At 38.6% G+C, this 255,688-nt stretch overlaps 3 protein-coding genes and 1 pseudogene across 4 annotated transcripts; 3 read left to right on the top strand and 1 right to left on the bottom strand.

Annotated features, from left to right (window-relative positions):
• Positions 1–30,329: 30,329 nt before the first annotated feature.
• Positions 30,330–94,898, top strand: SLC26A4 (solute carrier family 26 member 4). The gene is made up of 20 exons (XM_043968040.1): positions 30,330–30,827; positions 32,400–32,539; positions 36,113–36,223; positions 42,039–42,217; positions 43,679–43,843; positions 54,312–54,464; positions 54,575–54,657; positions 63,204–63,351; positions 65,432–65,545; positions 74,335–74,412; positions 74,537–74,632; positions 75,223–75,329; positions 79,235–79,304; positions 80,466–80,558; positions 82,817–82,912; positions 84,927–85,157; positions 88,530–88,584; positions 91,546–91,691; positions 92,642–92,725; positions 93,843–94,898. Exons 1-20 carry the CDS (start codon positions 30,673–30,675, stop codon positions 93,864–93,866), a joined length of 2,328 nt encoding a protein of 775 aa, XP_043823975.1. The 5' UTR covers positions 30,330–30,672; the 3' UTR covers positions 93,867–94,898.
• Positions 94,899–118,662: 23,764 nt separating this feature from the next.
• On the top strand, positions 118,663–133,849 carry CBLL1 (Cbl proto-oncogene like 1). 2 transcript variants are annotated; one of them, XM_043968727.1, is made up of 6 exons: positions 118,663–119,079; positions 123,074–123,241; positions 126,240–126,337; positions 126,947–127,030; positions 128,732–128,805; positions 130,215–133,849. In XM_043968727.1, exons 1-6 carry the CDS (start codon positions 119,067–119,069, stop codon positions 131,248–131,250), a joined length of 1,473 nt encoding a protein of 490 aa, XP_043824662.1. In that variant the 5' UTR covers positions 118,663–119,066; the 3' UTR covers positions 131,251–133,849. The 2 variants fall into 2 exon arrangements, with proteins under 2 accessions (XP_043824662.1, XP_043824661.1); XM_043968726.1 differs by having other exon boundaries at positions 126,237–126,337.
• A 5,178-nt stretch (positions 133,850–139,027) lies between these two features.
• On the bottom strand, positions 139,028–173,634 carry SLC26A3 (solute carrier family 26 member 3). Its single transcript, XM_043967899.1, has 20 exons — positions 173,504–173,634; positions 172,861–173,000; positions 172,640–172,750; positions 172,307–172,416; positions 169,860–170,024; positions 167,722–167,874; positions 166,000–166,082; positions 163,296–163,440; positions 163,018–163,131; positions 162,834–162,911; positions 158,695–158,790; positions 153,846–153,952; positions 151,294–151,363; positions 151,100–151,192; positions 150,248–150,343; positions 148,589–148,822; positions 144,836–144,890; positions 142,655–142,797; positions 142,437–142,493; positions 139,028–139,487 (listed from the first exon to the last, which is right to left on the bottom strand). Exons 1-20 carry the CDS (start codon positions 173,632–173,634, stop codon positions 139,464–139,466), a joined length of 2,205 nt encoding a protein of 734 aa, XP_043823834.1. The 3' UTR covers positions 139,028–139,463.
• Positions 173,635–221,746: 48,112 nt separating this feature from the next.
• On the top strand, positions 221,747–222,537 carry LOC122730162 (annotated as a pseudogene).
• The last annotated feature ends 33,151 nt before the right edge of the window (positions 222,538–255,688 follow it).

Below are 255,688 nucleotides of genomic sequence, written 5' to 3'. Positions count from 1 at the left end.
TCCTCTAAACTTCACATAGAGAACTTTATAAGTCCCTAATTCATGCATTTCTAAAAGAAAGATTGTTGATTTAAAGTAAAGGCATTTGTGTTTTTATCTAACTCCATTCCTAGACCTCACTAAGCTCCTTGTGGTCAGGGACCATGTCTTATCTAAATTTCTACCAGCACATAGCACACCTAACTACATATAGCAGGTGTTCAATAAATGTTTTTGTTGCTGTTATCATTATTGGTAATATGGGCTGAGGCCCATATTAACTTTTCCATTGGATCCCAATATAATTATATTAATATCACATTAGCATAATATTTTATCTTCCTACAGAGCACTAATATTCTAAATAATATTTACTCTAGGAAGGGCTATTCATTCAACCTCACTGGACACCTCCCCCATTTGATTATTTACTAATTCCTTCTCTGTTTATCTTTTTTTTGAGCAATTTTTATTGTGTGACTCTAATATAGTTTGAACTTATTCAGAAAATGCCCTAAACCACACATATGTGTGTGAAATTGATTGTATTCTCTTCATTGTCCTATTGGGAAAAGCTATTATACTCACCTGGATGAATTAATTTATTAATTATCTTGGGCTGTCAGTAGCTCTTCAGCTCAGTTCACCAAATGTTTATCAAGCATCTGATATGTGATGCTTATTTTAAAAATCTATATCACTTTGCAGAAAATATAAGCTTCTGGGAGATACACAAGAAGAACATGCTTGCCTGACTCTTCATAAATGCTTGTTGGGTGTTTGACTGATATATTACTTGCCCTCAAGGAGTTTGGTGATGGGCGACATAAACAAATAATTAATGTGTGTATATATATATATATATATATATACAACCTATATCAGATTACCTGCTGTCTATGGGAGGGGGGAGGGAGGGGAGGGAGGGAGAAAAATCTGAAATTGGAAAGCTTGTATAAACAAAAGTTGAGAACTATCTTTACATGTAATGGGGAAAAAAAGAAAATACTTTATTAATTAAAAAACAAAAAACCCTCAAATAATTAAATAGTACCAAAATGAGTGGCACTGACAGAAAGTGGTATACGAGCACAAAGAAGGAAGAAATAGGCTGGAAAGAACTTCAGAGTTGGAAGAAACTTTGGAGATCTTGTCCAATAAATGACTTGAAGATCTGTAGTGAATGGCTGAACTAGTTGTGATGTACAATTGTGATGGAATACTACTGTGCTATAAGAAATGATGAGCTTGGGGCAGCTAGGTGGTGCAGTGGATAGAGCATCGGCCCTGGAGTCAGGAGGACCTGAGTTCAAATCTGGCCTCAGACACTTAACATTTACTGGCTGTGTGACCCTAGGCAAGTCACTTAACCCCAATTGCCTCACCAAAAAAAAAAAGAAAAAAAAAAGAAAAAAAAGAAATGATGAGCTCAATGATCTTAGAAGAACACAGAGAGATGTGCAAAATAACAAACAAAATGAGCTGAACCAATAGAATGGTGTATGCAGTAACTGCAATATTGTTTAAAGGACAACTCTGAGCAAAAAAGTCATTTTGACTATTATAGCCAAATTAACTACAAAGGATTTATGAAGGAAGACACAATCTGCATCCAGAGAAAGGACTGATAAATAGAATTATGTGTAGAATGATTTTATATGTGTGTATATACACACACACATATATAGGTATGTGTGTATATATACACACACACATTTGTGTCTAATAGTAAGCCATTTTTAGGGTGGGGGAAGGAAAAAAAAGAAATGTACATGATAACTATTATATATTTAAAACGAATAGCACATTATACACATAGATTTATAATTTCATGTACAATCATCTTTTAAAATTATATTGTTATGGAAATGACTGTTTTATTTCATAATTTAAAAAGCAAAATGCTCTGTAGTGAGAATTAAGTCACTACTTCCCAAGGCAGCACATTCCATTATTGTATAGTTCTAATGGTTGGGAAGTTTTTCTTCAAGTTGAAAACTATTTCTTCAACTTATAACTTTTATACCCCTAGAGCCAAGCAGAATTATAATTACCCTTCTCACCCCTGTCTTCTCATCTCAATGCTAAATATCCCCCATTTCCTTTATAATCCTTGAATCATATGATTTTGAGTCCCTTCACCTTCCTGATAGCCTTCTTCTGAATATCTTTGCATGGTCATTCAGTGTGATGTCTGCTTTTTCATGTTCATGGGGTTTTCTTGGCAAAGATGTTAGAGTGGTTTGCCATTTCCTTCTCCAGATTTTTGCAGGCAGGAGTTTAAGTAATTTGTCCAGAATGACACAAGTAGTAAGTGTTTGAGATTAGATTTTCACTCTGGTCTTTTTGACTCCAGGCCCAGTGTTCTATCCACTGTGCCACCTAGTTGCCCCAATATCCTACAACTTATTGTCCTTCCTAAAACATGGCACCCAGAAATGAACACTGTATTGCAGGTATGATCTCATCAGGGCAGAATACAGCAGTAGAACAACCTTGGTTGTTCTAATGCAGACCAGGATTACATTAACTTTTTTGTTTATCATATCCCACTGCTAAATTTGTGACCCAAAACACCCACAAATCTTTTTCAGAAGAACTAACCACATCTCCCTCATCTTGTACATGCAATTGGGAAATGGCTGAACAAATTATGATATGTAAACATAATAGAACACTACTGTACTGTAAGAAATGAGGAAATGGATAGGTCCAGAAAAACTGGGAAATATTGAACTACTGCAAAATAAAGTGAGCAGAACCAAGAAATCAATTTATACAACTTCATAATGACAAATAACTTTGAAATATTTAAGAACTTTGATTGATGCAATAGCCAACCATGAGTTCAGAGAACTAATAGTGAACTATATTACCCACCTCCTGGAAGAAATATAATGGATTCAAGGTGTAGAATGATACAACAATTTTTGGACATGAATGATGTTAAAATTTGTTTTGCTTAACTATGCATATTTCTTACAAGGGTTTTGATTTTCTTTTCTTTATCTATTAAATGGGGGGAGGTGACAGAAAAATAAAACAAATGCTTAATTGAAAAATAAAATGAAAAATATTTATCACTTTCAGATTGGCAAAATTAAGATTGATCCTGTATCATTTTCTTCTTGATTCTATTTATAATTAATTGATTTATTCCTGTAACTGCTTAAGTCACCGATGGTTCTTTGTCCCTGAACTTAGCTCAGAGTTCAGCTGTCCTGTTATGAATTCAGTTTTAAAATCCAGCTTTCTTGTCTGGTATTCTGTCCAAGTCTAGGCTGCTATTTTGTACCTGGACTCAAAGAAGAAGCACTTCTTAGTCTCATGAGAGAAGAAGGGGGATTGTTGCTAAGCCCCCTTACCAAACTTCCAATCAATCATGTTGTTCCCTGCATCTCAACTCTGTAACCAGTCATGTTGTCCTTAATTCCATGTCACCTACCCTGTTCTGTTCTTTGTTCTTTACTCCCCAAAACGTATATAAGGGGAATTTTCTTTTTGCTTGGGGTCTTTGGCATAAATGGATGCAAGTAATTGACCCATTTATTGACAGGTTATTTTGCTCAGAGATCTGCTTCAGTTTACCCTATTGTTAAAATGCAAGGTGCTGTAAGCATACCACCAGATTACTGTTAATGTATGGGTTAGTTTTGCTGAACCGCCCCCCCATTTATATTCTTTTTTCTGTTTTTGATGATAAAGGATAACTATCTGAGGAGAGAAAGGAAGAATATTTGGAAATGAAGATAATGTAAAAAATAAAGGATAGTAATAAAATTTTGAAAAATTAATTACAAAAAAAACAAAAAAAGAAAAATAATTATCCATCCTTATTAAATTTAATTTTAATAGATGGAGCTCATCATTCTAGGTTGCCAAGGTTTTCTTTTTTTGATCCTGACTGACATCCAGTATATTAGCCATCCCTTTAAGCTTTCTATAATTTACAAATTTGTTAAGGATGCTAACTATACCTTTATCTGAATCATAGATTAAAAAAAATTAAAAAGGTTAAATAGCACAAATTCAAAGGGCCCTGAGGATATCAACTGTAGATCTTCATCCAAGATGCATCAAGTCATTGATATTATTCTTTGAGTCTTTCAACTAGTACCAGATACACTAAACTACACTCTCATTTGGGCAACACCTCTCCATATTGTCCACAGGGATTGCAGGTAAAACCACGTCAAAAGCTTTGATGAAAACCAAAAAAGCAAAGATACTATGTAATTTTCTTTTGGAGAAAAAACAAAATCAAAATAAGAGTTGAGATGATTCTCCTTTAAAGTTCGCCCCTTTTAGGAAAATGGATTTAAAGCTGGAAGAAACTTCAAAAGTCATCCTTCATTTTATGGATGAAGAAACTGAGGCACAGAGAGTAGAAGTTTCAGGTCCCAGGTAGTAAGTCCTCTGCCTCTAAGTCTGATTACTTCCTCCTCATCTTCTTTTTTTTTAAAAATTCTATTGTAAGTCATAGAACAAATAGAAGGATTTTTTTAAATGATAGGGAAAAATGGGGAGAATGAAACAGAATATGATGATATAATTTAAGTGAAAGGTCTAAGAAGGTGAAACAAACTGGGGTTAAGTACAGGGAGATTATGGCATCGGGAAGATATAAGAAAGAGTGATGATATGGAGTGGGGAAGGGTAAGAGATGAAGGATGGAAACAAAGTTAAGAGATTAAATGATAGATAAAAGAAAAGACTTTGAATGACAGGAAAATTGAAAAGTAGAAGGGTAGAATCACAAGGGAAAAGAAAAAGAAAGTAGATGCAGGGAAGGGAAATAAAGCAAAATAGAATTCCCAGAAGAAAGTGCCTCTTGACATATGATGATGACTCACACTAATTAATAGTCCCTGACTGTAAAGTGACTTTTGTAAATTATAAAATCTCAAAATTGGATTTCAGAAACCATCTGGCCCAACCCATATCAGAACAGGAATAAGAATCCTCTTGCAAAATGCCTAACAAATGAGCTTTGGGCATTTCTCTCAGTGACTGGGGAAAATCTTTAGTGATGCAGGTGAGGAGAAAACACGTTCTCCCAGTTAAGGGTTGAGGTTTTTTTAGCACTTTATAGATTAGTGGTCCATCCTCATAATCTAATGAGGTGTTGATGAAGCTCAGAACCTGGATTGAGGCCAGCACTGGCATTAAGCAAATGTGGATTCAATCTAGTTGAAAATAATTGCCTTCATATCTTGGTGATATCTTCCATGGACTCTGCAATAAAAATCAATTATAATCCCTTTGGGTGGGAGAAACTAAATTAGAAAGTAAGTGATTAGAAGCAGAAGGCAGCTTGACTTTTGAGCTGCCAGGTTTCTTAAAAAATGTGACTCAAAAATCATACATGGGTTTTTCTGGATTCCCTCCCAATTCACAACCTTTAGCATACTTAAAAGCAAAAATCAGTGACTCAGAAGAGCGTGATGGTAGGAAATTTCTAACAGATGAAATGAGCTTATCTTGGCAACATCCTGTTCCTATACAGATAGCCACACACAAAGATATGCCTTTACTTAAGAAAACTCAAAATATGTAATAAAAAGTCCACATATATAAAATAAATTGGGGAATAATCTTCCTTTACAAAATAATTCATGTAAGATTTCTTTTATATAGCTCTATTTCAAATGATACAATTGAAAAAAAAAGAATCACAAACCACTTTTTATACCAGTTCCTTCAAGGGATATATACTGGTATAGATAGATGCATACAACTGTACCTCATCATCAGAAGATGTAAATATTACTTAAGAAGTAGACAAATAAATGCTAGGAGGTCTGAGCTAGGATGAAAAGGTTAAAGACTGGAGGTCACTGTCCTAGTGAAGTGATATCTTTCTTGTTAGGCCCTTAGTAAGGGCCATTCATTTTTAGAACCCTCTAGAAGACTGATGTGAAGAGTGCATTTGGGGTTTAAGCTCACTTCACCTATTTCCAATAGTAGAAACAGCAATCCTAATGATACTATAATCACCTTGGATGATTTGTTAAAAAAAAAAAAAAAGTAAGCTACTAAACCTTTTCCCTGACAGGGAAATTTTCAACTTTCTAGATAAAATCCTTCCTTGATTTAGTACTCACAGTGCTTCCCCTAGCTACTGGATTGGGTAAAGGAGGACGAGGAGGAAAGCCCATTTCTTTGCCTATAGGAGGTTCTTAATATCGATTTGTGGATAAAGCACCGGCCCTGGATTCAGGAGTACCTGAGTTCAAATCCAGCCTCAGACACTTGACACTTACTAAGCTGTGTGACCCTGGGCAAGTCACTTAACCCCCATTGCCCCGCCAAAAAAAAAAAAAAGAAAAAAAAATATCGATTTGAAGAATTTTTTAAAGGCAAAAGACATCAGGGTGTGGCTCAATTCAATATCACATTCTACAAGATTTTCTTGATCCCCCTACTAATAGCACCCGCCATAAAATTATCTTGTGTTTTTATATAATATATGTTCTGGGCATCTAGGTGACACAGTGGAGTCAGGAGGTCTTCAGTTCAAATATGACCTCACTTACTAGCTGTGTGACCCTGGGCAATCATGTAATCTCCCCCCCCTTTTTTTGGCGGTGTAATGAAGGTTAAGTGACTTGCCCAGGGTCACAAAGCTAGTAAGTGTCAAGTGTCTCAGGTGGGAGTTGAACTCATGTCCTCCTGAATCCAGGGCTGGTGCTTTATCCACTGCGCCACTTACCTGCCCCACATGTAACTCTTTTTGCCTCAATTCCTCATCTGTAAAGATGACCTGGAGAAGGAAATGGCAAACCACTCCAATATTTTTGTCAAGAAAACCCCAGATTCAGGAGTACCTGAGTTCAAATCTAGCCTCAGACACTTGACACTTACTAGCTGTGTGACCCTGGGCAAGTCACTTAACCCCCATTGCCCCGCAAAAACAAACAAACAAACAAAAAAAAAAAACCCAAATGGGGTGACAGTCAGACACAAGCCAAAAACAACAACATATATGTCCATGTTCTCTCCCCTAGTAGAATATAAACTCTTTGAAGTCAGGGACTGTTTCTTTTTTGTCTTTGAATTTCTAGTGCAATACACAGTAAGTGCTTAATAATTATATGTTGATTGATTATTTCCTTATCTGAGTAAGGAAATTGGAATTCTTAATTCCACTTAACCCATGACAGTCTGGCATATTGTAGGTACTTAATAAATGTTTATTGATTGAGCCATCATTTAGTGAAACTATTGTATTTTTAAATGTATTGAATAAAATACACAGGGTTATAAAGGAAATCAATTATATGGAAATGCAACTATCAATTTTTTAAAATCAAGTTCACAGGGGCAGCTAGGTGGCTCAGTGGATAAAGCACCGGCCCTGGATTCAGGAGGACTGAGTTCAAATCCCACCTCAGACACTTTATACTTCCTAACTGTGTGACCCTGGGAAAGTCACTTAACCCTCATTGCCCTGCAAAAAAAAAAAAAATCAAGTTCACAGACTCCATGTAAAGAACCTCAAAAACAAAACAAAACAAAACAAAAAACCACACCAAACTCCCAGAAGATGATGTTGAAAGGCCTCTTTCAGCTCTAACATTCAGGAAATATTCTCTTTCTTCTTGTAAATATCTACTTGCCTGTGATCCAGGAGAACATAAAGCAGCAAATTTTTAAAAAGTCATTATCCACTTGCAAAAGACATACTTTAACTCTCTTCCTCTGCTTAAAGACTGACACAAAAGGAGAGAAAAGAAAAATCCTTGAGAAATTTTAATTTACTTCTTAACCATGAGCAGAGAGAGTTCAATTGCTCTTAATGATAGACAGGACTTGACAGAGACAGACATTAGGGATAGGAATTGGACCCAAGGTACAGGAATTCCTAGATGAGGAAATGATAGAGGTCAGCATCTTTTCTGCAGCTTATTGTCTTAGAGAGTTGTCTAGAACACTGAATAATAGATTAAGTGACTTGGCATTGCTTGTATAAATATCAAAAACAGGATTTGAAACAGGCTCTTTCTGGTTCATAATCCTGTTGACTATGCCATGTGGCCTAAAATTCAAGTCTACCACCAGATTAGCCAAGAGTATTGAGCCAAACTCCCTTTGATGTCTCTCCTATTAGAATTTTAGCTCCTTATGTTTAGGGATTGTTTTTATTCTTTATATATCCAATACCTAGCACAGTCCTGGGCACATAATAGGCACTTAATAAATGCCTGTGAAGTGGTTGACTCATGGGCAAATAGTGGCCCCAGAACATATCAGAAGCATTGTGTTCAGTTCTGGGGACCACCTTTCAGGAAAGAGCAACAAACTGGAGAGGGTAACCAAATAATGACAGGACTAAAGTTTTACTTGAAAGGAACTGGGAATTTTTAGCCTGGAGAAAAGAAAATCTGAGTCTTTAAGTTTCTTAAGTGCTCTCCTATAGAAGACAGAAAAGACTTTGACTATTTTAAGACTACCTTATAAAAAAATAAAATAAAATAAAATATTTTTAAAAGACTACCTTATGGGGCAGCTAGGTGGCACAGTGGATAAAGCACTGGTCCCAGATTCAGGAGGACCTAAATTCAAATTCGACCTCAGACACTTGACATTTACTAGTTGTGTGACCCTGGGCAAGTCACTTAACCCTCATTGCCCTGCAAAAAAAAAAAAAAAGACTACCTTATATCTACTTTGCAGGTAATCTTATCTCTATTTATGTACATTTGAATGGAAGCTGCTTGAGGGCAGGGACTGTTTTTACCTTTTCTTTCCATTCCCAGTATCTGATTTAGGGCCTGATATATAGTAAACTCCTAACAAATGTCCTCTGGATTGATACACAAGATAAAAGGAATAGATGCACTGTGACCTGCATTAAAGGACTACAGTTCTCATTTCAGTGAGAATATAGTTTCTTCAAATTAAGAAGATGTAGAGGGGCAGCTAGATGGCACAGTGAATAAAGCACCAAGCCCTGGATTCAAGAAGACCTGAGTTCAAATCCAGCCTCAGCCACTTGACACTTACTAGCTGTGTGACCCGGGGCAAGTCACTTAACCCTCATTGACCCACAAAAAAAAAAGCAAAAACCAAAGAAGATGTAGAACCAGCCCAAAAAATAGAGAAAAATTAAATGTTAAGTGTAGGGTACTGACTTTAATTCCTATTTAAGTTCAGAGAAAGAAGATATTTTCAGGCAATCAAGAACTTATGAAGTGCCTACTACATGCCAAGCACTGAGATAGGCACTAGCATTACAAAGATAGAAGTGAGATATTTCCTGCCCTAAAGGAGAATACATTCAACTAAGGGAATACAATGCATTCATAGGCAAGTAATGTAATACGTATGAACAAATACATATGCATATGTTTGCACGTGTATAATGGAGGACTGGCTAATGAGACCCTGGTCCTCATAAGTATTTGCAGAGAGTTCTATTATACTCTGTTATGTATTTTTATCACTTTTTTTTTTTTGCGGGACAATTGGGGTTAAGTGACTTGCCCAGGGTCACACAGCTAGTAAGTGTTAAGTGTCTGAGGTCGGATTTGAACTCAGGTACTCCTGAATCCAGGGCCAGTGCTCTATCTACTGTGCCATCTAGCTGCCCTGTTATGTATTTTTTAAAAATGTACAGTGATGAGAGTAGGCAAAACCAGCTGAAAAGACCCCTTGGAGGAGGTGGCTCTTGAGCTAGGCTTTGAAGAGAACCAGGATTTCAAAGAGGCAGAAGTAAATTGGGAAAAGATTAAAGAGATGGAGGACAATCTGAGCAAAAGCAGGGAGGTGAGTTCAGTTCAGCTGGAGCATAGAATTCATGAGGGGAAGTAATATGCAATCGATCACTCTTAAAATAGTCTAGTTGTTAATTGTTCAGTTACTTCTGACTCTTCATGACCCCTTTTTGGGTTTTCTTGGCAAAGACACTGGTCTTTGGTGTTTTGCCATCTCCTTCTCCAACTCATTTTACAGATGAGGAAACTGAGGCAAACAGGGTTAAATGACATGGTCACAAGTAAGTGTCTGAGGCTGAATTTGAACTCAGGAAAATGAGTCTTCCTGACTCCAGACCCTGTGTCTATCCACTGTGCCACCTTGCTGTCATAAGATAGGCTAGAGAAGAGCTTTAAAAGGCAAAGGAGTTTATATTTTATCTTAAGAGCAACTTCTTTTATACTTTGTATAAATATATAATTAATTAACAATATAGAAATTCTTTATCTCTTGTCTAGTAAGAATAGAAAAAACCATTACAGTACCTAAAATAAAGGCTTTTGTTTTGAAAGACCAGTGAAGAAGCATACACACCCATATAGACCCTGAAACATACACATATATACAGGAACTGGAAAATTTAACAACGGACATCCAATATATCTAAAGGACATCTAACAAAATGAAGTTTTGAGTACTCTGCCAATATTAAGATAATAACAATAAAGTGGTAAATTAATACTAGGGCATAGGTAAATTAATACTAGAGAGAAAAATAATTATGATTGCCATTTTTTTTTGTCTTTTTGCAGGGCAATGAGGGTTAAGTGACTTGCCCAGGGTCACACAACTAGTATGTGTCTGAGGCTGGATTTGAACTCAGGTCCTCCTGAATCCAGGGCTGGTGCTTTATCCACTGGGCCACCTAGCTGCCCCCAATTGCCATTTATTTTGATGTGACACATCCATCTTTTTGGAAATGAGTCCTGGAAATGATTCTATTTTGATGACTAAGAACCACCCACCTCTTCATAAAACAGGTGAAGGTTAGTTTATAAAGCATTAAAAAAAATGAGTAATCCACAATGTTTAATATAGAAAGTAAATTGGGTGTATGGAGCAAGCTGTTATCACCTCCTACTCTTCTGTGTTTTTAAAAAATGCCAAATTCAGAAACTTTTCCCTTTACCTATAAAGAGGTGTTGTTTACTCTAATAGAAATCTGTAAGGCTGCTAAATTAATGTCTGCACAACATTTGGTCTTCCTGGAGGGCTCCTGCTTGCCCCTAAACTGTACACTGCCATGAAAGTCCACTTCTTTAAAATCAATATTCTTCCAGTGACACTATTTGGCAACAAACTATACTTTCATTGTCACACAATTGACTAAAAAGTATAGAAAATAAAAGATTACAATGCATTTCTTGTTTGTTGATTTTTTAAAAGTTATTTGTCTTTAAAGGATAAAATATAGCTTTACAGACTCTCCCTCAAACAAGATATCTGCCATGCATATATTAAAATTATGCATATTCCCTGACAGATGCAACCATGGAGATAATTTTGTGCAACAATCTGCTGAAAATCAGCATCAGGCAAGGCATAAAACAAAGCCATAGATTCATTAGAGGATGTCCAGCACAGAATTAGATAGGATTCTTTATCAATGTCAAGGTTTTCTAAGTTTTCCTCTTGGTCAAGCCCAGTAACTCTACTTGATAAGTCCATCGTCATTCAAAAGAGATTACCTAGTGAAAATAAGTTAGCCAACAACCATTTATTAAGATCCTACTGTGTGCTAATTGTTTGAAACATGTTTAGACCTCCGCTCATGCTTTCTTTCCCCAGGAAACTCATCTCTAGGAAATCTCAACATGATGCAAAATTGAATCTGAAGGATGACCACATCTCATCAGTGCCTTCTGCCACTCTGATTGGACCCTTGTTCTGTAGTACATAGCCAATAGGTTCCAGAGCCTCTAAAGAATGAGCTCAATACAGACTTTTCTCTATTTCCCACCACCTACACTGTTTATGGACTTCTTTGGAACTCAACAATAAATGTTCCCCCACTCATTTTTGGCTTCCTTTTGTGTGTTTTCCCCCTATTAGATCATAAGTTCCTTGAACACAGGAACTATGTTTATTTTTATTTGTAGTTGTAACAATTAAAGTGATGTCACCTGCTGGAGAGTTATTGTTGGAAAGCTCCGCCACGAGGAGAAGGTGTCTGAGGGCAAGCCATGTGGCTTGGAAGGTCAATTCCTTAGCGTCAAGAAGTGATGTTTGCTCGTGGGTACTGTCTATCAAAGCTACCAGCCAATTGGCTTGGATCTGTATGTGCCTGTGGATGGGATGTTCCCAGTTTCACAGGAGGCTTGTAGGACAAAGAAGGGGCGAGGCTTGCTCTCTCACACTTTTTCCTCAGGACTCTTGTGGGGAGTGGAGCAGAAATACTGGTTCCTTGAGATAGATAGAAGTAGGCATCTTGGCCTCTTTCTCTCTCTTCACCAAATTCTTATGCTCCTTAATAAATGCTTAAAAGTCTAAAACTCTTGCTAAAGCTTCTAATTTATTGGCAACCACTCATTAGATTTTTAGACAGTATAGCTAGATAGGAACTTTACAGATGGCTGATCACGAAGAGGAAAGCTGAACTTTGATCTTCTGATCTTCCAGTTTGGTAAGAAATGTTTCCCCTGTTTCCACATGTGCCTGTCTCTTTAAATTGGGTTTCTCTTAACAGCTATGTACCTCATTTACCTCTTAAGTACTCTTTTTTGTTTGTTTGTTTTTTTGGCAAGGCAATTGGGGTTAAGTGACTTGCCTAGGGTCACACAGCTAGTAAGTGTTAGGTGTCTGAGGCTGGATTTGAACTCAGGTCCTCCTCACTCTGGGGCCAGTGCTTTATCCACTGCACCACCTAGCTGCCCCCTCTTAAGTACTCTTAGCCTCCTATTTTCAAGCCTTTCTCCCTTTTACTTTATAAAATGGACAGGGAACTGTGGGACCAAAGAGACCTTCTAGGTTTTGGTATTCTAAGCCTCTTCTCCTGGCTTTTCAACCAGGTCAAGATTGAACTCGTGTTTAAGTTTGGTCCTTATGAGTTTGAATGTTCTATTCCTATTTTTATTCTTACTTTTCTTTGTGTTATAGTGAGGAAATTTTTGAATTACAAAAAGAGGACTGATGATATTATAGAAAGTAAGAACACTAAGAAATTTGTGAATTACAGAAAGGGGGTGAAAGATAGTACATTTTATATCATTCAGGACTCCCCCCTTGAGAAAATAATTGCAGCATGGGACACTTACAAACTACCAATTCAGGCAGGCATGACAAAAGCAAGGCTTATCAAACTGTGTTTTATGTGGCATAAAAAATATTCTAGCTTACTGGAAAACAAATGGTTAGAGAATGGATCTTTTGACTACTTAACACTGAAAAGTTTACAAAAGGGGGCAGCTAGGTGGTGCAGTGGATAAAGCAATGATCCTGGATTCAGGAGGACCTGAGTTCAAATCTGACCTCAGACACTTGACACTTACTAGCTGTGTGACCTTGGGCAAGTTACTTAACCCTCATTGCCCTGTGCAAAAAACAAAAATTAAAAATATACAAAAATTTTTTTAAAAGTTTACAAATAATCCTGCAGTTTGAGTCCCCCAAAGATTTAATTTATTGGGACCTGCAGAATAAAGCCAGCAAGCTTATACAGGAAGAGAAGGCAGCTTTTCCAAACTCTAACACTAAAAGTTTCTCTCCTTTTGCATGCCTGGAGGCAAAGACCTGGTTGCTGGGAGAAGGGGAACCCAGACCTGAGTTCGAAACCAAGCCTGATTCAAATTGTCCTACTCCCTCTCCATGCCCAGTGCAGCATGTGGGAGAGATGGTTCTTCCCCCTCCTCTCGGGACCCCACCTCCTCTCCCTCCTCTGGCACCACCGACACCTCCTACTCCTCCCATGGCAGTGCCCCTTGATCCTCCTGCAAGGGAGGTCAAAAGATCTAATCCACCCTCCTCAGGTCCTGATCTTAAGCATGCACAGCTTTCTCTACCTGCCCTCTCAGCTTCTACTCAGTTGCCAGAGCAGTCAGCCTTAGCCCTACCCCAGCTAAGCTGTGATTCTGACTCGACCTGCTATGGTTCTCCCAAACCAACCTTAGAAAACCCTTTAAATTCCAGATATGCTCATTTTGTTCATAATTTTGTTAATCTGCTTTTGTCTTTAATTAGTAACCTTATAAAGCATTTGTATTATGAAAGGACCGACAGAGAATATAAAGGGGTTAAAAAACAAGAGACACTTAATAAACTGAATACAGATGTATAAGACAAGCCTCATCGTCATAGTTTAAGATTCTGCTTCTTTTGCCATGGAAGGGTACATATTTTGCAGAAATGTAGAAGTACACAGCAAGGTATTAATATGAGTATTGGGGATTTTAGATATTGGAATCAAAAGTGTTCTCAATTCACTCAGAGAAATAATGTCAGTTCTGAGGTTACATAGGATTTCTATGCTATTACATCTACATTTTGAAATTAACAGTATGGGTTAATTTTCATAGAGATTTTCCTGCTTTTGAGATTGTGTTTTATACTTAGTTTAAAAAAAAAGGGAATGTTTGTAAAAGCTTTTTATATTCATGTGATCAAGTTTATATTTTGTAATACTCTTATTAATGTTAAGTTCATATTCATTTAGATTTTCCCAGTTTGAATTTCATTGTCTTTTATTCTTCCATGTGTATTCTGTTGTATTTCTTTATCTCTATTTTTGAAACCATGCAAGATGGTTTTGATTTCATAATACAATGTTAACTCTGGGAGTATTGTGTTCCCATATTCTGAGTTGTTTGTTTGTTTTTTCCAACTGATTATTTGATCAAACTCTATAAAGCATTTCCCTGGCAAATTGGTTGCCATGTGTAACAAATGGAATGACGCCACCTGCTGGAGAGCCACTGTAGGAAAGCTCCACCATGAGGAGAAGGCGTCTGAGGGCAAGCCATGTGGTTTTCCTTGGCATCAGGAAGTGACGTTTGCTCATGGGTACTGTCTATAAAAGAGGCGACACTTGCTCTCTTGCTCTCTCTTTTTCTGAAGGACCTCAGGGGGAGAGGAGCTGGAGACATTGGCTCCCTGAGATAGACAGCTGAATCTAGGCCTTTCTCTCTCTCTTCATCAAATTCTTATTCTCCTTAATAAATGCTTAAAAGTCTAACTCTTGCTAAAGCTTATAATTTATTGGCGACCACTCATTAGATATTTTAGACAGACTAGGTAGAATTTTATCCCCTTACACATGGCAAGTGTAAATTGATTCTAGAAGTATTATTTTTGATAAGCATATTTTTTAAAAAGAGGGAAACATTTGCAAAAGTTTTTTTCTTTTCTCATATTTATGTAATCTAATTTATTATTGCCATAAATAGGGATATAAATAATATAATAATATGCTATTTGGGTATTTTAGATATTAAAAAAATCTACTTTAAAAAAGGAGTCTTTTGTGCTATTGCAACTACATTTTGACCTCAATAATATGGGCTTATTTTTGTAAAGATTCTTTTTTTTTAAGATTGTGTTGTGTTTTAACTTGTATTTAAATATGTTCTGATTTTTCACAAAAGTAAATGTATACTTGGAAAAAGTTATTATTTGAAACTATTGCATAATTGTATATTATGTTCTGAGTCAAGGTACATTCACATTTTTTGTGATCATTATTATCCTCAATTTTTAAATCCATATGAGACTTGGATTATGGGAATTTATCATTTAAGACATTAATTGCCTTCATTCTGAGTTATCAGATGCCAGTTGGCCAGAATGCCATCTGATCACAAGAGGAATACATGCAAGAGCAGACATTGAACTGTCACATGAGGGGAGACATACATAAAGTCAAGGTAGGGTCTAGAGAACGGCTGTTGACAAATGTTGAGGTTGGTTTCTCTTGGTTTAATTTTTTCCCACAATATTGTACAGGTGGCTGGAAGTTTTCATCCCACCCATCTCATTCGACACTGACTTCAATTCCCCCTTCTATATGCCTGATGTCATGGACATCTCAATCCTATGCATCTGATTAAGCCTAACTCAGTTATTTCTCTGTTCTTTTTTGGTAACCCCCATAATTATCTCAGGTGTCATGATAAATACAATATTGGATTTGGCCTTGACATCTGCTACCAATTATATTAGATTTTTTAATTTCTCACAATGGCATGAGGATAATTAGGCAGATGATGCAAAAAGTGATGAAACAAAGATAAAAATTATTTTTAAAATTAATATCACAATTGTCTTCTCAACTTACCCTCCACATGGGGGACTGTAGTAATATTAAATTTTAGAGGAGTGTAGTAATATTAAGTTTTAGAGAATGTTTCAATTGTTTTTATTATGTTTCATGTGTAACAACTAAGATTCTGAATTCCCTTAGACATGTTTTTGAGAACTCTCATTGTTTGATTTGATTATTGACAAAGCTATTTTAAAGTTGTGTTAAGCTCAATTTTGTAGGAAATTTTCCTGACTGATTACCAGCATCCAAACATCTGAAGAGACTTCCATTCCATGACTACAACCAGAGGACATCCCAAGAATCATCTGAGAAAAGACTTCCAAAGACTTAAATGGACATTTCCCTGTTTTCTTTTTCCACATTGTATACACTGTTTATAATGTCCACTTACTAAAGGGGAGTGCCCCCTTTAGGTTTTTTCTGTTTGTGATGTCCACCTGCTAATAGGGGAGCACCCCCTTTAGCCTTTGTCAATATGTTGCTCAATTTCTTTTTCTCTCTTTTCATTCCCTTCACTTAGTCATAAGCATCTGTAATGTTACTGCTTCATGTGAGGAAACCATGTTTCTTCACTTGAAGCACAGGGGGGACTGTAACAATTGGAGTGATGCCACCTGCTGGAGAGTTATTGTAGGAAAGCTCCGCCATGAGGAGAAGGCGTCTGAGGGCAAGCCATGTGGCTGGGAAGAAAGTGATGTTTGCTCGTGGGTACTGTCCATCAAAGCTACCAGCCAATTAGCTTGGAGCTGTGTGTGTGTGTGGATGGGATATTCCCAGTTTCACAGGAGGCTTGTGGGGCAAAGAAGGGGCGAGGCTCCTTCTCTCACACTCTTTCGTCAGGACTCTTGTGGAGAGAGGAGCTAGAAATGCTGGCTCCCTGAGATAGATAGATGTAGGCATCTAGGCCTCTTTCTCTCTCTTCAGCAAATTCTTATTCTCCTTAATAAATGCTTAAAAGTCTAAAACTCTTGCTAAAGCTTCTAATTTATTGGCGACCACTCATTAGATTTTTTTTTTTTGTGGGGCAATGGGGGTTAAGTGACTTTCCCAGGGTCACACAGCTAGTAAGTGTCAAGTGTCTGAGGCCGGATTTGAACTCAGGTACTCCTGAATCCAGGGCCGGTGCTTTATCCACTGCGCCACCTAGCTGCCCCACTCATTAGATTTTTAGACAGTATAGCTAGATAGCAACTTTACATAGTTGTATCCTCAGCTATTAGCACAGTGCTTAGCATGTAACAGGTATTTAGTACATGTTTATTGGCTGGCTTCTTGGGATACAATACCGCCAAAAAGAAAAAAAAGAAAGAAAATAAGGAAGGCAGTCCTTGCCCTCAAAGAGCTTGCATCTCATTGTCAGCCAGTGAATATGTATTAAGCATCTGCTGCATGCCAGACACTGTGCTAAGCACTCAGGATATAAAAAAAGGCAAATGCTAGTCTTTGCCTTCAAAGAGCTCACAATCTAAAGGGGAAAGTCAACACATAAAAAGAGGGTGAGGGGCAGCTAGGTGGCACAGTGGATAGAGCACTGGCCCTGGATTCAGGAAGACCTGAGTTCAAATCCGGCCTTAGACACTTGACACTTACTAGCTGTGTGACCCTTGGCAAGTCACTTAACCCCAATTGCCTCACAAAAAAAAAAAAGAGGGTGAAATTGGATAAAGACCTGCAGTCTTGTGGGAGATGATGAGGGGGCTGCTTTTGACTCTTTCCTTAAATGGACAGTCTGGGAGGAGTTCTCCAATAACCACCCACTATCCTCTCTGATCAGAGGAAGGGTGGGGTCTCATGGCAAGAAAGGTGCTGAGGAGGAGTGAGTTTCAGAATTGATTCTATCTCGTTACTGGAAGCATTGGTGAGGTCCAGGAAATGAGCGAGAATGGGAAATGATACATAAAAAGTGAGCTGAGAAACGTATGGGAAGGAAAACAGCGTGCAAGGGCATAATGAGTGTCCTAGATCCAGAAAATGAGGGGTGGCTGGTCTGGGTCCTTCCCCAAACTGGAGGTTCTGGCAAGAACTCACCAATGGGAGGAGACCACAGAGGTAGAAAAAGAAGTTAACACAAGGATCAGGTGAAGTCTGGAGAACAAGTGATGAAAAATTCATATTACTCAGATTGTGTTATGTACGTTCTTCGTACAGCATGCTATCCATCAGTAATAAGCATGAATAAACATGATCAATGAACAATAAGTTGTACCCAGTATGAAAAGATAAGGATGATTTGTATTTAGGAAATTGTAATAATTTCAGTGAACCCTGCTACAAGAGTCTCTTTTTTTAATGTTGATATTCTCTCAGTGTAGTGAAAAAACTAGTTAGTAAATAATGGTGCAGGAGTAAAAAATGAGAGATTCCGGTAAGTCAACAGTCAGCAAGTATTTATTAAGCACTTACTATGTACCCAGCACTGTGTTAGGCATTGGATGATTTGTTGTTTATATAGAAGTTTCAGCCCATATATCATAAATGCTTAATTGAAAAAAAAAAGGCTTTCAACATGATAAACAGTAATTAATATAATAATTAAACTGATTGTATTTTAACAACAGGAAGGTGATGTAAAAGTAATTTCTTCCTAGCTATTTCCTCATCAGTTATCATGCTATCAGAACCAGAAACCAAGCCCTGAAGGATTTTATCCTTTCATGCCAGCCCTAGAGCCCAACTATCTTGATTAGGGTTTGTCTCAGTTTCTCACTACATCTGGGCCTGGACTCCAGGTATGCTTCACTTTGTTTCCCTGGCCTTTTCCTCACCAACCAACATTTACATCAGTAAAACAGAGAAAGAGAGGATCAACAAATTGGGCATGCAACTAAAAAAAAACTAAAAAAGAACAAATTTTAAATCCCCAATTAAATACCAAAATGGAAATCCTAAAAATCAAAGGAGAGATTAATAAAATCGAAAGAAAACCATTGAACTAATAAAAAGTGACCATTATTCTTCAATATTGTACTAGTATTGCTATTATAATATGTCAAGAAAAAGAAATTAGAAAAGGCAATGAGGAAACAAAGCTATCATTCTTTTCACATGATATGATGATGTGATGGTATGCTTGGAGAATCCTAGAAAATCAACCTAAGAAATAGTTTAAATAATTATCAACTTTAGCAAAGTTTCAGGAAATAAAATAAACCCACAGAAATTATCAGCATTTCTATATATTACCAACAAAGTCCAGCAGCAAGAAATAGAAAGACAAATTCAATTTAAAACAACTGTAGAGGGGGCAGCTAGGTGGCATAGTGGATAAAGCACTGGCCCTAGATTCAGGAGGACCTGAGTTAAAATCTGGCCTCAGAAACTTGACATTTACTAGCTGTGTGACTCTGGGCACGTCACTTAACCCTCATTGCCTTGCCTGCCCCCCCCCCCAATAACAACAACAACAACAATTGTAGAAAATATAAAATACTTGGGAATCTACCTGCTAAGACAAACCCAGGAACATATGAACACAATTACAAAACACTCATGGTAAAGATTAATATCGAAAGTTTTAGCTGAATCATTTGGGAAGGGTGGGCCACACCTGGCCCACCCTGAGATTGTGCATGCTACTGAGCGGCTTTTGAAGGACCTCCTCTTTTGGGGGAGGAAAATGCCAGACCTCCCCTTTTGGGGGAGGAAAAACTGAACGTGACCAGAAGGGAGGGAACTTCTGGTAGGAGGGGCGTGTTCAAAAGTTCACACTCTTTGGGCCTGGCAATCAGTCTGGTGGCATCTGAGACCTGGCAGAGGCACATGTTTTGCTCTGTTCTGATGAGTAACTGTACACTGACTGGGGTTGGTGAGTTTTAATTAAGGAAAAACCTAAATTCCTTTTAACTACCTTAATTGGGAATGCTCTGGGATTGCATAGGCTAAGCTTAGAGTTAAGACTATCTATCTGTATTTCTACTTCTTTATTTCCTTAATTGGTTTCACCTTTGTGGTTTAATTCCCAAGTTAATAAAACCTGATTCTTTATGAACGAAAGCTCAGAGGCTCCTTTTCTTGTTGGCCTGGGAGGAATATATATTAAAAGGAAAGTTCAAAGGGGAGATTAAACCCAAAAGAGTCCCTCACATTTCTGGGACCCCAATATTAAGGTGAGTCACCCTAATATGCTCCATATATCAAATTTTGCCCCTCACACACTTTTCATACAAATAAAGTCAGATCTAAACAACTGGAAAGATATTAATTGCTCATGGGCAGGTCAAATCAATATAATAAAAATGACAAGTCTACCTTAATTATTTTACTTAGCCAGTGACACACCAATCAAACTATCACATATTATTTCATGGAGCCAGAAAAAAAAATACTGGCAAAATTCAATTAGAAGAACAAAAAGTCAAGTATATCAAGGAAATCAATGAAAAAATGTGAAAGAAGGTGGCCTAGCAATACCAGAAAGCAATAATCCATCAAAACAATCTGGTACTAGCTAAGAAATAGTGTTGGATCAGTGGAATAGATTATGTACATAACACATAGTAATAAATGACCATAGTAATCTAGTGTTTGATAAACCCAAAGATCCAAGCTTTGGGGATAAAAATTCACTATTTCACAAAAATTCCTGGGAAAATAGAAAGCAGTCTGGCAGAAACTAGGCATGTACCAACATCTTACTCCATATACCAAGATAAGGTCAAAGTGGATAACATGATTTAGACACAAAGAATGATATGATAAGCAAGAGATACAAGGGGTCATAGGAATTAGAATGAATAATTTGGGTTACATGAAATTTTTAAAAATTTTGCACAAATAAATGCCAAAATTAGAAGGAAAAAAGGAAACCAGGGGGAAAAGCTTTTACCTTAGGTTTCTCTGGGAAAGACTTCATTTCTCAAATATATAGGTAACTGAGCCAGATGTATTAAAAATAATCATTTTCGGGGCAGCTAAGTGGCACAGTGGATAAAGCACCGGCCCTGGATTCAGGAGTACCTGAGTTCAAATCCTGCCTCAGATACTTGACACTTACTAGCTGTGTGACCCTGGGCAAGTCACTTAACCCCATTGCCCAGCCAAAAAAAAAATCATTTTCAAATTGATAAATGTTGAAAGAATATGAACAGGCAGTTTTCAGAAGAAGAAATCAAAGCTGACTATAGTCATATGAAAAAATACTCTAAATCACTAATTATTAGAGAAATTCATATTAAAGTAACTGTGAAGTACCCTCTCACACCTATAAATTTGGCTAACAAGACAGAAAAGGAAAATGACAAATGGTCAAGGTACACTAATACACTGTTGGTGGAATTGTGAACTGGTCCAACCATTCAGGAGAACAATTTGATATTATGCCCAAAGAGCTACCAAACTATGCATACTCTGACCCAGAAATACCACTACTAGGTCTGTTTCCCAAAGAGGTAAAAGAAAAAGGAAAAGAACTTGTATGTACAAACATCTTTATAACAACTGTGACAATTAAAAATATGAGAGACATAGTTTCTGGGCAATTTAATAATTTTATTGGGGTGGCTAGGTGGCACAGTGGATAAAGCACCAGCCCTGGATTCAGGAGTACCTGAGTTCAAATCCAGCCTCAGACACTTGACACTTACTAGCTGTGTGACCCTGGGCAAGTCACTTAACACCCATTGCCCCGCAAAAAAGAAAAAAAAATAATTTTATTAATATGGTTGGTGGGTTATTTTTTAAAAGTATTTTATTATTTTCCAGTTACATGTAGAGATAGTTTTCAGCCTTTGTTTTTATAAGATTTCCAATTTCAAATTTTCTCCCTCCCTCTCCCCCCTCCCCCTAACAGCAGGTAATCTGATATAGGTTTTTACATATATATATATAATAACAAACATATTTCTGCATTAGTAATGTTATAAGAGAAGAATCAGAGCAAAAAGGAAAAACCTCAAAAAAGAAAAACAATAGCACCAAAACCAAAAGAAATAGTATGGTTCAATCAGCATCCATACTCCACAGTTCTTTTTTTTTTTTCTGAATTTGGAGATCCTTTTCCATCATGAGTCCTCTGGAACTTTTTTGTACCATTGCATTGGTGAGAAGAATCTAGTCTATCACAGTTGATCAACACACAATGTTGATGATACTGTGTACAATGTTCTTCTGGTTCTGCTCATCTCACTCATCATCAGTTCATGCAAGTCCTTCCAGGTTTCTCTGAACTCCTCCTGCTCATTGTTTCTTACAGCACAATAGAATTCCATTACATTCATATACCACAACTTGTTCAGCCATTCCCCAATCGATGGCAGCCCCATAATTTCCAATTCCTTTCCACCACAAAAAGAGCAGGTATAAATATTTTTGTACATGTGGATCCTTTTCCCTTTTTTATGATCTCCTTGGGAAAAAGGGTTGGTGGGTTCTTTTTTTTTTCTTTTTTTTTTTTTTGGTGTGGGGCAATGAGGGTTAAGTGACTTGCCCAGGGTCACTCAGCTAGTGTCAATTGTCTGAGGCCGGAATTGAACTCAGGTCCTCCTGAACCCAGGGCCGGTGCTTTATCTACTGCACCACCTAGCTGCCCCCTTGGTGGGTTATTAATAAAATGAAGTCTATGGCAGTCTTTCTCAGACCAAAGACCCCTAATGGCAGTGGGGTCTTGGTTCATATACCATTCCAGCTGTAGGAGGTTCATCACATAGCAATCAAATCTAATTGATTAGCATCATTCAAATCTAATTAGTTGATATGATTGGAGGTGGGTTATATTAAAATGAAGTCTAAGGATAACATCAGAGAAAGGAATGCAACACCTGTATTCAAGCTGATCAGGACAAAATCTTTTCACCAAGGTGTGGTTTAATTTCATTAGTAACTCCTTAGGCTATCTAAAAAAAAGGATGTCTCCATCCAAGACTCCTTTTGTGAGCTTAGGGTCTGGTTTGACCCAGATGAATCTTACTTTCTTGGATTTAGACCTTGAGTGGGGGTAGAAGAAAGGACTAAGAAATAAGGGGAGATCACTAGGTCCCCCAAGATATCAATTATTAATAATTATTTCTCATAATTCCCCATTTGATTCCAATTGAAAAATGAGGTTTCCTCAATGAATCACTAACTAATATTACAAATATTTTACCAAGGGTTCTTAAATCTGGGGCTTATGATGGTTAACAATGTGAAGGGAAAAGGGGAGAAATTGAGCAACACATTGACAAAACCAAGGGGGTAGTCCCATTTAATAAGTAGACCTTACAGATAATATACACAAAGGGAAAAAGTAAACAATGGGGAAAAATGCCCATTTAAGTCTCCCAAAGTCTCATCTTATATAGATGTCTGATTCTCGGGACATCATCTTGATGCAGCTCTCTATTCCAGTGTGATCTCTGAGCAGTTCCTCTCAGCTGACTATCTTCTTTAGATGTTCTTCTTCAGTTGAAAGTCTCCTACAAAACTTACCTTAACACAATTTTAAATGATTTTTCCAATAACCAGGTCAGATTAAGAAAGGTAGCTCAAACCTTATGTCTCTATCATTAGAGAGTAAAATTTGGAGCCTTTTTAGATTAGAGGCTTTTACAATTTTTAGGTTATCTAATTGTTACATGTGAAATCAGATACAAACAGAAAAATTAGAACCCATTTTTTTTTACTTGGTATTATTCAATCCCCCATTAGGAGGATGAGATTCTACTAAGGAATCCCAGAATCCTTTTTATAAGACAGACTCCAATACAAAATGAATTCATATAAAGGTTGCCAGATTAACTTCAGTTGTAACAAAAGGTTCACAGATGATATTCAAAAAGACAATGAGTAATTAATTTTATAACAGTTCACATCAAGTTAGTCATGCATAGTAAAACATTTTCAACTTCTAGCCATGTTCAAATGAACAACCCCTAATACACAGCTAGTAAGTGTTATGTATCTGAGGCCGGATTTGAACCCCGGTACTCCTGACTCCAGGGCCGGTGCTCTATCCACTGCGCCACCTAGCTGCCCCTAGGGTAACTTTTAACTTAGTTTGCATATATTTCTACACATGTTCTAATTCTAGATTAAATCACAAACATAGGTAAAATCAGATTTCCCATTGGGGGACATAAGATTGTTCATAAGTTATATTATTACCTAACATAACTGACTTGACTTTACAAAAAGTTCCTGACTTTAATCTCATAATCTAACAGATTCACATCTTTGCTTCACAAGATAGTTTACTTTTGTCTAATTGCACTTACATCATTTTGAAAGAATGAGATATGTCAGAAATTTTATTATACACATCTGATAAATTGCAAGCACCAATTTAACTGTTGCTTAGGTCAACAAATTAAAATCAAAATAGCACGGTCTTTAATAGACCTTTTAAAAATCACATAAAAGATCTTACTGAAATCTTACTTTCAAGAACTTAGACCTTGAGTAGGGGTAGAAGAAAGGACTAAAAAAGAATGGGAGATCACTGGGTGCCCCAAGATATTGGTTATTAATAATTCTTTCTCTCACAGCTCTTTTTGTGATGGCAAAGAATTAAAAATTGAGGGGATGCTCATCAATTGGCTATGGTATATGATTGTGATGGAATACTATTGTTCTATAAGAAATGACAAGCAGGATAGTTTCAGAAAAATCTGGAAAGACTTACATGAATTGATAAAAAGTAAAGTGAGCAGAACCAGGAGAATATTGTACACAGTAACAGCAATACTGTGCAATGATGAACTATGATAGACTTGGCTCTTCTCAGTAATACAATGATCCAAGATAATTCCAAAATACTCATGATGGAAAATGCTATCCACAAGCAGAGAAAGAACTATGGAGTTTGAATATAGATCAAAGCATGATAGTTTCACTTTTTAAAAAATTTTGTTTCTTTGTTTTTTCTTTCTCATGGTTTTCCCCTTTTATTCTGATTTCTCTTTCACAACATGACTAATTTGGAAACATGTTTAATGTAATTGTACATGTATAACCTATATCAGATTGCTTGCTGTCTTGGGGAGAAGATAAGGGAGGGAGGGAGAAAAATTTTGGAACTCAAAAATCTTATAAAAATTAATGTTGAAAACTAAAAAAGAAAATAATGTTCACAGCATCTTGTTCAGGAATAAACAAACAAACAAATAAATGTGTATATATGTGTTATATATGTGCATGTATATATGTACACAAATAGATCATGGGGAAAAAACAAAGGACACATGATGAAAAATGCTACCCACCTCCAGAAAGAGAATTGATGTGCAGATTAAAGTGTATTTTTCCCACTTTATTTATTTTTCTTGATTTTTTTGAACATGACTAATATGATCATATATTTTGCATGGCTTCTCATGTATAAGGAGTATCATATTGCTAGGGGCTGAAGGCTGATAGAAAATTTGGAACTCAAAATTCTAAAAGCTGAATGGTAAAAATAAATAAATGTAATTGAAAATATTTAACAAAAGAAATAAAGATATAATACACCATAAAAATCAATTAAAGGGATGTAAAAACAAGTGATAGTAGGGGCAGCTAGATGGCGCAGTGGTTAAAGCACTGGCCCTGGACTCAGGAGTACCTGAGTTCAAATCCAGCCTCAAACACTTGACACTTACTAGCTGTGTGACCCTGGGCAAGTCACTTAACCCCCCATTGCCTGCAAAAAAAAACCCCCAAAAAACCTCCCCAAAACCCCAAAACAAGTGATAGTAATAGTTGTTTTTTTCAAAGTTCAGATGAATACATAAACAAACAGGAAAATTTTATTATGACCTTCTTAAATTTAATACATGAAGTACCTTTGAAGTTCCTTTTAGCTCTATATCTGGGGCAGCCAGGGGATAAAGAACTGGCTCTGAAGTTGGGAGGACCTGAGTTCAAATTTCACCTCAAACACTTACTAGCTGTGTGCTCCTAGGTAAGTCACCTTATCCCAATTGCCTTAAACATCTGGGGCCATCTCCAGTCATCCTGATATATATCTTGCCACTGGAGCCAGATGGCTCTAGAGGGGAGAGTGAGGCTGGTGACTTTGCACAGTCCTGCCTCACGTAAATCCAATTCATTGCAAGTCATGACATCACCTTGATGTCATGGTCCTCTTAAGAATGAAGAACAACAAGCTCTATAACTATTATCTTATCACTTATCATAAATTACTAAACAGATAAACCACAGAAAGAGTATCCCAATAGAGAAGAGGGACTCAGATTCTCCCAGAAAATACTTTCTTGGTGCAGGTGACTTTTTGATTTTTCACTTTCACTGCCTCCCAATGCCCAGAAGCAAAGTGGTCTGCCTCATGTATTGGATTAACTCATTGAAAATCATGATTGATTATTTTTTAAATCATCTAAAAAGGCAGGCAGGGAATCTCTCACTGATTTTTCAGAACAGGATATTGGATTACATTTATAAAAAGGGATGTATGCACACAGGCACAAAATATGTGTGTCTAGGCAGATAGAGTATACTAGAACCAGGAGTAGTGGAAGGGGAATATTCAATCAATCAAAAAGTATTTTTTAAGGCCCTGTGCTAGATGCTAGGTATACAGTACAAAGAGTGAAACAATCCTTCATCACAATGAGTTTATATTCCAGGTTGATAGTCACTTGGGACAAATGTGTGTAGGAGGACGAGGGGGGCTTAAAGAAGGACAGTTTTCAATATAACTTTTTTTATAAATGCCCATATTTAAGAGGCAGCTTGGGATTGTGACTCTCTTTGCTGTTCAGCCATCTAGTCATGTCTGACTCTTTGGGACCCTGTGGACCATATCACACAGTACTGTCCATGGGGTTCTCTTGGCAAAGATACTGGAGTGCTTTGCTATTTCCTTCTCCAATGGATTAAAGCAAACAGAGGTTAAGTGAATTGCCCAAGGTCACACAACTAGTGAGCGACTGAGGTCAGATTTGAACTCGGGTCTTATTGACTTCAGGCCTAGCACTCTACCCACTGAGTCACGTAGCTCATTAATATCATGGCTCTCTAGGGATTTAGAGTGGACCCCAAATTCTGCATCTGACACTCTGTGGCCCAAGACAAGTCACTTAACCTCATCGTGCCTCATGCACTCCTCAGTTGTCTACCAAGTCATAGAGGTGTTTAGGGAGGACTAGTACCTCTAAACCAGGCTGAGGGTAATCAATAGGTCTCAATCCCATCGGTGAGCTAGGGGGGAATCTACACCAAGCACGTGAAGACTTCCCCCAGGGGAATGGGTAGATGAGAACAATTTGTTCCAAGGTGGCTGAAGCAGGTTTGCAGAGTACTTAGAGCTTGGTCAGATGTTGAAGACAACAAGGCCTTCCACTGCTTCCCAAGCCATTACCAGTCATCCTGACTTTTGTTTTGCCACTGGAGTTCAATGACTTGGGAAGAAAGAATGAATCCAGATCATGCATGAGTCAAGATGTCACTCCTTGATGTCATTGGTCTTTTTCAAAAACGAAGGACGAACAACTAAGTCATAACTGTCTCGTGACTTTAATTGGTAGAAGGAATTCCCTATGCTGATAAAATCACGGATTCTTTAAGTTATTGAGTTACCCATTTATAAGGCCATAAAATTTCTGTTGGGCATGTTGAGATTTACTCAATACCAAGTAAGTCAAGTTGAACTTGACAGTGAAGTTTTGAATTCACAAATAAATGCAATTTTCAGACTTTTCCTAGGGTTCACAAATGGCTATGTCTGACAAACATACTGTACCTACTATGACATTCTATCATAGGCTGTGTATTCAATCTTATGTGACTACTGTTGTCTGTCCCAAGATTGTAAACTTAGGCAAAAATATAAAGCTATTTATCACTCAGGTGTATATATGCTATGATGACACATATGCAAATGCCTTCTCTGAGGTTATCTTTTATATATTTTGTATTTATTTAGTATATAATTATATATGAACATATTGTTTCTTCCCTTGAAGTGTATTAGTCAGTATACATTTTAAGGACATATATACCATTATTGGTGGGACAGAACACTATGAACTGAAGGACAATGTAGTATAGTGGAAAGAGCAACTTAGAGTCAAGGGTCCCGAGTTTTTCTGACTTTTCTGCTTCCTACCTTTTGTGTCTTTGGGCAAGCCAATTTCTATATCTATAAAATGAGAAGACTGGATTAGATCATCCCAACATCTTTTACAGTTCTAAATCCTATTCACCTAATCTTTTTTTTTTTGAGAATCCTAAAAAATTTTCTACCTACAAAGCCATGTAAAAACATTCAAAACCCCTTTCTGTATGCATGTCTGTCTCTCTCTCCCTCCCTTTTTGACTCTCTGTCTTTGTCTATCTTTCTCTCTCTAACTTTTTCCCAAATGAATGAAAACTTATTTGGGTGTCTCAACTGACTTTAATAAAAATCTTATTTTTAGTGGTATCTTCTGTTTTGACATTATTTTCCTTCCTGAATGTCTTGCTCCTTACCCAGTGAGCCATTGCTTGTTACAAAGTTTTTTTTTTTTTGAGGCAATTAGGGGGTTAAGTGACTTGCCCAAGGTTACACAGCTAGTAAGTGTCAAGTGTCTGGCCAGATTTGAACTCAGGTCCTCCTGACTCCAGGACTGGTGCTCTATCTACTGTGTCACCTAACTGCCCCCCATTACAAAGATTTCAAAAGAGAAAAAGAAAAGGCACTGAACTCACTTTTACCTTCCAGGTTCTTCTGTATCATTAGGACAAATCTTAAATTTCTACCCTGGAAATTGTCCTGTGCCATGTAGTCTGAAAGCTTACCTAAAGGATGACCATTATCAAGCACTACTGATGATATATTGTCTTTATAGACAGGGTGTACAGAATATTTATTATACCATGGTAATGTTGAGTTCAGATGCCAAACCAAAGTATTCTTCCATCTAATTCATGAAACAGCAGGTGGTGCTAAGATACAGAATTTGCCAAACCTAAAGACCAGTTCAACAAAATTCAGTTCTCACAATGATGTTCCTATCTACTCCCCTCCTTACTTTACCTTCCTCCCTCCTGATTCCTATCTCCCACATGTGTTCTTGTGTATTCTATTTGACTCTGTGTTAAGGCACTATTCAATGTACTTCCTCCTTTTAGTATTGTGCATTTGAATAGAAATATATAGTAATTGTGCATGAATAGAAATATAGAGATGAATGCAAAGATATAAAGAGAATCAGAGAATTTAGGAAAGAGTAAACACCAGAGAGAAGTTTCTCTCTAGATGTGTGTGTATAGTTATAGTTAGATAGATAGTTATAGATAGATCTACATCTATCTATCTATCTATATTTTACATATGTGGATGAATGTGTATGTGTGTATGTGTGTATGGAGAGAGAGAGAGAGAGAGCACCAAGCTATGACTAATTTCATTTAAAAAAATGAAGAGGTTGGACTAAGTGATCTTTAAGGCATAGCTCTGAAGTTATCTGATTCCTGAAGTTATCTGATTCTGGGATCCAAATTCCAAAGAGGGGAAAAAATTTCACCTAGACTTTCTTTTATGTCAACGAGCTTCACTTCTCCACTTGGTGCCTACCAATCTACCTGGATAAGAGAGTCCAGAAAAAGATGGAGCCTGGGAGAAAAGGCCTTTATTTCTTGAACATTCTCTTCAACTTATCTTGTTCTACCATCTCATGTCAGCTTGCCCCCAGAATCTGGCAGGTTCCAAGCCAGTCACTGAGTCAGGAATACTCAGTCACAGTGGAACAGCTAGAGATGGGCTAGTTGCATAAAGTCTGGAAGAAAGGGAGGGGAAAAAGGAGGGGCAAGATTTTTCCCCTTAGGCAGGTGAGTAGAAGCGGCCTTCGGCCTTCGGTGGGCGCTCCCACTTTTCTACCTAGATATCTGTTTCTCCATAAATAAACGTCCCACCGCCTTCTGCATACAATATAAAAGCACCCTAGGGGCCTATCCCCAGGGACATTCCGGGAGGGGCAGTCATAAGGAGCAGGTGAGATCTCTGGCTGTCCAGTAGAGCGCAGGGCTGCCGCAGTCTTCGCATACAGTGGATGGGCGAGAGGGGAAAGGTGAAGGCAGCTAAAGGAAAAGCATCTCGGGTTTAGTTCTGTCCGGTGCCGACGCGCTAACCTGGGCTGAAGCAGGTGAGGTAGGAGGAGAGACCAGAACGAGGGTGGGGGCTGGGAGTGGCGCTGCTTTTGGAAGTAGGGTCCCCTGAGGGCGAGGACCCGTTCCAGGCTATTTTCTGGGGGCAGATCTCTGTGCTAACAGATTCTGGTCTGTCTCTTCCCGGGGTGGGGCACTGTGTTCTGCTTGGGGTTTGAGTTCATGGCTTCATCTAAGATTAGCGAGAGTGGGTAGGACGGTAACTTCTGTGTGCAGTCCTCTCCCCGGTAGTCCCCCCCCCCCCCGTCTTATCTCTTACCTCACCCCCGTACCCCTTGCGGTCTAGCTGACTCTTAGAAATTTCAGGACCCGGACAGCGCCTCGTTTGTCCAGAATGAGAAAGGGGACCCGCGCAAAAACTAGACCGAGCTCTCTTGGGGAGTGAGACTTAGCCTGCCAAAGTTCTGAGCCCCAGGTGCTGTCCCAGTCCCCCCATCCCATTTTGGGGGTGATGCCAATAGGATAAGGGAAAGAGGGGGAGGCTCCGGCTCTCTGGAGTCGGCTGCTGAGGACAGCGGTTAGTCAGGCTCTGGAACGGTCCTAATGGATGGTCACTTTCCCCGGTTACGTTCCTCTCCTCTTTCTCCCTCACTTCCCACCTCCCTCTCTCCTCTTCCAGGGAAATGGCAGCTTCTGGCAGGTTGGACCCGGAGCTGTCCGAGTACAGAAACTATGTGGTTTCGCGGCCCGTCTACAACGAGCCCTTCTTCCTGGAGCAGTACGAGCGACAGCTGCGGGAGCGCCAGACAGTCCGAGAGAAACTGGTCAAATGCTGCAGGTAGCCGGGCTGTCCGCACTATCACGGGCTAGGGGTGCCGCGCCTGAGCCAGGGTGGGGAGAGGGAGCTCTGAGCCCAGATCGCTGGATGACGTGAGCTAGGGAAGCCTCACCCGATGGGAGCTCTCTCAGGTGTGAGGCTAGCGGCAGGCACCCTCTCTCTCAGCCTTCCCCGGCCTAAACGTGCCGGCCTTTGGCCTTCCAGATAAAAGGGCCCCCTTCACGCTCGGTATTAGTTGAGCGTCGCGACCGCAGGCTAAGTCTTTTGTTTCCTGTTCTAAATTTCATTCCGCGTTCCATACCTCTAGCTGTTCCGGAAACTGGTCCTCAGGGACTTTCTACTCACACCTTTCCTGATTGTCCTCTCCAATCTGCCCCCTTTACCCGGCTCGCGGGTCTTCTCTCTTCCCAGCACCCATTCTTGCTGTTTCCCACCAACTGGGTTTTCATTTAAACAATGGTGTCTTTACCCTGGTTTTCATTCCTTTCTGAGGATCAAGCAAAGGTGGAAGGAGAGTTGAAGGCTGAGAGTTTTTAAAAGAAATCCATCCGGAGGGAGGGGTGTCACTAGGATAATCAACCACCTGACTGGGAAAGCTTGTGCCACCAAATCTGCTAAATTACTAGTTCCAGTAGTTATAGTCTATATCTATACTTTATAGTTTGAGAATTTAGGATCTAAATAATACTATATAATTAGAAAGTGGACATAGAACCACAGGAAGGGATTTGAGACGAGGCTATCCCGTCAAACCCGGAAACTCCAATCAATGAATTAAATCTTAAACATTCAATCCTCAGTCCAGTGGCATAAACAGAGAAAACTGAACTATTGCCAGATTTTAAAAGAAAAGGAATGTTGCAAGGGACCATAACATGGAAGTCACTTAGCTATTCATCAAGTTTGGAATCTTGTAAAAACTGGCACAAAGGGAGTGTTATGCCAAGATACACAAAAAGCATGTTTACTTCAAGGAAAAAAGTAGGCGCCTGGGTTAGAATTGTCAAAACTAATTTCCGATTAGTGAGACCACAACCTATTGTTTTTTTTTTTAAGAGTATTAAGAGGGAGGGGAGAAAAAAAGGCGGGGGGGGGGAGGGGGGGAAGAGTGAGCTATAGTGGGGAAGAGCACTGGCTTTGAAATCTCTCAACCCTAATTCAAATCCTGATCCTGTCACTTATCACTTGTGTGAATCTGGGCAAGTCATCTAACATTTGCAGGCCTCAGTTTTCTCATCTGTAAAATGAAGGGGAAGGACTGGTTTGCCTTTAGCGTCTTTCAGTTTAAATTCATGATCTCATGAAGGGATACTCACACCCTTGTTTTCTACTACTGTTCATTCTGTTGAACTAGGAGCTCTCTATCAGTTCTAACATTCCAGTCTATAATTCCATGACTGATATAGTTCTTGGCAAATGCATGATAAAAACTTCAATGATCAAAGTGAAGATGTGTTTTTATTGTTAAAAACACATTTTTCATAGAATTCAGGTTATCATTTCTTCCCCTAATTCATGGACTGTTTTTTTGCTCAATTAGGTTAGAAACCTGATGTTCTTGCTTTTTGGTAGTTGTTCCAGAAGAAAGACAATTCGGGTGCTGAAGTCCCTTTTCCCCATCTTGGAGTGGCTACCCAAATACCGAATAAAAGAATGGCTGCTTAGTGACTTAATTTCTGGTGTTAGCACTGGACTTGTGGCCACTTTACAAGGTAAGAGGGCATCAGATTGCCTTTCTAATGTTTGCTCTTAACAGTTTCCCAGAGATTCACATAATCACTATAACTCCATGTGTAGCAGCTAGGTGGCACTGGTTAGATAGAGCACCGAACCTGAAGTTGGTAGGATCTGAGTTCAAATCTCACCTCAGACACTTGATAGCTGTATGTCCCTGGGCAAGTTACTTAACTCCAATTGCCTTAAACCGGGGCCATCTCCAGTCATCCAGATTATCTATCTATCTATCTATCTATCTATCTATCTATCTATCTATCTATCTATCTATCTATCTATCTATCTATCTATCATCTATCTATCTATCTCTATCTATCTATCTGTCCATCCATTGGACCCACCTGGCTCTAAAGGGGAGAATGAGAATGATGACCTTGCACAACCTTTTTCCTTCACTTAAATCCAATTCACTGTAAGTCATGATATCACTCTGATATTGGGGTCCTCTTTGAGAATGAAGGACAAACAACAGCATTTTGCCCTTAGAGATCCTTATAAAAAAGAAAAAAAGACAAGCCTTTCTATTCATCCCTGGTGTTACACCACTACTGCACAGAATCTACTAGGTGAACACACAAAGCAAAGTTTTCAAAGCATGGGATACATTCTCTTATTTGAAGTTCACAACAAACCCATGAAGTATTTTCATTTAACCCCGTTTTACAAATAAGGAATCAGAGACTGCAGAAGTTAAGTGATTTACTTGAGGTCACACAGCTAGTAAATAATAGAGATGGTATTTGAACCTATTTCTCTGTCCAACCCTATTCCATTGTACCAGAGTGCCTCAGAATTTCCCACTGATTCTCTTTCCATCCCACTCCACCCCACCCCACCCTGATCTATTGCTAAATATACTTCACTTTACTACATATAAAGTCTATCCAATCAAGTTGTTTCTGAAAAGTGAACTTCTATAAAAACCAACCTTATTACCTACACTAACTTTCATTATAAATTTGAAGATGAAATCCCACACAGGGGGAAAATCATCTATTAGATGGGAAGACCTGTGTTATTATTTTAGTGAGGTGAAGGATAAAGATCCTCTGATTGCATGTATGAACACAGTTCTCACTTTCTCCTTTTCATAGATGTCCAATAGAACTAAGTTTGCAAGGTCACATTTTGTCCCCAGAGTTACTAAAAGAAAAATACTTTGAAAACCTCAAAAATGGAGATTCCATAGAAATGGAAATTGTTATTTTACCATATCCTAAAAATTCCATAAAGTCTGAGGGCTTCATGTCATATAACAACAACAACTTTCATTCTTGGACCAGTTTTGCAATTAAAATTTATTTAAATCAAATCTACATAGAATGGAGATCACTGCAAAATATTAGAATAGCAGTGTTAACCTGAAAGGAACAACATTGTTTTCCAGAGCTACTTTTCCTATTCCCCATGCTTTGGATTACTGAGCACTCTTTATTATGAATGATTTACAGATGGAATTTCCACACCATTTGATGTCATGGATTGCTAGATTTTTCTCCCTCACTTACCAAGTAGGAGTAGGGAATTAAGATAGAACAAAATTTTGCTGGCCCAACCAGTAAACTTTTTTTTTTTTTGCGGGGCAATTGGGGTTAAGTGACTTGCCCAGGGTCACACAGCTAGTAAGTGTTAAGTGTCTGAGGCTGGATTCGAACTCAGGTACTTCTGAATCCAGGGCCAGTGCTCTATCCACTGTGCCATCTAGCTGCCCCCAACCAGTAAACATTTAACTAAAAGATTAGATACATATGGAGGTACTCCAGATTCTGTACTGAGGCTCTGTGACACATAGACTTTCCAGGCCCATGCTTGAGAGTGTGAACTGGCCTGGGACTGTGCAAGGATCTCTAGAATTCTTAGAGTCATAGGGCTCATAGAATTTAAGCTAGAAAGGACCTTGTTCTTGGAGGCACATTTTTAACTCCTCTCATCTATATAAGGAGTTATTTTTATAGGCTCAGGAAACATTGTTGTTTTTCCTTTTTGCCTAGAGATAAACCTTTTTCCCCCTCTATAGGAAGGGGAAGGGAACTGTGTAAAAGTAATTGGGCTTATAGAAGATTGAGCTCAGCCACAAGTTTGTCCACATGCAAAACTGGTTTGACCATTTGAATTGAGTTAACTAATTAGTTCAAAGAATTGGTTCAACTCATTTACTAGTCTTAACTGCTTATCCAGTTAAATGACTGAAGTAATTATTTAGTTAGTCATTTGAATAGGTGGTGTATTTAAAGGCAGTCCATGTTTCAGCCAGGTTGGATTTTTTTTTTTAGTGAGGCATTTGGGGTTAAGTGACTTGCCCAGGGTCACACAGCTAGTAAGTGTTAAGTGTCTGAGGCCGGATTTGAACTCAGGTACTCCTGACTCCAGGGCCGGTGCTTTATCCTAGCTGCCCCTGGATTATTTTTAGTGATACAGCTGATAGAGGGCCATTCATGGAGTCAAGGGGAGGTGGGTTTAAATCCTACCTTTGACAGAGGCTCTGGAGTCAAAGCAACCTGGGTTCAAACCTTACCTCTGATGGTTAAGATCTGTACAGCCCCTCTAGGCCTCAGTTACCACATTCTTTAAAATGAGGAGGGTTAGACCAAGTAGCCTCTAAGCTCCTTTCCAGCTCTATATCTAGAATCCTATGAGCCCATATGTGTGTGTCTGTGTGTATCTATCTATCTATATCTATATCTGTGTGTCTATGACCAATTATTTAACTTCTTGGTGTCCTAGGCCACTAACATTCTAAGTTATAGAGGAGTTGCCAATCTGTAGCAGCGGAAGGAATTTCCATACAAGGAGTTTACCACCAATGAAATCACAGGTCTGGACCATATATCCAATATACACACAAGGTTTTATGTAGAATTAGCAGCTTAGGTTGGTTTAGTGAGACTTATGAGAAGGGGATGCCCATCAATTGGGGAATGACTAAACAAGCTGTGGTATATGATTGTGATGAAATACTATTGTGCTATAAGAAATGACCAGCAGGATGATTTCAGAAAAATCTGGAAAGATTTATATGAACTTATACAAAGTGAAGTAAGCAGAACTAAGAGAACATTGTACATTGTACACTGTAACAGTAATATTATACAATGATCAACTGTGAATGACAACTATTCTCAGCAATACAATGATTCAAGGCAATTCTGAAGGAATTTATGAAAAATGTTTCCATCTCAAGGGGAAGCACTGATGGAGTCTGACTATAGATCAAAGCATACTTTTTAAAAAACTTTATTTTTCTTGGGCTTTTGTTTATTTGTGTTTTCTTTCATAACGTGATTAATATGGAAATATGTTTTGCATGACTGCATATATATCACCTATATCATATTGCCTTCTCAATGAATGGTGAGGGGAAGGAGAGGGAGAGAATTTGGAACTCAAATTTTTAAGAAATGAATGTAAAAAATTGTTTTTACATGTAATTAGAAAAAAATATTAAAAGAGATTGGTGAGAGTGATTATTAGTAGAAAGCACTTTCTCAGGATATAAGATATAACACCAACTTTTAAGTTTGCAAATTAAACTGTTTTGGATGTACTTTCAGGTATGGCATATGCCCTACTGGCTGAAGTTCCTGTTGGCTATGGTCTTTACTCTGCTTTCTTTCCCATCTTGACGTATTTTGTCTTTGGAACATCAAGACACATCTCAGTGGGTAATTATGACTATATCTGTATATGTGTGTGTGTGTGTGTGTGTGTGTGTATTAGTTTAGCATAGACAAAAATACCTTGGAGAATTCTGGGGCCTTTCCTTTGGTTTCTCAGTTGATTTGGGGTTTTAGTGACAGTCAATTTGGTTATTTGTGTTGTTTCTATTTATGGGATAAACTGGTAATTCTTTGTTTTGGAAATGCAACACTCTTCTTGAAAGAAGTAATAGAACTTCCTGCTTCAATAGAAACTAATTAAGGAGACCTGGGAAAATTGAGAAAAAATTTCAAAATCTAGTAGTACTTTGGGGAGAAAAGACCACCCCTCATAAAATCGACATTTTAATTAGAAAATATATAAGATCTTAAATCTCTTACAAAAGCTAAGATGAAAAAGGAAAACCTTATAATGACTTTGAACTCATTGTTTCACCAGATTAACTTGAAATTCATTGATTCAACAAACTTTATTAAGTGCAGAGTACTGTGCTAGGCACTAGGGGAATTAGAAAAATTTTAAAAGATTTTGAAACAGGAATATAAAACAAACAAAAAAACCAGTGAAATCTATAATACACAGTATTCCATAAGTGCATTAGAGTTGTGAAGCCAAGTGTTATGTGAAGACTTAAGGGGAAAAAATCATTACTGATGGGCATTATGGAAAGCTTCATGAAAGAGGTAGGGTCTGAGTGAGGTATCTTCTGGTTCGTTAGGAGTTGTGGGAGAAGGGCTCTTGATGCACCGCCCCCTCCTGCCACCCCCCCCCCCCCCCCCCCCCCCCCCCCCGCCCCTGCCCCTAACCTGAGCCTCCAAATCCTGAGGCCCAGAGTTTGGCTGGCCTGCTCTACTTGCTCCTACAGCCCAGAGGCACAGATCAAGCTACCATTTATTGGAGTATCTGTGTATTTCTTCACTGTTTGGCATGTATAAACTGTGCTGCCCAAAAGGTTCCTACCTTTTTTACGTGTCACTGATGAAGTTTTTGATTGTTGTGCTGCTAACTCCATTTTCTCCTGTCATAAATGGTGTGGTTTTGAGATTTTGCATAATATTGGAATGTAGGGAGTGTTGTGTTATAGGGGAACTGCCTGTAAAGTCTGGAAAGTTAGAGTGGTGACATTGTCAAGCCCACAAAATTTGTGAAGGTCTTTGAATGCCAAGTAAAGGAGGTAAGAGAGAACCACTGAAGATTGTTGAGCATAGAGTGAAATAACTAGATCTTTTCATAATAAGAAAGATTGTTCTGACTGCAATATGAAGGATGAATTAGAGGGAATCAGGATGGAAGTGGGAAGACCTGACTGGAGGCTATTGCAATAATCCATGGGAACTCATGAGGACTTGAAGGAGATTGTTTCAGTGTACACAGAGAGAGAAGTGAACAGATGTGAGAAATGTGGAGTGGAAGCAGAGGGACTCTTGTTCAGCACCTAGTACAGTACTTGACATGCAGTAGGCACCGCATAAAAAAGCTTATTGATTGGTTGGTGAGTTGGTAACTGATTAGATATGAGAAGAGTCAAAGATGATCATAGGACTACAGCTTAAAGAGATGAGATAAACAGCAGCACAACAAGAAAAAACTGAAGTCATTGAGAAAATTAGTTTTAGGCAAAAAAAAATACACTTGATTTAGTACATGTTGATTTTGAGGTAATGGGGATCCATCCTCTAGCTGAAGAAGTGGTCTGGAGTTCAGAGGTGATGTTGCCACCATCTGAAATAAGTGGTAGCTAAATGAGATTGGAGAGAGAGAGAGAGAGAGAGAGAGAGAGAGAGAGAGAGAGAGAAAGAGAACTGAGGATAGAGTTTGGAGGAACACTCAATTTAAGGATAATTTCTCCCAAATAGAATGTAAATTCCTTGATAGCAGGAACTGTTTTGCTTTTGTATCATAGTTTTGAGCTGGAAAAGGCCTCAGAATATTAGGAAGAATATTTTTAGAATGTGCCATTTAAGCAAAGATCTCTTTCACCACATGGGAAGGAGTAGCAAAGTTTTGCCAAAACAATTTTTAAAGCTAGGTTTAGCTTTCTTCCCTGATGTAACTCAAAATAGTGTTCCTTCCTTCTTGCCCTAAATTTTTAATTTTCCTTTGAAAGAATGTTCTGTTAAAAAAAATATTAATGATGATCTTTAGCAATGCTACTTGGGTTCTCGCCAGCTTGCTGTACGTCATCACCTGAACAATTCTTTGGCAATCCAAATTCAATGTGTCCCAAATTAAACTCATCAACTTTCCCACTTTTCACTACTGAGCTTCTTGGTTTTATAAATGGCACCACCTTTCTTCCCAGTCATCCATATTAAAAATCTTGGAATTAGCCTTGGCTTTGCCCTCCACTCCCTTCCTCTTTCCCTGGGTCTATCTTTTATTTCTAATCATTTGCACGTGGCTCCTCCTTTGAAAGCCTTGTCTTACCAGCAATCTTAGCCTCACTTGATCATTGTGATTTGATGTCCCCGTGTGAGTGTAAATAACAATTATCACTGTTTTAGCCCAAAACCTTGAGGGTCTTCCCTCCCATACTGTTTTTGGGTTGGGTTTTTTTGCCTCTTTTCTTACCTACCCTTACTCATTGAATGGACCTTACCTCAGACAAACGGAAACCTGGGAAAGACCTTAGCTTAAAAAGGCCAAGGTCTCTCACTGCATCCTGGGCCATCTTCAGTCATCCTGATCTATATCTTGCCACTGGACCCAGAAGGCTCCGGAAGAGAGTGAGATTGCTGATTTTGCTTAGCCCTGCCTCATTTAAATCCAATTCACTTGCAAATTAAAACATCCAACTACAATCTATTACCTTCACCCTAGGTCTGGCCTTCTGTTATCTAAACTTTAACCTTCTCTTATCTACTTTTCATCCGATATTCCATTAGATCGTAAGCTTCTTTAGGGGAGGACTACCCTTTGCCTCTTTTTTTGTGCTTAGCACATAGTAGGCACTAAATAAATATTGATTGATTGATTTTCCCATCGCCAATCTCTTCTTTGGTGGTTCTGCCAGCTTAATCTTCAGGAAGCATTCATCTAACTATATCACTTCCTAATGCAAATACCGAAGTAAAAAAGAAATGGAGTCCAAATTCCTGAACCTGAATTATATGTTTAGAGCTAGGTTTGAGACCTTTTAGTCCAACCCCTTCACTTTACATTCAGAGGTCCAGAAAATGTGATTTGCCTAAAGCTATATTGCTGATATTTGAATCCTAGGTCCTCTAAAGGTATTACAATTACGGCTTTTTAAAATCTTATTTCCTACCAGTATCAAAAACGAAAGGGGTGAATTCACCACCAATGAAGTGGAAATTAAAGCAATAATTAAAAGCTATTTTTCCCAACTGTAGCCCAATAAATTTGACAATCTAAAGGAAATGGATGAATATTTACAAAAATAAAAATTGCCCAGATTAACAGAAGAGGAAATAAAAGACTTGAATAGCCCCATTTTAGAAAACGAAATTAAACAAGCCATCAATGTACTCCCTAAGAAAAAATCTCCAGGGCCAGATGAGTTATGAGTGCATTCTACCAAACATTTAAAGGACAATTAATTCCAATACCATATTTTTAATATATTATATATATATATACATATTTATATTATTTGGAAAAATAGGTGAAGAAGGAGTTCTACCAAATTCCTTTTATGACACAAATAAAGTGTTGATACCTAAACTAGGAAGAGCTAAACAGAGAAAGAAAATCATAGACTAATTTGTCTAATGAATATTAATGCAAAAATTTGAAATAAAATGTTAGCAAGGAGATTATAGCAATTTATCACCAGGATAATACAATTTGATCAGGTGGGATTTATACCAAGCATTTAGGGCTGGTTCAACATTAGGAAAACTATCAACATAATCAGCCACGTCAATAACAAAACTAACCAAAATCATATGATTATCTCAATAGATGCAGAGAAAGCATTTGACAAAATACAACACTCATTCCTATTAAAAACACTAGCGAGTATAGGAATAAATGGAGCTTTCCCTAAAATAATAAGCAGTATCTACCTAAAATCATCAGCAAACCTTATATGTAATGGGGATAAGTTAGAGAGGCATTCTCAATAAGATTGGGAATGAAAGGGGCAGCTAGGTGGAGCAGTGGATAAAGCACTGGCCATGGATTCAAGAGGACCTGAGTTCAAATTTGGCCTCACATACTTGACACTAGCTGTATAACCCTCATTGCCCCCAGCCAAAAAAAAAAAAATCGGGAGCAAAACAGGGATATCCATTATCACCTCTGTTATTGAACGTTATATTAGAAATGTTAGCTTTAGCAGTAAGTTATATTAGAAATGTTAGATTTAGCAGTAAGAGAAGAAAAAGGAATTGAAGGAATTAGAATAGGCAAGGGGGAAAAAAAACTATCAATCTTTGCAGCTGATATGATGGTATATTTAGAAAATCCTAGAGAATCAACTAAAAAACTACTTGAAACAATTAATAACTTTAGCAAACTTGTAGGATATAAAATAAATGCACATAAATCATCAGCATTTCTATAGGTAACCAACAAAGCCCTGAAGCAAGAGAAAAAGAAATTCCATTTAAAATAACTGTAGACAATATTAAATATCTGAGACTCTACCTGCCAAGACAAACCCAGAAACTATATGAACACAAATGATTTTCACACAGATAAAAATCTTATTTCCTATTAGCCAAATTGGCCTTTTTTTTCGTGCAGGACAATGAGGGTTAAGTGACTTGCCCAGAGTCACACAGCTAGTAAGTGTCCAGTGGCTGAGGCTGAATTTGAATCCAGGTCCTCCTGAATCCAGGGTCAGTGCTTTATCCATTGCACCACCTAGCTGCTCAGAATTGGAATTTTTTGCTATTCCCTAAATATGCTTCATAATTTTCTGTCTTTGCACATGCTCTTCCTTCTGCCTTGTGTTGCTGCAAATTTAGAAAGTACTTTTTGATTAGTGCAGGAAGACATGAACTGGGGCAGCTAGGTAGCACAGTGGATAGGGTACCAAGCCTGGAGTCAAGGAGACTTATCTTTGTGAGTTCAAATCCAGTCTCAGACATTTATTAGCTGTGTGACCCTGAGCAAGTTATTTAACCCTATAAAATGAGCTGGAGAAGGAAATGGCAAACCACTCAAGTATCTTTGCCAAGAAAACCCCAAATGGGGCTGTGAACTGTCTATTTTCAGACAAAGAATTCAGTAGTCAAGGGACCAGTTAGGGAAAAGAAAGCTGTGGGTATCCATTTGCCTTAAGTTTCTTTCTGACCCTAGACTTTGAGATTAAAAGTTTATTTTGGGGGGCAGTTAGGTGGTGCAGTGGATAAAACACCCACCTGAGTTCAAATCTGAACTCAGACACTTGACGCTTACTAGCCATGTGACCTTGGGCAAGTCACTTAACCTTGATTGCCCCCCCCCAAAAAACCCCCAAACAACCCCCCCAAAAAAGCTTATCTTCATGGTAAAAAGAAAAACAAAACAAAACTATAGTCTCCTCTCACTGCTCATTATCTTGTTTTGAACCCTGAAAAACTGAACAAGACACTGGGTTAAAACATTCCCAAACAGATCAAAACACAGAATAAAATGAGAAATGGGTTCACACGGGATGGAAATGAGCATATCATGGAAGAAAATGAAAATAAGATCAATGTGTGTGCCCTGAGGAATTGGGGTTTGGGTTTGTTTTTGTTTTTTTTGGCTGAATGAACAAATGTTTTTTCTTAACCAAGGTGCTAGTTATTTGGTATATTGCTGACAACGCTATATAGATATTTGTAATTCTTAATTGACTAATTACAAACTAATTATTGTAATTTCCAGGACCCTTCCCTGTGGTCAGTCTGATGGTGGGATCTGTTGTGCTAACCATGGCCCCTAATGAACAATTTCCCTCTTTCGACAATAATACAGACAACATTACCAACATTGACACAGGTGCCAGAGATGCACAGCGAGTGTTAATTGCCAGCACCCTCACTGTTTTAGTAGGCATTATACAGGTAAGGTATCTCTATGGCAAATACACATTTAAGCCACTATTACTTTATTAAATAACAGTGCTGGAGAATCAACAAGGTGTAGTGAATGGAGAGCCATTCTTAGAGGCAGAAAGACCTGGAATTTAAATCCTCCTTCCTACTCACTTATGTCACTTAACCTTTCAGTTATTCTTTAGCTGAGCAATTCTTTAAGAATTTAAGTTACAGGGGCAACTAGGTGGCCTAGTGGATAAAGCACCAGCCCTGGATTCAGGAGGACCTGAGTTCAAATCTGGTCTCAGACACTTGACACTTACTAGCTGTGTGACCCTGGGCAAGTCACTTAACCCTCATTGCCCTGTTTAAAAAAAGGAATTTAAGTTACTGGTGAATTACCCATCAGCATTGGTGGAAGGGATTTCCACACCACTGGAATGAAATCACAGGTTCAAAACTAAAATTCCATTTGGTTTTGTGCAGGTATTTTTGTGTTTGATGCAATGTGAACTGTACTCATATCATCATATCATCATAGCTTCTTATTGGACCTGGGTTTAAATCCCACCTCTGACCCTAACTGGAAACATGACTCAGATGGAGCTCATCACTCAGGCATCCATTCAAGACTTCTCTCTGACACATACTTCCCATGTTCCCATCATAGCTGGCATGTCACTTATTCTTTATAAGCCTCAATTTCCTTTATCTGTAGAACGGGGATAATATCTGTAAGTATTGCCTCACTAGGTTGTTGTAATATAATATAATGCAATACAGTGATATTGTATGCAAACTTCAAGGGATAAACAGGGTATCTAATCTATTTAATCTATTAAATTTAATAGAGGTATTTAATCTATTAAAACTTCAAATTGCACTTAAGCTATTCAAGCTTAAATGCTGCAATAAGATGTTTTGGAACACTCTTCATAAATGTCAGTTATTTTTACTACCACTACTAGTATGACTAAGTCATTTAGCCTTCCTAAACCTTAGTTTCTTTGTCTATAAAATGGGAAGAATAATATCTGAAATATCTTTTTCACAGGTTTGTGAGATAATGGGTGTATCTTTAAAGACCTCTATCAATTCAAGTTATTAAGCACTTGATATATGTGCCAGGAATCATACCAGGTGGTGGGGATTCAAAGACAGAATTATTTCCAGAGAATGAGACTGAAGTACAGCATGGTCAAAGAATTTTTAGCAGCCCTGGAGTCACAAAAGCCCTAGTTTTCAATCCTGTCTCTTAAACTTCTTAGCTGTGCAACCATGGCAGAATCATCAAACCTCTCTGCTCATTCCCATTTTGTAACCTCTCTCAGGGTTGTTGGAAGGATAAAATAAGACAGTATATGGAAAGAATTTTGTAAAGCTCCTGAGAAGCGCTGTGCAAAAATCAGTGAGACATAAAATGTTAGCATGGTTTAATTTCTATCTCCAAGCAAACCATTGGTTTTTCTTTCTCTCTCCTCATATTAGATGATATTGGGGGGCTTGCAGATTGGATTCATCGTTCGATATCTCGCAGATCCATTAGTTGGAGGATTCACAACAGCAGCTGCCTTTCAAGTATTTGTTTCACAGCTGAAAATTATCCTCAATGTTTCAACCAAAAATTATAATGGTGTCCTCTCAATAATATATGTGAGTATTTTTGCTTTATTATCTTTTAATCCTGCCAATGCTGATCTCAGGTAGTATCAGTTCTCTTTCTTGCTATCGCCATATTCTGAAATGTTCAGTGAAAGGCTGAGGAAAGACAGGTAGCTAGAGGGCAGAGTAGATAAAAGATCTAATTGTGAATCTATCCTTCAGATACTAGCTGCGGGGGCAGCTAGGTGGCGCAGTGGATAAAGCACCGGCCCTGGATTCAGGAGTACCTGAGTTCAAATCCGGCCTCAGACACTAGACACTTACTAACTGTGTGACCCTGGGCAATCACTTAACCCCCATTGCCCCGCAAAAAACAAAACAAAAACAAAAAACCAAAACCAGATACTAGCTGCATGACCTTGGACAAGTCCCTTAACCCCTCTCAGCCTTAGTTTCCCCATTTGTTAAATGGGGATAATTATAGTACCTACTTCATAGGATTGTTGTGGGGGGATTCGAATGAAAAAAACATTTGCAGGGGCAGCTAGGTGGCACAGTGGATAAAGCACTGGCCTTGGATTCAGGAGGAACTGAGTTCAAATCTAGCCTCAGACACTTGACACTTACTAGCTGTGTGACCCTGAGCAAGTCACTTAACCCTGCAAAAAAAAAAAAATCTAAGCATTAAAAAAAAAAAGAAAAAGAAAAACACTTGCAAAATGCTTAGCAAACTTTAAAGCACCACATAAATTAACATTAGCTACTTAGCCCTGTCATGAAGGAGGGATTGGATGGAGTGGGAGAGAGTGAAAACAAAGACTTGTAAGGAGTCTAATACAACAGTCCCAGAAGGTGGTAATGAGGGACTGACCTAGAGCAGATCATGAGAATAGAGAAAAGGCAATGGAGGTGAAAGATGTGGAGATGAGACAATATGACTTGATAACTGATTTGTGGAAGGTGAGGGGGAGGAAAGAACCCAAGATAACCCTAAACTCCTGAACATGGAAGACTGGATGAATTGGCTGCATTACAGACAGAAATGATGTAGTCAGAAAGAGGAGTGGCTGGTTGTTGTATTTTTTTTTTACTTGCTTCTTTTCCTATCACATCCCTTATTCTTTCTGTGCCTATTTGCTGCATTGCTTTGATCGATGGGTGATCTCATTAGTGGTGGGGTTTTCTCCAGATCACAATCCCCATGCCCTTTTATCCATGGCAACTCTTTGCCTATAATCCTGGAAATCCTCTCAGTGTATTGAGATCTTCCTTGAGGTCTCAACAGGAAAAGACCACCTATGCAGTAGACACACACTGTCCCATGATCATCACCAACTTTTGCTACATGACTGACCCAATTCCATTTCCAGTCATACATACAATTCTGTCATGTAATTGATCAACCACAATACATATGATTGACCTCAATTATAGTCTAGTTATGCCCGATGTGCATCTATCCATTATCCTTCTTGTGGTGTAAAGCACTGTAGGATAGCGCATGATTCAGTGTGATATAGCATCACCAACAGATTGTTAGTGTTAAAAAATAGAATGGATTTTTGTTTCATTAGGAAGCTTGGGTACTTGAAAACACTTGCCATTTTCCAAATTCAATCCATCTATACCGCCTAATTCTGGCTTCCTCCTTCATTCTTCTCACCCTCCCAGTTATCTCACTGTCATGTTCTTCAGGTCAGCTTGTCTCTATACCTAAGTCCCCTGGCTTCTGAACCCAGGATGTTGCCCTGTTTTTGAACAGAGGAGGAGGCTATTCACTGATCTCTGTTCCGACTATCCAGAAACCGAGCTCCTTAATTCAGTCTCTTATGACCACAGATCCTCTGGCAAATAGAGACATTTTGTCTCCAGGAACTGCATTTCAAGCAAGGCGTGACTAGAGATCCCTTTTGGATAAAGAGATGGGTACTGAACCAAGAAGAGTGAAAAGATTGAACCTACCTTGGATAGCTTTATTAAGCAAGCTTAGTGGTTTATGTGAGCCAGTTGAAAGCAACACCTTAGAAAGGAAATGTGATGGCCAAATTGCAATGTCTCTGGTAACCCCTTGATCCTGCCCTTATTTCGCTATGTATAATTCTTGTTTCCTTTCCGCTTGGGCCCATTACTATTATCTTGATGTCCTCATCTTTCTTAATATGAATTAACCTGATTACTTGTTCAAAATTTCAGTAGTCACAACAAAGCCAGAAGGAAGCTCTTGAAACTATGAAATAGTTATGGCTAGACAAAAAATGTAGGAAAGGGGATGATGACCCAAATGAGAGACTCATAGCAACTAGGAAAAGAAAATAGTAGGAAGGGGAAGGGTGGTATAGCAAAGTTTTGAGCAGTAAATGACCAGTGAAATGACAAGACAAGCCTACAATCCCATTAATAAGCTAAGGGGGGGGTGGGGCAGCTAGGTGGTGCAGTGGATAAAGCACTGGCCCTGGATTCAGGAGGACCTCAGTTCAAATCCAGCCTCAGACATTAGATACTTACTAGCTGTGTGACCCTGGGCAAGTCACTTGACCCTCATTGCCCCACAAAAAAACCCCACCAAAACAAAACAAAAAAATAAGCTAAGGGCCCTTTTGTGGTTCCCATGAGTTCTATGAGAGCCTCCTCAGGGGCTAGCCAAGTTGGATAGAGGTATTTGAGTTATTCCAATTTAATACTGAAAAAGGTGTGTTCCACTGATGGGAATCTGGAGGCCTAGAAGTTCTTTCATAATAGCTTTATGAGTTAGGTAACTTTGAAGAATAGGTCTTTGCTTCTGGTATTATCAGTCATGATCATTCACAACAGAATCCTTCAACAAAGTCAAAGGAGCAGCTATCTCCTTAAGGGAAAACTGGAAGATTGCTGTAAGATATTTCCTCCAGGAATGTGGCTAATTTTATCTCTCCCTTTCTTCCCTCTCTCTATCTCTGTTTTCTCTCCCTCTCTTTTCTCTCTCTTTCCTCTCCTCTCCTCTCCTCTCCTCTCCTCTCCTCTCCTCTCCTCTCCTCTCCTCTCCTCTCCTCTCCTCTCCTCTCCTCTCCTCTCCTCTCCTCTCCTCTCCTCTCCTCTCCTCTCCTCTTCTCTTCTCTCTCTTTCCCCCCTCCCTCCAATTGTGAGCTTTGTGTCCTGCAGCTAAATATAATGAAGATGAAGAAACTGAAGAGGGAGTATTAGACTTGAATGAAGGAAAATCTAAAAATTCTAATTAAAAAATACAAGAAAAACTGGAGACAGGAAGAAAAAAGAGAATGATAAAAAGAGACTCTTGAGAGACTTTCCTCAGAGGATTTTCTGAGAAAAAGCTAAAAAGATTATCTTGGCTACAGTACAAAATTATTTCTATTCATCTTGTTAGTTTTGAAGGGCTCCAGAACTGTAATTTCATAGGCATGGGGCACTCTCAGTGAGGAACCACCTTTTACCAATGCATAAAAGTACCTAATATACAACTTAAGAGTCTTTGGGTATTGTCTGCAGTATTGAAGGGTTAAGAGGCATTATCCTATTATAGCCAGTATGTGTCTGATCCCAAGTCTTTTGTCTGATTCCAAAGTTGGTTATTTCTCAATTCACATAGCTGTTCCTCATCCAGCTCAGTATGTAAATAAATTCCAAAGTCTCTTTTTAAAAGTTGGTTTCATTTTTAGTTATCTTCTCACCTTCCCCTCTCCCCACTGAGAAAAAAAGAGAAAAAGAAATACAGAACTTTTGTAAACGTAGTCAAACAAAACAAATTCTCATATTGTCCAAGTTCAAATATGTGTGTCTCATCCTGTATATTATTCTATCACTTCTCTGTCATGAGATGAGCAGCATTCTTCATTATCAGTCTTCTGAGATCATGTTTGAACATTGTGTGATCAAAGTTCTTAAGTTATTCTGAATTGTTCTTTACTATGATATGATGTTAAAATAGAAATTGTTTACTCTAAGTGAGTTCATACAAATCCTCTCAGGTTTCTCTGAAAGCCCCTCTTTCTCTGTCTCTCTCTCTTGCTTCTTACAGCACAGAAGTATTCCATTACATTTATATACCACAATTTATTCAGTCATTCTTTAGTAGATGGGCATTTCCTTAGTTTCCATTTCTTTGCCACTGCAAAAGTTGGACAGATGTGTCCTTTACCTGTTTCTTTGATCTCTTGAGGATATGGGCCTATTAGTGTAATTGCTCCTCTAACATTTGTCCTTTTCCCACTTTGTGAGAGATGGTATTTTAGAGTTGCTTTAATTTGTATTTCTCTAATTATTATTGATTTGAAACATTTTTTCATATGACTATACACAGTTTGGATTTCTTCCTTTGAAATCTACTTGTTCAAAGCCTTTGATCATTTATCATTTGGGGAATGGCTCTTATTCTTACACATTTGAATCAATTTTTTATGTAACTTGGAAAACCTTATCCAGGAAACTTGCTAAAAAATATTTTCCCACATAACTGTTTCCCTTCTAATCTTAACTGCATTGGATTTATGTGTGTAAAACTTTAAAAATTGTATGTAACCAATAGTCAACTTAATCTTTTATGAAAATTTCCCCTTCTTTATTAATCTGGAAGGTAATGTTTTCCATGCTTCTATAATCTGTTTATAATGTGACCTCTTATATATAGGTTATATATCTGTTTGGAGTTTACCATGGTATATGGTATGAGGTGCTGGTCTAAACCTAATTTATGCCAGACTGTTGTCCTGTTTTTCCAGCAATTTCTGTCAAATAGTGTGTCCTTAGCTTAGTATCTGTGTTTTTTTTTAAGCAGTTTCTTTTCTCCAACAGTGACATCACTTAGATTGAGAGAGGGAGCTTCAGCACCAATGACTGCTAAGGAAAAAGGCAAGAAAATGAATATTTTAGGGTAAACTATATTTGTATATGAATGGCCTCTGATACTTATACAGCTTTATCAAGTTGGGTTTCTTTTGACAATGAAATGTAAGCCAATAAAAGCCAGAAAAGGACTATTTTAAGGCTGATCTTTCTTTGTATCATACAAAATCTGACCATGGAAAAGCTTAAGTGCTAGCAGATATTAGCAAGTATATACCAGGATGCAATGAGAATAATATTGTTTCAAGTGAGAGAACCTGTTTTAGATAGTCATCTCTTAGGACTTATGGGCAGTCACTTAACTTCAACTACAAAATGAGAGAGTTTACTAGATTTGCCCTAAGATTCCTTCTGACTCTAAATCAATGATTCCATGTCATAGACATGGATTTAGTATGTATTAACAATTAATTTGTCATCAAGAATATATAAATAAAACCAGGAATAAGCTCCTTTATTGTTTGACTTACCTGAATAACATCATACAAAGGAAGGGCAAACATCATTATCAAAATGATGTTCCCTAGAAATATATTTTCTAAGTTGATTAAATATCTTCAAGTATCTAAACACAGGTAAGGAAAAAAGATTTTACAGAGGTGCTCATCAATTGCGATATGTTTAACCTCTTGGTAGAATACTTGTGCTAAAAATAGATTCCAGTTTACCTTATTGCTGGGTTTGTTTGTTTTTTCTTTTTGTGCTTTGTCTAAATTTGATTTCATTGGAGTACTTCTGGTTCTTGTCAGAACCAGGACCCTAGATTTTCCTAGTAGAGATTTTAACAAGGAAACACTGAATATTATTGAATAAATTGTTACATAAATATATATATATGTACCTTGTTTCACAGAATAGACAAGAACCTGAAAAGTTATATATTTATTATTTGAAAATTGGGGGACACTTTAAACATATCAAAAAAACTTGTTTTTTAAAGATATGTGTATGTTCACACAGATTAATCAGGTATTCTTGTCATTAATTTTTTAATTAAGTGAACGAAGGAGTTTATAAGGCAAATAGGGATAGGGATTGGCCTTGTAATTTCACTGGTAAAAAACTCCTGGGTGAGGAAACTCCTATCAATTCAGATAGGCATCTTCCCTATTGTTAACAGTTGCCCAAAGCAACATTGGGAGGTTGTGACTGTGTCAGGTGTCAGTCAGACTGTCAGTATGTGCCAGAGGTGGTCTTTGAAACTAGGTCTTCTGGAAAAAAGTAAATAATTGCTCCAAGTTTATGTGATGTAATAAATTCAATCCCCCCCCCCCACACACACACATTTAAATAAAGGTGTAGAACTAAATATGAAAGGTTTTTAAAAAAAACTATGGTCAAATAATGTTTAAATGACAATTAGCTATCAAACATTTCATTCTTAGAATTGTAGAAAATCATCTCTGAATATTTTTATAAGGGAGTAAAAAAGGGTTCTTTCTAACTTTATGTGAATGTATTTTAAAAAGTTAGCAGCACTGTATAAATATAAGTTATTATTGCTGTTGATTTCTATTATCATAGCTTTATCATTTACCAATACTGCTATTTTAATCGTTTATTTAGCTGTCATTGTTGGTATTGACGGTATTTTTTGCCTAGGTGAATTTTTAAGATTGTTGAAGTTTACCTCAACACTAAAACTTATTTTTAAAAACCATTTTTCTTTCTAAAACGGGTATCATTCTTCCCTTCCTCATTTAGTTCCTGGGGAAATTCTGGAACAGGTTATTAAAGACATGGGTAATGAACATATTAGGGAAGGAAATGGTGACTGCCAACACTCAAATTCTATGACTCTAATTCTTTTTTAAATGTCTCAGTCATCTTTCCAAACATCAATTGTTGTCTTGTGCTTCGATCCAACAATGCCATCAATATCTACCAAAGTACATAAAAAAGAAGCCCCAAACTGATAGATTTTTGAATTCTTGGATTTTCTGTTCTTTCTTTCCTCCCTTGCTGTGACACCCTCCCTTTTTCCTCCCAGATCTTACCTCTTAGTAGAGTCAGGTGCCTGCCAACTTCTAATTTGTTACTTCTCATCTATTGTAGGCTAGAAAATTCAATCATCAAACATTCATTAGAATTGTGTCTAAATTAAAAATTAATATTTGTGTATGGCCATTTCTATTTGTGTCTAATGGAATAGCCATCTCTAGGACAGGCGGAGGCAGGGAAGGGAAGAAAAAAAGAAAGTTAAAAAAAAATTTATATGATAATTTTGTTGTATATTTGAAAGGAATAACAAGTTGTGCATAGCAGGTTGCAGTTTCATGCAGTTGTTTGTTTTTTTAATTGTACTATGTGGGGGCAGCTAGGTGGCACAGTGGCTAAAACACCAGCCCTGGATTCGGGAGGACCTGAGTTCAAATCTGACCTCAGACACTTGACACTTACTAGCAGTGTGACCCCAGGGTCACTTAACTCTCACAGCCCCACCAAAAAAAAATTATACTATGTTATGGAAATTCTTATTTTATTCCATAAATTAAAAGGAAAAAAAACCAAGCTAAGAGTGAGGGTCCCCCAGAGGTTCTCATATGAATCATATTCATGAGGTTTACTGCATAGACTTTGTGATCTCTCAGGATCCTTTTTTGCTCTCTCTCTTGTTCCTCGGTGATTGAATTTTCTGTTAGAGATCTCTTGATAAATGAAGCATTACTATAGGCCAATGAAGAACATTTTATTATTGACATGACAGCTGCAAGTACAGCATGCCAGTTGGACATGGATAAGGTACAGTTTACAACTTACAAGGTGTTCCAGTCGCTTTGGCTTGATTCTGAAGGGGGCCTGTAAAACAAAGACTTATTCAGAGTAAGTGAAATGAAGTACCATCTTCCACTGTTGAGTGAAGATTCTGTGTCTGAAACAACTGAGTAAAAGCATCTTGATCCATAATTCCCACAGGGCTGACTTAGATATAACAAAGCTCTTAATTCTCTTCTTTGGGTTTTTCCCCTTTCTAATTCTCTTGAAGAACATGTTCCTTTCCCCTCAGGAGTGTTCTGTTTATAAAACACAACTAGTTTTTCTTGAATCATCTTGTCTACACCTAGGGGGAAAGCCAGTCGAAAAATTCTTTAAGTCAAGTGTAAAAACTGATGCCTGCCTTGAAAAATACTCAGGATCTATCTGTATTTGACACATGCCGTGGACTTGAAATATTTAGGTCTGAGTTTATATCCAAAATCTCTGGTACTTACTTCCTGTGTGACCTTGACTGAGTCATTTGATTTCCACAGGCCTCATTTTCCTCCAATTTAAAATGAGGGGGTTTCATCAGATGACCTACCTCTAAGGTCTCTTCCAGGTCTAACTCTATGATCGAATGACCTTTTCTAGCCCGGATTTTGTGCGAATCATGGCATACCCCTTTATTAGCATACACAGGATAATTTTGGAGACTTGGGACACTTTTTTTTGCATCTAGTTGGCAAAATGTCATAGAAAGCTAGAGCTGGGGAGGATTTAATTAAAAACACTAATTATCTCAAAGTTTCTACCATCTGTATGGCACTTTGTAAAACGTTTTCCTCACTAGAATTCTATGAGTCAAGCAATGCAAGTATTATCCGTGGTTTTTTTAGATGTGGAAATTGACTAACTGCAGAGTCAAGGCTCAGAACAGTCACAGCACCTGCCACAGGCCAGGCCCTCTGTGAGTTTTGTTATTACAGAGACAAAAATGAAACAGTCCCTTTCTTCAAGGACCTGGCTTTACATATCTCTAGATCTTCTAACTTCCAACACTACCTCCCATTGGCATCTATACATACCAAGCCATTGGGAGCGTCATGACATTTACCAAGATCATGCAGGTTCAAACAAAAGTTTTACCTGAAATATCATTCAACTGACATAACAGTGTTTAGGGTGTTTTCTCTGTACATTTGAATTGTCTAGCGAAATGTCATCCTAACCTTGTGGTCATATGTGTGATCATGACTTTTACTTTAAAGGTCTCACAGTTTCTACTCTAAGATTATGAGTATGCTGGTCAGCAAATGACACTTTCAAAGTTCTTTTAATTTAATTAAATTTAAATTTAATTTAATTTTCCTTGTTAGATTGTAAACTCCTTGAGGGCAAGGACTGTCTTTTGATTCTTTTGTATACCTAGCTCTTAGCTCAGTAGCTAATATAGTAGGTGCTTAATAAATGTTTATTGACCAAGTCTCTGACTAAATTATGGGATTTTAGAGGCAGAAGGAACACTAGAGATTATTTAGTCCAGCCGTTTCATTTTTCAGAGTAAAGAATTTGAGGCTTAGAGAATTTGTACCTGGCCTTTGATTTCCAATGTCTTGTCAGAGCACCTAGGTAGACCACCAGGCCTGCAATCAGGAAGACCTGAGTTCAAATCCAATCTCAGACACTTACTGTGTGATCCTGGGCACTTCATTAACCCTGTTTGCCTCAGTTTCTTCATCTGCAAAATGAGCTGCAGAAGAAAATGGAAAAGCACTCTAGTATCTTTGTAAGAAAACCCTAAATGGTATTACGAAGAGCTGGACACAACGGAGCAACAATAACAATGCTTGTCAGTAACCAGTGCTTTCTCTATTGCTAAAGTTATTTTTATAGAACTTAAGAATCAGTTATATTTTTTAATTTTAATTTTATTTTTTATTATTTTGAACTTGACAAAACACCCATAAACATGTATGTTTCCATATGTGAAGAACAGAAAAAAAGAGGATTCTTAATTACATAAAGCTAGTTAAAAAAAAAAAAAAGAATTGTTTCAAAGCTGTTCTGCTAGTTGGTGTCTCCTTATGAATTTCCTTCTGTTCTCTTCTGTGCATTTAAAAAGTGCCTCACTTACACTCTTTTTTTAAGCATCACTATCACCAAACCCTGTCCCCTTTGTCCAGTTCCTCTCTTCCAAAATTTTTTTACAAGTTTTCCTTGTAATAAATAATCATATTTGAGCAAAACAAATCCATACGTTGTTTGTGTCTGAAAATGCATATCTCATTTTGCATCTCTAGCTCATCACCTCTCTTCCAGGGGGTAGGAAGCATTCTTTATCATTGTTCCAAGTATGCTTCATCATTCGTCCTCTGGCATCATGGTTGGTCAGTAGGTAGATCAGAGTTCTTATCTTTCAAAGTTGTTTTCCATTACAATGTTTTAGCCATTACGTGAATTGTTTTGACTCTTCTCACTTCATTCTGTGTCAGTCCTTCTAAGTTTTGCTGAGTCTAGAACTTTAGGCATTGCTTATGGGTCGGCAGTAAAAAATCTGATGCATTGAGCTACCTCTGTACAATCACTAGCACAATGGTGTACAGAGAAGGGTAGTGAATGAAATGTGATTGCATCACAGTGCATAAATGAGTTCCTAAGCTGATGATCTGTGAGAACAGGAATATTATTTTTTGTCAATAGAAAGAAAATTAGCTAGGGCCATTAAGTACAGGGAATATAAAGAATATGGAAAGACCCTTACAAATATTACAAAGAAAAAAAAAAGCAGAACCACTGGGCACACACAAAAAGAATCCTGATGAGGAATTAGAGGAAGTGACCAAAATACATTACAGATTATAATTCATTTAAATGTCAATAATTACTAAGTAAATTGAGTTACTTGTAGTAATGTTCACTGTTAAACTTTTAATAAAACTTTTTTTTTAAGTAAATCACTTTCCTTTTTTTTTTTTTTGAATAGACTCTGGTTGAGATACTTGAGAAACTTGGTTCCACAAACATTGCAGATTTAGTGGCTGGACTCCTGACCATTATTGTCTGCATTGCTGTTAAGGAAATAAACGATCGATTTAAACACAAAATTCCTATTCCTATTCCTATAGAAGTGATTGTGGTAAGTAGAATATGTACGTTATTTACATAAATAGATAGTGACCATATTGCAAGAAGAGATTTTTTAAAAATCAGAATTTTTTTTCTCTTTCTCTTTTTTTTTTTTTTTAGACAATTGTAGCTACAGCTATTTCATTTGGATTTGACCTAGAAAAAAAGTATGATGCTGGCATTGTTAAATCCATTCCAAGGGGGTAAGTAGGGTATCCCTCTTTGGCGATACTAATAATGTTCATCTTAACTCAATATTTTCATTTAAACAGAGCCCTTTCTATCAAATTGCTTTTCAGGAGGGTTCCTTCAATGTCCCTGACAACAGATGTACAAATCTAAAAGAAGTATAAAGAGTCAAACAACTAGTAAATTGTCTAGACTAGAGAGAGTTCTCTTTATTTGAATATAACCTGCAGCTTCTCTTTTTTATTCCCTTTTAAAAGTGTTTGCAGCGACTAACCTAGCTCCAGAGTTCTGCTTTGGGCTTGTGTGTATCATGATGATCTAATCTAGTTAACATGGGGCAGTAACATTGGTTGCAACATGCAGAGGGTCCTAAAAGCTGTGGCTGTTAAGGACAGCATGGTGTCCTGGAAGGAATCAGAGGACCTGTTTTCAAATCTCAGCTCGGCTATTTCCCAAATAGGTGACCTTTGGGAAGAAACCACCTCTTTTTAAATTTATATTTGGGGGCAGCTAGGTGGCGCAGTGGATAAAGCACTGTCCCTGGATTCAGGAGTACCTGAGTTCAAATCTGACCTCAGACACTTGACACTTACTAGCTGTGTGACCCTGGGCAAGTCACTTAACCCCTATTGTCCACCCAAAAAAAAGTTTATATTTGTAGCCTTGAAGTTTTTGGATGACATCCACAAACTGAAATGGGTTTGATAGGCATTTCTTCAGCTTGGTGTGGTGGGGAGAGTGGTAGACATAGAGAAGCCTCTGTTTTAATTTGAAGGACTTTCATGAAGGATTTGTGTGATTTTGAAAGCTTCTTCACTTGTCTGTGCCTCAGTTCTTTATTGATAAAATTGAGGTAAAAACCCTTGTACTGCCTTTCCCATAAGTTTGGTAGGAAGAGAAAATGTATAGCCTATTAGCCTAAATGGCCTTTCACATACATACTTGGCCAAAAGTAAGGCCTACAAATTTCTTTATATCAGTAGAAAAACTGACCCAGTTTGCTATACAACTATTCAGGTAGGGGGTGGGAAATACTCTAGCACAGTCTGGGTGACTTTTTGAAAAAAGAGGATGAAAAATGAAGTATGTATGGTGGTGGATTTTCTTCAAACTTGAAATATAGCTAGGTATTTCTAAATTGTATTATGCATCTTTCTGAAGTGCAAAAAAAAAGCCTATTTTTCTTGAGTCTCCTAACATTCAGTCAAAATAGCCAAAATAAATATGAGACGTAGTAAGGAAAAAAAATATTGGCAAGCTTCTGAAATTTCATGTTTGTGGGATTTAGGTCCTGTTGTCACTCCCCTTTAAAGGACTGATCTTAAGAACAGTGGTATGGAACCTTTTCCATAAGAAAAAAAAGGATGGGGGATATCTTTCTGGGAAATGTTGTGCTACATGAGGAACCGTATATATTATTATTTATTTTTCTTTTTTCTTTTTTTGCGAGGCAATGAGGGTTAAGTGACTTGCCCAGGGTCACACAGCTAGTAAGTGTTAAGTGTCTGAGGCCGGATTTGAACTCAGGTACTACTGACTCCAGGGCCGGTGCTCTATCCACTGTGCCACCTCGCTGCCCCCTGAGGAACCACATATATTAGTCCCTCTCTCTGGGTCTATTTCTATAAAATGAAATGGTTGGATTCCTTTCTACATGACATTTTATGGCTCTTTAAGACCAAAAGACTAGGAAGAGTTTTCAGAATTGTGAAGTACTCTAAAGTTGTACGGGTTTATTATTATTTGGCATTTGGGGTGTAATATCTATAAGAGAGGGTTTCCCAGTGAGACTTTGGCTAAAGCTAAAGGTCACTTGGGACTAAAGGACTGAGACAGAGGAAAAATCCTTGGGATATAAAATTGACATTCTCCACCATAGAATGGGCAGGTGGTGAATACTTCAATTACCAGTAGAGACAGTGAGTTTGCCTCCTGGGCATAGATTGGCATTCAAACTTTCATCTCATCTACACATCTAGGAAAGATTCCCAAAGGATAACTGGAGGTAAAGTTAACTGAAATGAAATTAATCACACTTAGGCAACATGAAAAGCTGAGGAAAAGGGCTTTTGAGTCTGGAAGAATTTGTTGACCAGAGGAGGTAAGACTTCTCTATATCTCCTGCCTGAAAATGACAAGTTACCTCAGAGCTGAGAATAATGGAGGCAAAGGGAAGAAGTTTCCATTGATCTTAAGCCAAGGGCATTTAGTTAGTACAGTGGATAGATTGTTGAGCCTGGAGTCAAGAAGACCAATGTGGTACCTGTGGCATTCCAAGCGAAAAGAATGTAGTCCCACCCAGCCAAGCTACTGCCTGAAGATGGAAAAAAAGATTGTAACTGCCCTTTGATTGAGCTCAGAAGGCTAGCCAATTAACCAGCCCAGCACCTCTGCCTAGCAGAAGAGCCTGGTGAGAAGCAAACACAGCTACCAAGTGACACGTTCTACCCACTCCAGCAGCAATTTGGCTTATATTAGCTGATCCTTGGGTCTGGCTGATCCAAGAGAGATTTCCCAGCTGAGCAGCTAATTGACTCATCCATCACTGAAACCATTCCCTACAGTGAACTTGTGAAGAACCTCTGGATAGGGGGAGGACACTGAGGCCCTTCAGTTTGAGAGTTGTGAGTTATCTTGACCATACATGTTCTCTACCCATCATACTTTAAGACAACATTTCCCCATTCCATGACTCTGGGTCTATTTGTGGGAGAACATATGGGTGTTGGGGAAAATACTTTGTAACAAATGTTCTTGCTATGCCATTTGAGTAATGCCTTTGCTAAAGGATTTACTGAGTCTACTGACTGATTGTTAAGGGGAGATGCACTAGCGGGAATCTCATGAACTAGTATTTAGAAGCATAGCCAACCAGAGTTAACCCTAGAACCTGATAGTTAGTAGTAGCAATGATTCTAGAGAATCAACCTGCCAGTGGCATTGGGAGTTAGGTGAATGAGACCTGGAGGAGGTCTTGTAGATACTTCTCTTTCCATGGAAATCCAATCTTTGTTTCCCTCTGCAATTATTCCTTATCTCCAAATGGTTATGGGAATTTAGGATTTAGAGGTAGAGCTCACGTAGTCCAAATCCTTTGATTTACAGGAAATTGAGGCCAAAGAAATGAAGTCACCTGTTAAAGATCACACAAATGAAAAGGAGCAGAGCTGGGATTCATCCTTAGATACTGATTTAAAATCTGCTGTATGATTTACTGCATTCTTCATCATTCTCTCTCATTCTTTTATCCATAATAGGATAAATTTTCTCCTCCAACTTCTAATTACTCTTTTTTATTCATTCATCTTTCCAAAAGAGGCATTTAGTTAGTGCAGTGGATAGAATGTTGGGCCTAGAGTCAAGGAGCCTTGAGTTCCAATGTGGTTATCTACTAGATGTGAAATCCTGGGCAGGTGATTTGTTCTCTGTTAGCCTCAGGTTCCTCAACTATAAAATGAGGATAATAACAGCACCTACTTCACAGGGTTGTTGAGAAGATAGAATGACATATTTGTCAAGTGCTTTGGCAGTGCCTGGCATATAGTAGGCACCCCCTCCCCCTGCTAAAATTGAACTAGTGATTGATTATTCTCTTCTAGATTCCATTCTCCATTCTTATTAGATTACTCGTATTCAGAGAGGGTGGAGGGCAGGGAGGAAAGTCAAGACAAAAAATCTGTGAGCATTCATTAAGCATCTTCTATGTGCCAGGCACTGTACTAAGCCCTGGGAAAGGCAAAAAAAAAAAAAAAAAGCCCCCCCCCCCCCAAGAAAAATCAACAACAAATGAGTTAAAATCTGGCTTCAGATACTTGACACTTACTAGTTGTGTGACCCTTAACCTTAACACTTAACCCTCATTGCTCCCCCCCAAAACCCCCCCCAAAAACAAGAAGTCCCTGCTCTCAAGGGGTTTACAGTCTAATGTGAAGGATGACATGTAAACAAATATGTACAAGAAATGTATGAACAAGATATATGTGTATACACATCCATAGATAAATCTACATATACATATATGTGTGTTTGTGTGTGTATATATATAATATATATACACACACACACGTATATAATATACTGAGAGAGAATGTGTGTGTGTCTATCTGTATAGTAAACTGGGGGTAGTCTTAGAAGGCAGGCCGTAATTAAGATGAAAGAAATCTGGGAAAGTCTTCTTGCAGAAGGTGAGATTTTAGCTGAGATTTGGAGAAAGCCAGGGAAACCAGGAAGTGGAAATGTGAAAGGAGAGTTCTGTGCATGGAGGACAATCAGTAAAAATGTCAAGAGATGGAATATCTTGTAAGAGGAACAGCAAGAAGGCCATTTCCACTGGACCACAGTAAGATATAGGAAGACTGGAAAGATAGGAAGGGGGACAGGCTAGAGATGGCTTTGAAAGATAGGGTTTTATATTTGATCCTCTAGGAGGTAATAGGGATTTTATTAAACAAAAGATGACATGGTCAGATCTATACTTTTGTTTTTGTTGTCGTTCAGTTGGTTTTCTGTCATATCTAACTCTTTGTGACCCCATATGGGGTTTTCTTTGCAAAGGTACAGGAGTGGTTTGCCATTTCCTTCTCCAGCTCATTTAACAAATGAGGAAACTGAGGCAAACAGGGTTAAGTGACTTGCACAGGGTCACACAGCTAGTAAGTGTCTGAGGAGATGTTTGAAATCAGGAAAACAAATCTTCCTCACTCCAGGCCCAGCACTCCATCTATTGTGCCACCTAGCTGCTCCTGATGTACACTTTAGGAAAATCAATTTGACAGCTAAGTGGAGGTTTGACTGGAGTGGGGAAGAATCTTGAAGTGATGGGGAGGAAAGGGAAGGAGGGAGAAAAATTTTGGAATACAAAATCTTATAAAAAATGAATGTTGAAAAACATCTTTCTTTACATGTAATTAGAAAAATAAAATACCTTTTACATATTTTTAAAAAGAATCTTAGGGGCAGTTAGGTGGCACAGTGGATAGAGCACCGGCCCTGAAGTCAGGAGTACCTGAGTTCAAATCCGGCCTCAGACACTTAACACTTACTGTGTGACCCTGGGCAAGTCACTTAAACCCAATTGCCTCACTAAAAAAAAAAAAATCTTGAAGGGAGGGAGACTAACCAGAAGGCTATTGCAATAATTTAAGAATGTGTCAATAAAGGCCTGCACCAGGGTAGTGGTAGTGTCAGAGAAAAGAAGGGAACTTAAGACAGGAGATTTTTTTGAAGGCAGAAGGTGGAAAGTAGGATTTGGCAATTGATTGGATGTCAGAGATTTGCAGAGCCAAGGATGACATCTGGTTTATGAGCCTGGGTCACTTGGAGGATGTAACAGGAAAGTTAGGAAGAAGAGTGGTTTTGGGGGAAGGGGGAATATAATGAGTTCAGGTTTTTGATACAATGAATTTATGATGTCTATGAGACATCTAGTTTGAAATGTCCAGTGGGCAGTTAGAGACAGGAGACTAGAGGTTAAGAGAGAGGTTAGGGTTGGACAAATGTATCTGAGAATCATCTTGCATAGAGATAATAGAATCCAGGGAAGCTGTAAGTGAAATGGTATAGAGAAGAGAAAAGAGAAGAGAACCCAACATAGGACAGGGCCTTGGCAGAGGGTGGGGGGACATTCTGGCTCTCAGGAAGGACCTGAATGAAGATCCAGTAAAGAAAATTGAGAAGCAGCAGTCAGACAATTAGGAGGACAGGTAGGAGATAGCAGTGTCACAAAAACATATAGAGAAGAGAGTATCAAGAAGAAAGAACTGATCAATGGTGTTAAAGGCTGCAGACAGGTCAAGGAGTAAGGAAAGGGCATCAGATTTAGCAATGCAGAGACCATTGGTAACTTTGGAGAGAGCAATTTCAGTGAAATGGTGAGGTCAGAACCTAGAATAGTGAGTCAGAAGTCAGTGAAAGGAAAGGAAGTTGGAAGCATTGATTGTAGATGACCTTCTCAAGGAATGTGGCCACCAAAGGGAGATGAGATCGAGACTGATAGCTGTTGGGATAAGTGGACAAGTAAGGGTTGAGAATGGGAGAGATTTATCAGTGCGCTCGCAGGCAAGAGGGTACTATCAGCAGTGATTTTAATCAGGTGACTCCCAAGGATTATATTTTCCTATAAATAAATTGTGTGCTTCTTGGTGTTTCCCATCCAGGATCATTTTCCCATGGTGTTGTAAGGGCCTAAAATTCTAGTTGTGATGTCTAAAATCTAATGAGTGGTTGCCTTAAATTAGAAGCTTTAGCAAGAGTTTAGACCTTAAGTGTTTATTAAAGTGCATCAGAAGTTATTGAAGAGAGAGAGGTAAAAAGCAAACTTCATCTAATTATCTCTAAGAGAGTCCAACATCTGTCCTCCTGCCAAGCCGAGGTCCTGAAACGAAAGGCTTGCTCCTCCCAGAAGCTTCCTGTGAAACAGGAAGCAGGGCCATCCATACACACAGCTCCAAGCTAATTGGTTGGTAGCACTGATTGACAGGACCCACGGGTGGCAAAGTCACTTCCAGATGCTAAAGTCACATGGTTTCTTTTCAGGCCAGAGCTCACGACGTCCCTCCCAGCAGGGGGGGGCATTCCAATTCTCACAGTGTAACCCTTCTGCTCCTCATTTTCTCTATCAAAACTTCCTTTCAGATTATGAGTCATTCATATCTTAGTGTAAACAAATTTAAACCTTTCTCAGAGGTACTTTCATTTTGAGCCTTCTCTCTAATTGCAATGGGGGACACCTTGGCCTTTTTAAGCTAAGGTCTTTCCCAGGTCTCAAGTTTGTCTGAGGCAACATCCATTCAGTAGTTAAAGGCTAAGTAAGAATCGAGGTATAAGATGGCTTCCTTTGCCTTCACAAAAGAATCAGTCAGGGACGGAAAGACCTTTCCACTGCATCCTGGGCCATCATCAGTTGTCCTGACAAGAAATACCTTGCCATTGGAGTTTGATTACTTTGGAGGAGAGAATGAGGCTGATGACTCTGCACAGCTCTGCCTCACATAAAACCTGTTCATTTGCGAGTCAAGACATTACCCTCCTGATGTCATTGGTCCTCTTCAAGAACTAAAGGACAAACAACAAACAAACAACAACAACGCTTTGTCTAATTGTAGGATTAAGTTTCTTTAATGGAAATTCAGTAATAAGTGATCAATAGATACTATTTAAGGCTAGAATCTTTCAGGTATCTCCCATATTACACTATCTAGGTGACTGCCTGCTCTGCCTTAATGTTAGGTCATCTCTGCAAATTGCATACCTAAGTTTCTCTCTTTTGGTAGAGCAAAGATCCAATTTGGCATCTAGCTGCAAATCTCTGGGGAGTAATAACCAAGCATGTGATTTCACAGCAAATGTGATTTTTTTTTTTTTGGCTGTGAAGATATAAATTGGTAAAACAAACAACCAACCTTAACCTCCTTTAATCTCCAAAACACTTGGGTCATGATATGGATCTTGACAAAGCCATGAATTTCTTACCTAGGATTCTCTGTATCTATAGTATTTCTCTTCTAGGTCATTCTAATCTCTCTATGCACACCTCATGTCCCATTTTAGAAGTAGGTACTAAAACCAAAGAGAATTCAAAAAAAAGGTCTCTACCAGAAGGCATAAGTATATGAAATGGGTTGACATGGGACCTGATGGTGTCATAGAAAGAATGTAAGATTTAGTTAGGAGTTATTGTTCAGCCATTCCCAACTTTGTGACCCTATTTGGGGTTTTCTTGGCAAAGATACTGCAGCTTATTTTATAGATAAGGAAACTGAGGCAAACAGGCTTAAGTGATGTGCCCAGGGTCACACAGCTAGGAAGTATCTGAGACTAGATTTGAACTCAGGAAGAAGAGTCTTTCTGACTCCCAGCCTGCCAATTTATCCACTGTGCCACCTTGCTGTCCCAGGAGATAGGGTTTTGAATACTGACTCTGACATTTATTACCTCTGTGGACATGGACAGGTTACTTCCTGTTTCTTAGCCGTTTCCTTATATCTCAAATAAAGATAGCAATACTACTTTTCTCAAAGGGTTGTTGTAGACCTTAAAGCACTATGTAAATGTGAGCTATTATTTATAAGGTTACTAAATCCAGATGTACCCCCCAAGGTACAAATAGGACTTTGGTTGGGGGACGGTGTCCCAAAAGATCTTAGGTTTAAGAAATTGGCCCTTGTCACCAAAAAAAAAAAAAAAAAAGGAGGGGAAGCGAGGTAGCACAGTGGATAGAGCATCGGCCCTGGATTCAGGAGGACTTGAGTTCAAATCTGGCCTCAGACACTTAACACTTACTAGCTGTGTGATCCTGGGCAAGTCACTTAACCCCAATTGTCTCACCAAAAAAAAAAAAAAAAGAAATTAGCCTTTGGGGAAAGCAATAGCAGTAAAAATAATGTGAATAAGATACAGTTTATTTTTAGAATATTCTACATTTCCATATTATCTTTTTTGAGTTATTATACTTTTATGTATACTATGCATGTGAGTTTATATATCATTTGGCAAGTTGAAGAGATATCAGTGATTGTAGACAAGCATGATGAATGCCTTTTCTTCTTTTAAAACCCAATAGGTTTTTGCCCCCTGCTCTTCCATCAGTAAACTTGTTTTCTCAGATGGCTACTGCTTCATTTTCCATTGCTGTGGTGGCCTATGCAATTGCCGTGTCTGTAGGAAAAGTCTATGCTACCAAGTATGATTACGCCATTAATGGGAACCAGGTAGGTTCAATTCTGTTGCAAAACTTTCTTACAAGGATTGGACCTCTGAGCAGAGCTGTAACTAGGCATTTTTGCACCCAGGGCAAGCACCATGAAGCATGCCCTTGTTTTAATGGGATAGGGGGTCAGGGGATGTAGAGATTGTAGAACATCAAGCTTCTGCTACTGAGGAAACTGTCATGAGGGCCAAGGGATGGTAGCTTCCTATTTTGACTAATTAATTTGTCTAACCAGGTGTTAACTAAATAAATGCCATATTGCTGAAGGACTAAAAACACCATTAGTACCCTCAGAATCTCCAAATTCAGCATCTTGGGGCAAAGGCCCAGGCACTTTGCTCTTTTTGAAGTTCTGCCAAGGTAGAAAAATTTAAACCTGGAAAGAATTTGGTATCTGCTGAAAGATGAATCTGCCTTTTCTATTAAGAATACTGAGTGGCACAATGGATAAAGCACTGGCCTTGGATTCAGAAGGACCTGAGTTCAAATCCAGCCTCAGACGCTTGACACTTACTAGCTGTGTGACCTTGGGCAAGTCACTTAACCCTCATTGCCCCACAAAAAAAATAAAAATAAAAAACTAATAAAAAAAATAAAAAAGAATACTATTACTAGACTGATTCTCTGTTAAAGGTACCCATATACTTACAATGAGATAATTTTGAGGGGGTGATGTCAATGTTCTATCACTTTATGCTTTGAAGATTATAATTTTTTTTGAGGTGGGGTGAACCTGGCCTGTGATTTCACTGGTGCAGAGAACTTCTAATGAGGAAAGTCTGATGAGCAGTGCAGACCAGCACCTGTTCTGAAACTTAGTCTTTGAGAGTTAGCTGGGGGTTAGGTGGCTAGGTGGCGCAGTGGATAGAGCACCAGTCTTGGATTCAGGAGGACCTGAGTTCAAATCCGGCCTTAGGCATTTGACACTTACTAGCTGTGTGACCCTGGGCAAGTCACTAAACCCCAATTGTCTCACCAAAAAAAAAAAAAAAAGAGAAAGTTAGCTGGTCCCTGGCAGAAATTGAGTAAAGGGTTCAGGGTCATACAACCAGTATGTGTTAAGTTGGGTTGTGAACTTTTATCTTCCTTACTCTAAAAACACCTCTCAATTCACTAATCCACTCTGCCTCTCTTTAGGGCAAACCCAATTTTTAAATATCAATTATGTTGTTAGATCATAAATAATATTAATAAATAACACATTTAACATTTCTTTGGAAAAGAACCATGAAAGTGTCATGTAACTCAAGTGTTTTTTATAAGCAATATTTCCAATGTTGCAATTTCTGTTAATATCAGAAAAGATTTAAAATGAATGTCTCTGAATATTCATTTTGTTTGGATGGAAGAGGGCAGTTGGGGTAGGCATAGGGCTGACTGCTCCGTTTTTTAAAATTACAAAAATGTCTACAAGTAGTGCATGTTTCTGAAAGACAGCGGAGCAATGAGAACAGTTGAATGATGGGTGATCACCCAGAATTCTAGACCTTGCTGTCATAATACAGGCTGTGGCAAGGCTTCAGCAACAGATAACTCCAGAAATGAAAGCTGCAGGTATGCTAATAGCTTACTGAAAATGAGATGAGTGACTTGGAATAGCCTAACAACCAGGGCAATGAAAGAGCTATTTCAGCACAGGGTCAGTTACCAACAATCATGTGAGGTTTCTAACCTTAAAAATAATTGAAAGTAGGGAGGCTTTTCTCAGGTACCAGTTCAGTCCAAAATCCCGGTGTCTTGCTGCTTCTCAGATACCTCCACCTTTGGTAGCTGTCATTAAAAATGACATAGACTGGCAATTGCAAACAAACAGTTTTGCTGAACTATTTTTTATGGGAAGGTGCCATGGAGGGTGGGGAAGTAGGATGTTAAGAAGCAACTGCTGTGTTTAAATGGAATGTATCCTTTTATGGATTGTTGTTTGTTTGTTTTTAAGCTAAAGATTTTTCAAAGTAAATTTGGGAGACTAAAGGGGTAGGAAAGGGATGAGGCATTTGGCGTCTTTAAAAAAAAATACCCTCAACACAGTTCTCTTAAAGAATGTATTTGTAGCTTTGCTAATTGCAAAGTCTTCCTCCTAGGAATTCATTGCCTTTGGGATCAGCAATATCTTCTCCGGATTCTTCTCCTGTTTTGTGGCTACCACTGCCCTGTCACGCACTGCTGTTCAAGAGAGCACTGGTGGAAAAACACAGGTAATGAGACTCCAGTCTGGGAAATGTAACAATTTCCATTTATTATCACAAAGAGCAAGTTCTGGCCCAGCACCAACCTGAAGGGAACAGGACTGTTCACCTTTGCAGGGAGAACTTCCCTTCCTGGTTCTGCTCAAGTTGTTGGTCCAGCTTCCTTACCCCTCACACTTAGAACTGATGAAGAATTTATGGCTTAATAACGCAGTTGTTTCGGGGGTCTTCTGTTTTATGGATTCCCTGGCTGATACAGCCGCTTGCTTGATTGTGCTGGGCCAATAATTATTGATACTAGGCCAAGGAAGAAAAGTTTTATTTCTTATTTACTTCTGTACTATCTATGGTTGGGGCAGCTAAGTGGTTCAGTGGATAGAACTCCTGGCCTGGAGTCATGACCTGAGTTCAAATCCAGCTTCCTAGCTGTGTGACCCTGGGTGAGACACTTAACCCTGTTTGTCTCAGTCTCTTCATCTGTAAAACAAGGTGGAGAAAGAAATGGCAAACCACTTTAGTATCTTTGCCAAAAAAACTCTAAACGGGGACACAAGGAGTCTGAAATGACTGAATAACAATAACTACCTATGGGAAGGAGGGGTTGGTAGAAACACTTCATGGTCTAGTAATTTTTCATAATTATCCAGGAGATTAAAAGTACTTAAAGGTCGTAAATAACAGAGGTATGCATATTAAAAAAATTTTTTTTCAATGAACAAAAATCTATTTTTTTTCTTCCCACTTCCCCCTCTCCCCCTGGAAAAGAAAAAAAACAACACTTGTAACAAATGTGTAATCAAACAAAACAAATTCTTGCATTGGCTATGTCCAAAAGTGTATATCTAATTCTGCACCTTGGTCTATCCCCACTCTGTCAGCTAGTGGATAGCATTATTTATCACCGGTCTTTTGGAATTGTAATTGGTCAGAAGTTATTTGAGGTATGTGTATTTTTACTCCAAAGGAAAGCAGTCTTGTAACTTTTATGGGCCAGACTCATGATTTCATTGGAGTCAGAAACTCCTTCTACCAATGCAAATTGGTACCTGCTCTACAATATATACAATTTATTATTTATTTGTGACCAGGGTCACACAGACAGGATGTTTCAAAGTCACCCATCTTCTCCTATCTCTGATTGTATGTCTGTATGTATACACATACACATATTTCTTTATTTGTTTATTTCTTTCTTAGAAATGTTTGTTCCTAGGGTCTGAGCTTTTAGTTATGTTTGTTTATTGAATCAAGTCCAAAGCTACTTATGTTGTGGGGGTAAGCAAAAGCAACGTACATGATTTGGGATTGGTTTTAGTCATTCAAGAATTTTCTTCATTTTAATGTTTTGGAGTTTTTTCCTCTGGTTCTTATGACAGAAGCAAATGTTATGAATTATGCACTAGAATACAATGACTCCGGAAAAAATGAAGGTGGGGCAGTGAGGTGGCACAGTGGATAAAGCACCGGCCCTGGATTCAGGAGGACCTGAGTTCAAATCCAGCCTCAGACACTTGACACTTACTAGCTGTGTGACTCTGGGCAAATCATTTAACCCCCATTGCTCCACCAAAAAAAAGGAAGGATAATCTAAAGCTGAATATTAGAAAGAAATAGAAAGGAAGTCTTTCTAGAAGGCCTATAAGAACGAGAAGTTGACAAAGTAAAGGAAGAAAAGTCCTAAGATAATAGCTTTAGAGCTCAGAGTGATCTTGGAGGTCCAATAACCCAACTCCCTCTCATTTTGCACCTGAGAAAACAGAGTATCAGAGGGGTGAAGTGAACTGCCCAAAGGTCATACAAAGGTCAAGTCTATAATTATTTATTAAGCACCTGCTTTGTGCCAGGTACTATGCTAAGCACTAGGTTATACCAAAAATGACAAAAAGAGTCCCTGCCCTCATGGAACTTACAGTCTAATGGGGAAGACAACATACAAACAGCTACGTACAAACAAGATGTTTATACAGAATAAAGTGGGGATGATGTCAGAGGGAAGGCACCAACATTGAGGAGCATTGGGAAGAGCTTCTCCCAAAAGGTAGAATTTTAGCTGAGACCTTCTTGATACTCATATTGTTTGCTTTCTTTTTGTGTGTCCCTTTTGGGGGGGGGCGGGCAATGAGGGTTAAGTGACTTGCCCAGGGTCACACAGCTAGTAAGTGTCTGAGGCTGGATTTGAACTCAGGTCCTCCTGAATACAGGGCTGGTGCTTTATCCACTGTGCCACCTAGCTGCCCCTTTTAGCTGAGACTTGAAGGAAGCCAGAAGGCAGAAGTGAAGAGGGAGGAAATTCTAGGCAAGGAGGAGAGCCAGTGAAAATGTCAAGAGTCAGGAGATAGGGTGTTTGATGCAAGGAGTCGCAAGTGCACCAGAGTCACTGGGCCATACAGTGTGTGCAGGGCAGTAATGCACATGAAGACTGTAAAGTAGGAAGCAGCCCAGTTATGAAGGGCTTTACGAGTCAAAGAAAGGACTTTAGTGATTTAAGGGACAGTTGAACAGGTAGGAAGAAGCAGAGGCAGGAATCAAAGCTGGGTCCTTTAGCTCTATGGGTGGTTTTTTAAAGGCAGCATGGTGGGTGTACTAGAAAGAGCTCTGGACTGGGAGACAGGAGATCTGGATTATTTGAGACCCAGCCCTGACATTCACTAACTTTGTGACCTGTGGTAAGGCATTTAATATTTTTAAACCTCGATTCCCTCATCTGAAAAATGTACACTTTCTTAGTTTTTTCCTTTCCTTCCTTCTTTCCTTCCTTCCTTCCTTCCTTCCTTCCTTCCTTCCTTCCTTCCTTCCTTCCTTCCTTCCTTCCTTCCTTCCTTCCTTCCTTCCTTCCTTCCTTCCTTCCTTCCTTTCTTCCTTTCCTCTTTCTTTCAGGGTGGTGGAAAGAACACCAAATTTGCTTTAAGCCTCAGTTTTCTCACGTCTAAAATGGGAATAATAACCCTTTTACTATCTACCTCAGGGTTTTCTGTGTTTGTTTTTGTTTTCTTTCTTTCTTTCTTTCTTTCTTTCTTTCTTTCTTTCTTTCTTTCTTTCTTTCTTTCTTTCTTTCTTTCTTTCTTTCTTTCTTTCTTTTTTGCGGGGCAATGGAGGTTAAGTGACTTGCCCAGGGTCACACAGCTAGTTAAGTGTCAAGTGTCTGAGGCTGGATTTGAACTCAGGTCCTCCTGAATCCAGGGCTGGTGCTTTATCCACTGTGCCACCTAGCTGCCCCCTCATAGGGTTTTCTGAAGGAAATTTTTCTAAATCCTAACACTATACATATGTTATTACTATTTGCCTGGAAATAGCTCTCACTTATTTCCTTCTCATAAAAAGGGTCTTCATATCTGAGTTTGAAGGCTGTTTGGGGGGGTCTTCTTCCCTAAACTTAATAAGGTGTGGGTGGTTGGGTGTTTTTTTTTTTTTAATTTTCCTTACTTCTTTTGTCTCAACTTTGAGTTTTTGGTTGTCATTTGGTATATGAGTCTCTAGCCCTGAGGGAACGTATAAAATAATATGGCACACCCAGGAGGTAGAAGTTTTTTAGGTGGAATATGTTGAAATTGAAGTTAAGTGAGATTCACTGTAGTTATTTTAGATAAAGCATTCACTCATTCAACAAGAATTGATTGGTTGCCTGCAATGTGCTAAACACTGTGCTAGGCTTTACTAAATATGAGCCATGTGTGTGGCAATAAAAATGGAATAAAATAATTCCTTCCCTCAAGGAGCTTACATTCTGCTGATGTCCACAGATATGCAAAGGCAAAATAGATGATAGATACATTGATACATAGATAGGATTCTGTGTGTGTGTGTGTGTGTGTGTGTGTGTGTGTGTGTGTGTGTGTGTGTGTGTGTGGTGATTTTTAAGTAGTTTCTCGGTTGGGGAAGAGTCCTAACAACTGGGGCAATCAGGATTGCCCTTTTGTAGGAAGTGACCCCTTGGACTGAGCCTTGAAGAGAGTTAGGGATTCCAAGAAGTAGAAGTGAAGAAGGAAATCATGGGGCACACAGTGGGAGCAGGGGTATAAAGGCAAGAGAAGGCATTCTGTGTACAGGGAACCACAGGCGCTGCAGTTTTTGTGATTGTAGAGGAGTGAGGGGGAACAATGTGTGATTGGTCTGAAAAGATGGTGTCCTGCCTCTGTTATTTACTAGGTCTATGACCTTGGCCAAGTCATTTCTCTTTTCAGGGCTTCAGTAACTCCCTCTGTAAAAGGAGAGTGTTGGAGTAGGTTATTTTTCATTGTTTTTTTTTCTTTTTTTTGCAAGGCAATTGGGGTTAAGTGACTTGCCCAGGGTCACACAGCTAGTAAGTGTTAAGTGTCTGAGGCCGGATTTGAACTCAGGTACTCCTGACTCCAGGGCCAGTGCTCTATCCACTGCGCCACCTAGCTGCCCCGGAGTAGGTTATTTTTAAGATCCCTTCAGGCTCTAAAGCCTTTGGTCCTCTGACACTCAAAATACCTTTCTCTGTTTCTGTTGAAATCAAATTTTCCCTATCCTGTCTCATCTCTATGATTGGGGCTACTTTGAGCCATACACTGATTTATACAACTTCTGAATGGAGGTCCTGGGTTCAAATCTCACCTTGAATTTAATGAATTAAAATTGCCCTAATTTTACAGTGACATGGGCTTACTTGTGTGACCTTGGGCAAGTCACTTCACTTTCTTGTATCTCAGTTTCCTCTTTAAAATAAGGGAGTTATAGCCTCTGAGGTCCTTTCCAGCTCTAAATCTATGGTTCTGTGCCCCTATAATCCTATGTATTTCTTGTGGCTTGTGCTACACGATCAGAGATTTTCTTACATTCAATTCCAGAGAATCGTGTTTCAGAGGGATTAAAACAGGTTTTCTGGACTATATACTTAACTGATAGTGAAGCCAAAATTGCTGACTTTTACTTCCTTGCTATTCCTTCTAGGCTCAGATGAGACTTGGAGTAGCTGTCTCCAATAATAATGTCCTAGGTAAACCACCCTCCCTTGGCAAGAGTTCCATGAGATAATAGTGTTTTTGTAAGTTGATATCCCCTTCCACACACAGGCATGTATTATATTTAGCAATGGCAAAGGCCAAGATTCTAGGAATGAAACAAGCTTAGATATTGTTCAAGATTTAATTACTGAAATATATACTAAGTTCTGAGGTTTAAAGGTTGAATGCATGGACTGGGACCCAGTAAACCATGATTCAAAGGGACCAGCAGTTCTCTTGGTGGTTGTGTGACTGCATGCCTCCTGTAACAGCACTCCTTAAAACCAGGCCTTTGCTTTGTTAGGCCTGAGCTACTCAACAGCTTTTTAAAATTTTTTATATAAATCACGTCCCAGCTTGGCTTAGGTTTGCCTAAGGAGCTATCTAATATCCATCAGCAATCAGCAGATCTCTTGAGTGTGCCTGTGTTTATATTTCAATTCTCAAATCTAATGGTTAGGTTATCTAACTATTGTATCATCAAGTGTTCTTAGAATGTTAAAAGGTATTTTGTGAAACACAGATTGCCCTTTGGAACAAAAGAGTTAACAAAAGCATAATTATCACTTTTGCCAAGTTTCTGTGTACTATTTAACAGCTGTTTGATGAATGAGAACAGCAGCCATCAAGTTACAAACCAAACAAAAGACCAAAATGTAAGGTAGAGAGCAGACATATACACACACATATCCAATCTAATTTTTTGATTGTTAATAATAATTCACATTTATACAGTATATTTAAGATTTGCCAAACTCTTTCCTCATAGTAACCACTGCGAGGTAGATGGTCCAAATATTATTATCCCCATTTTTCCAAATCAAGAAACTGAGGCTCTAGAGAGTAAATGCCTTTCCCACAATCTTATGGTTAGTAAGTATCTGATAAAGAATTCATCCCAGGTCTTCTGACTCCATGTCCAGTGCTTTATCCATTAAGCTATGTATATTCTCCAGTGTAGGGCATTTCTATATTGTATAATATAATTAAACATTCGTTTCTTTCCCTCCCACTTGTATTCTATTATCTCTGATTTTACTCCCAAATGACTTAGGATGAAATACTTTTATATTTATATAGTTCTTCCTAGTCATGAGTGCTGTAGTAGTAGTAGTAGTAAGCATTTCTATAGTGCTTTAAAGTTTTCATATATGTTATTTCATCTGACTTAAGTAAATAATGGCCTAATTTCTTAACAATTAACTTGGTTTCTAGATCTCAATTCCTTCAAACAAACATTGCTGAGTATAATTAATTTGCCAGCCATCACCATTTTTTATTAGCCTACCTTCCTATCAGAAAATATGTTGATAATAGAATCAATACATTTACCTTTCTTACAGAAAGAACTGTCATTATGTGTAGGAAGCTTCCCTCTCCCTGGCTCCAAACCCTACTTCTTTTTACCTGTCAGCTGACAGATAAATAATCAGGAAGGAAACAAACATTTATTAAGTACCTATTCTGTGCCAGGCACTTTGCTAAACACTTTAGAAATATTATCTCATTTAATTCTCATAACAACCCTGAGCGATAGGTGCTATTATTACCTTTATTTTACAACTGAGGAAATCCAAGCAGACAAAGATTAAATGACTTGTCTAGGGACACACAGCTAGTAAGTTTCCGAGACCACATTTGAATTGAGGACTTCCTGAAGACTCAAGTCCCATTCTATTTACCCTGTCTTATCTAACTCCCTCTAACTAGAGAGAAGGCTTAAATCCTTATATGTCTGGGAAAGGTATCACATAAGTTCAAATTCATTCTAAGATACAAATGACACATACATTCTTTCCTGAAAAGAGGAGGAGGAGGAGGAGGAGGAGGAGGAGGAGAAAGAAGGGGAGACTAAATGAAAAAGCATGAAGTCCCAGGGAGTGGGTGTGGGATTCTATGGAGGGGCGAAAGGGACACAAAACTGGTAGTCTTACTGAAGGCAAGCTGCCTGATGCATAATACCTATAATAGTGTATTGAAAGGGCCCTGAGTTCATTTCTAGCACACATTGTGCCAGTGGAAAATTTGAGATTTTCTGCTTACTCAAATAAGCAGAAACGCTGCTAACTAACTCGTAATTTCCCTTCAGCAGCCTCTCTTAATGTGAAAACCCAGAAGGAGATGCCACCTTTCTTGTTTCTTCCCTTTTGATTGCTCGGTGTCTTGTTTTCCTGTCTCCTTTTCTTTCAGACCTTCTATTGCTCATCTCTGCTTAGGCCCAGCTGTCTAAATTGGTGGATCCCACCTACTCCTATGTTCTCAGCTTCTCTTCCAACCCTTTTTCGACCTTAAGAGAGCTTTTCATAACAGAAAAGGTAAAGGTTTTGGAACGTCTATGATAAGATCCCTGGTCAGGTTCACTAGTCCATAGCGTGATCACATTCTCAGAGCCACTGTGGGTTGTTCCAGAGGAAGTAGGAGACATGTGCCTTCCTCAGAGTTACACTTTTATGAGCAAACAAAAGATGCAGGATTCTTCATACCCGTCATATGGTTGGTAAATTAGTATTTTTTGTTAGCTGGAATAGATTAGAAAGAAAAATTGTTCCATAAAGTGTGAAGTTTTATTATCGTTGTGGTGAAGACGGTGATAGCCATGGTGATGATGTCCAGATTCATGATTTCATCAGGGTGAAGGAACTTCTAATGTGTAGGCATGGTTTGGTTGAATGAATATGGGATTTGATGGGAAAAAATCAGGACTCAAATCCCATTTCTACAATTGTGTGACCTTGGGCAAGTTGCTTAACCCCTTTGTACCTCAGTTATTTTATCTCTAAAATGAAGGTCATGTGCAGCTCTAAATCTCTAATCCTATAATCAATCTCCCCTTCAGTGATACAGATTGTCAATTTATGGGTCTTGGAGACATAAAGTGACTGGTTCACGGTCATTTAGCCAGTGGTTTCACTAGTTCTAGAATAACTTCTCTATACCTGCAAATGTCCTTGGAGGCCATTGAATCTAACCTCTTCATTTTATAATTGAGGAAACTGAGGCCCAAGGAAGATGAGTGACTTGACCAAAGTCACAGAGGTAGTAAGTGAGATTTGAATCCAAGTCCTCTAACTCTAGAACCAGTGCTCTTTCTACTGTATCATATGACTTGTTGGAGGGAGGACTTGAACCCAAGTCTGCCTAATTCCAAGACTTGCCCACTATCTACTATGCCAATCTGGGTCTCCAAGTATTGTTGTTATTGCTTTTATTATCATATTTTTCAATTCATTTCATCTGATATTTACTAAGTGCCTACATTGAGCAAGGTTCTGTGCTGGGCACCAACCAGAGAGACAAAGACAAAAACAATCCCTGTTCTCAAGGCACTTTTATTCGGCAATGTCTAGATGAATAAAACACTTCTGATTTTATTGGCTAAGAACATCACAATTATCTTTTGTCCATTGAGGAATTTGGAGCAAGTACCTTGAAATTCTGGATTAGAGATGATTGCAAACAGAATAGACTCTGAGTCCTGTAGGATGTCTGAAAAAAACTCCCTTTTCCCAATAGGAAATCTGACTTGACCTCAGTATTTCTCAGTTTCTATAGTTACCATAGCTTCTCTGCCCAAGTGACATACTTGTTTTCTCCTCTGTTCTGTGGATAATAGCAACAATAATCATTCCTCCTCTAATAGGATTGGGATGTGGGGAGGGAAAAGGAAGAATAAAGAGGGGAAAAGCATTACTGTCATTCAGTGTTTATAAAAGAGCTTCCTTGTCTAGAAGGATGCCCAGAAGGCATCTCCCAAGGCTGTTGTCTGTGGTGAGTTTGGAAACCAAGCAAAAAAAGCAAACCACATATATTCATGTCAACACTCTTTTTTAGATTGCCGGCATCATCTCGGCCCTGATTGTGCTGATTGCAATTGTGGCTTTGGGGAAGCTGCTAGAACCTTTGCAAAAGGTATGGACTTTTCCTGTCATTGCACTGGTCTGCAACAAGGAAGGAATAACATGAGATTTAAAAATCAGCCTGGGGAAAATCATTTCAGCGAATATAACCTGGCCCTTCCTATCTCTCTTGGCAGTCTGTCTTGGCAGCTGTTGTCATTGCCAACCTGAAAGGAATGTTTATGCAAGTGTGTGATGTTCCTCGTCTGTGGAGGCAGAATAAAATCGATGCCGTAAGTGCCATGTTGCTCATTTCCTACAAAACCAATCTTGGGTTTGAGTATCCCCTCCCTACTAAGTTGTACCTGCTATCTGGAAAGCCCAGTACTCAAATCAAAAATAGCAAGGCCAAACCAAAAGAAGTGAAATGTCTCATGCTTCCCCAGCTCCCCCACCCCCAGGGGAAAATCTATTTCCACTGGGAGCCTTGTATAAGACACAGAAACTCTAAGCCCTAAGCAGCCATAAATCTGACACCAGTAGGTCAACCTGATTACAACTCCAAAATGACCTCTGTTTCCATAAGAATGATTTAAAAAGGGGGAATAGCTAAATCCTTTTAAGTTATGCTGTAATTCAAACAATGATTAGGAATGCTTACTTTAAAGGGCCACTTCCCATTTCATGCAAATAATTTAAAAGGGGGAGAAAAACCAGGACAAGATTGGCAGTAATGGGGCTGTTCTTTTGCACATGGGTGAAGATACTCCTTAATGTTCATACTATTCTGGAATTGATCTTGCTATTTTCTCTTCCACAGCCTGGATTCATTTTCTCTTTAATGGCTGAGTTATAAGATCTCTGCTTTCATGTGCTTCCCTAGGTCATCTGGGTGTTTACATGCATAGCATCCATCATCCTGGGTCTTGACCTAGGCCTGCTTGCTGGACTTCTGTTTGGATTACTGACCGTGGTCTTCAGAGTTCAATTGTAAGTAATATGAGATTGAAGTTTTTCTATGAACCTAACAATGATTCCTATGGTGCTTTGATAAGTACTCAAGAAACTACTTCCTATTAAGTGCTTGCTATCTATCTTCAGTGCTGAGGAAATAGAGGACACCTAATGTGGCAAAAGATATGAGATGTAGTGTGCAGTCTCTTGTTTGACACTTTCCTAGCTATGCAATGGAGAGCTGCAGCATTTTGAAGAAGGTTTGGGAACATGGGTTGAAAGAGGGGAAAAAAATCATCTGTTCAATTCAGCCAGATCTGTTACAACAAATTCACTACCAGTACAAGCAGTGTGTTTATGTAAAGTGCACATACTTGTCACAGAAGGCGAAGGTAATGGAAAATAAAACCTGGTGAGAAAAAGGTAAAGGGCCGGGCGCTCATCTCTTTCCTTTGGTTCCAAGAGACTGTTAAGTGAATGCTTTCCTGGGCTTAAGGGGAGATGAGCCTTCTTCTTGCATTCAAATTCTCCAATAAAAACAGGCTCCCCTCTCTATGCCAATTGGCTTGCCTCTCCTGTTCTTCCCCACCTTATCCTGGTGGCCAAAGCTACTCTGGGATGTCTTTGGCCCAGCACCGGCCTCTTCCATCTGTCCAGGCCTGGTGTGCTTCCTCCACCTAGCACTCCAATGCTTCCTATAAGCATGGTGTGTTTACTACTGTTGCGCACTAAAGGGTTGCTTAGGAACCTCCAAGGGTTCCTGTGCCTCCAAGAGCATCACCTGATTTGCTTATTGAGGGATAGCTCAGGGCCTGACCTAGGAGGAATCTGGCTTGAGGATTCTGGACCTCCATCATTTCCTCAATTTTTCCTTTATTTTCATTTTTTTCCTTGGTAATTTAATTTGATTATGGGCTTCAAGCTAAGAGATTGCTACTACGGAACAGAGTGAACTGAAGGGAAACTCATGGCACGTGGTCACTGCTGATCTCGACCTGGGCTTTTAGCCAGTAAAGAGCAGTATCTTTCTTTGACATGGGATTTCATTTCCACTAATTAGAATACTGATCCACTGAGTCCATTGTTGAAAGAATCCAAAACAGAACCCTCTTTCTTTGGCATTGCATTTACTATCTGCTTCTCGTCACACATGACAAATCATGGAATTTATCTGATAGTGAAAGGACCAGAACGTCCATAGTCCAGTTGATAGAAAAAAGGACTAGGAGCAGAAAGTCTGGAAATCTGTTTGGCCTTCCCAGGCCCCCTACTTCAGGCAAGCAAGCAATCCACTAGTGGCCAAGCACTATTCTGGTTTTCTGAGGATACAAGCACAAAGAATAAACCAATCCCCATTTGCAACAAGCTGACCTTCCAATGAGGGAAACAGCGAGGACCTATATAAATCTATGTAACATAAATATAAAAAGAATAAATGCAAATATAGACAGTCAGAAAATACACAGTAGTTTGGAAGAGAGGGAGGGCATTAGTAGTTGAAGGAACAGCTTCATTTTAGTAAAATTAGGTGTGATATTTAATAAGGAGATAGGATGAAAAAGTCAACTGTTTTTAGTTCAAGTCCATTTTTAGCTCAAGACAAGATTATTATCACTGACACCAATAAATCTTTATGGAGTACAAACCAAGTGAAAGGTATTGTGCTAAGCAAGGCCATTTACTACCTAGCTGACCTTCAGCAATCCTCTCTATCTGATTCTTTATCAGTAAAGGGAGGGGTTGGACCAGATATATTTAGGGACACTTTATACTCTGATATTCTTTACTTGGGAGGTTGCATGAGGAACAGGACAAGGTCCCTGCCTTTAGAAAGCTTATAGAGTATTTGAGGAGGCAGCTATATCACATGGAAAAGATTCTGACTTTCAGGTCAGAGGAAGCAGCAAAGAGCACTGGAAAGACGTCAGAGGAGTCGAGTCGGAATCCCATCTTTGTCGCTTACTACCTTGTGACTTTGGCTAAGTGGCTTAACCTTTCTGGGCTCAAGTTTCTCATCTAAAAAAGTGAAGGGTTTGGATGAAATGACCACTAAGTTTCTTTTTTTTTTTTTAAATTGAGGCAATTGGGGTAAAGTGACTTGCCCAGGATTACACAGCTAGTAAGTGTTAAGTGTTTGAGGCCGGATTTGAACTCAGGTCCTCCTGACTCCAGGGCCGGTGCTCTATCCACTGTGCCACCTAGCTGCCCAGACCACTAAGTTTCTTTTCCATTTTAAATCTATTACCTGAGACATCTAAAAGAAAAAAGAAAGAAACAACAAAAGGTACCATATGCTGAGTGGCAAGGAAATTTTAGGGACAAAAAGTGCCCAGGGAGTTCACAGGAGGGAGCGATCATCCTGGAGTGATTGGAAAAGAAGTAAAAGTTAAGTTGAGGGGGCAGCTAGGTGGTGCAGTGGATAAAGCACTGGCCCTGGATTCAGGAGGACCTGAGTTCAAATATGGCCTTAGACACTTGACATTTACTAGCTGTATGACCCTGGGCAAGTCACTTAACCCTCAATGCCCTGAAGAAAAAAAAGTTAAGCTGAGTCTGGAAGGAAAGAGAGAACATGGATAAGCAGAGGGCTCATAGATCTAGCTCTGGAAGAGACTTTGGGCCATCTACTCCCAATCCCTCATTTTATAGATGAAGAAAGAGCATGAGAAAGGGCTCAAGGCAGTAATCAAAGTGGCACAGCTTGTGACCCAGGCAGGGTTCAAAGCCAGGTGGTCTGACTCCAAATCTTGCACCAAGGAACAGGAAGAACATTGTAGGTAGAAACAATGGCCATCAATGCTTTTCAGACTTCTCTCTCAGTTTCCTCATCTGTAAATTGGGAATAACTATAGCATCAACTCCCAGGGTTGTTTTGAGGATCCAATAAGTTAACGTTTGTAAAGCATTTTCACAAACCTTTGAGTGCTAAATAGGTGGCCCAGGAGAAGTTGAGTTCAAATCCAGCCTCATACACTTCATAGTTCTGTGACCCTGGACAAGTCATTTAATCTCTCTAAGCCTTAGTTTCCTCATCAATAAAATAGGAATAACAACAGCTCCTACCTCCCACCAATATGGGAGGATCAAATAAAATAAGTTATAATTACCAAGTGCTTTGCAAACCATAAAGCACTATTTCAATCCTAAGCTAATATTATTGATTCAAACATACTTTAAAAGATCTGTGATTTTGTCATTGTGGGTACTTGTGCCACCAACACAGATTACGGGCCCTCATGATTAAGGGGTGGTCATTATTGCAGTATACACCAAAGACCTTCTGTTTTCTCTAACTTGGCTAGGCTAGACTTAACAGGACAGATACAGCCTGTTGTTGCTAGTGCTATCCTTAATACCTTTCTGTTTTAATATGGCTAAGAAGCCCATGGTGCAGCAAGGAGGGCCTTACACCTGAAGTCAAGAAGACGGGGCTTTGAATCCCTGCTCAGACACTAATTAGTTGTTTGTGAAGTTACTTTGTTTGCCCAGGGGCCACTTATCTCATCTATAGAATAAGGTGGTTGGACTGGATGACTTCTAAGGGCACTTCTAGTTCTAAATTCAGGATCCTACCTTCCTATGGTTTGCAAGAGCTTGCTCTGTAATGGAAGAAGCTTTAAGAACCTCCGACTTCTGACTCAATGCTGTGACGTATCAGAGGTTGACTCTAGTAGTGATTTTGAAGTATATACAAAAGGAAATCCATTCTTTCTCTCAATCTGAGATGTTGTACCTCCCCTGATTTATACTCTTATGCCAGATATTTGGTTCAGACCCAGAGATAATGAAAAACTTGAACCTTCAGCAGCCAAGTCTGAATCTTAAATAACACACATACAAATGAGCTCTTAGTGCCTGGTATTTAAGGGCTGAGTAGTAGATGTTTTGTTCCAAAGTTTACCTATGACAAAGTACCTTGACTGTAGTTTTATTTTCCTCAGTCCTTCATGGAATGATCTTGGAAATGTCCCTGGCACAGACCTCTACAAAGGCACCAAGGATTACAAAAATGTAAGTACTGCTTGCTGTGTGACCTTCTCCATCATGTTCTAGGTTTGGGTTTGTGGGACTGCTTACTTTCACCAAGACTTATTCTCAACAAGGCATACACTTTGGGTTAACTTCCTAGCCCTAACCAACAAGCATTCTTAGGAATTTTTAAAAGGGGCTGTCCAGGGTGTCTTTGATTTTGGAGAGGCTCTACGATGTGCAAGCCGGACAGTCTCATGAAGCAAAGAATTGAAGCGGGAATCCGAAGAGCCAAGTTTTAGTACCAGTTTTGCTCTTTGTTGACTAGCTGAGAAATCTTGATTAAATCACTCACCTTCCCTGGGTCTCTTTGGGCAATGGATAGAAGTTGCAAAAAAGTCCATTTAGGCTTGATATTGTGAAAAATTTCCTAAGTAGTACTATCCAAAAGTAGAATGGGCTGCTGCAAGATATAATGGATTACCTGGTCTTTGGAGGTCTTCAAGGAAAGGGCTTGAAGATCATTTGTCTGTTCATTATAATAGGGCTTCCTTTTGGCTTTAGAACTGAAGGTTGCTTCTAGCTCTTCAGTTCTATGATTCTGTTTCCTGATCTGTAAAATTAGAGGATTCTTACTAGATAATCTCTAAAATCCTTTCTTTAAGTGCTGAGTCTTATGTTTCTAGAAATAATTGCCTTTGGTTCTTCAATTATGTTGCACTGTGACCCATGATAAGTGGAAGTGTCACACGGTGACCAGAAAGACTCAGTTTCTTCTTCTCTCCAATAGGAGACATAATATTTATTGCTGGTTAAATTTTTTTTAAAGATTTTTTTTTTTTTGGTGGGGCAATGAGGGTTAAGTGACTTGCCCAGGGTCACACAGCTAGTAGGTCTCAAGTGTTTGAGGCTGGATTTAAATTCAGGTTTTCCTGAATCCAAGGCCAGTGCTTTATCCACTGTGCCACCTCATTGCCCCCTTTTTAAAAGATTTTTGACACAGTTAGGAATTAGCTATATTGAAGACTAAAATCTTGGCCAAAACATAAAATTGAAAACATCCAATTCAAGGAAATGAATCAGTTAATTGCTAAGGTCTGAAGTACATGTGAAGGATTGCTCTTGGAAGTCCTTATGCCTTTGAAAATTAAATACAGAAGGCTTGAAATTAATTACAGAAATACTTTCCTCTCCAAACTGCAGGTCAATGAACTCGAAGGAGTGAGGATCGTGAGCTTTTATAGTCCTATATTTTATGGCAATATTGATGGCTTTAAAAAATGTATCAAATCCACAGTAAGTAGTATGTCATTGGAAATGTATTTAATTTCCTTTGATTGTTCATTTATCAAACATTTATTTAGTTTATACTTTGTGTATGACATTGCACTAGTGGTGAAAAAATGTAACAACACAAAGTCCCCACAGTCAAGTAACGTCAGTTGGTTTTGGAGGCAAGACATACAGATAATGAAAATTTAAGTAACTTGAAAATTAAATAGTACATGACATCTTGCTCCTTTGAACACACTCCCTTTTTAATTTCTGCCCTCTCCTTATTTACTGGCTCCTTCCTTTCTTCCTTTAAACATTTTCCCACAATTCTTCCATTCCTTAAAAAAAATCTTCACTAGGTTCTACCATCCTCTCAAGCTATCATTTTCATTTTCTGCTCTCTTTCTCAGCCAAACTCTTTGAAAAAGCTATCAGTATTCTTCATTTCTACTTTCTCACTTCTCCCTCCTAAGCCTCTTGCATTCTGGTTTCTATCCTTGCCTCTGTAAAACTTCTCCCTTCAAGGTCACCCAGTGGTCTCTTTATTGCCAAATCTAATGACGTTTTTTCAGGCCTCATCCATCATTTTTGACTTCTGTAGCATGACTACCTACTTTCTTTTTTCTGGACCCTTTCTAGGTTTTTATGGCACTGTTTTATTAGGGTTCTCTTCCTATCCTTTGAAGACTTTTTCAGGATCATAAGCTACATTTTGACCTCTGTGCATAGACCGCTTAAGGCTATGTCCTAGAGCTTCTCCTGTTTCTATTCACTATTGACTCTTTCAAAACAATCTCTCCTTTTGATCTCAGAAGCTCTCATGACTTCAAGTATAATCACTCTTTTAAAAAAATTATATTTTATTTTCCCCAATTACATGTAAAAACAATTAAAAAAATTTTTTTCAAAGTTTGAATTCCAAATTCCCTTCTTTCCTTCTCTCTCCCCATTGAGAAGACAAGCAATTTGACATAGGTTATACAGGTGTAGTCATGCAAAACACATTTCCATGTAAGTCACACTGTGAAAGAAAATACAGACCCCCCCCCCCCCAAAAAAAAGAAAGTAAAGAAAAAGGCGCTTCAGTCTTCATTCAGGCTCCACCAGTTCTTTGGAGATGAACTGCATCTTTCATCATAAGTCCTTCAGAATTGTCTTGGATCACTGTACTGCTGAAAACAGCTAAATTATTCACAGTAGATCATCATACAATGTTGCTGTTACTATGTACAATGTTCTCCTGGTTCTGCTCATTTCACTTTGCATCAGTTCATGTAAGTCTTTCCAGGTTTTTCTGAGAGCATCCTGCTCATCATTTCTTAAAGCACAATAATATTCCATAACAATCTTATACAGCTTGTTCAACTATAATTTCAATGTAGATGATTCCCAAATATTCAGTTCACCTCTTAGCTCTAGACCCATGTCTTTACCTGATGCCCTATAATTGCCCTTTCTTTTTTGTGGGGCAATGAGGGTTAAGTGACTTGCCCAGGGTCACATAGCTAGTAAGTGACCCTATAATTATCTTAAACTTGACATATGTAAGATTGAAGTTAGGTGTCATCTTGTTGCTCCTATTTCCCTGTCTACTGTATCCACCCCTATTTCTCTACACATACCACAATGACTTCAATTTCGGTCCTTATTATATCTCCCTAGCTGGTCTCCCTTCAACTAACCCTTTCCCTCTGCAATCCATTCCCTGCACAGTTGATACTCTTTAAAAAAAAAAAATAGATCTGACCACTCCCTTACTCATGAAGCTTCTGTGAGTCCTTATTGTCTCTAGGCCAAATACAAACCCATCTGTTTGGCATTTAAAGCCCTTCACAATCTGTCTCCAGTTGATTTCCTCAGGCTTATTACACCTCCCCTCTTCTCCCCACTCCCTCAGATGCTCTGTGGTCTAGTCAAAGTAGATTACTCAGTGTACACAGCATTCCATCTCCCACTCCTGCACCTTTGAATAGGCTGTTCTTCCCCACTGCTCCCCACTAACCCCAGCCCTGAAATGATCTCTTTTCTCACTTCCACCTTATGAAACCCATAGCCTCCTTCAAGGAACAGTATAAGTGCCAACTTCTATAGAAGGTCCTTTCTTATATCTTTAATTTACTTATCTGTGTCCCTGTTGTATTTTCCCCACTTCCAGTAGAATGAAATCCCCTTGAAAGGAGCCTAGCCTGGAACATAATGAGTGCTTCATAAATGCTTGTTGAATTGAGTTTATAAAAATGATGATCCAGATGTTTTAAGTAATTTACTTCTTTTCAAAGGTTGGGTTTGATGCAGTTCGAGTTCATAATAAAAGGCTCAAAGCACTGAGGAAGATACAGAAACTAATCAAAAAGGGACAACTCCAAGCAACAAAGGTGAAGATGCATTTTTCTTCTCTCCACTACTTTCTTTGCTTTTATGAAAGTGTGTGGAATATCTAAAATTAAAATCTAACCGTTCTAGCACCCAGATGCTTCAAATCACATGTCATATGGGCAAACAGAACATCTGGGCTAAATCTTTTTAGGTTGTAAAAGAAGACAGATTACTTTCATGGGAATTAAGGATAAAATTTTTCATCATAAAAAGAGTATACATCTCATTTTTAAACTTTATTGTTAATGGAAGGTATGCAAAGATAGAAAAATAAATCCACCTCATCATCAGAAAATCACTCATGATGTGGGATAAGCTGGTACAATGGATAGAGCACAGGTTTTGAAATTAGGAGACAAGGGCTTTCCACCAGGTTCTGCTAACAAACTAGTTGTGTAACATTGGGCAAGTGATTTTATCTCTCTGCTTCTCAGTTTCTTTATCTTAAAAAAAATTATGGGGTCGGACTAGATAATCTCAGGTCCCTTCCAGCTCTAATAGTCCATGATTCTAAGTCGTGCATTGACTTTCATGATCATTCATTTCTATGCTAATTATCTCAATGATGTCTCTGCTAATAAAGTCTAGCACGTGGTCTTCTAAATCTAGAACTGTCTGTCCCTACTGCTCTTTATTTTTTCTTTCTGCAGATGGCTAAGAATTTGGATATAGGTGACCATTCTATTTTCTGTTTTTCTATTTTCTATTTATCTATTTTCTTCTATTTTCTGTGTTCTTCTAAAGAAAAGGCCTATTTAGCAAAATAAATCGAGAACTCTTCTATTTCAATGGAATCATAGAATTTTAGAATAAGACAGGACATTAGATATTTTCTCATTGAATCCATTTATGTTACAGATGAAGAAACTAGAAGCCCTAAGAATCTTGCCCAAGGTTACCCAGCTATTTGGGGACAGAATTGAGATGAAAATCTAGGTCTCTTGCCCCCTCAACTACTGTTCTTTGCATGATACCGTATATCCACATCACAATAATCTCTCTCTTTTGGGGCTTCAGATTTATAGAATGAATGAAGAGAGGGAAAGTGGTAGAATGGATAGAGGGCTGGGCTTGGACTCAGGAGGACCTGGGTTCAAATACTGCCTTTGGCAGTTTCTTAGCTATGTGACTCTAGGCAAGGTATTTGCCCTATTGTAGCCCCAGTTTTGTCATTAGTCCAATGGGAATAATAAATGAATGAGCCAACAAGTATTTATTTATTAAGTATTTACTATGTGCAAAGCACTGGAGACACAAATAAAAGTAAAACAGTCCCTGCTCATGAGAAGCTCACTTTTTAATGAAGGAGACAACACAGAAGGTTTCAGCTACAAGTCAAATGGAAAGGTGGTCCTTAGAGCCCAGTGGTAAAGTAGTTGGTAATGCATCTTTTTCAAAGTCATTTCTACTGATAAAATCAAATCCATTTCTGATGTAGAACCATTCAATAATGCTAAGGATTTTGGTGGTGAGGATTTCCTTTTCTGGATCTTCAGTGGTTATGGCTGCTGAGGAGGCAAGGGCTCCAGCATCCATAGAAGTAGATCTGCTAGTCTGTATCTCCACAGAGTTGCTTCCCAGGGTGATGGCTGGGCTAAAAGTGGGACTGACGTTCTGGGAGGGTGCTATCATCCACAGTTGATGTTGGTGGTGGCAAGGAAAGTATGATCCCTCTCAGGTGATTGCTCCCCTCAATGATAGCTGTGGGGCCCAGGCTGGAAGGAGAGACCCGTGGTCCAGAGGCACTGCTATCACCAAGGCTCATGAGTTCAGGGTCCTGAGCTGCCTCTGTTGGGTTCTTATAGGAAAGTGGTGATTGATGTGATATAGTGGTCTGACTTGTTTGGCCAATGGTACTTGTGAGGATACAATCAGATAATATATGTAAAGTATTTTGCTTTTGCTTATAAGTATTATTACTTTTACTTTTATCTTAATCTTATTTGAAGCAAACTTCAGAAGGAAACCCCCAATTTCACACATAATGTTCTTGGAATTATTTTATTGGTTTAGAATGGCATTGTCAGTGATGCCTGTGCCACCAATCAAGGTTTTGAGCCTGATGAAGATCCTGAAGACCCTGAAGACCTGAATATCCCAACTAAGGAAGTAGAGATCCGAGTAGATTGGAATTCAGAGCTTCCTGTCAAAGTGAATGTTCCCAAAGTCCCCATTCACAGCCTGATCCTTGATTTTGGAGCAGTGTCATTCTTGGATATTGTTGCAGTGAGATCACTACGAATGGTATAATTTTCTTTTACTTTTGTACAAGAAATTCTAGCTACTGGCTTACAGTTTCCAACTAATTTATTAACATCTCTGGCTATACTGAGCCCTTGGAAACGTAAAATGGGATGGGGCTAGCCCAAAGATGCTCATTATTCTATTGATTTTATTTTCTGTGTGTAGGATGTGGCACTTAGGGATCTGTGATAGAGTAGAAAGAACTCTGCCTTTGGAATCTGAAAACCTAGGTTCATATCCCAGCCTTGTAACTTGCCTAGCTGTGTGATCCTGGGCAAATCACTTGACCCCTCTTGCCTCACTTTCCTCATTTGTAAAACAACCATTCACAAAAACTAGATGGTCTCTGACAGCCTTTTAAGCTCTACAATTCTGTGAGGCAAAGCTTTTGTTAGCAATGGGACTATTTTTTATATGGAGAATGGCTGGGTGAAGGTTGTCAGGTGCTGGGATTTAGAGGGCCGAGTATTAATGAAAAACAATTATCAAAACAGTTAGCTATCAGAACAAGTACTAAATTAGGAATCCAGAAAGTCAAGGAGTGAGTTGAAAAGTATGCAATTAATTATCAAAGGTCAGGAATAGGCAGGAGATCAGAAATCCAGGCGGAGAGGTCATAGATTAAGAGATAAAGGAACATCAGACTTTATGACAGGCAAAAGGTCCAAAATCCAGGTGGACAAATAACTTGGGTCAAAGCTCAGGCAATCAGTCTGCAGTGACATAAACACTAGTATGAGGTGCTAGTTCAGCTAAAATTCAATTTACCTTATTCAACGTTTTCTAATGTGCAAGACATTGTGCTAGGTGTTGGGGATACAAGAGCACAAAAAAAAAAAGTCTCCGCCCATAAGGACTTTACGTTCTTACTTGGGGAATATCACAGTTCCAAAGATAAGTAAAAGCAAGATAATTGAACAAGGGAAAAACAACTAGGAGAATCAGGGAAATCTTCCAACAGAAAGTGGAACTTGAGTCTTGTTGGGAAGCCAAGGATTCTAAGAGGTAGAGGTGAGGAAGAAGTAGATTCCAGGAACATGGGAGACCCTTTGCAAAAGAACACAGACAAGGACACCTAAGTAGTGCAGTAGATAAAGCCCTGGCCCTGGAATAAGGAGGACCTGAGTTCAAATCCAGCCTCAGATGCTTGACACTAGCTGTGTGACCCTAGCAAGTCACTTAATCCTGATTGCCTCCAAAAATAAAAGTGAATTTCATAAATGAGAGGTCATTGGCCCAGCTTTTTATTCTTCACTGCTCTTACCACATTTGAAATATTATGTCCAGTTCTGAGCAATGCATTTTGGGAAGGATATTGACCACTATGAGGTTTTGGCTTTTATTTTATTTTTTAAAAATTATATGGGGCAGCTAGGTGGCACAGTAGATAAAGCACCGGCCCTGGATTCAGGAGGACCTGAGTTCAAATCCAGATTCAGACACTTGATACTTACTAGTTGTGTGACTCTGGGCAAGTCACTTAACCCTCATTGCCCTCCAAAAAAAAAAAAATCATATACAACCTTATTATTACCCTTTCAAATGAAAGGAAGTAAAAAAGTGAATTTTTGTTTTTCATCAATATTATTTACTTATAATCAGGGTTTTGCTGGAGCCAGCTCATCCTTGCCTGGAAAAGGCAATTGTTAAATTTTTGAGGTGAGCATTTATACCTTGGAAATTGGCAAATGCTACAAATCAGGGCTTGAATTATTATTTTGCTGATGGTCTAAACTTAAGGAAGTGATGGAGAAAATTTTAATAATGGAGATTAAATGTGTATCATTATTTTCAGAGAGTTGGTTGTTAAACATTTGCCAGCACACTCTTGTTTATAATGTATATATTAATACATACTACCATTATTATGTTTGTATCAAACATTATAGATAAATGTCTCTGAAAAATGAAGTTTTTATACATAAATACATCTGCCTACAGCAAAAGAAACACTCAGACAGAACTGTGAGCTGATTATCTCTTCTCCCATCAATGTGGGTTATATAAAGAAAACCAATTGCCTCTCAATATGGTGCTCATTCCAATAAGTCTGGCACTTTCTATGCTACATTCATTTAATGTCCCATTAGCTGTATAGATTCTTAACTCTGCAAACTTAGCAGAATCACCAAATTTCAGAACCTGAGTGAATTTTAGCAGTCATCTAGTCCAACCCATACCTCCCACACCCCTAATGGAAAAAAAAAATGCCTATTACAACATAACCAACAAGATCTTTATAGCCTGAGGTAGCCCATTTCACTTTGGGATAGTTCTAATTGTTGGAAAGTTTTTTTCCTTTTTCGAGATTAGATTTGACTCCTGGCTACTTATCCTTGGTCACTCCTAGTTCTGCTTGCTGCATCCAGTCAGTTAACCAACATTTACTAAATGTCTACTCTGTACCAAGTGCCAAGGACACAAAGAAAGGCCAAAAATAATCTTTGCTCCCTAAGAGCTCAGAGTCTAATCAGGGAGACAACGTGCAAACAACTTTGTACAAACAAGATGTATACAGGATAAACTGTTTGTGGGGAGTGCCAGAGAAAAAGCTTGAAGATGACTGGGAAAGGCTTCTTGGAGAAGTTGGGACTTTAGTAAGACTTGGAAGCCAAGGAAATCAGGAGGTGGAGATGAGAAGCATAGCTCTATCCAGTCTAATAATCCCTCTTCCAGATGACATATTTTTAAAATACTTGACAGCTATCAGGTCCAAAATAAACCTTTCCTCAAGGTCAATTATATCCAGTTCCTTCAACAGTTTCCATATGACATGGATTTGAGGCCTTTTGCATCCTGGTTGCCCTTCAATGAAAGCTCTCCATCTTGTCAGTGTCCATTCTAAAATGTGGCATTCATGACTGACTATAATACTCAATTATGTTTACTGAGCAGGATGAAGTACAGAGGAACATCACCTCCCTATTCTAAGAAGCAATGCTCCTCTTAATGAAACCCAAGCTTTCGTTATTTTTTTAATTGCCATATGACATCATTGACTTATATTGAGCTTGAAGTCCACTAAGATTTCTAGATCTTTTTCAGAGAAACTGATGTATGGCCGTGACTCACCCATCTTGTATTTCTTGAACTTAAGTTCAAGATGTTACATTTATCCTTATTAAATATCTTATTGGATTCTGCCCAGTTTTCTGACCTACCAAGATCTTTTCACATCCTGCCAGTCACTCAGTCCATCAGCTATCCTTCCAAAGTCTGTGTCAACTCAAAGTTCTATTTATCTGAGGAACTTTTTGGAGCTGTGTAATACTTTAGTGATTGGAAGCAACAGAAATGTGGCTATATTAATTCACCCCCATAAGAATCATGGATGAATTTACAACAACTTTAAAAGTCCCCCTTTCTTTTCAGATTGTAAAAGAGTTTCACAGAATTGATGTGAATGTGTACTTTGCTTCACTGAAAGGTAAGTGTGTGTATGTGTGCATATATTTTTTCAGAGTTTCCTGCCCCTCCTCTTCTCAGCCCCTTGGAATTTGGGGATTTTCTGTATGAGTACCTCTTTGAATATGAAAATACCCAACTTCCTCTTCATTCAGTAGTGCTGGAAATGCATTGAAACCCATGATCTGGTGACTGGGTTGAACATACATGTTCTCCAAAAGCACTCCACTATGAAAAATTATATAATAAGAACCACAGAGCTTATGGGGGAAATGAGCTTAAGGGCATGGTGCTGGTCAGTGTTACATTTTAAAAATTAGGATAGTTTTATACATGTTAGATGGTTAAGAAATACATAAATACTATAATATTGGCCCCCAAGTGGAGTCAAGATGATGAAGTGAGAGGAAATATTTTGGTCTACCTTCCCTAGCACACTTTCTCTACAACAACATAGAAAATGGTCAGACTGGATTCTGATAGGGGAAAATCAAGAAAAAGTCATAAATACAGGGGTGAGGTCTGGCTAACAGGGCAGAGTAGAGAAAAGGAAGTACCTGAGTGGGAAGCCCTGGACCAGAAAGATCTCAGGGTACTAGAAGCAGGAACAGGTGCCATCTGGAAGCTCTGTTGCCTATTACCCAGTTCTGGGTCCTAGATACAGGGTAGAAAGGAGCAGTTCGAGGTAGCACAGGGCTGGGGGCAGCTAGGTGGTGCAGTGGATAAAGCACCGGCCTTGGATTCAGTAGGACCTGAGTTCAAATCTGGCCTCAGACACTTTAACACTCACTAGCTGTGTGATCCTGGGCAAGTCACCATTGCCCTGAAAAAAAAAAAAAAGGGAGCACAGGGCCTAGCTGAGTACTGAGCATGGAACAAGTTCCAGAAACTTAGCTATGTGACTCTGAGCCCAGGAGTAGACCTGCTACTCAGTTCTAGCCTTTAGTCCAGCATAAAAGCCTGCAATGGAATAACCAAGGGAGGAATGTCCCAGACCAAAGGGGAGCCAGCAGTTCAGTCACTCTGAATCTGCAGAACCTCCCAGAGGGCCAAGAATGACTGAGTCCAGCAAGGGTCTACTGAAACTCAACCACACACAAGCCAACAGACTCAAACTTGGGTCAAGAACTTGCAGAGCTCAGACCAGGAGAGCAGTGAACATACTTCTTTCCTGAACACACCACTTTGGAAGCACTGAAAACTTGCAAGCCCCCAGACTGGTCTGTGAAAGCTATAGGAGGACATAAAAGGACAGGAGCTCAAGTCAGACATCCCCCCTTCTCCAGAAGTGGGCAGAGGCCAACACTAACATAAAATCCAAAATCAAGAAATAGGCTGGAAGAATGAGCAAACAAACAAAAAAGAACCTGACTATAAAAAGCTACTCTGGCAAAAGGGAAGCTAGTGGCAGGGTCTATGGCCTCAGGCTGCTGCTCCACCTGAACCCCAGGCTGCACAAGCAGGTTAAACCAGCTACCACAACTCTGAGCCTCAGGGCTGGAGGCCTAGTGGAAGGGGGTGGGGAAGGTGAAGGGGGTAGAAGTGACTCAGACCAGTCCTTCTCTACTCACAGCTCTTACTGCATCATAAGATATACAATAAATACGGCCCTTTACCTTGACAAAGACCTGAAATTTGCTTGAGAAAGTGGGCATCAGAAGGGCTGCAGCTTGTAAGTTATTATGAAGTGATGCAGTGGGATTTTGTGTGTGTGTGTGTGTGTGTGTGTGTATTCTTGTAAAAGCAAACTTGAAATCTGAGCTACATATTTTGTCACCAGGAATATGGCTGGTTTGCAATTTCATCAACATCTCATCAGCTCTAGTATATGTCCTTTATATGCCATAATTTCATCAAGTGGGATAGGGGAACTCAATTGGTCAGAAGTCCTCTGATTAATCTCCTACCCTCACTATACACACATATGAATCAAGCAAAAAAATATAAGAAAACTATGTAATCAAGTGCTAAATTTGTGCAGAAAACACACACATATTTAGTTACCTGCACAAATATACTGAATTATTGAATGTAGTGTAGATAAAGGGAAACAATAGCTATCTGGAGAGGCAGAAATTTTCTTATAGAAAAAAAAAGGTTTTTAGTCAGAAAAAAAAATGTATTAGGATATCTCTGCTTAAAGTCAAGATTGGAGTAATGGGGCTAATTAGAGTAATTGGACTAGCTATTGCATGAATATCTTGCATGTGTTGGGAGAATATGAGCTCTTGGAATGGTGCATATATGTACTCTGTGTCTATTTTTACAGACTTAACTATTTACATGTTGTGTACCGCCATTAGAATGTAAACCCCTTAAAGGCAGGGATTGTTTTATGCATTTCCTTGTATCCTCAGAATTTAGCACAGTGCCTGGCACATAGTAAGCATTTAAAACTTGTTGATTAATAAAATATTTTTTAAATTTCCTTAAAAAGTTTCTTATTAGCATCTTCTCTTTTTTTGCATCATCATAATTATCCTTAATAGTCTTATAGCCTTCTTCTCAGAAAACCATCTCATATGATAAATATTATTAATTACCTTTAGGCAGGAAGTCATAAGCACTTTTCCAGCTCGGCTGTATTATTATTATTTTTTAATGTATGTGTGTGTGATTATTTTAAGGATATTGCCAGTCAGTCAACAAGTATTTATTAAATGCTTACTATGTGCAAAGTACTGTGCTAAGCCCTGGGGAGAATACTAAGAAGGGCAAAAATGTGATCCCTTTACTTAAGGAGCTTACTTTCTAATGAGAGAATTGACATGCAAATAAGGATATATGTGTAAGCTGTGTAAACTTTTATGACTAGTCAGTATTTGGAAAATGCCCTTGCTCCCTTGGGAATACAAATTGAATATATGTGTTGACTTCTGGAGTCAGAGGCAAGAAGATATTAATAATCTGCTTCTTTGGTATAGGGTTGTACTCTCATTACTCTTAACTTGAACATATTTTTTTTTTAATATTTCATTCTAAGACCATGTGATAGCAAAGCTGGAGCAATGTGGTTTCTATGAAGATAATATCGTAAAGGACATGTTCTTCCTGACTGTTCATGATGCTGTATTATATATACAGAGTCAAATTAAAATGCAAACTATTGAAGACCCTATCTTGGAAAAGGTAAACATTTGATCTCTGTGCCTTTCTTTGAAAGAGGTAGGAAGTTTTATAAAAGTCATTTGGTCAAATTAGAAGACACCCATACTTGATGTAGTATGTTTAGTCATATGTGACATTAGTCATGTATTTTTTTCAGAAGACTATAGATGAAAGTCAGGTTTGTAAATTGTGAAAATACCTTAAATTCTACAATTCTTAGCTATTTGGATTCATTTAGAAATGAACTCAGAAACAGTCTACCATTTCATACTTTAGCTGGGAAGAAACATGAGGATCTGTTCAGATTTTATATTGTCTTCACAAAATAAAAGAAACCCACTGGTTTTTTTTTTTTTTTTTATAAGCTTCCATATTCTGTGAGCCTTCTCACCAATTACATAGGGAATCTGGACTCAAAAAAATCTCTGTTGTGGTCTGACTTGAAGAAGACAGGTCTATTGAGTAACTTCAGCATTCGGAATCCTGTTTTCTCTCAACACCACTGAATTTGTTTCAGGAACAGACTACATGTCTCAGTGATCCTACCTTTCCTCAGAACTGTATTTGGCTTTCCTTGTATCTGATGTCAAGCCATGGTCCTGTTTTCTACTTATTTGCATCTCTATTGACCTTCCTGGCATGTGGCAGATATATGTAGTAAATATTTATCATTGACTATGTACCTCTTGGTTTTCCAGTAAGTGTTACTTGAGCATGATTTGGGATAAGCCAGAAGATAGAGGAACCTGTACCCCATCTCTCTATCCCCCTACAATGCCTCTCTGAGAGCTAAACCCAAAGCAAATGCCTGCACCTTCAGTTATGTATCTGCTTCTAACTTTCTCAGTTTATCCTCATCATTTATGTGTGGATTTATAGCACTTCAGTCATGTCTACAGCAGCAAAGTTAGCTAGGTCATTGGAATGGGTAATTATGTTCTCTGAGCATTAACTTCATTCTCTCTGTCCAGATTCATCTGATACAAGAATATAAAGATCCTCTTGAATTAATGGACAGAGAGGTGAAGGAAGATAATCTTGATGTCCAGGATGAGGTACGATTATTATTTTTTTTCAAATAAAATAAATTGTCATTTTTTTTATAATGAGTTGAAAAGCACAGATTATGAATGTCTGACTGGGAATTGACCAAAGAGAAATAGCTACAAAAGGGATCACAAAGAATCAGCCTGACTCTGCTTATGGACTTCCAGTGATAAATATCTCCCTGCTCTGCGGGATAGTTCTATTTTTTGACAGTTTACACTATGAAAATATTACGTGTTTGCACCCAACTCTGCCTCCATATAGCTCCTACCCTTTGATCGCATTTCTGCCTTCTGGAGCAATCTATGATGCTCCACGCTGATGTTAGCCTATTCACGTATCTCCTAAGTTTTTCTTTTATGTTTCTTTTAAGTTTTTCTTTAATGACTAAACAGCTTTTTAATTCGCAACCTCTTTATGAAATTGAGTTCACATTTATCTTTGTTTTTAAAGAAAATCATGGCTAAAATCATTGGGCTAATTTTGATTTCTGGTTCTTACACATATGTAACTGACCTAGCTTTGTTCTGTCTACAAAACTGAAATTGGTAGCAAAGGTGGTTGAGAAGTATGTTATATAACTATATCACAATACATATATGGGGCAGCTAGGTGGCGCAGTGGATAAAGCACTGGCCCTGGATTCAGGAGGACCTGAGTTCAAATCTGGCCTCAGACACTTGACACTTACTAGCTGTGTGACCCTGGGCAAGTCACTTAACCTCCATTGCCCTGCCCCCCCAAAACCCCCCCCATATATGCATATGTATATATGTAATATATTTTGATTAAATTTTTTATAATCAGGATAAAACACAGGTGTACCATTGCTTTAAATAGGCCCTCAAATGAGACTTTAAAAAGCTGATAAATTTAGTTTATCACCTGCCTTTTAAGAGGACTCTGGACATAGTTCCTTTAAATCAGTTGCTTCTCTAGTTCATTTATAATATGATTAGATTTTAAAAATTCAGTTTGCATTCAACTTTTCTGAAACACATCTATTGTGAGATACAACAAAAATGAGTACACTTGAGAGAAGTTTATATAATCTGGAATTGGGGAAAGAAGACTTAGATTCCAGTTTAATTCAGATGTATCAATCAACTTTCTTTGTTTCTGCAGGCAATGCGTAGACTTGCTTCATGATGGAAGGCTACTGAAGTTGGCACCACCATGGACTGTATGGCAATATTTGCAAACCAATATTATATTATGCAAGCATTTTCTATCTTGATTATTTCCTTGAATTTTAAAATTCATTTGGTTTCTATTGCATATTTGAAAACGATTTGCATGTTTTTCTCCTAAGACTGTCATTAAGCCACAGAGTGGCTAATGAGAAAAACGGTTCAAGCAAATTTTAAGAGTATATGCTGGGGGGCAGCTAGGTGGCCCAGTGGATAGAGCACTGGCTCTGGAGTCAGGAGTACTTGAGTTCAAATCCGGCCTCGGACACTTAACACTTACTAGCTGTGTGACCCTGGGCAAGTCACTTAACCCCAGTTGCCTCACTAAAAAAAAAAAGAGTATATGCTGAATATACAGTGAAGATTCTTCCATGAAAAGGCACAGATTTGCTAGCAATGTTAAAAGGGGTACATGTTTATTTCCAGTCTGGAAATGTAAATCACTAGTAGTGATGCATTTGGAATGACTAGGATTATTTTTTTTGTTATTCTGAAAGTATCCATCTTTATCACTGTAGGCGGGTCTGCCTGAAGCATAAAGCAATGGAAAATAAAGACCACAAATATTTACACTGATTCATTGACCAAGGCAAAAATGACATGATAGTCTATTTTGGTAATGTAATTAAAGTGAATCTTTTTTCCTCTGATAAAGAAATGTTACTGTTTGTGAATAGAGACCTAACCAGAATTCAGAAGCTATAAAATTGTACTTATGAAAAATATACTTCTGCAGAGAGGTGTATGAGAGTTGAGGGAAGAAGAAGTCAAGACAGAATAATGATCCTTTTAAAAAAGTGATAATTTTAAGGACTATATAACTAAATAAATACAACTGAAACAAGAGAAAATAGGAATTTTTCTAAGGTCAGACAGTCTATAACATTTTAAAAAGGAAATTGTTATGCATGGATCCATGTGCATATCTGTATATGCATATTCCATGTGTGTGTGGGTTTTTTTGTTTTTGTTTTTGTTTTTTTGTGAGGCATTTGGGGTTAAGTGACTTGCCTAGGGTCACACAGCTAGTAAGTGTTAAGTGTCTGAGGCTGGATTTGAACTCAGGTCCTCCTGAATCCAGGGCCAGTGCTCTATCCACTGCACCACCTAGCTGCCCCCCCATGTGTTTGTTTTTAAAAGTCATTGTTGATTTGAGCTAAATAGTGCAGGCTATTTTAAAATTTAACATTAAAATAATTGTGTGAGCACTTTAAAATTCAGATCTTTTAAAACAAAAGCTATTTATGATATTAATACTTATAGGTACATTGCAATTAAATGCTTCTATAAGCTTTCTTTAAAATTTCTTGCATTTTGTATAAAAATAGATTTTAGTAAATCTTAAACTTATAACATATAAATCAAAAACTATATCAGAGAAAATATTCAATGTTGAAAATTATGAAACTGTGGAAAGCACTATCATTTAAGATGCTCTAAATTTTTTAAAGGGATTTTGGTGTAGACAGTAGGTGTATACATATATATATATATATACATATATATATATATATATACACACACACACACACACACAATTGAAAAAATTCAGTATTTTAGGCAACAAACTTTATTATGGTTATGCTTACCTAATATTTTCAGAGTACCAGTGCATTATTGGGTTTTGTAAGAAATATTGGAGTACAATTGGGTCCGTGAATTTCTTTCATCCTAGAAATTAAGGAAGTTGCACTTAGAGAAAAGCAAAACAAAACTACACAGTGACCAAATTGAGAATTTCTTGTTCAAAGGCTAGATTCTGTACTTGGCATACATGTGTGAAATTCCCATATATCTTGTGGCTAAGCATAAATATCCAAAGACGGAATCTGACTTTTGTTGTTCTTCATTTTTCTCCTGAAAAACAAACAGAAATAATTATCATAGGGTTAAGAATTAGAAATTGATATGATGTGGCAGATTTTCCAAATAGCTTCTAAGAATGCTATTTCCCTATGCATTTTTATGAATAATAAATTTTTCCATAGTTGTACCTTCACTGAAAGTTTTGCTTGAAATGAAAGGCCTATTTTGTTATATTTTAAACTTTTATGGATAAGATTTTGATATTGTAAAGAGATTTAAATAATAAGGAAATCATGTACATATGGAAAATATTTGCACATATTTTTATTAATGTAAAGTTACCTTTTAAATGACTGTGATGCATTCTTTAGAATTATTAAACATAACATAGAAAACAAACCTTGCTTTTCCCAATTTTCCTTTATTGCTTCCATTCCAGCATTTTTCACACCATTTTCATACCTACATTCCCATCTGGCTTGTGTGAAATTTCGTTTAGAAAAGAGGCATTTACTGCCATGGTTGTTTTTAAATCTTGAATCCTACCTCAATCTGACTAATGAGTTTGTGTAGTTGTATTAATGGTAACAATTTATGGGAAACTGGATCAGGGCTCATGAGGTCCTGGGACGGGCAACTGTTTTTTATTAGTAGCTACACTGACCCTAAGAAAAATGAATCATGGTTCACATATAAGCAAAAAAGCAATTCATTGAGTTGGGCTTTCCATCCCCCCTCCCCCCCCCCACTGGTGAGAAATGGGAAACATTCATCTCCAACTAAGAACAGAGAATATAAAATTGTATATATATAAACCCTTGTGGTGGGGTACATGCTTATAGAATTAAGGACAGGGTTACCTCTTTAGACATCTCATACTTCAAATGGCCCAAACTCCAACTCAAAAACCAAGAATAGGGGCAGCTAGGTGGCACAGTGACACTTACTAGCTGTGTGACCCTGGGCAAGTCACTTAACCCCAATTGCCTCACCAAAACAAAATAAAACAAAAACCAAGAATATCTCTCCACTTGACAACCCACAAGGTCATCACTATCTCCTCACTTCTAAGCTCACTGGATACAATTTTCAGAGAAATGTTTTATTAAATGAAGAGCAAAAATAAATTATGCATATATTCACAAACAATTTATAGACACAACCAACCCCAAATTCGGAAAAATCACCTGTCAGAACCTTAGCACTAAGTCTCCTAATATTGCAGTCTTTGGTGAGCTGTTCCTGGAGATCTCTGCCTGGGTCTCAAGGTATAATAATTGTGCACATGAAAGAATGATATAAATATTTATTTTGTAGCCTTACAAGTGTCTCAATTTACTAGTCATTGCCTCAAAGGGTCTTTAGTATTAAAAAAAACCAAACCTGATAGGTTACCTTGAGTTTAATCTTTGAAAGACTACGTGCTTCATTTTGACTTCTGGATTCTAGAAATAGTTAAAGCCAGAATTTTATGTCACAGCAAAAACAAACTAATTTAATATTATCAAAATGTCCAGGATGACTGAGGTTGAGTCCCATTCTTCTCTCTTGATCAGAACATGTCAGGAGTACTTTGTTCTACTCTGCTTACCACATTTTAGGAAAGATAATGACAGTTACAGCACATCCAGAGTAAAGCTTTTAAACTGTGGGTCACAACCTCACATGCGGTCTGAATCTGGGGTTCAAAAAAATTGGGCAACAGCAAAAGATTATGTATACTTATTTTATATACCTATATGCCCGAGATCATGTAAAAATTTCTTGGGCTAAAAGGGGTTGTGAGTGGAAAGTTTAAGAAGGCCTGTTCTAGAGGACAACAAAGAAAGCAAGGAGACTAAAACATGTTCTATTAGATTGGTTAAAGGAACTGGAGAACTTTAGTTTGGAGAATATTGTACTTAGGGGTGACATGATAATTGTCTTCAACTAATTTTGAAGGGCTGTCATGTGAAAGTGAGATTGTATTTCTTTTACTTATTTTTGGAATTAGAGCATCAGGTTTTGACTCAGTATAAAGAAAAACTTCCTAACGATTAGAAACAACTGTAATGGTTGGAATGATGCCACCTACTGGAGACTTGCTGTGGGAAAGCTCCACCATGAGGAAAATGCCTGAGACATTGTGGCTTTTCCTTGGCGTCAGGAAATGACGTTTGCTCATGGGTGCTGTCTATCAAGGCTACCAGCCAATCAACTTGAGGAGCCTCCTATTTTCTGGGAGGAGACAGGAAGGAGTAAAGGGAGCCTGTGCGGAGAGCGCTTGGGCTTTTGGGTTCCTGACTTGGTGGTGGTGGTGGCAGAGGACTTCACAGGAAATTTGAGGAAAGATAGGAGTGCCAGGCTGTTGGAATTCTGTTTCTCAATCTTTTTCTTTCTATTTTCCAATAAACCCAAAAAAAACTAAACTCGTTTTATCAGTGATTTTAGTCAGTTTCCCCCAAAACTGGGGGAACAGATTAGAATCCACATTTAGAATCTTAAATTACACACAGCCAAAATTGAAATGGATTGCCTCTGAAAGTTAGTGAGTTTGCTCTCTGATTTCTCCTTTCTTGCTCTTGGGGGAAAAAAAATCAAGGTCTTTACCCATAACAAACTTAAGGTTCATAAATGGCCCTTCCTCTGAGATCTTTAGTTGAGAAACTTTAAATTTCCCCCCAATTTTCTTCTTTCTTTCTGATTTTGACTACATTTGTTTTATTTGTACAAAACCTTTTTAATATAATGTAATCCAAGTTATCCACTTTACACCCAACTTTACTATCTATCTTGTTTCTTTAGAAATTGTTCTCCTACCCATAAGTCTGATAAGTAATATGCTCCATGTTCTTCTAATTTTCTTTTTTTTTTTTTATTTTTTTTTAGTGAGGCAATTAGGGTTAAGTGACTTGCCCAGGGTGACACAGCTAGTAAGTGTTAAGTGTCTGAGGCTGAAATATCTCTTTATATCTAAGTCATATAACCATTTTGACCTTATCTTGGTACATGGTATAAGATATGGTTTATGCCCAGTTCTTGCCATCCTGCTTTTCAATTTTCCCAACAATTTTTACCAAATAATGAATTCTTCTCCAGAAATCTTTAGTCTTTATACTTGTCAGATACATTATGTTTATTTACTACTGTAAATTGGAAGTCTATTCTATTCCATTGATTTACCTTTCTATTGCTTAGCTAATACTAATTTTGATAATTACTGCTTTATAATATAGTTTAAGATCTAGTACGCTAAACCTTCTTCCATTAGGTATTTTTTCCCACTATTTCCTTTAATAGTCTTGACTTTTTGTTCTTCCAAATGAATTTTTTTTGGGGGGTGAGGCAATTGGAGTTAAGTGACTTGCCTAGGGTCACACAGCTAGTAAGTGTTAAGTGTCTGAGGCTGGATTTGAACTCAGGTCCTCCTGAATCCAGGACCCGTGCTCTATCCACTGTACCACCTAGCTGCCCCTTCCAAATGAATTTTGTTATTATTTTTTCTAACTTAGTAAAAAAAAAAAATATTTTGGCATTTAATTGGGATGGAGTTGAACACATAAATTAGTTTGGGTAAAATTGGCAGTTTTATTCTTTTGGCCCTGTCTATCCATGAACAATGAATATTTCTCCAATTATTTTTTATTTTATTATTTGTTTTATTATACTATGTCATGGAAATGCTTGTTTTATTCCATAAATTAAAAAAAACAAATGCCCTCATTGTCTCTTGGCAATCCTTCTATCCCATTTTAAAAGCTATTTTCTGTGTCATTCTCTTCAGCCTCTGCTCCAAGCCTTGTATTTTTTCTCCTTCCTTTAGATCATATGACCTAGTCCTATTTCACAAAAGGCAATTTCTACCCCTTTCCCTCATAAATCTAATCATTTTACCCTCATCATTTGTGCCTTAGAATATGTTTCTTTGATTGAATCACGATTTTTTCTCTCCCTTTCTCTTTCTTCCTTCTTTCTTTCCTTCCTTCCTTCCTTTCTTTCTTCCCCAACACGGCTAATATGGACATATGTTGTACATGATTTCACATGTGTAATTGTTATTAAATGTCTTGCCTTCTCAATGGGTGAGGGAGGAGTGGGAAGGAGATAAGAGAATTTGGAATTCAATTTTTAAACGAATGTTAAAAATAAATAATAAATGTATTGAAAGAAAACAAAACCAAAAAAAGAATATGTTGCTTTTTTACTTTAATTGTCTAGTTATGTTTGTTCATTTGTTTTTAAATACTAATATTTCTAGGCTGAATTAAGGGGGGAAATGTTATTTTCGCCAAGACACTAGGAGAGCTAGGGGAATCTTGGTATCCCACAAACAAGCAGGGACTGATGACAGTGAATGAATAATTCTTCAGAGTGTGACACCCCATCAAGCCTATGGAAAAAGTGATCTGCCTCTCTCTTAGAGAATAAACCTGCTAATATGATGTATCTGAGGACCAGATCAGCTAAATTCATTGGTCTCAGAGTGATAAATTTTGTGTCCAGGACAGGTATCAAAGATCTTCTATTTCAGGGGTTCTTAACCTGAAGTTCATGAACTTTGCTTTGAAAAAAATTAATAATTGTATTTCAATATAATTTATTTCCTTTGTAATTTTATATGTTTCATTTTATGCATTCAAAACCTTTATTCTGAGAAAAGGTCCATAGGCTTCACCAGACTGGCACAGGACACTTTTTAAAAAAGGTTAAGAACCCCTGATCTATAAACACTTTGATCTGCATTGGTGAAGAAATCACTCATTTTTATAAGATAGCAAATCTTGAAGTGTGGAGAGTGGTATATAGTTCAATACTGTGTGCTTTCTCCCTACCTATTAACATTTTCTCACTAAAATATTAAAGATCTGGCTCAAAATTCAGCAACAAAAGAGACTATAGAAGTAAAAAAACAAACAAAAAACCTTTGTATGCCCTCTCATGATTAAGTATTTCACAAATACCCTGGTGGTAATTATTAAACAGAAGAGTCCATTTAAAGCAAACTCTACATTTAAAGTTAAATCCCTTTCAGTGGAGCCCGAATGATAAGAATTCCTTTCCTCTCTACCCCTATTTTTCAAAGATGGACAGAAAGCCTTTTAATTTTCATATAAAAATGCCATTATTTAAACTCTTTGGGGGGGGGGTGAGTGTAACAAATACTCAATCCTATGAAGCAAGATATTTGGTGTACCTTTACCTGGACTACCCTGAAATCAATGAATTTGAGAGTTAATGTTATTTTATTGATTTGTACTAAGCTCCCCAAACATGTGCCTTTATATAAATAGAAAGTATGTCACGTTTAAAACATATACTTAAAGACAAACCCAAATACATTCAAATAAAAGCTGCTAATTCAAATGCTGAAGCTTAACTGGCAAATAAATTCTTCTGAATTCATTATTCAGTGTCTGAGAAAATTTGACCAAAAAAAAGCTATCAACTCAGTATTATTTTGAAATGAATTTATGTTTTATGAATTACAACACGATATATATTCATTTCATCATGGATTCATATTTTAACACCCTGACTCCTTGAAATTACTACCTAGCCACCTAAGGGCCCTGTTTGTAAACAGTGATCTAGCATAAATAACTCACTTTTTAAAGATGAGGAACCTGGGGGCAACTAGGTGGTGCAGTGGATTCAGGAAGACCTGAGTTCAAATATGACTTCAGACACTTACTAGCTGTGTGATCCTGGGGAAGTCACTTAACCCTCATTGCCCTGCAAAAAAAAAAAAAAAAGTAAAGATGAGGAAACTGAGAGGGACTATGGGAGGTGCCTAAGGTCATGCAAGTGGTAAGGAGCAATTAACACCTTTAAAAGGATTAATTAAAAGCCAGAATGAGAAATAAGATTGGCAAGAATAGAAGGCAGGAAAGATGAATGGGGAAGAGGCCTAGTCTCTTTATGCCAGCTTCCCCATACAAGGATTGACTCTATTACCTTCAGTGAGGAAGTAAGTTCATGGTTTGGAGCCACAAAAATTTATGTGTAGTTGTGTTTTAATGAGCTATTTAATTTTTCTGGACCTTGTCTAAATGGTTTATGATGGGTTTTAATATTTATTGACTGGCTTAATTCTTTGGGGCCTTAGTAACATTTTTTATGTTGCCATAATGACATTTCAGCTTATCTTTAATTTCTTCTGTTTAAAAGACTATACTTGTCTTTGATCTCCAAGGTCCCTGTGGGTTGAAAATTCTTTGACTCCAGAGTTCAATGGATCAGACATAGCAGATTTATCTGGAATTAGTGCCACCTGGTGGAATCTCCACAAACAGCTCTCTGGTCCGGCATAGTTATTAAAGTTTCATCTTAAAGAATATAAAACATCCAGTCAATTATATCTCTTTAGTAAAGAAATCAATTGAATTTGTCTGGGGAGTAAGAGAATGGAAAAATGATCAAATTAGTTGACATCAGAAAGAACCATCTTTGGAATAGGAGGAAAGCTTTGAACTTTGAGTCTGGGAGACCTGTCTGAAATTCTTAATAGCTGTGTGATCATGGGCAAATCACTTAACCTCTCTGGGTCTCTGTTTCCTCTTCTATGAAATGATCAGGGAGGGTTAGATTCAAAGGCATATAAGAGACCTTCCACCTCTAAATCTGTGAGCCTGTGACCCTTGATAACAGAGTATTCAAGAACAGATTCATTGACAACAGACAATATTTATACCTTTCTCCCCTTTCCCTTTTGAATAATGGGGGGAAATGAAGGGATCATCCCCAAGGGATATTCATGGTGTCAGGTGAGCTGAAGAGGAATCTATGAGATTCTGCCCTTGATCTTGTACTGACGAGATGACATCAAAAGACTGGTGGCTTCTACAGAGATTTGACACCCCAACCTGAGAAAATAAGAAATAAGTGCTCATGCTATGGAGACATGAGGAGTGAGTTGTAGTTGAGTTGTTTCAATTCTATCCAACACTTCTGACCCCATTTGGAGTTTTCTTGGCAAAGATACTGGAGTAGTTTGCCATTTCCTTTCCTAGCTCATTTTACAGAGGAGGAAACTGCGGTTCTAAGGATTTATCCACAATCATATACCTAGTAAGGGTCTGAGGAAAGGGATTTAAACTCAGGTCCCTGAACTACAAGACCAATGCTCTTTCTATTGTTTGTATTCTGATCAACAGAAAACATTCCACCAGCTCAATACAAAACAAATACAGTCACTTCATATCTCTGAAAGTCAGTTTTCAAATCTATACAGTTTAGGAGGTTGGACTAGATTTCTAAGGTACCTTCCATTGTGAGTCATTCCATGGGCTTCAGAATAACACTACGTTGTTAGAAGGGAAATACTGGGAAAACCTTATAAAGATTTACATTAAATAGTTTAGGAGAAAGTATGCAGGAAATGATAAATACAATTAAACAATATAAATGAAAACAACATTAAAAAGTAGTTGGGGGGCAGCTAGATAGCGGATAGAGCACTGGCCCTGGATTCAGGAGTACCTGAGTTCAAATCCGGCCTCAGACACTTAACACTTACTAGCTGTGTGACCCTGGGCAAGTCACTTAACCCCAATTGCCCCTCAAAAAAAAAAAAAGTAGTTGGGGTTGGGGACAGCTAGGTGGCACAGTGGATAAAGCACTGGCCCCGGATTTAGGAGAGGACCTGAGTTCAAATCCAGATTCAGACACTTGACACTTACTAGCTGTGTGACCCTGGGCAAGTCACTTAACCCTCATTGCCCCACAAAAAAAAAAAAAAGAAAAAGAAAAAGTAGCTGGGGGCTGTCTTGGGGAGGGGGAAGGGAGGGAGAAAAATCTGAAACTAGAAATCTTATAAAAACAAATGTTGAAAACTATCTCTAAATGTAACTGGAAAATAATAAAATATTTATATATATAAAAAAGTAGCTGGGGAAGCAGCTAGGTGGTGCAGTGGATAAAGCACCAGCCCTGGATTCAGGAGGACCTGAGTTCAAATCCAGCCTCAGACACCTGACATTTACTAGCTGTGTGACCCTGGGCAAGTCACTTAAGCCCAACTGCCTCACCAAAACAAAAGACACACACACAAAAAAGCACTAGTTTGGGGGCAGCTAGGTGGCATAGTGGATAGAGCATTGGCACTGGATTTAGGAGGACCTGAGTTCAAATTTGACCTCAGATGCCTGACACCCACTAGCTGTGTGACCCTGGTCAAGTCACAACACTAATTGCCTCACCCAAAAAGAAAAAAAAAAGAAAAAAGTAGCTGGGCTCAGATTAATTATAACAAATAATCTTGGTCTGGGAGAGAATGTCATGTATCTCTACTCTAGAAGAGGTAGAGGCCTGTGTGACTATATTAATATTCAAACAGTGTGTCCCCATCCATAACACCAAGAGGCCCAGAGCCCTTTTTTCTTTACCCTTAGGGATTAGTTTTCCTGAAAAGATGACTGTTATCTCCAGGCCATGCAGGCTCCAGCTCCCACAATTAAGCTTCCTGATCACCTGAAGGCATAAAAATGCCAGCTGTGAGGAGTTGGGGCCCTTGGGAATTAGTGGATTTCTGAAGATTTTCAGTCATCATGTCCTTCACTATATATTACCCTGGTGACCAGAGGAGTTTCCACATGAGGCTCCAGACAAGCTAAGTGCCACTGTGTCCTTGTTATATATCCTGGCTGTATTAGAGCAAAGCAAACCTTCTTTTGTTAACTATTCAATGACTTGCAAGTACCTCATTTCATCTCACCATCAAACCTGTGAAAATGGATTCCTTGATTTGCTTGAGTCCCCAGTTTATCCAGGTAATCAGAACAACTTATGAGGACTGGCTGCATTGGCTAACACACCAACAATCCTTTGCAGCGACCAAAATCAATCTACCTGGAAAATGAGCCAATTGAGCTCATACCAGCATTGAAGCAGATCTTGAACTATTTGGTGATGGTGGTTTATGGGCCTTCAAGAGACGTTCCTGTCTTGCCTGACTGCAAGTTATGAGGCTACAAACATATCCTGTTTATGGCCTTATTGTCTCCAGCTCTCCCCAATTCTGGTTATGGGACTCTCAGAATTATCCTGTTTTTTGAGAGATCTCCTTATCAAGACATCTTCTAATCAAGCCTTGAACTGTGAACTGCTTATCACCAAGGATGCTTTCTGATTTGTGTATTAAAGGCCACCTCCTCAACACCTAGAATTCCTCACTTCCCCCCTCCCCTTGAGAATGGAACCCACTGACTAAGCCCACTTTTCCCTTCAAAACTCCTTAACTGCCTTTGTTTAAAATGTACATAAAACCACACAATCTACTACCTGGTGTCCTATTCAGCATAGGCTAGATAGCACCCATGCAGCATGTTACATTTTTCTTTTCTTCCCTGCTGAATAATAACCTTCTTTTCTTTAATTTTACAGGCATTGTCTTTCTCTGGTTTTCCTTCCCTTCTGGGAAGAAGGAGATTTAAATCTCAAGAACTGGCCTTTGTATTCTCTGGTTTTCCCTTGTGCGGAATGAGAGCTTGCATTCTCTGGTCTTACCCTTTAAGGAGTGAGAGCTCTAAATTCCATTTAAGAGAGGTTAGCCTTGGTTTACAAACCTGAACTAAGGGAGTGCTGGTCTTAGAACTGCCTCTGACAGGGGATCTTTGGGGGGAAATATTGCACACATTGTCATTTGGTTTTGCTTACTCACTTTTCTTTGTTATAAGAGAAGGTACCATAGAGGAGAGTGGTATATTAGGAAAATGAATGTTTTTGAAAACGCATCATATTAATGAAAAAACTGCAGACTGCCACTGAGTTTCTGGGTTGGTACAGAATATGGGGCAATATGCTCTGTGAAGGAGGACAATTCAGAAACTGCCCTATATGATTTTTTGTGACTTTTTTTTTTTGGTGAGGCAACTGGGGTTAAGTGACTTGCCCAGGGTCACACAGCTAGTACTGTCAAATGTCTGAGGCTGGATTTGAACTCAGGTCCTCCTGAGTCCAGGGCCAGTGCTCTATCCACTGCACCACCTAGCTGCCCCCCTATATGATTTTTTAAGGAAGTATTGCCTTTCAAACTTCCTAGAGAATTATCTGGGGAGCAGAGGAAGTGACCAATAGATCTCTTACACCTCAAACTGAACTCATGGACAGCTTAACCTTCCTTCCTAGCTAAGGAAGAGAGAGCTATGTTATACTGGAAGAATGACCACTAGCTCCTGATGTGATTGGGTCACTAGAAGTCCCCCCCCCTCCCCAATCCAACAAATGTTTATTAAGCACCTTCTAGCTGTGCTTACCAGATACAACGATTAGAGATCATCTAGTTTAAATCTAATGGCCTTTTTCCAGTCCTCATCCTTTTGGACCCCTTGGTAGCCTTTGAAACTACTCATCGACCTGTCCTGGATTTATTCTCTTTGTGTTTTGTGAGAAAATAATGGGATTTGGCAGATACTCAAAGGCTCACCTGGAGATTAATCTAAACTGATTGAATTGAGAGTGATTGACTGCTGATTAGCCTACTTCAAGTTAATTAGATTGTAACCACACCTGGCTAATCCTTAAGAAGGTATTGTTCAATCAGATTGGCTAAAATGACAAGAAAGGAAGATAATAAATGTTGGAGAGGCTGTGGGAAAATTGGAACACTAATGCATTGTTGGTGGAGCTGTGAGCTGATCCAACCATTCTGGAGAGCAATTTGGAATTATGCCCAAAAGGCGATAAAGCTGTGCATACCCTTTGACCCAGCAATCCCACTTTTAGGTCTTTTGCCCAAAGAAATCATGGAAGGGGGAAAGGGACCCACATGTACAAAAATATTTATAGCTGCTCTTTACGTGGTAGCAAGGAATTGGAAGTTGAGGGGGTGCCCATCAATTGGGGAATGGCTGGACAAGTTGTGGTATATGAATACAATGGAATACTATTGTGCTGTAAGAAATGATGAGCAGGAAGAGTTCAGAGAAACCTGGAGGGTCTTGAGTGAGCTGATGATGAGTGAGATGAGCAGAACCAGAAGAACATTGTACACAGTATCATCAACATTGAGTGTTGACCTACTGTGATGGACTATATTCTTCTCACCAATGCAATGGTACAGAAGAGTTCCAGGGAACTCATGATAGAAGAGGATCTCCAAATTCAAGAAAAAAAAAAAGAAAGAAAGAACTGTGGAGTATAGATGCTGATTGAACCATATTATTTCTTTTGTTTTGGGTGCTGTTGGTTTTTTTTTTTTCTATTTTGAGGTTTTGCATCACTGCTCTGATTCTTTCTCTTGTAACAGGATTAATGCAGAAATAGGATTAATGTTATTATGTGTATATATATATATATGTGTGTGTATATATATATCTATATGTATATGTATAGAGATATATAGATATAACCTATATCAGATTACCTGCTGTCTAGGGGAGGGGGGAGGGAGGGGAGGGAGGGAGAAAAATCTGAAATTGTAAAGCATGTATAAACAAAAGTTGAGAACTATCTTTACATGTAACGGAAAAAATAAAATACCTCATACATTAAAAAAAAAAAAGAAGGTATTGTTCAGTTAAGAAATAGAGGATCAATGGAATAGGTTAGGCTCAGGAGACACAGTAGTAAATGACTTTAGTAATGTACTGTTTGATAACCCAAAGACTCCAGCTTCTGGGATAGGAACTCAGTATTTGACAAAAACTGCTGGGAAAACTGGAAGACAGTATGGCAGAAATTAGGCATAGACCAACATCTTACACCTTATACTAAGGTCAAAAGGGGTACATGATTTAGACATAAAAGGTGATACCATAGGTAAATTAGGAGAGGAAGGAATAGTTTACTTTTCAGATCTCTGGAAAGGAAAACAGTTTATGACCAAACAAGAGATAGAGAATATTATGAAATGCAAAATGGATGATTTTGATTACATTAAATTAAAAAGTTTTTGTACAGACAGAAGCAATGCATCCAAAATTAGAAGAGAGGCAGAAAGCTGGGAAACAATTTTTATAGCCAGTACTTCTGATAAAGGCCTCATTTCTAAAATATATTAGGGAATTAAATCAAATTTATGAGAATCTATGTCATTCCCCAATTGAGAAATAGTCAAAGAATATGAAAAGGCAGTTTTCTGATGAAGAAATCAAAGCTATCTATTGCCATATGAAAAAATGCTCTAAATCACTACTGATTAGAGAAATGCAAATTAAAACAACTCTGAGGTACCACCTCATACCTATCAGATTGGCTAATATGACAAAAAAGGAAAAAATAAATGTTGGAGAAGCTATGGAAAAATTGGAACACTAATGCATTGTTAGTGGAGCTGTGAATTAATCCAACCATTCTAGAGAGCAATTTGGAATTATGCCCAAAGGGCTATAAAGCTGTGTATACCCTTTGACCCAGCAATACCACTACTGGGTCTTTTTCCCAAAGAGATCATAATGTAACGATTGGAATGACACCACCTGCTGGAGACTTACTGTAGGAAAGCTCCAACATGAGGAGAGGGCCTCTGAGGGCAGGACCATGCGTCTTTTCTTTGGTGTCAGGAAGTGACGTTTGCTTGTGGGAAGAAGAAGGGAGAGGCTGGTGCTATGACTCTCTTTTGTGTGGACTCTGGCGGAGAAGGGTGCTAGGAATGCTCTCTCCCTTTAATAGATAGATAAATCTAGGCCTTTCTCTCTCTCTTTACCAAATTCTTATTCTCGTTAATAAATGCTTAAAAGTCTAACTCTTGCTAAAGCTCATAATTTATTGGTGACCACTCATTAGATATTTTAGACAGTATAGCTAGAATTTTCCTCCTTACAATAAAAAAGGGAAAAGAACCCACATGCACAAAAATATTTATAGCTGCTCTTTTTGTGGTGGCAAGGAATTGGAAATTGAGGGGATGCCCATCAATTGGGGAATGGCCGAACAAATTGTGGTATATGAATGTAATGGAATTCTATTGTGCTGTAAGAAATAATGAGCAGATGGATTTCAGAGAAACCTGGAAGGACTTGCATGAACCGATGATGAGTGAGATGAGCAGAACCAGGAGAACATTGTACACAGTATCAACAACATTGTGGGTTGATCAACTGTGATAGATTTGATTCTTCTCAGCAATACAACAGTACAAGATAGTTCTAAAGGACTCATGATGGAAAAGGCTCTCCAAATCCAGAAAAAAAAAAGAACTGTGGAATATGGATGCAGATTAAACCATACTATTTCTTTTGTTTTTGGTGCTGTTGTTTTCCTTTTTTGAGGTTTTCCTTTTTGATCTGATTCTTCTCTTATAACATGACTAATGCAGAATTATGTTTAATGTTATTGTACATATATAACCTATACCAGATTACTTGCTGTCTTGGGAAAGGGGGGGGAGGGAGGGGGAGGGAGAAAAATTTGAAACTAGAAATGTTATAAAAACAAATGTTGAAAACTATCTCTACATGTAACTGGAAAAATAATAAAATTCTTTTATAATTAAAAAAAATCTGGGGCAGCTAGGTGGCGCAGTGGATAGAGCACGGGCCCTGGATTCAGGAGTACCTGAGTTCAAATCTGGCCTCAGACACTTAACACTTACTAGCTGTGTGACTCCAGGCAAGTCACTTAACCCCAATTGCCTCACCAAAAAAACAAAAAACAAAACCAAAAATCTATGAACTATATATATAAAAAGAAGGTATTGTTCTAAGAAGCTAAGGACTTTGAATTTAACTCAAGACCACCTTCAAATCCAGTGAACCAATGGATTTGGATGATGCTAACCAATCCAGCTTGAAGCAGTTTGTAAGGATCGCCTATGCTCCGGACCTATAAAAAGCTTCCACACTCAGTTTGCTGGGGAGTTCGTGGTTGAAGCAGGCTCGTGGTAGAGGACTTGAGGAAGAACCAGACCAGGCTGAAACTCTAGGCTAGATAGGCCTCTTCTTAACTTTCTGAACTCCACTTGAATAACTGGTATGCTTTAATAAATGCTTAATGCCCAAAGACTGGTGCTAAAGCTTCTAATTTAAGTCGACCACACATTAGATATTTTAGACAACACATTTAGATTTTAAACATCATGGTTTTCATGACATAGTTCCCTCTGATTCTTTGACCACCTCCCTGTCATCCCTGCTGAATAATCATCCGTGTCTCACCCTCTGCATGGGAGTACCCTGGAGTATGACACAGACCTCCTATCTCTACTCTCTTCATGATTTCATCAGTTCCTTTTGTGTCCAATTACCATTTTTAGGCAGATGACGCCTAGATCTCTATCTGTGGCCCCCCTCTCTCACATAAGCTCCAGTCACATCTTTCCCTGCATGTTTCAGAAGTATCTCAAGTTCACTGTCAAAACAGAACTGATTCCCTTCCCTCTAAAATCTACCCGTCATCCTAATTGCCCTCCCTCCCTCCATCTCTCTCTCTCTCTCTCTCTCTCTCTCTCACACACACACACACACACACACACACACACACACACACACACGTGCAGTCAACCTTTCAGGCACCCAGATCTGCAACCTTGGAGTCATCCTTGACCTTTTATTCTCTCTCACCTTTGTCCAGCAATACCCAACCAGTTTGTCAAATCCTGTAGATTCTACCTATATAACATCTCGATTTTGTCTCCTTTTCTCTACTCAGCCACAATCCTTCTTCTGATCCACATTATCTCTTGTCAAGATTATATTTAAATATGTTTCACTGATAGCTTTTGTTTTTATATTACCTAGATTTCTTCTTAGATCTCACCGTCTCCACACCATCTCCCTGAAAATCATTGCTTAATTTTTTTTAAAGGGGGAAAATTCCAGCAAAACCAATGAACACATTCCCCCCCCCCCAAAAAAAAATCTGACAGGCAATGGACTTGTGGGAGGTATCTTTGTTTTTTGAGGTCACATTTATCTTTATAATTTCACAACATTCAGTTGTGATCATTTTGTGTTGGTTGTTCTTTCCATTTACACTGTTGTCATGGTATATGTTGTTTCCTTGGTTCTGCATATCTTACTTTTCATGAGTTTTTAGAAATCTTTCCATGTGTCTTTGTATTCATCATGTTCATTGTTTTCTTATGGAACAGCACTATTCCATTGCATTCATGCATTATAATTTAGCCATTAGCCAATCAATGGGTATCTACTTTGTTTCTAAGTTTTTGCTACCACAAAAAGTGCTGCTATAAATAGGACCTTTCTGTTAATGACTACCTTGCAACTATATACCTAGCAGTGGAATCTCTGGGTCAAAGGGTACAGCATTTTATTTTTTATTCTTAAAACAATTCAACAGTATTTTATTTTCAGTCCCTGATTCTGCCCCTTTCCCCCCACTCAATAGGAAGGCCAGAAAAACAAAACCCATCACAAATATGAATAGTTATACAAAACAAATTATGTGATCAGGCATGTACTTTAGGAAGATTAATTTAGTAGCTGTGTGATGGATAGATTGAAGAGTAGAGAGGTGAGGCAGGAAGACTAGCTAAAAGATCTAGTTAAAAGGTGGTGGGATGGTGGTTGTATGAATGAAGATAAAGGCTATTGAGTTTGTTTGAACATGTCTCAATTCAACTACCATTTATCACCAAATTGAGCAGAGCACTATCTTGGGAAAGAATACAGAGTTTAGGTACAATATAGTCCAAAGTTTGGACAAGATGTAGTTAACTGCCCTCTCACCACCCTCCAAGAATTTACAGTTTACAGTGAAGTATAGTAGCAGAAAATGAGGCACCAGGTTATAGAGAACCATGAATGTTTGACTAAAGAATCTGAAATTTACTCTGTAGATGACGGTTTTTTCATTCTTTGTCCATTAAATTGTAAACTCCTTGAGGGCAGGTACTGCCTTTTGCCTCTATTTTTTTTCCTTTTTCCTTTTTGTGGGTCAATGAGGGATAAGTGACTTGCCCAGGGTCACATAGCTATTGTGTCAAGTGTCTGAGGCCAGATTTGAACTTAGGTCCTCCTGAATCCAGGGCTGGTGCTTTATCCACTGTGCCACCTAGCTGCCCCTTTTTGAATTTTCAGATCAAAGCACAGTGACTGGTACATGGTAGGTACTTAATAAATATTTATTGATAGATAATAGGGAATCAGTGAAGGGTTTTGAGGAGAGTAATGACATAACTAGATCTATGCAGCAGGAAAATACCGGGTAGCAGTGTGAGGGATGGCTTAGAGTTCTTGTGGGAGAAAGTAAGGATTGAGGTAGGAAGACTTGTTAGATTATTAAAATAGTGCAGAAGCATGGTAATAAGGGCCTGTCCTAGGGTGGTGACAGTGGGAATAGATAAATGTGGGTACAAATCACAATTTCTTGATGCCTTAGAAGGTACTTGAGTTCCTGAAAAATTTGTCATCCAGAGGCTGACTCTACGATATCTGAATTTAGCAAACTGGTCTTCGAATGATAGATATAATCTATTGCCGGGCAATACTTGAAGCTTTTCCACTTCAGGAGAACTTTCCAGATTTTGTGTCAAGGGAACAAATCTAGTTACACCAATATTCCTTTCCTCTACTATTGTGGATTTCGTTGCTCTTTCCCAAAGTTCTCATCAGGTCTACTTTAACTTCTGAGTGTGTGTGTGCATGTGTGCATGTGTGCATGTGTGTGTGTTAGAACTAGTCCAGAATAATAGCTGTTTTTTGTCAAAGGCAATTTCCCAGTGTCTGTCTTTTTTAAAAATAAAGAAATGTGCTCTGACTAGGTGATAGAATGGATATCACATTTTAAAATGTCAGTAGGAGGGGGCAGTTAGGTGGCGCAGTGGATAAAGCACCAGCCCTGGATTCAGGAGGACCTAAGTTCAAATCCAGCCTCAGACACTTGACACTTACTAGTTGTATGACCGTGGGCAAGTTACTTAACCCTCATTGCCCTGCCAAAAAGACAAAAAAACCCAAAACCAAAACAAATAAAATGTCAGTAGAAAAAGAGACATATAGTGAAGGAGATAGAGGAAGCCCTAAATAGACATGTACTGTAATGTTTTCATCATATATTGCACTGGATGTCTACCTCAAGCTACCAGTGACTGCTGGTACTTCTAAAGCAACTTAGCAGCCATTTACAAAGGAAATACTTGAAAATGTTCATCTTGGGGAACAAAGTCAATATTGGAATTATTGGTTAATTATGTTTTGTTGGTTATGTTATGTCAGGATTTTACTATACATAATTGCGTTTCAAGGAACATTTTTTCAATAGAATGTTTAAATCTGGAGTTGCATCAAACTGTGCTATAAAATGAAATTCTATTTTACCTATAAAATTATAGAGGATTCTCCATCATCAGATTAATATTCACTGGAGCTGCTATCCATTTTCACAAGGAGTTCCATTAAACCATCTTGCCCAAATCCCATGATATAGAATATGGTAAGACGTTTGACTAAGCTTAGTAGTACCGGCCCTAGCCATTATACTATACTGAGTGTCCTCTTTAGCATGATACACTTCTATAAACTGAATTACTTCACACGTGATATTAAATGAGGCACTTATTTCCTGTGCTAACCAAAAGCTAAGAATTCTGCATCTCATTAAAGAAAACAAAAAAGGCTTTCGTCAAGTTTATTAGATATTTGTTTAATACTATGTGTAGCATTACTGCATCCTGTGAATAAGGAAAAAAAAGTAAAGCTGACTCTACTTTTTACTTCACATGGAAAACCATATGGAGGGGCAGCTGGGTGTCGTAGTACCGGCCCTGGATTCAGGAGGACCTGAGTTCAAATCCAGCCTCAGACACTTGACACTTACTAGCTGTGTGACCCTGGGCAAGTCACTCAACCCTCACTGCCCCATCAAAAAACAACAACAACAACAACAACAAAATATGGAAATATAGTTAAGAGCAAGATTTAGAATAAGAGAATCTTAAAAATATTTAGGTTTCTCTGATAACATCACTTATCTTTTGACTCTCTTTGGAGTTACAAAATTACTTAGAACTTACATTAAAGCTTTAAAGTAATGTAATGAAGTGCTGATCTTGGCTTGGCACAGATGGCCTTGAAAGCCACTGGTGGACATAGTGTCAAAAAGATACCAGGCTCAGGGCAGCTAGGTGACGCAGTGGATCAAGCACTGGCCTTGGATTCAGGAAGACCTGAGTTCAAATCCAGCCTCAGACACTTGACATAACTAGCTGTGTGACCCTGGGCAAGTCACTTAAACCTCATTGCTTTGCAAAAACAAAAACAAACAAACAACAAAGATATCAGGCTCATTTAGGTTTTAGGGCAGAGGTTCTGAATTTTTTTAGTGTCACCTTTTTTGGGGGGTGTGTGACGATCCTTTGGTTGTCTGTTGAAGCCTATGGATTTCATCTGAGAATGTGTTTAAATGCCTAGAATTTTAAAAACATAGAATTACCAGGAAAAAAGCCAATTATATTGAAATTGTTATAAAATATATTTTAAAGTTCACAGCAGATTAAGAACTTCTGTTTTAAGGGTTTGGAAGTGTCTATAATTCTGGGCTTGCTGCCTTACTACCACAAGGCACCTGCTCTTTTGTCTATACCTGGCATCTGAGAAGCAGGAAAGTTTAGCAGCTCAACTTTCTCCCTCTTCAGATATCAAGCCCTCAATTAAGTGACTAATACTTTTGTCTGAATCTCATGTCTGGATTCTGCAAGGACTTTCTTAAATTCACATAAGAAAAAGCAAGGGAGAATTGCCTCTTTATCTTTGTCTTTCCCACTCTATTCCTACATCCTATTTTTCTTCCTCTGACTCTCTTCAGCTGCACTAAAACATCCCATAAGATGGTAGCTTTATAGCCTGCTTGATTTCTGTGACCATAAACTTCTCATCAGGAGAAACACCACATGTAGGCTTATTCACTGGTACATTGCTTTTGACTATGCTTTTTCATAATTCCCTCCCTCCACTTCAGGAATTTTTAAGCAGGGATCCATTTATGGATAGATTTCAAGGGCTCCCCAAACTTGGATAGGAAAAATAGTACATCCTTATTTTCACTAACCTCTAACTGAAACTGATCATTTTCTTCCATTATGAATATGTGCAATAAACATTATTTTGTTTTTTTTTTTTGTTTGTTTGTTTTTTGTTTTGCAGGCAATGGGGGTTAAGTGACTTGCCCAGGGTCACACAGCTAGTAAGTGTCAAGTGTCTGAGGCCGGATTTGAACTCAGGTACTCCTGAATTCAGGGCCGGTGCTTTAACCACTGCGCCATCTAGCTGCCCCAATAAACATTATTTTAAGAATGGGTCCAGAGGTTTCACCAGAGTGCTAATTCAAACTATGACCCCAAAAAAGATTAAGAACTACTCTAGGGTGCAACTAGATGGCGCAGTGGATAAAGCACTGGCCCTGGATTCAGGAGGACCTGAGTTCAAATCCAACCTCAGGCACTTGACACTTACTAGCTGTGTGACCCTGGGCAAGTCACTTAACTCCAATTGCCTCACTGCCCCCCCCCCCCAAAGAACTACTCTAAACGAGAGGCCTTTTAATATGTTATGGATTCTTTTCCACATTAGGTGTAACCCCAAATTTTACCAGTGACTAGAGATGTCAACAATTAATCCCTGAATTAATAGAACAATTTAAATCTTCTTTTGATGTCTAAAAAGGTAGCAAGAGGGCAGGTAAACTTTCTAACAAACATGTGTTGAGCACCTATTATCTAATGTGTCTTGGTCTTGGGTCAGTGAATTTTTTAAAAAATGGTTTTCTTTTGTCATACTATATATAAGGCACTGGACTTGGTGCTGAGGGTGCAAAGACAAAAATGAAAAAGTCTTTGCCTTTAAGTAACATACAGTCTCCTTGGGGAAAACACAGTATACGGAATAAGATAATTGGAGGTGAGTGGCAGCACTAACAGCCAAGAAGAACAAGGAAGACTTCCTATAGAAGGTGGCACACAGGGGACAGGCTGTGTGGCAAGAGACGTAACTGAATTCAAGAAATAGCTGGTGCTTCAGTCTGCAACATTGTTAGACAAAAAGAAACTAAAAAACCCCACAATAACAACAACCAATTCCCTACGAAAAACATCTCTAAGTCTTTCATAGGAATCCCAATAACTAAATCTGATCTTAAGAAGCAAGAAATGACTGTTTTCTACCTCTACATCCCGGAAGACGGTTTCAGTTTTGTGAACCTGTTAATTTGTAGGGTCTATTATCATAACCTTCCCTTCAAATATTTTATATTGTTATGTTCTATGTAGTACTGTTGACTGAACTTTTTTTTTTGAGGCAATTGAGGTTAAGTGACTTGCCCAGGGTCATACAGCTAGTAAGTGTCAAGTGTCTGAGGCGGGATTTGAACTCAGGTCCTCCTGAATCCAGGGCCAGTGCTTTATCCACTGCACCACCTAGCTGCCCCTTGACTGAATTTTTAAAATGTTCTATATAGTACTGTTGACTGAAATTTTGTGAGAAGAGCAAAGGGATGTAAATATGTAGAAATAACAGCATGCAAGGCATGATGAACTTTTCACAGAATTAAACTTATTAAAATGAGGAAAGGATGTCCACCACTTGACTCTTTGAAGACCGATGCTTCGATAATAGTGAAACTCCTTTATATATTTTGTATGAATTTCCACAATATGTCTCTCTTTTGACAGGCCCGTGGACAGTCAATAAATACTCATTAATCATCTACTGTATCTCAGTCACTATAGTTCTGTGGATACAAAGAATGCAAAAGATAATCCCTGCTGTCAAGGAGCTGACAGTCTAAGAGAGGAGACAACACAGTAGGTACAAACAAGCTATATAAGGGATAAATTGCATATAATCAACAGAAGGAAGCCACTAGCAGTAAGGGGGATCAGAAAAGGATTCCTGTAGAAAGTAGGATTTTGGCCGGGATTGAAGCCAAGGCAAAGATAAAGATATAAGAAAACCCTCTGAGGACAACAAGTGGTTGGAGATGAGGGAGGAGAACATTCCAGGCAAAGGAGAAAGTCAGTGAAGATGCCCAATGCTGTTCAAAGAACAGGAAGGAGGGCAATGGCACTGGCTAACAGAGTATGTGGAGGTGGGTAAAGGGTAAGAAGACTAGAGAGATAAGGGAAGATAGGTGAAGGGCTCTGAATGACAAACAGAGGATTTCATATTTGATCCTGGGTGACAGGGAGCTACAGGACTATAGGCTACTGAACAGGGATCAAACCTTCCCTTCCCTATTTCATCAGTGTTATCTTAAATGTGTGCTGCATTTTTATATACTTTGAGTTCTGTTCTTGGAAATGCTTGCTGACCATCTTCATCTTTTGGTCTGTTCTTGCACTTTCTATAGCAAAGCATTTGATGAAGCTTCTTATGCTACTCCCGCAGAAAAGATAGATGTGAACCTGAAAATAGTACAGGTAGATCTGAGGTAGATTTGGAGCTGGTTGAAACTAGAACTAAAAATTAGCTTTGATATGCTTGCTGAATAGGAGGTAATTGATTTTTCTAAAAATTCGTCTTTTTTGGGCTCCAGTGATCTGATTGGTCCCGTGATGTTTAACATAGAAAGAAAAATTTAGAATTGGAAGGGAACTTAGAAGTAATCTAGTTCAACAACTTCATTGTACAGTTGAGAATACTGAGACCACCAAGAGTGTAAATAACTTGACTGTGTGTAAATAACTTAACACACATATGTTAAGAGGCAATTTAAATCTATGGACTCTTTCCACTACACCACAATGTTTATCAATGTCTTGGATAAAAGCATACATGACACTTTCACTAAATTTAGATGACACAGAACTATCTGGGAATACTTAGATGAAGTGCCTTGATTCAAAAATATCTTGACACGGTCATCTTTAAGGTTCTTTTAAAGCAATTTCCTATAATCTACAGAAAAGGCAGAAACAAGCCATTAAAATGTTTAAGGTGTGTGTCTTTTATAAGTTTAAAGGGGAAGAAATTACCTGGAAGGAGCTGCATTTGAGCCAAGTTACCATTGTGTATGTACTCCATGTTTGGACTTTGATTCCTGTTTTAATTTTTCATGGTGAGCACTACACTGACTACATTGACTACACTGTTGTATAGTAAAATAGATTATAAAACTCAGGGTTATAACCACCTAAAACAATGCTATACACAAATATTTGAGAGTTGTCTGTACACTCCTTCCTCCATCTAAGCTTCTGTTTACAGATCCTTAAAAAACCAAACCAAACCGAACCAAACCAAACCAAAAAAAACAACTCGGAAGAAGTTAACTTTATGAGGCTGGGATCCAGTTCCCTATTTTAAGACGGCTAAAGAGATCTTTTCGCTGATGGTAATCACTACACACCCCATAGGAGCCATAATTTTGGTTATTGCTATTATTGTGATTTTGCTGTACAGTAATTCATCATCTTTCCTATAGGAGGTAGGATCTTAGAACCATCTTAAAGGAAGCCAACGAGATCAAAAGTCAGAGCAGAGGAGGGAGAGAGTTTCAGAGCCAAGAGATGGAGTGTCTTGTTCCAAGAGTCAAAATAAGCGCAAAATAATTATTCTGTGAGATGCTTACAAGATTGCTGTAGATTGCAAAACACACAAGTGATTAAGGCATGGGGGTGGGGGGGTGTCGGTGATTATACCCAAGCACTAAAGCAACCTCAAGCAACGTCCGAGCATCTTCTCCAGAAAACCAAACCAAACCAAACCTCGACTACATAAACTTCTTTTTAAACTTTCCCAAAGTTAAGGGAAGAGGGGCGGGCAAGGTCTCTTCTGCGCATGGCTCGGTAGCCGAGTCAGAAACAAAACACGAAACAAAAGCGCACAGGTCCTAGCTCCCCGCCCGATCTCCGCACGCAGCTTCCAGGACCCTCGGGACGGCCGGCGGTGCAACCAAGCCTTCCCAAGACTCCGGTTCGAGCTTTCCGCCGCCAGCGGGGAGGAACGCTGAGACCTCAGGAGCCCCAACGGCTGGGCCTGCGCACGGAGAATAACCAGTCGCTAGAAGGGGGGGGGGGGGGGGGGTTGGGGGAGAAAAACCTGGGAGGGAGGGGGGCGGGGGGGTCGTTCAGCGCAAACTACAAGTCCCAGGAGGCCAGGCTTCGCGAGGTTGAAGCCGCGGAGCCTGTCGGAAGTTGAAGTACTTCGATCAGGAAATACCACCCCCGCCGGTCCCCATCCGCTCTCTCCCGCCAAAGGGAGAAGCAGTTTGATCACTGAGGATGGACCTTTCTTCCTGTACCTAGGGGACCGCCCCGGAGACCTTTTCTACTATGAGACGGTCTCCGTGCTCTCCAATTTTCCTTCTCTTTTCTTCCTCGTCCCATTCCAAACTGCTCCGAACTTTCTCCTTCCCTAGATCCCGGCAAAAGTCACCCTCTTCTCATTTCCGCTGACTGGGTTCGGTCGGGTCGTCGCGCACGCGCCCGTGGCGACTCGGGAGCCGCTGACTTCCGCTCCCAGAGTGCACCTCGAGCCGAATCATGGACCACACTGGTAAGGAGGTGGAGGGGGGGGTCTCGTTTACATGGACCCCTCGGTCAGCCCTAAACCCGCCGTCGCCCGGCTGGCGTAGCGGAACCGGGCTCGTCCTGAGGGGATGGGTTGCAGTGGCGAGGGAGGACTTCCACATACTCTTCTTCCCTCCCTTCCTTCCTCTCCGCCGTGCCCGGCTGGGGCCTGATACCTCTCGGCCTACACCCCTCCCTTCACACCCCCCACATTCTCCCCGCGTTGCAGCCTCGGTGCCCTCTCGGTCCGGAGTGGCACTCCCGGGCTGTGTGGGGAGCGCTGGGTTCTTCCCGAGGCTTCCTTCCCCCCTCTCTGCCCTCCTCCCCCCGATCTTCGGCGTCTCGCGGCTTGTGCCGGCCGGGGCTATTTTCCGGCCGGTTTAGGGCTTTGAAGAAGGGAGGGGACCTTGGGGAGCCCAACCCTGGTTCTGTGGGAGTAGAGAGACCGGGCTCGACTTAGTTCCTGCAATTTCCTCCTCCCTTGCAGCCACGGGCGGATGCTACGGTTGTCCCAAAGCTTCGTTGTTGTCGGTCCCCCGGGTGTATTTTAGATAGTGTGAAGGAGCCGGATATGAGCTCAGGGTCCACTTTAGCGCAGTCTTTGTATAAAGTCCAAATCGTACCCTACCATTACTCCCCCTTTCTCTTCCCTGAACCATGTCATTTGGGCTCTTTGCGGTTCGGAGCTTAAAACCCAGGGAGCTTCCTCATTTTTGACTCTCAGCTTATCAACAACCGCTTCGCTCTCTCCTTTCAGCCACTTTGTTAACCATGCTTTTTTGGCACTTTCTCAAAGACGCTTAGAGGGTGTCTGTAGTTCATAAAGTAAAATATTGTCTGCTTAGTAATTGTTGTTAAGTCGTGTCCGTCTTTTCGTGACCCCGTGGACCATAGCACACCACTCCTGTCCGTGGGGTTCTCTTGGCGAAGATCCTGGAGTAGTTTGCCATTTCCTATGCTAGTGGATTAAGGCAAACAGAGGTTAAGTGACTTGCCCAGGGTCACATAAGCTAGTGTCTGAGACTTGATTTGAACTTGGGTCTTCCAGATTCCGGGCCCATCGCTCTAATCACTGAGCCACCTACCTGCCTGCAGTACTTATGTGGTTTGGGACCAGAACCCTGAAATCTTGACTTTATATCAGAGAAGTGCCCCTCCCCCCCAAGTAGCAAAATATTTACGTTTGACTTTGGAAGTGAGATATGTTTATCTGTGTGTTTTAGGTGATCCTAGTATTTTTAAATTGAGCCTGAGAAAAATTATGATACAACAGCTCAGGATTGTTTTCTTATTGCAAGTTCTGTGCTCCTTGTCAGAGTATTTAAAAGGAAACTTCATGCTTGCAGTACATTAGAATGTGAGCTCCTTGAGGGCAGGGACCCTGGTTTTGCCTTTCTTTGTCTTCTGCATTTAGCACATGTGCCTGGTACTTAGTAAGCATTTAGTAAGTGCTTGTTGACTTACAGTAAGAAACGTACCTTATTTGTAGGGCACTCTAGTTTTAGAAAGCATGGGTAAATAAACTGTCCAGTAAACATGTTTTGCTTATGAGCTCCAAGCAAAGACAGAGGATAATTTAAGACACAGAAAGGCTGTTCAATAAAGAACAAGACTTTACCAGCTGCAACTGTAACCTCAGACCAGAGAACTTTTTCAGTTGTGTTACTGTACAAAGACCCACTAGTTCAGGCTTTTCAGCTTCATACAAAACTAATACTATGGGTAGTAGTCAATTCCGATATGAAGAGGTAACAGTAATACATGCTATTATTAGAAAAACAATTTTGAACCTCTAAGAAAGAACTGAGGTTTTTAAGCAAGGAAAGAACCCAACCGAAAAGTTACTGCCAACAATTGTTTGCCTGACTTTTAATTCTTGTTGGAGCTTTTAAATGCCTTCACTAGAAAAAGTAGCAAAAATGAAACATTAAAAGTGAAACAAGTTGACTTGGTTGAACTTTTAGTGAAAGGTTGTTAGGAAAATAGGCTGAAACTTTTGTCTGAAAGAGATTTTTTGCTGTGTCTGATGCTATTTTTTTCTCTTACTTTTGTTATTCCTTTCACCCTTGTCATTCTTGTCCCTACCTTATATTAGAACTGTGGCTTGTTAAGGAATGGTTGTTATAAAATAATACTAAGAAACTGGTAATGGAAAGTATTTTGGATTATTTTGTTGCCATTTTACCTCTTGGAATTTCTACAGTAAACCTTTCCTGACCTTTCCAATTGTTGATGCTTCCCTTCTCCTACCCACAATTACTTTGTATTTACTTATCTATGTATGTTATAAATGCTGTATAATAAAAAGCATTTTAATGAATACCTGTCGATTGATTATTGATTAATATTGTTCCCCTTCTCTTCCCATGAAGGCAGGAACTTTTCAGTTATGTTTTTGGTTTTGTATTCATAGTCCCTACCTTATAGCAGGCATTTAATAAATGCTTCTTGAAGTGCATTGTTTGAGGGTCAGTTTTGAATCTCCTCTTCCATATAACCATAGATTCCTATTGATCAGAAGAGTGAATTGTAAGATTAGTGAATTGTAAGATTATGAGCCTTTAATTATAAGAAACCCAGAAATATTGTCTTGAAGTTAGCTCTAGAGTTCAACTTAACACCTTCAAGGAGGCTTTACCTAAATCTGTTTTGAACAGTTCCAGTTAGCTGTCCTAAAAATCTTTAGACAGCACAATAACTTATTGAAGTGCTTAACAAAAGTAACTGAAAAAAATCATTTTAATTAACTGAAATTTGGCTTTGTTCTTATAAGTAAAAAAGTAACATCTTTTCCTATAACTGGAAAGTCACTCCTCAGCCTTAAATAGTTGTTTCTAGGAAATAAATGTATGTGTTATACATTTGGAAATGCCTATTTCTCCACCTATGCAATCCATGTGTTTTGGAGGTAAGGCAGTTCTTTACAGATGACTGAGCAAATAATTGATTTGGGGAGTCCAGGAAGCTTATTTTGGTCTGATTTATACTTAGTTTACCTCAAAGCAACATTGTACTTCTCTTAACCTACTTTTTTGGGTGGAAAAAAAGTAATGCTTAACAGCAGCTCTGAGTTACGGTATAGGTTAAGGAATGCCTTATATCTAATACATTATTTTTTCTTTCACCCATCTTTTGTACCATAGGAATATGGCTTCTAGTTACTCTATTATTTATGTGTATTTTAAGGGAGAAAAGTATGTATTTTGTGATATACCTCCCTTTAGTAATATGTCTGCAGATAAATAATTTTTCTTGGTTTTGGTTCACATCCCTTTAACAAATCTTGTTTTATTAATTCACCTTAATCAATATATTAATCACTTGCCATATACATGGACCCGTGCTAGGAAAAATACTTTTTATACTTTAAAAGATCCAGGATGGGGGGGAGGGAGGGAGAAGGGGGAGAAGAAGGGGTCACTGCTACCTGTGCAGATAGGAACAACTTAATAGACATTCTTCATGAATTGCTGCAGCCGAAGAATTTCATCACCTAATGGCTACATTTAGCCAGTAACAAATGTTTACATGCTTAGCTAGGCTGGTCCTCAAATGACAGCCTATCAGAGGTTTATCTTTGAAGTCTTTCCAAGTTAGTATAGGTCCTTTCAGTGCTTAAATTCCACTGGGGTAGCCTTAGAAAACCTGGTGTCATCTCTGCATCATGATGAGGTATCAGGGTGGGTATTTGGTGGAAGATGGAAAAGAGAAAATTTAAAAATTAAGACAGGATCTCTTCTCTCACGGAACTAACAAGTTGCAGAGGAATTGTCATGGCTTGTCCAGATATCTCATATAGTAAAAGTACTAAAGATTTGAACCAAATATAGAGAAAAAATTGCAATTAAACATGTGGTTGTGGTATTTAAAATCATGACTTCTGACATTGAAGCATGGCAGTATTTGGCAGGTTACTTCATAGGTTGGGCAGAATGTTATAAGAGAGAAAACTGAAAGAAGTCACTTTTATTTTAATATAGACAATGATTTGCAAGGCACTAATAGTTCTGGATCGTTGGGTGGCCTTGATGTTCGAAGACGAATACCTATAAAGCTAATCTCCAAACAGACAAACAAAGCCAAACCTGCTCCTCGAACTCAAAGGACTATGAACAGGATGCCTTCTAAGACACAACCTGGTGATGAAGGTAATACATTGAAATAACTGCTTGTCATGTTGCTGTGTCTGTCTAGCCTGTATACCTATACTAATTCCCATAACATAGCCCATGAAATTTTAATCTTTTCCATTGCTTTTTATTCGTGTACTATTTTAGTATGTGTTCCAATACTCTTTATTTTGATTTTTTCTTTTTACTTAGCTTTTTTTGGGGGGGGGGGTTTGAGGCAATTGGGGTTAAGTGACTTGTCCAGGGTCACACAGCTAGTAAGTGTCAAGTGTCTGAGGCCGGATTTGGACTCGGGTCCTCCTGACTCGAGGGCCGGTGCTCTATCCACTGTGCTACCTAGCTGCCCCTTACTTAGCTTTTTTAATGTTTATGTATGTTAAAGTTTGTTTTTGTGGCAATGAGAGTTAAGTGACTTGCCCAGGGTCACACAACTAGTAAGTGTCAAGTGTCTGAGGCTGGATTTGAATTCAGGTCCTTCTGAATCCAGGGCTGGTGCTTTATCCACTGTGCCACCTGGCTGCCCAAAACTGTATTTTATTTTTTTTAATCTTTTTATTTATTTATTTATTTATTTTTGGGTGAGGCAATGAGGGTTAAGTGATTTTCCCAGGGTCACACAGCTAGTAAGTGTCAAGTGTCTGAGGCTGGATTTGAACTCAGGTCCTCCTGAATCCAGGGCCTGTGCCTTTTCCCACTGTGCCACTTAGCTGCCCCCTGAATCTATGTTAAGAATTTTTCCTTACTCTCAACCCTTACCAAATATCTCTGGACAGCTAGGAGTTTTTAATCTCCTTTTCATGCTTAACAACCAAAGACAATGACTTCGCAGCCTGAAATGTAGTCTTCCCTAAAGATATGTAGGATCCCAAGGGAAAAGGACTTGATTTGATCAGGCAACTCCCAGATGAGAGAACATGGTTTTTGCATTGATGTCACAATTACATAAAGGATAATGGTAGGTGTATGGCCTGAAATGTTTTTGCTGTTTACTGGCTGAGAAATTAGTTGGTTTTGAAAGTATTCCTTGCCCTCCAGGCCCCTTTTGTATTAAGCTATAGTTGGTGTGAGACTTAGAGAATGAGATAATATAGTAGATTGGGGAAACTTTTGAGAAACTTTCCCAGAGGCTACTACTTGATCACACTTGTAAAGATTGCTCCAACTTTGTAATGTACTATATTTGTTCCTTTTTATGCTAAGTAGTTACATTTGGAGTATTTAGGAGTAGCTCCTTTGTAGCACCTTTAGAAAGTTCTCATCCCTTTTCCATGCTTATTATTTTTGTTGTAGGCTATTTAGTCCAGCCTTGCAACTAACTTAGAAATATTTCTAGACAGAAATCTTCTCTTAACTTCCATTTCTGAAATGGAAGTGAATTAGCGAAGTAGGATTAGTAGTGTTAATTCAGTTACCCATATACTTTTAAATGAGATGAGACGATTAAGGTTGGTATTTTAATTAAACCCTCCAAATTGAGTCACCTTGTCCTTGATATTTCTCCAAAGTTGTTTCTTATATTGAGCTTTGTAGCTGTGGCACCAAGTTGCCCTTGACTGGAAAAGATACACTTTCCTTGTGGTAGCTTAAGTACCTGATCTGTGCTAAGCCCTGAGGATACAAATAAAAGCGAAGATGGTCCTTGCCCTGAAGGAGCTTACAATCTAATGGGGGAAGACAACACGCTAGAGGAAGGGGGCTTGTATTGGTGAGTTTCAAAGAAGTCCATAAACAGTGTAGGTGGTAGGAAATGGGGAGACTGTGCTGAGCCCACTCTTTAAGTAGATGCCCTGGAGCCCTGGAGCTCATGGCCCTGCCATCCAGTAATAGGGTTCAGTCTGAGGGTACTGATGAAATGTGAATACCAGGTAGATTCAATCTTGCAGCATAACGAAATTTCCCAGTGATGAGTTTCCTGGGGAAGGGAGGGTATGTTGAAGAGGTCCAGAGAAGTCCAAAAGCCATATAACTCATCTGGAACTTGGAGTCTCTAAAATTGAATCAGACTCTTCTTTCACAGCAAGACTAATGCAGAAATATGTTTAATGTGATTGTACATATATAACCTATATCAGATTACTTGCTGTCTTGGGGAGGGAGGGGATCGAGGGAAGGGAGGGAGAAAAATTTGAAACTAGAAATCTTATAAAAACAAATGTTGAAAACTATCTCTACATGTAACTGGAAAATAATAAAATACTTTTATAATTAAAAGAAAATTGAATCAGACACTTGAGGTTAAGTGACTTGCCCTGGTTATGCAGGTAATTCTTGGGCCCAAATCTTCTGATTCCAAGAGCAATCCTTTAGTCACTACACTTTGCTGGCCTCCTTTATTATCATGTAGAGGTTATAATTTAAAAAGAATGGTGGCATCTGAATTTTTGTATCAAGCCTATTATTATTTTCATTTTAGAAATGAAAAGTGAAAGAACCTTCTTTTATTTAATGATTTTGTCTTGGAACCTGCTCAGGAATGGAAAAATCCCTGAAAAATGTCTTTGTGTATACATTTTTAAAAAATCTTAGCTTTCCTTTTTGTTTTCTGAGACAGGTAAATTTTGCAAGTGGCCTACAAATATGATGGTGAATATTGTAAAATTTAAATATAATGAGTGTAATGGAACCAGACCTGTGATTTCGTTGACATAGAGATTCTTTATCAAGAAAAACTCCTATGACCATTGGCATTTTCTCTGCAACTTATAATCTTAAAGAGTGGTTCAGGACAGAAAGGTTAAATGACTTACTTGCATAGGGACACCTTGCCAGCATGTGTCAGATGCAGAGCTTGAACTCAGGTCTTCCTGCCTTTGAGGCTGGACCTCTAACAACTATGCCATGCTGTCACAAATAAGGTTTTACTTTATGTTGTCATTAAATGTCTTGTGTCTATATGAAGTGTATATCATAAGTGAAATGGAAGAATTTGGCCAATTGTTTGCTAGGTGCACTTTAACAGTGACTTAGTGCTGTTAGAAAAAGTTTGTAGGTAATGTTTGCTTTTTTTCCTTAGAAGGATTTGACTATAATGAAGAAGAACGGTATGACTGTAAAGGGGGTGACATGTTTGGAAATCAGCGAAGGTTTCCTGGACACATTTTTTGGGACTTTCAGGTACAACTACTTATATGTATGTTGGTAGATATGTACATATTTTTTGTTCCATACCTGCGATTTATAATCGCTAGGGAACTCAGTGTGAGAATCATTCCAATTTATTCCATTGAACAGTTTGTTTCTAATTTATAGTCTGAGTATTGCCCAAGTCACTGAGAGGTTAAGTGACTTGTCCATAGTCAGTTAATATTTGTCAGAGACAGTACTTAGCTGACTGTCTTCTGATTCTAAGAGTGGTCCTTTATCCACTGTGCTATGTTTTCATAAATGTAATTTAAAATATTGTGAAGAAGAACAGAATCATTACTTTTGGGATGTGTTACATACAAAGTAGTTTTTCCCTTCATTTAACCAACATTTATTATATTTCTAATATATGTAATGTACTGTGCTAGGTGCTGGGTAAGATAAAAAGAAAAAGAAAATATGGTCCTTGCACAATAATTACACAAAAACCTCTTGTTTTAATGACTATCATGACATTCACATAAATTAATTTTTAAATTAGCATTTGTAAAATAGACCCTAGCATACTAGGTATTTACTATCAATGACACTACTAATCTGGTTTAAGAAGGCCGTCTAATAACAATGTCATTTCAACAGATTAACATCTTAGGTGAAAAGGATGATACTCCAGTCCATTTCTGTGATAAATGTGGATTACCTATTAAAATTTATGGGCGCATGGTAAGTATTATTGAATTAAGTGGGTTACCTGATATGTATCATCTCTGCCTTATACTTGCTATACAGTTTCTACCCTTCCCTGTGTGAGTGAGTAGGCATTGTAGAAGTTTTCTAGGGGAGCCTTTCTTTACCATTAGGCATATGTTTCCTTTGGGTTAAATCCTCAGGTAAATGCTACCATTTAATCCTTCCATCCTTCTCCCATCCCTATAAAGATTCTGCAGGATGTCATGTCCTGCCTGTGGACACACATTTTTTTTTTTCCCATGGCTTAACGTATTTCAGTCACAAAGTTATATGTGTTATCAGTTTGCCTACCAAAGATTTTATCCCAGGAACACCTATCACCATGGGAAGAGGAGTTTCCACCAAACTGAGGGGACATTTGACCTTATGTTAAGAGCAACCTTAGTTTTGGTGGCGCTTTTCCCATTTTTGCTAAATCTAGTAGAAACTTACTTCCCTTTCTGAATAGAAGCTGCTTTTAAATCATGTAGATAATGATGTTTTTATTCTTTGCAGTTTGGTACCTTGTTCACTATCTCTTACAGAGAGAGAATGATCCTAGAGCTAGGCTCAGATTCCTTGTGTTCCCTTTAAGATTTTGCAATCATCTTTGCCACAATAATGGTCCACATTGTGATTGATATAAAACATATCTGTTACTTTTAGCTTTTCTATAAGATAATGCACATGTGTTTTTTAATTATCAGCTAGTAATAGTATGGTATCTTTCATATCTCTGTCATTAGTGTTAATTATAACTTTTGTCAGTGACCACCAAAATCCCTTTGACCTCTCTTGTTCCTATTTCCTTTTCACTCAACAAAATGTGACTTTGAAATTCCCACTCCAACAGTCCACTAATTTAACTCATTTTCCTACATTCCTTTTATCTCTGATAGTCCTCTTGTTGTCTACTTTCTTCATTCCTCCCCATCCCCTGACCACTACCTCTCCTTCTCTAGATTAATACATTGACTGGGAAATAAGTCAGTTCTGCTGCTTAGAAGGTAGATCTTTAGTTCTGTGCTCAGTTACTATACTATATTGAATTCATAGAATAGTTTTGTAACAACTAATGGATTTGTTGCGGGTGAATATACACTTGGATATGTCCTTGTTTATGGAAAAGCAGTATTCCTACGTGGTGTTGCAAAGCACTAATATACTTTGCAACAGGGTATAAGATTCGTATTATTGAATATTGAAGTCCAATTTATAATCTTATGAACTGAGTTAAAGTACAGAAAATGGTCATGATTTTTCAAGTGGTGAAATTTAAAGACATTTCTCCCCTCCCTAAATTTTTCATCTAAGAAAAGATAATTTTAAATTAATAGTCTTAAATAGTCCAGTAACTTTTAAAAATATGTTTATGTTTTGCTATATGGTAAAGCAGATTCGTACAGAAAAAAGTCAGAGGCCATCAGTTGCTATGTGACTTCAACTATTCACTACATTTTCGTTGTGAGATAAATGAGAAAAATATATTATAAATAGTTGGGACTTGGGGAACATGATGTATATTACATAGATTTAATTAAATTATATATTGCTTTATAATATCTGTAGGGAAAAATGAACATAGGAAAATGAAGCCATGAGTTTCCATGGCTTTGGCATTTGACAAATGTTAATCTTTTCATAGAAAAATTATAAATTATATAAAATGTTGACTATAATGGTGTCTCTTCACAGATCCCATGCAAGCATGTTTTTTGCTATGACTGTGCTATTTTGCATGAGAAAAAGGCGGATAAGATGTGCCCAGGGTAAGAGCATTAAATTCTAAAAAAGGAAAGTTTGTGTGCTGTAGTGATTGTGATTTAGTTGACGTGCATCGTGTATTTGCCTTGAGGTTCTGTCAATAAGCCCTCTTACAAAAGTTGATAATAGGTGCTAGATTCTGTTAAACTTAAGTTGATTTGATGTTGATTAGAGCCTCTGTACTGCATTTTAAATCCTAGGTTGCTTAAGACTGAGGGTCAGATTGGGAATGAAGATCCTGGCATCTGGACTGATTTCCTGGTTATGATCGCTAGGTAGATGTTAGTGGTTCTAAAACAGATTCATTAGTACAGATTGGAACACCTAGAAAAGCCTTCCTCTCTGTTCCTGATCCTAGTTGAGAGAAAGTTGTCGTCTTCTTGGGAGAAAGGGCTTATTTACTGCTAGCTCACTTACAGCTAAAAAATATTTCTGTTTTCATTCTTTCAATTATCCACTCCCTTTGAGTTTAACCTTTTAGTTATTGATGATATCTTATGGGATTTTGGAGAATGTGAGACTGAGAGTACGTAAGATAATGATTTGGTATTGTAAGATTCATGTCCTGCTGTCAGAAAATGACATTTATGCTCAACTCTGCTAACAGAGACAAAAAAGATAGAAAATTTACAAAAATTAAAGACACAAGAATTCAAAACCTTGGGAGCCATTTGGTCTGTGGCATTGCAGTATGATAGCCCAATAAGGGATATTCATAAATAATGACCCTGAGTTACAATGAGAAGCTCTGTTTAAAAGTGTAACTTTTAATAAGCTTTTTATCCCAAATGATTAAAATAAAAAGTTGCTTGTTTTACTATGCATAGTATTTTAGAGGCTTCTGGGTACCTGAGGTTTGTTTTAAATATGAAGTTTGAAAGTTCTAATTGATATTTCATTAAAAAAGGAGTGGGATTTTAGCTTTGTCTTTTTTTTTTTTAATTCACCTCAAGTGCCTGACACATGATTGTTATCAAATGAACAAATTAATCCAGACTTGAGAATTTTAGCTTCTTGGGCCACAGAGTGCTAAATGTTCTCGTTTTTACTATTGCTAACATATATTTGAACAGGGATATAAAGCATAAGATTCTTTTAGAAAATTGAGAACTTAGGAATTTGCTTTTGTAAGATTTTAAGGTTTTTTAAAAAAATATATATGGGTAGGATATATACATTTGTTGGAATATATTTTAAGTTCAGTTTTGGAATAGAAGTCTGGCGTTAACCCTGCTGAGAAATAAAAACTAGCAGTAGAAAGATAGGATTTAAGTGACAAATTATAATTTTCAGATGTGAAATTGTGCTGTTATACATAACTGTTAATGTTTAGAGATAGGATTTTGTTTGCTGTGTAAAATGCAGTGTTTGGGGATTGTTGTTACGTTAACCAGTGTATTTTCTTCTAATTTAGCTGTAATGATCCTGTGCAGCGAATTGAACAGTGTATGCGGGGTTCTCTCTTCATGTGTAGCATTGTTCAAGGGTGCAAAAGAACGTACTTGTCTCAAAGAGACTTACAGGCTCACATCAACCACCGTCATATGAGAGCTGCAAAACCTGTCCCTCGTCCTCCAATTGAAAATGTTCATCCTCCTATTGCCCCACCACCAGCTGAAATCCCTGATCGCTTTATAATGCCTCCAGACAAGCACCATATGAGCCATATTCCGCCAAAGCAGCACATCATGATGCCGCCACCTCCCCTGCAGCATGTGCCACATGAGCATTATAATCAACCACATGAGGATATCCGAGCTCCTCCTGCGGAGTTGTCAATGGCTCCACCTCCACCTCGTTCAGTCAGTCAGGAAACCTTTCGAATTTCAACAAGAAAACACAGCAATTTAATAACTGTCCCTATTCAGGATGATTCAAATTCAGGTGCCAGAGAACCACCACCTCCAGCCCCAGCACCTGCTCACCATCATCCTGAATATCAGGGTCAACCAGTGGTTTCTCACCCTCATCATATTATGCCTCCACAGCAACATTATGCACCACCACCTCCTCCTCCACCGCCAATAAGCCATCCAATGCAGCATCCTCCCCAGGCAGCAGGTACTCCTCACATGGTTTATAGCCAAGCTCCTCCTCCACCAATGACCTCTGCTCCACCACCAATTACCCCACCCCCTGGACACATCATTGCCCAGATGCCACCATATATGAATCATCCTCCACCAGGACCTCCTCCTCCTCAACATGGTGGTCCCCCTGTAAATGCCCCCCCCCCTCACCACTATAATCCTAACTCTTTGCCACAGTTCACTGAAGATCAAGGAACTCTGAGCCCTCCATTTACACAGCCAGGAGGAATGAGTCCTGGTATATGGCCTGCACCAAGAGGGCCACCTCCACCTCCAAGAATGCAGGGTCCACCCTCTCAAGCCCCACTTCCTGGACCACATCATCCCGATCAGACAAGATATAGACCATATTACCAATGATAGTAGTGTTTTGAACTGAAGATACAGTGAGGGTTGGGGGAGGGAGGGAACTTTATGTATTTTGAGGGAGGAAAAGCACCTCTTACAGAGGTGGCTGTAAAACACTCTTAGGGTCTTGTATCTTAAAATGTTTTTAAGCCTTGACCTTAGGACTGATTTCAAGTATACTGTAGTGCAGATAAGTGGCTCAGTAGAGCACAACTATATTTTAACAACTTTGTGCCCCTAGTGTGGTAAATTGCCCCAGAGTTGATCATTTTGTAATATTATTTCCTGGAAAAAAAAAAATCAAACATTGTACCACTTTCAGAAATATTGCTTTTGTTAAATCCAATGTTTAGTTTTTCTTGTGATACATTTTGTTAACCTGTGTAAAATAATTAAATTTCAATATGGTTGTAAAGATGCTATTTTTTATGTGAACTTGAGTGGAGTTGCATACTGTTTCTTAAAACCATATGTTTTGCCACTAATATTTTCCCAAAGGTTAAAATAAAATGCTACGAGTATACAGATTTTCTAGAGTTTACTATAAGGCAGACAGTTAATGATAAAGTACAATTCTTCCACATTCAAGGCACTGCACTGAAAGTCATAGGCACAGTATGTTTTGCACTTCACTTAAATGCCTTTGATTTTTAGGCAACCTCAGGAGCACCAAATATATTGAAATTGCAGTACTATAATAACATCAATTCCTGTTAATGATGTTAAAATCCTTTACTTGTTCAGAAAGTCAGGGCTAAAGTAAGATTTTGTAGGCTCCAAGCTGGTGATGCCATTGCTCTTTCTTGCTTGTTTACTAATGGTTGGACTCAACAGAGTGTACCACATTCATTAGTCTAATCTAAGATTATTTTATAGAAATTGTTTAAATGATAGCATTCAGTTGAAATATGTATGTCCTACTCTGGTTATTTGTCCTAAGATAAAGAGTTAGAACAGTATAGATTACCAAAAATCCCTTTTTCCTAAGTAGAGATTAGTCTTGGGCTTGAGTGGTTTCTTGTTCATAGAGTTTCAAATTAGAGTTTAAATACCATTTAAGGCATTTAAATACTATATCAATGAAGGAAATTATTCTGGAAATATAAACAAATATACTCAGGCTTGTTTTATGTACTTTGTGATAGGGCTTCCCCCTCTAATTTGAATTGTAAAAGTACTAATTTATGACTATTTGAGTCCTGATGGTAAAACAATCTAACCTTAATTTTTAAACAATTTAACATGGAGTTAGTGAGCTGTATTAAATAGCTTCATTCCCAAGTGTGGAAACGGAAAGTGATAGTAAAGTTAGATGAATGTCCATACTTTATAATGTGCCTTTTTAGAGTCAGTTTTTGCATTACAGGGTCTTGTTCACAGTCCAACTTACATGATTAATTAGTAGTTTAAATCTAACTTAAGTATGTATGAGTTAACATTCCTTAGGGTATAGTTGAATGTCCTATAAGTAAACCATGTGAAATTTTTTTTTTCCTATACAGTGCTGTATAGTACAAACAAAATTTATGGTATGCACAGATCATTCAGTAGATAGTTTGTAGTATATACATTTAGCACATACATCTTAGGAGTCTATCAGTTTGCTGATTTTATACATTGTGGCAAAGGATGACCATCTTTAATGGGATTGCTCAGCCAGATAGTCGAAAAGCTGAAAAGCTTTTCTCACCTTGATAATTAGGTGTAAAGACATCCCCAAGCTTAGAGTTGAAGTTAGAGGTAATACAGATGACCTTTTATTTCATTTGCCTGAAATAGCTAATGCAAAAATTGAATCAGGTACAACTTAACCATTGAGAAAATATAATTTCATATTAGCAGTCAGACTCCAATGTTAATGTGATGTTTCTAGTAGAAAAATGAGAAATTCTTGTTAGAATTTCGAGGGTGAAGTAGTGCCATGTTTTCGTGACAAATGCTTCTATCCTGTTCCTGGTAGACAGTTGGACCTGAGCAAAATTCCCTTTTCATCCCTTTGAAAGCACCCATTCCTTCCCCCACCCCTTTCCAATTAAGGGCTGTTAAAATGATAAGAACTATTTATTGCTTCATATAACAAACAAAAAAAAATAGTCGAATTCACTTTTAAGGCTTGTCAATTTTCATGACAATTTTTCTAATATGGAATTTCCTAAAATTGAATTTGAAACTATATTCAGTCTGAAACCACTTAGCCTACATATTGGAGACAAATTTAGTATCATGATAAATCCCGCATATTGTAGAAGTAGGATTTTTTTTTTCCTCAGTGATGCTTATTTGCAGTTAAATTTGGGAAATGTGTATATTTCTTATACAGGGAGCCATATCAAATGAATATGTTGTTGCAGACAATTTTTAAATGATATTGGGCTTAAAGACAACTGGTTATTGTTTATTGGGTGGGTGGGTGAAAGTGGAACACAAAACCTTAGTGCTTCTTTTTAAAAGATAAAACATGTGAAACCCAGCTTTATTTCAGGGAAGCCTTTAAAACTATGATGGACGTAAGTCTAAATGAAATGTATGTATGTTTCATTATATTGCTCTTAAGACTACTGAGGTGGCAGTTTAATTCTTAAAAACAATAAAATGGAAGCATAAATACTTATTTTGCCTAGATGCGTTTTTACGAATTGTGATGTGCTTGGGAAACAATTCAGAATTTTCTTATTTACATTGAATTTAAGTATTTGAGGCCAAATTTATATTTCTTTGAATCGAAAAGGCAGCAACTCAATTATCAATATCTGTTGTTGGTATGCGTATTTATTCAAAACACAATTTTGGAGGGGAAATTAAGTCTCTTCAGCATAAGACACCTGTTATTTTAAAAACCGGTTTTGTCATTAAATACCCCACAAATCTTACACAAAAATCATTAAATAATATATGATTGTATTTCAATGGTATCCGTGTGGAGAAATAAGTGCTTGAAATTTTTTTTCCTCCAAAACCCACAGGTTAAGTGACTATATATGTAGTGTGTCATATATAAAACTGTAAAGTTTGTTTGTGATTAATGTATGGGGTGGTAAATATGTGTGTGAGTGTGAATGTGTGTTTCTGAGTTCTTGAGGGTTTTTATATTTAAAGCCTCATCTTTAAATGTTCCTGTGGTATCCCAAAGGGAAGCTAGGTGGCGCAGCAGATACAGATATAGTAGATGGAGCACTGGGCTTGGAATCAGGAAGACCCATCTTCTTGAGTTCAAATCTGGCCTCAGATACTAATAGAATGACTCTGGGCAAGTCATTTAACCCTTTTTGCTTTAGTTTCTCTTCTGTAAAATGAGCTGGAGAAGGAAATGTCAAACCAATGCGGTATCTTTGCCAAGACAACTTCAAATGGGGTCACGATGAATTGGACATGACTGAACAAGGGGTTTCCCAATCTGTTCATTTAGCTAACATCTTGGATTGATTTTTCTAATGATTCCACCTCTAGATTGGACTGCATGGAAGGAAAACAATGGAACAGAGTCAAGTTCCTCAATTCAATGAATCAAAATAGCAAATTGTCTTTTTCTCTATGCCAAATGTGCTAGAGTAGTATTCTTTTGGTCATGCTATTGTGTTTGTGAATAAATTTAACTTGTCAAGTAAACATGATTAAAATGGAAATGTTCACAATATATATCCAGTTCAACAAGTGAGTGATGTGTAAGTGGACAGAAACGAAGTTATTTTGCTATTCCCTCAGTGAGAACCAAGTATGTAAATTTTGAATGTCTTCTCATGGTTTTGTCTCATGTATTTTCTAACACCGAGGTGGGGAAATGTTCAGTTTTATTTCTTAAAGTAGTACTTTAAAAGCTATTTTAATTCTTCTACCTCATTCACAGTTTGAAACCTTTAGATATTAAAATATGGGTAGGAAGAGAATTTTGCATTGCCTCCACATTCAAGTGGCATTGTATTAAAATCCATTCTGCACATAAAGATGGCTAGCATAGGTTCTATAACTTTACTTTTTTCGGAAAATAATTCAATTTTATTTCATTTCAGTTCCAGATTCTCACCCACCAATTCTCTCCCTACTTTTCCCACCAGTTGAGAAGGCAAGAAACAGTCTATTACAAATATGAAGTCATGCAAAGCAAATTTCTGCATTAGCCATGTTTTTAAAAAAGGCAGGAAAAAGGGGTAAAAATAGGCTTCAACCTATACTCTGAGTCCATCAGTTCTCTGTCTAGTGAAAAATGCTATCCACCTCCAGATAGACTATACTGATGTTTGTGGTATTCCTTCAATCCCCAAGTTCTTTAGTTATGGAACTGAGCTTAGCAAACATTCAGTCTCATAAGAGTCTGACTCATACTGATTTTACTCGTCCTTTATGCCTGGCTCTTTATTGCTATTCATGTGTCCTGGATCATGGTTTCTTTTTAGACTGGTAAGATGCTATTACCTGAATTAACACATGCATAATAAATGCTAAAATAAGATGAAAGTCTAATGATTACTTGGTTTTCCAGGAAATAACTGTAATAAGGTGTAGTAGTTCACATGCCTCAACTCACCTTCCTTTTCTATAGACACTGGTCCTTTCTCAAGTTCTCTTGAATCCTCAACATAATCAGCATTGTTTAGTGGATAGAGCCAAATTTGGAATCAACAAGAGCTGGGTTGAAATTCCCTCAGACACTAGCTGTAGCATCCCAGACGAGTCACTTAACCTCTCTAGGCCTCTCAGTTCCTCATCTGTAAAAATGAGGGGGTTGGACTAGATGGCGTCTAAGGTTCCTTCTAGCTCTAAATCTATGATTTTATACCAGTGAAGATGATGATAATGTTAATAGCTAGCATTTATATAGCACTTTATGGTCTGCAAAAATACTTTACAGATATCTCAGTTCTCACAATAATTATGGGAGTTAGGTGTTATCACCATTTTACATATGAAGAAACAAACACAAATTAAGTGACTCGCCCAAGGTCAAACATTGTCTCAGGCTGGATTTGAACTCAGGTCTTCTGAATTCCAGTGCTCTACCCCCACTGCACCATTAATGCAAAGAAAAGGTCAGTCCAGTATCTAGATTTGAAGTACCAGTACTGCCACTAATTTGCTAAGGACTTTGGGCAAATCCCCCTTTCTGGGTATATATTCTTTTTTTTTTTTTTTTTTAATGAGGCAATTGGGGTTAAGTGACTTGCCCAGGGTCACACAGCTAGTAAGTGTTAAGTGTCTGAGGCCGGATTTGAACTCAGGTACTCCTGACTCCACGGCCAGTGCTCTATCCACTGCGCCACCTAGCCACCCCTCTGGGTATATATTCTTATTTGTAAAATGAAAGAGATTGGATTAGTTTACCTCCAGATTTCTGGTTTATCATTCTTAGAGTGTGAGTATTTAAATGATTTCTCTCCCTCAGATTTATTTCCACCTGCATACTTTATTTCCTTCTCATAACATCTCATTCTCTCCTGTATGCAAGGATTTTTGAAAAATTGCATCATTAAATTCCAGTGTTTCTATGAGACAAATAAGTACAATCGCCTATGAGCTCTATGAAATTGGTGTCATCTGAATTTGGTATCTCTCCTCATATTGGCCAGTCTTCTGCATGTGAAGGGGGTTAATAACAGCAGCTCACATTCCTATAGTGCTTGAAAGTTCATAAGATGTTTTTCTTAGGACAATTTGGTGTGCTAAGTGTAAGGTATTATCTCTGTGCTACAAATGGGGAAATAGCGGCATGTTAAGTGACTGGATTATGGTCATACCACAAGTCAGTATCAGAACCTGGACTCCAATCCAGGTCATTTGACTCCAAATCCAGTGGTTTTACCCACTAAGCTATACTGCCTTTTAATAAACATTTGGTAAATTGAATGGAGAACAGTTCTCGTTCTGCATTTTCCTAGTACCAAAAGCAACAACTGCTGACCAACTACCACCAACTGGCAGATAAACACAAGAGCCCTGGGAGGGGCAGTACTCCCTGTTTCCGGCTCAGCCCTCAGCCATCATCAGGGAAGGCTCCAACCAGGGGAGGTGGAGGGGAGGGAGGCTTCCCAAGGCAACCCAGCCCAACTGAAGCAGCAAAGTCCTTTCAGGGAGAGATAGGAAGCAGCATGAGCCCAACAAATCACCAGGACCTCAGTGGTCATCTCTCAGATCCTGATGGAGACAGCCCAGGACTCTGAACCCAAGAGTCTTGGGAATACAAATGCTTCAAAATTACCATCTGCTTTGCCAGTGCACCCTAAGGACCATGGGACCTTTCCATTTGTCTCATACCTAAAACCTTCCATATGTGTCATCGCCCTCCTTGAGAGCAGGTCCTGTCTTATTTTTCTCTTTGTATATCCAAAGTGCTTAACACAGTGCTTTTGCACATAATAAGCACTTAATAAATGCTTTTCATTCATTCATTCATTCATTCATTCATTCATTCATTCATTCATTCCCAGTCCTGTTTCGAGAACAAGAACTAAACTAAGGGTGAACTTAGGAAAACTACTGATTGGAAAGTGATGAAAGGAGCTGTTTGGCAAAGTTGAGTTCCAGTGCCTTGTAGGTGCATTGATTACTAATTACCCCAGAGATGGAGTCTCCCAGGGTAACCTGTTGACAGCTTTCTTTTGTTTTTCCTCCACTCATTTTTCTTTTTGGTATAATAAAAATTCTGCCCCTTCCTTCAGTCAAAAAGACATGTCAATTCATCATTCTTTTTTGAAACATCTCTTTAAAGAATTCTGATCATTTCTTTATTTTGTTTGTTTGTTTTGTGGGGCAATGGGGGTTAAGTGACTTGCCCAAGGTCACACAGCTAGTAAGTGTCAAGTGTCTGAGGCTGGATTTGAACTCAGGTCCTCTTGAATCCAGGGCCGGTGCTTTATCCACTGTGCCACCTAGCTGCCCCCATTTCTTATTTTTAATTTCTGATTAATGTCTCCAATGGGAATTACCCATTTCCTTTTTATCTCTCTCTAAATTTTAAGGTTTTTAGCCTTCTTTATTAACAACTAATTAAAAACTGGCAACAAAAATTAGGAATGTATGCCTAGATGGTTAAGAATTTATACTTGTATTTTTAAAATGCCTTTGTGATTTTATGACTGCTGTATCTACTATAGAGAGGACCAAATCAGCTTGAAGAGCAGAAAGAACACTGGATTTAGAATATAAGGACTGGGGAAACTAGGTGGCGCAATGGATAAAGCACCGGCCCTGGAATCAGGAGAACCTGAGTTCAAAACCGGCCTCAGACACTTGACACTTACTAGCTGTGTGACCCTGGGCAAGTCACTTAACCCTCATTGCTCAGCAAAAAAAAAAAATATATATATATATATATATATATATATATATATATATATATATATATATATATATATATATATATATATATATATATATATATATATATATATATATATGGACTTCACTTTGAGTCCTGGCTCCACCACTTAGCACATTTGTGACTGTGAGTAAGTTATTGCACCTGTCTTGCTTTCTATTTCCACATTTGTAAAATGAGGAGTTTGGACTAACTGACCACAGGTCACCCAGGTGATTAACTGCTTCTGATCAGGTTAGCTTTGTGTAAAGATATAATGTGTCTAAATCTCAGTAGAAGGATGAAATCCAGGGCTGGTGGGTGTATGTCTTCTATGAATTTTTCAGAAGCTTCATTCTCATGATCTTTTTTTTTTTAATTTAAATTTACAGTGGGACAGTTGGAAGAACTTTAGAGATAGGCCACAAAATTTTTTTCTTCCCCTTCGAGAATTTTAAAAGAAATATTTCATGACAAACCAAGCTTCTATGCAACTGAAAGGATTTTAAAAAGTGAAAGTATATTTTAAGGTTTAGGGTTATAAATTACAGAATTCAAAGCAGTTGTGTAAATGCATTATTATAAAGGTGTATAAATTACAGGGTCCAAAGCAGTTGTGTAAACACATTGTAAAAACCCTTACATACAAATGCAGTGACTTGGATTAGAATCCATCAGCACTATATAAATACAAATATATGTACATAATTATTTCCCTTTTTGTCAGATAAATCTGTAAAATAAAAAATTAAGAGTATATCATTTTATAATAATGTGAAAAATATACTGTTAGAAGTCTTGTTCCAAAGACTGAAACAATGCCACGTAGTAAAAATATTCTTCATACGATGTATGAACTTATTGATGATTCTCTGGATAGAAAGTTGTTCTTCTATACTGAACAGTGTGGTAAAAATCTCCCTGAATTTTATTTTGGTTATAATTTTGTTTCCACAGATACCTGAAAGAAAGAAAGAAAGGCAGGCTTATTTCATTATAAGGCATGTTGAAGCTTTCATGATTGACCATTGTACTTTTAGAGCAGTGATAGACATGCCAGTTTTACCAGGATCATTAATAGATACCCACAACATTTTAAATTTTTTCCTAAATATCAACACCTGGAGACTTAATTAACTGTATCTGTAACCAGGACAATCTAAGCTGAGAGGGAGGCACAGATTGTAGGAGGGGCATGTATGCTGGAGGAGGCTGTCCATCCCCAGAGAGTATAGCCCTTGCTTCTGTGGGGGTTGAAGAGGAAGGTGGATTCTCTCTTTCTTTTTTTTTCTTATTGCAGGGCAGTGAGGGTTAAATGACTTGCCCAGGGTCACACAGCTAGTAAGTGTCAAGTGTCTGAGGCCAGATTTAAATTCAGGTCCTCCTGAATCCAGGGCTGGTGCTTTATCCACTGAGCCAACTAGCTGCCCCCAGAAAGTGGATTCTATGGCAATAGTTCTGGGTATAGTAATGCCACATGCCACTGGAGAACTTCTGGTAGTCACAGTGAATGGAAAGGAAGTGTGCCCTCCCTCCTTGGTGCTCTGAGATGTTTATTGTTTATGCTAATTTGGGCAGTGTTGGTTGGATCTACCTTATGTATTTATATTATATTTTAGGTTTATCAAAGAATTTTTTTTTTTAGGGAGACAATTGGGGTTAAGTGACTTGTCCAGGGTCACACAGCTAGTAAGTGTTAAGTGTCTGAGGCCGGATTTGAACTCAGGTACTCCTGACTCCAGGGCTCTATCCACTGCGCCACCTAGCTGCCCCCTATCAAAGAATTTTTAATCAATATAATACATAACAATCTCCCCCTTCTCTCTTTGCTTCTGAAGGATATTACATAAAACCCATAGCAGTATATCCACCTTTAATATGGAACCTTTCTTCTGAAATGGTTGAAGTTTTCATTTATCCAGAGAAAGGGTGGGTTGGGTGGGTGGGGCTATTAATATGATTCCCTTTTCAAAAACAGGGTGGTTGTTTTGAATACTTGATAGCAGGGCCAAAGATTAGACCCCAGTATTTTTGACACCTGTTCAGAAACTCCTGGAACCCTGAAGTCTGGTAAAGAGGAAGTCTCAGATGAACCTTATACCTGTGTTTAGTGAGAGTTCAGAAGCCAACCACCATGGGGAGCAATTTCAGGTTATTTTTTTTTTTAAGAATAAAATAATAGTTTATTTAAGTTCTAGGGAAAGGAAACCAAGAGAGAAATCCTTGGACTTCTTCTCATGGGGAGAAGGCATGGCACAGAGGCATGGCTCTCTGAGATACCTCAGGTTCTTTTTTAATCTTTTTAGCTTCATAGGACCTATTTCCTAAACCTTCTGGCTCCTCTTTAAAAAATCTTAAAATTTTGTTGCTATTGATTTTTTTGTTTTTGTTTTTTTATCATCTTTATTTTGGAATATGTTTCTCCACCTCTTGCCCAGTGGACCATCCCTTAGCTGTGTGTAAAAAGGGAAGAAAAAAACAATTCAGCAAAACAGACTCACACACCAAATGAACCTGCTCATCAAAGAAGGGAGGGCAAAATGCATATTCTCATCTCTTTAGAGCCAGGATCAGCCATTATCACCTCACAGTGTTCATTTGGGGAGGGGGTGGGGCAATGAGGGTTAAGTGACTTGCCCAGGGTCACACAGCTAGTAAGTGTCAAGTGTCTGATGTTGGATTTGAACTCAGGCCTTCCTGAATCCAGGGCTGGTGCTTTATCCACTGTGCCACCTAGCTGTCCCCCACAGTGTTTATTTTTGCCTAAACCTCTTAATAATCTTAGTCCTCCCAACTCGAAGAATTTTTTTTTATTTCTTTTTTTTTTTTTTGAGGAATTTTCTTAAGGGTAAGCACATCCTACAAAATTCCATTCTTTGTTTGAACTCTTCAGTAGAGCAGGTGATCTAGGTTTGGGTCCAAGCTCAATCCTTAATTGGACCTCCAATTTCTGTTTCCTTATCCTTCGAATGAAGATAACAACACCTACCTGATCTCTTAGGAATGTTGTGAGGCTACGTTGAGATGAGTTGGCAAGCACTTTGAAAAATGATAAAATGATCTATAAATGATACAGACTATTATGAGAAATTCAGTGGCATTATTTTCAATATATTTTGGAATGATTTGGGTTTAGTGTTCCCAATAGCTTCCTGGAGATTGTATATTAATAATAACTGACATTTATTTAGTGCTTTAAGATTTGCTTTATACACATATCCTCACAACAACCCTGTGAATTAGATTCTATTATTGTCCTCACAATTAACAGATGAAGAAACTGAGGTACAGAAGGATTAAATTACTTGCCAAGGGTCACATAGTGAGTAAATTGTGAGGCAGGGGTTGAATTTAGGGCTTTCTGATTCCAAGTCCAGTGCCCTATCCACTATGCAAGATTGCCTCTCCAATCTTTCAAGAATGAAGCACAGGGGCTGCTAGATGGCGCAGTGGATAGAGCACCGGCCCTGGATTCAGGAGTACCTGAGTTCAAGTCTGGCCTCAGACACTTAATACTTACTAGCTGTGTGATCCTGGGCAAGTTGCTTAACCCCAATTGCCTCACTAAAAAAAAAAAATAGAAAAAAAAGAATGAAGCACAGTGGATAAAGCATTGGCCCTAGATTCAAGAGGACCTGAGTTCAAATCTGACCTCAGACACTTGACACTTAATAGCTGTGTGACTCTGGGCAAGTCACTTAACCCTCATTGCCCCACAAATTAAAAAAAAAAAAAAGAATAAAGCACAGAGAGCTTGTAAAAAGTCCAAAGGACTTGTTGCCCTTTGTTTGGTTCCTTCTTACATTTCTGCCTCTGACTTCCTGAAGTTTGTTAAGTAAAACACAAATGATCCCCCCTGGAGCTCCTTCACATGGGAATTATCTGTTAAGTCCTGGCAGATGAACCTTACCTGGTAGTCCCTATTGTGTAGTCCTCCATTTGTGTTTATAGTAAAATCGACTTTCTCCTGAGATAAAAAGAAGTTCTATGTTACAAAGCAAACACAAATTACCCTTTATTTTAAAATACACAGTTTTCAAAATGATCAAGTTTAATTCCTAAAACTATTGTAACACTCAGTATCAATATTCTCCCTTCATGTTAAAGTCGCTAAGGATTATTACCTACCTGATTGTGGTTGAACTTTGAAATAATGTAGTTCTTTTTCATCCAAATGTGCAAAATGGCGTCATGAATCGTCAGGAAAAATATTGAGCTCTGGACCTCATGGTCAAAAAAGCCACACCGTTCAAGCTTTTCCATAAAATCATCTGAAGGGAAACAAAATGAAAATGTGTAAGGAAAACAAGAGTTTGAACACAAAGTCCTTTTATTAAGGTGGCTTTTGACATAGACACTATTTGCAAATATTTCATTTGTCATTGATATCAGATGAAGTTTTGGTGCCTTGCTATGCTGTGGCAATAATGCTAACTCATATTTATCTAAGGGTTTATGGTTTATAAGGCACTTTTCTCACATCTACCCTGTGATGTATTATGTATCTGTATTATTATTACCATTTTACAGATGAGGTTAAGTGATTTGCCCTCAGTATCATCGCTGGTAAGTAGACTCTAGACCCCTCTACAGAGCTCCTGTACCAAAGACCATAATACTTTCCCATTTCACCATATGGCTACCTAGGATATCACCAAACCATTAGCTTACTATTACAATAGCTTCTTCTAGAGGACATATGAACACATTTGCTAAATGTTCTCATTCATATGACAGTGACTGAAATACGTCAATATTCTCTTGTGCAGATGATCTTGCCAGTTGAATGGTTTCAACATTGAATTTTGCCTTCGGCTTGGGTTTTTTGTTTTGTTTTGTTTTATTTGTTTTTTGGTTTAGTTGAAAGAGCAAAACACAGTATGCCTGCTTGACAGTGTATTTAGATTCTTTGCTGCCTTACCTCTTTTATCAGTTATAGCTCCAACAACCTCAGTTGCTCACCTTGTAGCCCCAATTTTTTTTTTTTTGCAGGCAATGGGGGTTAAGTGACTTGCCCAGGGTCACACAGCTAGTAAGTATCAAGTGTCTGAGGCCAGATTTGAACTCAGATACTCCTGAATCCAGGGCCGGTGCTTTAACCACTGTACCATCTAGCTGCCCCTGCCCTAATTTCTTCAATGGCTGGATTATGTTAGGAACCAAATCCATTTTTTGGCATTTAACTCCCTTGTCTTTGGAAGGCTTTGTTTTTGGAAGCATGGTAGCTTGCATGCCCTGATCAATTAGCAGCAAGTTGAAAGGAGTTACTAATTATAATGAAAACTTAGTGCTGTGGTAATGTTGCATTCCCCTTAAGACTTCCATTAGAGTGCTAAGGGCAAAGAGAGTGTTTTGCATGTTAGCCTATTCTGCCTTCTAAATTAGAACTTAAACTAGAAAATTGTACCTAGGGACTCACTAAATGCTATTAAGATATTGATTTATTTAACAAGCATTTATTAACCACCTATTGCATTCAGAGTACCACACTAGGCTGGGGAGATAGAAAATTTAAAGAAGATTCAGTTCCCTGTCCTCAAGGAATTTCCAGTTGAGTAGAAGGGGCATACCAGGATAGAATTAGAGGCCTGTAAACTCTAGGGCAAGTACTACCTTTGTTCCTACCAAGGAAGCGATACATTCTACCTCCTGGGAAGAGGAAATGCCAGTGATAATGCTCACTGCAAAGAATCGGTCCCACCAGCTCAGAAGTTTATGGGTGTTACACTGAGATCACAAAAGGGTTATTGTCTTTACCTTTCCCCAGCATAAAACATATTTGATGTTAAAGATGAGAATTTGAGATTATAGTAATCCAAATGAAAAACTCATGGGAGTATGACATGCTTTGTGGCCAGGGAATTCTCAGAGTTTACTTCTGAAATTCATGTACTTAATTAGAAAAAAAAATGAGACACAAATTTTATATTCCTGTTCCTAGGATTATCCTCATATATTCTGTCCCCATAGTAGGCCTGCTTAAAATACTAAATAATGATTAAATATAATATATTTTAAAGAATTCCAAGCTTCTAGTTTACTTATTACTTCCACATCTGTTGTTAATCATGAACATTTTCATCGTTCTTAATGATCCTCTGAAATCCTTTTTTAGCAATGCTAATGTTATTTTTTTTTTTAAAAAGCATAGGACAAAATCTCCTTAATGGTTTTTGTAGGACCAGATGCTTAGGCCCTTCTGGTTTCGCTCCCATGAGGATGGCACCTGTTCCTTTTGAATCATGCTCAGAATAGGCAGTGCGCCAATTAAATGAAAGGTCAAAAGAGAAAAAAAGAAAGACGACTCACCGTCGGTCCCAACAATATACACATCCACGTTGATCCTGAGAAATTCTTGCAAAATCTGTGAAACAGAAAACATGTTTTTCTTAAGAGAACAATTTGATGTCAGAAACTTAAAGATGATAATGGTGATTATACCTTTTGGGAGATAAAGAGCTATAAGAACCTTTGCATAGTGAGTGGATCTAAATTAGTAGGTAGCCCAGGGGACAAATTTCCCAGGCTGGGGGAAGGGGGAGGGGGAGGGGGAGGCAAATAGGAAAAAGTATTCCTGTTTAATTATATGAAAGCAATAATGGTGTCTAATAGTTTGTGGACACAGTACATGGGAAACATTTCCAATTAAGATTCTTTTTAAATAAATTTTTTAAAAATAGGAGGCTCAACATCTGTATATTAATTAAAAGTAAGTAGAGACCTACCAAAAAAATTTACCAGCTTATGAAATTTTCACCATTCCTGTTCATGAAAATTGACTAGTACTATCAAATGAAATCATTTATGTTCTCTGTGTTTCTGTTTCCTCAAGTCTAAAATGAGAGGTTGTTGGAATGACTGGATGACCTCTGAGATCCTAAATCTGATTCAACAATTCTGATTTTTTTCAACACTTTTTTGTAAATCTTAAAGAATTGGGGCAGCTAGATGGCGCAGTGGATCGAGCACCAGCCCTGGAATCAGGAGTACCTGAGTTCAAATCCGGCCTCAGATATTTGACACTTACTAGCTGTGTGACCCTGGGCAAGTCACTTAACCCCATTTGCCTCACCAAAAAAAACAAAAACAAAAACCTTAAAGTATTATATAAATTTCAACTATTATTATCATATCTTCTAACTTTGTAGAGCCTTAGACTGAGAGCTCTTACCAACTGTTCCAACAAAATACACATCCAGGCATGACTAAGGCTAAATTGGACCAGAAAAAATTCTTATTCTGGTCATAGGTCATTTATTACATGGATCATCATCATTAACAATATGAGAAACTTCTTTGATACAGGGTACCATGATCTAGGTGTTAGAGATATCAAAAAATATAAAGTGTAGTCCCTGCACTAGGAGTCTCTATGGATGAGCCTAAACAAACACTAATGTCATGGATAAAGTAAAATTGAATGAATCCAAATCTATTTACACTTTAAAGGTCTGACCCTCATAAACACTGATAGGTGAAAACCCAGGAACAAAGGAGAAAAAAGGGCAGAACTTGTTACATTTTCTTTAACACTAGATATAATTTAGGCCATTTGTGTTATCTCTTTAGTGCTAAAAAAATACTTGAAGGCAGATAAATCTCATAATCTGATGATTCCTCACAATGACAGGCTCAAATAACAGAAACTACTGACTAAAACCACAGTTTTACAGGGCCTCACCAAACCTCCTCCGCTTGCATTATAGCATTTAGTTACAGTAGGAATGTTTTTACCTGGGGCCATGACAGGTTTTTGTTTGTTTGTTTGTTTGTTTGTTTTGCTGGGCAATGGGGGTTAAGTGACTTGCCCAGGGCCACACAGCTGGTAAGTGGTAAGTGTCTGAGGCTGGATTTGAACTCAGGTCCTCCTGAATCCAGGGCCAGTGCTCTATCCACTGTGCCACCTAGCTGCCCTGGGCCATGACAGTTAAAGGCTGGGTATTGGGGTTTGTTGATCTTCACCTTGTGGGGCTGAGGGGTAGGGGGAGATGTATGTTGTAAACTTAGAGAAGACTCCTGAGATAATAATAGGCAAGAAGCAAGGGCAGTTGTCTCTGGAGGATGGAAGCACTCATATTTATCTCACTTTTTAAAGGTTACCAAGTATCTGTCCCTCAACAACCCTGGGAGATAGGTAGTATAAGTATTATTAGCCTCACTTTAGAGATAAGGAAACTGAGACCCAGAGAAAGAAAATTATTTGTCCAGGGTCCTATTAAATGTCAGGTTTTAATCATACATAGGCTCTTTACTGGGCATCTAGCTGGTGCAGTGGATAGAGTGCTGGGCCTGGAGTCAGGAAGACTCATCTTCCTATGTTCAAATGAGGCCTCAAATACTCATTAGCTGTGTGACCCTAGTCAAGTCACTTAACCCTGGTTGTCCCAGTGTCCTCATTTGTAAAATAAGCTGGAGAAGGAGATGGCAAACCACTCTAGTATCTTTGCCAAGATCATGAAGGGCTGGACATGACTATAAAACAGCTGAACTAGATCCTTTACTTAACTCCAGTGTATTTTGCAGTAGGCCCTGTTAGGCCTTTACTTGGTTATTTGTCCTTTTAAAATTATAGAGAAAAGCACTGGACCTGTGATTTCAGTGGACTATAGGTAACTCCTGAGTGAGGAAACTTCATTCATTAATGCAAGTTAGTGACTTCTCTCAGACTTCTAGTCTTAGCACATTGCCTAAACCAGAGCACTGAAATCTTAAGTGACTTGCCCAGGGTCACACAGCCAAGATATATCATAGGCAAGATATATCTAGGGTAGTTTCTAGCCACTTCTCCATTCTGCTTTTCTCAAAATTATGTTGTTCAGTCATGTCCAACTCATAGTGACTTCATTTTGGGTTTTCTTGGCAAAGATACTAGAGTGGTTTGTCATGTCCTTCTCTAGCTCATTTTACAAATGAGGAAACTGTGGCAAACAGGGCTAAGTGACTTGCTCAGGGTCACATAGCTAGTCAGGGTCTGAGGCCAGATTTGACTCCTGACTCCAGGCCCAGCACTCTATCGCCACCTAGCTGTCTATTCTCAAAAACATATACACTAAAAAGGAGGCTCCCTTAGGGGGAAAAAGGGGGGGGGGGTCATTTGTTAATTTGCAACGTTTTCATCATATGATGTTTCTCACTTTAAAATATGAGAAAAACAATTTTGGAGCATCTGTCCTGGAAGCAAAGTTTCTAACTATAAGCATGGCTTAGTTAGCTCTATTATATGTTAAAATATATATGTATATGCACATATACACATAGAGTCAGTTCTGTTATAATGCATGTTTGAAAAACACGAATTTGTTCAATGAAATTGATACATTAAGGAACATTTTGAGCATATGTCAAATTTCAAGTTTGCTTCTGCTTGATTTCTTCTTTGAGAGAAGCATTAAGATTTTGAGTTCCAAATTTTTCTCCCTCTCCCCCTCCCCAAGACAGAAATAAATCTGATACAGGTGTAAGGGCTAAAATTCTAGCTATACTGTCTAAAATATCTAATAAGTGGTCGCCAATAAATTATAAGCTTTAGCAAGAGTTAGACTTTTAAGCATTTATTAAGGAGAATAAGAATTTTGTAAAGAGAGAGAGAAAGGCCTGGATTCATCTATCTGTTAAAGGGAGAGCACATTTGTAGCTCCCTTCTCCACCAGAGTCCTCAGGAAAGAGCGAGAGTCAGAGCGCCAGGCTCCCCCTTCTTCCTCCCACAAGCAAACGTCACTTCCTGATGCCAAAGAAAAGATGCATGGTCTTGCCCTCAGAGACCTTCACCTCATGGTGGACCTTTTCTACAGTAAGTCTCCAGCAGGTGGCGTCATTCCAATCGTTACACAGGTTATATATATACAATCACATTAAGTTCTTATCTTTTTTATGTATTACTGTTCAAGTTTTTGAGTGTTATTCCTCTAATCCTCTTTCCCACCACAAACTGTGGGGTTTTATGGTGTAATTTTTTTAATGGTGTTTTTTGGGAACACATATATGTCTCATTATAGCAGAACTGCCTGGATAGATAGATGGGGAAGGGAGGGGGGGGGAAGGGGAGAGAAAGTTTTAAATTACCGATTTAAGGCCCCTCATTGAAGAAGTGTCAATGAATGTTACAGCTGAAAAGTCAAGAATGAGGCTGTGGATGTTGATTTTGGGAACTTGGATGATGATGGGAAGGTCTGAGTTCCAGTCTATCTGAAAGGGTAGATCTGTAGTCTGGATTGGCTGATCCAGTTCTTCTATCTGGTTGTTATCTAGCTCATCATCAGAGTCTTTGACACCATCAGCAGTGCATATCAATCCTTTCTGCAGGGTGGAAAGGCAAAATAAATACACAATATATTCATACATATATACATATGTACTATGTACATCTATCTGCTCTATATATTTTCCTTCACCAGAACCAAGAAAAAAAAAAGATCAACAAGCACAGATTAAGTGCCAAATGCTAGACTGGGGTCTGGGCAATACAAACACAAAAATGAAACCGTTTTTGCCCTCAAGAAGCTTAGGGTCCTAGGGGCAGCCAGGTGGCACAGTGGATAAAGCACCGGCCCTGGATTCAGGAGGACCTGAGTTCAAATCTAGCCTCAGACACTTGACAATTACTAGCTGTGTGACCCTGGGCAAGTCACTCATTGCCCCGCAAAAAAAAAAAAAAAAAAGAAGCAGCTTGTGGTCCTGAGGAAGGAGACAATATAGACATGTGTGAGTACCTGCAAATTATATACAAAATAGAAGCAAGATAATTTGGGGGAAGACAAGATGAGCAACTGGGAGAAATTGAGAAAAGTTGCAGGTAGACAGCAGCACTCAAGCTGGGTTTTGAAGAAAGGCAGGGATTGTAAGAAGATGAAGTGAGGAAGAAGAGCATCCCAGGAACAGGAGTAAGCTAGTACAAAGGCATGGAGACAGAAGATGGGGTATTGTGTGTAAGGAAGAGTAAAAAGGTTAATTTGCTTGTTCTGTAGTGTATATAATGGGGAGTTCTGCATAATAAGTCCGGAAAGGTTGTATCTATTCAAGTTATGAAGAGCTTAAAATACCAGAGCAATTTATATGTGCTAATAGAAGTAATAGGGAGCCATTGGAGTTTATTAGGTAGGGGAGTGGGCTTATCAAAATAATCTTGGCAGCTGTGTGGTTTTGAGAGGGGAAAGACCTAAGGGAGGAAGACCAAATAGAAGCAATTGCTATCTAAGAAGCCATCTAAATACTTACTTGAAAATGATAACCAGCAACACAGCTTTAAATTAAGTTAACTAATCTGCAATGAAGATTTGAGGGGAAAGAACGGAACATAGGGCCTGGTCTCAAAATCAGGAGGTTGTTCTTGTTGTTCAGCTGTGTCTGACCCTCTGTGACCCCATTCAGGGGTTTTCTTGGCAAAGATATTGGAGTGGTTTGCCATTTTCTTTGCCTGTTCCTTTTATAGATGAGGAAACTGAGGCAAACGGTTAAATGATTTGCCCAAGGTCACACAGCTAGTAGTGTCTGAGGCTGTCTTTGAATTAATTAAGATGAGTCTTCCTGATTCCAAATCCAGTGCTCTATCCACTGTATCATCTAGCTTCCTGAAATTAGGAAGACTGAAGTTTAAATCTTGCCTTTGGTATCAACTTGGGAACATGCAGATTAATGGGGCTGAAATCTCAAAACATATCTACTAAGCTTTCAGTTAAAATATACAACTCTATATATCACATATAATATGACCAAAGCACTTACTAGTGTTGCTTGCAATTGTCCCTTCTTTTCCAATTTTTTAATTTTCTTCAGGGCTTTGTTGCGCTTTCGCAAAATTCTAGCTGGATTAAAACCAACCTGAAAAATATATCATTGGATTACATAACTGCCAACATACATTGTGTTCTTCATGTAATTCATTTCTAAATTGATTCAAATCTAAATTTGATTTGATTTCAGTTCGATTGAAGGATAAAGAACTGTTATCCACTGAACCACCTAACTGCCCACTGTTCTTTTATCTGTGACTATTAAAACAAAATGGTGGTGGTGGGGGGGATTGCTAGAATTCACACTGTGCTTCCTTTCATTGCTCAAATTGGAGTCCCACCTGCCCTATCTTCAGTACTTTATCCACTGCATTAGTCACTTAATATATATTGTCATTTTGACCAGTATCAGGATGTATTAAAATATTAAGTATTCCTCCTTTGCTGTTTCTGGATTGCTTCCTTATTCCTTACCCTGTGTTCCATAAGGAATTGGCTAGGGAAATAGCAACAAAATCCAGAATGACAAAATCATACTATAACACTCTTTGCTAGAGAACAGAACTCAGCATAAGATGGGTCCATCATGAGCCCCATCCAAAGGACTTTTTTTTTCCTGAAGAACCAAAAGAACCTTTTTATGAAGTATTTTCGGCCATGAGGCAGTCTCACAACAAGCACCTTGGGCACAATGATGTCAGCAAAGCCCCCAAATGTCGGAATCTACTGTACTTTATATTACAGTCTACCATCTGTTTTAAGGAGCATAATAATTTTTCCCTGGAATTTAGAAGAAAAATAGTAAATACACATAAGTATGTTTTTAAAACACACCAAAACTTACAGCATCAATAAGTTTTCTCTTGAAGAAACTAATATTTGCAAAATAGATAGGAGATGAACATTTGAAAATCTTCACCCCCTCTGGCTCATAAATCTATGTGAGAGAAACATAGCATTAGTTTCTGAATATAATCTGTAGGGAATTAAGCACAAGTCAACATAAAAATATATCAAGTAAAACTGAAAAGTTCTCACATCTGGGTAATCTTTTTTGTTCTTATAGATGTTGCTTCTTCCAACATTGGCCAATGTGCTGCATTTTGGGCTATAAAGAAATGAGTATAAAATAAAAAACATCACATATTAGAACTAGGTCTGTGGTATAAAAATTTATATCTTTTTATGCCTTATTATAAAAAACACTTGAGGACAGAAAATATGTCTGTTTTCTTTTTCTTCTTCTTTAGAGAGATAACATTGTGTTGTGGAAAGAGTGCTACAGTCAGGTGAAACCAGGGTTCAGATCCTGACTCTGGCACTTCCTAATTGGGAAATCATTTAAACTCTCTAAGCCTCAGATAGATATAACGATACCTCTTGCACCTATCTTACAGGGTTCTTCTCAGGGTCAGATGAGATGATAGGTTAGCTCCATGGAAATATCAGTTATTACTGTTATTTTGAGTTCTTTCATGCTTAACATTGCTTTTTCTTAACTGTAAAATGGGGTTGATAGACACTGTGGTACAGTGGAAAAACCACAGGATTTGGTGGCCAGAAGACCAGGCTTCAGATCTTATCTCTTCTACTGAAGGCCTTAAAGACCTTCAGAGCATAACTCTCTGGATCTTGATTTCCTTTCCTGTAAAATGAGTAGGTTGGATGACACGACCTCTAGGGTCCCTTCCAGCTATGAACCTATGGATCCTAATTGTACTCAGAGGTCTGGCTTCTATACCCAAGATATACTTGCACCAATTCCTAAGGTGGTCATGAGAAAGTTGTTGTTGATCAGTTGTGTCAGTCATGTCTGACTCTTCATGACCACTGTTGAGGTTTTCTTGGCAAAGATACTGGAGTGGTTGGCCATTTCTTTCTCCAGCTCATTTTATGGATGAGGAAACTGAGGGAAACAGGGTTAAGTGACTTGGCCAGAGTCATATAGTTAGTGAGGCCAGATTCGAACTCATGAAGATGAGTTCACCCTGTTCACTGTTGTGATGTTTAAAATCTAAATTGTGGTCGCCTTAAATTAGAAGCTTTAGCATCAGTCCTTGGGCATTAAACATTTATTAAAGCATACAGATATTCTCATGGAGTTCAGAAAGTTAAGAAAAAAAGCCTATTTAGTCTAGAGTTCCAGCCTGGTCTGATTCTTCCTCAAGACCTCTGCCACAAGCCTGCTTCAATCATGAACTCTCTCCAGCAAACTGATTGTGGAAGCTTTTTATAGGTCTGGAACAGAGGCGGTCCTTACACACTGCTTCAAGCTGATTGGTTGGCGTCATCCAAATCCATTGGTTCTGAAGGTGTTCTCAAGTTGTGATTACAATCCAGTTAACTTGAAGTAGGCTAATCAGCAGTTAATCACTCTCACTTGATTCAATCAGTCTAGATTAATCTCCAGGTGGGTCTTTGAGTATCTGCTAAATCTCATTATTTCATCACACTGTGCCACCTAGTTGCTACTGTGAGGAAAGTGCCTGGCAAATATTAAGGCCTTATATCAATCAATCAACAAACATTTATTAGGCACCTACCATGGTGCCAGGGACTATGCTAGGTGCTGAGAATATAAAAACAAAAATGGAACAGAACTTACCCTCGAGGGACTTACATTCAGTCAGAAGTCTTTTATCTATAAATGTAAGCTGTTATTCCAATTGTTACTTTGCAAATAAGAGGCGTTCAATAACTATTTATTAAAGGAATTTTAGGCATGGGTGACTATTTAAATACAAATATGTACATTTATTATGGATGTGTTTTCCTAAAGCTTTAAATATGGTGATAGCATACTCTGTAATAGAGCTACTTAGTTCCTAATGATTGATAAGTGGTTTCTATAGAATATTAGGACTGGAAGGAAAGACTTTAGAAGTCCTCTAATTCTACCACCTGGTTATATACAGGACTGATTTAAACCCCAAGGAGAAGAATAGTTTTCTTTGTTAAAAATCTCTTCAGTAATGGGAGTCATAACCTCAGTCAGCAACTTATTCTAATGTTTAACAAGCCTCAGTCCAGGCCCTTAGACCGTCTGGAAAGAAGTTACCATTATGATGATTTGTTGATGTGTCTGGACTTGTGAATTCATCCTAGGAAGGAGCTCCTGGTGAGGAAATAGTAACCATTCTGAAATATATAGTCCTAACCAAGGGCACTCAGAGGTTAAATGACTTGCCTGAGGGCACACAGTCAGTATGTTTCCAAAACAGAATTTGAACCCCAGTTCTTTCTGACTCTAAGGTTCATTATCTATCCACTTGTCTCCAACCTAGTTCTGTCATACAGGTGGGCAAACCCGAGCTTGGAGGTTTTCTATACTATATTTGAAATAGTGGCAAAGGTTTGAACAGAAATGGAGTGAGGAGGTTAGTGCTACAAAGTCATGCAATACTGATGCTCTTTACAAATATCTCTAGATAACCTAAGGGTAAATGTAATGCCCATCTTATTTTGACAGGTGTTTCTGTCAATTAAACACTACTTTTTTCCTTCACAAAAAGTGACAAATTCATGTCTTCTGATTTTGGCTAGTCAAAGTCTGAAAGGGTTTGTGATCAACGTGCCCAATGTTTACTCACAACTGAGTCCGGAACACAATGGTGAGGAGTTGTAATGCAACACCAGCTGCTAGTCCCAAACCGAGGCCCAAGACGATGGCAGCCAGGAAAGTAAAAATCCAAATTAACTGGAAAAAGAACACAGCATACAAACCATACATTTAAAAAGTGAGAGGGCAGCTAGGTGGCACAGTGGATAAAGTGCCAGCCCTGGATTTAGGAGGACCTTAGTTCAAATGTGGCCTCAGACACTTGAATATATTAGCTAGGAGACTACAACAATAAATCACAAAGATTATACATGATGACCAGGGATTTATACCAGGAATGCAGGGCTGGTTCAGTATTAGGAAAACTATCACAATAATTGACCATATCAATAACAAAAACAATAAAATCACATGATTATATCAACAGATGCAGAAAAAGCCACTGACAATATATAACACCCATTTCTATTTAAAACACTCGAAGGCATAGGAATTAGTGGAGCCTTTCTTAAAATGATAAGTCATCTCTATCTAAAACTATCAGCAAGCATTATCTGTAATGGGAATAAACTTGAAGCCTTCCCAGTAAGATCAGGGGTGAAGCAAAGATGTCCATTATCACCACTATTATTCAATATTGTATGAGAAATGCTAGCTATAGAAATAAGACAAGAAAAAGAAATTGAAAGAAGAAAAACACGATGAGGAAATAAAGCTATCATCCTTTGCAGAAGATATGATGGTATACTTAGAGAAACTTAGAGAATCAACTAGAAAACTGGTTGAAACAATGAACAACTTTAGCAAAGTTGCAGGATATAAAACAAACTCATGTAAACCATCAACACTTTTATATATTACCAACAAAACCCAACAGGAAGAGATAGAAAGAGAAACTCCCAGGATCACATGAATTTACAAATGAATTCTATCAAACATTTAAGGAATAATTAATCCCAAGCCTATATAAACTATTTGAAAAAAATAGGTAAAGAAAAGTCCCATCAAATTACTTTTATGACACAAATATGGTGTTAATGATACCTAAGCCAAGGAGAGCAAAAACAGGGAAAGAAAACTATAGATCAATCTGCTTAATGAGTATTGATGTAAAAAATTAAAATATTAGCTAGGAGATTACAACAAGAAATTCCATTTAAAATACATGCAGGCAATATAAAGTTCTTTGGCGTCTATCTCCCAAGACAAATCCAATGATTATACGAATACAATTACAAAACACTTTTCACACAAATAAAGACAATTCTAAGTAAATTTACTTATTGTGAAAAAAATTAACTGGCTTCTGATCTGAAAACTTATAAAACTTGTGAGTTATAAGTTATCTGAAAAATTATAACTATCTGAAAACTTTTAGCTGGACCCAATCTGTAAAGGGTTTAATTTAATATGGGAAGAGCCAATTGGGAAGTTCCCCCTCCCCTACTGCCTCCCAGACTGATAAGCAAAAGCCTTTTTTCAATTAAACACAAAACAGGGTTTATTTATGAGAAATCGTTTAGAAATAAGAACACAGGAAAGTAAGATATACAACCTGAAACCTCGGCCAATGAACTCTGCTGCTTCCTATATCCCTGCGCATCTCATCATCTGTGGGTATGGCTTGTCCACTTCGCTACTGCAGCCACGCCTCACTCTCACTGATTCACCTCCTCTCTACATTGCTCCCTTCTTAGCTGAAAGCTGTCCTCATTCAACTCACTTCTTTTCTCATCAGCAGCCTCTTTCCTTCTCAGCTCTCTTGAGCTTCTTCTACTACCGACTAACCTCCTAGCGTCTCTCCCCGCCCCCCCAGGCTATATATCCCTCCTCTCCCCTCAAACCTCGAGCCAGGCCATGCCCATGCACACCAAGCTAATTCACTGGTGCCCCCAGGGCAGGTGTCCAAGGCCAGCAGGGGCACAACCCCCCTGTGCAGGTCGTGCCTGAAGCCGGGGGCTAGGAGGAGGAAGCTGGGGTGTTCCTGAGGCCCTTTGTGCCCATCCCCACTGAGTGGGTTGTGGGCTGGGCTTGGCATGTGAGGCTTACTTGCCTGGGACGGTTTCGAGGAGAGCAATAGTGCTGGGGGAGGGGCAGCCCATTTGGGGCACTGGAGGCTAATTTTAGCTGCTTACATTATTCAGTGCCATACCAATCAAACTACCAAAGGTTACTTCATAGAGCTAGAAAAAATAGTAACAAAATTCCTCTAGAAGAACAAAAGGTCAAGAATATTAAGGGAAGCAGTGGGAAAAAAATGTGAAGGAAGGCAGCCTAGCATTGTCAGATTGCAAGCAATATTACTGAGCAGTATTCATCAAAAGAATCTGGTGCTGGCTAAAAAATAGAATGGTGCAATAGTGGAATAGATTAGGTTCACAATATACAGAAGTATATTACCATAGTAATATAGTGGTTGATAAACCTAAGGATCCAAGCTTTTGGGGTAAAAACTCACCATTGTGACAAAAATATCTAGGAAAACTGGAAAGCAGTTTGGCAGAAACTAGACAGACCAACTTGTTACATCATATACCAAGATTAGCTCAAGATGGATATTTTGGACCCAAAGGGTAATAATAACAATAGCTTATAATATTGTATAAATAACTCTCTATAACATTATATATTTTGTAATGATATTCATGTTAATATGTAACATTCATAATTATAATAAATTATTTAGACAAAAGGTGATAATAAGTAAAATAGTGCAGTGTGGGAAAATACCTGTCAGATCAATGGATAATGGAAGAATTTAAGACCAAACAAGAGATAGAGAGGATCATGGCAAGTAAAATATATCATTTTGATTATATGGAATTAAAAAGCTTTTGCACAATCAAAACCAATGTAGTCAAAATTAGAAAGAAAACAGGAAACTGGGGGAAAATTTACAGCCACTTTCTCTGATAGAGGTCTCATTTCTCAAATACATAGGAAACTGAGAAAAATTTATAAAAATAAGAGCCATTGCCCCATTAATAAATGATAAAAAGATATGAACAGGCAGTTTTCAGAAGAAATCAAATTTATCAATAGTCACATAAAAAATGCTCTAAATCACTACTGATTAGAGAAATGCAAATTAAAACAACTCTGAGATACCGCCTCATACCTATCAGATTGGCTAACATGACAGAAGAGGAAATGACAAATGCTAGAGGGGACATAGAAAAAAGGTAAACTAATGCACTGTGGTAGAGTTGTGAGCTAGTCCAACCACTCTGGAGAACAATTTGGAACTATGCCTAATGAGTTATAAAGCTGTGATTGTCCTTTGATCCTGCAATACCACTACTACTAGCTCTGTATTCCAAAGAGATCAAAGAAAAGGGAAAAAGACCTATTTGTACAAAAATATTTATAGTAGCTATTTATGTGGTGACGAAGAATGGAAAATTGAGAGGATGCCCATCAATTGGAAAATGGATGTACAGATTGTGGTATATGATTGTGATACTTTCAGAAAAACCTGGGAAGACTTTTTTGAACTGATGCAAAGGGAAATGTGCAGAACCAGGAGAACATTGCATGCAGTATCAATATTGTAAGGATGATCAACTATGAAAGACTTAGCTTCTTTGATCAAGACAATGAGCTAAGATAATTCCAAAGCACCCATGATAAAAAATGCTATACATCTCCAGAGGAAGGAATGATGTACTTTGAATGCAGATTGAAGCATAATTTCTTTACCTTCATTATTTTTCTCCTTTTTGGGGTGTGTGTTTACTTTTGCAATGTGGCTAGTATGGAAATATGTTTTGCACAACTTCACATTTATAATCAATATCAAATTGCTTGCCTTCCCAAGGAGGGGGAAAGGGGAGGGAGAGGGAGAGAATTTGGAGCTCCAGATTTTAAAAATGAATGTTATAAATTTTCACATGTAATTAGGAAATATTTAATGAAATAAATGAAAATATATTTTAAAAATTGTGATTTCAAGCTTTATGACCCTGTCTGATATATAAATCCTATGTGAAACACACCTGACAAGTATTCAACCAGCTTCTGAAACTCATTAAAACATTAAATAACCTATTCCACTTTTTTTTTACAACCCTAATTGCTACAAAGTTTTATCCTATACTGACCTGAAATCTTACTGTAACTTCCATTCCTTGGTCTTAGTGGTTTGTCCTTTGTTCTCAAAGAGGACCAATGACGTCAGGAGGGTTGACTGGCAAGTGAATTCGATTTAAGTGAGGCAGGGCTATGCAAAGTCATCAGCCTCACTCTCTCCTCCAGGGTCATCTGAGTCCAGTGGCAAGGCATAGGTCAGGACCACTGGAGATGACCCCAGATACAATGGGAGACCTTGCCCTTTCCCAGGTCTCTGTTTGTCTGAGGCAACACCCATTCAGTAATTTATGGCTAGGTAAAATATGAGACAAAAGGTGGCCTAGTTTGCCTACTCAAAAAAATCAAAATCAAACCGGGAGGGGAATACCCTCAGGGTTTTTGGCCAGAACAGAAACAATTGTTATTTATACTCACTCTGAGCCATCAAACCCAAATAATGTTGGTCCTACTACACTCCTACAAAACTATAACATACAGAATAATTATAATGTCTCTTCCATTAACCAGTCTTTCAAATATTTTAAAATAGTTATCACATGTCTAGTGGATAGAAACAGGATTTTATGTGTCTGATTTTCTAATTGACATATGACCCCTCCCTCCCTAACTAAATACAAACCTCAGGTACCCAGATGTATGAATGTCTATGACTTAAACATGGCTAGGAAATTAACGCAACAAACCCCAAATTCCCTTTAAATTCTAAATCCTGGCTTGCATTTTATATACAGCAGCATAAGAGGCTGCCATCATTTCATTTTTAAAAAAGTACAAAATTACTTTCTACTCACACAATCATACTTGTCCTTTTTCCATAATCTGCGCACTTCTGTAAACTGCATCAGCATCCCCTTTAAATTCCCAAGAGCTAAAGCTGCCAGCACAGACTGGTAAAAAGAAAAACAGGAGATCGTTTGTTGAGCAAATAAGTTTTCAGATGCAAAGGTGAAGGTTAATGATAAGAGAGGGCTTTAAAAGGATGAAGAAAGCCTGGCACAGAGTAACAGCTTTTCCAATATAAATTAAGCCATACTAGTCTTGAGACTTTGCTCTTCCCTGTACAGAAGCTTTGTTCTCACTATAGCAGCTCAATTTGTGCCATGCCTTGAGATTCTAGAGAGATTTCAACCAAAGATCTCATTGCCCCTAATAGTCAGTAAGTCACTAATGAGCACCAGAGCAATATGGCTCATGGCTATGGTACAGAAACCTGTTCAAGCAGCCTCTGTTGAGGGGTTCCTTCATTTACATTTCAAAATGTCTAGAAAGCATCCTGACTATTCTGTATCAGACAATTTGAGTAATTTAACTGGCTCGGATAATTAGCTTCACAAGTTACTTAGACTAGAGGAGGTCTTGAAATTATTCTGAATATATTTTGTCTTTGTATGTCCTGATGCATATTGCTTCTTCCAGTAGAATGTAGATTCCTTTAGTGGGGAGAGAGTGTTTGTCTTTATCTTCCTAGTACCATTCACAGTGTCTAATATATAGCAGTGGTTAATAAATGATTGTTGGCTTAAATTGAATTGAATTACTTCCCAAGTCAGGGGAGTCAGGTGGTACAGTGGATAGAATGCTGGGCCTAGAGTGAGGAATACTCCTCTTCCTGAGTTCAAAACTAGCCTCAGATACTTACCATCTGTGTGACCCTGGGCAAGACACTTAATGCCTCAGTTCCCCATGTGTAACATGAGCTGGAGAAGGAAATGGCAAATTACTCCATTATCTTTGCCAAGAAAGCTCCAAATGGGGTCACTGAGAGTTGGACATGACTGAAAAATGACTAAACAAATATTGGCAGCTAGGTGGTACAGTGGATAGGGCACTGGTCTGGGAATCAGGAAGATTAATTTACCTGAGCTCAAATCTGGCTGCAGACAGTTACTAGCTGTGTCACCCTGGGCAAGTCACTTAACCCTGTTTGTCTCAGTTCCTCATGTGTAAAATGATCTGGAGAGGGAAGTGGCAAACCCACTCCAGTATTTGCCAAGAAAACCCCAAATTGGGTCACTAAGAGTTGAATACGACTGAAAGATGACTGAACAACTAACTAAAAAGAAAACTGAAGCCATTTAATTTTTTTTTTAATTAAAAAAATTTTTTTTAGTGAGGCAATTGGGGTTAAGTGACTTGGCCAGGGTCACACAGCTAGTAAGTGTTAAGTGTCTGAGGCCAGATTTGAACTCAGGTACTCCTGACTCCAGGGCTGGTGCTCTATCCACTGCGCCACCTAGCTGGCACCATTTAATTAAAAAAAAACAAACAACTTATTCCTTTCCCTTGTATAAAACAACCCCATGTCATGAGTTTGAAGAGGTAGAGGTTGTTTGTTTCAGGTGATTAAACATCAAAAAAATCACAAGAATGTTATTTCTGGAAGGAAATCTTCTACTGTTCAGTAGAAGATGGAAAAGGAACTAAATGGGTTAAAATAGATTAAATTTGGGGGCAACTAGGTGGCACAGTGGATAAAACACTGGCCCTGGATTCAGAAGGACCTGAGTTCAAATCCGGCCTCAGACACTTGACACTTACTAGCTGTGTAACCCTGGGCAAGTCACTTAACCATCATTACCCCACCAAAATAAAGATTAGATTTTACGCGGTTCTTGGGGGTTAATAGAGCCTAGTTAAGCAGTCTGTAGAAAAACCAATATGACTTAGTATCTCTTTGTGTGCTTATGTATGTGAGTATATGTAGGTGTACCTCTGTGTTTCTGATCTTGCTATGTTTTCCTGTTATTGTTTGCATTTCTCAGGGATTTCATTCTTTTCTCTTCCTCACAATATTATAGGTCCAAATGTCTTATCCTATCATCTCCCTTGCTTGCATTGTTGACTTTTTAGAAATCAATAAGATCGGGGCAGCTAGGTGGCGCAGTGGATAAAGCACTGGCCTTGGATTCAGGAGGACCTGAGTTCAAATCCGGCCTCAGACACTTGACACTTACTAGCTGTGTGACTCTGGGCAAGTCACTTAACCCCAATTGCCTCACCAAAAAAAAAAAAAAAGAAAAAAAAGAAAAAAAAAAGAAATCAATAAGATCCCACAGGCCTAGCAGGAGAGGAGCACCATATCCTCAAAGTAAAAGCTTACACAGTGCTATCTTCTAAAACAGACAGACACCTAATGTCAGAAGCATATTTCAGCTGTAGTATAATAAAAGATGAAAAATTTCCAGTTACAAATCCATCCATATTAGTTTTATCTCATTTGAAGCCTACAAAATACTTTACAAATGTTATCTTGTCTTATCCTCATAACAACCTCAGAAATTATTTTCCTCATGTTAAGGGCTAAAATTCTAGCTAGTCTGTCTAAAATATCCAATGAGTGGTCGCCAATAAATTATAAGCTTTAGCAAGAGTTAGACTTTTAAGCATTTATTAAGGAGAATAAGAATTTGGTAAAGAGAGAGAAAGGCCTAGATTCCTATCTATTAAAGGGAGAGCACATTTCTAGCTCCACTCTCCACCAGAGTCCCAAGGAAAGAGCGTGAGACCGAGCACCAGTCTCTTCCTTCCTCCTCCCACTAGCCCGCGTCACTTCCTGACGCCAAAGAAAAGACTCCTGGTCTTACCCTCAAAGACCTTCGCTTCATGGGCGGAACTATTCTACAGTAAGTCTCCAGCAGGTGGCGTCATTCCAATCGTTACACTCATTTTACAGAAGAGGAAACTGATTAAATGACTTGCCTGGAGTCATAGCTAGTAAGTGTCTGAGGCTGAATTTAAACTCAGGTTTTCCTGACTCCAGGTCAGGCACTCTATCCACTGCATCATTTAGCTTCTAGCTGCCTGTCACAAAGTGTATTACCATGCTCCGTGCAATAGTATCATAAATACCCAGCAGTTTATATGGATGTCACATAGTATGCTACAGATCAGACATTTTTCTATAATCTGCTATTATTTTTTTCTGGTGGAAATTTGTTCTTTGAAATTACTTTCTGTTACTTTGTCAGGGTTTAATATTTAACATTTACTTGTTTATTTACTTGTTTTCTCCAGGAGAATGTAAGCTTCTTTGGAAAGGGAACCATTTTATTTATGTGTTTGTATAACCAGCACCTAGTATAATCCTTTGACAGTAGTAGACCTTTGATAAACGTTGATCAAATTGAAGTGCACTGGAGCAGTCTGGGAAACATTATTGTTGTTAAGTTGTTTCAATTGTGTCTAAGACTTTGTGACCCCATTTGGGGTTTTCTTGACAAAGATACTGGAATGGTTTGCCATTTTCTTCTCCAGCTTATTTTACAGATAAGGAAACTGAGGCAAACAGGATTAAGTGATTTGCCCAGGGTCATGCAGCTAGTGTCTGAGACAGGATTTGAAGTCTTCCTGACTCCAGACTGAGGGACTCTATCCACTGTGCCACTTAGCTGCTCTGGGAAACATTACAGCCTAGGTGAAATGGGTTGAAGGACACTAGAATTTCAGATCTAACATCCCAATTTGAGCAAGGGGTCAGGATGCTAGCTCTTATTCCTAGAATCTGCTAGTCTTGGAGTCAAATCAATACCTGTGGAACTAGAAGGGAGTCTCTGTGAGAGACAGTTGTATGGCTTGTAGCACCATTCTCTAACTTAGAGGAACTGATTTCATTAAGTCCTGGAAAAAGTTCACTGCAACCAGTATTTAATAAAGAGCTGATGCCAAGAGCTGGTCCTCCTGTCTTAACATAACATATTATACTTGGGCCTTACTGACATGGTAAGAAGAGACATGATAAAATAGTTTGGGCATTTACATTCCTGACATTTATAAAATACCGCTGGGGAAAATGAAAACAATTTGGTCAACCCAAACATTGGAATCTGTTGAGACAAGAGAACTTTTAGCCACCTCCTTTTCCCTAGGGCCCTTAGCTCATGAACAGTAGGAGGGATCTCTTAAGCCCCCAGAGAATGGGGAAAAGAATTACCTTTTGTAGGGGCTGCAGAAGAAATCCAATGGCCACAATGACGATCAGAACAATAATAGCTGATAGAAACCCAGCAATCTGGAAAAGTGGAAGATTCTCAAAACAAGTTTGCTCAGGTCTTCTTGTTTGTGATGTTGCGGTTAATTAACGTGCAGGTACTTTAGTAGCAAAGATCTTGAAATACCTGAGTTTTGCCCCCTGTGCTTTCCTGAACGCCCGATCTTGAAAGTGAAGTGCTTGCAGCAAATCCCTTGAATGACCCACCAACTATGTTACTCAATCCAAAGGCCAGTAATTCCTGCAAGGAAAACAATGAGGCAGTCTTTTAGAAGAGTGAGCAGAGCTGTTTTGGCCAAAACAAAACAAAACAAAACAAAAACCTCACAAAAAAAACCCCAAAGACTAAAAACAAAACTAATTTTAAAGTGCCTTAATTAGGCCTGCTATAAGTTTTAGATTTACCTGATTTCCATCAATGTGATAATCATGTTTAATAGCATATACACTTGCAACAGAAAATGCTACTACAAATCCAACAATTGCAATGGAGAAGGCATCACCGATATCTTGCAAAATGTCCATAGAAGGTAAGGAAGGTGTTTGAAATCTGAAATTGAGATTAGGGTTAAGATATTTCTTATCTCTTGAGCTTGAGTCCATGAAAACTTGGCAAAGCTGAGAGCACGGAATCTGCTATTTTACTGGTATAAAGCACTGCCTGAAGTTGGTGCAAAACACTAACTGTGGCCCAAAGGCAGGAGATAATCTTGCATACTTTTCAACTGATATGGACAAAAGCAATATGCTCTTAAATTTATATCTTTATAGGCTCAATAATTAAAAAAAATACGTTTGAATATGGAACAGAACCTGTGATCTTATGGGTACAGGGAACTTCCAACTGAGGCAACACCTACTATAAATGCAGGGCAATACCTTCTCCTCAATTTACAGTGAATCAGACAAAAGTTACCTTGGGCAATGAGAGGTTAAGTAACTGTCAAGGTTCATACAGCATGTCTCAAAGTATTTGAACTCAGGGATCTCTAGTTTCAAGGCCTCTTCCCTATCCCTTACACCACACTGCTTCTCATTTTTGATTCTAAGGTTTCCAAAACAAGGTATCCTATAGTGGAATGTATGGTGAGTGAGGGCTACTTATAAAAAAACAACAAACAAACAAAAACCAAAACAAAGCAAAAAACCCCACAACCAACACCATAATTCTGAGAAAAACAAAACAAAAAAGTTTTGCTTGATATAGGGGAAATCATCCCCTATTTTGTGAGAACAGAAAGCCAAGCAATTAGCTAAAGAAAATTGCTGCTACATAGAATTGTTGTGAGTAGCCAAGTGGCATAATGGATACAGGGCTGGACTTGGAGTCAGGAAGACTGGAGTTCAAATCCTGCCTGAGATATTCAGTAACTGTATAATCATGGGCAATTCCAAACCTCTCTATGTCTCAATTTCTCCATCTGTAAAATGGGAATAATAATAATGGCACTTACCCTCACAGGGTTGTTGTGAAGATCAGATGAGATAGCAGATAAAGCAGTTTGCAGACCACAAAGTGCTATGTGAATGGTGATTATTAATATGATATTCAGAGAACTGGTGCAGCTCAGTGGTGTAGTGGATAGAGCATGGGCTCTGGAGTCAAGAGGACATGAGCTCAAATATGGCTACAGATGCCTACTAGTTATGTGACCCTGGGCAAGTCACTTAACTTTGATTGCCCCACCCTCCCAAAAAAAGAATAAAGGGAAGGAAGACAGCAAGTAAAAATCAGAATAGATGCTGAATTTTCCTTCTCCTAACCATCTTACATTTATATATTGTTTTACCAGTTTACAAAGCAGTTTACATATTATTATGATTTCATCTGATCCTCCCCCAAACCCTGTGAGGTAGGCAATATATATATGGGATTATCAACCATGCGTTAGATGAGAAAACTCAACCTCAGATAGGCAAAGAGATTTACCCAAAGATTTACCTGACAAGTGGAAGAGACAGAAAATGGATTCAAATTTTTGACTCTGAGTTCAAGGCTCTTGTCTTGCTTGGCCATCATGTCATGCTTGACCTTAAATATTATTTTTAAATGCATAAGATTGATAACCACATATATCTTAGTAAAATGAACAGAATAAAATATAGTACATGTCCAGATTCCATATACTGGTTGTGACTTCCATCTTCCATACTTCTTTCCAATGGTAGCAAATGCTTTGCCAATGTTTGAGGGTTTGGTTGTGGTTTTTTTTTGGGGGGTGTGTGAAGCCATTGGGGTTAAGTGACTTGCCCAAGGTCACACAGCTAGTTAAATGTCAAATGTCTGAGGCTGGATTTGAACTCGGGTCCTCCTGAATCTAGGGCTGGTGCTCTATCCACTGTGCCACCTAGCTGCCCCTTTGGTTATGTTTTGTGTCGTTTTGGGGTTTTTTTGCTTTTATTTCAAGAAAAATTTCTTTTCTCTTCCTCCCCAAGAACAAACAACCTCTCCCCATCCTTAACAAATATATGTGGTCAAACAAATCAAATTCCCACAATAGCTATATCCCAAAACATGTCTCCTTCTGCATCTTGAACCCAACACCTCTCTGTCAGGAGGTGGGTCCTTCCTTAGTCTGCTGGAATGGTTTTGACAATGTTTTCAAAAGGACATTTGGTGCCTCTTACCGAAGCAGCATACAGATTATTTCTTGCTTGTCTCTTTTGAACTTGAAGAAATTGGTTTTGGCAACTTAATCAAAACACTTGTTGTTTATAGTAATTTATTAATGGACCTAGCTTTGTTTGATTCTTCTTCATGAAAAGCTGGTTTATTTTGCCTATTCCTACTCCTTAGATGACTTCAAAATTTGCTTGTTTATGGGTCCGTGAATAAACTCCTATCCACCTGGCCAATGTATCTCTGCGCAAGGGGCAATTTTGGTGTACGAAAAATAGGATTTTCTAAAAAGCATTTAATGATGTCTCCTTTCCTTCCTATCCTTATAGTCAATCAAGGAAGAGGTCAAGGGGAGTGTCTTGTGATAAGGAAATGACTGGTGACAGGCTTTGACAACGTCATTTTCTATTTTAAATTATTCATCTGTGAATAATCTTGTTTAAGCCAAGGATCATGCTTGGGAAAGATCTCTTAAAAGAACGCACTTACCCGCTTTCCATTTTGCCAACCACTGTCACATTAAATCTATGCTCGAAATCAAAACCATAGGACACGCCTGTTGCAATGACTGTCTAAAAAAACCCCCCACAAAACAATAAATTAACCACGTTAGAATCTTATGAACCAAATAAGAGGCTCTATCCCATTTAGTTTCACTTTCTATTATCATCTTTGCATTTTCATCTTTCGAGGCTCACAAGGGTAGAAAAAATAACCTCTTTCTTGTAATGGGACTCACATTCTCTGCCCCTTTCCCTCCATTCCCCCCTCCCTCCCCACATTGAAATCTCTTACAGATGCTAGATCAAAATCCTTTTCTTCTTCCTCTGTCTTTTGACCTGGTCCTCCAAATATTCCTGCCTTCAATTTCCTAGGCTGCAAATAGTACTCTGACAATTAGCAATGTTGGTCTACACAGTGTTAGTTTTATCTTTCCAACCTTGGCATCCCAAAGTGTTTCTGTATTTTGTTTGCTGGTGGCTACTGCATGGTATAGGAGATAGAGTGATTATATATATATATATATATATGTATATATATATATATACACCCACATACATATTAAAATCAGAATTATGTATATATGTGCATATATGTCAGGAAGATAGATGATTGATAGATAGATAGGAATATCTGGGTTCAAAGCTTGTCTCTGACACTTATTCATCATGTGACCAGGACCAAATCTCTTAGCTTCCACAGTTCAGTAGGACGTTGCTATGTTACATAGAGTTGAGATCTGGCTTGGTAGGGGGAAATGCCTATACTGGGAGTCTCACACTGCTGAAATCACAGATCCTTCATATATTTGTGTATTTATTAAATGTTCACAATACACTAATTACTGTGTGCAAAACATTAGAAAGACATAGGCCCTAAATTCTAAAAGATTACATTTGATAGGTCAAAGGAAGCTCAAAAAATAAAAAAATGAGCAAACTTGCATAGCAGATGGTCCTCTCACATTTTGATTTATTTGCGGCATGTAGAGGGAGGTACTAGCTGCTCAGTATTGAGAAATATGTTGAAGAGACAAAGAAAGCCCCAAATTAAAGAGAACAATTAAGAGAGTTGATAAAATATGGTCAGTGAAAGAGATGCCAGAATTAAGAGTTTTGTTCTTATAAACATAAAACTACATTTCAAAAGATATACTTTTTTATTTAAAAAAAGGATAATTTAGTTCATATACAGAGAACCACTTAAATAACTTTTCTGAAATTTGAGAATTAAAAAACAAACTGATATGGAAATAAACTTTCCCCTTATTTCTAAGTTTTGCTATCCATATTTCCAGCAAGGACAGTGAGTCCAGAATCATGAAAAAAGTTATTTAACTTTGAATTGCACATGGATGATAGATTTAGATCTTGATGGGACTTTAGAAGTCATTTAGTGCTACCACCTCCTCTTATAGATGAAGAAGCTGAGTTGTAGAGAAGACAAATAATTTGTCCAAATTTGTCAAAGTAGCAAGTAGCAGAACCAGGATTTGAATCCAAGTCCTTTGACTTCCTCTGATCTACAGACTTTTTCCAATGCCACAGTCTTGCAGTATGACAGTTGTGTGTAGAGAACTCATGAGATCCCAGGTCTGCTAATGCCTCAGGATTATACAAGGATGTATAAGATATAGAGACTGTATAAAAACTACAAAGAGCAGCATTAAGCATTAGTTCTAAGAAAGAAAGCTTTCATATAAACACTTACCATGATGAATTCGATTGGAATGGGTACTGGAAGTTTGTTTTTGTATTTCTGGTTTATTTCTTTAACTATGAACACAATTATCAGCATTATGAGGGATGTCACAAGATCTGCAATATTACTGTTCTGAATTTGTGTGAAGATAGACTTCAGAACCTAAAAAGATTAAAAAAACAAACAAACCATCTCTGGAATTATATTAACATATCACCTTTACCCAACACAATAAGTTACATTTTTTTCCAAAGAGAGAAAAATAAGCCATTTGAGGAAAGAGACATCAAATTGAGAGTGAGTCTGCTCTCATGCTAATTAGGACTTCATATAGATGACAATTAGTATGTACATGGCAGGAGAAGACACAAGGAATCATAACTTGAGGGGCTAGATCAGCATTCTGGAGCAGAGTTCCTGTAATTCTTTTTTTTTTTTTTTTGGAGGGGTGGGCAATGAGCGTTAAGTGACTTGACCAGGGTCACACAGCTAGTAAGTGTTAAGTGTCTGAAGCTGGATTTGAACTCAGGTCCTCCTGAATCCAGGGCTGGTGCTTTATCCACTGAGTCTCCTAGCTGCTCCTTCTCGTAACTTTTGTTGAAGATCCTTTTGACAGATGACAAATTCCATGGACATGCCTCAACATTTTTACTTTTTTTTTTTTACTTCGCTTTCATGCCTTCGTAGGGATATTTCTTTGTTACACAATTATTCCATATTTTCCTATGAAAAACTAGAGTCTCAACCAATTCCTCTTAGAATGTCTCTTCTCCAGTTTCTCTCTTTAACATACCCAGGTCATCACTTCTCCCATCCTCTGGTTTCCAAAATTTGGAAACCAGTGTCCTAGATCATTGAGTGTAAGCCTAAAGCAGACAGTTAATTAATAACTCACTTCTCTACTCCTGGGAACACTTTGGCTTCTACTTCTGGTGGAGAGAGTGGCTCAATTATTTCATGTAGGTCCTGCTTGATCAAAAGTAAAATTATATTCAAAAGCAAAATTTAGTCTTGAATCCCTAACACTTGACTGAAGTATAAGGGATGACTCAAGAACAAATTCAATTATCCTACAATGGAGAAGACTAATGGCTGAAACCAGACCTTTCAAAGCTAATCCATTTTTATTTGTGAATAGGAACTGGACACTTGGAAGGAAATATTTCTCACCTGATTAAATTAGCAGTATGAGTCTGCCAGCTAGGTGGCCCAGTGAATTAAGTGCTGGACCCAGAGTCAGGAAAACTCACCCTCCTGAGTTCAAATACAGCCTCAGATCTTAGTTGTGGAAAGTCATTTAATCCTGTTTGCCTCAGTTTCCTCGTCTATAAAATGAGCTGGTGAAGGAAATGGCAAGTCACTCCAGTATCTTTGCCAAGAAAACTCCAAATGGGGTCATGAAGAGTTGGATATGACTTAAAAAAAAAGACTGACTGACTGAATCTGATAGGTTTTTTTTTTAATCTGATAGTTTTAAGAATGTAGAAGGAGATTATAAAGATTTGAAAAGTAATAGTACACATTGAATCTCCCCTCCCATTTTGAAAATACTCAAGAATTGAGGTCAAAGGATGTGGTTTTAAATTAGTTATTAATGAGTAGTGTTCTATTAATGATAATAATATGGTATTCCACTAAGGGTTAGAATATGAATTATAGTAATTTAAAATCCCTTTTCTCGGCTCTGATTCTTCTTTTATTATTCTAATAATAGCAGCCCACACTTATATAACACTCTAAGGTTTACAGATGACTTTCCAGCAGTTCGATGAAGTAAACAGCACAAGTATTATCCTCAGTAGAGGCTTAGACTTGTTGATGGTCGTGAAGTTAGTGTCAAAATTAGGCCTTGAATTCAGGTCTTCTGACTCCATTGACCTCAGTGCTCTTTCCAATATGTCTCACTTTTCATTAGTGTCTACTCCAGTATGTATGATTTGTCGAGTCAATTCTCATTATTTATCCTAGTACTTACTATCCCTTGGTCCAAATGAATTCTACAAGCTTTCCACTTGCGCAGTGAGGGTAGGGGAGAAAGGAATCCAAAAGATCAGTCAGGGAGTTTAAAGGTTAGGGGAAAATATGGGGAGTTAGAGGAGGAAGAAATTTCTTAGGAAAAGAAATAATAAGACTGGGGAAATACTTACTTTGAAAAGTGAAAAAGGGTCAGAGTGTGAAGGGACTGGAAGCTGGAGAATAAATTTCAGCTGGGACACCAACACATGAACTGCTGCAGCTGTTGTGAAGCCACTGATTAGTGCCTCAGATAAGTAGATAACTATGAATCCAACCCCTAATATTCCCAGGATTAGCTGAAAAGGAAGGTCACAAAGCCAATGTCAGTGTTAAACATCAGGTTATCCCAACAGCCTAAAGGAGCAACAGATATCATCATTGAGAATATAAAGGTATGAGCTGAAACAACAATCCAAAGCCTGGTGTTCTGACTACAGAGAATGCTGCCAATCCAGGCTTTCCTCCTCCCTTGGTGTATTTCACCATTTTCAGATGGAATGTATAATCATAGCATTCTCCAGCGATAACGGGAATTAAAATTAATATGCACTCTAGGGGGTAGCTAGGTGGTGCTGTGGATAAAGCACTGGCCCTGGATTCAAGAGAACCTGAGTTCAAATCCAGCTTCAGACACTTGACACTAGCTGTGTGACCCTGGGCAAGTCACTTAACCCTCGTTGCCCCGCAAATAAAAATAAAAATACACTTTAAAAAACTAAATGCAACATTTCATGATTTTATATGTTTTGTTCTTTGAAATCTTCAGATTTATTGATGATTACATTCATAATAATAGAGGAAAACTGTTTTAAAAGATAAGAGAACTTGCTTAGTAGCTATGTCTTTATATCTTTCACCGATCTATTTTTAATAATAACTAGCACTTATATGGTGCTTTAAGGGTTACCAAGCACTGTATATGTTATCTCATTTTATCTTCACAACAACCCTGGAAAGTCTATGCTATCTATCATCATCCTCATTTTACAAATGAGGAAATGAAGGTAGACAAAGTTTAAGTGACCGACCTGTCTAGGATCACACAGCTAGTAAATGTCTGAGGTGAGATTTAAAAAAACAACAAAACACCACACATTTTAATTTCAAGTTTTGAGTTCCAAATTCTATCCCTCCTTCTCTCTCTCCCTCCCCTCCCCCTCTCTGACTCCCCGGCTCTGAGGTGGGAAGCAATTAGATATAGGTTACAATGTACAATTATGTAAAACATTTCCATGTTAGTCATTTTGTATAAGAAGACTCAAAAGAAAAACTGAGGTGAGATTTAACTCGTCTTCCTGATTCCAAGCCCAACACTTTATCCACTGTGTCACTTAGCTGACAAGCTTATCTAAATATTAGTCCTTTTGGATACCCATAAAACTCATTTGTGACGCTGTCAGAGATGTGTGTGTGTGTGTGTGTGTGTGTGTGTGTATGCGCGCGCACGCTCGCGCATGCTCGTGCACTTAAAGTCTCCTGAGCCAGTTACTCTGTTTAAATAAAAGTACAAAGTTGAACATCCTAGGGCATTTTGAATGCCCAGTCTTAACTGGAGATTGCCAGAGTTAATGTCCCCAAAGCATCTGTAGTTAACATTAGACTAATGAGAATTTCTCAGTTCCTTCCATGATATCGCCGTATCTTGTCCTCACCGGGCTTCCTTGAAAAGCAGTATGAACCACATGCCATGAAGATACACAAAGGTTGGACATTTTTGGGAATATGTTGTGAATATATTGAATATGGACAACTACTTTGCAAGTTGTCCGAATGACTTTGTCTCCCTGGAGATTACATTGCTTATGTATTTATAGAAATTTACTTTTTTAAAAAGATCACTAAATGTCTTAACTAGTAACACTAGCCAAAGGCATGGGCAAAGTCAATGATTCTGTGTTATCTTTAATATTTCACAATTTGACTCTTCTTTGAGTTGCTTCTTTGATTATTACCTGGGTGTTTTATTGAATGACAGATTTCAAACTTTAGCTGCAAAATGAATCATATGCGGGACCTCATTTCCTTCCCTCTCAGGGCTGAGTGACTGGGGATTTGCCCCAGGGCACCAACCTTTTTTCTTTGGGAAGAGTACATTTCTTCCTCATGGTGGTCCTCTGGTTTGCTATCCCCTTTGGCCCTGTGCCACATGGCTCTACGACAATTCTGCCCTTTCCCTGAAGCTAAGTTTTTGCCACAAGATTCCTATACCTTTTCCTTCCCCAACATCGTTCCCCACCCTGCTACCTCCTTCCCTCACTTGTCTCTTACCAAGATTTGTATGATTGTTCCGAACTAGGATGGATTGGCCTCTGTGTGCCCTGCTCTAAATTGTCTCCAGGTGCCAGAATTACCAGTCACACCTCTGCTTCATAGATAGCTTTTGCAAACACATCCCTCAGCTTCCAAAAATACTGATCCTTCTATAATCATTTTGTTGAATTACATAGGGATAAAACTCAGGGGACAGTTTTTGGAACTAGTTCTAGGGAGAAAATCAGCAACAACAATTTGGGACGAGTGACCAGAGCACTCTCTTTCAAAGTAATTCAGTTAGTAGGTTCCACATGATAATACTGACCTGAATAATTCCAGCTAGAAAGGTGATGGAAGCAGCTGTGGTTACGTGATCAATGTTGCCTTTTTTTGCAACTACTGCTCCCACCATCATGCTCAGAACTGGAAAGGGACCTAATTAACATTAGAGATGAATTATGATTAGAAACTGCTTCTTAAAAATACACTTATCATTCAAACACAATTTGAAAAATATTAAGACAAATTTCCATTTATAACTCCTATTCTTCCATAGAGCACAAAATGGCTGATTTGGGGGCTGTTGAAATGGATGGTTAATAAGATGAAAGAAAGCAAAGGAGGATGAACACTCAATCTCCACGATGATTTCACTTACCAGTAGATATGTGTCTAGAAGTGCCAAAGAAGACATAGACTATGACCGGGAAAAAGGCTGCATAGAGCCCATAACTTGGGGGGACGTCTACCAGCAAAGCAAAAGCCAAACCTGCAAGCAGGGAACAGATGGAAGACCTGTCATGTTAAACAGCTTCAGTCTTAGGCTAGCTCTCATCAGATTCTCTATATATTTGGTATTCAGACTTCATCGAAGGTTACCTTGCAGTACAGCTACCAGCCCAGTGCTAAGGCCAGAAACAATATCACTGAGCAGCCATTCCTTTAGACGATATGCAGGTAACCAGGTGGCTATAGGGAACAAAGAAAGGGCAATTTTCTTGGCCTTTTGTGAGGAGCACCTGAAAATATTTTAAAAAGCCATAAGACAGGTCAGTCAGCTAATAGCTTATCTAAAATCTGAGTCTAGTAACAGCTAATTGGACAAATTGGACAAATTGAAGGACAAGCAGAGATTAAAATATGCCAAAGATTAAACCAGAAGATACTACCCCCTGCTATCTTCTGCATCTTAACCCTCCCTTCCCCTGCCCTCACCCACCCCTCTCAGCAAGACTTCATTTCTTCCAGGTAGTGAAACATACTTCTATTGATATTCATTCCCTTACAACTGCTTTATCTCTTCGGACAGATTATGCTGAGAACCAAGAAGGTGTTCACTTTAGAGGCTATTGTTGCAGCTCCAGCAGGTGGTAGGAGAGTTTGGGAGCCCAGAAGAAAAAAAAAATCCATGGGAAACCAATGAAGCTTTGAGTCAGAGCCAAAAAGAAGAGACTGAAGGCTCAGGAATTTTGGAGTCAGACCCTCATCCATCATTAAGCCCAATACTTAAGATATTCCTTACCTACAGCATATCCTGAGATGGTCCCAAAGTGTCTTATGGTGTCTTTTCATCTTCTTATGTTCTTCACTAAAAGCATTTTGTGAATATACTTGTCTGGCCACAACATATTGATTTCCCATGGGCTCAATCATTTTGCTTTTCTTTGTCTTGTGTTAAACGCAGACCTCTCTAGAAGTTGATCTCAGATGCTTCTCTTTACTTTTAGCTGGTTAAAAGCCCTGAAAATAAACAACCGAACCTGCTTCTTAAATAACTCAGAGAAAATGTGATGCAATTTACAGATGAGTGAACTCCGAACTGAATGTTACCACCTTTTGAGATCAAAAGAAGCTGGATTAAGGAACTGAGATTGTGTTTTGCCACAGTGATATTCCTCTTTACTTCAGTGAGCAGTGCTTACCCCACTGCTCTGGGGTAAGCAAACAAGGTACTTTTGAAAAAGACTGCCAAAAAGAAAAAAAATTGGATTCGCTTTGCTCATCACTGAGTCAATTTTTTACCTTTTCATCAAGGAAAGTTCCTGCCTTTTTTTTTTAATAGAAAACTTCCCAGAGTTGTGATGTTGAGGTACAGAACAGAATAGGCATAAAGGCAACTCTGTGAATCCAACCCAAGCCAGAGATGTTCCAATGTCTTTGCTTTCCTTTTAAAGATGCATTTCATCTATAGAACTCAAAGATATTGGTTTTCAAGCAGTTTTCCTATTATTGTCCCCAAGAGTTGAAGTGGAGGTAGAGAAGGCAGCTGTACTTTATATTTCTCTTATAGATGAGGAGCAGAAAGAGACCAAATGACTAGAACAAAATGACAAGTGATCAATGAAGATTTCACTTCAAATGGAAATTCAGGAAACAAACAGATAAGAATTTCTGGGAACTAGCTCTCTACACAAAGCTTGAAGAAATGCGACTTTATTATCGTGTATATTGGTGTTAAAGAAGCAAACTGCTTGCTCCTTCTTTGGACTCACACCCCTTCCTAGTGAACGAGATGAGACACTAAGTAAGCTTTTCTTTTCTTTTATTATATATATGTGTGTGTGTATAATATTAATATTCATACAATATTAATTATTATGCATAACATACCATAATATATTACAATTAATAGAAACTAACTATATAATATCAAAACTAATTAATATTACTATAACACCCCATATTCTATTATAGATTACATTATATTACATGTGTATAAGATATAATAGAATATATTAATATCACATGAATATCAATGTATAATTAATATTTGTGATGTTTATATTGTGATATACTGTATAATGTAATATATGTGTTAATGGATATTTATATATGTATATGTATGCATGTGTATATATGCATGTATGTGTGTATGTATGTAGATGTTTGGACCCTAGGGCTTGGCATCTAGTTATAGAATATACCTTCATTTTTAAGTCCCTACCAAGTCAATATTTTGAAAACAATTAACCTTCCCCCCATTGAATGGACCCCACAATGACTTCTCTAACCTGCTGCATACAAATATCTGTACCATTTTATATATTTGGCTCTTATCTTAGTCAATGAATTAAATTACTACTTAAATGTTTTATTGAAAGCTAGTCTTCCTACACTAGCTGTTAAATGGATGATGTGTCTATATATATATATATATATATATAAATAATATATAGTCTTCTTCATCCCTTCTCCTATTGTACACTTTTATGTTTATCATTTATTAGCATGACACTCCCTATGATCACAATTTCCCTTATCATTTTAGTACCTCTTCATTTAATCTAGGTCAATGATATCATCACTGGGGAAATCTCTTCATTATTGCCGATTGGCTATTTGCTTGTAACTTGTAGCTTTAGAATGCTGCTTAGGAATCTGAGAGGATAAGGTTCTTGCTCATGATCACATAGCTAGTATGAGGCTGAGTTAGATTGGAATCCATATCATCTGATCTCTGATGCCAGTCTACTATTCACTATCACACACCACCTTTGTATGTACCTTGATTCATGAAAAAAAAAAAATGATGGATAAAAGTAGGCTTCAGCAAATTACCAACATGTATTTATACACAAATGGCATAAAAGCCATCACCAAGGTCACAAAGAGGTGATTTGATCATCTAATGAGAATGAAGATATCCAACATGGTCATTAGTATGAAAGTATAAAAAGGAACTAGAAGAAACCTTCCAATAAATTGGAGAGATCCTCTATGAAGAATTTTCAAAAGGACAAAGACAAGAATTGTGCAGGAGAGAAAGTGGGGAGTGATTTCATTTGGCACACACCAATAAAAACCATAGATGACGATAATAATAACCAGCTCACATTTATATAATGTTTTAAGGTTTAAAAAGTAAGCCCCGCCCAAGAATCTAGGTATCTCTATTCTTTATTCCCTATGTTCTATTTCCTGACCTAACTCACATTTATTCCACATTGTTGTATTGAACTGTATTTTTATTACCTCTAATTGTGTGTGGAATCAAAAGAAGTAGCCCAGATCTCTTGCTTCTAGGTTCTAGTCTCAACCACGGACTTCACTCCTTTTGTGACTTTGGGCAAGTCAATTATGTTGCATGTATTAAAGTGGCTATTTCTTTCCCAACTCTCAATTTACCTTTTTGGATCTTAGTGTACTATTTATAAAGTGATGAAGCTAGGCAAGATACTTTTTAGAGTTCCTGCCCACTTAAACAAACTTTTCTTCTCAAATTATTCCCCACCCCCACCTCAGGTTTTCCCAAGAAAAACTCTATTTGTCAGTTCCCTCCCCCACTCCTTTTGCATTTCAAATTCCCTAAGCATCTTTCCCTACTTTCTCCTCCTTTGTTCGAGTCTTAAGGGAATAACCCCAGCCTCTCCACCTGAGTCCTTGATCCCATCCCCTTCCTTCTCTGTGAGCCTATCTGGGAACTTGATCACTCCTTGCCTCTTTATTATCTTCAGTTTTCTACTAATCACTACGCCTAGATTGAGATCTCAACCATCCTTCATAAAAAGTCCTTCACTTGACCCTGTCATCATATATGTATGTGCATGTGCATGTGCATGTGCATGTGTATATGAATGTGCATGTGTATATATGCATATGCTAGTTTATGTTTACACATGTGTATACACACACATATATCCTTCTTATATCCAAACTCCTAAAAGATATCTTAATGCATTGCAAAAACTTCCTTAATTCTCACTCACTTTTCAAATCCTTGTAATCTATCTTCTCAACCAATCACTTAACTAAAAGTGGTTTCTCCAAGGTTACCATCAATCTCCTAACTACTAAATTAAATCTCAGTCTTACTGACTTTTCTGTGGCTTTTACCACTGTTGTCCACTTCCTCTTCTTAAATACTCTTCCAATATATTGAACAGTCTTGGTTCTCTTACTCCCTGTCTGACTATTCTAGCTCAGATTCCTTTACTGTATCATTATCCATGTCTTGCTGTCTGGATGTGGGTATACCTCAGGGCTCTATCCTAGGTCCTTTCCTTTTTTCTCTTCATATTCTCTCTTAGCAATCCCACTAACTCCCATGGGTTCAATTATCATCTCTATGTAGAAACTCTCCTTTGTCTTGTGAGTTATAATACTTTACCTGCTGTGTATTTTCATCTATATGTCTCAGTAGCACGTCCAACATGTGAACATGTCCCAAACTGAACTCATTATCTTCCCCTTTCTTTAAAAAACCTCACCCCCTTTGAACTTCCTGGTCTCTGTGGAGGGTACTACCAACCTTCCAGTTATTCAAGTTTGTGGCCACATAGTCATCTTCAATATTACCCTCACCTAATCTCAATCCAATCAGTTGACAAGCTTTGTCCTTTTGACTTTCACAGCCTCTAGTATCTCTTTCCTTCCCTCCATCCACATAGCCACCTACCTAGTAGTCCCTGTCACCTCCCTCTTGGACTCTCTTCTCTAATCCATCTTTCACATGATTGCAAAATTAGTATTCTTAAAGCTCAGGTGGATTTCCTTCTTTATCTTATTTAAGAAACTCCAGTGTATCTCTCTTACCTATAAAATAAAATAAAATACAATCTCACCTGTTTGGAATTTATAGCCTTCCATAATCTGGCCCCAACTCTTCCCCCCACTAAAAAAAACTTCCTTCATATTATTCCCCTTTGCATGCTCTAAATTCCAGCAAAAATGGTATATCCATTTTCCCCCATATAGAACATCTTGCTTCTGAATCTTTGCACAGGCTTTTTGTCCCCCATGCCTGGAAAGTTCTCTGTCCTTACCTCTGCCTCTTGGTGTCTCTAACTCCCTTCATGATTCTGCAAAAGGGCCACCTCCTATAATAGACCTTTCTTGATTCCCCCAGAAATTATTTTGTATTTACTCAGCATATTTTTTGTATGCACTCTTCTGTGTGCATTTTGTATTTCCCCTGACTCATAGTAGAAAGTACCTTAAGGGTAGGGACATTTTGATGTTTGTCTTCTTATCACCTGAGCCTGGAACAGTGATCGGTACATAATAGATACTCAGTAAATGCTTGTTGAATTTAATTGAATGATGAATCCAGGAATTTTGACATTACATCCTGTGCTAAGATTGTTGAGCTAAGAATGATTTACAAAGCTCTGGCCCCTGCTCCATTCTGGAATGACCTTACCACTATGTCCATGGCTTTGACTCCCATCCCAGGTTGTCTTTAATTTTCTCAGTGTTGACCCTTTCTGACTCTGGGTGGTACGGACCCTCTGCTCTGCTTCCCACTTAGACATCTGACTGTTGAGGCAGTGCGGAAAAGTGGAAAATCAACCATCGATATGCCTTTATGAGGTATCTGCTTATGTGTGAAGTTCTGGGCATTCTAATACAAAAGTGGTGCAGTCCTTGCTCTCAAGGAGACAACATGTATATATAAAAGTATGACACCTTGGTACAATAATTAGCTTCTTTTCCATCTAGGAAGGAATAGAATGCCCCCTAAAGTCCACTTGGTTTCCTTTTCTTTGGTGTTATGGGAGTTGATTTTATTTTATTTTATTTTTTGAATAGAATTTTATTTTCCAAAATATATATAAAAAAAAATTTTAACATCAATTTTTAAAAACTTTGTGTTCCAACTTCTCTTCCTCCCTCCATTCTCACCCCCCCCCTGCCCACAAGAACTCAAGCAAATCCAAATAAGTTATATATGAGTAGTCAAAAAAACCCCAAAACTTCTGATTAAGGAATTGTCAAAGAGGAAAAGAAAAAAAAATTTTTAAGAAATGCATTTCCATCTGTTTTCAGATACTATCAGTTCTTTCTCTGCAGATGGGCTTTGGGTTCAAGGAATCGTACCTCCAGCACTTACTATCACTGTGACTATGGGCTGCTTAGTCGCTCTGAACTGCAGTTTCCTTATCTGTAAAGTAGGATAATACCCAGAGGATCTACCCCAATCTAGTTTTTTTGGGGGGGGGAGGGAAATGAAATCATATAAAATCTTTTGTAAACCTTGAAGTACTATGTAAATCTTAACTCTTAGGTCCCGTGTGCTCCTGAGATAACTTCTGGCTTCCCTTCTGTTGCCCTTTCTATGTTGAGAAAGGAACATAATATAGTAGATAGTGCTGACCTCGGAGTCAAGAAGACCTGGGTTCCCCTCTTGTTAACCTCTTTTGGCCTCAGTTTTGTTTTCTATAAAATGAGGTTGTTGGACTTGATGCTTTCTAAGGTTTCTTCCAGCTTTCAATCTATGGTCCTATGATTTCTGATCTGAATTCTCTCCAAAGCATCCCAGGACCTTCATTTTATTTGTGATTTAACTTTATTTAACTTATTTAACTATCTGCATTGAACTTCATGTTGTCAGTGGCATAAAAGACCATATGGGAAAGAGGAAAGAATATTAATTAATCTTGGAATGGAACCTGTGTTAGAGGCCCAGTTCTGCCACTTATGGATGGAAGGAAGTACCAGGTACTGTGCTAAGTGCTTTACAGATATCTCATTTGAGCCTTACAGCAATCCAGGGAGGTAAGTACAGTTGTTATTCTGATTTCCTGTTGAGGTAAAGAGATGTTAAATGACTTGCCCAGGGTAGCACACCTAGTAGGTGTCTGAGGTCAAATTTGAACTCAGGCCCTCCCAAATTCAGGGCGGCACTTTATCCACTGTGCCATCTAGCTGCCCCACCTTTCACTATGTTTTCTACAGAGTGTATCACTAGAGCCTTTTTCTTTTTCTTTTTAAAGAAAACAGGGTCTTATCTCATTTAAGTCATGTTTCAGGTATCTCTCTCACCACAGCCTTTCCAATAGCTTCTCTTGTATCCTTCTGACTTCGTTTCTAAAGGCCGAAGGTAAAGTAAACGGCCTTTCAGTAATCTCTGGGACCCCACTGCTCCAGTCTGCTAAGTAGATCCTCTTTCCTTCCCAGAGCTGCCTATGCTAAAGAAGTCAGGATGCAAAAGTCAGGAATAGAAGACATATTTGAGACAAGTAAGATCAGAGTAAGAGACCTTCCAGACACATTCCACCCACTGTTTTTCCTCCTATCACTGCCATATCTTTCTTCTAAAGTTCCTGGCTTCTGTTCCATGTGGAATACTCTCAGCACTGAAGGCACCACCCTAGTTGTGCCTCTGCCAAAGAATAGTTAAAACCAGGCATCTTTTCTGACATTCTCGAGAATGACCTACCTTAGTCAGGAATTCAAGGATTTTATTTGACCTGCCTTCCTCCTACCAGCCCCACCCTGAAGGAATGTCATCTTCCTCTCAATTTTTCCTGCAAAGTATGTTCCTACCCAATTTCCCTCTGGACCTGAAATCTTGGAGGCAGCGTGATACAGTGGGAAGTGGGCTGGATTTGGTGCCATAGGACTCGGGTTTGAATCTCCCCGGTACCACCTTTTACCTATGTAACCTTAGACGAGTCACTTCCTTATCTGTTAAATGAGGGGATTGGACTAGATGCTCCCAGAAATCCCTTGCAGCCCTAAATCTGTGGTCCTGAATCCTTATAATGGGGATGTGTGTGTGTGGGGGGTGTGTGCTGCTCTTAATTAAGTACATTTTCTTACTGGGTTATCAGATTTCCCTTAGTGCTTCTTGTAATTTCATAGGATTTTGAGGTTGAGTTTCATCTTTGGGAATCCTTCTCATTTGGACAATTCTAACCATCCTGATCGTCTCATACTTTTCCAGTTTTGTCTTGCCTTTCACAATGCACCCTTTAGCTGATCTGCACCATGAGCCATTAATATGCTTCTGTCCTGTAGTTACTATGATATCCTTTAGTCACACCAATTAGTCTTATTATCCATTTTTCTGAGCAGAACATTCATACTCTGATTTGTTAAGCTCAGAGAATATACTGTAGGGCTCCCTTCACCATGCCACATCTCTTTTACTTAATTCTTCCAGTTGATTCTTTGAAATGATCCCAGTATTAGTAATAGGAAAATTTTGGAAGTGGGAAAAATATGTCTTAGGTACCTACCATTCTGTACATACTGCCCCTTCCTCTTAAGAGAGAGACTTATGACTCTTATGAGACTTAATGCCTCATAGTGACTTCAATACAATTCAACAAACACTTATGGGCTTACTTTATACAGACCACATACTAGGCACTGGGAAGATAAAAGTTTAACCAAGACTTGGTCTCTACTTTTAAGGAGCTTATAGTCTAGGAAGGACAGAGTCATAACCAGGAATTTTTGTGACTGGGCCAAGAACCACAAACTGTCCAGGGACAAGCAGCATGAAGCACTCAGTTGAGGGAGAAGGGAGAAAGAAACCATGGGTCACCTGTACAAAGCCACCACCATCACATGTTGGGAGCAGAAGAGGATAGGAATGGAGCTTCCCACAGACTGACATCTGGAAGCTTATTATTTGAATTGATTATTCTTACTAGTAAGTGTTAATCATTATTGATGATGTTTAATGTTGCTAAAGGATTCAGACTCTTGTTAGCACCTTCTCAGTTTGTCATCCTTTCTACGTACACCCTGGGTAAGTCACTTAATCCTGTTTGCTGGACTCAACTGAACAACAAAAACTAGCAGACAAATGTGGCATAGAGATCTCAGAGCCTGGAAGTCCTGGGTTCAAGTTTTGCCTCTGACACATAGTGGCTGTATGACTCTAGGCATGTAACCTAATCTCTTAGTGCTCTAGGCAGCTAAGACTAAGTGGCAGAGAGGTTGCTGACCTGCATTAGGAGAAGGAGCTCTTAGCAATAAAATCACGAGTTTAGTTGCTATCCCTTTAATTTGGCATCCTGGGCAAAGCCTTGGTCATTTCCCTCTTGTGTAAGGGATTAAGGCACAAACAGAGATAGCTATATTACAAAATATTACATGATAAATATCCTTGTTGTTCAGTTGTGTCCATATCTTCATGACCCCATTTTGGATTTTCTTGGCAAAGATACTGGAGTGCTTTGCCATTTCCTCCTCCAGCTCATTTTGGGGATGAGGAAACTGAGGCAAACAGGACTAAGTGACTTGCCCAGGGTCACACAGCTAGTAAGTGTGTGAGGCCAGATTTGAATTGAGGAAGATGAGTCTTCCCAACTCTAGGCCCAGCATTCTATCTCCTGGGCCATCTGGCTGCCGGGTAAGTACACTCTAGAAGTGCAAAACATTTATCTGAGGGGGAAAGTCATTAAAAACTAGGGAGATCAGGGAAGGATGGAGGTGCCAAGAAAAGGAATTTGAATATTATTCATAAATAGTGATTCTCCCCCACATGTAGATAGAATTAGAGCCCAAGAACATCTAGGTTTGAATCTTGCTTGAGATATTTGCTAGTTATGGGGGCATCATTTATCCTCTGCATCTCCTTTTTCTCATTTGTAAAGTAAGCTTAAAGACAGAACACAATTGTTTTTGCAAACTCTAAAGCTCTATATGACAGAGTTGTTGTCATTACTCCCATTCTTCAGGTTCCTTTCTTTTCTTGGGAATGAATTTTGGTTACCATTTTTCATGGCCAATAATGGTTTACTTTGTTATCCTTCTCAGATAATATTGACATTTTTAACAACTGCCTTCAACTAATGGTGGAAATTATAGGGAACAAGGAAAGCAGGTGGTGAGAATGACCTTCTTAACCTTCCCTGCCCCAATCAATCCTTGATTTTTTTTTTTTTTTGCATGAGGCAATGAAGGTTAAGTGACTTGCCCAGGGTCACACAGCTAGTAAGTGTCATGTCTGAGGCCGGATTTGAACTCAGGTCCTCTTGAATCCAGGGCTGGTGCTTTCTCCACTGCACCAACTAGCTGCCCCAATCCTTGATTATACAATGAATATATCCATCCAGAGTTAAGAATTCTTCTTGTGGTGTCAGGCAACCCCTTTTAAGTCAGTTAGTTGGTCAACAAGCATTTGTTGTTGTTTTTTTTTTTTTGCGGGGCAATGGGGGTTAAGTGACTTGCCCAGGGTCACACAGCTAGTAAGTGTCAAGTGTCTGAGGCTGGATTTGAACTCAGAACAAGCATTTATTAAAAATGTCCAGGCATTTGACTAAATCTTGGGGAAAGTAAGAGAGGCAAGAAACAATCCCTCCTTTCAATCAGTTTACATTCTAATGTGGGAAGCAACATTTAATCAATGATATGTAAACAAGATATATAGATATAGATATAATGAAGTGAAGAGAATAGATAGATCTGATTCTGTATTCTTTCTATCTATCTATCTATCTATCTATCTATCTATCTATCGGATCAATTGGAAATAATCTCAGAGAGAAGGAACTAGGTTTGAGGGAGAACAGGAAAGACTTCTTGCAGAAGGTGGGATTTTAGCTGAAACTTGAAGGAAATCCAGGAAGCCGGGAGGTGGAGGTGAGGTAGGCAAACATGTCAAGCCTGAGGGACAACCAGTGAAGATGCAGGTGAAGTATCTTGGGAGCAACAGCAAGATGGTCCCTGGCATTGGAACGTAGTAGGTAGAGGGTAATAAAGTATGAGCATACTGGAAAGGTAAGAAGGGGTCAAGTGATAAAGGGCTATCAAAGTCAAACAGAATATATTATATTTGATGCTTTGGGTGATGGAGAGATACTAGAGTTTATTGAAAAGGTAGGTGACATCGTCAGACCTATGCTTTAGGAAGATTACTTTGATGACTGAGTAGAGGATAGTGTGGAATGGAGAGATACTTGAGGTAGGGAGAGCAACCAGGAGGTTGTCTATCACAATAGTCTAAGAGTGAGGTGATGGGAGCCAAGATGGCAGAGGAAAGGCAGTGAGCTCCTGAACTTGTGACACGATCACTCCAAAAAACATCCAAATAATGCCATAGGAAAATGCCCGGAGCAGCAAAACTCACAGAAGAATGTGCTGAAATCATCTTCTAACCAAAAACGGCTTGGAAGGTCAGAAGGAGGGAGCTGCCGTGCAAATACAGGAGTTGAGCTCAACCTCACAGTCACCCTGACACAGATCCAGTCCCAGGAAGGCCTCACCAGAGAAGGAGACCCCCAGAGTCTCTGAATCAGCTGAAGCGCCGGTGTCGTCTGGAACTAAGCTCACAGTCTGGTGAGAGGGCTGAGCCCTGGGCAGGGGGGAGACTACAGGGGTCTATGCTGGTGCTAAGGCAGAACTTGGATTTTACACCCCTACTGAGAACCAGGAGGTAGGTTTGAGTAGCAGTGGCCCAGGTGGGGAAGGGGCACAGGCTCTTTGGAGCTAACAACCACAACACACAAAGCTGGTTGATTAGCAAGTTGGTCTGGGGTCATCTAAGGACCAAGGAACAGGCCAGGTGAGTGAAGAACCTGATTCTCCTTAAATCATACAACCTGGGACTTCTTAAGCTTGGGATACTGCAGCCTGGAAACAGTGCCCCACTTTAAGGAGCTAAAAGTCAAATAAAAGAAAGGCAAGATGAGCAGACAGAGAAAGGTGAGGACCATAGAAAGTTTCTTCAGTAACAAGGAAGACCAAGGGGAACCCTCAGAGGAAGATGTCAACATCAGGGCCCCTATACCTAAAGCTTCCAAGAAAAATATGAATTGGTCTCAGGCCATAGAGGTGCTTAAAAAGGACTTTGAAGATAAAGTTAGAGAGGTAGAGGAAAAAATGGAAAGAGAAATGAGGGAGATGCAGGAAAGACATAAGAAAAATGCCGACAGCTTGAAAAGTCAAATTGGCCAAATGGAAAAGGAGGTACAAAAGCTCTCTGATGAAAATAATTGCCTAAGAATGAGGATTGAACAAATGGAAGCCAGTGACTTTATGAGAAACCAAGACACAATAAAGCAAATCCAAATGAATAAAAAAATAGAGGGCAATGTGAAATATCTTCTGGGAAAAACTGCTGACCTGGAAAATAGGTACAGGAGAGATAATTTGAAAATTATTGGTCTACCTGAAAACCATGATCAAGGAAAGAGCTTAGACATCATCTTCCAAGATATTCTGAGGGAAAATTGCCCTGAAATTCTAGAAGAAGAAGCTAAAATAGAAATTGAAAGAATCTACTGATTACCTCCAGAAAGAGATCCCACAAGGAAAACTCCTAGGAATATTATAGCAAAATTCCAGAGCTCTCAGGTCAAGGAGAAAATATTGCAAGATGCCAAAAACAAAGAATTCAAATACTGTGGAGCCCCAGTCAGGATAGCACAAGATCTAGCAGCTTCTACATTAAAGGACCGGAGGGCATAAAATATGATATTCCAAAGGGCAAAGGAAATGGGATTACAACCAAGAATCACCTACCCAGCAAAACTCAGCATAATCTTTTAGTGGAAAAAATGGGACTTTAATGAAAAAGAAGACTTTCAGATATTTGTGATGAAAAGACCTGAACTGAATGGCAAATTTGACTTTCAAATATAAGGCCCTAGAGAACCATAAAAAATTGGGGCTGGGGGACATACCTGGGGTCATACAGTGGGCGACTGTCTTGTGTCTGAGGCCGGGTTTTGGTTGGGATCCCCCTGGGTCCAGGGTTGCCAATTCCCCACTGTGTCACTTAGCTAGGTGATGACATCTTTAGGGTTAAATTGAGCAGTGAAGGGAATTCACTGGGGGAGGGGGAAGGGCAGATGTGAAATCCTACATGAAAGTAACAGGAAAAGGCTTATGGAGTTGGGGAAGAGATAGGAGAGGAGCAGGGCATTAAATGAATTTTACATTCATCAGAAAAGGCTCAAAGACCTTAAACTCATCAGAGCTGCCTCAAGGAGGGACTAACAGACACACACAACTGGGTGGAGTAATCTATTTAATATGGGCAGTAAATGAGCCTAACACTCATCAGAATTGGCTCAAAGGCCTCAATCTCATTAGAATTGGCTCAAGGAGAGAATAATGTACACACTCAATTGGGTGGAGTAATTTCTCTAGCCTTGCAGGAAAATAGGAGGGGAAGGGGATAAAGAGAGAGGGGCAAAAGAAGGAAGGGAAGGGTGGGGGAGGGGACAGACAGAAGCAAATCCCTTTTGAAGAGGGATAGGATGAAAGAAGATGGATAATAGAATAAATATCATGGGGAAGGGAATAGAATGGAAGGGAAACAGTTAACAATAGTAATCATGAAAAAGAGAAAAGGGGGAAAAATTGTACAAAAAATATTTATAGCCACTCTTAGTGGAGGCTAAGAATTAAGAATCAAGGGAATGTCCATCAATTGAGGAATGATGGAAAAAGCTGTGCTATATGATTGTAGTGGAATGGTCTTGTGCTACAGGAAATGACAAACAGGATGATCCCAGAAAAACCTGGAAAGACTAATGAACATTGATGTATAGTGAAGTGAGCAGAGCTGGGAGGACATTGTGCATAGTGACAGCAGTATTGTTCAACGAGCAATTGTGAATGACTTAACTACTCTCAGCAGTGCAATGATCCAAGACAATCCCAAGGAACTAATGAGGAAGCTTGCTATGCACCCCTATAGAAAGAACTGATAAAAAGAACACTTGCGGATTGCACATATATAACCCGGTTGCAATCTTGTGGAGGGGAGAGGAAAGGGAGGGAGAAAAATTTGGAACTCTAAATCTTATGAAAATGAATGTTGAAAAGTACCCTTACATGTAACTGGAAAATAAAATAAATATTTGTTGCTTTAAAAAAAAAAAAGAGTGAGGTGATGAGGGCCTGCACTGGAATGGGGGCAGTGTCAGAGAAGAGAGGAGATATATATGAGAAATAACTGAGTCTGTCATGCTCTTAAAACATTTTCACTACTCAAATTAGTAGCGATTTTGTTGTTGAGAATCCTTTCCCCCATCTTACCTCTTCCTCACGAAACCTGTTCCCAATCCCCCTCCCCAAAACAATCACCTATCTCTATGAATTACTTTTGGTGGTTCAGTCAATAGAACACTGGGGGGCAGCTAGGTGGCGCAGTGGATAGATCACCAGCCCTGGATTCAGGAGGACCTGAGTTCAAATCCGGACTCAGACACTTAACACTTACTAGCTTGTGTGACCCTGGGCTAATCACTTAGCCCCAATTGCCCTGCAAAAAACCCAGAACCCCCAAAAAACAATAAAATAGAACACTGGGTCTGTAGGTGGGAAAACCTGAGTTAAAATCTGGCTTCAGACACAGAATAGCTATGTGACCTGGGTGAGTTACTTAACCTCTGTTAGCTTCAGTTTCCTCATCTATTAAATGGGGATAACAACAGCACTTATCTTGTGGGGTTGTTGTGAGGATTAAATGAGATGATATTTGTACCTGGCATAGAGTAGTTTCTTCATAAATGCTTGCATCCTTCCCTTCCCCCTCTTATTTCTTGGGAGCAGCATTTAGGATAAGCCCCTAAATGTACTCACACAGATGCTCTACATAAAAGGTTACCAGCATTCTTGGAAACTTAATGGGGTTTGTTTATTAAATGAGACTTGTTAGAAGAGAGAAATGGTAGAGGGGAAGCAGGAGGAAATTCATAGGATCACCCATTTAGATCCCTGGGAGACATGAGAACAAGGCTAACAGCAGTTGGTTTTTTTTTTTTGTTTTTTTTAGTGAGGCAATTGGGATTAAGTGACTTGCCTAGGGTCACACAGCTAGTAAGTGTTAAGTGTCTGAGGCCGGATTTGAACTCAGGTACTTCTGACTCCAGGGCCGGTGCTCTATCCACTGTGCCATCTAGCTGCCCCTGTGCCATCTAGCTGCCCTACAGTTTTGTTTTTTTCAGAATGATCTAGATATTTTCCCCAGTTTTATGGTTTGCATAGAATTCAGGAATTATTATTATTTTTTTGGTAGCATGGATCAATTTGGTAGTTTGGTGAAGCCTATGGTGCCCTTCACAGAATAATTGTCTTAAATACATAATTTTTTTTTCTAAAAAATAGGATTAAAAGGGAAACCAATTACAATTATAGTTATCAAAATCTATTTTTAAAAAATCAAAGTTCATGGAACCCAGATAAAGAACAACTGGTGAAACCTAAAATAATATATTGTTGTTCACTCAATTTTTAGTCGTGTCCCACTCTTTGTGACCCTATTTGTGATTTTCCTGGCAAAGATACTAGAGTGGTTTGCCATTTCCTTCTCCAGTTCATTTTACAAATGAGGAAACCAAAATAAACAGGATTAAGTGACTTGCCCAGCGCCACACAGCTAGTAAGTGTCTGAGACCAGATTTGAACTCATGAAGATAAGTCTTTCTGATTCTGGGCTCAGCACTTTATCCACTGAGCCACCTAGCTACCCCTAAATAATACATTCTTGCATTATTTTTTCACTGCTACTAAACATATAATTTATTTAATCCTTGTTTATCTACGAGCAACTTTATGCATCTTAGTTTATTTTGTGGATTAGCTCAGCTTTAGGAAAAAAAACAAAACCAAAACTACTACCACTGAAGGTCAACTGTGATGTCTCACAGTGAGATGGAGGTGAACCCAAGTTCTCAAAGAATACACACACACACACACACACACACATCATACACACAACGGTAGAGAACAAACTCAGCAGTTCCTATTAAGTGATCTGTATATATGGCATCTGCTAACCAGCCTAGCTAAATCTGGCAAAACCCATTAGTTTTAGACTGGCTACTGTGTGATGAATAATTTTGGAAAGACATATGTGCACTGGTGAAATAACAGGTTTTGAAGTATTTGAAATATAACCATCACTACATTATCCAAACTGCTAACCAAATTAAGCATAATTTACTGGAGATTTTTAGCCACAATTTCCCCAGATGACTGCTGCAATCCTGAACTTCACTTTGGCTGTTTTGATTGAACATGTTTCAGTTGATAGTTGTGTCAACAAGGACTGAAATATGCAGTCAGTCTAATTCATAGGATGAAAGAATCTTAAATACTTGAGAATAGCTATCATGCCTCACCCTCACTCCAAGCCTTCTCTTCTCTCCTGTCCTCTCCTCTCCCCTCCTCTCCCCTCCTTGTCAAACATCCCTAGTTTTTTCTGTCAGTCATAATATGGTTGCCAATCCCTTCAATGTCTTAGTTGCTCATCTCTGGATGTGCTTTAGCCTGTCAATATCCTTCCTTAAATGAGGCACCCAGAACTGAATACAGTACCCCAGATGTCGTCTAACCAGGAAAGATTATAATGTGATCTTCCTAATTCCAAGCACAATCTTTCCCTTAATATAATCTAAATTTGAATTCGTTTTTTTTTTTGCAGCCATATTTCACTGCTGATTTATATTGAACTTTCAGCCCACAAAACTGCCAGATCTTTTCCATACAAATTACCTAGTTATATTTCTCCTGTCCTGTACTTATGCATTTTTTAAACCCAAGTATAGAACTTTACATTTAACCCTATTATATTTACTCTTGGTTGTTCATTCTAGCCAGTTGAGACTTTTTGGATAATAACTCTGCCTCACAGCTTCTTGCGTATTTGATAACTATATAATTCTCTATAGTTTATCTCTATAATCATACTGCCCTGGGACCCAGAAGTTTTGTTTTGTTTTGTTTTGTTTTTTATCATTTTTGCCTATTAAATTGACAATTCTCTTTTTCAAGTGAAACGTTAAATTTCCTTCAATCTCTCCTATAGGCATGGCTCTGTGCTAGATTGAACATTTTCTATGTGCCCAGCTGTGTGTGTGGTGCCAGGGGCATTACAAAAGACAGAGTCTATTTCCTCAGGAAGCATAGGATTTAGTTGAGGAGATAAGATAGACATAGAAAACAGTTCCACATTGCAAGACACTAAATGATAGTGTCAAGATGAAAAGTACAGACAATATGGGCTGTAGGTGTTCAGGAGGGATGAGTGGAATCCAGTTTAGTTTTGAATGCTTCATAGAAAATTTGGCATGAGTTGAGCCTTAAAGGACACATATGATCTATACATACAGATGGAGAAGTAAAAGGGGAGGAAAAAGTAAACAAAAAATGTTTGTGAGCTAAGGAGAAAACCAAACCAAAAGGTTGGAGAAAAGGATTTGTTTCAGAGATAAGTTTGAATACACAAAGGATTGGGAAGACTATCTAATAGCAAAAATACTCTAACCTCTACTGCCTCCCTTTCAATTCAGTAAGAAAACATTTTCAGTGCAACCAACGCTGCATACTCTGACCATGTGGACCTTTTTCTTTTCTTTCTCCTTTCTTCTTCCTTTTCTTCCTTCTCTATTTTCTCTCTCCCTTTTCATCTAACAAGTCAGTCAATTGACAAGCGTTTATTAAACTCCAACTATGTTCCAGGCACTATGGGATTACAAAGACAAAAGTGGAACAGTCATGCTCCCAGGATAATAATAATAATAATAATAACTAATATTTATAAAGCACTTACTATGTGCCAGGCACTGTGTTAAGCACTTTACAATTAGTTATCTCATCTGATCCTCACACTGACCCTGTGAAGTAGATGCTACTATTAGTCTCATTTTATAGATGAAAAAAAAAACTGAGGCAAGCAGAAGTTAAGTGACTTGTCCAGGTCACACTTAGTGTCTGAGTCCAGATTTGAACTGAGGCCTTCTTAGCTCTAGGTACAAGCTCTAACTATTGTACCTCCTAGCTTACATTCTACTAGAATTCTAGTGAATTAGGTCTGCCAGTGGCACCCATGGACAATGCTTAGCACTGGAAGTACCTCTTAGGGTTCAAAAAGACAGATGAATTCTGGAATAGAGGTCTCGTGTAAATTGCTTCTTTTCTCCTGGAGATAAAGAGCCTGCTACATTGTACTTGGTACTGCTCATCCTCATTTACATAGTATCTGGAAGCTCAAGAATTAATAACCATTATTCCTGTTTTACAGAAGAAGGAAGTAATGCAGAGAACTTAAATAATCACTACAATTGCAAGGCTAATAGGTGGAAGAAGTGAGATATAAATGCAGATCTCTTAAATCCAGGTGTAGTGAACTTTTCAGTTACATGAACTTGTCTTTCTACTATAGCATCATGAAAGTCATAAAATATTAGAGGTAGGGGGGGCGGTTTTGGAAATTACCTAGTTGGACCCTCTCGTTATATAGATGAGGAAATTGGAGCCAAGCTAGATGAACTGACTTATCCAAGATTACATGGCAAACATCACTCAAAACAAAATAAACTTCCCCCAGATACCTTCAAGTCAAGCATTTATTTAGTACCCACTGTGATCCAGACACTGTGCTAAGTATTGGGCACATAAAGAAAGGCAAAGACAGATTCTGCCCTTTAGGACTGTAAAAAGTATTTGTTATTCTACATGTTTTCCAAAAGACATTTACTAAGATTGCTTGCTCAAAGTCAGTGGGAGGCTTGGGACTAGAGCCCAGATCTCCTGACCATGCTTTAGGTGTAGCTACAAAGACAATGCAATAGACGGTTGACAGAGCTAATAAAATCATCCAGGCAATATAGTTAATGAAAATGCTACAGAACCTATAAACCTGCATAGAAGAAAGGTGAAGCTACCAGTAAATTATTTTTGTAAAAACAAAATTAGCTCAGGGCTATCAGTCCTCCTCAAGAAACTTTAAAGATTAAAACTTCTAACCTGCAGTAGGAGGCATATCATACCTAGAGGACAAGTATGAGTGACAGAAATTCTACTCCTACCTGTTAACTCCTCAGTCATCAAAGACAAGTGAGAATATCATGATGCAGCAGTGCCAGTGTTTCTGAAAGACAAGGTACATAACAATGTGTGTCCACTCACTTTGGCTGCTTCCATATGGATCAAACTTTCTATATATAAGGGTTATATAAAGACTGTGGGGAAATGAACTTACCATCAGTTTTAATAACTAACTTTCATTAACTTTTACAACAATGGAAAGACTGCACTGTGGTCTTGACCTTTGAGACTCCGGTCTCAAACTAGGGGTGATGACAACCAGCCTCCTTGAGTTGCCTGGAAGGCTGTGAAACTGGAGGTTGATATGTCTTTGTGAACAGCCTTCATCAGTTTCCAGTCATTTGTATAACAAATATCTATATAGATGTTTAAAGCTCAGAATAGAAATATATATCCCCCATACTTTATCTTATGCAGTTCTGCCTAATATTACAAATTAATTAAGGGGCTCAGAGGGGATATTAATTAAGATCAGAGAATTTCATAGCAGGAAGGTGCCATTTTACAAATGAGGATATTGAGATCTAAAGCCTATAAGTCAACCTGCTTAAAGTTATATAGGTATTAAGGAGAAAAGCTAGATAGAACTCAGATCTTCTGATTTCCAACTCAGTTCTTATTCCATTCCATAGCCACTTCTATCTGTAGAATGATACAGAAATACACAAGGGTGTATAGGTCAGATTCTGGTACAATAATTGCCCTTGAAACAAAATCGCTGCATAATGAAATGATTTGCATGTCTCATTCAATGATATACCTATTTCACTGGTAATGACAATAATTTCAATAAAACAAAGAATTTAGATAGTTCCTTGGAACCTCTTCACAAAATACCCAAATCCAAGAAGGTCTTAAAGATGAACTACTACAAAACAGAATTGAACTAGACGGCCTCTGAAGTCCCCTCCATCTCAAGATCTAAGGTCCTATGACATACCTGACAAATGACTGGTTAGTGAGCCTCTACTTGAAGTGATGGGGTACCTACTATGTTGCAAGGTATCCCTTGTGACATTTTAATGGCTGTAATTGTTAGGAAATGTTTCTGTCTCACTAACGTTTCCATTGATTATTCTTAGTTGTGCTCTCAGAGGTCAAGCAGAACAAATCTAATGCCTCTTGCACATGATAGACATTAAAATCTTTGAAAGCCATTGATCACAGCCTTGCTATGTTCCCCCCCCCCACCCCAAGACAAACATCCCCAGGTTCTTCATATGGCATCTGGTTGCACTCTAGTTTGTAGATATCTTTCCTAAAATGCGTTGCCTTTTGGGTGGATTCTTTCAGTTCTACTCTTTTTGCTTCACAACAGTTTCTAAGCTCTTCTCATGTTTCTTGGAATTCCTCCCTATTTGTAATTTCATATGGTACAATACATTTACATTATATACACGTATCACAATTTGTTCAGCCATTCTTCTATTGATGGGCACTTTGTTTCTATTTTGTTTTTTGCTAGCACAAAAGTGCTGCTATGACTGTTTTGATATAAATGTAGGAGCTGATAACTTGAAAAGGCTTTGCTGCATTACATACATAGGAAAAGCCAACAATGTGGCAAGGTCAGTGAATCAATGACCTTGACCCCCTTGGCTTAGCTTTTTTTGCTGACTTAAATTTGTTTTCAAAATAGATGCAAAAAAACAGATGCAAAGTCTGTTGGGTTATCAGAATTAGACATACAACTCTGTAGGGTTTTTATGGCAGAGCTCTATTGAAATGAATTTGTGGGATACTGGGTGCTCAATATATAAATTTAAAAGGGAGGCATATCAATTTACCAAGTGTCCAGGAGGTTAAGTTAAAAAGATAGAATTGGGTTTGAGGGTACTAGCCATGTGGCCTAAGGAGCTTGACACTTGGGACAAAGAATCTGCTCCTGGAGATGAAAAAACTGTTATGAGTAAAACTCTGGAAGGAACAGAGATGATGCTCCTTGGGGAGGTAAAGGTTTACCTCTTTCTTCCCTGCCCCAGACTGCTAATCACATGAGTATAAGGGCTACTAATTTTCTTAAAGAGCTATGTAAAGTTTTGGGGTCTACATGAAAAGATGGTGTTAGGGTCCACTTTTCTAATGAAGAAGAAAAAATATTATGGCCAAGAACTCTAGCTGAAATTTAAAGCGGAATGTGGAAATTTGTTTTTGCTTGTTTATACATATTTGTAATGGTCTTTATTTTTCTTGCCTTCCCAATGGGTGGGGGAAGGAGAGAATCTGGAACTTAAAATAAAATAAAATTGAATGAAATTAAAATCTGGAAGCAGAGAGATACTTCATAACCACATGTCTAACTGGCAGTGTCCAATAGATAAGAAACATGTAGCATACAGCATCTGGTGGTGATGATGCATTAAGGAGAACAGATTTAACTACAAATTCAGTGGAATATCATCTGATGGAAACATGTCTGGCAGAGAAAACACATCAGGGGAGACTAGCAGGGAGCAGCAACATCAGAAGGTATCACCAGGTCTGGGCCATCCCTATTTCCTTTGTGTGTGCCCCTTCACTTGGATATTCTTTTGTTTTTTGTGTTTTTTTTTTCAGGGCAATGGGGGTTAAGTGACTTGCCCAGGGCCACACAGCTAGTAAATGTCGAGTGTCTGAATCCAGATTTGAACTCAAGTCCTCCTTAATCCAGGGCCAATGCTTTATCCACTGCGACACCTAGCTGTCCCCACTTGGGTATTCTTGTTGTATATTTTCTCTATGTATGTTCATTCTTCCTCCCAAAGTGTGTGTATTTTGGGGGAAAGTGTGCCCTAGGATTATAGAGGAAATTAAAAAATATATATATTTATTTTTGCAGGGCAATGAGGGTTAAGTGACTTGCCCAGGGTCATACAGCTAGTAAGTGACAAGTGTCTGAGGCCAGATTTGAACTCATGTCCTCCTGAATCCAGGGCCAGTGCTTTATCCACTGTGCCACCTAGCTGCCACCGGAAATTTTTTTATTGTAACTTTTCTTACTATATTATTTCATTAGATGATTTTGCTTTTAATTAACTATATCCTCTTGCTGGCTGACTAATAAAAGTAAACACTTTGGTGGGAACTTTTGAGCTATGATTTGTAGTGGATATAGAAAACTTGATCTTTCCCTTCTGTTTGGGAGCTACTCTAGGTGACCCCAGATGTATACACACACACACACATCTGTCTCTTTTATTTTGCTGATTACCCTCCTCGTGGATTGTTTCCCTAAGTAAGCTGGTAGGTGACCCCAACTGCTATGTATGTGATATATACTTGTTTTCCTATTTTTGGTCATGGCCCTTCTTGGGGACTGTTTCCAGTAGTAGGTGAAAATGACAGTTGTAATGACTTTTCTTGTGTAATTTCACATTGTTTTCTAGAATGGTTAAATTGTTTCACAAGTCCATCATAAAAATGCTGCTGAACTCACTAAGCGAAATGATCAATCTTAATTCTAGAAAAAAGAACCTCTTAGTAGAATGGTAAAGAGAGTATAAGTGTAGAATGATGTTATTGTCAGATGAAGTAACTTTTTTGGTTGTGTCACTTAAATTTTTCTTTCTTACAGTTGAATGGAGGTAGCATATTGGGGTATGAGTCTGATTTTTAAAAAAGCATAAATTGAAATTATAAATTGGGAAAAATAAAAATCAATAAGATAAAATGCCCAGAACCATAGAAGTGGTAGGTCTAGGCTGTAATATAGTGGGATGTTTCCTTCCCTTCTCCTGATTATGATGCTTAAGGAAATGATGTTAATGCTCTGTCTGCCATGCCATTTTGTTGATTCATATTGAACTAACAATCCACCAAGATGCCAAGATCATTTTCATGTTTTCTTTTCATGTCTTTTCTATCCTGACCATATGCACTGTGCCACTTAGGTCCCTCTTACAGGATATTCTAGAATCTCTCCAAGAATCAAAGTCAACTTCACCAGTTTATAGTTTCTGTCTCTGTCTCTGTCCCTCCACATTTGACTGTTTCTGCTCCTGTAGCACATTTCCCATTCTTCACTATTTTTCCAGATCATTGAATTCAAAGATCTTCAACAACATCTGCTTCATTGTTATAAATGGACTTGATGCCTTTATGTGCTTAAATGATAGAACTCAATTGATGATTCTTTATTATTTAAGTCATAGGTGTCAAACATATGGCTACAATACTCCTAAGTAGCCCCAACCAGATTAAAATGGAGTAAATGGGAAATATTTTTAAAAATAAAAAAAACAATAGAACACAGATAATGTTAATATGTGTTTTGTGTTATTATGTGGTTCTGTAAGTCAGTCTGTAGGGATCCTTAAGTCGTTTGGTGTCTCCCATTTCTATTTGAGTTTGACACCATTAATCTAAGTCATTTGTGCAGTATTGAGTTAGATTCCCTGAGCTTTGATTAGCTTTGGCTGCCAAGAATAAATGAACAATAGCCACTATTTTAGTCACAATTTCATCAGGGATAAAATTGTTCCTTGACCTTGAAATAATAATTATCTTTCTGAAAGTCCATTACAAAGGTTACCATTAGGGAATATGCCAGTTTTGCTACTCTTGTCTATACCGTGAAGACTGACCCTAGAGTGAATCACAATTGTCAAGAAGCAGAATTCTCTTCTTCAGCCACATTCTCTTCATTAAAGGCTCTTAGGAAAAAGGATAGAAGGAAATGTATGGACAATCCAAAATCTAGAATAGAGAAAGTTTGGGGGGGGGGATATACAAAACAACCTAAACTGTCAAGTGTCATTTCTTCTGGCTAAACTTAGAACTCATGAGGTTTTTAGGGAAGAATATAAAGAGAAGTTAAAAAAAGATCCATTGTAAATATAATCTTAAAACATATGCTTCCTGATTCTCCAATCAGCAGAAGAGGTTGGGCTAATGTCAATTGATGGAGGCGAAGTTCTTTATAAGTACAAATGGGTGTGGCAGGGTGGCAGGGAGCAGTAGGACTTGACTCTCAAACATTAACTGCAGGTACAATATGTACATGCTGAAAAAGCATCTAAGTACTCTTGATATAATCCCGAGGATAAGTCACATTTCTTTTATTGCTAATGGCTGCTTCAATTAATTTTACTATTTCCTAAAGCATGATGCTGTTTCATGTAACAATATTGGAATGAAGGAATAAATTTTATGTTTTTTAAAAAAAATCTTAAAACTATTTTATTATTTTCCAGTTACATGTAAAGATAGTTTTCAATGTATGTTTTTTTTTTGGGGGGGGCAATGGGGGTTAAGTGACTTGCCCAGGGTCACACAGCTAGTAAGTGTCAAGTATCTGAGGCCGCATTTGAACTCAGGTGCTCCTGAATCCAGGGCCGGTGCTTTATCCACTGTGCCAGCTAGCTACCCCCTCAATGTATGTTTTTATAAGATTTTGAGTTCCAAATTTTTCTCCTTCCCTCCATTCCCTCCTCACCAAGACAGAAAGCAATCTGATATAGGCTATATATGTACAATCACATTAAACATATTTCTACATTAGTCATATTGTGAACGAAGAATCAGAACAAAAGGGAAAAACCTCAAAAAGTAAAAAAAAAAACAAAACGAAAAAAGTAGAAACAGTATGGTTTAATCTGCATTCAGAGTCTTTTTTTTTCTGGATGTGGAGAGCATTTTCCATCATGAATCCTTTGGAATTGTCTTGGATCATTGTGTTGCTGAGAAGAGCTAAGTCTATATCACAGTTTATCATCACACAATGTTGCTGTTACTGTGTACAGTGTTCTCCTGGTTCTGCTCACTTCACTCAGCATCAGCCCCCTCAAGTCTTTCCAAGTTTTTCTGAAATCTGCCTGCTCATCATTTCTTATAGTACAATAGTAATCCTTCACATTCATATACCACAACTTATTCAGCCATTCCCCAATTGATGGGCAACCCTTCAATTTCCAATTCCTTGCCACCACAAAGAGCACTGCTATAAATATTTTTGTACATGTGGGTCCTTTTCCCTTTTTTATGATCTCTTTGGGATACAGACCTAGTAGTGGTATTACTTGGTCAAAGGGTATACGTAGCCCCATAACCTTTTGGGTATACTTCCAAATTGCTCTCCAGAATGGTTGAATCAGGGGGCAGCTAGGTGGCACAGTGGATAAAGCACCGGCCCTGGATTCAGGAATACCTGAGTTCAAATCTGGTCTCAGACACTTGACACTTACTAGCTGTATGACCCTGGGCAAGTCACTTAACCCTCATTTCCCAGCAAAAAAACAAAAACAAAATAAAACAGAATGGTTGAATCAGTTCAAAACTCCACCAACAATGCATTAATGTTCCAATTTTTCCACAGCTTCTCCAACATTTATTATTTTCCCTTTTTGTCATATTAGCCAATCTGATAGGTGTGAGGTGGTACTTCAGAGTTGTTTTAATTTGTATTTCTCTAATCAGTAGTGATTGAGAACATTTTTTCCTATAATTGTAGATGGCTTTAATTTCTTCATCTGAAAACTGCCTGTTCATATCCTTTGACCATTTCTTAATTGGGGAATGTCTTGCATTCCTATAAATTTGATTTAGTTCCCTACATATTTTAGATATCTTTAATTTTATATGTTTAAAATATAACATAGTATCAAAAGTATACTTCTTTTTCTTCTTTTTGAAATAGCTATGGTTCCCCCCCCCCCCCTGCCCCCAGTGCAGCATTACTCATTTGGGAGGCAGAACTTCTGGTAAAACAAGGAGTGTGCAACAATGAGATAGGGGAATTGGACTGGTCACTTAAGACCATATGCTGAGGTAAGAAACATTTTTACTTGAACTGTCATCACATAAAGGAATGGTTTCATATATACTTAATGATGTTTGTATTTTCAGAGGAGAGATTGTATTAGAAATGCTCGAAATAGCAATAAGAGAACAAAAAGAAATGGAAGGAATCAGAATTGGTAATGAGGTAATAAAAGTATCTCTTTTTTGTGGATGAATGAGGATATACTTAGAAAATCCTAGAAATTAAACTAAAAAACTAGTTGAAACAATGAATAATTTTAGCAAAGTAACAGGATATAAAAGAAACCCACATAAATCAGAAGCATTTCTATATATTGCCAACAAAACCCTGTAAGAAGAGATAGTAAGAGATACCCATTTAAAATAATTGTAGTCAGCATAAAATACCTGGGAATATGCTCCCAAGACAAATCCAGGAACTATATAAACTTATGAAAAAGTGCTCTAAATCATCATTGACTAGAGAAATACAAATTTAAAAACTTTGAGATATCTTACACCTAAAATGATAAAAAGGAGAAAATGAAAAATGTTGGAAGGGATGTGAAAAAATTGAGATACTAATAATACACTCTTGGTGAAACCATGAACTAATCCAGCCATTTTGGAGAACAATCTGGAATTATGTCCAAATTGTTATAAGACTCTGTATAGCCTTTGACCTAGCAATACTACTATTAGATCTGTTTCCCAAGCTGATCAGGAAAAAAAAGAATAATAACATATATTCTGAAATATTTATAGCAGCTCTTTTTGTGGTGGCAAAGAACTGGAAATTATGGGGATGTCCATCAGTTATGGAATGGCTAAATAAGTTATGGTATACAATGGTTATGGAATACCACTGTGCTATAAGAAATGATGAGCTGTTTGATTTGAGAAAGACTTTGGAAAGAGCTGCACGAAATAATGAAGAGCAAAATGAGCAGAACCAAGAGAATATTATATATATATTACAGTAATATTATTAAAAATCACTATGAATAAGTTATTCTGAGTATTATAAATACTCAAATCACCTACAAAGGACCTATGAATGAAGATGTTATCTATGTGCAGAGAAAGAACTGATAAACAGAAGTATGCATAGTATGGTTTTACATACACCCACAAACCCATACACCTTTTTCTCTCTCTTTCTCTCCCCATCTATCACCTATTTATCTTTCTATCTATCTGTCTGTCCATCTGTCCGTCCATCTGTCCATGCATCCATCCAACCATCCACCCACCCACCCACCCATCCATCCATCCATCCTTCCTTCCATTCATCCATCCATCTATCTATCTAGTGTGAGGTGGAGAGGGTTGGGAGAGAGTTCAGAGTTTAAAATTGAACAAAAAAATAAATTTTTTTAAAATATGAAGATGAGAACAGAAGCAAGCTCAGAAAAGAACACAGGTAAGCATGGCAGTTTTGTTATTATTGAGTCAAATATGACATACATTTTAAAAAAGCAACCCAGACTACATAACAAATTCAAAGTTTCACATACAGTCCTTGTTTTCTGTCTTTGTGTGTCTGAAATGTTAATGTTGGTTGATGTTTATTAAATTAATAATAAAAAGAAATTTAAAACAAGAAAGTAAATTTAGACTTGATGTCAGGAAAAAGTTTCTAATAATTGTTGTTTGGTCCTTTTCAGTTGTATCCAACTCTTCATGACCCCATTTAGGGTTTGCTTCACAAAAATACTAGAATGGTTTGCCATTTCCTTCTCTAGCTCATTTTACAGAGGAGGAACCCGAGGCAAATGGTGTCAAGTGATTTTCCCAGGGTCACACAGCAAGTAAGTGCCTGAGGTCAGATTTGAACTCCAGACCTGGCGCTCTATCCACCAACAGCACCACCTAGCTGCTCCTTCTAATAATTAGAGGCATCCAAACTTAGAATAGGCTGCCTTTGGAAGATCATGAGTTTCCTCTAGACGTAGATTTTTCAAGGGAAAATTTCATGAGCATTTGTCAGAGATTTCTTAGGGAATATTGTTGTTAAGGTAATAGCTTAGACAACATGGTCCCTGAGGTCCTGTCCAATGATTGTGTGAATACCATTTTAATTATGTCATAGCCCTTCTAAATACCCTACATCTAATACCAAAATGTTGTTACTCCCCAACTTTTCTTCCTACAACCCTAAAGAGATGCCAGTGAGGTTTGTAAAAAAGCAATAGCACCTACTTTGGGGGGGTAAAAATTACTGGGGTTTAGGGTTAGGAGACCTTGATTCAAATCTCAGAATCCTTAGTTACAACAATTTTTCTATAAGTAACTATGGATAAGCCATTTTTCTTCTCTGAGCATTATTTTCCTCATCTGTAAAATAAGAATAATTGTTGTCATCATCGTTCAATTGTTCAGGCACGTCTGATTCTTTGTGGCATCATGGATTTGTCCATGGGGTTTTCTTGGCAAAGATACTGGAGTGTTTTGCCATTTCCTTCTCCAATGTGTCCCCATTTTACAGATGAGGAACTGAGGCAAATAGAAGTTAAATGACTTGCCCAGGGTCACACAGTGTCTGAGGCTGAGTTTTAACTCAGATCTTCTTGGCACCAGGCATGGTGCTCTATCTATTGCATTACCTACCTGCTCAGGATTATTCTTGAGCATTGTACTTCAATGTAAATCTAACAATTAAATTGCAGACATTAGTTTAATTCCCATTATATGCCTGGATCTGTATTAAGCACTAGAGATACAAAGAGAAAAAGAAAATGATCTGCCTTCAGGCTTATATTCTATTAGAGCAGACTTTCTTAACTTGGGATCAAGGGACTCCAAATGGCCTGTGGATAGATTTCAGGAAGTCCAGAAACTTGGATGGAAAAAAAAATTACATCTTTGTTTTTACTGATCTCAAACTGAAATTGGACAGTTCATCAATTATTTAAAAATATGATTCAAAAAAGGGATTCATAGGTTTCACCAGACTGCCAGAGGGGCCACAAAAAGGGTTATAGATTCCTGTAGTAGGGAAAACAGTATGGATGTAGGTGGCTGGATAGAGCAAGTGTTAAGGGTTTCCCATAGGCCACACATAATTTTGTACAATATGTGGACAGGGTAAATGCAGAGTAATTTGGGGGAGGGTTAGAGCACTGAAACTATGGTTTAGGGGATCAAGTAATTGCATAAGAGTTACATAATCTACTTCACTGGGTTGTCATGAGAACACTTTGTAAATCTTATAGTGCAATATAATATTTTCTATAAACAGGTTACATAGTACCTGGCACATAGCATTTTACAATGCTTCATCTTTCAATAAACGAGTTATTGGTATAGCCATATTCATGACAGGATGGTTAGACAGTGGATAGAATGCTAGACTTGGAATCAGGAAGACCTGAGTTTAGATCTGGCCTCAGACACTTGCTAGATGTGTGACCCTGGGCAAGTCACTTAACCCTGTTTGCCTTAGTTTCCTTATCTGTAAAATGATCTAGAGAAGGCAATGGCAAAAACTCCAATATCTTTGCCAAGAAAACCCAAACGGACATGTTGGACATGACTGAGATGACTGAATGACAACATTTGTGACAGGACAAAAATAGCCCTTTCTCTATTTTCAACTCCCCAGGGATACAGACCCTTCACTATTCCATTCAGTCTCATCTCTTTATTGTCTCCTATAAGTTACACATATTTTCACGTCAAACGGCCTCCTCTTGTTCTCTGCCAATCCAATTCTTTATATATATCTATATATAATATATATAGATATACGTGTATATCTATCTATATATATGTATACACACACACATTTTTTAAAATTTATGGACAATGAGGGTTAAGTGATTTACCCAAGGTCACACAGCTAGTAAGTGTCAAGTGTCTGAATCTGGATTTGAACTCATGTCCTCCTGAATACAGGGCCAGTGCTTTATCCACTGTGCCACCTAGATGCCTCCCCCAATTCTTATATTTCTTTTATATATTCTTATATTTCTTTCAAAGTTCAGCTCAAGCCTCACCCCCTCCGTGAAACCTAAGTATTCTAGCTCAATATCAAGTTAACTTAAATCAGAGAAGATTTCCCATTATTATGGTGGTATCAGCCAAAACTAATCAAACCAAAATTTATTAGGATCCTGCTATGTACAAGGCATTGTGCTGGGTGCTGAGTATACAAAGACAAACAAAGAATCCTTAAGGAGTTTCTAAATTTACTTAGAACTTACTTTGTTCAATTTAGTACTTAACTATTTTCTGCCTTGTAATGTTCTCTTATTGCTTTGTATTTATCAGTTTCATCCTTCAATTTGACTATAAGCAACCCAAATAAATAGGTAATGATATTTACATAGCACTCTAAGATAGATCCTTGTGGTGATAGCAGTGTCGGATCAACAGAGGACTGGGAGACAAAGAGATGGTGAAACAGAATGCTGCTGTAGAGGGAAAGCCTGACCTTCAGAAGTTGATGAATTGGAACAAAGCACTGGTTGCCTAATTCTAGCTATGGTGAAATATATACATTATCATATTTGATCTTTACAACAGCTCTTATTAGGCAAATAATACTCTCACCATTTCACAAATGACAAAATTGAGATTCAAAGAAGTTCAGTGATTTGCTTGCAATTACAGAACTGGTAAGAGTCCAAGGTAGGATTTGAACTGGTCTTTTTGATTCCAAGTCCAGTACTATTTCTACTATGCTGTTATGCTTTTCTGTAAATATTGACATCCACTTAACACTGAAGAGGATTATTCTTTGTTCTCCTTTCAAGCATTTACTTCCTTTATGATCATGTCATAAAAATCTTTTCCATAGGGTCTCTCTCTTTTTTTTCCTGGGGCAATGAGGGTTAAGTGACTTGCCCAGGCTCGTGCAGCTAGTAAATGTCGAGTGTTTGAGGTCAGATTTGAACTCAGGTCCTCCTGAATCCAGGGCCGGTGCTTTATCTACTGTGCCACATAGCTGCCCCATTGGGTCTCTTTTATAGGAGATTTTTAAAAAAGTTTTTCTTGTGTCAGGTCAAAGAAAACAATCACTTGAGTGTGTTTGTGTCCATATGGGGAAACTGCAATGAAAATTAAAGTACAGTGCGATGAAAACTGACTTGAGGATAAGTTAGCCTGAGTAATCCTGGACCCAGAAATATCCCATTTTCCCCCAGGTAGCAGCTTCCTCTTCTCCCTGGTCATATCTGGACTACTTGTCAAGTTGGATTTAAATTCAAAACCTCCTAAGAATAAGAAACTTTGAATAGCTAAATGGTAAATTATTTGCAAACAACCAACCCAATGTGCCAGTGAAGAAAACCCCATTATTTTACAGTATTTTGAGTGAGTAAATCTATTTCACTTCTCTTGTTTAGAAAATACATTTCATACCTTGGTTTGGGACCCCTGGGTGGTGCACTGCATAGAGTACCCAATTTAGAGTCAGGGAAACTCATTTTTCTGAGTTCAGATCTGGCCTCAGACACTTACTAGTTGTGTAATCTGGACCAGTCACTTAACCCTGTTAGCCCTAGTTTCCTCATCTGTAAAATGAGCCTGAAGAAGGAATGGTAAACCACTCCAGTATCTTTGTCAACAAAACCCCATATGGGGTCATAAAATGTTGGACAGGACTGAAAGGACTGAATAACAATAAGAACAAAAGCTTGGTTTGGTGTTATGTGACTTCTTGCCCAAATCCATATACAGCCCCCTTGGCTCCCTGGTAGAGGTGGGAGAGTTGGAATACTCTGCTTCTCATTACCACTTCCAGATTCTCTTCCTACATTCATCACTCAATAACCTCTCCTCTTTTGAGGATAATGTTCATCTGTACCATCCAATCAAAATCCTAGCAAATGTTGTTTACAGACCTTCAGGGCACTTCCCTTTCCTTCTTCAATAAGTTATGTCCATGGCTCACAATTTTTATCTTCTCCTTAACTCCTGTGCTCTTATTGGAGGGCTTCAACATACATATTGATTCTTCCTCAAACACCCTAACCACTCAGCATCTCAACCTACTCACCTCCCAGGAGCTTCTCCTCCACTTGACCTCAGCCACACACAAAGATGGCCATAGTCTTGCTATCAATCACAAATGAACCACTTCCATGTCCAAGAACCCCCACATTCCCTATATCACCATAATCTACTGGCTTTTTACCTCTCCCTCTACTTTTCCTTACTCACCCCTACTTTTCACCTACATCAGGACCTCTAATCCTTTGACCTCTCAATTGTCGCCTAGGCAATCACCCCCCTGCAATAGTCACTCTTTCCCCCACCCCCACCCCCATCTTGACCTCTTGGTCAACCAATTCAACTCTACCCTGTTCTCTTTTTTTTTAAAAAACAATTATTTATTTGTTTAAAGTTTTGAGGTCCAAATTCTATCCCTCTCTCATTCCCTCCCTCCCTCCCCTCCCCCCCTCCCCAAGGTTGCAAGCAATCAGTATAGGTTTATACATGTCCAATTATGTAAAACATTACCATATTAGTCATTTTACATGAAAGACTCAAGTAAAAAAAAGAGAAAGCACAAAATAGCATGCCTTCAGTCTGTGTTCAGTCAATATCAGTTCTTTCTCTGGAGGCGGATAGTATCATTAGTCCTTTGGGATTGTCTTGGATTATTGCATTACTGAGAGTAGTTAAGTCATTCACAATTTCTCATAGAACAATATTGTTGTCACTGTGCACGTTTTCCTGGTTCTGCTCATTTCACTAAATATTAGTTCATGTGAGTCTTTCCAGGTTTTTCTGAAATCATCCTGCTTGTCATTTCTTATAGCACAATAGCATTCCATTACAATCATATACCACAGCTTGTTCAGTCATACCCCAATTGATGGACATTCCTTCGATTTCCAATTCTTAGCCACCACAAAGAGTTGCTATAAATGTACCCTGTCCTCTTAAGTCCCTAACACCTTATCATGTTGCTGATTGTACCCTGCTAAGCCTCAGCCTTGGATCCCTCACACCATTCTTCTCTACCTTTGTGCTGCTGAATGAAGGTGAAAGAAAATCATACAACTATTCTGACTGAGTCCTACTACACATTTTTGTTACACAACCTTAACTGGGCTTTATTGCTGCTAGGCAATCCTACTATATCTCCCTCATCAATTTACTATCCTATTCTCCATAGTAGCTCTTTTAAACCTTTTCATCCCTCTTCAAACCTTCCATTGTTCTCCCTCCATTCTCTCAGCTTAAATCCTTGCCTCTTGTTTTATAGAAAAAAATTGAAGCATTCACTGTGAGCTCCCTTTTCTCCCCTCTTCTTCATCTGGTATCACTCATATTCCTTCTGCCTCCTTCATATATATGCCTTCTCCTTCACCCTTGTCTCACATGATAAGGTGTCTTTACTCTTTACCAAAGCTAATCCCTCTACCTGTTTGAACAAACGCCATTCCTTCCCATCTCCTCCAACAAATTGCCCCCTCTGTCATCCCCATGCTGTCAGTTATTTTCAATCTCTCCCTGTCTACTGGCTTCCTACAAATGTGCCAATTTAGAAAAATAAGTTTTTAATTTATAAAAATAAATTTTTCTATTTGGTCCCAGAGGTAGTAATAGTAGTAATACGGGCAGCTAGGTGGCGCAGGGGCAGCTAGGTGGCGCAATGGATAGAGCACCGGCCCTGGAGTCAGGAGTACCTGAGTTCAAATCTGGCCTCAGACACTTAACACTTACTAGCTGTGTGACCCTGGGCAAGTCACTTAACCCCAATTGCTCACTAAAAAAAAAAAAGAATAGTAGTAATACGTTTAAGTTGCAAAGATTCAGGTCAATGATCCATATAAAGAAAAACTTCTTACCAGTTAGGTTCATTCCTAGAATAAGTTGCCTTGGGGAGGGAGAGAGTTCCTTTTACCTGTGATTTTCAAGGGAAGACTGAATGATCTCTTGTTGGAGACACTGTTGAAGGGGTTCTCTGTTCAATACAGGCTGGATTAGATGGCTTCTGTAATCCCTTCCAACAAATAGATTTCATGATCTTCAAGTTAGTCCTTTCCCATCAACAGAAATTCCTGTTTGTTTGGTCAAAATGTCAACACCTATTTATAACTCACCTACTAGATGACAGGTACTGTGCTAAGCATTGGGTATACAAAGAGAAGCAAAAACAAGGTCCCTGTCCTCAGGGAGTTCACATTATTCCCATTCTTTAAGTCCTTCCTCTAATATTTTCCCCTGTGGTTCTCAAAATATTCTCCCTGCTTTCCATCCCAACTTTTTAAAAAGTCTTTGGTTTAAAATCTTATAAAAACATATTTTAAAAGTTAAATAAGTGAGGGATGGGGGACTATAGATAGACATGATACTTTTCTCATATTTTCCTTAGTTTTGCTGAACTCTTTTCACCCCTTTTTAATTCTTTGTTATAAGGGATAGCTCTCTGGGAAAAGGAGGGAAAGGGGAAAAATAGGTAATCTAAAATAAAAGCTATTGATAAAATTTTACTCTTAAAATCAAATCTTTAAACCACTAATAGAGAAATGAAAAATGAAAACAACTCTGAAGTTACTCTTCAGACCCATCAGACTGATAAATGATGTCTACAGAGGATACAGGAAAATGGCTACATTAATATGTTGTTAGTGGATCAATGAATTGGTCTGGCCATTCTGAAAAGCAATTTGGAACTATGACCAAAAAGTTACTAAGTTCTGCATATTCTTTGATGTGGCAGCACCAGAACTAGGCCTATGCCACAAAGAGATTAGAGAAAGAGGTATGAAAGTATTTATAGCAGTTTTTTTATAACAGTAAAGAATTGGAAACAAAGGAGGTGTCTATCAACTGGGGAATGGCTAAACAAATTTGACATATAAATGTAAGAAAATACTATTGTTTCATGAAAAATGTTGAAAAAGACACCTTCAGAGAAACCTAGGAAAGTAAAGAAGGCAGAATGGGAACAATTTATATGATGACACTGTGAAGGCAAACAACTTTGAAAGAGTTAAGAACTCTGCTAAAAAAAAAAAGAGCAACCATAATTCCAGAGGACAAAGAATGAAGCATAATAGAGGCCTCCTGATGGAGAGGTGATGCCTCAAGGTGCAAAATGAAACACATAATTGAGACAAATGTACATAGTCAAGCAAAACAAATTCCTGAATTGGCTTGACTATTATATTTTATTTTTCTTCATTTTGGGGGTAGGAGGTAGGAAAGAGAGAAAATATATATATATATATATATATATATATATATATATATATATATATATATATATATTTGCGGGGCAGTGAGGGTTAAGTAACTTGCCAAGGGTCACATAGCTAGTAGTGTCAAGTCTCTGAGGCCAAATTTGAACTCAGATCTTCCTGAATCCAGGGCCGGTGTTTTATCCACCTAGCTGCCTCCCCCATTTTTGCTAATTGATAAAAATAAAATAAAACTTAAAAAAGTCAAATCCATGATTCTTAATTCTTCCTACACATTTACTCCTTCAAAGAACCTAATGTCATGTGCCTGTTCCTTAGCACATCATATTTCTTTTTTGTTTGTTTGTTTTTTGTTTTTTGCAGGACAATGAGGGTTAAGTGACTTGCCCAGGGTCACACAGCTAGTAAGTGTCAAGTGTCTGAGGCCGGATTTGAACTCAGGTACTCCTGAATCCAGGGCCGGTGCTTTACCACTGCGCCATCTAGCTGCCCACATCATAGTTCTTAACAGTGTCTTTTACTTTGGATTCTTCTAATTTGCCCAAGAGTTAAAATTTGACTAACTAGTCTGTATATCTCTAATCCCCTTTGGAGCCAATATGAAATAACCTCTAATTTACGGAATGCCAATTCAGGGCCACAGTATGTGTTCAATATCACACCCACAGTAGAAAAGTGAAATGTGATAGAGATTTGTAGAATTTTAGAGCTGGAAGAGAATTTGGAGACCAACAAATCCAATTCTGTCATTTTATAGATTAGGACTACCACCTGCTCATTCTTCCTGTCTATATGTTTGCCTTATGTAACACCTCTGAGAGACGCACGTTGTTAGTACAGCACAGAACTGGAAAAAAATGACCCCATGTCCCATGTCTTTTTTTTTTTTTTTTTGCAGGGCAATGAGGTTTAAGCAGGCTTGTGGAGGAGGATTTCAGGAAGAACCCAACCAAGCTGGAACTCTAGGCTAGGTAGGACTTCTTTTTCATAACCTTCTGAACTCTTTTAAATATCTGTATGCTCTAATAAGTGTTTAATGCCCAAAGACTGGTACTGAAGCCTTTTAATTTTTGGCGACCACAGTTAAGATTTTAAACATCACAGTGACTTGCCCAGAGTCACACAGCTAGTAAGTGTCAAGTGTCTGAGGTCAGATTTGAACTCAGGTCCTACTGAATCTAGGGTCGGTGTTTTTATCTACTGCACCACCTAGCTGCCCCCTAAGCCCATTATTCTTTAATGAGTTGGTCTACATCCAAGATTAAGTTCAGTTAAATGGACACCCTGTGAATTTATTACTCTATGATTTACTAACCCTTTCTTTCATAAATATTTTTCTTCCTATCAGTTCCTCTGTGTATGTGTGTGTGTGTGTGTGTGTTTGTGCTTTTTTCTTTTTTGCAGACTATGCATGATAGCAGTCAGATTTTTCAGGGCCACCTTTATCAAGGACGGTGTTTCATTTGCCTTTGTTAGCTTGCTGAGAACTGGGATTATAAAATATTTTCAGGCAAACCCGTACACTATAACTATAACACTAGTTTGACTTGTTAGTTCAAGTGACACTGAAGATTTCACCTGGAGTCATCCAACTAAATATAACAGAATCAGTTCATACTCTTAGTTCAAGTCCCTGAAATTTAGTGGGGGGAGGTTGTGGTGGGAGTTGGAGGGGGGCAGAAGAGTGATGTTTATGTACTACAAGAGGGCTGGTTATTCTGGTAGATTTTAGCAGACTATTTGGAGAATTTTCTGTGGTTATTTCATTTAATCATCTACAGGTCTGCCCAAATCCACCACAATATACCTACATAGGGCTAATCCTTTACACTTTTTTTTTTTGGTGAGGCAATTGGGGTTAAGTGACTTGCCCAGGGTTACACAGCTAGTAAGTGTCAAGTGTCTGAGGTCAGATTTGAACTCAGGTCCTCCTGAATCCAGGACTAGTGCTCTATTCACTGTGCCACCTAGCTGTCCAACCCCTTTAGACTTTTAATCCCCTTTTCAGAATGTTCTGTTGCCTATTCAACAAGCCCTACAAAAAGGCAGAGTAGATCACAGCCTTACCTTGCTGCTACTTCAGGGGTAATAAAACAGTTGCTCCATCCGGACAAAATTTCTTTTGCTAACTCACTGTAGCCTGAAATTTTACTATTGGAACTTTAATTTAGCATAAGACTTCTTAACCCTTTAAAAATATAAATTCTCCCACTTTAAACCTTTTGATTGAACTTCCTTTTTATTTTTAAAATTTTCATTCATTTATTTATTTATTTTGCTAGAAGTCTTTGGTCTTTTTATAAATACAAATTTCCACACTTTAAACGTTTTTATAAAGAATGAGCATGATCACTCTGGGACCTAGGGAGGGAAGGCCTGCCCGTGGGAAGGAAAAGTACCGAAGGCAGACCTCTTCTGTTCACATCTTACCTAAAAGCCTTAGGAAAAAACCTGACAAAAACCTGAAGTCATTGTAGAAACAATGTGCTCTGCGAGGAAATTCCAGACTACCAGTACCCGCTTGAGGATGACAGCTCGAAGACATTCTGGGTTATCACCATCATTGACTTGAGCCACGCTGTGGTCTTTTAAAAGACATTAAGATATCAGTTGAAATTATAGAGAGAAAAAAGTCAGAGGGCACTAGATTTCTCAACTAGGCAGGAGGTTTTGCATTTGAACTCAGACCCTGACCAATCTGTTAGTTGCATATTCCTCACTGGTCTATCAATCTGTATATCTATAAGAGACAGAACAAAAAGACAAGTAGGATTAAACAGGAAGAGGAGAGCAGACTTGATTACTTAAAGGAAATGCTCATCTCCTTCAGGAATTCAAACATTTCTCAGAAATAAAGATTGACATTGTTCATACCAATGCCTTACTGAAATTGTTGTATGGTTCCAGAGGCATGGTACTCATTGGTATCCAAAGAACAGAAAATAACATCACACAGAGGTCAGTGGTGGGTGCAACCAGTTTGCAAAGTATAATCAATAAGGAACGTTGAAGAGGAACAAGAGCAAAAGCTATCATTAGGGAAATGTGTAATTAATAGAACAGAAAGATAGTTGAAGGTGCTGGCTCTCATGATGTCAGGAGACAGTGAGTAAGACCAACAGCATATTGGATATTCTTCAATCCATACCCTCCTACCCCAGGGTGAACTTATGGGAAGACATGAACCAGAGTTGCATAGGATGGGCAGGCATGGATGGAATACAGGCTGCATTATTGGAGGGAATATTCATATTGATGAGGTCACACACATCCACTGGATTGTTTTTGCACTCTTGATAATTGTGTTAACACAAGTTCATAAAAAAACTGAAAGTTATGGCTCTTGCTCTATTTAATTTTCAGCATCTCAATGATAAGTATTACATCCTGGTACAAAAATTCACTTGTTTTAAATCTAAGGGGCAATATAATGGCCCCTAAACTCCCTTGGTTTCCTTCTCTTGGCTTCTCTTCCTAGGGTGTTTATTTTAGATAAAAATTCTGAATTTAGTCTTAATTATTGAATCAAGCTCCCAGTTAGGAAACATTCCTAATGTCAAAGCAGAAGTTGGGTTCTTTATTTTACCTTGCATTGATATGCTTCTCTAAACTGGCCTCTTTGTGATTAAGAAAAAATTAAGTTTATTGTAAACATTTGGGTAATGCTACAGCAGATATTTGGAGGGGAAGTTAGGGAAGGAGCTGACTTTTTCTTGGGACTTCCCTTAGCTTAGATCCTCCTCTCACTGATACCTAAAGAGCCAAATATGTCCTATATATGTCCTTTCCCTTCAACAGCTCAGTTTTCTGTTTGATCCAATGTTCAGAATCTTTTCTTCTACTTTGAGGCATGTCTCCCTATTCTACAAAGTTCTCAGGGTATGAATCAGCCTCTCACATAATGGGTTTGATTGATTCAAGGAGGTTTACAGGCCTTGTTCGTGCTTAATTCTGTGCCTGATTCAATTTTTTAAAGTGTTTCCACCTAGTCAAAGCCCCAGAGCCTTGACTTACTTGAGAACTGTCAATGATCTGTAAAAACTGTTGTTTATTATTACAAAGAGTGGGTAAGGAAATGCAGCTAATGAAGGAATTATAAGACCAAACTACTGGGATTTCCTCTAAGTTGGAAGACCATTTGTCCAAGTCTCATAAACTTATACTCGCCCCTTCCTTTGGTTTCTGTAAAGCCCAGGGATCTAGCTTGGGTGTCCACCTTTACTTCTTTGTTAAATCATTACCTATCATAAGTTTCTGGCTACTGGTTAATGCAATTTCTTTCTGATTATCTCATCTGCCAAGATCCTTAGCTTTAAATATTTTCTGTTTAACCTCCCACCTGTGTCCAACTGACAGGCCATGAGATACATTGAAGTAAACATCTTTCATCACCCTAAAGGCCAGATTTACTGTTCTTTGTAGAAATACAAACAAGGAGGCAAGAGCCTCCCAGGAAAAAGAGAAGAGAAATATTGTAACAAAGAGATTCTTTGCATGTTGGCATGATGTCAAGATGACTTTCTTTGGCATCAGGTATGTAGATAGTTGCTTAATTGGGTCCAAATCTCACCCTCTGAATTATTGTTTATTTATTGAATGCCCACTAGCCAAGGAGCTGTGGAGAATAAACTGTAAACTACTATAGTCTAGGTCCTCTGGTCCTTGGGAAGCTTGACAAGACTACATTTGAATATCTCAAGTGTCTTATGTCAGATTCAGGAAGGAGTGTGTAAACTATGAATTGGCACAGCTAAGCCCTGCTATCAGGAAAAGCATGTGGAGGTGCAGTCTTATAATAATTAATTCTAAATGTTCTGTTCTTTTCCTGAATTCTCATTTTGGCTTTTGTTATTCTTTTTAATAATCTCTATGTGGGGCAGCTAGGTGGTGTAGTGGATAAAGCACCAGCCCTGGATTCAGGAGGACCTGAGTTCAAATCTGGCCTCAGACACTTGACACTTACTAACTGTGTGACCCTGGGCAAGCCACTTAACCCTCATTGCCTCGCAAAAAAAAGAAATACCTCTAGGCAATTTTTGAAAAATAGGGATAAGGTAAATCCAATTAGGTAGTGCAATGGATAGAGTGCCAGGCCTGGAGTCAGGAAGACCTGAATTCAAATCTGGCCTCAGACATTTACTAGCTGTGGGAGCCTGGGCAAATCACTTAACCCTGTTTGCCTCAGCTTCCTCTTCTGTGATATGAGCTGGAGAAGGAAATGGCAAACCACTCCAGTATCATTGCCAAGAAAACCCTAAATGGAATTATGCCCAAAGGGCGATAAAGCTGTGCATGCCCTTTGACCCAGCAATACCACTTTTGGGTCTTTTCCCAAAGAAATCATGGAAGGGGGAAAGGGACCCACATGTACAAAAATATTTATAGCTGCTTGTTACGTGGTGGCAAAGAATTGGAAGTTGAGGGGGGGCCCATCAATTGGGGAATGGCTGGACAAGTTGTGGTATATGAATACAATGGAATACTATTGTGCTATAAGAAACGATGAGCAGGAGGAGTTCAGAGGAACCTGCGTGAGCTGATGATGAGTGAGATGAGCAGAACTAGAAGAACATTGTACACAGTAACATCAACATTGAGTGTTGATCTACTGTGATGGACTATATTCTTCTCACCAATGAAATGGCACAGAAGAGTTCCAGGGAACTCGTGATGGAAGAGGATCTCCAAATCCAGGAAAAAAAAAAAAACAGAACTGCAGAGTATAGATGCTAAATGAACCATACTATTTCTTTTGTTTTTGATGCTGGTTTTTTTTTTTTTTCTATTTTGAGGTTTTCCATCATTGCTCTGATTTTTTTTCTCTTATAACATGACTAATGCAGAAATAGGATTAATGTTATTATGTGTGTGTGTATATATATATATATATAACCTATATCAGATTACCTGCTGTCTAGGGGAGGGGGGAGGGAGGGGAAGGAGGGAGAAAAATCTGAAATTGTAAAGCTTGAGAACTATCTTTACATGTAATGGAAAAAAAATAAAATACTTTATTAAAAAAAAAAAGAAAACCCCAAATGGGAGTACCATCACCATTCCCTTTGCTTTCCCCCATTTAACCTTATTCTGCCCATTGAAGGTTCAGAGATCCCCTACAGTGGTGAGTGAATAACTCCCTCCCTCCCCCCACCCCCATACTTTAGTCCCAGTCCTCAAGGAGTTCATAGTCTAGTAGGTAAACATACAACTGCCATAACAGAATGTGGTACATGTATAGGAGAGTTTAGAAAGATAGAAGGGGAGAGGGAAAAGGGACTGCGTGTACTCCCCAATGCTTAGCAAAATGCTCTGCACATAGGAAGCACTAAATATTTGTTGAACTGGCTCACCTTTCCCTTCAATTGAAATTCACTATTGTTTGGCCTATTCATTCAGGGCTCTTATGTAATAATGGTGGTAATTAGTTATTAATCAGATAGCATTTATGGTAACTCACAAATTTCTATCATACCTTAAAGCTTACAAAATGTTCTAAAAGCCTTTGATTTGATCCCTACAGTTGTTCCATGAGGTAGATACTACAGGTATTATGATTCTTATTTTACATTCAAGGAAACTGAAGCTCAGAGATACAAATTGGCTTATTAGTAATACCCACAGCTAATGTGATGGACCTCCTACAGTTAGAAGGGTATATTAACTGTGACCCCACGGGTCTTTGGTCTGTGAGAGAGGGTCAAATGACCATCCTTTTGTTAATAATCTGTCGGCCTATTAATAAACTGATTAATTACCCAGAAAAAACATACCCAAGCTAGTAAGAGTCACTCATCTTCATCTCCCTGCCTTTGCACTCTTCCTTCCCTGTGATGGGAAAGTACTCTCATTCTCTCCTCTGCCTTTTGAAATCCCTGGCCTCCTCCAGCCCTCAGCTCAAGAACCCCCCTTTTTTTTTTTTTTTTTGCATGAGGCCCTTCCTAATTCCTTCAGCTGCTATGGCCTTACAGTGCAAATGACCTTATATCTATTTTTTATATAACATGTAGTCTCTCTATATACATGTGATCTCCTCTGATAGATTAACTTCTTCTTTTTTGGTGAGGCAATTGGGGTTAAGTGACTTGCCCAGGGTCATACCACTAGTAAGTATCAAGTGTCTGAGTCCAGATTTGAACTCAGGTCCTCCCAACTCCAGGGGCAGTGCTCTATCCACTGAGCCACTTAGGTGCCCCTAGATTAACTTCTTGAGGAGAGGGGCTGCCACAGTTTTTTTCTTCGAATCTAGCATCTAACAAAGTATCTGACCCACAGTAGGCATTTGATAAATGTTTTTGGATTGACCAGTCCATGCTAATCTGCCAACTTCTAGTAAATTATTTACCCTTCCCAGGACCTTGAGGTTGATTAGGTACCAAGTACTTATCTTTGAAATTCCTCATAAATCAGGCATGATGTATTAAGACATAAAGTAGCTTAGTAATGTTGACTGAAGAAATGAATGACAACTAATTCATTTAAAGTGTACATTACAGTAACTTCATTCATTCATTTAGCAAACAGTTATTGTGCTCTGCCATATGCCACCATGTAAGTCTTTTTAGTTCCTGAGACAAGTGGGTGGGAAATGTTTGGGTTTCCTTTCTCTCCAATTATTTAGTTGCTAGTCAGGGTAGCTGTCTAGTCACAGTATCATATATTGAGAGCTAAAAGGACCCTTAGAGGTCATTGAGTCCAGTCTCCTCATTGGTGGATGAGGAAACTGAAGCTTAGAGAAATGAAGTGGCTTCTTTAGAGCCACAAGATGAATATCTGGAGTGGAATTGGAATCGAGGTGTTCTTGATTCCAAGTCCAGCATTCCATTAAATCCACTGGTTCCAAGCAGAGCTGTGCTCCTGGGACTCAAGTTATATGAAGTCAGGGCATGGGCTCTAGGATTTTTGCTTTGGCTGCCCAACCTAGAATAAGGAGGAAGGGAGGGAAGTGCTAGGGAATGCTGATCTGCTTAGGGTCATTCTATATTGGAAGTCTATGATTCATTCTTTGATTTCAGATCTTGATCTAATGCCAGCGAAAAGCCTGGACAATATTTTGATGTGTTTGTAGTCTCATCATTATGGGTGTTCCCTTCATTGATCACTAGCCATCTATGTCTTGGTTTTCTCTTTGATTCTTGTTTGACTTCTCCAGTAAATCGTAGGATCATAGTTCTAGAGTTAGATGGATCCCCAGAAGCCACTGAGTCCAACCCTCTTATTTTACAGATTAGGAAATGAGATTTAGTGATATTAAGTGACTTGACAAAGGTCATATGTCAAATACATATCTGAGAAAGGATTTAAACATAGATGTGTGCCTGATTTCAGGTCCAGCACTCTGTTACTTACACCATGATGTGGCACTCCAGAAAGGATTTACCCAGGGAGCTGGAGGCTGACCTCTGGGTCTATTGTTAACATTTTGTGAGTACAGTTGTAGTATTTGGGGTGTTTGTCCACTATACCTTGCTCTTTTTTTTTGCAGGCAATGAGGGTTAAGTGACTTGCCCAGGGTCACACAGCTAGTAAGTGTCCAGTGTCTGAGGCCGTATACTTTGCTCTTAATGCATGAATGACTTGCTTTTTCTGATCATCCATTTTCTTGGTGATATGTTTGTGTCTAGGTCATCTTAGTCATATAATTTAGCTAAGTTACCCTACTAAGTAGATGTCCATTGCCCTTTGGATTATCTACAAATTTAATTCCTTGGCGTTCATGGTTTTCTATGATTCATGTCACTTTAAGAATCCAAGTGTTAAAAAAATAGAGGTTTGTCTGTTATGAAGAAGTTTGGAAGTCATCAAAAGTGCTGCAAAATCCAATTTAGTTAGTCAATAAGCATTTATTAAGCACCTACTATGTACCAGGCACTGTGCTAAGTGCTGGGGTTACAAAAAAAGGGAAAAACCAAAAACAATAAACAACCCATCCCTGCTTTCAAAGAGCTCATAGTCTAATGGGGAGGCAGCATATAAACTACTATGTAGAAACAAAATATATAAGGAAACATTGAATAATCAATGGAGGGAAGGCTAATGTTAAGAGGGAATATGGAAAGGCTTTTCATAGAATATGGGATTTTAGCTAGGACTTGAAGGAAGCTGGTGAGACAGGAGATGAGGAAGGTTACTATTTCTCCCTGCCTGACAAAAAGATCAGATATTTGCTGACTCAAGTTCTTCAGGGGCCCTTATTTTGGAGCTTGCTTTAGATTGGTTTAATTTTTATGGAAGTAGCTTGACTATCAAGGCTTTTGGAAGGAATTTGCACTATCAGAAGATTCATTTTTCTGTCCTGTAATGAGAATGGTGCTTATGACTGAATTCTAGGCATCATGTATCAGGTAACTGTCTAGCTAAATGGTAACTCCATGTTTTTTATTGAAACACTCACAATAACTTGAGAGTAGGAAGAAAATAATACTTTTTTGGGGTGGGAATATATGGAGGAACGGGCCTAGGGGGCTATCCCAGGGATCATGTACTAGAGATTCCCTGGGAACTTTGGGATTCATAGGACATGTTCCCTCGATTGGCTCCCATCAAGTGATTCCAACTTCAGCTACAATAAGAAAAATACAAACCATAACTTATTAAAGAATTGGCTGTCTAGGGATTTGGTAGGGACTTTAGCTTATTTTTCTGTTAAATCCATAGTTTCAAGATGGGGATTGACATTGGGATAATTTCTTGAACTGTTTTCTTTTCTAGGCATCACTTGGGATAATAAACTAACCAATTTGTGCATAAGATTATTCCATATATTTCCTAATAATTTAACTAGTGAAATTCCATAAAACCACCACAGGTATTAGAGTGATTTGTATATGTCTTCTACTAAAACACAAGCTTCATGAAATGGTAATTTGAAAAAAACAAAAACAGGAACTTCTGAGAACAGCAGTAGATTTAGTAATTTCTCAGAAATAGTAGTCCCCACTATTTAAAACTTAATTTCCAGTCAAATTTATGTGCTAACAGTGGTAGCTGGTATCATTGACTTTAAAGGTTAATAATACGCTTAAATGCCCATTTTTATTGCCTCTATCTCATTCCTACAACATCTATTCTAAACCTTGCCATCTTCCCTCTTCCATTCTATAGCCTCCAGACCCCATATTTACAATAGATCACTTAGCTTTCTACTTCACTGAGTAGTCTAATACCATAGAGGTGCAGTGCACTCAACTCTGTTCTCTAAAACTTTTCATCATCTTCATCTATTTTCTCCTGTCTCAGAGAGGCCAATCCCTTTACTAGAGTCTTTATCCCACCCCTTCCTCCTCCTCTAGGACTTCATTGCAACAATCATTCCATGTCTCATAAATCTTTAATATCTTTTTTATCTACTTACACATGCAACTTGGTCTTCCCAGTCTTTAAAAAAAAGAAAAATCCTTCTCTTGACTCATTAACCCCATCCAACTACCATCCTATTTCTCTGTACTCCTTATACATTTTTTTATTTGTTTATTTAGAATTTTATTTTTCACAAATTACATGTAAATACAAATTTTGACAACAATTAAAAAAAAACTTTCTGTTCTAAATTCTCTTCCTCCCTCCCCCACCAAGAACTCAAGCAATTCAATATAAGCTATACATGAGCAGTCATGCAAAACATTTCCACATTAGTCAGGTTGTGAAAGAAAACAGACAAAAACAAAACTTCAGATAGAGGAACTAACAAAAAAATTATGCTTCAATCTGTATTCAGACGCTATTAATTCTCTCTCTGTAGATGGACTGCATTTTTCATAAGACCTTCAGAGTTGTCTTGGATCATTGCATTGATGAAAATAACCAAGTTATTTACAGCAGATCATCTTGCAGTATTGCTGTTATTTTGTATACATGTACTCCTTATAAATTATAAATCAGAGCTAGAAGGTACTGGAGAGGCCATCTAATCTAACCTCCTTATTTTAAAAATGGGGAAAATGAGGCCCAGGGTGGGCTAAGAGACTTACCCAAGGTGACACAGGCAGTAAGCATTAGAGGCAGAATGTTATCCAGGTTCTCTGTCTCCAGAGCCAATGGGATATTTTCTTCTTTCCTTCTGAGACCCCATATTATACTATTCTCCATTTACCTCTTTGCTAATTCCTTTATGTCATCCTTTGCTGGCTACTCCTTCTCTTTCTTCTAGTACCCTAAATTTGGTATCCCTTAAGGTCCTGAATTTGATTTTATTCTTTCTCTCCTCTTTCCTTTGTCAATCTCACTTCCTTTCTTGGCTTCCATGATCATTTCATAGACAATTGACCTGTTAAAAATGAATGCTAAATATCAACCACCTCATTTTACAGGCAAGGTAACAAATCTAGAGGTTTGGTGAAAGTCATGTAGCTTGTGGTAGAGCTGAGGTGTGAGCTGAGGTCTACTGACTCCAGATGAAGCCCAGACTTTCTCTATTTTCTATGAATTTCCAAAAACACATTACCAACTGCATATAGCAAGGATCCCTCCCCCTAAGGACACCTCAGATACAACATGCTCCCAATTGCGCTTAAAGTTTATTCTCTTTTCCTCAAACCCTGCCCTTCTTTCTGGTTTCTATTTCTGCTGGTTATACTTTTACACACAGCCTCCCATGTTTGAAATATTGGGATTATCTTAAAATATTCCTGCCCCTCACCTCTCATAGCCAGTTACCAACTCCTATCAATTCTGATTCTGCATGTCCTTTGCCACCATTCTACTATGGGTAAAGGTCCTCATAAATACTTGCTTGGACTTTTACTATAGCTTCCTAATAGCTCTTCCCCCTTCCACTCTCCTACCTCCAATCCATCTTTAAAACCACGGTCTTGGCGGGGTGGGTGGGGGGCAACTAGGTGGCACTATGAATAAAGCACTGGCCCTGGATCCAGGAGGACCTGAGTTCAAATCCGACCTCAGACACTTGAAACTTACTAGATGTGTGACCCTGGGCAAGTCATTTAACCCTCATTGTCCCGCAAAACCAAAACAAACTAAAACACACTGTCTCAAGTTGTTCTTCCTTAAGCACAGGTCTGGCCATTTCTCTCCTCTGCTCACAATCTTTTAATGATTCTATTTCTCTCACTGAGTAAAGTTCAAACTTCATATGGACACATTTGATCCCTTCCCCCAATACATACACACACACACACACACACACACACACACACAATCTGTCACCACCCTACCTTTCCAACCTTTTTCTTACCTACCCCAAGAAGTGAAGAGATCAAGAAGAAACTTCGGACCTCAGGATCATAGGATCACAAAATCATAAATTTAGTGCTAGAAGAGATTCTCTGAAACCATCAAGCCCAATCCCCTTATTTTATAGAGGAGAAAACTGAGACTAATAAAAGTTAAATGACTTGCTCAGGGTCACCCAGCTAGTAAGTGTCTGAGGCAGATTTTGAGCATAATTCTTCCTGACTTCATGTTCAATGCTTTATCTAATATGGGACACTGTCCTGTTGGGCAGAGAACAAAGACCTCTGAGGTCGGAATAGAAAGCCCAGGTCAGCACTAGACTGACATTGGTGAGAGTTTGGGAGAGTGCTCATTCGGTTTGTGAATAGGGAAGGAAAAACTATCTGATAACTTCCTATTTTATTTAATTATACTTTATAATCAGATGCTGTGCTTATATGTGTCTCATATCTCTTGTCAGCTCCCTTTAAATTCTCCTACCCTAGTTAAAACTCTGCAAGATGACCATAATTTCTTGAATTGTTTATTTCCTGGGCATCACTTGAGATAATTATTATTCCATGTATTTCCAATTATTTAGTTACTGAAACTCCATAAAGCCATTACAGATATTAGAATGATTTGTGTATGTCTCCTACTAAATTACAAGCTTCGTGAAGGTAGAAATTCTGCCTTGCATAAACAATATATCTCCTAGTGTCCAACAGAGTGCTTCACAAAGATGATACCTAGCATTTATATAGTACTTTAAGCACTTCTGAAATACTATTTTATCTTTGCCACAATCTTGGAATTTAGGTTTTATTATTCTCATTTTACAGTGAGTAAGATGAGGCATTTAGAGTTTAGGTGACTTGCCCAGATAGTAAGTGTCTGAGCCTAGATTTGAACTCAGGTCCTTTTCAATCCAGTTCCATCGTTCAATCCGAAATCTACCTAGCTGCCTGAATACAGTGGTAGTATCTGTTTTTTAACACCACTACAACATTCTACTTCCAATCTACTCTTGGAGTACCTATATTTTTTCTTATTCTGGCACACAATATCATATTAACATTCTAATTAGTCCTAATTAGAAACTTGGTACCCATTTTGGAACTCATCTTCCCCCTGAAACCCAGTGAATTCTTTCTTACCTTGTTAATCTTTGTCCAGAGAACCACCGTCTTTCCAGTCACTCTAGAAACTTTGGAGTTATCCTCTTCTCTTCATGCTTTCTCACCTTCTCTCTGTACAAATTAAATCACTTGCCAAGTCTTGTCATTTCTGTGACGACAACATATCTTCCATCCAGCTCCTTCTTTTCATTCATATGGTCATCACCCTAGTTAGGATATTGTCACTTCTCACCTGAACTATTGCAATAGTTTACTAATTAATGTGCCTATCTTCTGTCTCTCTCTTCTCTAATCCGTCCAGCTGCTAACTTGATATTCCAAAAGCACATGTCTAACCATATCATTCTCCTGCTCAAGAAACTTCAATGACTCCCCATTGTCCCTAGGAATAAGATTAAAAGCTCAGTCTGGCTTCAACCTATCTTTCCAGATTATTATCACCACTTCTCTTTATTCATTTTTAGTTCTATTCAAACTGGACTGCTTTCTGTTCTCCAGACATTACATTCAATATCCTGACTCTAATTTACCTTTTCATAAACTGTGCCTTATGTCTGGAGTACTCTCCCTCATCTATGATGCTTGGATTCTCTAGCTCCCTTTAAGACTCAGCTCAAGCACCATCTCCCCCTGATCTCCCTCGATGTTAGAAGCCTTTGCCCCTCTCCCCCAAATTACTTTGTATGGAACAACATATCCTGCTGGCTCAGGTAGGTTGGGACACCATCACCCATGAAAAGACACCTACTCCATGCCTACATACTAACTGAGTTGTGTTCTAGGAAGAGCCTAAAGCCTAAAGCCTAAAGAAAAGGGTCAGGTGTTTTTTTTGTTTTGTTTTGTTTTTTGTGTAAGGATTTTTATGCTCATACCCTAGAGTTCTAACCTTAAAGCTAAGATTGGCTCATGTCTAGGGTCTTCCCAAAAAGGAGTTGAAATGTTTTCAGTATATTGCAGTAATATATTGTATATATTACAATGTATATCAGGTATGAGAGAGAGCTATTTATTTCCTACACACTAAAGAAATGCCTAAAATACAAGGGATTCCCCACTGTGGCTGCTGCCATGACTATGCTCAAACTTCAGAAGAGGCTTGCCTCTAGTGTCCTTTGATGTGGAAAAAACACGTATGGCTTGACCCCAATGAGACCAATGAAATTGCCAACACCAATTCCCCTCAGCAGATCCAGAAGCTGATTAATGATGGGCTGATCATCCGGAAGCCCGTTACTGTGCACTCCCCTGCCAGAAATATACTCTGGCTTGACGGAAGGGGAGGCACATGGACATTGGTAAGAGAAAGGGTACTGCCAATGCTCGTATGCCTGAGAAGGTGACCTTAGGCAAATGAGGATACTACACCGTCTGCTCTGAAGATATCGTGAATCCAAAAAGATTTACCACCATATGTACTGCAGCCTGTACTTGAAGGTGAAGGGCAATGTGTTCAAAGAATAAGCAGATCCTCATGCAGCACATTTTTTTAAATAGAATTTTATTTCCCAAAATATATGTAAAAACAAAATTTTAAGATCAATTTTTTAAAAACTTTGTGTTCCAACTTCTCTTCCCCCCCACTCCATTCGCACCCCCCCACCCACAAGAACTCAAGCAATTCAAAATAAGTTATACATGAGTAGTCATGGAAAAATTCCCAGAGAAAGAACTGATAGTATCATGCAGCACATTTATAAACTGAAGGTAGACAAGGCCCGGAAGAAGCTCCTGGCTGACCAGGCTGAAGCTCACCAGTACAAGGCTAAAGAAGCATGAAAGCATCAGGAAGAGAGTCTACAGGCTAAGAAAGAGGAGATCATCAAGACTTTGTCTAAGGAGGAGGAGACCAAGAAATGATTCTCCCCTATCTCCTCTGTACATAATACCCTTCTATTTGGCTCATACAATAAAACTTGACAGACTGTCAAAAAAAAATTAAATACAAGGGATTCAAAAGCATCATTGACAAAGACTTAAAAACACAAAACAATATCCGATAACTCCTATTTTACTCTCCCAGGAGGTTGATCCTTCAGATACCAACTCATGAGATATTTTGTGGGTCTGTTGAATAGCCATTTAACTGCTAACTGGATTCTATACTTTCTTTTCTTTTTCTTTTTTCTTTTTTTTTGAGGAACAGTGAGGGTTAAGTGACTTGCCCAGGGTCACACAGCTAGCAAGTGTCAAGTGTCTGAGGCCAGATTTGAATTCAGGTCCTCCTGGATCCAGGGCTGTTGCTCTATCCACTGTGACACCTAGCTGCTCTGATTCTCTACTTTCTGATCTGTTTCCTCAAGGACCAGGTTCTGGTAGTGGCACTTTCTCCAGCGAAGCATTGTAGTATCTGCAGGGAGTCTCTCCCTGCATGTAGCTATCAGTGACAGAAGGACCCAAAAGTGTGTCACCTCTCAAACTCACAAGATTACCTCCAAGGCTGGAAGTATTCTTCTCACCTAGAGCTGCCAGAGCACCCCCTTCGCTCACAGCAAGTTCAAGTGAGAGTTGTTAAGGAGTCCTCACAAGCTTAGTTGAGAGAGAGGAAGAGCTCTTGATGTTGGGTAGGGTCAATCCTTTTACAGTCAAGTGAGTAGGCTCTAGTTGCTGGCTCAGTGGCCGATTGTCTTTGACATAGTATCTTCCCTTGGACCCCCTCTATTGTCGTAGGAATTCAGGGATTGCTGAACCATCCCAGCATTCTCCACTGTTGAGCATATGCACCTGGAAGTGGTCAGAAGAGGTCACCTTAGCGCCATGCATGTTCCATGGGTTGTGTTCTGGTCAGAGCACTTTTTTTGGTGGGTGGAAAGGAACCTTCCTCATCACCTTTCCATTATATATTTTATTTTATATTTACTAATATGCACACATTTTATTTCACTCTGTAAGTGTCTCAAGGTCAGGAATTTTCATTTTTCATCTTTGTAACTCAGCACCTAGCACTGTACCTGAGTTAAAATTTTTTTTTGGTTAAGAGCTATGATTTCCCTCATGTAGGGACCTCTTGGTAAAGAACCCCCTTCTACCAAAGCATATACCCAATCATTCAGGTTTTGTTGGAATTGTTCTTTTCATTTAGAGTCTAACTCAGGTGTCACTGACTCCATGAGTCAGTCCTTCCTTTTTCCCCCAGGACAGTCAAAAAGCTTTTCTTAGGCACTTACTATGTGCCAGATACAGTATCAAGGGCAGGACATGTAAAGAAAGGAAAAAACTTGGTCCCAGGCTTCAAGGAACATACATTCTAATTAATATTTTTTTAACCGTTTTTCCCATAAAATATTTTATTATTTTCCAGTTACATTTAGAGATAGTTTTCAACATTTGTTTTTATAAGATTTCTAGTTTCAAATTTTTCTCCCTCCCTCTCCCTCCTCCCCCCCTCCCCAAGACAGCAAGTAATCTGTTATAGGTTATATATGTACAATCACATTAAGCATATTTCTGCATTAGTCACGGTAGGAGAGAAGAATCAGATCAAAAAGGAAAAACCTCAAAAAAAGAAAAACAGCAACAACAAAAAACAATAGACATAGTATGGTTTGATCTGCATCTAGATTCCACAGTTCTTTTTTTTTTTTCCCTGGATTTGGAGAGCATTTTCCATCATGAGTCCTTTGGAACTATCTTGGACCATTGTATTGCGGAGAAGAATCAAGTCTATCACAGTTGATCAACATACAATGTTGTTGATACTGTGTACGAGGAACATACATTTTAATGAGGAAGACAAGGTAACAATCTCTCTTTCTCTAATTTTTTCTGGAGCACTTGTTTTAAATCTCTCCTTTGCCCTTTGGAATATGCGTCACAGCCTCCCTAGCAGATTGTGAACTCCTCAAGGGTAGAGGTTGTGTTATTTTTCTACCTTATCTCCCCAGGGCCTAGAAGAATGCCTTGCTCCTGTAGCAAATGATAAATAAATGCTGGTTTAATTGAATCAAATTCCCCATGGGTAATTTAGTCCTGGCATGAGATATCTGTGTATGATTTCTTCCACCTAGGAAGATTGGTAAAATGGACATTTAATAATGGAGCTACTCATTCTTATAGTTAGGCATCTTGGACCCTTAAGCAAAAGTTTCAGAAATTTCTCATTACCCTTTGTAAATAGTGAAATACATAGCTGTTCTGCTATGTATTTGCTAAATGGTTACTTGGCCTGATATTTCCTTTGGGGGAAAAAAATGAGGCAGCTGGCAGATACCATTCCCTTTATATGGCTCTGCCGTGGCACTTTCTCCATATAGATCACAACCATATGAATCATTGACCTTCAAAATGCTGAGCCTTTGACCTTTAATCATTGAGTAACTCCCATACATTTAGAAGGTTTAGATGAAATGAGTATTTTATGTAAGCTCAGTGTTTTATGAAGCTTTAGGCATCACTGATAACATTCTGTTCATTTTGTTTTTTGAAGAGGCTCCAGATAACTGGACCCTGTCTTGTGAAGTGTCCTTCAGCCTCTGGGCTTCCATACCAAATAAAGGCTGCTTGAGGGATTGTTATACCTTTTTTGCTTTGTTGTGTTGTCTTGAGACCCCATTTGGGGTTTTCTTGGCAGAGATACTAGGGTGGTTTGCCGTTTCCTTCTCCAGCTCATTTTACAGACAAGGAAGCTGAAGCAAACAAGGGTAAGCGACTTGCCCAGGGTCACATAGCTAGTAAGTGTCTGAGGCCAGATTTGAATTGAGGTCTTCTTGACTCCCAGACTGGTACTCTATCCACTGTGCCACCCAGTTGTACACTTTTGTTGCTACTTGCTTACTATTTTGGGTATCCACTGAGGACATGGCCAAGATGGAGAAGAAAGCTTGGCTAGCCCTATCAGTTGCTAAATTACTAGATCCAATCTGAAAAACATCAAAATTCTGTGACATCTCATTCATTAATCCAACCCTGTTAATAACTCATTCAGGTTGGTTATTCACTCAAGTGAGCTATAGTATTAAGCAATTAAGAATAAAAATGAGAATAATAGTAGGTAGCATTTATTTGACACTTAAAGGTTTGCAAAGCACTATCTATGTGCTATCTCATTTGATCTCCACAACAACCCTGGAAGGTAAGGTTTTACAGATGGGAAAACAGATAGAGGTTAAGTGACTTGTCCAGGGTCACACAATAAATAGGTGAGGTATCCAAGGCAGAATTTGAACCCAAGTCTTCCACTCCAACACTTAATCTACTGCACCTAGAAATAGAGAAGAGCTACTGTGTTATCAGTAGCTAGGTGGCTCAGTACATAAGAGTGCTAGGCCTGGAGTCGGGAAGACCTAAATTCAAGTCCAGCCTCAGACACTTACTAGTTATGTGACGCTGGGCAAGTCACTTAACCTCTTTTTGCCTTAATCCACTGGAGAAGGAAAGACTTCTTCAGCGTCTTTGCCAGGAAAACCCCATGGACAGTATTGGAATGGTATGGCCTATGGGGTTTTAAAGAGTTAGGAACAACTGAACAAGAACAACAATTTTTTATTAGTGTGTTTGCAGTGGTTTGTTGCACCAAGATTTAGATGCTAGTGTCTGAGTTGAGATTTACACTCAGGTCCTTTCAGCTTCAGGGCCAGTGCTCTATCCACTGTGCCACCTAGCTGCCCCCTGGAACCTAGTAGGTGCTTAATCAATGCTTGTTGTTAATGGATTTACATGATCTTTAACAGGCTGGATCAGAGCATAGACATGAACCCTATATAACATAGTCCTAGGAAGAGTACTTTGAGCAGATGATGCCACTAATAGCATGTAAACCCCCAGATTACTCTGCCTTGAAAATGTCATCTTATCATTCCTGAGGGCCTAGTTATAGAACACCCTTTTGAAAGTGGATTGTATATCCTTAGTTTGCTGCTTTTCTCCAAAACAATCCTAGGAGTGGCTTTGAATAACCTAATGATTTAATGGTTAACTTTGAAACAGCTTCAAAAGATTAGTTCCTTTTGGCATTTAGATTGGGAATCTGAGCTGTGTTGATTAAAACAATATTCTAAGAGACATCCTGGAGAGGTCAGAAGTTTAATTTAATACCAGTGAAACCTCATGACTTTGACATGTCACACAGGACTCTGGGAAAGCTCTGCACCCTTGACGAGGTTGTCTTTTTGTGCCATGATTATAGGGGAAGCAGAAAAGTTAGTTTCTGGAATGGAAGGACTATCATCCAAACAAGAACTATGTCAGTTATGTCTTTGGTTTTTTGCTGTCAGGTACAGAGTAGCACTTAAGAGAGGCTTTTTGACTGAATGATTGACATAGACTTATACGATTCTTTCTCAGCTACACGAATATTATTTTTAAAATTCTTATTCATCTTCATAAGTTCATGAGAGGCAGTGAATATGCAATACATAGAGATCTGGTCTCAGAACCAGGAAGACCTTGGTACAAGTCTGGTCTCAGACACATACTGGTTTGTGTTACTCTAACCAAGTCACTTTACTTCTCAGTTCTCTAGAGCCAGAGGTATCAAACTATGAGACTCTGTGCTCCTCAAACCAGATTTACATAGAATTAGAGAAATATCGAACAAAATAAAATAAAAGGTGGCTAATATTACATTTTAAAACTAAGTCACTATGAGGTCTGCAGGACCCATATGTATAGATGGGTGGCCGTGTTTCCATTTGACTTTGACCCCACTTTTCTAGGTAACTCTCTAAGACTACAAGTTACCAAGATGATGCCAACCCTTATTGGTAATCCCTTCCCTGGTAGTTCTTTATATCAATGAAATCACATGTTTTGTCCCTATCCCCTAAGTAGTTATATTCAACCCAATTAATTATTAAAAGCTCAAAGGTTGGGCTGTGGGCTCATAAAGTCCTAGAGGAAAAAACAACCTTGAGCTTATCATGAAGGAGGTGGGAGAATTTGTTTTCCTCCCCATCAAAGGAGGGTAACCTTACACACCCTGGTCCACTGGACTGTTCAGTTCTCTACATACCCTTGTACCCTTCTGAGCTCCCAGCTCTCCCTTCCAGCATCATCTTGGTTTGCTTCCTTTGTACTATTTGTAGGAAACTTTGATAGTTGCCAGTTTCATAGCTTGACAGTCATTTGGATTATACAGCTGAGTACTGAGAGTGAATACTGGAGGGAGAGAATCTAGAACAGTTTCTTAACCCATAGACCATGAACTTGTCTTTTTTTGGTCGGGAGGAAAGGAAGTATTTTGAAAGTCATATTTCAATGTATAACTGGTTTCCTTTTTTAGTCCTATGTATTTTACTTTATATATTTAATAACATCATTCTGAGAAGGGGTCCACAGGATTCACTGAACTGCTAACAGGATCACGGACACACACAAATTAGGGGCTTCTGCTCCAGAAGAAGTCTTTTCTGCTTTGGATCTAGGGAATGCTTTCTGTAGTGTTTGGGAGAAAATGAACTTAATCACAAATGCAATAATGCCTTAAGTCATGTTAACTTTATCAGGATATAAATATCTTTCTAAGTGTTTACCCTGTACTAAAATTGTCCTTTTATCTCTTTCCTGGTCACAAGTTAATCAGCTTTGAATTACTCAATAAATCTTATTACTGAATATCCGGTGCAGTTACCTTTTATGTGGAAGACTGAGGTGTAAGGCATCTTGCCATAGATCTTATGGATGTAGGAAGAGGGAAGGGGGCGGAGCATTGTGATGGGGGGGGTGGGGCAGAGGCAGTGAGGTTCAGTGGAAATTATTCTGGATTTGAAATTAGAGTATCTGAGTCTAAGACCCCTTACTAAGGTAGTAAGGTGTGAGTTTTGGAAAATCACCTAACTTTTCTGTCAGTTTCTCATCTTTGTTATGGTTCATATCCTATCTGCTTTGGCCAGCTAGGTAGTACAGTGGACTGAGTATCAGGCCTGTAGTTAGGAAGACTTACCTTACTGAGTTCAAATCTGGCCTCAGACACTTACTAGTTGTAACCCTGGGTAAGTCACTTAACCCTGTTTGCCTCAGTTTCCTCATCTGCAAAATGAGCTGGAGAAGGAAATGGCAAACTACTCCAGTATCTTTGCCAAGAAAACCCCAAGTGAGGCCACAAAGAGTCAACACAACTGAAAAACAACTGAACAACAACATCCTATCAGAAGGGTATGGTGACTGAAATGTCAGTGAAAGCAAGCCTGGGGTGATTCTGGGCACGGGAGTGTTATGCAATAGACTGTGAGGAAGCTATGTCAATGATTTGAGCCTCGGTTTCCTAGACAAATTCAGTCTCTAGGATGAGTTTAATTGTTTTAGGGAAAAAACTAACCTATATGGCAGGAACTTTCCAATCTTATGGCCAGAAGACCCACACCTATTTTCCTTTCACAAGCAGGGAATGGTAGATTGCTACCAACAACTGCTTCAGGTGATACTCAGTATACAAATCCAGGCCAAATAAGTCACCTTTGGGGCAGTTAGGTGGTACTAGGGATAGAGCACCTTTCCTGGAGTCAGGAAGACCTGAGTTCAAATCCAGCCTCAGACACTTGACACTTACTAGCTATGTGACCCTGGGCAAGTCACTTAATCCCAATTGTCTCACCAAAAAACAAAAAAAACCCCACACACAACAAAAACAAACAAATAAAACAAACAAATAAGTAACCTTATCCAACTTTCAGGGTATGATGGAAAGATCTTTGGTCTTGGCATCAAAAGATCTGAATTCTAGTTCCAACTCTGAAACTTTACTAGCTAGGTGACCCTGGGCCAATCACTTCTTTAGGTCTCAGGGTCTTCATTTATAATATAAGAAATAATGATCTTAAATTGCCTGCTTCTGTTGGGTATTGTGAAGACAGTGTTTTGTAAATTTTAAAATACTCTGTAAATATGTGTTGATATTATTATCGCTGATCATTCATTCCCAAGGCTGCCTTTCATCTACTCTGTATATATCTTGTAACTATGTATTTATGCAGTCTTTTCCACTGGAATGTAAGCTTCTTGAGGGCAGGGACTATTTTTGCTTTTTCTTTGTATCCCTAGTGCTTGACAAATAGATTAGAGATAGGGACTAGACCTATGATTTAAAAGGTGTAAGAGAGGAAATTCCTCTACCAAAAAAAAAAAGTTTAGCAAAGTCTATGCAACTTGTAGTCTTATTAGAGATTTGCTTGGGGACATTGAAAGCTTAAGTGACCTGTCCAGGATTCACAACTATTATATGTCAGAGACAAGGCTTGAATCTAGGTCTTCCTGACTATCCTTTCTCAATCTGATCCCACACACTACCTCTTGCCTGGTATATACTAAGTGCTTAATTGTTGCTTGATTGCTTGACAGGTTTTTACAATGCCAGATCACAGAAGTAGAACCTCTATGGGCAGGGTTTCAAGGGGGTAAGTGCTACCATATAAAATGTGTTGCTGTTGGTAGTGGTGGTGTTGGTAGTTGTTATCTCTGATCCTTTGTGACCCCATTTGGGGTTCTCTTGGCAAAGATACTGGAGTGGTTTGCCATTTCCTTCTCCAGCTCATTTTACACAGGAAGAAATGAAGGTAAATAGGGTTACGTGACTTTCCCAGGGTCACACAGCCAGGAAGTGTCTGAGGCCAGATTCGAACTCAGGAAGATGAATTTTCTAGATTCCTGGCCTAGCTCTTTATCCACTTTGCCACCCAGGTTCCCCATAAAATGTAAATCTCCTTAAATGTGGAATTCAAACATATATGTATGTATGTATGTATGTGTGTATGTATGCATGTATGTGTATGTATACATGTGTGCATATGTATATATAAATGGACTAGTGATGAATAGCACTTTTAAAACTACAATAAAACTGATATTTTATACGAAATCACATTATCATAAAACAACAACAGTACAGAAATCCATTCTTTTCCCTAATATATGTTATCCTTATCTGGAATTTGTTGTCTAACATTTCCAAGGAATATCTTCCACATTTAATTTTTGAAAAAGAGACAAACATTTTGATATTGCTACAGAAACTGATTTTAGAAACAAAGGAATTTTTCCCCTTTTATGCAAACTACTAACAGAACAGTTTTATTTATGTTTGCTTATTCATTTGTTCACTTATCTAGCCATCAGTTAACCTAGGTGAATGAAATTTGTTCTTAACTGGTTAGTGAAGTATTAATGAGGAAAAAGTTAAATACCATTAAATATCCATGTCAAGTACATTCCCTCCAAGGTGCTAATAGAACTCAGCAAGAATGTAACGAACAGAACCTTGGAACTAACTATAAGAAGCTAGTTTCAGTCCCAGATCTTCCATTTACTCACTTTACTGACCTTTTTCAAATTTCTTAACCTCTTCTGACCTCAGCTTCCTCATCTATAGAATAAAACTCGGCTACTTATAATCAAATTAGATAATTTATATATCAGGGTTTTGTAACAGTAAAAGTGCTATTTGGGGCAGCTAGGTGGCACAGTGGATAGAGCACCGGATCTAGAGTCAGGAGTACCTGAGTTCAAATCCGGCCTCAGACACTTAACACTTACTAGCTGTGTGACCCTGGGCAAGTCACTTAACCCCAATTGCCTCACTAAAAATAAAAAAAAGAAAATTAAAAAAAAAGTGCTATTTGATGTAAATGTGTAACATAAATGAAAGTAATTTGTATTGTTCTTAACAAAATGCCCATAAACCACCCATACCACATCCAAATAGATCCATTGGCAGCTGGGATGAAGTCAAAGTGGCAGCTTGGCATACTTAAGAGTTAGGAAAGATTGACTTGAAAGAGGTGGTGTGATACAGTAAAGAGATCTTTGTTCAAATCTCTGCTCTGTCATTATCACCTGCCTGACCTTGGGCAGGTCTTAACCTCTTTGGGTCTCAATTGTTGCATCTGTATGTAACTGGCCCCTGTGGAAATTTGGTGAGTGTGCTTCTAGCAGTCCATGATGACAGAGATTGGAGGGGCCCAGCTCTTTACTTCAGAGCATGTGACTCCCACTTTTACCAGCAAGTTGAGTCCCTTAAGAGCAGCTACATCTTCCTCCTTAGGGTTCTAGGAGTAACCCCAAGGGATTAGAGTATCTTTCTTTCTTTTTTTTTTTCTTTTTTTGTGGGGCAATGGGGGTTAAGTGACTTGCCCAAGGTCACACAGCTAGTAAGTGTTAAGTGTCTGAGGCCAGATTTGAACTCAGGTCCTCCTGAATCCAGGGCTGGTGCTTTATCCACTGCGCCACCTAGCTGCCCCCAAGAGTATCTTTCTAATATTATTGGATTGAGCGTCCATTCCAGTGTTTTTTCTCAATATCAATCACCATTAATAAATGCACCAATATCATCTAATCGATTAAAATCAATCAGCTTTTGCAAAGTAATATTTACCCAAAAGGTATGGTAAGGAAGAAGTACAAAAGCATTCCCTTGAACCAGGCCCACTCTTCCCTTTACCATCTCTGTCCCTGGGAAGAGGGGGCTCAAATCTAAAGTGGTCTCTACAAAGCATTCACTCCACAGAGTTCCCTTCTGAATGTCACATCATCAATGGATGTGATCAGTGTCTTGCTTGTAGGACCTGGAGTCTTGGTTGCTGGATATCTTGATTCCTGGGCTGGATACTTCAGGTCAATTCTCAGTACTGTATTTATACCTCACCCTGCTTGGCTGTGAGTCCTCTGTCTCTGCCATGGACTCCTGTCACTGGACCTATGGAAACTTCTCTGACCTTTTCAATCTCACGAGGTTTGTTTGTCTCCAGTACTCCTTCATCTAAGAGCAGGAAAGAATAGACAGAACAGGAACAGAATCAAGAGCGGTGCTGTGTGGTTTTGAAGCTACATGATAACTAGGTGGGAGAGGGGCTTCTTCACCTACAGGCTTACAACATGTCTTCCTCTTCACTCAAACTGCCAGGGAGACAAAGGTGATTTGGTGAGTTAGTGCCTTTTGTGTACACACTTCAACTACCTTTGTAGTAAGCAGCCAGGAAACAGTCCTGGGATACCCAAACATGCTCTGATGTGGAGAGCCAGAGTTCTTCACTCTGTATCATCATGTACTTCCAGAAGGAGGGTCACCAATCATCCTTGTGGGTCCCCTGCTCCCAGGACTGGGTCTTCCTCATTGGACAGTTCCCTGCTCCATTTAAAATGAAGAGGTTGGACTAGATGGTTTCTGAAGGCCATTCCACCTTTAAATCTATGGCCCCATTTCTTTTTTTTAAAATAATAAACATTTTTATTTAAAGTTTTGAATTTCAAATTTTATCCCTCCTTCCCTCCCCTCCCCGCTCCCTGAGGTAGTAAGCAATCAGATGTAGGTTATACATGTGTAATTATGTAAAACATCATATTATTCATTTTGTATGAGAAAACTTGAATAAAAGAGAAAAATGAAAGAAAGAAAGTGAAAAATAAAATACTTCAGTCAATCAATATCAGTTTGTTCTTTGGAGGTGTATAGTATACTTCATCATTGGTTCTTGGGATTGTCTTAGATCATTGTATTGCTGAGAATAGTTAAGTTATTCACAGTTCTTCATCTAACAATATTGCTGTATGACCCCATTTCTAACACATATTAGCTGTGTGATCATGAGCAAGTCACTTAACCTCTCTGAGACCGACCAGTTCTCAAAGGTGGGAGTTCCCACACCAATAAAATCACAGGTCCTTGATCTATTATTGAAAGTTGAACTATAAACATAGGAAAAGAGAGAAGAAAATATTGAGGGGAAAGAGAAATTCTGACATGGGTCAGGGGTCAGTGATGTACAGAATTGTAAGATCAATTCTGGTTATCTTTAGATATGTAAGGATAATAATGATGTACTTAGTGATTTTCTGACCCATGGGGTAGAGACTGAGCATTTATTAATCTATGGAAAGAAGTTTCTGAAGATTTATTTTAAGGGGAAAATTTCTTTTGTGTTTTCATGCAATGCTAGTATAATATAGCAAAATATAGGCACATGTCTTCCAGTCCATGGCTCCACTTGAGAGTATGGTCGAAGGCAGACAGGAGGTAGAGCTACTGGGAAACATACACCGTATTCTCTAGGGCATTTTTCTGTTATCAAACTGTACCCATTCCTAAGTTTGGCTTGCCTATCGTAGATAGGAATGTCGATTCATTTGAGAGGTACCCAAAGTCTCCCTGCCAAAAACAGTCCCCCCACTGACTGTTGGAAATTCATACTACCATTTAGGTTAAGACACTGTGTCCAGAAAACTCTTGTTAATAAGCAAACTCTGACCCAGGAAAGCCAACACCTAAAGCCATTAGCACTCACTAACACATTCTCTCAGATTAATTGAACAGATTAGCTGTGAGAAAAGACAAACTCTGAGGTATGAGACATAGGACAAGTAAACACGGAGAATCAGAGAGGTCAGGAACAGTGTTGGCCTAGGAAGGGCAAGACAGAAACGAAATTTCATCTAAAATTCTGCCCATGGATAAGAGAATTCAAACAAGTTCTAAAGCATTTTCAAGGCCACTCAGAAATGGGCATTAATTTGGGGAGGCTGAACCTGCCACTCAATCACTTAATTAAAATACGTTTATTTATATTTTTATACCCATCACTTAATGCAATGTCTGACACATAAGTCCTTTATGCTTTTTTCCTTCCTTCCTTCTTCCCTCCCTCCCTCCCTCCCTTCCTTCCTCCCTCACTTGCTTCCTTCCTCCCTTCCTTCCTTCCTTTCTTCCTCCCTTCCTCCCACTCCCTCCCCCCTCCCTTCCTATCCCCCTCCTTCCTTCCTTCCATCCATCCTCCCTCCCTGCCTTCCATCCTCCCACCCTCCCTCCCTCTCTTTCCTTCCTTCCTTCCTTCCTTCCTTCCTCCCCCTCCCTCCTTCCCACCCTCCTTGCCTCCCTCCCTCCCTTTCTTTCCTTCCCTTCCTCCCTCCCTCCCTTCCTTCCTTTCTCCCTCCCTCCCTTCCTTCCTTCCTCTCTCCCACCCTCCCTAACTTCCTTTCCTCCTTCCATCCTTCCTTCCTTCCTTTCTCCCTCCCTCCCTCCTCCTTTCCTTCCTTCCTCCCCCTTCTCCCCTTCCTCCCTTCTGTCATTAACTCCTATGTACCAGATGCTCCATTAGGTGCTGAAGCTAAGACAAAAATGAAACCGTCCTTGGCATTATGGCGCTTATGTTCTATGGGGGAAACAACATACATGCCGAGAAATAAATATAGTCTATCAAATACATACGAAGTACATAAATATACCTGTGGGGATGGGGAAAGACTTCATGGAGGAAGTGGTACTTGAGCGGACCTTTGAAGGAAGCTTAGGGGAGGTGGAGGGGAGAAGGGAGAGCATTTTCGGTCTGGGAGCCAGCCTGGGCAGGAGGCCGGCTTTTGATTGGCTGTACATCGCTCGAAGGGGGTCATGCACTTGGAAGGGTAGTCCGCATCCGGAATGTTGCTGTAGCAAGTCCCCGGTGCGAAATAAGAATTTCAAAGGAATATTATGAAGGGAATTTTCTCCCCTTGGGAGCATCAAGAGGGCTTGATGATTAGAACTAAAAGGGGAGAATCAGGAAAAATAATTGGATGTTTACAACGACCCTCCTGAAAATGGAAAGCATTGTCATTTATGCGCGTGAAGTTGGTTGTATTATTAGCCACGTGACACAAATTAACCGTATGGGCTTTTGTCTACAAAACCTAGGACTGGTCTTATTTGTAGTTGTAGTAGGATGACTGGTGTTTTGGGGGAAGCATGCAGCAGAGGACAATGCCAGGAACGTTGGATTTGGAGTCAGAAGAAATCAGAGGACTTGGGTTCCAGTACCAGCTCTGCTATTTACTATGCGTAAGAAATTGAGCAAATCACTTAATTTCTTCGAGTCTGAGTTCCTCAACTGTAAAAATAAGGGGCTTTTAAGTTCCCTTCCAATATAACTTATAATCCTATAAACAGAGAAAGACCTTATGTCTTACTGTCCTAGTCAAGTGAAGGATTTTGAGGAAGAGAAACAAAGCTTCACACTCAATTGATTTAAATATGGGATTTATTAATAATATGCAAACCAAGTTGGTTTGGCATATGCAATAATATGCCAACCAATTTAGTGAACATGCTCAGTCACATGAGGATTCAAGACAAGCTTTGACTTGACTCAGGGAAATTGTAACCGGCAATTTTGGCACACAGGACAAGAAACACATGCTCTCAAATCAACTGTCAGGGAAGAAAAAACCTAAGACTGCCACAAGGAGGGTCACCACCCAGGGGATGACTCACCTGGCTTGTGGCCTTTGGAGAAAGGGTTAAAGAGGGAGTAAATGTAATTTCTGGTAGCTTCCTAATTCAACCACTTATTTCTTGTTGTTGTTGCTGTTGTTGTTTTTATGGAGCAATGAGGGTTAAGTAACTTGCCCAGGGTCACACAGCTAGTAAGTGTTAAGTGTCTGAGGCTGGATTTGAACTCAGGTCCTCCTGAATCCAGGGCCAGTGCTTTATCCATTCTGCTCCCTCAATCACTTGTTCTTGAAATTTCATTTCTTTTCCCCTAAAGTGATATCAAAATATAAGTGTAACAAACTTAAAAGTTATATAGTCTTTAAAAATCATTATTTTACATTTTTGTGTCCTCTCAATTTTTGGTGCTTGGAGAAATCCTTTTAAGGATTTATGAGTCACTCTGCCATGGTTACAACTCTGCACACATATAACTGTAGCCAGAGTAGGGTGATAAGACTGGTTATGGAAGGTCTGTAGAGGTTAGGGAATATGTGGTTTTATACAGAAGTAGACAAAAGAAGCTGGAGCTTTATATCAATACAACAACATGAGGTAAACAGACCTTAGGTACCATCGATACACTGATCATCAGTAGGTGAAATGAAGCTAAACACAGGGATTGGTAGAATTCTCTTGGCATCAGGGTCTACACTCATGGATCTTCATCAACCATTCTAGTTGTCTATCTACCTGCCTCTTCTTTCTCTGAAAGAAGTGGACCAGTCTAACCAGCTTGCACAATTCTCCAAATGCTTCTTCTCCAAATGCTTCTTCATTTCTTTAATGATACTTAAAATTCTAGTCCCTGAATGTCATTTCTTTAGTTCAAGAATCACTATTGAAAGGCATAACCTAGGTGAGAGTAACTCTATATTGAAGAGAAGTGAAGACAGAAAAAGATATCATCATTGGATTTTGCTGTAGGCCACCTAGAAAGGAGGAAATAGTTGATGAATTTGGGGAAGCCTGCCATGCAAGCAACAGATCACATCCAGGTATTTGCTGGCGTACTCTTTTTGCTTAAAACAAATCACTTAATACTTTACTTATATGTCAACAATAATTTCATCCTTTGAAAGATATAGCAAACAATTAGAAATTTGGATCTGATGCAAAAAAAAGGAACTGCTTTTTGAAGTAAAATAATGGAAATTTTGAAGGGCAGTAACCATTCCATCTTAGAATTTGTGATAGAGGAAAAGAAAACTGAGCAGAGTTTGGTATGCACCCTAAAACTTGGGAAAGCTGATTTTGGAAGGCACAGAGAAAGGATAAGTAAGCTGACATCACTAAAATTCTGTAGAGAAAGTCAGCTATGATGTTATTCAAAAGTCTTAAGAATGAATTGCTGAAGACACGAGGAATTGAAATCCTGAGCTGAGAAAAGGGTGGGGGGGATGTTTAAAGAAACAGATGTGGATGCCTAGGGAGCTCATTGACTAGCTCATATAAAGCAGATGGATACAAGCAAGGGCAACAAAAGATTACTATAAAAGCATATCATGATCACGTAAGAATAATGTTGAGAAGTCTAAAGCTCAGAATGAAGAGACACTGGTGAAGGAAAATTAGGACAACCAAAAGAGTTTTAAAATTAGCTATATGGGAACAGGGGATGAAGGAAAATATAAGGCATGGGACTGAGGAGCAAAGGGGATGAACTAATGATAGCAGGTGACAGAGGGAAGGCAGAGTTGTTTCCACCTCTCATTTTGCCTTGGTTTTCTTTACCAAGGAGAATGATCTTTGGTCTAGCAAGGACAGAACAAAAATGACTAACAAGCAGTTAATGCCGCAGATATGAAGCAAGAACCTAAGAGAACATTTGGCTGCCCTTGAAGAGTTCAAGTCACTAGGAACAAGTAAACTACCTTCCAGAGAAAAAAACTCAAAATGGATTTGTAGTCAGACTCAGTCTTAACTGTCTGAGGCCTTTGGGTAAAGTTTCCTAAGTGTCGGTATTGTTCTTTATGAGTTCTACTAGATTTCCTTAACTCTTTTTTTTTCTTTTTTTTTCCTTTTCTTTTTTTTTTGTTGGGCAGTGATGGACTTGCCCAGGGTCACATAGCTAGTAAGTGTCAATTGTCTGAGGCCAGATTTGAACTCAGGTCCTCCTGAATCCAGGACCGGTGCTTTATCCACTGTGCCACCTAGCTGCCCGTTTTCCTTAACTTTTTTTTTAATAAGTGATTTCTTTATTTTATTTTATTATTATTATTATTTTTTTGCAGGGCAATGGGGGTTAAGTGACTTGCCCAGGGTCACACAGGTAGTAAGTGTCAAGTGTCTGAGGTTGGATTTGAACTCAGGTCCTTCTGAATCCAGGGCTGGTGCTTTATCTACTTCACCACCTAGCTGCCCCCTTTCCTTAACTTTTTTTTTTTTCAGGGCAATGAGGGCCAAGTGACTTGCCCAGGGTCACACAGCTAGTAAGTGTCAAGTGTCTGAGGCCAGACTTGAACTCAGGTACTCCTGAATCTAGGGCTGGTGCTTTATCCACTGCGCCACCTAGCTGCCCCTTCCTTAACTTTTAAATAAACCTTTTCTTATTTTGAACCTTGTGATTCTGCATTCTTGTGAGGGGGTTTGGTTACTACACCTCTGGAGAGGTGGAAATGATGGTGTCAGATATTGAACTTACAGGTTATCTGGGTGGGGGGGAATGACTGGGAAGTGAGAAGTTTCACAAAGTATATACCCAGGATCCCCCATACACATAGACAATGTAAATAATAAAGCATTATGTAAATGTGAGATGATATTGAAGGGGAAAATGTGAATAATTGAGTAATTATACCCTGAGGTATCTGTCTTACAATTGGAGACTTTCATTGTTCGCGGTTTCTTAAGTGTAGCACACATAGCTTTGAGTATGTTTTAAGTTTTTTGGTTAGTACAAAAATAACTAGAGGCAGAAAGACATACATTCCAATTCTGTCCTCAATACTATTTCCTTGAGCCTCAAGCATCTCTGATTTATTATTAAATTAAATTTATTATTAAATAATTAAATAAATAATATTAAATTATTATTAAATTAAATTATAATTAAATTATTAAATTAGAACCAATGACAACCTAGGTTGGAGGAAAGATCACAGATCCTATGATAATAACTATATAGGTTCACCCTATCTCTTTGCTTGTAGCTCTCCTTAGTTCCCAGCAGATGGCAGCCAATATCATCTGCTTATTCATCCTTAATGTTGGAAATGGATCTCAGTTACTGCTTCTAGAACTTCCATTGTACTCTCCCATTGCTCTCGACTAAAAATGTCACTTCATGCACTCTGTAGGTATTGCTTTACCTACTAAAAACCCTTTGCACCAGAGACACAGGGACTTCCTTGTCTCTCTCTACCTCCAATACTCAATACCAAAGCCATTCCCATAAGAATCCCACTCTGGGGTTATCTTGCAGGCTAAAGTTCTGCTGACTTCTTGCCTCATGGTAGGAATGGGATGAGCCTTGTCTTTAGAAACCCTTCCAAAAAAACCTAAAAAACAAAGAACAAAACAAAAATAAAGAAACCCTTCCCAGGGATCAGCTAGGTGGCACAGTGGATAAAGCACCGGTCCTAGATTCAGGAGGACCTGAGTTCAAATCTGACCTCAGACACTTGACACTTACTAGCTGTGTGACCCTGGGCAAGTCACTTAACCCCCATTGCCTGCAAAAAAGAAAGACACTAGGAAACCCTTCCCTTTCTTCTCAGTTTGATTTCTGGCTTACTGTTCTTATCCAACGATTGCCAACATCCTCTAGCATTCTCTCTTGCTAGTCTCCTCTACTCTCTCCCCTTTAATACTTTGTTCTTTCAGGGGGAAGAACAAACAAAATTACTTGTCTTCTAGTTATGACTGAGTCAAGGTTTACAGGAATGAATAGGGAAAACTGAGTGTTGTTCTTCTATTCCAAAATCTTGTTACATAGTGTACTTGACTCATTACAACTCTGTGAAGTAGTTAGTACAAACATTACTACGGCACTTTAACATATTAGGTTATCAAGACAGAAAGAAGTGATTTGTCCAAGGCCAAGTAGTTAATAAGTTGCAAAACTGGGACTAGATCCCAAGTGTCCTGACTCACCAGGTTACTAATCTAACTCTATATATCACACATATATGAGATTTATATATCATAGTCAATCAAGAAAACAAACTCACTCTGCTCAGCTATAGAAAAAAACATAGGCTGTTCATCTGGTTGATGCTGTACTTTTAACAGAATGAAATTTAGACTGGGTTGTTAATCCAATGAATTATATTAACTGGTGGCAGAGGCAGATAGGTAGTGGTATAGACAGAATGGTGGACTTGAAGTCAGGAAGACCTGAGTTTGAATTCTGCCTCTGAGACACTTAGTAGCTGAGTTATCCCGAATAGGTCATTTAACCTTTCTTGGTCCCAGGTTCCTCATCAGTAAAATGTGGATAATAATAGCAGCTACCTCACAGGGTTGTTCTGGGGATCAAATAAGATAATATATGGACAGTGCTTTGTAAAACTCAAAGCACTATATAAATCTTGTTATTGTATGGAAATTGACTGTTAGCATAGCCAAAGAAAATACAACTAAGAAATACACAATTTGGTGGCCTGTAAAGAAACGGCTTTTGGTGGAGGAAAACCCAACTTTTAGTTAATATATAAGCCTAGAATTTAGACTTCTGACTGTAATAACCAGAGAAGGAATCAATATATGACTCCCAAGCTCTGCTTTAAGTAGGGTTATTGCTTGTCCTAATTGATTTTTTTATTAAGAAGAGAATTTAACTTATTAATCAGTTACCAACTCTAGGAAGGCTTTGCCTACTTTATCTTTCAGATGCAATCTTCCCACATTTTGCATGGTATATGAGTTCAGTATTGAAGACTTACATCAAGAAAAGGCATTGTAAACAGAAGTAAATCACTATTATGTTCACCATTATGTCTAACAGGTATCTTGGTTCCACCCAAACCTGACCTTAGAAGTCCTTCATATCAGAGAAGGAAGCTCCTTTGTAGCCTATCCTTTTGCATTATTTGCTATATATGAGCATATGTAGATATATATGTGTGTGCATATATATATATATATACACATATCTACATATATATATACTTGTGTGTATGTATATATATGTATATATGTTTTAGATGCATACGTGTGTGTATATATACACACATATCAGTCATAAACAGAGACTATTAGGAACATAGATTCAAAGTTGGAAGGGATCCTGGAAGTCATCTAGTCCATCCCCTTAATTCTGTTTTTTGTTTTTGCGGGGCAATGGGGGTTAAGTGACTTGCCCAGGGTCACACAGCTAGTAAGTATCAAGTGTCTGAGGCCGGATTTGAACTCAGGTCCTCCTGAATCCAGGGCTGGTGCTTTATCCACTGCGCCACCTAGCTGCCCCCATCCCCTTAATTCTGTAGATGAGGAAACTGAGGCCCAGAGAGATAAATTGATTTACCAAGGTCAGCAGAGTCAGGATTCAGACCTAGGTCCCCTGACTCCAGTTATGGTGAGCTGTCCATTATACTACATTATCTCTCCTGTTGTGGTCCTAGATCTAAATCAGATTGCTGAAAAGGCAATTCAGATAACTATTATTCAGCTAGTAGTCTAATCGTGTCAACCCCTCTTTGACCTATTCAGTAATCTCTAGTGGCTCCCTATTACTTCCAGAATCAAATATAAACTCCTTTGTTTGCTTTTTAAGGTGCTTCACAAACTGGCCTCTTCTTTACTTTCTGAGTTTCTTATACCTCATTGCCCTCCACATACTCTACAATGCAATGGCACTGTTTTGGTTTTTTTTTTTTTTTTTTTTTTTTTTTTTTGCTGTTCCTCATACCTGACAAGCCATTTTCCTACTTTGTGCATTTTGATTGGTTCTCCCCCATACCTGGCATGCACTCCTTCCTTATCCTGCCTCCTGGATTCTCTGGAATCCTTCAAGACTCACTTAAAATCCCAACTTCTCTAAGAAGTCTCTCTTGGTTTCTTTTAAAGCAAGTACCTTCCGGTTGAGATTATCTCCAATTTGTCCTGCGTATGCCTTGTTTGTACACAGTTGTTTGCGTGTAATCTCCTCCAGTAAACTGAATTCCTTAAGAGCTGGGCGTGTTTTTGTTTATTTGTTTGTTTGTTTGTTTCTTTTGGAGAACTAGCCTTGGTTATATGATTATTTGGGAAACACTAGATGTGAGGGAGGTTGATCTGGACTGGAATAAATGCACTAGAGCATCCACTTGGCTCAGGGTCAAAATTGGTCTAGTGCAGGAGATCAACTAACTGGCTTCCCTTGGAAACTCACAAGCCCCTTAGGGCTGCCTAAAACGGCTTTCTAAACCAGTCCTAGGTTATAAACAAGAAACATAAAGACAAGAGAGGGTGATTTATATTTAAACCTGAATTCTCCCTTTTTGTTGTTTGGTTCTTTCAGTAGTATCTCACTCATTGTGACCCCCATTTGGGGTTTTGTTGGCAAAGATACTGGAATGGTTTGCCATTTCCTTCTCCAGCTTGTTTTACAGATGAGGAACTGAGGCAAAGAGAGTTAAGTGACTTACCCAGGGTCACACATCTAGTAAGTATCTGAGGCCAAATTTGAACTCAAGAAGGTGAATCTTTTTATTATCATTGGGGTTTTTTACGGGGCATTGAGGGTTAAGTGATTTGTCCAGGGTTATACAGCTAGTAAGTGTCAAGTGTCTGAGGCTGGATTTGAACTCAGATCCTCCTGAATCCAGGGCCAGTGCTTTATCCACTGGCCCCACCGAGCTGCCCCCAAGAAGGTGAATCTTCCTTGGCTCCAGGCCCAGCACTCTATCCACAGCACCATTCTTCCTACACAACCTAAATATAAATAATTCTGGAGCATTGATCTCCACCAATAAAAAGAGAGTACCATATCAGTGGGCTTTGGAACTGGAGTTACATACATATGTTAACAAGCCCCGTAGCATAGGACAACAGGGAGGTTTGAGGATGTGATGCCATGGTGTGAGCTTCCTTTGATTCCTCTACCCTTGGAATACAAGTATAGATACTGTACACTTTACCCATTTTCTTAGCAATGTGTAAAAATGCTGCACGGTAATTCTTATGATTCTTTCCCTTTTCTGTGCTATGGATGTAAAATATTTAACAGACTGTTGGACACTGTCAATGTGTTGGTTTGTTTTTCTGAACTGTTCTTTAACATCTTTGTTAAAAGAGATGAATTGCTTGGGGAGGGAAAACATATTTGGAAATGTGAAGCATATAAAAACAAAAAGTATAAATAAAAATAAGATTAAAAAAAATAAAAAGAACATTTGGCCAGAAAAGGAGATGGGGCTATGTCGGTACCCATGGACTATATAGACCTCCAACACATTGGGTAGATCCTCATTCATGGAAAGACTTGAATCAGAATTTCAGTGTGTGGTTTGGTTATCATCAGTATCCGGGGAGGCCATACTTCCTCCAATGAGGTCATAGCTTCAACTGCAGTATTGAAATATCAGCAATCATAGTAATGAATATCAGAAAGCAAATGCCTGGGGGACAAATTATTCCAGAAAGCCTAGTTTTGCCCCGAGTCAACCCTAGTTTATAGGGGCCCTTGAATATAGTGTGAGAAAATAATTATTAATAATGAATTTCTTGGGGACCCACAGATCCCTTCTCTCCCTGCCACCCACTTCAGAAAGTCCAGGAACTTTAGCAAATTCTGTCAGGGCCAGCCTAAGGGTACAAAAGAAATGGAGACTGATTCTTTTGTCTAGCTCGTTGAAGGACTGATGGATTATACTACACCTAGACTTTGCCCTTTGCCCTTGGGAAAGAGTCTTTTGCACACTTCCCCCTTATGTCATCTATAGAGCTCATTTTACTTTGGACTACCATCAAGTCATGCCAACCAATGGAATCGAATGATGCTAACCAATTAGCTTTGATCAGTGTATAATGACCTGCCTCTATCAAAAGAGGATAAAAAGCCTTGACCACAGGAAGGTCGCCATCTGGCTCAATCTTGGCTCGTGTTCTTAGATTTGAATGCTGTGGCTTGGTGGGTGCTCTTCCTCTTAGGCCTTGAGACCATGTGTCGTCGTCTCTCTGAAAGACAAAATGGGTCTGGGGCTTTTCTCTTGCTTGTGCTAACTTCCACACAGTCAATTCTTTACTGGTGTATATGATACTAATTAATAATAAATTAATAAATAAACAAGGTTAAGTGTCTTTCCCAGGGTCACACAGCTAGTAAGTATCTGAGGCCAGATTTGAACTCACGAGGCTGAGTTTTCCTGATTCTAAGCCCAGTGCTCTATTCACTGTGCCACCTTGTGGAAGAACTGAGTTCAAATATGGCTTCAGATACTAGCTGTGTCACTCTGGGTAAGTCACTTAACTTCTGCTATTTGTTGAAAAACAAAACACTTACTAGCTGTGTGACCCTGGGCAAGTCACTTAACCCTCATTGTCCTGCAAAAAAAAAAAAAAAGAAAAAGAAAACAAAAACCTACTTTATATAGAACCTGGATCATAGTAGGCACTATATAAATACATTCCCCTCTCTTCCCTCTTCCCCCTTCTCCCTCCACTAATATCTTTACCATTTTAGTCTTAGAAAGAGAAGCTAAATGACTTTCCTAGGGCCACACTGCCAGTACTTATTTATTTATTTTATTTTTATTTTTATTTTTTGCGGGGCAATGGGGGTTAAGTGACTTGCCCAGGTCACACAGCTAGTAAGTCTCAAGTGTCTGAGGCTGGATTTGAACTCAGGTACTCCTGAATCCAGGGCCAGTGCTTTATCCACAGCACCACCTAGCTGCCCCTACTGCCAGTATTTATAAAGGCAGAACTTGAACTCAGGACTTTCTGCCTTCAAGGCCAGCAATCTGGCCTAAATATAATAAATAATTCAAGAGGATTCAGAATTTCTTCTTTTCCTTACCAAATTAATATATTTCCCTTCAGATGCAAATATGACTCTACAAACTCCCCCACAGTCCAAATTACCCATGACATCTGCTAGGCAATTCCAAGTACCACCTAATGTCACTCAAATCAGTACTATAATGTCCCTGAAAGGCCTCAGATTCAAATGAACCCTTGCTAGTCCCTCCACTGAGTCCTCCTTAGGCGAGAGAACTGGAGAGGAAGAGGTTTTGAGGGAGAATTGTAATTTGAAAAGGCACAGAAAGTGGCGATTCACCATATTTTTCTAGAAAGTGCCTAAGTAGTCCAAGAAAGAAATGAACAAATGGCAAAAAACCAATGGTTTTTACTCCAACAACAGGAGCAAGGATCATGCCTAGAAATGACAGGCTCCTAGGTAGCAAAACAGGAAGTGTTCTGAATGAGTCTTTATTTCCAGTTATGACTACAAAATACCTTTGATTTCTACTGTGCCTACAACTCAATGAGTAGTTGTGGGTCTGTCATCTGTGGACTCTGTACCCACTAGGGACACACATTATATACCTAAGGGATATTTGAGCACTGACAGATTTTTAGTCTCACATAATTCCACATCTCTTGGAAATATGTGCCTGTGAGATCCCATCTATTAACTTCTAAGTGAATTGTCTTGAATAATTTGGCACACAACCTCATGATGTTATTAAAATCTTGTTAGTTTAATCTATTAGAGCACTGAATTATTTTACTCTACTGATAAAGCCAAAAGGATCATAGGTTCTGTCCTCAGGAGAACCCAGATATACCTTTGCTCTCTCCTATGCCCATGAATTTTATCTTTACCAGTTACATCCATCCTGTTGATCACAATTGGGACTGGGCAAAAGTAGAAGGAAATTAGAATAATAATAATAATGATGCTTATTATGATGATGATAGCTAGAATTTATATAGCACTTTAAGATTTGCAAAGCACTTAACAAATACCTCATTTTATTCTCATAACAACTCTGGGAGGTCAGTATTACTATTATCCTCATTTTTTGTTGTTGTTTTGTTTTTATGAGGCAATTGGGGTTAAGTGACTTGCCCAAGGTCACACAGCTAGTAAGTGTCAGGTGTCTGATACTGGATTTGAACTCAGGTCCTCCTGAATCCAGGGCTGGTGCTCTATCCACTGTACCACCTAGCTGCCCCATCTCCATTTTTTAGATGAGGAAATGAGAGAGAGAGAGAGAGAGAGAGAGAGAGAGAGAGAGAGAGAGAGAGAGAGAGAGAGAGAGAGAGGAGTCTTAAATCAAAAGGAAAATGGAATAAACCAGTCAATTAATCCATAGCATTTATTAAGTGCCTATTGTATGTGTGTGTGTGTGTGTGTGGGGAGGTCACAAATAGAAAGAATGAAATGGTCCCTATTCTACCAGAACCTGAAGGAACAACTTTCTCCATGAGACTCTGATCATTGATTATATAACCATAACTGTTCTGATTAATTGGTCTCCAATTTAGCCACATTTGCCTGAATGGCTTTGAAGAATTTGTAAGTTACCTAAGAGCAGAGATTGGGTCATAGTTTTCATGGTATTTGCCTGTGACTGGTTGGCACCTCATGAATATTTGTTGAATAAAGGAATGAATGTTCCATCACATGGTGCTGTTTGAAAGATGTGGTGGATAGATAGATCACCTATTTTGGAGTCAGAAAAGCTACCTTTAATGCCTTCTGCTCCTGTGACCCATGTTAAGTGTCTTAACCTCTCTGATCCTAGGTTTCCTCAAGTATAAAATTAGATTAATAATACTTGCCTTACCTATTTCAGATTTCTTAAAAGGAAACTGATTTGTGAACTTTAAACCATTATAATATGGATGGATCCAGTGCTTAGCACAGTGCCTGGTACAGAGTTTTGTTGTTCAGTTGATTTCAGTGGAATCTGACTCTTCATAACCTCATTTGGAGTGTTCTTGGCAAAGGTCCTCGAGTGGTTTGCCATTTGCTTCTTCAGCTCATTTTACAGATGAGGAAACTGAGGCAAACAGGGAGAAGTGACTTGCTCAGGATCACACAGCTAGGAAGTATTTGGGTCAAATTTGAACTGAAGAGGAATCTTCCTGACTTCAAGCCCAGCACTCTATCCACTGTGCCCACCTAGTTACCCCTCTGTACAGAGTGGATACTTAATAACTACTTATTGGCTGACTGATGTAGCACAACATCAATTTAGGATTGAGAAATCTTCTAATGATTGTGATAAATATAAGAAGTAAACCTAGGTAATTCTATTTAAGGATAGGAAGAATTGTCTTTTGGGGAAAACTTGTCCATAGGATTGCCAAGACAGACAATTTTCACTTGGTTTCACTGACACTTAGTGGGGAAATGATCTAAATGCTTGTTCCCTTCCCCTTCTTCCCTAACTTGTCCTGGACTGATTGCTGGATGTGATTTAAAAGGATTTAATCTCACTGGCCAAGGACTTTAAAAAGGAGGGAGGGAGAGGGAGAGGGAGAGGGAGAGGGAGAGGGAGAGGGAGAGGGAGGGGGAGGGGGAGAGGGAGGGGGAGGGTGAGGGGGAGAGGGAGGGAGATGGTGTCCAGGGTCAACAAAGAGCTATGCCCATACCCCTGCCATTGTCAAAGATAGAGGTGTAACAGCAAACTGGGATCTCAGGCCTCTGGACATTTAGGAAGCGCTAGACTTTCAGAACTGGGTCAAAGAGATAGACAAGGTACATGAATTGGATTCTAGAGTAGAGATCTAGAACTCCAGAGAACTCTCAGGATGCTAGATGTGGTGGTCCTGATCTTGTAGCATTCATGAAGCTATAATGTCCCCAGTAGAGAAGCCCAGTTCAGTATTTACCCATTGCCTGAGAAACTGCAATTATCCCCTGCTAGCAAGCAGCCTCTTTCCCTAGCAGGTATTGTGAGAGATCGCTATTACTACCCCGCTCCCCACCTCACACCTATGGCAGGTGGGTGGTTATATATTAAACAGGTGAAGAGCCTGGTTTCTCTTGAGCTGGGAGAAGGGGACTGAAGGAAGAACCAGATTTGAATGTGAATCGAGTTTTTCTGCCTCAGAGGTAGGAACTGTTGAACAACGAGAATTTTGTGCCCTGTAATAAATGGGTCTATTTATTACTTTTGAATTACCTATTTTAATCCAAGTAGACTGTCCTTTAACCATGACTTTGGAGGTAGGAGCGACTGAACAGTCAACGAGGATTTATTAAGCCCCTACTATATACCCCAAGCATTGTGCTAAGCGCTCAGAATACAAAAATAAAGCAGTAGACAGTCCCTCCTCTCAAGGAGTTTACAGTCTAATGGGGAAGAAAGACACCATGAAAGCAACTATACAGGAGAGATACATGATCAATTGGAAATAATCAACACATAGGGAAGGCACTAGTATCAGCAAAGGCTTCTTGTAGAAGATGGGAGTTCAGCTTGACCTTGAAAGAAGTCAGGGAAACTAGGAGGCTGAGAGAGGAAGGAGAGATTCAGACACTGGGGACATACTGTGAAGATCCGTGGAGCATTAGGAGATAGAGTATCTTGTGGGAGAAAAGACAAGGAGGCAAGTGTCTCTGGAATGTAGATTATTCAGGGAGTGAGATGGAAGACTGGAAAGGTAGCAGTGGGTCAGGTTACGAAGGGCTTTGGAAGCTGTTTCCCAATCAGTAAAATGTCAAGCTTGGACTAAATGGTCTTATTCTGAGAAGTGTTTCTCAGGCTTCATGAGACTATCAAAGGGGACTATGACACAACGAAGGGATAGAGAACTTTTGATCTATGGGGCTGGCTGATGTTTTGGCTCTGGGACAAAAACCAAAGATAGTAGAAATGCCAGCAGTGGGAGAAGCTGAGCACAACATTGGTCAGTCAGTTCTCTTTTCTGAATGTTTGTAAATCTAGAATCGAGTTTTCTGTCTTTGTGTAAGAACCTATAAAGGCATTTCATCTGTTCCAACATAGAAAGTAATTCTGAGTGTCTCCAATCCAAAAGTAATCCTTGCAAAACCAGTTAACCAGCCGAGATGGTAAGCACCTTCAGGGCAGAGACTCTTTTCATATCCCTAGTGCTTAGGAGAATGACTGGTCCATAGAAGGTACTTAATAAATATTTCTTGATGGATAGATATACATATGTATACACATAGATGTATATGCACACATTTCTGAAGATAGCCAATGTTGAGGATTCACATTTATATGGCATGTTAAGCTTTGCAAAACGTTCTCCTTACAACCATTCTGCGAAGGCAATAGTGCAAATAGTCTCCCCATTTTACAGATGGGGGAACTGATGCTTTGAAAATATAAGTGACAAGGTCACACAGCTGATGAGTGTCTGAAGTAGGATTCAAACCCAGGTGTCTTGACTCAAAGTCCAGCACTTTAATCTGACTAATCCATCCCTAAATTCCTGAAAGAAAAGAAAGGACAAAGTCCATCAAAATGGTAGATATGCTTCAATGAGATAATCCTCAAATCTCTATTTCACTTTAATGGCATAATTGCAAAAGCCTGGACCTAGAAGTCAGCCAATGTGATTTGAAGTCCCTGATTGGTCACTAGCTCACACAGACACTTTACTCTGTGACTGAATTCCTCATTTGTCAAATGAGGGAATTGAGTAGATGATTTCTAAAGTCCTTTTCAATTTTGAGTCTCTCCCACATTGCACTTCTGTGGATTAAAGTGCACTAAATCTATGGATTTGTTTAAAATGACATATCTCTGTAGTCTACTCTGGGTTTCCTCTATTCTGAAAAGGTGATTGCATAGCTAAGAATCTAACTCAAGTCCAAAGTTGTAACGAGGGTGGAGATGATCTGAAATTTATCTTAGCATTTTGAAATTTCAAGGGCCCTTCTGTTGACAAAACTGAATCTGGAATTCCTATAGTTAGAGTAATTAGCTGAAATGGAAAATGATGGTTTAGTGCCTAGCTAAAACTGTGGGGGCATGTAACTGAATGTGAGGGGTCCTAAAAATTTTGGCAACAGTAAAAGATTGTGTATGCCTATCTACCTGAGGCTGTGTAAAAATTTTTCAAAGGAAAAGGGACCAAGAGTGGAAAAAGTTTAAGAAGCCCTGATCTAGCGGCTGAAAGTTGTTTTGTTGGTACCTTTCTTATTCCACCCATAATTTTTTGGAAGGTACCTACCCCAAGTAGCTAGGTGGCCCAATGGATAGAGTGACAGTCCTGGAGTCAGGAGGACTTGAGTTCAAATCTGCCTTCAGGCATTTACTAGCTTGTGTGACCCTGGGCAAGTCACTTCATCCTGTTTACCTCAGTTTCCTCATCTATAAAATGAGTTGGAGAAGGAAATGGCAAACCACTCTAGTATCTTTACCAAGAAAACCCCAAAAGGGGTCACAGAGAGTCAGATATGGCTGAAAACAACTGAACAACAACCACAAACCAACCTGAGCGCCAGAATGACCAGTTATAGCCCTGGGGAGAGGTTTAAAAAAAAAAGACGGAATTGTGTCATGTATTTTTATTTCTTTTAATTGAAGTGTAGAGCATCAAATTATAGCACCTCAAGCTGAAAGGGAACTTGGGAATTATCTGTGCCATGATTTTTCAGATGAGGAAACTTGGGCCTAGAGACACAGAGATTTGCCCAAGGTCACCTTGCCAGGTAGTGGCAATACTGAGATGAGTCTCATTCACAGACTAGATTTCTAGTGCTCTTTTAACTAGACTTTTTTGTCTCCTGTTTTCTTTTGTAAGGACATTTACAACTCTGGAACTCAAAAAAACCCTCTGTGTTCTCTATCATTCTGAGAAAGTCAGAATTGGTTTATAACCCATAGCATAGATCCAGGGAAGTCATAGTTAGAAGAAGAAAAAAAAAAACCCAACAAAACAAAAACCTACAGAAGCTAAACTGACCTGACAACACCTACTAAGATAGGAAGGAGATATCTTTTGGACAAGGGTGTAGCTATCAGTATTTCAACATAGTTTTACCATTGTCAGAGTTCGAGCAATTCAAGCTCAAAGGTCAGAGGCTAACCAGCTTCAGGATCAGAAGTTGGCAAACTAGCAGCCATGACAAGGGTGGCTCTGGAAAGGATATTGCAAGCCATGTTATAGTTGTTTGATTGTTGTGTCTGACTCTCTGTGACCCCATTTGGGGTTTTCTTTTTTTTCTTTTTTTTGTTAGTGAGGCAATTGAAGTTAAGTGATTTGCCCAGGGTCACACAACTAGTAAGTGTTAAGTGTCTGAGGCTGGATTTGAACTCAGGTGCTCTTGACTCCAGGGTCAGTGCTCTATCCACTGCACCATCTAGCTGCCCCCTGGGGTTTTCTTAACGAGTTGTTTGCTGTTTTCTTCTCCAGCTCATTTTACAGAGTAGGAAACTGAGATGAAGTGACTTGCACAGGATCATGCAGCTAGTAAGTGCCTGAGGCCAGATTTGAACTCTGGAATATGAGTCTTCCTGACTCTAGACCCAGCACTCTATCCACTATACCAACTAGCTGCCCCTGCATGTCATGACTACTTGTGAAATTTGTTGGCTTGAACTCCCTACCACTAAAGCATCCATCTAGTGTATAGTGGCAATCCATTCTGACAATTATTTATTGACTACTGTGTGCAAAGCAGCACTCTGCTAGGTGTTAGGGAAACAAAGGGAACAAAAGGAAGATTTGTCCCTGCCCTCAAGTAGCTTAGCTGGGGATGGGGAGAGGAAGATAATCATCATAATATAACATCCTACATGAATACAGGGGACATATGAGAGACAGCATTGTGTGATGCATAGGGAACTGGTCTTTGGAAGACCTGGGTTCAAGTCCTATCTTTTACACACACACTGGCTGTGTAAGCCTAGGCAAGTCATAACTTCTCAATGCCCCAGGCAAGTTATGGAGCCTGAGCTGATACGTTACTAATCCCCAGTAAGGAATTAACAAATAACATTTTTGAAATTTCTTATCTACTGGCTGTTTCTTCATCACCTACAAACATGTGAGGGTCTATCCATCCTTAAAAACTTCTTGATACTGCTGTCCCTTCAAGCCATGATCCTCTCTCCCTTGTCTTCTCATAGCCAAACTCCAAGGAAAAGTTACTGTACTTTAGTGTCCAATTCCTTCCACTCACCCTCTTGCAATCTGGCTTCTGATCCCAAGATTCAAATGAAACTCCTCTGTCCAAGGGTCACCAAGGATCTCTTCATTCCAATGGGCCCCTTTCTATCTCAGTCCTCCTTATACTTCTCTGCAGTTTTTACTCTGGAAGTCACATCCTTCTGAATAGGATCTCCTTCTTTGGGTTCTTTCTCCCAGTTTGGCTCTTCTCCTTCTCCTTCTCCTTCTCCTTCTCCTTCTCCTTCTCCTTCTCCTTCTCCTTCTCCTTCTCCTTCTCCTTCTCCTTCTCCTTCTCCTTCTCCTTCTCCTTCTCCTTCTCCTTCTCCTTCTCCTTCTCCTTCTCCTTCTCCTCCTTCTCCTCCTTCTCCTCCTCCTCCTCCTCCTCCTCCTCCTCCTTCTAGGGTTAAGTGACTTGCCCAGGGTCACACAACTAGTAAGTGTCAAGTGTCTGAGGTCGGATTTGAACTCAGGTCCTCCTGAATCTAGGGCCGGTGCTTTATCCACTGCACCACCTAGCTGCCCCCGGTATGGCCACTCTTGGTCTCTTCTTGTTGATATCTCCAGCTTCTGTGTCTTTCTATAAGCTGGCTCCCAAATCTGGAATATACTCCATCTTCATCACTACCTCCTAGAATTCTTAGCTTCCTTCAAGATTTATCTCATAGCTTCCTATACAAAGTATTTGCCAATTCACCCAGATGTTAGTGTTCTTGCCCACTTAATTATTTTATTTTAATGATTAGTCTACATGTTGTATTCCTCTGTTAGAGTGGAGTTACTGTTTAGGTCTTGTGTCCCCAGAGCTTAACCCAGCATTTTGCCCATTAATACATTTTTAAAAATTGATTTGAATGAATGATTTACTGATGACATTTAAAGTCTGACCTCTCCTAGAGCTGTTTGCTTTTTTTTTTGTTTGTTTTTGGTGAGGCAATTGGGGTTAAGTGACTTGCCTAGAGTCACACAGCTAGTAAGTGTCAAGTGTCTGAGGCTAGATTTCAACTCAGGTCCTCCTGACTCCAGGGCCGGTGCTCTATCCACTGTGCCACCTAGCTGCCCCAGTGTTTGCTTTTTAAAAGTGAACTTTTAAAGACTGGAAAAACTAAGCTCCAGAAGAATGAAGCTATAATGGCCCAGGCAGGGTGGATATTTACTGGCAAAGGGTCATTCTATTTTCTCTAATTGGCCAAGTTTGGCTTTAGATACTTACTGGATGCAAGGTTGTAGGAATTGTTTAATCTTTCTTATCTTTAGCACCTAGTGTAGAACCAAACATACAGTAGGTGCTTAATAAATGCTTCCTGATGAACAGAAATTCACTAGGCCAAAAGGATTCCGGCTTTCACAGGAGTAAAAAATGATCATCTTTCTAAAAAATATCCAGGAGTTGTTGGACTGCAAAGCTGGAAATGAATGTTGGAAACTGAATAACTTCCTCCCTCCCCTCCCTCCCCTGCTTCTCCTCCCCTATTACAAAGGTAGCTAAATGAACAAAATAAAATGTGTTTTAAACGACTTGGCCTGCCATAGATCTTAACTGCCTTTGAGAACTACTTAAATAGCTCTGAAAGAGAGAGTGCCTGAAAGGATCTCCTCTTGGACCTGTGCAAGGAGCAATAGAATCTCTGCATGTGTCCTTCAAGTAAAAGTAATGAAAGGAATATCTTTGAAGTAGAAAGTCTTCCACTCTCCCTTGGTTAAAGTGCCCTTATGTTTAAAGCACTTGCATGCATACTTTAAAACCAATTTTGAGTTTCTTTCACTCTTTCCTTATTTCTGTATCCCACTGGTACCTTCCTTTGTCTTTTTTAATAATAATAATAATAATAATAGCTAACATTTATATAGTGCTTACTATGTGCTAGGCACTGTATTATTATCACCATTTAACAGATGAGGAAACCAACTGACTTGGTCAGGGTCACATAGCTAGGAAGTATCTGAAGCCAGATTTGAACTCTGGTCTTCCTGATTCTAGGCTGGGCACTCTAGGCTGTGTTACCTAGTAGAGGCAGCTAGTTAGGATAGTGGGTATAGAGTGCCCAGTCTAGAATCAGGACAGCTTGAGTTCAGATTAAGTCTATGAAAGCTACTAGCTATGTGACCCTGAACAAGACATTCAACCTATGTCTGCCTCAGTTTCCTCATCTGTAAAATGGGGTTTATAATAGCACCTACCTCCTGGGGTCATTATAAGGATCAATGAGATAATATCTGTAAAGCACTTAGCACAGTGCCTGGAACATAGTAGGCACTTGGTAAATATTTATTTCTGCCCATCTAATATGTGTTGTGTAACAATTGGAATTCTGTAAGGGGCTAAAATTCTAGCTAGTCTGTCTAAAATATCTATTGAGTGGTCACCAAATAATTATAAGCTTTAGCAAGAGTTAGAATTTTAAGCATTTATTAAGGAGAATAAGAATTTGGTGAAGAAAGAGAGGCTTAGATTCATCTATCTATTAAAGGGAGAGCGCATTTCTTGCTTCCTTCTCCACCAGAGTCCTGACGAAAGAGAGCGAGAGCCCCAGCTTTGCGCCTCTTCCTCCCACAAGCAAACGTCACTTCCTCGGCCTCAGACACTTGACACTTACTAGGTGTGTGACCCTGGGCAAATCACCTAACCCTCATTGCCCTGCAAAAAAAAGAAAAAGAAAGAAAGAAAGAAAATAAAAATAAAATAAAACGGGTAGGAGTTCAACATTCAAATACAGGGAAGGAGAATGTTCAAAGCACAGGAAAAGAACACATGAGAAAAGACATTTAGGTGGGAAAGTATAGCTTCTGTTTGGGCTTAGGAATAGAGGGGATTAATTTAGTTTGGCTGAAACTTGGAGATGAAGAATATGAGATAAAGATGAAATAGTAGAATGAAGTACCAGATAGCAAAGGCCTTGAACACCAGGAAAAGGAGTTTGTACTTTACCTGGGAGGTAATAAGGAGCCAATAAAGATTTCTGAGCCGAGTAGCATCTTGTTCAAATAAGAATTCTTTTTCTTTAGCACTTTAAGGTGTACAAAGCACTTTTCCTCATATCAATCCTACGAAATACATGTGCAAGCATTATTATCCCCATTTTTCAGGTGAGGAAATTGAGTCCTGAAGAGGCTAAACACTTTGTCCATCGTCACACAGCTAATAACTATCTGAGCTAACATTTGAACCACTGCTTTCAGGTCCAGTATCCTTTGAGTTGCTAGAATGGACGACCTTTGTGGTACCTTCTAACCTTAAATTTCTGTGACTTTATGATTTCTAATTCAAGAGGCAGATCTGGTTTGTCAGCAGGACAGTGAATCTTAATTTAATTGTGTTTAATTTGATGTGATGGTGGGTTATGTATATGGAAATGTGCAGCTGACAGCTGGATCTGAAACTAGGGCAGCAATATAATATAGGTTACACTGCTCCGTAGATAATACAAAAGAAGGGAAAGAAGGAAGGGGTGGGAGGTAGAAAGAAGTCTTCCCCACTTCCCATGGCATTATTGTAAGATTTAAGGTACCCATAGTCAGAAGACTGATTCCTTATCATCCTTCCATGTCACACATGTGCAATTCATTTATGGAATTTTTCCATAATCCCCTTGGAATTTTTCCCACAACTTTTAATTTTCTGTTTCTAGAATATCAGGGCAATTTTCCCTGACAATCTCTTGGAAGATGATGTTTAAGCTCTTGTTTTGATCATTCTTTTCAGGTGGTCTAATAATTTTCAAATTATCTCTCCTGGATCTATTTTCCAGGTCAGCTGTTTTTGACCACAACTTTTAAAAAACATAGAAAAGTACTAATGTGGTCCCTGTGATTCCAGAGCCTTAAAGAGA

Source organism: Dromiciops gliroides, chromosome 5, assembly GCF_019393635.1.
Source record: "Dromiciops gliroides isolate mDroGli1 chromosome 5, mDroGli1.pri, whole genome shotgun sequence".
In the NCBI taxonomy this organism is placed as follows: Eukaryota; Metazoa; Chordata; class Mammalia; order Microbiotheria; family Microbiotheriidae; genus Dromiciops; species Dromiciops gliroides.
Note: the sequence above shows the minus strand (reverse complement) of the source record. Positions and strands in the feature narration are given on the sequence as shown.

What these genes read in the sequence shown, in the direction of transcription:
- SLC26A4 (XM_043968040.1), top strand. Translation starts at nt 30,673, where the DNA reads ATGGCAGCTTCTGGCAGGTTGGACCCGGAGCTGTCCGAGTACAGAAAC. An exon ending in AAAAATGTATCAAATCCACA is followed by an intron (nt 80,559 to 82,816) that starts GTAAGTAGTATG and finishes TTCTTTTCAAAG; the next exon opens with GTTGGGTTTGATGCAGTTCG. An exon ending in CAGTGAGATCACTACGAATG is followed by an intron (nt 85,158 to 88,529) that starts GTATAATTTTCT and finishes CTTTCTTTTCAG; the next exon opens with ATTGTAAAAGAGTTTCACAG.
- SLC26A3 (XM_043967899.1), bottom strand. Translation starts at nt 173,634, where the DNA reads ATGATTGAGCCCATGGGAAATCAATATGTTGTGGCCAGACAAGTATAT. An exon ending in TTCTAGACACATATCTACTG is followed by an intron (nt 172,417 to 172,639) that starts GTAAGTGAAATC and finishes AATGTTAATTAG; the next exon opens with GTCCCTTTCCAGTTCTGAGC. An exon ending in CAATGAGGGGCCTTAAATCG is followed by an intron (nt 144,891 to 148,588) that starts GTAATTTAAAAC and finishes TCTGTTTCACAG; the next exon opens with ATTTTGCAAGAATTTCTCAG.
- CBLL1 (XM_043968726.1), top strand. An exon ending in ACATTTTTTGGGACTTTCAG is followed by an intron (nt 126,338 to 126,946) that starts GTACAACTACTT and finishes TCATTTCAACAG; the next exon opens with ATTAACATCTTAGGTGAAAA. An exon ending in GCGGATAAGATGTGCCCAGG is followed by an intron (nt 128,806 to 130,214) that starts GTAAGAGCATTA and finishes CTTCTAATTTAG; the next exon opens with CTGTAATGATCCTGTGCAGC.